The sequence below is a fragment of the Bos javanicus genome, chromosome 1, assembly GCF_032452875.1.
Source record: "Bos javanicus breed banteng chromosome 1, ARS-OSU_banteng_1.0, whole genome shotgun sequence".
NCBI lineage: Eukaryota > Metazoa > Chordata > Mammalia > Artiodactyla > Bovidae > Bos > Bos javanicus.
Window position 1 is genome coordinate 146555003 of NC_083868.1, and position 243793 is coordinate 146798795.

The 243793-nt window shown below is 43.7% G+C and overlaps 1 protein-coding gene across 1 annotated transcript; it reads left to right on the plus strand.

Moving 5' to 3' along the window:
• The first annotated feature begins 118966 nt into the window (after positions 1 to 118966).
• On the plus strand, positions 118967 to 219415 carry LOC133253001 (chloride intracellular channel protein 6-like). The gene is made up of 3 exons (XM_061426106.1): positions 118967 to 119107; positions 208715 to 208885; positions 219056 to 219415. Exons 1-3 carry the CDS (start codon positions 118967 to 118969, stop codon positions 219215 to 219217), a joined length of 474 nt encoding a protein of 157 aa, XP_061282090.1. The 3' UTR covers positions 219218 to 219415.
• Positions 219416 to 243793: the final 24378 nt, after the last annotated feature.

Sequence of the window (243793 nt, forward strand, 5' to 3'; positions counted from 1 at the left end):
TGATAAACTGAACAGCCGGGAATGATTGTCTTGTCCAAGGTCTGAATGTTTTATGACCCTCCAGACCAGGAATACATTCCTCTGAATGTCTGGAAATTGGAACAAATGCAGCTTTAGGTTAGTGGAGCCAAAAAATTTTGTGAGAGAATTAAAATTGAAATTAGAAAAAGAACCAAGGCTCTGACTTCTACACTGACTGCCTAACAATTTCTACCGCATTGGGACATGTTATGGGTAAGTTGGTCCCTCACAGTCCTTTATCTGACTAGGGGGAGAATGTCTTAAAGCTGCACGTGGAAGATCATGGAGAGATGAGTGTTTGTAGCAGGTGTGGGTGGAAAGATGGCCCTGTTCCTATGTCAGCAGGGCCTTCCCAGTATAAAGATCTGTGTGGTTCCCCAGGCCAGTCAACTCCCCACATCATCCTCCCAGGAAGCTGAGATCCAGGACCACAAGGGCAGAGGCCTTCCCTCTTATTCATCTGTAACTTCCTGCTCCCACAGTGAGGAGCCTGGTGTCCACCACTTGCCATTTATCCATGTATTGCTCCTTTCCAGATGACACATGCAGAGGTTTCAGCACTGATAGCTCCTGCACCTTGGGATCAGATCAGATCAGATCAGTCGCTCAGTCGTGTCCGACTCTTTGTGACCCCATGAATCGCAGTACGCCAGGCCTCCCTGTCCAACACCAACTCCTGGAGTTCACTCAGACTCACGTCCATCGAGTCAGTGATGCCATCCAGCCATCTCATCCTGTCATCCCCTTCTGCTCCTGCCCTCAATCCCTCCCAGCATCAGAGTCTTTCTCAATGAGTCAACTCTTTGCATGAGGTGGCCAAAGTACTGGAGTTTCAGCTTTAGCATCAGTCCTTCCAAAGAAATCCCAGGGCTGATATCCTTTAGAATGGACTGGTTGGATTTCCTTGCAGTCCAAGGAACTCTCAAGAGTCTTCTCCAACACCACAGTGCAAAAGCATCAATTCTTCAGCGCTCAGCTTTCTTCACAGTCCAACTCTCACATCCATACATGGCCACAGGAAAAATCATAGCCTTGACTAGAGGAACCTTTGTTGGCAAAGTAATGTCTCTGCTTTTGAATATGCTATCTAGTTTGGTCATAACTTTCCTTCCAAGGAGTAAGCGTCTTTTAATTTTATGGCTGTAGTCACCATCTGCAGTGATTTTGGATCCCAGAAAAATAAAATCTGACACTGTTTCCACTGTTTCCCCATCTATTTCCCATGAAGCGATGGGACCGGATGCCGTGATATTCATTTTCTGAATGTTGAGCTGTAAGCTGATGGGCAAGATGGGCAGGTCTTGGTTGAGAGATCTGACAGAATGTGGTCCACTGGAGAAGGGAATGGCAAACCACTTCAGTATTCTTGCCTTGAGAACCCCATGAACAGTATGAAAAGGTGAAATGATAGGATACTGAAAGAGGAACTCCCCAGGTCAGTAGGTGTGCAATATGCTACTGGAGATCAGTGGAGAAATAACTCCAAAAAGAATGAAGGGATGGAGCCAAAGCAAAAAGAATACCCAGCTGTGGATGTGACTGGTGATAGAAGCAAGGTCTGATGCTGTAAAGAGCGATATTGCATAGGAACCTGGAATGTCAGGTCCATGAATCAAGGCAAATAGGAAGTGGTCAAACAAGAGATGGCAAGAGTGAATGTGAACATTCTAGGAATCAGCGAACTGAAATGGACTGGAATGGGTGAATTTAACTCAGATGACCATTATATTTACTACTGTGGGCAGAAATCCCTCAGAAGATATGGAGTAGCCATCATGGTCAACAAAAGAGTCCGAAATGCAGTACTTGGATGCAATCTCAAAAACGACAGAATGATCTCTGTTCGTTTTGAAGGCAAACCATTCAATATCACAGTAATCCAAGTCTGCCCCAACCAGTAATGCTGAAGAAGCTGAAGTTGAACGGTTCTATGAAGACCTACAAGACCTTTTAGAACTAACACCCAAAAAAGATGTCCTTTTCATTATAGGGGACTGGAATGCACCTTGGGAAGAACTCCACAAAATAAAGCCCATAGTTTATGTGTGATCCATTTTGCATTTCGTCTACAGAGTCTGTTTGTTGCAGGGAGAAAGCCAATTCTGACTCCATGTTGAAAACTCTTTCTTTCACTTGTTCTTTGTTGTTTTTGTTTTTATAATCATACTTAATGGTATGGACACTGCCCTTCTGCTGACTGTAAACAAAAACACCTTTGTTCAGCTTATAGAGAGATAATTTGTCCCTTCTCACTCAGCAGTGGCCACAGGACTGGAAAGGTGAGTTTTCTCTTCAATCCCAAAGAAAAGACAAGACCAAATAATGTTCAAACTATTACACAATTGCACTGATTTCACAAGCTAGCAAAATAAGACTGTAAATTCTCCAAGCTAGGTTTCATCAGTACGTGAACTGAGAACTTCCAGATGTTCAAGCTGGATTTAGAAAAGGCAGAGGAACCAGCTATCTAATTGCCAACTTCCACTGAATCATAAAAAAAGCAAGAGACCTCCATAAAAACATCTGCTTCTTTGACCACACTAAAGTTGCTAATTGTGCGGAACACAACAAACTATGGAAAATTCTTAAAGAGATGGGAATACCAGACCACCTTACTTGCCTCCTGAAATACCTGTATGCAGGTCAAAAAACAACAGTTAGAACAGGACATGGAACAACAGACTGGCTCCAAATTGAGAAAGGAGTACATCAAGGCTGTATATTGTCACCCTGCTTATGTAACTTAATATCAGAGAACATCATGCAAAATGTCAGGCTGGATGAAGCACAAAGTGAAATCAAGACTGCCAGGAGAAATGTCAATAACCTCAGATATGCAGATGACACCAACTTTATGGCAGAAAGTGAAGAGGAACTAAAGAGCCTCTTGATGAAGGTGAAAGAGGAGAGTGAAAAAGATGGCCTAAAGCGCAACATTCAAAAATCTAAGATCATGGTATCCGGTCCCATCACCTCATGGCAAATAGATGGGGAAACAATGCAGACAGTGACAGACTTCACTTTTTTTGGGCTCCAAAATCACTGTGGTCGGTGAGTGGAATCATGAAATTAAAAAAAAAAACGCTTGCTCCTTAAAAGAAAAGCTGTGACCAACCTAGACAACTTATTAAAAAGCAGAGATATTACTTTGCAGGCAAATGTCCATCTAGACAAAGCCATGGTTTTTCCAGAAGTCATGTATGGATGTGAGAGTTGGGCCATAAAGAAAGCTGAGCACTGAAGAATTGATGCTTTTGAACTTCGGTGTTGGAGAAGACTCTTGAGAGTCCCTTGGACTGCAAGGAGATCCAACCAGTCCATCCTAAAGGAGACCAGTCCTGGGTGTTCATTGGAAGGCCTGATGATGAAGCTGAAGCTCCAATACTTTGGCCAACTATGTGAATAACTGACTAATTGGAAAAGACCCTGATGTTGGGGAAAATAGAAGGCAGAAGGAGACGACAGAGGATCAGATGGTTAGATGGCATCACTGACTCGATGGATACCAGTTTGAGAAAGCTCTGGGAAATGGTGATGGACAGGGAAGCCTGGTGTGCTACAGTCCATGGGATTGCAAAGAGTTGGACATGACTAAGCGACTGAACAATAAATTTTTGTATTTCCATTGATTCATGGCTCATTCCTTTCTATTGCTGAGCAGTATCCCATTGCATGTGTATGGGAGGAAAAACAATTTTTCTTCTACTCTTGTAGGTTATTAGTCGAGATTTCTCCTGTAAAAAAACAAAGGAAAAAAAAAAAAGATTATCAAGAGAAAAAACAGTTTAATAGCATGTATACCTCCTGTATATAGAAGAGCTACCCAGGAAAACTGAATCGCTCCCTGAAATGTCCAAAGCCATCACCTCAAATACCATTTTAGGATACAAACAAAAGAAAGACCTTGGGGGATCGAGGAAGTGAGTTTTGGCAGGTCATCATGCAAAACACAGAAAAGAAGTGTATGATTGTTTGCTGATTGAAATCAGAACTCCTCCACCATCAAATCTCTATGTAAGATTTAATCATCCTTCTATTTCTGGTGCAAAGAGGGACAGCCCTTAAATATGGGCATTTCTCTATTGTAAAAGTCCATCAGAAAAGGGCAATCTCTGCTCATTTTTCTGAGCAGAAATTCTGAGATTCTTTTTCTTAGTTTGTGAAATAATCCTCAGACTGAAATAATCCTTTTATCAGAGAGGCATATTTTGGGGGTAGCATATTCTACTTACCTTGACATGAATGTAAACCAATTTGCTTATACTTTCATCTTTTGAAGGATATACTGATTTCTTCAAGTTTTTAGCTATTATGGATAGTGTTGCTGTGCATAATTGCCTCTCTGCTTGAATTTGGAGATAGATTTTCAAAGCAGTTGTCTAAATACAGAAAGAGAGCACGATTGTTGGACCCCGAGGTGAGAGGTTTTAGCTTTGGAAAAAACTTCCCAACTGTCTTACAAAATGGCTGTACATACTTCCTACCAGCAGTGAGGGAAAGTTCCTGTTGTTCTGCACCCTCTAGAAGTTGGTATTGTTATATATATGGAGTTAAGCGATTTTATCTGCCAGTCAGTTTCCTCGCACCTGTGGGGTATCCTCATTTTGGTGACCCCGGCAGTGCATCACTGCCTCTTTTTCATGTTCCCATACAACATCTAGTAGGCTCAAGATGTTCTCCTTGTTTTGAATGTCCTTTATGTTAGCTGTCAAGAGACTTCTCTCCTTGTAGCGCCGCATGCATGTGCAACATAATGAGAGCAAACCTAGCTAGAGTCAGTGTAAATGTTTGTCTTCTTACCTTTTGACAGCCGGAGAGCCCGAATTAGAGCATATAATTCAGCTCGCTAAGCAGACCAGTGGGATGGCAGGGAACCAGCTTCAATGATGGTTTCCTCTGTGACTACCGCATGTCCCAACAGCCATTGTCCTTGTTTCACCAGGCTGATGCCATTGGTGTATAGGACCCAGTCTGGGTCTGGGATTGGCTGGTCCCTCAGGTCAGGCCTGCTAGCATAAACTTCTTCCAAGATCTCTTTACAAGTATGTGAATGTCCACCTTCTCCCACAGGAAGGAGTGTAGCTGGGTTTAAGGCCTGGCAAGGCTCAATAGTGACATGGGGGTTCTCACATAAAGTCTCCTGGTATTGTGTAATCCGAGACGTTGACAGCCACTTGTTGGGGTCTCCTCGGAGGAGAGCGTTGACCTCATGGGGGGACTTTTAAGGTTAAGTCTCAGCCTGAAGTCAGCTTGGTTGCCTCCTGAGCCAGTAAGGCAACTGTAGCAATTGCCCGTAAACATGTAGGCCATCCGGTGGCAAGACTGTCCAGTCGTTTGGAGAGATAGGCCACCCACCGGTCTGTCCCATGTTCCCATTCTGGGTTAATACACCCATAGCCACTTTATCCTTTTCAGTTACAGAAAGAGTAAATGGCTTAGTAAGGTCTGGCAGGCCTAAGGTGGTGCCGATGTAAGTGCCAACGTTAGTTCTTCACAGGACTGCTGCTGTCTTTCAGTCCAATTTAATGAATCCCTTTCTGGCCCTGTTGGAGTTCATATAAAGGCTGGGCCATCTGAGAATATCCTGGGATGCAAATCCTACAAAACTCAGTTCAGTTCAGTTCAGTTCAGTCGCTCAGTCGTGTCCGACTCTTTGCGACCCCATGAATCACAGCATGCCAGGGCCTCCCAGTCCATCACCAACTCCCTGAGTTCACTCAGACTCACATCCATCGAGTCAGTGATGCCATCCAGCCAACTCATCCTCTTTCGTCCCCTTCGCTTCCTGCCCCCAATCCCTCCCAGCATCAGAGTCTTTTCCAATGAGTCAACTCTTCACATGAGATGGCCAAAGTACTGGAGTTTCAGCTTTAGCATCATTCCTTTCAAAGAAATCCCAGGGCTGATCTCCTTCAGAATGGACTGGTTGGATCTCCTTGCAGTCCAAGGGACTCTCAAGAGTCTTCTCCAACACCACAGTTCAAAAGCATCAATTCTTCGGTGCTCAGCCTTCTTCACAGTCCGACTCTCACATCCATACATGACCACAGGAAAACCATAGCCTTGACTAGACAGGCCTTTGTTGGCAAAGGCTTTTGAATATGCTGTCTAGGCTGGTCATAACTTTCCTTCCAAGGAGTAAGTGTCTTTTAATTTCATGGCTGCAGTAACCATCTGCAGTGATTTTGGAGCCCAGAAAAATAAAGTCTGACACTGTTTCCACTGTTTCCCCATCTATTTCCCATGAAGTGATGGGACCAGATGCCATGATCTTCGTTTTCTGAATGTTGAGTTTTAAGCCAACTTTTTCCCTGTCCTCTTTCACCTTCATCAAGAGGCTTTTTAGTTTCTCTTCACTTTCTGCCATAAGGGTGATGTCATCTGCATATTTGAGGTTATTTTTGTTTCTCCCGGCAATTTTGATTCCACCTTGTGCTTCTTCCAGCCCAGCATTTCTCATGATGTACTCTGCATAGAAGTTAAATAAGCAGGGTGACAATTTACAAACTTGACGTACTCCGTTTCCTATTTGGAACCAGTCTGTTGTTCCACGTCCAGTTCTAACTGTTGCTTCCTGACCTGCATACAAATTTCTCAAGAGGCAGGTCAGGTGGTCTGGTATTCCCATCTCTTTTCGAATTTTCCACAGTTTTTTGTGCTCCACACAGAACACACAGTCAAAGGCTTTGGTATAGTCAATAAAGCAGAAATGGGTGTTTTTCTGGAACTCTCTTGCTTTTTCCATGATCCAGCGGATGTTGGCAATTGATCTCTGGTTCCTCTGCCTTTTCTAAAACCAGCTTGAACATCTGGAAGTTCACGGTTCACATATTGCTGAAGCCTGGCTTGGAGAATTTTGAGCATTACTTTCCTAGCGTGTGAGATGAGTGCAATTGTGCAGTAGTTTGAGCATTCTTTGGCATTGCCTTTCTTTGGGATTGGAATGAAAACTGACCTTTTCCAGTCCTGTGGCCACTGCTGAGTTTTCCAAATTTGCTGGCATATTGAGTGCAGTACTTTCACAGCATCATCTTTCAGGATTTGAAATAGCTCAACTGGAATTCCATCACCTCCACTAGCTTTGTTCGTAGTGATGCTTTCTAAGGCCCGCTTGACTTCACATTCCAGGATGTCTGACTCTATGTCAATGACCACACCATCGTTATTATCTGGGTTGTGAAGATCTTTTTTTGTACAGTTCTTCTGTGTATTCTTGCCACCTCTTCTTAATAGCTTCTGCTTCTGTTAGATCCATACCATTTCTGTCCTTTATTGAACCCATCTTTGCATGACATGTTCCCTTGGTATCTGTAATTTTCTTGAAGAGATCTCTAGTCTTTCCCAGTCTGTTGTTTCCCTCTATTTCTTTGCATTGATCACTGAAGAAGGCTTTCTTATCTCTTCTTGCTCTTCTTCGGAACTCTGCATTCAGATGTTTATATCTTTCCTTTTCTCCTTTGTTTTTCTCTTCTCTTCTTTTCACAGCTATTTGTAAAGCCTCCCCAGACAGCCATTTTGCTTTTTTGCATTTCTTTTCCATGGGGATGGTCTTGATCCCTGTCTCCTGTACAATGTCACAAACCTCTGTCCATAGTTCATCAGGCATTCTATCTATCAGATCTAGGTCCTTAAATCTATTTCTCACTTCCACTGTATAATCATAAGGGATTTGACTTAGGTCATACCTGAATGGTCTAGTGGTTTTCCCTACTTTCTTCAACTTCAGTCTGAATTTGACAATAAGGAGTTCATGGTCTGAGCCACAGTCAGCTCCCTTTCTTGTTTTTGCTAACTGTATAGAGCTTCTCCATCTTTGGCTGCAAAGAATATAATCAATCTGATTTCGGTGTTGACCATCTGGTAGTGTCCATGTGTAGAGTCTTCTCTTGTGTTGTTAGAACAGGGTGTTTGTTAAGACCAGTGCATTTTCTTGGCAAAACTCTATTAGTCTTTGCCCTGCTTCATTCCGTATTCCAAGGCCAAATTTGCCTGTTACTCCAGGTGTTTCTTGACTTCCTACTTTTGCATTCCAGTCCCCTATAATGAAAAGGACATCTTTTTTTGGGTGTTAGTTCTAAAAGGTCTTGTGGGTCTTCATAGAACCGTTCAACTTCAGCTTCTTCAGCATTACTGGTTGGGGCATAGACTTGGATTACTGTGATATTGAATGGTTTGCCTTGGAAACAAACAGAAATCATTCTGTCATTTTTGAGATTGCATTCAAGTACTGCATTTTGGCCTCTTTGTTGACCATGATGGCTACTCCATTTCTTCTGAGGGATTCCTGCCCGCAGTAGTAGATATAATGGTCATCTGAGTTAAATTCACCCATTCCAGTCCATTTTAGTTCGCTGATTCCTAGAATGTCAACATTCACTCTTGCCATCTCTTGTTTGACCACTTCCAATTTGCCTTGATTCATGGACCTGACATTCCAGGTTCCTATGCAATATTGCTCTTTACAGCATCGGACCTTGCTTCTATCACCAGTCACATCCACAGCTCGGTATTGTTTTTGCTTTGGCTCCATCCCTTCATTCTTTCTGGAGTTATTTCTCCTCTGATCTCCAGTAGCATATTGGGCACCTACTCACCTGGGGAGTTCCTCTTTAAGTATCCTATCATTTCACCTTTTCATACTGTTCATGGGGTTCTCAAGGCAAGAATACAGAAGTGGTTTGCCATTCTCTTCTCCAGTGGACCACATTCTGTCAGATCTCTCCACCATGATCCACCCATCTTGGGTTGCCCCACGGGCCTGGCTTAGTTTCATTGAGTTAGAAAAGGCTGTGGTCCTAGGGTGATTAGATTGACTAGTTTTCTGTGATTATGTTTTCAGTGTGTCTGCACTCAGATGCCCTCTTGCATCACCTATGGTCTTACTTGGGCTTCTCTTACCTTCGGCGTGGGGTATCTCTTCACGGCCACTCCAGCAAAGTGCAGCCGCCTCTCCTTAACTTGGACGAGGGTTATCTCCTCACCACCGCCCTTCCTGATCTTCAACGTGGGATAACTCCTCTAGGCCCTCCTGCAACTCAGTGGCTCCCCAAAACTCTCAGACTTGTCATCGAGTTTTTGGTTGTGAGATTCTAAAAGTGACTTCTTTCCCGGACTGGTCTAACAGGCTTATGTCCTCTCTCAGAACAAACCCTATATATCTTACCTCCTCCTTGCAGACCTGCACCTTTTTCTTTGAAACCCGTAGCCCGCTTTCATCTGCAGTTCTAGCAAAGCCTTGGTCCCTTTCCAGCCGTCTTCTTTGTTCTCAGCAGCCAAGAGCAAGTCATCCACATATTGTAACAGCCAGCACCTAAACCTCTCCAGCTGGAACAAGTCCAGGTTGGAAGCCAAGGCTTCTCAGAAGAAGGTTTGGGAGTTTTTCAATCCTTGTGGGAGGCGAGTCCAAGTGAGTTGTTATTTGGTACCCCCTGCTGGATCTTCCCACACAAAGGCAAAAATGGGTTGGGATACCTGGGCAAGGCGGGTGCAAAAGAATGTGTCCTTGAGATCTAAGCAAGTCTAGATCTTAGCTCTCAGTGGGAGGAGGCTGAGCAAGCTACAGGGGTTAGGAAGAGTGGGGTGAAGAGTTATGGTTGCTTGTTTGACCAGTTGAGGTCCTGTACAGGGCTATAGTCTTGTCCCTCTTGTTTCTTAACTGGCAGAATTGGTGTGTTCCAGGCCGCCTGGCATTCAATTAGGATGCTCACCTGTCATAGCCTGTTTATTTGTGGCAAAATGCCAACTCGGGCCTCCAGCAGTAGCGGGTATTGACATTTCCTGACTGGTGTGGCACCAGGTTTGAATTGTGTTACCACCGGAACATGATGTTTGGCGAGCCAGGTGGGGAGGGGTGTTGTCTTTCGCCCAAACCCCAGAGAATTGCTGGATTAGCTCTCTCTCTTGGGCTCCAAAATTACTGCAGATGGTGATTGCAGATCAGATCAGATCAGATCAGTCGCTCAGTCGTGTCCGACTGTTTGCGACCTCCTGAATCGCAGCATGCCAGGCCTCCATGTCCATCACCAACTCCTGGAGTTCACTCAGACTCACGTCCATCGAGCCAGTGATGACATCCAGCCATCCCATTCTCTGTCGTCCCCTTCTCCTCTTGCCCCCAATCCCTCCCAGCATCAGAGTCTTTTCCAATGAGTCAACTCTTCACATGAGGTGGCCAAAGTACTGGAATTCAGCTTTAGCATCATTCCTTCCAAAGCAATCCCAGGGCTGATATCCTTCAGAATGGACTGGTTGGATCTCATTGCAGTTCAAGGGACTCTCAAGAGTCTTCTCCAACACCACAGTTCAAAAGCATCAATTCTTCGGCCCTCAGCCTTCTTCATAGTCCAACTCTCACATCCATACATGGCCACAGGAAAAACCATAGCCTTGACTAGACGGACCTTTGTTGGCAAAGTAATGTCTCTGCTTTTGAATATGCTATCTAGGTTGGTCATAACCTTCGCGTCTTTTAATTTCATGGTTGCAGTCACCATCTGCAATAATTTTGGAGCCCAGAAAAATAAAGTCTGACACTGTTTCCACAGTTTCCCCTTCTATTTCCCATAAAGTGATGGGACCGGATGCCATGATCTTTGTTTTCTGAATGCTGAGTTTTAAGCCAACTTTTTCACTTTCCACATTCATTTTCATCAAGAGGCTTTTGAGTTCCTCTTCACTTTCTGCCATAAGGGTGGTGTCATCTGCATATCTCAGGTTATTGACATTTCTCCTGGCAATCTTGATTCCAGCTTCTGTTTCTTTCAGTCCAGCATTTCTCATGATGTACTCTGCATATAAGTTAAATAATCAGGGTGACAATATACAGCCTTGACGTTCTCCTTTTCCTATTTGGAACCAGTCTGTTGTTCCATGTCCAGTTCTAATTGTTGCTTCCTGACCTGCATACAGATTTCTCAAGAGGCAGATCAGGTGGTCTGGTATTCCCATCTCTTTCAAAATTTTCCACAGTTTATTGTGATCCACATAGTCAAAGTCTTTGGCATAGTCAATAAAGCAGAAATAGATGTTTTTCTGGAACTCTCTTGCTTTTTCCATGATCCAGCGGATGTTGGCAATTTGATCTCTGGTTCCTCTGCCTTTTCTAAAACCAGCTTGAACATCAGGAAGTTCACGGTTCACATATTGCTGAAGCCTGGCTTGGAGAATTTTGAGCATTACTTTACTAGTGTGTGAGATGAGTGCAATTGTGCAGTAGTTTGAGCATTCTTTGGCATTGCCTTTCTTTGGGATTGGAATGACCTTTTCCAGTCCTGTGGCCACTGCTAAGTTTTCCAAATTTGCTGGCATATTGAGTGCAGCACTTTCACAGCATCATCTTTCAGGATTTAAAATAGCTCGTATCCTGTGTATTCTCCATTGTATATTCTTGACTCCTTTGTCAAAGATAAGGTGTCCATAGGTGTGTGGATTTATCTCTGGGCTTTTTATTTTTTTTCCATTGGTCTATATTTCTGTTTTTGTGCCAGTATCATACTGTCTTGATGACTGTGGCTTTGTAGTAGAGCCTGAAGTCAGGCAGGTTGATTCCTTCAGGTCCATACTTCTTCCTCAAGATTGTTTTAAATATTTAAGCTTTTTTGTATTTCCATAGAAATTGTGAAATTATTTGTTCTAGTTCTGTGAAAAATACCATTGGTAGCTTAATAGGGATTGCATTGAATCTATATATTACTTTGGGTAGTATACTCATTTAAACTGTATTGATTCTGCCGATCCATAGACACGGTATATTTCTCCATCTATTTGTGTACTCTTTGATTTCTTTCACCAGTGTTTTATAGTTTTATATATATAGGCCTTTTGTTTCTTTAGGTAGTTATATTCCTAAGTATTTTATTCTTTTCATTGCAATGGTGAATGGAATTCTCTCCTTAATATCTCTTTCTATTTTCTCATTGTTAGTACATAGGAATGCAAAGGATTTCTGTGTGTTGATTTTATATCCTGCAACTTTACTATATTCATTGATTAGCTCTCATAATTTTCTGGTGGAGTCTTTCAGGTTTTCTATGTAGAGGGTCAAGTCATCTGCAAACAGTGAGAGTTTTACTTCTTCTTTTCCAATCTGGATTCCTTTTATTTCTTTTTCTGCTCTGATTGCTGTGGCCAAAACTTCCAAAACTATGTTGAATAGTAGTGGTGAGAGTGGGCACCCTTGTCTTGTTCCTGACTTTAGGGAAAATGTTTTCAGTTTTTTACCATTGAGGATAATGTTTGCTGTGGGTTTGTCATATATAGTTTTTATTATGTTGAGATACACTCCTTCTATTCCTGCTTTCTGGAGGTTTTTTGTTTTGTTTTTTATAATCATAAATAGATGTTGAATTTTGTCAAAGGCTTTCTCTGCATCTATTGAGATAATCATACAGTTTTTATCTTTCAATATGTTAATGTGGTGTATTATGTTGACTAATTTGCGGATTTTGAAGAATCCTTGCATTCCTGGGATAAAACCGACTTGGTCATGATGTATGATCTTTAATATGTTGCTGGATTATGTTTGCTAGAATTTTGTTGAAGATTTTTGCATCTATGTTCACCAGTGATATTGGCTTGTAGTTTTCTTTTTTGTGGCATCTTTGTCAGGTTTAGGTATTAAGGTGATGGTGGCCTCATAGAATGAGTTTGGAAGTTTATCTTCCTCTGCAATTTTCTGGAAGAGTTTGAGTAGGATAGGTGTTAGCTCTTCTCTAAATTTTTGGTAGAATTCAGCTGTGAAGCTGTCTGGTTCTGGGCTTTTGTTTGCTGGAATATTTCTGATTACAGTTTCAATTTCCATGCTTGTGATGGATCTGTTAAGATTTTCTATTTCTTCCTGGTTCAGTTTTGAAAAGTTGCACTTTTCTAAGAATTTGTCCATTTCTTCCAAGTTGTCCATTTTATTGGCATATAATTGCTGATAGTAGTCTCTTCTGATCCTTTGTATTTCTGTGTTATCTGTTGTGATATCTCCATTTTCATTTCTAATTTTATTGTTTTGATTTCTCTCCCTTTGTTTCTTGATGAGTCTGGCTAATGGTTTGTCATTTTATTTATCCTTTCAAAGAACCAGCTTTTGACTTTGTTGATTTTAGCTATGGTCTCTTTTGTTTCTTTTGCATTTATTTCTGCACTAATTTTTAAGATTTCTTTCCTTCTACTTACCATGGGGTTCTTCATTTCTCCTTTTCTAGTTGCTTTAGGTGTAGAGTTATGTTATTTATTTGACTTTTTTTCTTGTTTCTTGAGGTATGCCTGTATTGCTATGAACCTCCCCCTTAGCACTGCTTTTGCAGTGTCCCACGGGTTTGGGGTTGTTGTATTTTCATTTTCATTCATTTCTATGCATATTTTGATTTCTTTTTTTATTTCTTCTGTGATTTGTTGGTTATTCAGCAGCGTGTTGTTTAGCCTCCATATATTGGAATTTTTAATAGTTTTTCTCCTGTAATTGAAATCTGATCTTACTGCATTGTGGTCAGAAAAGATGCTTGGAATGCTTTCAATTTTTTTGAATTTACCAAGGCTAGATTTATGGCCCAGGATGTGATCTATCCTGGAGAAGGTTCCATGTGCACTTGAGAAAAAGGTGAAATTCATTGTTTTGGGGTGAAATGTCCTATAGATATCAATTAGGTCTAACTGTCCATTGAATGATTTAAAGTTTGTGTTTCCTTGTTAATTTTGTGTTTAGTTGATCTATCCATAGATGTGGGTGGGGTATTAAAGCCTCCCACTATTATTGTGTTGCTGTTAATTTCCCCTTTCATACTTGTTTGCATTTGTCTTACATATTATAGGCTCCTTTGTTGGGTGCATATATATTTATAATTGCTATATCTTCTTCTTGGATTGATCCTTTGATCATTATGTAGTGTCCTTCTTTGTCTCTTTTCACAGCCTTTGTTTTAAAGTCTAATTCATCTGATATGAGTATGGCTACTCCTGCTTTCTTTTGGTCTATGTTTGTGTGGAATATCTTTTTCCAGGCCTTCAATTTCGATCTGCATGTGTCCCTTGTTTTGAGGTGGGTCTCTTGTAGACAACATATATAGGGGTCTTGTTTTTGTATCCATTCAGCCAGTCTTTGTCTTTTGGTTGGGGCATTCAACCCATTTACCTTTAAGGTAATTATTGATAAGTATGATCCCGTTGCCATTTATTTTCCTGATTTGGGTTCAAATTTATACACCCTTTCTGTGTTTCCTGTCTAGAGAAGATCCTTTAGCATTTGTTGGAGAGCTGGTTTGGTGGTGCTGAATTCTCTCAGCTTTTGCTTGTCTGTAAAGCTTTTGATTACTCCTTCATATTTGAATGAGGTCCTTGCTTGGTACAGTAATCTGGGTCGTAGGTTTCTCTCTTTTATCACTTTAAGTATGTCCTGCCATTCCCTTCTGGCTTGAAGAGCCTCTATTGAAAGATCAGCTGTTATCCTTATGGGAATCCCCTTGTGTGTTATTTGTTGTTTTTCCCTTGCTGCTTTTAATATTTGTTATTTGTGTTTGATCTTTGTTAATTTGATTACTATGTGTCTTGGGGTGTCAAATTGCCAACATCTGCTGGATCATGAAAAAAGCAAGAGAGTTCCAGAAAAACATCTACTTCTGCTCTATTGACTATGCCAAAGCCTTTGACTGTGTGGATCACAATAAACTGTGGAAAATTCTGAAAGAGATGGGAATACAAGGCCACCTGACTTGCCTCTTGAGAAACCTATATGCAGGTCAGGAAGCAACAGTTAGAACTGGACATGGAACAACAGACTGATTCCAAATAAGAAAAGGAGTATGCCAAGGCTGTACATTGTCACCCTGCTTATTTAACTTATATGCAGAGTATATCATGAGAAACGCTGGGGTGGAAGAAACACAAGCTGGAATCAAGATTGCTGGGAAAAGTATCAGTAACCTCAGATATGCAGATAACACCACACTTATGGCAGAAAGTGAAGAGGAACTAAAAAGCCTCTTGATGAAAGTGAAAGTGGAGAGTGAAAAAGTTGGCTTAAAGCTCAGCATTCAGAAAATGAAGATCATGGCATCCGGTCCCATCACTTCATGGGAAATAGATGGGGAAACAGTGGAAACAGTGTCAGACTGTATTTTTTGGGGCTCCCAAGTCACTGCAGATGGTGACTGCAGCCATGAAATTAAAAGACGCTTACTCCTTGGAAGGAAAGTTATGACCAGCCTAGATAGCATATTCAAAAGCAGAGACATTACTTTGCCAACAAAGGTGCATCTAGTCAAGGCTATGGTTTTTCCAGTGGTCATGTATGGATGTGAGAGTTGGATTGTGAAGAAGGCTGAGCGCCTAAGAATTGATGCTTTTGCACTGTGGTGTTGGAGAAGACTCTTGAGAGTCCCTTGGACAGCAAGGAGATCCAGCCAGTTCATTCTGAAGGAGATCAGCCCTGGTATGTCTTTTGAAGCAATGATGCTAAAGCTGAAACTCCAGTACTTTGGCCACCTCATACGAAGAGTTGACTCATTGGAAAAGACTCTGATGCTGGGAGGGATTGGGGGCAGGAGAAGAAGGGGACAACAGAGGATGAGATGGCTGGATGGCATCACTGACTCGATGGAAGTCAGTCTGAGTGAACTCTGGGTGTTGGTGATGGACAGGGAGGCCTGGAGTGCTGTGATTCATGGGGTCGCAAAGAGTCGAACACCACTGAGCGACTGATCTGATCTGATCTGATGAGCAACTGAACTGAACTGACTGACTGGGGTGTTTCACCTTGGGTTTATCCTGTTTGGGACTCTCTGGGTTTCTTGAACTTGGAAAAAAGGCAATATATTCATCCAGGTACATGCAAGTCTTATTATATTTTGATAATTGTTAAACTGAATCCTTACCTAGAAAAATGCATTTCAAAGAAGAATTCCATCTATTCTCCAAGGAAAGTTACACCATTGACTCCTAGTGTTATTTGATAGCTTTTTTTGTCCTCCGTCCTTCTGAGACCTCTACCTTATCCCTTGTTCCTTTGAATTGCTACCATCAACATATGATCACCAAGTTCTGAATCAAAGTAGTCCACACAGCTGAATGAAGTAGACTAAAAAATATTCAAAACAGCAAGTGACAGCAAACAGAAAGGCCTATCAGAATGGGAGGTGGTTTATATTTATATTTGCACAGAATGCCTCCAAGTTAAATCATTGAAGAATTGTGAATCGTCTTGAGGAATTACCATGGAACTGAGTTATAGTGTGAAATCCTAGGCAGCTATTAGCAAAATTGACGAATTTCTATATGTACTCACCTGGAAAAATATCCATGACACAGCCCTGACTGCAAAGAAAAAGAAGGTTGTTGACCAATACACAGTATAATTTTTAGTTATTTCCTTCCCCATTTTAGGGAAGTTTTCAGCTAGTATCTCCTCAAGTATTTTCTCATGGTCTTTCTTTTTTTCTTCTGGGACTCCTATGATTCAAATGTTGGGGCGTTTAACATTGTCCCAGAGGTCTCTGATGTTGTCCTCATTTCTTTTAATTCCTTTTACTTTTTTCCCCTTTGTTTCATTTATTTCTACTATTCTATCTTCTACCTCACTTATCCTATCTTCTCCCTCCATTATTCTACTGTTGGTTCCCTCCAGAGTGTTTTTGATCTCATTTATTGCATTATTCATTATATATTGACTCTTTTTTAAATTTCTTCTAGGTCCTTGTTAAACCTTTCTTGTATCTTCTCAATCCTTGTCTCCAGGCTATTTATATGTAACTCCATTTTGTTTTCAAGATTTTGGATCATTTTCACTATCATTATTCTGAATTCTTTATCAGGTTGATTCCCTATCTCTTCCTCCTTTGTTTGATTTGATGGGCATTTATCCTGTTTCTTAACTGCTGAGTATTTCTCTGCCTTTTTATCTGGTTTAGATTGCTGTGTTTGGGGTGGCCTTTCCCTATTCTGGAAGTTTGTGGTTCCTCCTTATTGTGGGGGTTCCTTGCTGTGGGTGGCGTTGGACAGATGGCTTGTCAAGGCTTCCTGGGTAGGGACGCTTGTGTTGGTCTTCTTGTGGGTGGAGCTGGATTTTTTCTCCCTGAACTGAAATGAAGTGTCTAGTAGTGAGTTTTGAGATGTCAGTGGATTTGGTGTGACTTTGGGCAGACTGTATTTTGAAACTCAGGGCTATGTTCCTGTGTTGCTGGAGAATTTGCATGGTATGTCTTGCTCTGGAACTTGTTGGCCCTTGGGTGGGGCTTGGTTTTAGTGTAGGTATGGAGGCTTTCGATGAGGTCTTATTGATTAATGTTCCCTGGAGTCAGGAGTTCTCTGGTGTTCTCAGGGTTTGGACTTAAGCCTCCTGCCTCTGGTTTTCAGTTTTATTCTTACAGTAGCCTCAAGACTTCTCCATCTATACAGCACTGATGATAAAACATCTAGGTTAATGATGAAAAGCTTCTCCACAGTGAGGGACATCCAGAGAGGTAGACAGTTACTTGGAGAAGAGAAGAGGGAGGAGGGAGATAGAGGTGACCAGAAGGAGAAGAGGGGGAATCAAAAGGAGAGAGAGCAAGCTAGCCGGTAATCACTTCCCTATGTGCTCTGCACAGTCTGGGTTCCTCAGAGATGTTCATGGAGTTACACAGAGAAGAGAAGAGGGAGGAAGGAGACAGAGGTGGCCAGGAGGATAAAGGGGGGGATCAAAAGGAGAGAGACAGATCCAGCCAGTAATCAGTTCCCTAAGTGTTTTCCACAGCCCGGAAAACACAGAGATTCACAGAATTGGGTAGAGAAGAGAAGGGGGAGGGAGGAGATAGAGGCGACCTGGTGGAGAAAAAGGAGAGTTCAAAGGGGTAGAGAGCAATCAAGACAGTAATCTCATTCCCAAGTAAAAATGGAGGGGTACTGAAGATTGGGTTCTTAAAGGTACAAAATTGATAACAAATACCAAAAAGCAAAGATTAAAAATCTAGAGTAGAGGTTAGATTCTCAAAAATGCAATATTAAAAGAAATCAAAGTCACAAAAATTATAAAATATATATATATATATGAAGTTTACTTTAAATAAGGGTTTTTTTTTTTTTTTTTGCCAAGTAATAGTATGCTATAAAAATCAAAATTAAAGGAGTAATAGAGGATTTAAAAATAAAAAAAAAATTTTTTAAATTAACAGAATGGTAATAGTAAAAATATATCTAGGACTTTCTCCAGAGCTGTTGCGGACAGCGTGGGGTCAGTTCATTTTCAGATAGTTCCTTGATCTGGCTTATACTTCTCAAGATCTATAGGCCCTTCCTATGTAGTCAGTGCTAACTACAGGGTTTTAATCTATTGCACCTGTCACTTCCAAAGTGTTCCCTCTGTTTATTTTAGCTTCTTCTGTTTGCTGGTCTCTTCAGTGTCTAATTTCTGCCCTGACACAAGGGTGGTCACTTTTTTAGGCTTACTTGTTCAGTTGTGCTGTGGCTATGGAGGAACACTGCAAACAAATATCACTGGCATGTGTGGGGAGTGCTCACAGTGTCTCGGCCACACTGGGTTTGCCCCTGCTCATGGCGTGTGTGCTTTCCCAGTCTACACTGCTCAGGCTCTAGGTTGCTCTACCAGGAACTGTCTGAGGTGGGCCCTGGATTGCATGCACTTCCCAGGTCTAAGCCGCTCAGGTTCAGGTTCTCAGGTACTCCACAAAGGTGCAGACTTGGTCGGGCCTGTGTTTTGTGCTCTTTCCAGGTTCGAGCAGCTCAGGTGACCAGGTGCTTGGTGAGTGTAGTTGTCCCCAGTTGGAGGCTGTGGCTTATCGCCTCCCCCATCCAAGCAGCTCAGTTTTCTGGGTGTACAATGGGTGCACCTTCTCAGTTGTGCTGTGTGTCTCTTCTGGGGAGATGATCTCTGGCTGCGACCCTCCTGGTGGATGTCGACCATCCAGATCCCAAGAAGTCTTGGTTAGCAATGAAGCCTGCTTACAGTTTGGTATAGGATGCCTCTCTGGGGCCGTGATTGCCCCCTTCCGGCTCTGGCTGCTCTTGCCTGCCTGTCTCCAATGGGGGATGGGCCGGTCCACAGCCAGCTAGCTCTGCTCAGTCCTTTGTTCTGTGAGCAGGCCTGATGGTGTCTTAGGTTAGGGCTTTTCGCTGGGATAACTATCCCACAGTCTGGGTTGCTATCTCAAATTAGTTCCCTCAGATGGTCCTCGGGGCATTTATGCCTGGTCCTTATCCTAAGCAATGCAGCCCGCACCTCCCTGTCCAGACTCCTCTTGCTAGTGGTGGATGCGAGTGTCTGCACTGCTTCTCCGCTAGGAGTTGCCGTTAGGCATGTAATCTGTGGGTTTTAATTATTTATTTTCCTCCCAGGTATGTTGCCCGCTGAGGTTCCAAGGCTTGCCACAGACCCGCCAGTGGGAGTCTTTCCTGGTATTTGGAAACTTCTCTTTTTTAAAGACTCCCTTCCCAGGATGGATCTCTGTCCCTACCTCTTTTGTCTCTCTTTTTTATCTTTTATATTTTTTCCTATCTCCTTTCGAAGACAATGGGCTGTCTTTCTGGATGCCTGGTGTCCTCTGCCAGCATTCAGAAGTTGTTTTGTGGAATTTGCTCAGCATTCAAATGTTCTTTTGATGAAAATCTGGGGGAGAAATTGGTCTCCCCATCCTATTTCTCCGCCATCTTCTGAAAGGCCAAGTCTTAACCACCGAGCCCCCAGCTTTGCATCTTGATGGAAATGATGGGTACACTAATCTACACAGGTGACAAAATGATATGACTATACATACATATTACATCAATAAGAAATTTCGTATTATAATTATGAAAAATGCAACTTTGGGAAAGGTTAGTAGGATTTCCTGGACTATTTTTACAACGTCCTGTGAATATATTTATTTTAAAAAAATTCTTATATTTTAAAATGGAAATTTTTCATGGGTTTGAAACTGCATAAATCATATCACTGTTTTATACTGCAAATTCAAATAAAAATTAGTTTGGTCATTGAACAAGATAAAGCAATACATTTGCTTTATATGGAAATTTCAGAAACCTGAAATTCAGCTCTGACAGTCACCGCTCCAGCCTCAAGCATGATACATGGTGACCAGTGTAACACTGAATATTGAGATAATTTTTGTCAGCTGAGAGAATTAACTTATGATTATCTTCCTGGCATAGTTCTAGAACCCTGAGCAATAATTACCAAGCTTAGTCCAACTTAGGAACAATCTATTACCTCAGAAGGTAATTGCACACTTGAAAATGATGAATAATTAACAGGAGACACATGGCATCAGAGAGGGCAATTTAGGCTCCCCTGGACATGCCTGACTGAGTCTCTGTACATGTGGCCATTTCCACTTTGGATAACAAACAAGTTAGCGCCCAGTGGGAGATGAAATCACACAGCCCCTTCCCCATAACTCTGGCTGCCTGTCATTGCTTTTCAGCGCAGCACGTGTGAGTTAACCTGCCTGCACCGGGCCACTGAGACGGGCTTTGGTAAGGATGCTGATGTGATTGGGGTCTCAGGGCTGCAAGGAGATACTCAGACTTCTCTAGAATCTCTGCTACTCATTCTGTTCTCCTCTTTCCAAATCTAAACTCATGCTCCCATCTCTTCAGTTCAGTTCAGTTGCTCAGTCGTGTCATCCCCCCATTTCAATTTCTTCTTTGTATTGGTTTTATAAAAAAAAAATTTTATGGTACGATTACCTTGTGGTTTTACTACATCAACTTGTAAATTTTCTTCAGTTTATTTTTGCTTTCTATTCTATTAGTAATTCCCCTTTTACTGAATTCTTCTTTTCTCTTAAAATTTCTTCCTCAGCTTCTTTGGTCATTTCCATTTCTCATCTTTAATTTCTGTTCATTAAAAAAAAATCTCTTCTATGTAATTAAGATAACCATGTATACTTGATTATAAGTCAAAATATGTCATCTATTGATTGGGTAACCTTTTTTGCTCGTTTTCTTTTATTATTTTTTTCTTTGTCCTTTACACTTTGTGTGTCTTAACCCCTGTTCTATTTTTATTCCTTGTCTCTTTTCTTGGTGGCATTTTCTCTTAAGCTTTCATGCATTCGTGTTTTAGAGTTTTTTTTTTAAAGCATATATCCAATGATTTTTCCTATCAATGAATATTTCAAGTCATTTTCTACATTCTTCCTTTTATCTACTTCTGCAATGTATATCACTCTTTTTTCTTTCTGCTACTAATTATAGTATTTCTGCTGTTTCCATGATCCTCTCCACCATCATCTATTTTCAGAAGAGTATTTGTTGTCCTTTTGTTTCTCTTTCCCTTGTCCTTTGGTTTATACTTAATTCTATTATCTTTTATCCAATAAGTTTTGCTCATCCTAATACATCTGCATACCAGGATTTGCAGTTATGTTGTGGCAGATATCTTCCTCCTCCATAGTTTGTTGTTGTTCAGTTGCTAAGTCATGCCTGACTCTCTGCGACCCCATGGACTGCTGCATGCCCAGCTTTCCTCCTCCATAGGACTGGTTATTACATTCACTTTATATTAATTGTAACATGGTCAAATTTTAAAAATATTTTTATTTGTATTTCTTTTTTAAAAACATTTGAGAAAAATGTATCTGGCCTAAACTCTTGAAGATATTCTCTATATTAATTCCAAAATATCTAATAGATTTGTCTGTATAAAATAGATGTTAAATGCATTTTCTGATAAAATAATCACATTATATCAGAAATATCTAAGGTCATTTGTAGAAAAGAACATCGTTTTTGTGAAAGACTCTTTTCCCACTTTACTTCCTCCATCATATATCAGAACTGGAAAATGTGTAGGTTGATTTCTAGGAATTCTACTGTGTTTCACAGGGACCTCCTGGACCAAAATCATTGTATTTAGTGATTTAGCTTTGTAATGATTTATTTTGATATCTCCTAGAACAACTATTTACACAGTCTTCTTCAAACAAATTTCTTTGACTATTCTTGACATTGTGTATATCATTCTATAGTTGGAATTATCATTTTTCAGAAATAGTTTGGATTCTGTGATATTTGTGTATTATTTCTGAACACTTGTCATCACTAACATATTACAGCTTTGAGTCTTGAATATAAGGGATCTTAACATTTATTTAGGGTTTTAATATTTCTTAACAGAGTCATACTTTTTCTCTTAGTGCTCTCATGTCTTTTGTCTTTGTATTTACAGTTGCTTGATATTTCTATGCTATTTAGAGAATATCTCAACCTTAAACTTTATCTATAGAAATAGAGTTTGTTTCTGACATCAATAAATTTACTGCTTATTATACAGTGATATTTTTATCCACTTGTGAAGCTCTCTTACTTCTGTTTTTTTTTAACCCTAGGTTCTTTGGACTTTATATACATAAAATAATGACATCTAATGGGGAAAATATGTTTCTTCCTTTCCCAAACTTATGCTAGTCCTTTTCTTGCCCTGTTTTGTGGATCATCTCCTCTGGTACAAAGATGATGAAAAACTACCCTGTTTTCTTCCTGCTCAGAAAGAGTAAGTTCACAGGGTTTAACCATTATACAGTATGATTATGGACCAAGGGTTATAATTACTTTTACTAGGTTAAGCAGTACAATGCTTATCCTTACTTTTCTACAAGCTGTTTTGCTTTTGAATGCATTTTGGATTTTACCAAGAAATTCTGATGCAAGTACTGGGACGGTCATACTTTAACTTGTAAACATAGTTATTTCATTGAGTAATTTCTTTTTAATATTAAGATGAATTTGCTTTCTTGAGAAAAAGCTAACTAATTTTTGGAAACTATCTTTTATACATTATTGGATTAATTAACTGATTTGTTCAGGATTCCATCTTCATGGATAATATTGATATGTCTTTTCATTTTTATGTATCATCAGACTTGTGTTTTATTTCAATGTTCAGTTCAGTTCAGTTCAGTTCAGTCGCTCAGTCATGTCCGACTCTTTGCGACCCCATGAATCGCAACACCCCAGGCCTGCCTGTCCATCACCAACTCCCGGAGTTCAATGTTATACCACTGCAATAAATGATTTTTAGAATTACTTGTACCATGATGTTTTGATAGAATTCACTATGACATTCTCTGGTTCTAGCAGTTACTTGTGGAAAGGTTTCTGACAACCTCATTGTAAGGGCTGTTTCTTAAGAATTCAATTTAGGGCATAATCCATCAGAAGTCAGTTTTTCGTCTGAAAAAGTGATTGAAAAGCATTGTTTAGAATTTTTTGTAGTAATGACTGGGAGGGTTTTGGGCTGTGTATGCGTGTGCATGTGTGTCTTAAAATATTCTTATTATACATTTATAGTGATATTTTCATCTATATTCAGTTTCTAGGACACCATTTGTTTTCCTTTATCACATCAATTCTATAATTCTGTTCTCTGTGACTTCTATTATGGTTAAAACATTCTAAAGAATGATAGTCTGTGTCTGCTGCTGCTGCTGCTGCTAAGTCGCTTCAGTCGTGTCCGACTCTGTGCGATCCCATAGAGGGCAGCCCACCAGGCTCCGCCGTCCCCGGGATTCTCCAGGCAAGAACACTGGAGTGGGGTGCCATTTCCTTCTCCAATGCATGAAAGTGAAAAGTGACAGTGAAGTCGCTCAGTCGTGTCCGACTCCTAGTGACCCCATGGACTGTAGTCCACCAGGCTCCTCCGTCCACAGGAGTTTCCAGGCAAGAGTACTGGAGTGGGGTGCCAGGGCCTTCTCCAAGTCTGTGTCTACCTAGAGCTAAATTCTTTCATTTCTTGAATTTCTTTTTAAACTGTGGTAAAGGTGGCTGGGATGGTAGAAAATCCGCCTGCAATGCGGGAGACCTGGGTTCAATCCCTGGGTTGGGAAGATCCCCTGGAGAAGGGAACAGCTACCCACTCTAGTATTCTGGCCTGGAGAATTCCATGGACAGAGGAGCCTGGCAGGCTGCACTCCCTGGGGTTGCAAAGAGTAGGACACAACTGAGCTACTTTTCACACCACATACACAAAATACACGTAATTTCCCAGGTGGCTTAGTGGTAAAGAATCTTCCTGCCAATGCAGGAGATTCAGGAGAGGCGAATTTGATCCCTGTTTCAGGAAGATCCCTTGGAGTAAGAAATGGGAATCCATTCCAGTATTCTTGCCTGGAGAATTTCATGGGCAGAGGAGCCTGATGGGTGAGAGTCCATGGGATCGCAAAGAGTTGGATTTGACTGAGCATGCACACATGCAAGCAAAATACACACAACATGCAATTCACCTTTTGGACCTTTTTTAAGTCTGCAGTTGGGTGACCATATGTACATTCACAATGGTAGATGATCGTCACCAGACTACTAAGTTCCAGAACTTTTCCATTGTTCCAAATGAAAACCTCATGCCCGACAAAGCAGTCATTCCCCATTCCCTCTTCCCCACAGTCTCTGGCAACTGCTAATCTGCTCTCATGATGAACTTGCCTGTTCTGGGTATTTCATGTCAATAAAATATGGGCCTTCTGTATCTGACTTCTTTTATAAGCATGTTTGCCAGATTCATCTATGTTGTAGCATGTATCAGTGTTTCATTCCTTTCAATAGCTAAAAACTGCATTTTGCTTATTCACTCCTCCATTGATGGGCCTTTTGACTATTTTCACCTTTTGGACATTGTAACTATATATACTACAAATATTTGTGTACAAGTTTTTGTTTGAATACTTGTTTCTATCTATTTGAGGCTATGCATAGGAGTACTATTGCTGAATCATGTAGTAATTCTTTGTTTTATTTATGGAAGAACCAGTAAATTATTTCTTGTGAAGGCTGAAGCTCTTTAAATTCCCTCCAGCAATGTTTGGAGACTTCCAACTTCTTCACACACCTGCCATTATTTTCCTTCTTTTGAATTATTATAAACCTAATGGATTTGAATTGGCATCTCACTGGGGCTTTGATTTGCATTACTCTAAATAATAATAATATTGAGCACATTTTCATGTTCTTCTTGGTCATATGCCTATTATTTTGTGAGAAATGTCTGTTCAAGTTCTTTGCCCATATATTAATTGGGTTATTTGGGTTTTTGTTATTGAGTCATAACAGTGTTTTGTTTTGTTTTGGTTTACACATTGCAGCTGCTGCTGCTGCTGTTAAGTTGCTTCAGTAGTGTCCGACTCTGTGCGACCCCATAGACGGCAGCCCACCAGGCTCCTCCGTCCCTGGGATTCTCCAGGCAAGAACACTGGAGTGGGGTGCCATTTCCTTCTCCAATGCATGAAAGTGAAAAGGGAAAGTGAAGTCGCTCAGTCGTGTCCGATACAGCGACCCCATGGACTGAAGCCTACCAGGCTCTTCCATCCATCGTTTTTGCCAGGCAAGAGTACTGAAGTGGGGTGCCATTGCCTTCTCCATTATTGCAGCTACTAGACCCTTATCAGAGATATTCTTTGCTAATACTTTCTCCCACTTCATGGGAAGTCCCTTCAATTGCTTGATCATGTCCTTTGATGTACGAAATTTTTTAATTTATAAAGTTCCATTTTATATTTTGTTGTTTTGTGCTTTAGGTGCCACATTTAAGATACCACTGCCAAATTCAAGGACATGAAGTTTTGTCCTTTTTTCCTTCTAAGAGATTTATAGTTCTGAACTTAATTATATGATTTATTTGGGGTTGATTTTTGAATATGATGTGAAATAAAGGGCCAGCATACTCATTTGCATGCAAAAGTCCAACACTGGACACTGTTCTCTTCCCTACTGAATTTCCTTGGCATCCTTGTCAAAAATCATCTGGCCATTGATGTATGGATATTTCTGGGTGTTCTGTTCTATTGCATCCACTAATATCTCTGTCTTTATCCCAGTATCACACTGTTTTGATTACAGTCATTTGGTAGAGAATTTGAAAATCAGGAAATGTGAGCCCTCTAACTTTGTTCTTTAAGGTTGCTTTGGCAGTTTGATTCCTTTGAAATGCCATAGGAATTCTAGGATTAGCTTTTCCATTTCTGCAAAATGGCTACTGGGGATTTGAAAAGGACAACATTGAACCTATAGATCACTTTGAGAGTAATGCCATTTTAACAATATTAAGTCTTCTAATTCACAGACATAGGATGTGTTTCCATTCATTTCTGTCTTCTTTAATACCTTGCTACTATATTTTTTAGATTTAGTGTATAAATCTTTTACCTCTTTCATTAAATGTTTTCCTAGATATTATATTCTTTCTAACACTATTGTAAATTTCATTTTCTTGTCTTTTTTTTTTTTGGATTGTTCATTGCTAGCATATAGAAATACAGCTGAATTTTGTGTGCTGATCTTGTATCTTACAACTTTGGTAAATTTATGTATTGGTTTAAAGTTTTTTTGTAGATCCTTTAGGATTTTCTATACATAGAATCATATCATCTATGAATAGAGCTAGCTTTACTTTTTCTTCCTAATATTGATGACATTTTTTTTCTTGACTAATTACTATGGCTAAAAATTATAGCTCAGCGTTGAAGGGAAGTGGTGAAACAGGCATCCTTGTCTTGTGCCTGATTTGAGGAGAATGAAAGCTTCCAGTCTTTCACTATGTAGTATGGTGCTGTGCGTGTATGTTAGTCACTCAGCTGTGTCCGACTCTTTGCAACTCCATGGACTGTAGCCTGCCAGACTCCTCTGTCCATGCAATGTTCCAGGCAAGAATACTGGAGTGGGTTGCCGTTCCCTTCTCCAGGGGATCTTACTGATCCAGGGATTGAACTACCTTTGGGTTTTTCATATATTGCCTTTTTCTTGTTGAGAAAGTTTTCCTCTTCCTGGATTATTGAGTGTTTTATTTTATTTTATTTTTTTATCATGAAAGGATGCTGAATTTTTTTTCAAATGCCTTTGAAGCATCATTGAAATGGTGATGTAGATTTTCCCCTCATTCCATTAATGTGATATATTATATTGATTTATTTTCATACTTTGAATTATTCTAGCATTCCTAGGATAAATTCCACCTGATCGTAGTATGTTATTTTTTTAGTATGGTACTGGATTCAGTTTGCTCTGAACCTGTTCAAGCTGTGATCATGCTGTACTTTCCACTCTGGAGTGGAAGTAGAATGGACAGACCAGCCAGACTCCATTCCAGACAGGCTACAACAGTAACAGGGGCAGCTTGCTATACGATAGGTATAGCCTGGATGGGTCCCTGGGTTATCTGGGCTGAAGGTTGAGGTGGAAGTAGTTCGATAACAGTGACAGGGAGGCATTCTTACATCACTTTTTGAAGTCTTCTTCATCTTGCTAGATGTCATGTGTGAAAATAACCAACACTCTCTGTTGCCATTCAGCCACAGATGTTCTAAACAGAGACAAAATCCTCTAAGATAATGAACTTCAGACCCAAGCTCTTTAAGATACAGTAAGAACTTCTAGTTTCACTTCAGAGTCCATGCCTAAGCATCCACCAAATACAATCCAAGAGCAGAGGAAATTAAAATAAAGCAAATATAAGCAAGTAAATAATAAAGATTAGGGCAGACATCAATGAATTTAAAACAGGAAAAGAAAAGAGAAAAATCAAAATCAAGAAAATTAATATTCTTCTAGACAGCTTGACCAAGAAAGAAAGAGAAGACACAAATTATATTAGAGGAATGACAGAAAGAGAACATAGCTAATGATTCCCAAAACACTTAACTACTCGTAAGGGAATTCCACGAGCTGCCCTGGTGGCTCAGCAGTAAAGAATCTGTTTGCCATGCAGGAGTTGAAGAAGACATGGGTTTGACTCCTGGGTCAGGGAGCCCCCCCTGGAGGAGGGCATGACAACACACTCCAGTATTCTTGTTTTCCTGGAGAATCCCATGGACAGAGGAGCCTGGTGTGCCGCAGTCCATAATGTTGCAAAGAGTCAGACACAACTGAAGTGACTTAGCATGCACACACAAGGGAATACTACAATCAGCTCTAAGCCTGCAAATTGGATAATTTGCCTGAAATAGACTAGTTCCTTTAAAGACAAACCACCAGTAGTTACTCCAGAGGAGAAGGGGGTGACAGAGGATGAGTTGGTTGGATGGCATCACTGACTCAATGGACAGGATTTGAAAACTCTGGGGGATAGTGTAGAACATGGAAGCCTGATCTGCTGCAGTCCATAGGGTTGTAGGGAGTTGGACATAACTTAGCAACTATACTAGAACAACAACAGTAGATCTAGATACCCTGAATAGCCCTAGACCTACTAAAGCAATCCAGATCCAGCTGGTTTCAGTAGTAGGTACTACCAAATGGCTATAGAATAATACCAATTCTATATAAGCTCTTCCACAGAATGTAAGGGAAAGGAACACTTTCCAAATCACTTTAAGATTTCTTTTATTCTCATGTCAAAACTAGACCAGAAAACAACAGATCACTATCACTCATGAAAACAGACACAAGGTTTTGTGTCCAAACTAAATATTAACAAATAGAATCCAGCAGTACATAAAAAGTGGAAAAAAACATCATAATGAAATTGGAATCACTCCAGAATTGAAAGGTTGGTCTGAATTTCAATCAAGGCAAACCACTTACTAACATACAAAATAAGGAAAATTAAATGACTATCCAGATGCAGAAAATATTTGACAAAATTCAAAGCCCATTCATTTAAAAAGCTGTTTGTCAACTAGGAATGGAAGGAAACTCCCTTAACTCAATAAAGGTTAGCTAGGAAAGTGTACAGCTAACATTGTATTTAATGGTGAGTGATGGGAGTTTTCCTCCTACCATGATTTTTAAAATACTGACTTAAACTTTGCATTTTGAGATAATTATATATTCCCACATAGGTATTAGAAATTAGACAGATCCCATGTACCCTGTACTCAATTTCCTCAGTAACAGCTCACAAAGCTACAGTGCAATATCACAAGCAGATGCTCACATAGATATAGTCATATAACAGATGTGGGGATTTAGTCGTGTCCAACTCTCCATGGGATTTTCCAGGCAGTATTACTGGAGTGGGTTGCCATTTCCTTCTCCAGGGGATCTTCCCAACCCAGGGCTCAAACCTGGGTCTCCTGCATTGCAGGCAGATTCTTTACCAACAGAGCCATCAGGGCAAGATACAGAGCATCCCATCTAAACAAGGATCCCTCATGATGTCCTTTATAGCCACACCATCTCTCCTTTCACCGTTTCCTGTACTTAACCCCTAGCAACCACCAATCTGTTCTCTATTTCTGTATTTTGTCATGCAAAAGTGTCATATATAAATATAATCATAGAGTGTGTAGCCTTAACATTTTCCCCTGGATTCATACAAGTTACTGTATTTATCAATAATTTCCTTAACTTTCTGAAAAGTGTCCCATTGTATGAGTATATTGCGGTTTGTTTAAACCATTCATCTGTTGAAATAAAGATGTCTAGGTTTCCAATTTGTGACTATTATGAATGACACTGCTATTAACACTAGAGTACAGGTTTTGTGTGAAAATAAGTTTTCATTTCTCAGAAATAAATTCCCAGGAGTGCTGTTGCTGAGTTATATGGAAATTGCATGGCCAGCTTTTTTGTTTTTTGTTTTTTTGAAGAAGAAGCTTCCAAACTCTTTTCCAGTGTGACTGTGATTTTATATTCCAACTAGTTATACATGAGTGGTATGAGGGGTATGTTTTCCCACGCACTTGTCACTTTTAAAATTTCAGTTATTCCAATGGGTGGATAGTTGTAATAAGTCTGACTCTATCTTTTGGATGCTGTTGTCAACTTTTAAGCTGCCTGCTCACCCTTCCCCCATGACTCACGCCTGTGCAAATTGACAAGGAAATCCAAGCGCTCTTGCTTTTGCCCTCGGTAAGAGATAAAGGACGCAACCCCCTGCTGGCAGGTGTGCAACCTCATCCAGACCACACTCCATCAGGATAAACAAAAAAAAACAACAACACCCAATCTCCTTTATATTCATTTTTCTATCCACTTTCGTATCATCTTGGGAGGCTTGTCCTGCTTTTCCCAGACAGAACCTCATGCTGTGAATAATAAGCCTCCTCTTATCCCTTGGTCTGCCATCAGTCTCCACTTATGATATAAGGAAATAATCAAATAGAAGCATAAGGGAGTCGTGAGACACTGCAGGACAAAGCACTTACTGTGCAGTGAGATGGGTGATTCTAAATTTTTCTGTTTCAGCAAAGCAGTGGATCCCATTGCATCAGGTAAGAGATTTAGAATGTGATGGAGGTAATCTCTAATGTGGCTGTTGATTTTGCGTTTGATGATAATATCTACTTTAATTTTTCTTGGACTAGTCGAACTTATAACAAACATGACAATAAAATATAACTAGTGTCAGATGTTTCATTTGGCAGAATTTTTGTGTGACATTTATATATGCTTCAATAACGATTATTTCTAAAATGAGCTATATAATACAATAAGCATTTGGGAAGATATTATTGTATAGATGCTACTGGTTTTTCATATGCATAGAATGATGTGAATATTAGATTATGTAGATTAAGAGTTACAATTTTAAATTAAACTGTCTCTTGATGTATACAACCAGCAGAACATTTCTAAGAGAAATTGACTGGAATAAATGGTGAATACATATGATACTTTCTGTCTTCATAAACATTAAATTCTGCTGTTTACAAATCCTGATGGTCCCTTAAGAGGTCTGATGTAGCTGAACACTTACTCATTGCAGGAAGGCTTCTGGAAGCTTGATACATTCACAATCACAATTATTTTGAATCTTTATGTTCATAATCAAATTATTTACCTGTAGGATGTGCTGGCCTTGGTTTGAAGATCTAAGAGAGACTGAAAGACAATGATTTCCAGTGACAAGATTTTTGGGATCTTCTTCTTTTTTCAAATTTGCATTGGGCTCATGGGGAATTCCTTGTTATTTATTTTGTATATGTACGTCTTTTTATTTCTCCCCCATAAGAAGAAGCCCACAGATGTGATTCTTGCCCACCTAACTTTTGCTAACACCCTGGCGCTTGTATTCAGAGGGGTTCCAAATATACTGTCGTCCTTTGGAATTAGTCCTGAGATGGGTGATATTGGATGTAAAGCAGTGGTTTACATCCAGAGAGTTGCTCGAAGTATTTCCCTGTACACAACCTCTCTCCAGAGTACGTTTCAGGCTGTGACAATTACTCTGAGTAATAGTAAGTGGGTTTGGCTCAAAATAAAAATTTCGACATTTATTCAACCCTCTTTGCTTTTTTCCTGGATCATCAACATGGTTATTTATTCTGAGATCATCTTAAGAAACGTGGCCAACAGGAATATCACTGATGCTAGATCTGGGTATTATGCTGCTTATTGTAAAACTGACGTACCTAATCACCACATAGCAGCAACATTTCTAAGTGCAATATTCACTCGAGATTTGTTCCTTCTCTCTCTAATGACGTGTAGTAGCATCTACATGGTGACTGTTCTCTTCAGACATCGCAAAACAGCTCAGCATGTTCGCAGTACCATCCAGTCTTCACAAGGCTCTCCTGAAATTAAAGCTACCAAAGTTATTCTCATGCTGGTGAGCTGCTTTGTTTTATTTTACTGGACCAACACCTTTCTCACTGTTTATTTATTTTCTGTGAGCGGGAACAAGTGGCAACTTGAGAGCTTTGGTAACTATGTTGCATCATGTTACCCGAGCATCTGTCCTTTCTTACTGATTAAAAATGAAAATAGAATTTCCAGAATAAATTACATCAAAACAAAGATCAGAATTTTCTCTTTCTAAATTAAATGATCATATGACCACTCCGTAGTATTCTGCACCACTGGAGTAATGTGCACGAGTACAGAGTAGCCTTGTTTTTCAATGCCTTGAGTTAAAGCAGGTTAGCTCCCACTGAATTGAGCTAAGAAGGTTTAGATTATGATGTCATGTATATAAGATTTAAAACTTTATAAAACAGTAACATATGGAATGTAGAATGTTTTGTAACACAGGAAACATTATTAAATCATAAAAGTACAGAAATTGATAATTTCACAAAGAAACACCAGTTACTTTTGAGTGTAAGCTAACCTCAACACTAAGGTATGAAATATATGTTATGGTATAATATAAGCTATGATATAATCTCTGCTTTATACTTTGGTATGTTAGAAACATTTCATATTTAGTTATAAAAATAGATAAAAGTCTTCACATTGGCATATCAATTCAGAAATGTCTTCAACTTTTACAATAATTACTTACCTACATTTAAGATACAGTAGGAATAGAGAGATAAAACAGCATCTCACAACACCTAAGAGCTTTGTTTTGGTCCTGAGGACTGTTGAGCATACAAGTGAACTTAGGCTCTGAATTGTAGATTAAAAGATAAAGGGGGCCAAAATTAAGTTCCCAAGATTTAGGTACCTCCTGAAGGTAAAAACAAATGGGAGAGCTTCTCACAGTTATCTAAACAGTTGCTCTAAAGGGCTACACGTTCAGCAGACAGCACAGCAGAAGTGTTCATGTAAGTAGGTGGTCTGGGTTTTGAGTTAGGGGCTCAGCTTTGGGTTTGGATTTGGGTTTGGCACTAGGGTTAACATTCAGATTGCAGTTTGGCTTTGGGTTGAAGTTAGGTTTAGAGTTAGGATTAGGGTTACGATTAAGCATCAGGTTTGTGGTAGGGCTCTGGCTTGTATTTGGGTTGAGGTTGGGGTTAAGGTACAGTTGGGGCTGTAATAGTGGTTACAGCTTTACTGCTTGTGCTTTCGGTTTCATCTAAGGATTCTTTGCAAAATTGTTACCATGAATATTTACCCCTGTTTTCTTGTATAGCTTTCATGTTTTTGCTCCTATATTTAGATCTGTGAGATATTTTATATGTATTACTCTTTGTAAGTGATTTAAAGTGCTCACTTTTTTCTTTTCTCTTTTGTTTTTCTTTCCTTTCCATTCCTTCCCTTTCCTTTTCCCTTCCTCCTATTTCTCTCCTTCCTTCCTCCCTCCTTCTTTTTCTTGGTTGGTGAGTTGCTATCAATTTGTACCAGCATCCATGTTTAGTTACTCTCTGCTATTCTTGTTGAATTGTTTTGGGTGCTTTGTGAAAAACTGTCCAGCATAGATAGATATGTGTGTGTACTTTTGTACTCTCAAGTCCATTCCATCAGTAAGTCTTCTATTTCTGCCGTGCACACTGTCTTGACTACTGTCCCTTTGTAGTACATCTTCATACTGGAAAATACCAATCTTCCTACTTCATTTCTCTTTTCTCATGTTTGGCAATTCTAGTCCTTTGTATTTGCACATGAATTATACAGTCAGGTTGTCGATTTCGACAAAGAATTATTTGGGGATTTTGATAGGATTATATAAATATGGAAGTACGTTTGAGGATTATTGCCATCTCAGCATATTAAGCATTCTGATATATGAACATTGAACATGGTTTCCATATATTTACATACTTAATTTCTTTCAGTCCAGTTTTGTAGTTCTAAGAGTATAGTTTTTGCTCCTTTTGGAAATTTATTTCTAAGCACTTAATTCTTTTTTGATGCTATCATGAACGGAATTTTTTTAAAAAAATTGTTTTCTGATTTTTATTTGCAAGTTGTCTTTGTCTGCTTGGGCCATCATAACAAAGTACTGCAGACTGGGCCACTTTAACAACAGAAATTTTTATTTTCTCACAATTCTGGAGGTTGGAAAGTCCAAGATTAAGGTTCTGACAGAGTTCAGATCCTGGTGAGATTTCTCTTCCTGGCTTGCAGATGGCCATTCTCTCACTGTGTACTAAACATTTTAAAGTGAGAGAGACAGGGTCTCTAGCATCTCTTTCTGTTTTATAATGACAGCAGTTCTATTCATATTCGGTCAGAGTTCCACTCTTATGATCTCATTAATCTCAGTCACTTCACAAGTCATCCTATTTGCTTGATAGTATATTTGGAAATTAAGGAGTTGATATATGATTTTGGGGCAACACAATCCATTTCAGAGCACAGAAAAAACAATAAAGCAGTTTATTCTGCCACCTTGCTGAACTAATTTCTTAGTTCCACTTTTTTTTTTAATGGATTCCTTTGGATTTTCAATATGTAAGATCATGTCACCTGTGAATAAACATTTTCTGTTTCCTTTTCCAATCTGTGGTCCTTTTATTTAACTTTCTTACCTAATTGCTCCGATTAGGGTCTTCAGTGCAGTACTGAGAGAACTGGCAAGAGTGGACATTCTTGTCTTGTCTCTGATCTCAGGGACACAGCATCCATTCATTTGCCATTATGATGTTAGCTGTGGGTTTTGTAGATCCCCCTGATTAGTTTGAGGAAGTTCCTTCTCCCTAGTCTGTTGAGTATTTTATCAGGTACTAGGTGAGAGGGCTGGAAAGACAATGGCTAAGAAGAGCTACAAATCCTGGCCAATGATGCAGTAAGTTCCTTGCTGTATATTGAAGCAGATGATGTGAAAAGAAGACTAATAATGCTGACCTTTACTGATCTCTTATCATGTGCTCAGCACTCTCCTAAGTGCTTTACATGCTTCACTCATTCAATCATCACAGCCATCTGAAGTTGTTCAAGTGCAGTTATTAGCCTTCTTTCCCAGATGAGGAAACCAAGTCTCACAAACATTGACTCCTGTATCTGGTTGGTAGAGCTGGGCTTCAGATGGACTTCAGAATCTGAGCAATACATCACCCCCTGAACCAGCTTGATGAAGGGGGAGGGCTGGGGCGAGAGTGCTGCAGAGGAGGTGGCTGTGGTCAGAGGGGATGTAAACAACGAGTGTTCATGCCCAAGGGACTGTCTTAGGTGATTGGGATGAATCAGTGACCGAATTAGGCTAAGTCTATCTGAGCCAACGTTCAAACAATGGGAGACAGACAGCAAACCACAGCTACAGCAGGTGACATCTATAGTTACACTAGAATATGCATATACTACGTGGTAAGGTGGAACATAGGAATGCAGAGGATAGGGAGGGACAGGAGTGTCAGTGCTAGTTCATGTTGAAAAGCTACATTTACACTAGTTAGTTGCTCAGTTGTGTCCGACTCTTTGAGATCCCATGGACTGTAGCCCACCAGACTCCTCTGTCCATGGAATTCTCCAGGCAAGAATACTGGAGTGGGTAGCCATTCCCTTCTCCAGGGGATCTTCCCAACCCAGGGATCAAACCTGGGTCTCCTGCATTGCAGGCAGATTCTTTACCAACTGAGCCACCAGGAATGCTATTTACATTTACACTAAGGGAGTGAATAATCATGATGGTGTGATCACTCACCTAGAGCCAGACATCCTTGAATGTGAAGTCAAGTGGGCCTTAGGAAGCATCACTATGAACAAAGCTAGTGGAGGTGATGGAATTCCAGTTGAGCTATTTCAAATCCTGAAAGATGATGCTGTGAAAGTGCTGCACTCAATATGCCAGCGAATTTGGAAAACTCAGCAGTAGTCACAGGAGTGGAAAACGTCAATTTTCATTCCAATCCCAAAGAAAGGCAATGTCAAAGAGTGCTCAAACTACTGCACAATTGCACTCATCTCACACGCTAGTAAAGTAATGCTTAAAATTCTCCAAGCCAGGTTTCAGCAATACGTGAACTGTGAACTTCCAGATGTTCAGGCTGATTTTAGAAAAGGTAGAGGAACCAGAGATCAAAGTGCCAACATCTGCTGGATCATCGAAAAAGCAAGATGCGGGAGCCAGCGTGAGGAACTCCGCCCATGGCAAAGGTCATGAGGAAGGAGGCTCAGCATACACAAAGGCAAGATCGAGCCTCAGGAGTCCCCCTGGAAATTCTTGAGCATCTACCCCCCAAACCAGAGTCTGCCTACTTTCTGCTTTGTGCTCTCACCTATACCTCTGACTTTATGGGGGGCTGTCCCCCACTACCTCTCTCTGAAAAAAGAGTTAACTTACAGCTCCAGTTAATAATTCCTGGGTGTGACAGTGTTTCAACCTACAAACTCCTTTGGAAGTCCTCTAGCCTGCCTGAATAGGTTTTTCCGGCCACATGTGATTGTTCAGAGCCTCCCAACTGTGAGGGGCATGAGATGTTCTAAACTGTCTAAATACAGACTCCTTTCAGCAGTTAAAAGATTGATTAGAAATTGTATTGGTGAAGGGTTTTTCACTTGTCGGGCCAATGTTTGCTGCTAAGTCTCCATATAACTTTCCTACTGTGTCCCTGGCAGTGTGTTGATTGATATAATTGGTGTATAGAAATGTAAGTAGTAGCTTTAATGTTTGTAACCTTGGACCCTTGAGTTAATTCTTTTCTTGTTATAGCCCACCACACCTTTGCCCTATAGGAATGCAACTTTATCTAATGCTTTGGGAGGCTGGCGCCTGACTTTAGAATAATCACCTTTAGAGAAAAATAAGTTTCTTAAAATGTTAGCAGGCCTCCTGGCCAGAAGATGATGTAAATCACCTAAACTTTTGCATATGCTAAGTTTGAAAGCCTGGCTTTGATTAGGATCAGGGACTGCTGTCCTTGCATGACTCTACCCCTTCCCCCATTATCCTCTATGCACAACTTAAGGTATAAAACTACTTTGGAAAATAAAGTACGCCCTTTTGTTCACCGAAACTTGGTCTCCCCATGTCGTTCTTTCTCTCACCTTCTGGCTGAATTTTCATCCGGGGCGGAGAGGCTCGTCAAGCCTACTAATTTTGCCTGGGCTTCTAAGATCTGATGGGGGAGGCCTTAGTGTCTCCTCTCCTTCGGGAGAACGGGAGGATGCCTACGGCCTACTTAGATGATGCAAAATTCCTTATTTTGGAATTTTATTAGCTTTCCTCGTAAACCAAGTTATTCAGCCTCTTTTCTCCACTGAATTTCCTCACTGAGCTATTCTTATTTAACCACTCTTTATATCTTTAATTAGCACTTAAATAAGCTGTTGTTTCCTGATCGCCGAAGCCGTCTCCCCTTCGAAACCCCTGACTGCACCGGGGCTGGACCCCGGCAGCAACAGAGTTCCATAAAAACATCTTAATGGCACCCCACTCCAGTACTCTTGGCTGGAAAATCCCATGGGCAGAGGAGCCTGGTAGGCTGCAGTCCATGGGGTCGCTAAGAGTCGGACATGACTGAGTGACTTCACTTTCACTTTTCACTTTCATGCATTGGAGAAGGAAATGGCAACCCACTCCAGTGTTCTTGCCTGGAGAATCCCAGGGATGGGGAAGCCTGGTGGGCTGGGGTTTATGGGATCCCACAGAGTCGGACATGACTGAAGTGACTTAGCAGTAGTGCTTTATTGACTATGCCAGAGCCTTTGACTGTGTGGATCACAAGAAACTGTGGAAAATTCTGAAAGAGATGGGAATACCAGACCACCTAACCTGCCTCTTGAGAAACCTATATGCAGGTCAGGAAGCAACAGTTAGAACTGGACATGGAACAACATACTGGTTCCAAATAAGAAAAGGAGTACATCAAGGCTGTATATTGTCACCCTGTTTATTTAACTTCTATGCAGAGTACATCATGAGAAACGCTGGGCTGGAAGAAGCACAGGCTGGAATCAAGATTGCTGGGAGAAATAACAGTAACCTCAGATATGCAGATGACACCACCCTTATGGCAGAAACTGAAGAGGAAATAAAGAGCTTCTTGTTGAAAGTGAAAGAGGAGATGAAAAAGTTGGCTTAAAGCTCAACATTCAGGAAACGAAGATCATGGCATCTGTTCCCATCACTTCATGGCAAATAGATGGGGAAACAGTGTCAGACTTTATTATTTGGGGCTCCAAAATCACTACAGATGGTGACTGCAGCCATGAAATTAAAAGACGCTTACTCCTTGGAAGGAAAGTTATGACCAACCTAGTAGCATATTCAAAAGCAGAGACATTACTTTGCCAACAAAGGTGCATCTAGTCAAGGCTATGGTTTTTCCAGTGGTCATGTATGGATGTGAGAGTTGGACTGTGAAGAAAGCTGAGTGCTTAAGAATCGATGCTTTTGAACTGTGGTGTTGGAGAAGACTCTTGAGAGTCCCTTGGACTACAAGGAGGTCCAACCTGTACATCCTAAAGGAGACCAGTCCTGGGTGTTCATTGGAAGAAATGATGCTGAGGCTGAAACTCCAATGCTTTGGCCACCTCATGTGAAGAGTTGACTCATTGGAAAAGACTCTGATGCAGGGAGGGATTGGGGGCAGGAGGAGAAAGGGACGACAGAGGATGAGATGGTTGGATGGCATCACCGACTATGCATGTGAGTTTGAGTGAACTCTGGGAGTTGGTGATGGACAGGGAGGCCTGGTGTGCTGCAATTCATGGGACTGCAAAGAGTCGAATACGACTGAGCGACTGAAATGAACTGAACTGAAGGGAGTGAAGAATAAGCTGTGAAGAGTTATGGAAGGAGTAATCCAGATGGAGGGATTAAGAAATGCAAGACCCTTAAGTGGAAGTTGCCAGGTGTTTTTGAGACCAACAAAGAAGCCAGTGTGAATTATGTTTATGCCTTTATAGTTTGGGCTTTTCTATGTTTGTTTTAATGGATAAATGTGTGTTTGGGTTAAGATTATAGGTTAGGTTTTATGGTATAGATTAGGGGTTAGGTTTTTGGAATTAATGACTAGGTGTTGGGAGCCTCGTTAGGCATTACTGACAAAATGGAGGCACTGCCACAACCCCCTCTCTGTCCCGCAGACAGGGACACAGGATGAAGGAGTTAGGTTGTGTGATTCTGACTTGGTTTTTCCTTTCCTCGGCTGAGTTGACTGAAGAGAATATTAAGGAGCTTGAGAGGAGCATGAGAAGGCACAAAGTCTTCTGCAGCTGTGCTCAGAGAATAATTCATAAAGTTAATCATTGACATTTGTTCAAGGACTTTTACAAAAGAGTGTTCCAGGGTGAGCACACAGGCTGCAGCTTGAGACCATGGAGGGATTGCTATCTGAAGCCTGTTTGTGAGGAAAGTGTTTATGGCAAAAGAGTTTGCTGAATTTAGGTCGTAGGAATAATTAAAATAGTTAGAAGCTAAAGATTTAAGGAATGTTGTAATGTTAGCATGTTCTACCATAGCTTATAGAAAGTAGGGACTTTAGAGATATTATTAGCTAGAAACCCTTTCTAAGAAATAGTGAGCTTAGGATACTAGGGGCAAACAGGACTTAGAAAGATAAGAAATAAACTGAGGAATGTGGTATGCAGCCCAGACATTAGCATGAGTTACAGTGTATTCACAAGGACACATGAGAAAAAGTTGATAAGAGAATCGCTGAGGCAGAAACTCCTTTTGAGGGGCAACAAAGATTTATGGAGACAACAAATCTGGGCCAGTGGGAACTGAAAATATCAAACCTCTGACCTAATGCTTTTGTAAAAGTATAAAAGAGAATCATAAGCTTGAAATAAACAGGCAGTCCAAGAAAACTGAGAGGCTGCCTCAGTTTCTCGCCGACACCACTCATCTCTTCAGGTTGAATCCCTGGCTGCTGGAGCTGGACTCTGGCAACTAGGTTTTAGGGATCATGTGTTAGGTTTTAGGAAAAAGATGTTAGGAATTAGGTGTTCAGGTAACGGGTTATGGCAGGGATCAAGGTATGGGTGCAGGTTAGGATTCAGGTATGGGATAGTGTTGTTTCAATCACTAAGTCATATTCAATTTATTGCAACTCCGTGGACAGAAGTTGTTGATATTTCTTCTGGAAATCTTGATTCCACCTTGTGATTCATCCAATCCAGCATTTCACATGATGTGCGCTGCACGTAAGTTAAATAAGCTGGGTGACAATATAAAACCCTGACAAATCTTTCTCAACTTGGAACCAGTCTATTGTTCCATGTCCTGTTCTAGATGTTGCTTCCTGACCTGCATATAAGTTTCTCAGGAGTCAGGAAAGGTGGTCTGGTATTCCCATCTCTTTAAGGATTTTCCACAGTTTGTTGTGATCCACACAGTCAAAGGCTTTCTCATAGTCACTGAAACAGAAGTAGGTGTTTTTCTGGAATACTCTTGCTTTTTTTTTATGATGCAGCAGATGTTGGCAATTTGATCTCTGGTTCCTCTGCCTTTCCTACACTCAGCTTGTACATCTGGAATTTCTCGGTTCATGTACTGCTGAAGCCTAGCTTGAAGGATGTTGAGCATAACCTTACTAGCATGTGAAATGAGCACAATCGTATGGTAGTTAGAACATTCTCATGGCTTTCCTGGTGGCTCAGACAGTAAAGAACCCACCTGCGATGCAGGTGACATGAGTTTGATCCCTGGATTGGGAAGATCTCCTGGAGAAGGGCATGGCTACCCACTCCAGGATTCTTGCCTGTAGAATTTTATGGACAGAAAAGCCTGACAAGCTACAGTCCATGGGGTTGCAAAGAGTAGGACACAGCTGAAAGACTAACACTTTCACTAACACTTTGAACATTCTCTGGCATTGCCCTTCTTTGGGATTGGATAGAATACTGAACTTTTTCTTTCCTGTGGCCACTACTGAGTTTTCCAAACTTGTTGACATATTAAATGCAGCACTTTAACACATCTTTTAGGATTTTAGGATCCACCATAGTGACAGCATTTTACCTTGCTCAGCTCTTTGAAAACTCCATCCCCCAATACAGCCATATCCTGGAGTCCTGGGGACTAGAGGTTCAGCATGTAAATTTGAGGGGACATGAATGAACCTATACTGTCCTGCTTAGGAATGAGCTAACACGTGCCTTGGTCCCTCCTTCCCTCAAGTCCCATGGGGGTGATTTAACGGCCAAGGGAGAGGCCACTTTTGCAGGGTTTCTGTCCCAGCTGGCGAACTCTTCTCTGCTCTATTTGATCAGGCAGCAGCAGTCCCAGTCCCATTTTGGGGTTTCGTGCTGTGTCCTGCTCAGGTGCTCAGTGTTCCAGAACCCAAGAGCCAGTAGCTTCATAAGGGCCAGGTGAATGCCTTTTGACAAGACACCCCATCCCAAGGGAGAAAACCTATGGGGCATTACAGGTGGGGGAAAGTCACGGTCTGGTTTATGCTTCAGAAATACCATATTGAGATGGGGTGTGAGATGCACCATGGGGGCAGGGAGTTTTGAAGGTCCTGATGGAGGGATCGGGCTTGGGCCAGGGCTGTGACCATAGAGGGGAGTTAGTGTGGGCACTGGCCATAGACTCTGGGGGAGAGCTGACAGTCACTGGAGCACAAGGGAAGTGGGAGGCCCTGGGTGTCTGGGCTCAGCCACCAGGGATGACAGGGCTGCCTCTGGGTGTGGGTGTTGCAGTGAAAAGGAAAAAAAAAAAAAATAGGAATGAGTTTTTTTTCTTTCCTTTTTCTGACAACAAAGAAGATAAAGAGAACAGTGAGCAGGCGTGAACATTTCTAGTATTTCTGCTTTGTTGTTCAGTCACTCAGTCGTGTCTGACTGACTGTGACCGCATGGACTGCAGCACTCCAGGTTTCCCTGTCCTTCACTGTCTACCAGAGTTTGCTCAAACTCATGTCCATTCAGTCAGTGATGTCATTCTGCCTTCGGCCAGATGTGTGTATTTCCTGACCAAACAGTTTAAATGTTGCAATGTTCAGTTTGCCATTTTTATGGCTTTCTTGGGTCCTCCAGTTTCTCAGTTTTTCTAGACATTGCAACACCATCCCTCAACCATTTCTTAAGACCTCAGACCATTACTTAGGGGTTAGATGTATGTTTAGGAGCTAATTATCTACCTGGAGTTTTTCTCCTTGATAAACTGAACAGCAGGTAAAGATTGTCTTGTCCTGGGTCTGAGTGTTTTATGACCCTCCAGACCAGGGATGAATTCTTCTGAATGTCTGGAAACTGGAACAAATGCAGCTTTAGGCTACTGAAGCCAAAAACTTTTGTGAGTGAGTTAAAATTGAAATCAGAAAAACAACCAAGGCTCTGACTTCTACACTGACTGCCCAGCAATTTCTACCGCATTGGGACAGGTTATGGGTAAGTTGGACCCTCACAGTCCTTTATCTGCCTAGGGGGAGAATGTCTTAAAGCTGCACGTGGCAGATCATGGAGGGATAAGTGTTTGTAGCAGATGTGGGTGGAAAGATGGCTCTATTCTTATGTCAGCAGGGCCTTCCCAGTGTAAAGATCCGTGTGGTTCCCCGGGCCAGTCAACTCCCCACATCATCCTACCTGGAAGCTGAGATCCAGGACCACAAGGGCAGAGGCCTTCCCTCTTATTCATCTGTAACTTCCTGCTCCCACAGTGAGGAACCTGGTGCCCACCACTTGCCATTTATCCATGTATTGCTCCTTTCCAGATGACATGTGCAGAGGTTTCAGCATTGCCAGCTCCTGCACCTTGGGAAGAACTCCACAAAATAAAGCCCATAGTTTATGTGTGATCCATTTTGCATTTCATCTACAGAGTCTGTTTGTTGCAGGGAGAAAGCCAATTCTGACTCCATGTTGGAAACTCTCTCCTTCACTTGTTCTTTGTTGTTTTTTTTAAATAATTATACTTAATAGTATGGACACTGCCCTTCTGCTTGACTATAAACAAAAGCACCTTTGTTCAGCTCATAGATAATTTGTCCCTTCTCACTCAGCAGTGGCCACAGGACTGGAAAAGGTGAGTTTTCTTTTCAATCCCAAAGAAAAGACAAGGCCAAAGAATGTTCAAACTATTACACAATTGCACTGATTTTACAAGCTAGCAAAGTAAGGCTCTGAATTCTCCAAGCTAGGTTTCATTAGTACGTGAAATGAGGACTTTCAGATGTTCAAGCTGGGTTTAGAAAAGGCAGAGGAACCAGCGATCTAATTGCCAACTTCCACTGAATCATAGAAAAAGCAAGAGACCTCCAGAAAACCTCTACTTCTGCTTCTTTGACCACACTAAAGTTGCTAAATGTGCGGATCACAGCAAACTGTGGAAAATTCTGAAAGAGATGGGAATACCAGACCACCTGACTTGCCTCTTGAGAAATCTGTATGCAGGTCAGGAAGCAACAGTTAGAACTGGAAATAGAACAACAGACTGGTTCCAAACAGGAAAAGGAGTACGTCAAGGCTGTATATTGTCACCCTGCTTATTTAACTTATATGCAGAGTACATCATGAGAAACGCTGGACTGGAAGAAACACAAGCTGGAATCAAGATTGCCAGGAGTAATATCAATAACCTCAGATGTGCAGATGACACCACCCTTATGGCAGAAGGTGAAGAGGAACTCAAAAGTCTCTTGATGAAAGTGAAAGAGGAGAGTGAAAAAGTTGGCTTAAAGCTCAACATTCAGAAAACGAAGACCATGGCATCCGGTCTCATCACTTCATGGGAAATAGATGAGGAAACAGTGGAAACAGTGTCAGATTATTTTGGGGGGCTCCAAAATCACTGAAGATGGTGACTGCAGCCATTAAATTAACAAACACTTACTCTTTATAAGGAAAGTTATGACCAACCTAGATAGCATACTCAAAAGCAGAGACAGTACTTTGCCCACATAGGCCCATCTAGTCAAGGCTATGGTTTTTCCAGTGGTCATGTATGGATGTAAGAGTTGGAATATAAAGAAAGCTGAGTGCTGAAGAATTGATGGCTTTGAACTGTGGTGTTGGAGAAGACTCTTGAGAGTCCCTTGGACTGCAAGGAGATCCAATCAGTCCATCCTAAAGGAGACCAGTCCTGGGTGTTCATTGGAAGGCCTGATGATGAAGCTGAAGCTCCAATACTTTGGCCAACTGATGTGAATAACTGACTCATTGGAAGAGACCCTGATGTTGAGGGAAAATAGAAGGCAGAAGAAGGAGACGACAGACGACGAGATGGTTAGATGGCATCACTGACTCGATGGATATCAGTTTGAGCAAGCTCTGGGAAATGGTGATGGACAGGGAAGCCTGGTGTGCTACAGTCCATGGGATTGAAAAGAATACCAGACCACCTTACCTGCCTTCTGAGATACCTGTATGCAGGTCAAGAAACAACAGAACTGGACATGAAACAACAGACTGGCTCCAAATTGAGAAAGGAATACATCAAGGCTGTATATCATCACCCTGCTTATGTAACTTAATATGCAGAGAACATCATGCAAAATGCCAGGCTGGATAAAGCACAAAGTGAAATCAAGACTGCCAGGAGAAATGTCAATAACCTCAGATATGCAGATGACACCAATCTTATGGCAGAAAGTGAAGAGGAACTAAAAAGCCTCTTGATGAAGGTGAAAGAGGAGAGAGAAAAAGATGGCATAAAGCTCAACATTCAAAAAACTAAGATCATGGCATCTGGTCCCATCAGTTCATGGCAAATAGATGGGGAAACAATGGAGACAGTGACAGACTTCACTTTCTTGGTCTCCAAAATCACTGTGGTCGGTGAGTGGAACCATGAAATTAAAAAAATTAAAAAAAAACGCTTGCTCCTTGGAAGAAAGGCAATGACCAACCTAGACAACATATTAAAAAGCAGAGATATTACTTTGCAGGTAAATGTCCATCTAGACAAACCCATGGTTTTTCCAGAAGTCATGTATGTATGTGAGAATTGGACCATAAGAAAGCTGAGCACTGAAGAATTGATGCTTTTAAACTGTGGCGTTGGAGAAGACTCTTGAGAGTCCCTTGGACTGCAAGGAGATCCAATCAGTCCATCCTAAAGGAGACCAGTCCTAGATGTTCATTGGAAGGCCTGATGATGAAGCTGAAGCTCCAATACTTTGGCCAACTGATGTGAATAACTGACTAATTGGAAAAGACCCTGATGTTGGGGGAAAATAGAAGGCAGAAGAAGGAGACGACAGACGACGAGATGGTTAGATGGCATCACCGACTCGATGGATATCAGTTTCAGCAAGCTCTGGGAAATGGTGATGGACAGGGAAGCCTGGTGTGATACAGTCCATGGGATTGCAAAGAGTTGGACACGACTAAGCGACTGAACAATAAATATGTCAGACATGATTTATTTTTGTCTTTCCATTGATTCATGGCTCATTGCTTTCTATTGCTGAGTAGTATCCCATTGCATGTGTGTGGGAGGAAAAACAATTTTTCTTCTACTCTTGTAGGTTATTAGTCGAGACTTCTCCTGTAAAAAACAAAGGAAAAAAACAGACTACCAGGAGAAAAAACAGTTTAATAACATGTATACCTCCTATATATAGAAGAGCTACCCAGGAAAACGGATCACTCCCTGAAATGTCCAAAGCCAGCACCTCAAATACCATTTTAGGATACAAACAAAAGAAAGACCTTGGGGAATGGGGGAAGTCAGTTTTGGCAGGTCATCATGCAAAACACAGAAAAGAAGTGTATGATTGTTTGCTGATTGAAATCAGAACTCCTCCACCATCAAATCTCTATGTGAGATTTAATCATCCTTGTATTTCTGGTGCAAAGAGGGACAGCCCTTAAATATGGACATTTCTCTATTGTAAAAGTCTGTCACAAAAGGGCAATCTCTGCTCATTTTCCTAAGCAGATATTCTGAGGTTCTTTTTCTTAGTTTGTGAAGTAATCCTCAGACTGAAATAATCCTTTTATCAGAGAGGCATATTTTGGGGGTAGCATATTCTACTTATCTTGACACGGATGTAACCCAATTTGCCTATACGTTCATCTTTTGAAGGATATACTGATTTCTTCATGTTTTTAGCTATTATGGATAGTGTTGCTATGTATAATTGCATCTCTGCTTGAATTTGGAGATAGATTTTCAAAGCAGTTGTCTAAATACAGAAAGAGAGCACGATTGTTGGACCCCAAGGTGAGAGTTTTTAGCTTTGGAAAAAACTGCTCAACTGTCTTACAAAATGGCTGTACCTACTCCCTACCAGCAGTGAGGGAAAGTTCCTGTTGTTCTTCACTCTCTAGCAGTTGATATTGTTATATGTATGGAGTTAAGCAGTCCAAATTGGTGTGGTGTGATATCTGATGATTTTAATCTGTAATTCCCTAGTAGTATGATATTTTGTGTAATTTTTGTGTGATATTTGTAAGGTGAGTGAAGAGAAAAAGAAGCAAGCTGGGTCATTTGGCAAGAAAAGGGAAGTTTATTAGAGGGAAAAGAGAGGGTGACTGGCTCTTAAGGAGAACCAGCGTCCTCCCTTTCTGACGGGGTCCTTCTCATACCCCACCAATGAAAAATTCTCTGTAGGGATGGTCACGTAGCCAGAGGTCTGGAATTGGGGGTCTCGCACCTTTGAGAAGATAGGCACCAGTGAGAAAACAGCATGCCATTTGGGCAGTTTGGTCAGTCTCACGGATCACTGTGATTTTACTCTTTGTTTGCGAGGTCAACATAATGAGCCATCTTATCAAGGAGACCCCATGTGGGCCCTATCATTCCAGCCTTTTTGATTTAGGATAAGGGCTGAAGGTCAATCTTCTGTAACTGCTTCCTGCGGGACAGGGGCGTCATGGGGGTGAGATAAGAAAAGGCTGAAATGTGGGTCAAGGTGATTTGTGTGGGGTCGAAGTGTTTGCTAATCTGAGTGAGTTAGAAGTAGCTCATGGGTAGTTCAATTGGTGAAGGCCTGTAAGTGGTCCTGAAGAAATTTTGAAAAAAGATGCATTAAACATGGGCTGAAAGTTGGAAATGGGGAGTGCCAATCTTCAGGGTGAGGAGATGGATAAGCAAATCCAACAATTATTGGCCAGGGGTGGGTTTGAGGTATTGAGTAAACAATGGGTCAGATTTAGAGTTCTGAATAGGTAGGCTCGTTTTGGGGCAGGGTATTAATGTGAAGTTTGGACTGTAAAAGAAGAGAGAGTAAGAGTAAAATCATGATGTGATGTCTCATGTCTAAGGGGATAAAATGCTAAAAATAAGAATCCAGGTATAGAAATAAATTTGGGTTGGTGTGAACTCTATGAAATCTCCCTAGAGCCAAAGATCAGTTATAAAGTCAAGGAGAATGGGGAGATCAGTAACAATGGTGTTTCCAGAAAAAGTAAGGGCTTGTCTTATTATGTGAAGGAAAGTAGATAATGAATTCATCTAAACTGATCACAGTAAGAGGTAGGCCACGCCCCAGAAAAACAAGAACTATGGAGAAGTAGGTAAAACAGAGGGAAAGTTTTTGAATGATAGTCCACTCAGGGGGAGACACAGAGTAAACTCCTATTGTGAAGAGGGTAAGTAGGGGAAATCCCAGTTGTGTTTGACTGCTCTGATTCTTGTAGAATTTGATTCAGTTGAAGCCTGGTGGGTTCCAGAACAGTGCTGGTGCAGTGAAGAGTGTCTGAGTGGAGAATGTTTCTTGGCAGAGATGGAGAGTCTCCTGGGACTTGCTTTAATCTAGAGATATAAAACCAAGAGGAGTGACCTGCCAGTTTAGCAGCTGTTGGTGTGGTTAGAATGACCTCAAGTGGACCAGTCCTCGAGGCTGGAGATCCTTATGGTGTAAGGTTTCAAGCAGGGCTCAATCCCCGGGTATGAGGGTTTAGTCAGCTGAATTCGTTTGATGAGGCTTTGGGAGATAAAGGTCTGCATGTTCTCTCATGAAGTGTCTTAAGGTTAAGGGTGGAAAGATAATCTCCCAGCAAGGGGCTGGCAGTAGGGAACTGACCTAAGAAAAAAGGGTGTCCATATGTTATAGCCAGGCATTCCAGGAAACAAACTCATCAGAAGGTCAGTGTGAATAGTGGAGTACAGTTTATCACACCTGTGGGTCTGAGGCAGAGTTTCTTCTTTAGCCAGGGACCGCAACTGACTTTTGTGACAACCTTATATACCTTAAGTGTATGTGCCCTAACCCACATCCCCAGATTTCTCAAGTTAGCTAAGGAAAACATTAGAAGGAGATACAATCAGGTTATAGTCAAGATTCACAATCTAAAGCCCAACTAGTCACACAGTGCTGCCTACACCAATGGGCATTACTAGATTACAGAAGGTGATTGATTATGCAGTAAACCATTCTTCTTGGCTCCAGGGAGTCTAGGTGTGAGATCAGCCCGGTCCATTTGTCCAGTAGAGAGGCTCATTTGGTCATTCTAATGTGTCGTTTCCATGACTAACAGATCTATGGTCCAAAGTTCGCTGAGAGTTCAAAATGGAATTTCCTTTCTTTCAAAATGGAGTCAGTTTAGTCATAGTAGCCTGCTCTTTTCCTCCTTCCTTACCCCTACTTGATGCTCTCAACTTCCAATGTGAGCATCACCCATCGGGATGTATTGTACCTTAGGCCTTTGTCATGTACTTGGGTGAATGAGGTTAATCTTAATGAAACAAAGTTGACAATACATTGGAGAATACAAGGCCCACATAACAAAATTAACAGAGCAACTATCACAATGGTTAATATAGTTTTCCACCAATCACCCTTTATCCAGGACAAAACAAAAATCAAAAAGGAAGATCATTATCAGATATAGCTTCTACTTGGCTTTTCATATGACCTAAAGCAGTGGATACATTGCCAGATAAGTCAGGAATATATACATAACAGTCAACCTTAAATATAGCACAGGTCCCTCCTTGAGCAGCTGTAAGTAAGTCTAAAGCCGTCTGATTTTGAATTACTGTCTTTCTCATTTGTATTTGCTCAGTATTTAATGCTTGAATTGCCCTCAGGCTATCGTTTAGAGCTCTCTGGGTGAAATTAGTGAGGGCCTCGACCCTAATCATTTTATCTGTGGTGTCCAACAAAGGAACAACTATAGCAGTCAAATCATCATACCAATGAAAAACTGTGACTGTCTGGCCTGTAGTGAGGGCAAATTTACAGGCTCTTGTATTGTTGGCCGGATGTTTCCATGAGCAAAAGCCAGACCTGAAGTACATCTTCCTACTCATCCTGGGGGTAGCCATGGCCACAAACTGGTCCCACATAGCCAGCCAGTGCCTTTAACGACAATCCACCTGATTCCAGGGTTGAATTTCCAGTCTGTTCAAGGCCATTGGGGAGTTTGATTGGGGTCATAAGTAACTTTATAAGTTTTATTGCACTGTTCTGTTCATAGAAAGCCCATCGGTTTCAAATCCTTTTTTCTATCATCTGGTTATTATATAGTGTATAGTGTATATATCCTGCTCCCAGCAAATGTCAGCTATCATAACAAGCTGTCCTTTTTCTGGAGTAACCCACATGTAATCATCCCATACTTGGTAGATTTGGTCAAAATATCTATTAGCTTTTGATTGTTTGGAATTACTGGCTGTCACATAATATTGATAAGCATTTTCTAAGCTAAGAGTATAATTAAAAAGAATCTTCTGACTTTCTGCCAGACTATCAGCCTTTCTATCACACCAGTCGTTGGTGGGTGTTGTAATTACAGTTTCTGCACTTGGTTTTTGTGGCTTTCTATGAAGCAGGAAGTCACATAAACTGGGCATGTCACACGTCTGTAGGGATGACAGCCACCATGAGAGACCATCCATGATGGACCTGGGCATAGCTCCACACACCCAGCAATTAGATTTCTTATGGAAGTCGGCATAGGAATGTGCCCATGAAATGAAAACGTTATTTTGTGCTGAAACTATGGGTCCTTATGTGTAGTCCACTCGGCATCCTCCGGGTCCGCATTGGTACGCCTTCTTCACTCTCATGTGGTGGATCTGGGGAGTGACACCTTCAACTCTAACTGCCATAGGGTGGCTAAAACAACAGTATAAGGACCTTTCCAATGTCGGGCCAAGGAATTGTGTTTCCAGTCTTTGACCCACACCCGATCACCGAGCACAAATTCGTGAATCTGTTCCCCAAGGGGGAACGGTACTCTTTCTTGTACAAACTTAGTTACTTGGTTTATTACCTTACCTAAATGTTTCATATGCTGCGAAATCCCATCCCCTTTCCTGTGGCAAGTATGCTAACACCTGCCTCACTATGGGAGGGGGTCTCCCATAGACAATTTCATAAGGAGAATAACCGTGGGATTGCGGGGTTACCCTTAATATGAGTAAGGCTGCCGGAAGCAAGTATATCCCTGAACAGTCAGTCTCTATGATCCATTTTGAAAGTGTCTCTTCAAGAGTTTGGTTGGTTCTTTCCACCATTCCAGAACTCTGGGGCCTATATGCTATATGTAATTTCCACTTAATATTTAGAGCTTTACATACCTGTTGAATGAAGTCGGCTACAAAGGCAGGGCCATTGTCTGATGCTATACTGGTTGGGAACCCAAATCTGGGAATTATTTCTCGAATCAGACAGTGAGCTACTTCATTTGCTTTTTCAGTTTGGGTGGGGAAGCCCTCCGCCGAACTGGAGAAGGTACATACTATGACTAGTAAGTAACGATAATGCCGGTAGGGTTTCATCTCAGTAAAGTTCACCTCTAAATGCTCAAAGGGCAGAGTGCCCTTTAACTGTATTCCTAGAGACCTTTGTTTAAGTTTGGGGGCAGCGTTGATCTGTGAGCAAGCAGAACAATTCTGGGATTCCATTCTACATAGGGAAGAAAGACGTGGAATTAAGAAATTTTCCGAATCAATTTTTCCATTTTGTCATGCCTCAAATGGGCTGTCTGTTGAATGTGAGACACTAGCGAGGGGCCAGAGTCTTGGAAACCAGCAACCTGCCGTCTGGCAGTTCCCACCAACACTTTTCATTTTTGGTGGCCCTTTCTGTTTTAGCCAATTGATCTTGGGCTGGGGTATACTGTGGGAGAGTTGAAGTTAACTCAGGCACTTTCCAGAGTACAAAAGTTCTAATAAGCCACCCCCACCAGCCCCAAGTTCCTTAGCTGCCACCTTTGCGATTTTATCTGCCAGTCAGTTTCCTCGCACCTGTGGGGTATCCTCATTTTGGTGACCCCGGCAGTGCATCACTGCCTCTTTTTCACGTTCCCATACAGCATCTAGTAGGCTCAAGATCTTCTCCTTGTTTTGAATGTCCTTTCTGTTAGCTGTCAAGAGACTTCTCTCCTTGTAGGGCCCCATGCACGTGCAACACAATGAGAGCATACCTAGCTAGAGTCAGTGTAAATGTTTGTCTTCTTACCTTTTGACAGCCGGAGAGCTCGAATTAGAGCACATAATTCAGCTCGCTAAGCAGACCAGTGGGATGGCAGGGAATCAGCTTCAGTGATGGTTTCCTCTGTGACTACCGCATGTCCCGACAGCCATTGTCCTTGTTTCACCAGGCTGGTGCCATTGGTGTATAGGACCCAGTCTGGGTCTGGGATTGGCTGGTCCCTCAGGTCAGGCCTGCTAGCATAAACTTCTTCCAAGATCTCTTTACAAGTATGTGAATGTTCACCTTCTCCCACAGGAAGGAGTGTAGCTGGGTTTAAGGCCTGGCAAGGCTCAATAGTGACATGGGGGTTCTCACATAAAGTCTCCTGGTATTGTGTAATCCGAGATGTTGACAACCACTTGTTGGGGTCTCCTCGGAGGAGAGCGTTGACCTCATGGGGGGACTTTTAAGGTTAAGTCTCAGCCTGAAGTCAGCTTGGTTGCCTCCTGAGCCAGTAAGGCAACTGTAGCAATTGCCCGTAAACATCTAGGCCATCCGGTGGCAAGACTGTCCAGTCGTTTGGAGAGATAGGCCACCGGTCTGTCCCATTTCCCATTCTGGGTTAATACACCCATAGCCACTTTATCCTTTTCAGTTACAGAAAGAGTAAATGGCTTAGTAAGGTCTGGCAGGCCCAAGGTGGTGCCGATATAAGTGCTAACGTTAGTTGTTCACAGGACTGCTGCTGTCTTTCAGTCCAATTTAATGAATCCCTTTCTGGCCCTGTTGGAGTTCATATAAAGGCTGGGCCATCTGAGAATATCCTGGGATGCAAATCCTACAAAACTCAGTTCAGTTCAGTCGCTCAGTCGTGTCCGACTCTTTGCGACCCCATGAATCACAGCACGCCAGGCCTCCCAGTCCATCACCAACTCCCTGAGTTCACTCAGACTCACATCCATCGAGTCAGTGATGCCATCCAGCCAACTCATCCTCTTTCGTCCCCTTCTCTTCCTGCCCGCAATCCCTCCCAGCATCAGAGTCTTTTCCAATGAGTCAACTCTTCGCAGGAGGTGGCTAAAGTACTGGAGTTTCAGCTTTAACATCATTCCTTTCAAAGAAATCCCAGGGCTGATCTCCTTCAGAATGGACTATTTGGATCTCCTTGCAGTCCAAGGGACTCTCAAGAGTCTTCTCCAACACCACAGTTCAAAAGCATCAATTCTTCGGTGCTCAGCCTTCTTCACAGTCCAACTCTCACATCCATACATGGCCACAGGAAAAACCATAGCCTTGACTAGACTGACCTTTGTTGGCAAAGTAATGTCTCCGCTTTTGAATAAGCTGTCTAGGCTGGTCAAAACTTTCCTTCCAAGTAGTAAGTATCTTTTAATTTCATGGCTGCAGTCACCATCTGCAGTAATTTTGGAGCCCAGAAAAATAAAGTCTGACACTGTTTCCACAGTTTCCCCATCTATTGCCCATGAAGTGATCCCATGAAGGGACCAGACGCCATGATCGTCATTTTCTGAATGGTGAGTTTTAAGCCAACTTTTTCCCTCTCTTCTTTCACCTTCATCAAGAGGCTTTTTAGTTTCTCTTCACTTTCTGCCATAAGGGTGATGTCATCTGCATATCTGAGGTTATTTTTGTTTCTCCCGGCAATTTTGATTCCAGCTTGTGCTTCTTCCAGCCCAGCATTTCTCATGATGTACTCTGCATAGAAGTTAAATAAGCAGGGTGACAATATACAGTCTTGATGTACTCTGTTTCCTATTTGGAACCAGTCTGTTGTTCCATGTCCAGTTCTAACTGTTGCTTCCTGACCTGCATACAAATTTCTCAAGAGGCAGGTCAGATGGTCTGGTATTCCCATCTCTTTCAGAATTGTCCACAGTTTATTGTGATCCACACAGTCCACACAGTCAAAGGCTTTGGTATAGTCAATAAAGCAGAAATGGGTGTTTTTCTGGAACTCTCTTGCTTTTTCCATGATCTAGCGGATGTTGGCAATTTGATCTCTGGTTTCTCTGCCTTTTCTAAAACCAGCTTGAACATCTGGAAGTTCACGGTTCACATATTGCTGAAGCCTGGCTTGGAGAATTTTGAGCATTACTTTCCTAGTGTGTGAGAAGAGTGCAATTGTGCGGTAGTTTGAGCATTCTTTGGCATTGCTTTTCTTTGGGATTGGAATGAAAACTGACCTTTTCCAGTCCTGTGGCCCTGTTGAGTTTTCCAAATTTGCTGGCATATTGAGTGCAGTACTTTCACAGCATCATTTTTCAGGATTTGAAATAGCTCAACTGGAATTCCATCACCTCCACTAGCTTTGTTCGTAGTGATGCTTTCTAAGGCCCACTTGACTTCACATTCCAGGATGTCTGGCTCTAGGTCAGTGATCACACCATCGTGATTATCTGGGTCGTGAAGATCTTTTTTTGTACAGTTCTGTGTATTCTTGCCACCTCTTCTTACTAGCTTCTGCTTCTGTTAGTTCCATACCATACTGTCCTTTATCAAGCCCATCTTTGCATGAAATGTTCTCTTGTTATCTCTAATTTCTTGAAGAGATCTCTAGTCTTTCCCAGTCTGTTGTTTTCCTCTATTTCTTTGCATTGATTGCTGAAGAAGGCTTTCTTATCTCTTCTTGCTCTTCTTTGGAACTCTGCATTCAGATGCTTATATCTTTCCTTTTCTCCTTTGTTTTTCTCTTCTCTTCTTTTCACAGCTCTTTGTAAAGCCTCCCCAGACAGCCACTTTGCTTTTTCGCATTTCTTTTCCATGGGGATGGTCTTGATTCCTGTCTCCTGTACAATGTCACAAACCTCTGTCCATAGTTCATCAGGCACTCTATCTATCGGATCTAGGTCCTTAAATCTATTTCTCACTTCCACTGTATAATCATAAGGGATTTGATTTAGGTCATACCTGCATGGTCTAGTGGTTTTCCCTACTTTCTTCAATTTCAGTCTGAATTTGGCAATAAGGAGTTCATGGTCTGAGGCACAATTAGCTCCTGGTCTTGTTTTTGCTGACTATATAGAGCTTCTCCATCTTTGGCTGCAAAGAATATAATCAATCTGATTTCGGTGTTAACCATCTGGTAGTGTCCATGTGTAGAGTCTTCTCTTGTGTTGTTGGAAGAGGGTGTTTGTTATGACCAGTGCATTTTCTTGGTAAAATTCTATTAGTCCTCGCCCTGCTTCATTCCGTATCGCAAGGCCAAATTTGCCTGTTACTCCAGGTGTTTCTTGACTTCCTACTTTTGCATTCCAGTCCCCTATAATGAAAAGGACATCTTTTTTTGGGTGTTAGTTCTAAAAGGTCTTGTGGGTCTTCATAGAACCGTTCAACTTCAGCTTCTTCAGCGTTACTGGTTGGGGCATAGACTTGGATTACTGTGATACTGAATGGTTTGCCTTGGAAACAAACAGAAATCATTCTGTCATTTTTGAGATTGCATCCAAGTACTGCATTTTGGACTCTTTTGTTGACCATGATGGCTACTCCATTTCTTCTGAGGGACTCCTGCCCGCAGTAGTAGATATAATGGTCATTTGAGTTAAATTCACCCATTCCAGTCCATTTTAGTTTGCTGATTCCTAGAATGTCAACATTCACTCTTGCCATCTCTTGTTTGACCACTTCCAATTTGCCTTGATTCATGGACCTGACATTCCAGGTTCCTATGCAATATTGCTCTTTACAGCATCGGACCTTGCTTCTGTCACCAGTCACATCCATAGCTGGGTATTGTTTTTGCTTTGGCTCCATCCCTTCATTCTTTCTGGAGTTATTTCTCCACTGATCTCCAGTAGCATATTGGGCACCTACTGACCTGGGGAGTTCCTCTTTCAGTATCCTATCATTTCACCTTTTCATACTGTTCATGGGGTTCTCAAGGCAAGAATACTGAAGTGGTTTGCCATTCCCTTCTCCAGTGGACCACATTCTGTCAGATCTCTCCACCATGACCCGCCCATATTGGGTTGCCCCACGGGCCTGGCTTAGTTTCATTGAGTTAGACAAGGCTGTGGTCCTAGGGTGATTAGATTGACTAGTTTTCTGTGATTAGGGTTTCAGTGTGTCTGCCCTCAGATGCCCTCTTGCAACACCTATGGTCTTACTTGGGCTTCTCTTACCTTCAGCGTGGGGTATCTCTTCACGGCCACTCCAGAAAAGCGCAGCCGCCGCTCCTTACCTTGGACGAGGGTTATCTCCTCACCACCGCTCTTTCTGACCTTCAACGTGGGATAGCTCCTCTAGGCCCTCCTGCAACTCAGTGGCTCCCCAAAACTCTCAGACTTGTCATCGAGTTTTTGGTTGTGAGATTCTAAAAGTGACTTCTTTCCCGGACTGGTCTAACAGGCTTATGTCCTCTCTCAGAACAAACCCTATATATCTTACCTCCTCCTTGCAGACCTGCACCTTTCTCTTTGAAACCCGGTAGCCCGCTTTCATCCGCAGTTCTAGCAAAGCCTTGGTCCCTTTCCAGCCGTCTTCTTTGTTCTCAGCAGCCAACAGCAAGTCATCCACATATTGTAACAGCCAGCACCTAAACCTCTCCAGCTGGAACAAGTCCAGGTTGGAAGCCAAGGCTTCTCAGAAGAAGGTTTGGGAGTTTTTCAATCCTTGTGGGAGGCGAGTCCAAGTGAGTTGTTATTTGGTGCCCCCTGCTGGATCTTCCCACACAAAGGCAAAAATGGGTTGGGATACCTGGGCAAGGCGGGTGCAAAAGAATGTGTCCTTGAGATCTAAGCAAGTCTAGATCTTAGCTCTCAGTGGGAGGAGGCTGAGCAAGGTATAGGGGTTAGGAAGAGTGGGGGGTAGAGTTATGGTTGCTTGTTTGACCAGTTGAGGTCCTGTACAGGGCTATAGTCTTGTCCCTCTTGTTTCTTAACTGGCAGAATTGATGTGTTCCAGGCCGCCTGGCATTCAATTAGGATGCTCACCTTTCATAGTCTGTTTATATGTGGCAAAATGCCAACTCGGGCCTCCAGCAGTAGCGGGTATTGACATTTCCTGACTGGTGTGGCACCAGTTTTGAATTGTGTTACCACCAGAACATGATGTTTGCCGAGCCAGGTGGGGAGGGGGGTTGTCTTTTGCCCAAACCTTGGAGAATTGCTGGATTAGCTCTCTCTCTTGGGCTCCAAAATCACTGCAGATGGTGATTGCAGATCAGATCAGATCAGATCAGTCGTTCAGTCGTGTCCGACACTTTGCGACCTCATGAATCACAGCATGCCAGGCCTCCCTGTCCATCACCAACTCCTAAAGTTCACTCAGACTCACGTCCATCGAGTCAGTGATGCCATCCAGCCATCCCATTCTCTGTCGTCCCCTTCTTCTCTTACCCCCAATCCCTCCCAGCATCAGAGTCTTTTCCAATGAGTCAACTCTTCGCAGGAGGTGGCCAAAGTACTGGAGTTTCAGCTTTAGCATCATTCCTTCCAAAGAAATCCCAGGGCTGATCTCCTTCAGAATGGACTGGTTGGACCTCATTGCAGTCCAAGGGACTCTCAAGAGTCTTCTCCAACACCACAGTTCAAAAGCATCAATTCTTCGGTGCTCAGCCTTCTTCACAGTCCAACTCTCACATCCATACATGACCACAGGAAAAACCATAGCCTTGACTAGACTGACCTTTGTTGGCAAAGTAATGTCTCTGCTTTTGAATATGCTATCTGGGTTGGTCATAACTTTCCTTCCAAGGAGTAAGTGTCTTTTAATTTCATGGTTGCAGTCACCATCTGCAGTAATTTTGGAGCCCAGAAAAATAAAGTCTGACACTGTTTCCACAGTTTCCCCTTCTATTTCCCATAAAGTGATGGGACTGGATGCCATGATCTTTGTTTTCTGAATGGTGAGTTTTAAGCCAACTTTTTCACTCTCCTCTTTAACTTTCATCAAGAGGCTTTTGAGTTCCTCTTCACTTTCTGCCATAAGGGTGGTTTCATCTTCATATTTCAGGTTATTGACATTTCTCCTGGCAATTTTGATTCCAGCTTGTGTTTCTTTCAGTCCAACATTTCTCTTGATGTACTCTGCATATAAGTTAAATAAGCAGGGTGACAATATACAGCCTTGACGTAGTCCTTTTCCTATTTGGAACCAGTCTGTTGTTCCATGTCCAGTTCTAACTGTTGCTTCCTGACCTGCATACAAATTTCTCTATAGGCAGATCAGGTGGTCTGGTATTCCCATCTCTTTCAGAATTTTCCACAGTTTATTGTAACCCACATAGTGAAAGGCTTTGGCATAGTCAATAAAGCAGAAATAGATGTTTTTCTGGAACTCTCTTGCTTTTTGCATGATCCAGCAGATGTTGGCAATTTGACCTCTGGTTCCTCTGCCTTTTCTAAAACCAGCTTGAACATCAGGAAGTTCACGGTTCACATATTGCTGAAGCCTGGCTTGGAGAATTTTGAGTATTACTTTACTAGCGTGTGAGATGAGTGCAATTGTGCGGTAGTTTGAGCATTTTTTGGCATTGCCTTTTTTTGGGATTGGAATGACTTTTTCAGTCCTGTGGGCACTCCTGAGTTTTCCAAATTTGCTGGCATATTGAGTGCAGCACTTTCACTGCATCATCTTTCAGGATTTGAAATAGTTCGTATACTGTATATTCTCCATTGTATATTCTTGCCTCCTTTGTCAAAGATAAGGTGTCCATAGGTGTGTGGATTTATCTCTGGGCTTTCTATTTTTTTTCCATTGGTCTATATTTCTGTCTTTGTGCCAGTATCATACTGTCTTGATGACTGTGGCTTTGTAGTAGAGCCTGAAGTCAGGCAGGTTGATTCCTTCAGGTCCATACTTCTTCCTCAAGATTGCTTTAAAGATTTAAGGTTTTTTGTATTTCCATACAAATTGTGAAATTATTTGTTCTAGTTCTGTGAAAAATACCATTGGTAGCTTGATAGGGATTGCATTGAATCTATAGATTAGTTTGGGTAGTATACTCATTTACACTCTATTGATTCTGCCGATCCATAAACACGGTATATTTCTCCATCTATTTGTGTACTCTTTGATTTCTTTCACCAGTGTTTTATAGTTTTATATATATAGGCCTTTTGTTTCTTTAGGTAGTTATATTCCTAAGTATTTTATTCTTTTCATTGCAATGGTGAATGGAATTCTCTCCTTAATATCTCTATTTTCTCATTGTTAGTACATAGGAATGCAAAGGATTTCTGTGTGTTGATTTTATATCCTGCAACTTTACTATATTCATTGATTAGCTCTAGCAATTTTCTGGTGGAGTCTTTCAGGTTTTCTATGTAGAGGGTCAAGTCATCTGCAAACAGTGAGAGTTTTACTTCTTCTTTTCCAATCTGGATTCCTTTTATTTCTTTTTCTGCTCTGATTGCTGTGGCCAAAACTTCCAAAACTATGTTGAATAGTAGTGGTGAGAGTGGGCACCCTTGTCTTGTTCCTGACTTTAGGGAAAATGCTTTCAGTTTTTTACCATTGAGGATAATGTTTGCTGTGGGTTTGTCATATATAGTTTTTATTATGTTGAGATACGCTCCTTCTATTCCTGCTTTCTGGAGGGTATTTTTTTTTTATCATAAATAGATTTTGAATTTTGTCAAAGGCTTTCTCTGCATCTATTGAGATAATCATATGGTTTTTATCTTTCAATATGTTAATGTGGTGTATTACGTTGACTAATTTGCGGATATTGAAGAATCCTTGCATTCCTGGGATAAAACCGACTTGGTCATGATGTATGATCTTTAATATGTTGCTGGATTCTGTTTGCTAGAATTTTGTTGAGGATTTTTGCATCTATGTTCATCAGTGATGTTGGCTTGTAGTTTTCTTTTTTTGTGGCATCTTTGTCAGGTTTAGGTATTAGGGTGATGGTGGCCTCATAGAATGAGTTTGGAAGTTTATCTTTCTCTGCAATTTTATGGAAGAGTTTGAGTAGGATAGGTGTTAGCTCTTCTCTAAATTTTTGGTAGAATTCAGCTGTGAAGCTGTCTGGTTCTGGGCTTTTGTTTGCTGGAATATTTCTGATTACAGTTTCAATTTCCATGCTTGTGATGGATCTGTTAAGATTTTCTATTTCTTCCTGGTTCAGTTTTGAAAAGTTGCACTTTTCTAAGAATTTGTCCATTTCTTCCAAGTTGTCCATTTTATTGGCATATAATTGCTGATAGTAGTCTTTTCTGATCCTTTGTATTTCTGTGTTATCTGTTGTGATCTCTCCATTTTCATTTCTAATTTTATTGATTTGATTTTTCTCCCTTTGTTTCTTGATGAGTCTGGTCAATGGTTTGTCATTTTATTTATCCTTTCAAAGAACCAGCTTCTGGCTTTGTTGATTTTAGCTATGGTCTCTTTTGTTTCTTTTGCATTTATTTCTGCACTAATTTTTAAGAGTTCTTTCCTTCTACTTACCATGGGGTTCTTCATTTCTCCTTTTCTAGTTGCTTTAGGTGTAGAGTTATGTTATTTATTTGACTTTTTTTCTTGTTTCTTGAGGTATGCCTGTATTGCTATGAACCTCCCCCTTAGCACTGCTTTTGCAGTGTCCCACGGGTTTGGGGTTGTTGTATTTTCATTTTCATTCATTTCTATGCATATTTTGATTTCTTTTTTTTAAGTTTCTTCTGTGATTTGTTGGTTATTCAGCAGCGTGTTGTTTAGCCTCCATATATTGGAATTTTTAATAGTTTTTCTCCTGTAATTGAAATCTAATCTTACTGCATTGTGGTCAGAAAAGATGCTTGGAATGCTTTCAATTTTTTTGAATTTACCAAGGCTAGATTTATGGCCCAGGATGTGATCTGTCCTGGAGAAGGTTCCATGTGCACTTGAGAAAAAGGTGAAATTCATTGTTTTGGGGTGAAATGTCCTATAGATATCAATTAGGTCTAACTGTCCATTGAATGATTTAAAGTTTGTGTTTCCTTGTTAATTTTGTGTTTAGTTGATCTATCCATAGATGTGGGTGGGGTATTAAAGCCTCCCACTACTATTGTGTTGCTGTTAATTTCCCCTTTCATACTTGTTAGCATTTGTCTTACATATTGCAGGCTCCTTTGTTGGGTGCATATATATTTATAATTGCTATATCTTCTTCTTGGATTGATCCTTTGATCATTATGTAGTGTCCTTCTTTGTCTCTTTTCACAGCCTTTGTTTTAAAGTCTAATTCATCTGATATGAGTATGGCTACTCCTGCTTTCTTTTGGTCTATGTTTGTGTGGAATATCTTTTTCCAGGCCTTCAATTTCGATCTGCATGTGTCCCTTGTTTTGAGGTGGGTCTCTTGTAGACAACATATATAAGGGTCTTGTTTTTGTATCCATTCAGCCAGTCTTTGTCTTTTGGTTGGGGCATTCAACCCATTTACCTTTAAGGTAATTATTGATAAGTATGATCCCATTACCATTTATTTTCCTGATTTGGGTTCAAATTTATACACCCTTTCTGTGTTTCCTGTCTAGAGAAGATCCTTTAGCATTTGTTGGAGAGCTGGTTTGGTGGTGCTGAATTCTCTCAGCTTTTGCTTGTCTGTAAAGCTTTTGATTACTCCTTCATATTTGAATGAGGTCCTTGCTTGGTACAGTAATCTGGGTCGTAGGTTTCTCTCTTTCATCACTTTCAGTATGTCCTGCCATTCCCTTCTGGCTTGAAGAGCCTCTATTGAAAGATCAGCTGTTATCCTTATGGGAATCCCCTTGTGTGTTATTTGTTGTTTTTCCCTTGCTGCTTTTAATATTTGTTATTTGTGTTTGATCTTTGTTAATTTGATTACTATGTGTCTTGGGGTGTCAAATTGCCAACATCTGCTGGATCATGAAAAAAGCAAGAGAGTTTCAGAAAAACATCTACTTCTGCTCTATTGACTATGCCAAAGCCCTTGACTGTGTGGATCACAATAAACTGTGGAAAATTCTGAAAAAGACGGGAATACCAGACCACCTGACTTGCCTCTTGAGAAACCTATATGCAGGTCAGGAAGCAACAGTTAGAACTGGACATGGAACAACAGACTGGTTCCAAATAGGAAAAGGAGTACGCCAAGGCTGTACATTGTCACCCTGCTTATTTAACTTATATGCAGAGTACATCATGAGAAACGCTGGACTGGAAGAAACACAAGCTGGAATCAAGATTGCCGGGAGAAATATCAATAACCTCAGATATGCAGATGACACCACCCTTATGGCAGAAAGTGAAGAGGAACTCAAAAGCCACTTGATGAAAGTGAAAGTGGAGAGTGAAAAAGTTGGCTTAAAACTCAACATTCAGAAAATGAAGATCATGGCATCCGGTCCCATCACTTCATGGGAAATAGATGGGGAAACAGTGGAAACAGTGTCAGACTGTATTTTTTTGGGCTCCCAAATCACTGCAGATGGTGACTGCAGCCATGAAATTAAAAGATACTTACTCCTTGGAAGGAAAGTTATGACCAACCTAGATAGCATATTCAAAAGCAGAGACATTACTTTGCCAACAAAGGTCCGTCTAGTCAAGGCTATGGTTTTTCCAGTGGTCATGTATGGATGTGAGAGTTGGACTGTGAAGAAGGCTGAGCGCCAAAGAATTGATGGTTTTGAACTGTGGTGTTGGAGAAGACTCTTGAGAGTCCCTTGGACAGCAAGGAGATCCAGCCAGTTCATTCTGAAGGAGATCAGCCCTGGGGTTTCTTTGGAAGGACTGATGCTAAAGCTGAAACTCCAGTACTTTGGCCACCTCATGCAATGAGTTGACTTATTGGAAAAGACTCTGATGCTGGGAGGGATTGGGGGCAGGAGGAGAAGCGGACGACAGAGGATGAGATGGCTAGATGGCATCACTGACTCGCTGGACGTGAGTCTGAGTGAACTCTGGGAGTTCGTGATGGACAGGGAGGCCTGGAGTGCTGTGATTCATGGGGTCGCAAAGAGTGGGACACGACTGAGCGACTGATCTGACCTGATATGATGAGCAACTGAACTGAACTGACTGACTGGGGTGTTTCACCTTGGGTTTATCCTGTTTGGGACTCTCTGGGTTTCTTGAACTTGGAAAAAAGGCAATATATTCATCCAGGTACATGCAAGTCTTATTATATTTTGATAATTGTTAAACTGAATCCTTACCTAGAAAAATGCATTTCAAAGAAGAATTCCATCTATTCTCCAAGGAAAGTTACACCATTGACTCCTAGTGTTATTTGATAGCTTTTTTTGTCCTCCGTCCTTCTGAGACCTCTACCTTATCCCTTGTTCCTTTGAATTGCTACCATCAACATATGATCACCATGTTCTGATACAAAGTGGTCCACACAGCTGAATGAAGTAGACTAAAAAATATTCAAAACAGCAAGTGACAGCAAACAGAAAGGCCTATCAGAATGGGAGGTGGTTTATATTTATATTTGCACAGAATGCCTCCAACTTAAATCATTGAAGAATTGTGAATCGTCTAGAGGAGTTGCCATGGAACTGAGTTATAGTATGAAATCCTAGGCAGCTATTAGCAAAATTGATGAATTTCTATATGTACTCACCTGGAAAAATATCCATGACACAGCCCTGACTGCAAAGAAAAAAAAGGTTGTTGACCAATACACAGTATAATTTTTAGTTATTTCCTTCCCCATTTTAGGGAGGTTTCCAGCTATTATCTCCTCAAGTATTTTCTCATGGTCTTTCTTTTTGTCTTCTTCTTCTGCGACTCCTATGATTCAAATGTTGGGGCGTTTAACATTGTCCCAGAGGTCTCTGATGTTGTCCTCATTTCTTTTAATTCCTTTTACTTTTCTCCCCTTTGTTTCATTTATTTCTACTATTCTATCTTCTACTTCACTTATCCTATCTTCTCCCTCCATTATTCTACTGTTGGTTCCCTCCAGAGTGTTTTTGGTCTCATTTATTGCATTATTCATTATGTATTGACTCTTTCTTTAATTTCTGCTAGGTCCATGTTAAACCTTTCTTGTATCTTCTCAATCCTTGTCTCCAGGCTATTTATATGTAACTCCATTTTGTTTTCAAGATTTTGGATCATTTTCACTATCATTATTCTGAATTCTTTATCAGGTTGATTCCCTATCTCTTCCTCCTTTGTTTGATTTGGTGGGCATTTATCCTGTTCCTTAACTGCTGAGTATTTCTCTGCCTTTTTATCTGGTTTAGATTGCTGTGTTTGGGGTGGCCTTTCCCTATTCTGGAAGTTTGTGGTTCCTCCTTATTGTGGGGGTTCCTTGCTGTGGGTGGGGTTGGACAGGTGGCTTGTCAAGGCTTCCTGGGTAGGGATGCTTGTGTCGGTCTTCTTGTGGGTGGAGCTGGATTTCTTCTCCCTGAACTGAAATGAAGTGTCCAGTAGTGAGTTTTGAGATGTCAGTGGGTTTTGTGTGACTTTGGGCAGCCTGTAATTTGAAACTCAGGGCTATGTTCCTGTGTTGCTGGAGAATTTGCATGGTATGTCTTGCTCTGGAACTTGTTGGCCCTTGGGTGGGGCTTGGTTTTAGTGTAGGTATGGAGGCTTTCGATGAGGTCTTATTGATTAATGTTCCCTGGAGTCAGGAGTTCTCTGGTGTTCTCAGGGTTTGGACTTAAGCCTCCTGCCTCTGGTTTTCAGTTTTATTCTTACAGTAGCCTCAAGACTTCTCCATCTATACAGCACTGATGATAAAACACCTAGGTTAATGATGAAAAGCTTCTCCACAGTGAGGGACATCCAGAGAGGTAGACAGTTACTTGGAGAAGAGAAGAGGGAGGTGGGAGATAGAGGTGACCAGGAGGAGAAGAGGGGGAATCAAAAGGAGAGAGAGCAAGCTAGCCGGTAATCACTTCCCTATGTGCTCTGCGCAGTCTGGATTCCTCGGAGATGTTAATGGAGTTACATAGAGAAGAGAAGAGGGAGGAAGGAGACAGAGGTGGCCAGGAGGATAAAGGAGGGGATCAAAAGGAGAGAGACAGATCCAGCCAGTAATCAGTTCCCTAAGTGTTTTCCACAGCCCGGAAAACACAGAGATTCACAGAATTGGGTAGAGAAGAGAAGAGGGAGGGAGGAGATAGAGGCGACCTTGTGGAGAAAAAGGAGAGTCCAAAGGGGGTAGAGAGCAATCAAGACAGTAATCTCATTCCCAAGTAAAAATGGGGGGTACTGAAGATTGGGATCTTAAAGGTACAAAATTGATAACAAATACCAAAAAGCAAAGATTAAAAATCTAGAGTAGAGGTTAGATTCTCAAAAATGCAATATTAAAAAAAAATCAAAGTCACAAAAATTATAAAATATATATATATATATATATATATACGAAATTTGCTTTAAATAAGGTGTTTTTTTTGCAAAGTAATAGTATGTTATAAAAATGAAAAAGGAGTAATAGAGGACTTAAAATTTTTTTAAAATTTTTTTTAATTAAAAAAATGGTAATAGTAAAAATATATCTAGGACATTCTCCGGAGCTGTTGCAGACAGCGTGGGGTCAGTTCATTTTCAGATAGTTCCTTGATCCGGCTTATACTTCTCAAGACCTATAGGCCTTTCCTATGTAGTCAGTGCTAACTACAGGGTTTTAATCTATTGCACCTGTCACTTCCAAAGTGTTCCCTCTGTTCATTTTAGCTTCTTCTGTTTGCTGGTCTCTTCAGTGTCTAATTTCTGCCCTGACACAAGGGTGGTCACTTTTTAGACTTACTTGTTCAGTCGTGCTGTGGGTAGGGAGGAACACTGCAAACAAATATCACTGGCATGTGTGGGGAGTGCTCGCAGTGTCTCGGCCACACTGGGTTTGCCCCTGCTCATGGCGTGCGTGCTTTCCCAGTCTACACTGCTCAGGCTCTAGGTTGCTCTACCAGGAACTGTCTGAGGTGGGCCCTGGATTGCATGCACTTCCCAGGTCTAAGCCATTCAGGTTCAGGTTCTCAGGTACTCCACAAAGGTGCAGACTTGGTCGGGCCTGTGTTTTGTGCTCTTTCCAGGTCCGAGCAGCTCAGGTGACCTGGTGCTTGGTGAGTGTAGTCATCCCCAGTTGAGGCTGTGGTTTATCGCCTCCCCCATCCAAGCAGCTCGGTTTTCTGGGTGTACAATGGGTGCACCTTCTCAGTTGTGCTGTGTGTCTCTTCTGTGGAGATGATCTCTGGCTGCGACCCTCCTGGTGGATGTCGACCATCCAGATCCCAAGAAGTCTTGGTTAGCAATGAAGCCTGCTTGCAGTTTGGTATAGGATGCCTCTCTGGGGCCGTGATTGCCCCTTTCCGGCTCTGGCTGCCCTTGCCTGCCTGTCTCCAATGGCGGATGGTCTGGTCCGCAGCCGGCTAGCTCTGCTCAGTCCTTTGTTCTGTGAGTGGGCCTGATGGTGTCTTAGGTTAGGGCTTTTCGCTGGGATAACTATCCCACAGTCTGGGTTGCTATCTCAAGTTAGTTCCCTCAGATGGTCCTCTGGGCATTTATGACTGGTCCTTATCCTAAGCAATGCAGCCCGCACCTCCCTGTCCAGACCCCTCTTGCTAGTGGTGGATGCAAGCATCTGCACTGCTTGTCCGCTGGGAGTTGCCGTTAGGCATGTAATCTGTGGGTTTTAATTATTTATTTATTTTTCCTCCCAGGTATGTTGCCCTCTGAGGTTCCAAGGCTTGCCACAGACCCGCCAGTGGGAGTGTTTCCTGGTATTTGGAAACTTCTCTTCTTTTAAGACTCCCTTCCCAGGATGGATCTCCGTCCCTACCTCTTTTGTCTCTCTTTTTTATCTTTTATATTTTTTCCTACCTCCTTTCAAAGACAATGGGCTGTCTTTCTGGATGCCTGGTGTCCTCTGCCAGCATTCAGAAGTTGTTTTGTGGAATTTGCTCAGCATTCAAATGTTCTTTTGATGAAAATCTGGGGGAGAAATTGGTCTCCCCGTCCTATTCCTCCGCCATCTTCTGAAAGGCCAAGTCTTAACCACCGAGCCCCCAGCTTTGCATCTTGATGGAAATGATGGGTACACTAATCTACACAGGTGACAAAATGATATGACTATACATACATATTACATCAATAAGAAATTTCGTATTATAATTATGAAAAATGCAACTTTGGGAAAGGTTAGTAGGATTTCCTGGACTATTTTTACAACGTCCTGTGAATACATTTATTTAAAAAAAATTCTTATATTTTAAAATGGAAATTTTTCATGGGTTTGAAACTGCATAAATCATATCACTGTTTTATACTGCAAATTCAAACAAAAATTAGTTTGGTCATTGAACAAGATAAAGCAATACATTTGCTTTATATGGAAATTTCAGAAACCTGAAATTCAGCTCTGACAGTCACCGCTCCAGCCTCAAGCATGATACATGGTGACCAGTGTAACACTGAATATTGAGATAATTTTTGTCAGCTGAGAGAATTAACTTATGATTATCTTCCTGGCATAGTTCTAGAACCCTGAGCAATAATTACCAAGCTTAGTCCAACTTAGGAACAATCTATTACCTCAGAAGGTAATTGCACACTTGAAATGATGAATAATTAACAGGAGACACATGGCATCAGAGAGGGCAATTTAGGCTCCCCTGGACATGCCTGACTGAGTCCCTGTACATGTGGCCATTTCCACTTTGGATAACAAACAAGTTAGTGCCCAGTGGGAGATGAAATCACACAGCCCCTTCCCCATAACTCTGGCTGCCTGTCATTGCTTTTCAGGGCAGCATGTGTGAGTTAACCTGCCTGCACCGGGCCACTGAGACGGGCTTTGGTAAGGATGCTGATGTGATTGGGGTCTCAGGGCTGCAAGGAGATACTCAGACTTCTCTAGAATCTCTCCTACTCATTCTGTTCTCCTCTTTCCAAATCTAAACTCATGCTCCCATCTCTTCAGTTCAGTTCAGTCGCTCAGTCGTGTCATCTGCCCATTTCAATTTCTTCTTTGTATTGGTTTTATAAAAAAAAAAAATTTATGGTACGATTACCTTGTGGTTTTACTGCATCAACTTTTAAATTTTCTTCAGTTTATTTTTGCTTTCTATTCTATTAGTAATTCCCCTTTTACTGAATTCTTCTTTTCTCTTAAAATTTCTTCCTCAGCTTCTTTGGTCATTTCCATTTCTCTTCTTTAATTTTTGTTCATTAAAAAAAATCTCTTCTATGTAATTAAGATAACCATGTATACTTGATTATAAGTCAAAATATGTCATCTATTGATTGGGTAACCTTTTTTGCTCGTTTTCTTTTATTATTTTTTTCTTTGTCCTTTACACTTTGTGTGTCTTAACCCCTATTCTATTTTTATTCCATGTCTCTTTTCTTGGTGGCATTTTCTCTTAAGCTTTCATGCATTCGTGTTTTAGAGTTTTTTTTTTTAAAGCATATATCCAATGATTTTTCCTATCAATGAATATTTCAAGTCATTTTCTTCATTCTTCCTTTTATCTACTTCTGCAATGTATATCACTCTTTTTTCTTTCTGCTACTAATTATAGTATTTCTGCTGTTTCCATGATCTTCTCCACCATCATCTATTTTCAGAAGAGTATTTGTTGTCCTTTTGTTTCTCTTTCCCTTGTCCTTTGGTTTATACTTAATTCTATTATCCTTTATCCAATAAGTTTTGCTCATCCTAATACATCTGCATACCAGGATTTGCAGTTATGTTGTGGCAGATGTCTTCCTCCTCCATAGCTGTTGTTGTTCAGTTGCTAAGTCATGCCTGACTCTCTGCGACCCTATGGACTGCTGCATGCCAGGCTTTCCTCCTCCATAGGACTGGTTATTACATTCACTTTATATTAATTGTAACATGGTCAAATTTTAAAAATATTTTTATTTGTATTTCTTTTTTTAAAACATTTGAGAAAAATGTATCTGGCCTAAACTCTTGAAGATATTCTCTATATTAATTCCAAAATATCTAATAGATTTGTCTGTATAAAATAGATGTTAAATGCATTTTCTGATAAAATAATCACATTATATCAGAAATATCTAAGGTCATTTGTAGAAAAGAACATTGTTTTTGTGAAAGACTCTTTCCCCACTTTACTTCCTCCATCATATATCAGGACTGGAAAATGTGTAGATTGATTTCTAGGAATTCTACTGTGTTTCACAGGGACCTCCTGGACCAAAATCATTGTATTTAATGATTTAGCTTTGTAATGATTTATTTTGATATCTCCTAGAACAACTATTTACACAGTCTTCTTCATACAAGTTTCTTTGACTATTCTTGACATTGTGTATATCATTCTATAGTTGGAATTATCATTTTTCAGAAATAGTTTTGATTCCGTAATATTTGTGTATTATTTCTGAACACTTGTCATCACTAACATATTACAGCTTTGAGTCTTGAATATAAGGGATCTTAACATTTATTTAGGGCTTTAATATTTCTTAACAGAGTCATACTTTTTCTCTTAGTGCTCTCATGTCTTTTGTCTTTGTATTTACAGTTGCTTGATATTTCTACGCTATTTAGAGAGTCTCAACCTTAAACTTTATCCTATAGAAATAGAGTTTGTTTCTGACATCAATAAATTTACCGCTTATTATATAGTGATATTTTTATCCACTTGTGAAGCTCTCTTACTTCTGTTTTTTTTAACCCTAGGTTCTTTGGACTTTATATACATAAAATAATGACATCTAATGGGGAAAATATGTTTCTTCCTTTCCCAAACTTATGCTAGTCCTTTTCTTGCCCTGTTTTGTGGATCATCTCCTCTGGTACAAAGATGATGAAAAACTACCCTGTTTTCTTCCTGCTCAGAAAGAGTAAGTTCACAGGGTTTAACCATTATACAGTATGATTATGGACCAAGGGTTATAATTTCTTTTACTAGGTTAAGCAGTACAATGCTTATCCTTACTTTTCTACAAGTTGTTTTGCTTTTGAATGCATTTTGGATTTTACCAAGAAATTTTGATGCAAGTACTGGGACGGTCATACTTCACTTGTAAACATAGTTATTTCATTGAGTAATTTCTTTTTAATATTAAGGTGAATTTGCTTTCTTGAGACAAAGCTAACTAATTTTTGGAAACTATCTTTTATACATTATTGGATTAATTAACTGATATGTTCAGGATTCCATCTTCATGGATAATATTGATATGTCTTTTCATTTTTATGTATCATCAGACTTGTGTTTTATTTCAATGTTCAGTTCAGTTCAGTTCAGTCGCTCAGTCATGTCTGACTCTTTGCGACCCCATGAATCGCAACACCCCAGGCCTGCCTGTCCATCACCAACTCCCGGAGTTCAATGTTATACCACTGCAATAAATGATTTTTAGAATTACTTGTACCGTGATGTTTTGATAGAATTCACTATGACATTCTCTGGTTCTAGCAGTTATTTGTGGAAAGGTTTCTGACAACCTCATTGTAAGGGCTGCTTCTTAAGAATTCAATTTAGGGCATAATCCATCAGAAGTCACTTTTTCGTCATTGAAAAGCATTGTTTAGAATTTTTTGTAGTAATGACTGGGAGGGTTTTGGGCTGTGTATGTGTGTGCATGTGTGTCTTAATAATATTCTTATTATACGTTTATAGTGATATTTTCATCTATATTCAGTTTCTAGGACACCATTTGTTTTCCTTTATCACATCAGTTCTATAATTCTGTTCTCTGTGACTTCTATTATGGTTAAAACATTCTAAAGAATGATAGTCTGTGTCTGCTGCTGCTGCTGCTAAGTTGCTTCAGTCGTGTCCGACTCTGGGCGACCCCATAGAGGGCAGCCCACCAGGCTCCACCATCCCTGGGATTCTCCAGGCAAGAACACTGGAGTGGGGTGCCATTTCCTTCTCCAATGCATGAAAGTGAAAAGGGAAAGTGAAGTCGCTCAGTCGTGTCCGACTCCTAGTGACCCCATGGACTGTAGTCCACCAGGCTCCTCCGTCCACAGGAGTTTCCAGGCAAGAGTACTGGAGTGGGGTGCCAGGGCCTTCTCCGAGTCTGTGTCTACCTAGAGCTAAATTCTTTCATTTCTTAACTTTCTTTTTAAACTGTGGTAAAGGTGGCTCCGATGGTAGAAAATCGGCCTGCAATGCCGGAGACCTGAGTTCAATCCCTGGGTTGGGAAGATCCCCTGGAGAAGGGAACAGCTACCCACTCTAGTATTCTGGCCTGGAGAATTCCATGGACAGAGGAGCCTGGCAGGCTGCACTCCATGGGGTTGCAAAAAGTAGGACACAACTGAGCTACTTTTCACACCACATACACAAAATACACATAATTTCCCAGGTGGCTTAGTGGTAAAGAATCTTCCTGCCAATGCAGGAGATTCAGGAGAGGTGAATTTGATCCCTGTTTCAGGAAGATCCCTTGGAGTAAGAAATGGGAATCCATTCCAGTATTCTTGCCTGGAGAATTTCATGGGCAGAGGAGCCTGATGGGTGAGAGTCCATGGGATCGCAAAGAGTTGGATTTGACTGAGCATGCACACATGCAAGCAAAATACACACAACATGCAATTCACCTTTTGGACCTTTTTTAAGTCTGCAGTTGGGTGACCATATATACATTCACAATGGTAGATGATCGTCACCAGACTACTAAGTTCCAGAACTTTTCCATTGTTCCAAATGAAAACCTCATGCCCGACAAAGCAGTCATTCCCCATTCCCTCTTCCCCACAGTCTCTGGCAACTGCTAATCTGCTCTCATGATGAACTTGCCTGTTCTGGGTATTTCATGTCAATAAAATATGGGCCTTCTGTATCTGACTTCTTTTATAAGCATGTTTGCCAGATTCATCTATGTTGTAGCATGTATCAGTGTTTCATTCCTTTCAATAGCTAAAAACTGCATTTTGCTTATTCACTCCTCCATTGATGGGCCTTTTGACTATTTTCACCTTTTGGACATTGTAACTATATATACTACAAATATTTGTGTACAAGTTTTTGTTTGAATTCCTGTTTCTATCTATTTGAGGCTATGCATAGGAGTACTATTGCTGAATCATGTAGTAATTCTTTGTTTTATTTATGGAAGAACCAGTAAATTATTTCTTGTGAAGGCTGAAGCTCTTTAAATTCCCTCCAGCAATGCTTGGAGACTTCCATCTTCTCCACACACCTGTCATTATTTTCCTTCTTTTGAATTATTATAAACCTAATGGATTTGAATTGGCATCTCACTGGGGCTTTGATTTGCATTTCTCTAAAGAATAATAATATTGAGCACATTTTCATGTTCTTCTTGGTCATATGCCTATTATTTTGTGAGAAATGTCTGTTCAAGTTCTTTGCCCATATATTAATTGGGTTATTTGGGTTTTTGTTATTGACTCATAACAGTTGTTTTTTTTTTTCTTTTACATATTGCAGCTGCTGCTGCTGCTGCTAAGTCACTTCAATCGTTTCCGACTCTGTGCTACCCCATAGACCGCAGCCCACAAGGCTCCCTTGTCCCTGGGATTCTCCAGGCAAGAACACTGGAGTGGGGTGCCATTTCCTTCTCCAATGCATGAAAGTGAAAAGGGAAAGTGAAGTCGCTCAGTCGTGTCCGACTCTTAGCAACCCCATGGACTGCAGCCTACCAGGCTCTTCCATCCATGGGATTTTCCAGGCAAGAGTACTGAAGTAGGGTGCCATTGCCTTCTCCATTATTGCAGCTACTAGACACTTATCAGAGATATTATTTGCTAATACTTTCTCCCACTTCATGGGAAGTCCCTTCAATTGCTTGATCATGTCCTTTGATGTACGAAATTTTTTAATTTATAAAGTTCCATTTTATATTTTGTTGTTTTGTGCTTTAGGTGCCACATTTAAGATACCACTGCCAAATTCAAGGACATGAAGTTTTGTCCTTTTTTCCTTCTAAGAGATTTATAGTTCTGAACTTTAGTTATATGATTTATTTGGGGTTGATTTTTGAATATGATGTGAAATAAAGGGCCAGCATACTCATTTGCATGCAAAAGTCCAACACTGGACACTGTTCTCTTCCCTACTGAATTTCCTTGGCATCCTTGTCAAAAATCATCTGGCCATTGATGTATGGATATTTCTGGGTGTTCTGTTCTATTGCATCCACTAATATCTCTGTCTTTATCCCAGTATCACACTGTTTTGATTACAGTCATTTGGTAGAGAATTTGAAAATCAGGAAATGTGAGCCCTCTAACTTTGTTCTTTAAGGTTGCTTTGGCAGTTTGATTCCTTTGAAATGCCATAGGAATTCTAGGATTAGCTTTTCCATTTCTGCAAAATGGCTACTGGGGATTTGAAAAGGACAACATTGAACCTATAGATCACTTTGAGAGTAATGCCATTTTAACAATATTAAGTCTTCTAATTCACAGACATAGGATGTGTTTCCATTCATTTCTGTCTTCTTTAATACCTTGCTACTATATTTTTTAGATTTAGTGTATAAATCTTTTACCTCTTTCATTAAATGTTTTCCTAGATATTATATTCTTTCTAACACTATTGTAAATTTCATTTTCTTGTCTTTTTTTTTTTGGATTGTTCATTGCTAGCATATAGAAATACAGCTGAATTTTGTGTGCTGATCTTGTATCTTACAACTTTGGTAAATTTATGTATTGGTTTAAAGTTTTTTTGTAGATCCTTTAGGATTTTCTATACATAGAATCATATCATCTATGAATAGAGCTAGCTTTACTTTTTCTTCCTAATATTGATGACATTTTTTTTCTTGACTAATTACTATGGCTAAAAATTATAGCTCAGCGTTGAAGGGAAGTGGTGAAACAGGCATCCTTGTCTTGTGCCTGATTTGAGGAGAATGAAAGCTTCCAGTCTTTCACTATGTAGTATGGTGCTGTGCGTGTATGTTAGTCACTCAGCTGTGTCCGACTCTTTGCAACTCCATGGACTGTAGCCTGCCAGACTCCTCTGTCCATGCAATGTTCCAGGCAAGAATACTGGAGTGGGTTGCCATTCCCTTCTCCAGGGGATCTTCCTGATCCAGGGATTGAACTACCTTTGGGTTTTTCATATATTGCCTTTTTCTTGTTGAGAAAGTTTTCCTCTTCCTGGATTATTGAGTGTTTTATTTTATTTTATTTTTTTATCATGAAAGGATGCTGAATTTTTTTTCAAATGCCTTTGAAGCATCATTGAAATGGTGATGTAGATTTTCCCCTCATTCCATTAATGTGATATATTATATTGATTTATTTTCATACTTTGAATTATTCTAGCATTCCTAGGATAAATTCCACCTGATCATAGTATGTTATTTTTTTAGTATGGTACTGGATTCAGTTTGCTCTGAACCTGTTCAAACTGTGATCATGCTGTACTTTCCACTCTGGAGTGGAAGTAGAATGGACAGACCAGCCAGACTCCATTCCAGACAGGCTACAACAGTAACAGGGGCAGCTTGCTATACAATAGGTATAGCCTGGATGGGTCCCTGGGTTATCTGGGCTGAAGGTTGAGGTGGAAGTAGTTCGATAACAGTGACAGGGAGGCATTCTTACATCACTTTTTGAAGTCTTCTTCATCTTGCTAGATGTCATGTGTGAAAATAACCAACACTCTCTGTTGCCATTCAGCCACAGATGTTCTAAACAGAGACAAAATCCTCTAAGATAATGAACTTCAGACCCAAGCTCTTTAAGATACAGTAAGAACTTCTAGTTTCACTTCAGAGTCCATGCCTAAGCATCCACCAAATACAATCCAAGAGCAGAGGAAATTAAAATAAAGCAAATATAAGCAAGTAAATAATAAAGATTAGAGCAGACATCAAAATTTAAAACAGGAAAACAAAAGAGAAAAATCAAAATCAAGAAAATTAATATTCTTCTAGACAGCTTGACCAAGAAAGAAAGAGAAGACACAAATTATATTAGAGGAATGACAGAAAGAGAACATAGCTAATGATTCCCAAAACACTTAACTACTCGTAAGGGAATTCCATGAGCTGCCCTGGTGGCTCAGCAGTAAAGAATCTGTTTGCGATGCAGGAGTTGAAGAAGACATGGGTTCGACTCCTGGGTCAGGAAGACCCCCTGGAGGAGGGCATGACAACCCACTCCAGTATTCTTGTTTTCCTGGAGAATCCCATGGACAGAGGAGCCTGGTGTGCCGCAGTCCATAATGTTGCAAAGAGTCAGACACAACCGAAGTGACTTAGCATGCACACACAAGGGAATACTACAATCAGCTCTAAGCCTGCAAATTTGATAATTTGCCTGAAATAGACTAGTTCCTTTAAAGACAAACCACCAGTAGTTACTCCAGAGGAGAAGGGGGTGACAGAGGATGAGTTGGTTGGATGGCATCACTGACTCAATGGACAGGATTTGAAAACTCTGGGGGATAGTGTAGAACACGGAAGCCTGATGTGCTACGGTCCATAGGGTTGTAGGGAGTTGGACATAACTTAGCAACTATAGTAGAACAACAACAGTAGATCTAGATACCCTGAATAGCCCTAGACCTACTAAAGCAATCCAGATCCAGCTGGTTTCAGTAGTAGGTACTACCAAATGGCTATAGAATAATACCAATTCTATATAAGCTCTTCCACAGAATGTAAGGGAAAGGAACACTTTCCAAATCACTTTAAGATTTCTTTTATTCTCATGTCAAAACTAGACCAGAAAACAACAGATCACTATCACTCATGAAAACAGACACATGGTTTGTGTCCAAACTAAATATTAAGATTTCTTTTATTCTCATGTCAAAACTAGACCAGAAAACAACAGATCACTATCACTCATGAAAACAGACACAAGGTTTTGTGTCCAAACTAAATATTAACAAATAGAATCCAGCAGTACATAAAAAGTGGAAAAAAACATCATAATGAAATTGGAATCACTCCAGAATTGAAAGGTTGGTCTGAATTTCAATCAAGGCAAACCACTTACTAACATACAAAATAAGGAAAATTAAATGACTATCCAGATGTAGAAAATATTTGACAAAATTCAAAGCCCATTCATTTAAAAAGCTGTTTGTCAACTAGAAATGGAAGGAAACTCCCTTAACTCAATAAAGGTTAGCTAGGAAAGTGTACAGCTAACATTGTATTTAATGGTGAGTGATGGGAGTTTTCCTCCTACCATGATTTTTAAAATACTGACTTAAACTTTGCATTTTGAGATAATTATATATTCCCATATAGGTATTAGAAATTAGACAGATCCCATGTACCCTGTACTCAATTTCCTCAGTAACACCTCACAAAACTACAGTGCAATATCACAAGCAGATGCTCACATAGATATAGTCATATAACAGATGTGGGGATTTAGTCGTGTCCAACTCTCCATGGGATTTTCCAGGCAGTATTACTGGAGTGGGTTGCCATTTCCTTCTCCAGGGGATCTTCCCAACCCAGGGCTCAAACCTGGGTCTCCTGCATTGCAGGCAGATTCTTTACCAACAGAGCCATCAGGGCAAGATACAGAGCATCCCATCTAAACAAGGATCCCTCATGATGTCCTTTATAGCCACACCATCTCTCCTTTCACCGTTTCCTGTACTTAACCCCTAGCAACCACCAATCTGTTCTCTATTTCTGTATTTTGTCATGCAAAAGTGTCATATATAAATATAATCATAGAGTGTGTAGCCTTAACATTTTCCCTTGGATTCATACAAGTTACTGTATTTATCAATAATTTCCTTCTTAACTTTCTGAAAAGTGTCCCATTGTATGAGTGTATTGCAGTTTGTTTAAACCGTTCATCTGTTGAAATAAAGATGTCTAGGTTTCCAATTTGTGACTATTATGAATGACACTGCTATTAACACTAGAGTACAGGTTTTGTGTGAAAGTACGTTTTCATTTCTCAGAAATAAATTCCCAGGAGTGCTGTTGCTGAGTTATATGGAAATTGCATGGCCAGCTTTTTTGTTTTTTGTTTTTTTGAAGAAGAAGCTTCCAAACTCTTTTCCAGTGTGACTGTGATTTTATATTCCAACTAGTTATACATGAGTGGTATGAGGGGTATGTTTTCCCACGCACTTGTCACTTTTAAAATTTCAGTTATTCCAATGGGTGGATAGTTGTAATAAGTCTGACTCTATCTTTTGGATGCTGTTGTCAACTTTTAAGCTGCCTGCTCACCCTTCCCCCATGACTCACGCCTGTGCAAATTGACAAGGAAATCCAAGCGCTCTTGCTTTTGCCCTCGGTAAGAGATAAAGGACGCAACCCCCTGCTGGCAGGTGTGCAACCTCATCCAGACCACACTCCATCAGGATAAACAAAAAAAAACAACAACACCCAATCTCCTTTATATTCATTTTTCTATCCACTTTCGTATCATCTTGGGAGGCTTGTCCTGCTTTTCCCAGACAGAACCTCATGCTGTGAATAATAAGCCTCCTCTTATCCCTTGGTCTGCCATCAGTCTCCACTTATGATATAAGGAAATAATCAAATAGAAGCATAAGGGAGTCGTGAGACACTGCAGGACAAAGCACTTACTGTGCAGTGAGATGGGTGATTCTAAATTTTTCTGTTTCAGCAAAGCAGTGGATCCCATTGCATCAGGTAAGAGATTTAGAATGTGATGGAGGTAATCTCTAATGTGGCTGTTGATTTTGCGTTTGATGATAATATCTACTTTAATTTTTCTTGGACTAGTCGAACTTATAACAAACATGACAATAAAATATAACTAGTGTCAGATGTTTCATTTGGCAGAATTTTTGTGTGACATTTATATATGCTTCAATAACGATTATTTCTAAAATGAGCTATATAATACAATAAGCATTTGGGAAGATATTATTGTATAGATGCTACTGGTTTTTCATATGCATAGAATGATGTGAATATTAGATTATGTAGATTAAGAGTTACAATTTTAAATTAAACTGTCTCTTGATGTATACAACCAGCAGAACATTTCTAAGAGAAATTGACTGGAATAAATGGTGAATACATATGATACTTTCTGTCTTCATAAACATTAAATTCTGCTGTTTACAAATCCTGATGGTCCCTTAAGAGGTCTGATGTAGCTGAACACTTACTCATTGCAGGAAGGCTTCTGGAAGCTTGATACATTCACAATCACAATTATTTTGAATCTTCATGTTCATAATCAAATTATTTACCTGTAGGATGTGCTGGCCTTGGTTTGAAGATCTAAGAGAGACTGAAAGACAATGATTTCCAGTGACAAGATTTTTGGGATCTTCTTCTTTTTTCAAATTTGCATTGGGCTCATGGGGAATTCCCTGTTATTTATTTTGTATATGTACGTCTTTTTATTTCTCCCCCATAAGAAGAAGCCCACAGATGTGATTCTTGCCCACCTAACTTTTGCTAACACCCTGGCGCTTGTATTCAGAGGGGTTCCAAATATACTGTCATCCTTTGGAATTAGTCCTGAGATGGGTGATATTGGATGTAAAGCAGTGGTTTACATCCAGAGAGTTGCTCGAAGTATTTCCCTGTATACAACCTCTCTCCAGAGTACGTTTCAGGTTGTGACAATTACTCTGAGTAATAGTAAGTGGGTTTGGCTCAAAATAAAAATTTCGACATTTATTCAACCCTCTTTGCTTTTTTCCTGGATCATCAACATGGTTATTTATTCTGAGATCATCTTAAGAAACGTGGCCAACAGGAATATCACTGATGCTAGATCTGGGTATTATGCTGCTTATTGTAAAACTGACGTACCTCATCACCACATAGTAGCAACATTTCTAAGTGCAATATTCACTCGAGATTTGTTCCTTCTCTCTCTCATGACGTGTAGTAGCATCTACATGGTGACTATTCTCTTCAGACATCGCAAAACAGCTCAGCATGTTCGCAGTACCATCCAGTCTTCACAAGGCTCTCCTGAAATTAAAGCTACCAAAGTTATTCTCATGCTGGTGAGCTGCTTTGTTTTATTTTACTGGACCAACACCTTTCTCACTGTTTATTTATTTTCTGTGAGCGGGAACAAGTGGCAACTTGAGAGCTTTGGTAACTATGTTGCATCATGTTACCCGAGCATCTGTCCTTTCTTACTGATTAAAAACGAAAATAGAATTTCCAGAATAAACTACATCAAAACAAAGATCAGAATTTTCTCTTTCTAAATTAAATGATCATATGACCACTCCGTAGTATTCTGCACCACTGGAGTAATGTGCACGAGTACAGAGTAGCTTGTTTTTCAATGCCTTGAGTTAAAGCAGGTTAGCTCCCACTGAATTGAGCTAAGAAGGTTTAGATTATGATGTCATGTATATAAGATTTAAAACTTTATAAAACAGTAACATATGGAATGTAGAATGTTTTGTAACACAGGAAACATTATTAAATCATAAAAGTACAGAAATTGATAATTTCACAAAGAAACACCAGTTACTTTTGAGTGTAAGCTAACCTCAACACTAAGGTATGAAATATATGTTATGGTATAATATAAGCTATGATATAATCTCTGCTTTATACTTTGGCATGTTAGAAACATTTCATATTTAGTTATAAAAATAGATAAAAGTCTTCACATTGGCATATCAATTCAGAAATGTCTTCAACTTTTACAATAATTACCTACATTTAAGATACAGTAGGAATAGAGAGATAAAACAGCATCTCACAACACCTAAGAGCTTTGTTTTGGTCCTGAGGACTGTTGAGCATACAAGTGAACTTAGGCTCTGAATTGTAGATTAAAAGATAAAGGGGGCCAAAATTAAGTTCCCAAGATTTAGGTACCTCCTGAAGGTAAAAACAAATGGGAGAGCTTCTCACAGTTATCTAAACAGTTGCTCTAAAGGGCTACACGTTCAGCAGACAGCACAGCAGAAGTGTTCATGTAAGTAGGTGGTCTGGGTTTTGAGTTAGGGGCTCAGCTTTGGGTTTGGATTTGGGTTTGGCACTAGGGTTAACATTCAGATTGCAGTTTGGCTTTGGGTTGAAGTTAGGTTTAGAGTTAGGATTAGGGTTACGATTAAGCATCAGGTTTGTGGTAGGGCTCTGGCTTGTATTTGGGTTGAGGTTGGGGTTAAGGTACAGTTGGGGCTGTAATAGTGGTTACAGCTTTACTGCTTGTGCTTTCGGTTTCATCTAAGGATTCTTTGCAAAATTGTTACCATGAATATTTACCCCTGTTTTCTTGTATAGCTTTCATGTTTTTGCTCCTATATTTAGATCTGTGAGATATTTTATATGTATTACTCTTTGTAAGTGATTTAAAGTGCTCACTTTTTTCTTTTCTCTTTTGTTTTTCTTTCCTTTCCATTCCTTCCCTTTCCTTTTCCCTTCCTCCTATTTCTCTCCTTCCTTCCTCCCTCCTTCTTTTTCTTGGTTGGTGAGTTGCTATCAATCTGTACCAGCATCCATGTTTAATTACTCTCTGCTATTCTTGTTGAATTGTTTTGGGTGCTTTGTGAAAAACTGTCCAGCATAGATAGATATGTGTGTGTACTTTTGTACTCTCAAGTCCATTCCATCAGTAAGTCTTCTATTTCTGCCGTGCACACTGTCTTGACTACTGTCCCTTTGTAGTACATCTTCATACTGGAGAATACCAATCTTCCTACTTCATTTCTCTTTTTTCATGTTTGGCAATTCTAGTCCTTTGTATTTGCACATGAGTTATACAGTCAGGTTGTCAATTTCGACAAAGAATTATTTGGGGATTTTGATAGGATTATATAAATATGGAAGTACGTTTGAGGATTATTGCCACCTCAGCATATTAAGCATTCTGATATATGAACATTGAACATGGTTTCCATATATTTACATACTTAATTTCTTTCAGCGCAGTTTTGTAGTTCTAAGAGTATAGTTTTTGCTCCTTTTGGAAATTTATTTCTAAGCACTTAATTCTTTTTTGATGCTATCATGAATGGAATTTTTTTAAAAAAAATATTTTCCGATTTTTCTTTGCAAGTTGTCTTTGTCTGCTTGGGCCATCATAACAAAGTACTGCAGAGTGGGCCACTTTAACAACATAAATTTTTATTTTCTCACAATTCTGGAGGTTGGAAAGTCCAAGATTAAGGTTCTGACAGAGTTCAGATCCTGGTGAGATTTCTCTTCCTGGCTTGCAGATGGCCATTCTCTCACTGTGTACTAAACATTTTAAAGTGAGAGAGACAGGGTCTCTAGCATCTCTTTCTGTTTTATAATGACAGCAGTTCTATTCATATCGGGTCAGAGTTCCACTCTTATGATCTCATTAATCTCAGTCACTTCACAAATCATCCTATTTGCTTGATAGTATATTTGGAAATTAAGGAGTTGATATATGATTTTGGGGCAACACAATCCATTTCATAGCACAGAAAAAACAATAAAGCTGTTTATTCTGCCACCTTGCTGAACTAATTTCTTAGTTCCACTTTTTTTTTTAATGGATTCCTTTGGATTTTCAATATGTAAGATCATGTCACCTGTGAATAAACATTTTCTGTTTCCTTTTCCAATCTGTGGTCCTTTTATTTAACTTTCTTACCTAATTGCTCCGATTAGGGTCTTCAGTGCAGTACTGAGAGAACTGGCAAGAGTGGACATTCTTGTCTTGTCTCTGATCTCAGGGGCACAGCATCCATTCATTTGCCATTATGATGTTAGCTGTGGGTTTTGTAGATCCCCCTGATTAGTTTGAGGAAGTTCCTTCTCCCTAGTCTGTTGAGTATTTTATCAGGTACTAGGTGAGAGGGCTGGAAAGACAATGGCTAAGAAGAGCTACAAATCCTGGCCAATGATGCAGTAAGTTCCTTGCTGTATATTGAAGCAGATGATGTGAAAAGAAGACTAATAATGCTGACCTTTACTGATCTCTTATCATGTGCTCAGCACTCTCCTAAGTGCTTTACATGCTTCACTCATTCAATCATCACAGCCATCTGAAGTTGTTCAAGTGCAGTTATTAGCCTTCTTTCCCAGATGAGGAAACCAAGTCTCACAAACATTGACTCCTGTATCTGGTTGGTAGAGCTGGGCTTCAGATGGACTTCAGAATCTGAGCAATACATCACCCCCTGAACCAGCTTGATGAAGGGGAAGGGCTGGGGCGAGAGTGCTGCAGAGGAGGTGGCTGTGGTCAGAGGGGATGTAAACAACGAGTGTTCATGCCCAAGGGACTGTCTTAGGTGATTGGGATGAATCAGTGACCGAATTAGGCTAAGTCTATCTGAGCCAACGTTCAAACAATGGGAGACAGACAGCAAACCACAGCTACAGCAGGTGACATCTATAGTTACACTAGAATATGCATATACTACGTGGTAAGGTGGAACATAGGAATGCAGAGGATAGGGAGGGGCAGGAGTGTCAGTGCTAGTTCATGTTGAAAAGCTACATTTACACTAGTTAGTTGCTCAGTTGTGTCCGACTCTTTGAGATCCCATGGACTGTAGCCCACCAGACTCCTCTGTCCATGGAATTCTCCAGGCAAGAATACTGGAGTGGGTAGCCATTCCCTTCTCCAGGGGATCTTCCCAACCCAGGGATCAAACCTGGGTCTCCTGCATTGCAGGCAGATTCTTTACCAACTGAGCCACCAGGAATGCTATTTACATTTACACTAAGGGAGTGAATAATCATGATGGTGTGGTCACTCACCTAGAGCCAGACATCCTTGAATGTGAAGTCAAGTGGGCCTTAGGAAGCATCACTATGAACAAAGCTAGTGGAGGTGATGGAATTCCAATTGAGCTATTTCAAATCCTGAAAGATGATGCTGTGAAAGTGCTACACTCAATATGCCAGCGAATTTGGAAAACTCAGCAGTAGTCACAGGAGTGGAAAACGTCAATTTTCATTCCAATCCCAAAGAAAGGCAATGTCAAAGAGTGCTCAAACTACTGCACAATTGCACTCATCTCACACGCTAGTAAAGTAATGCTTAAAATCCTCCAAGCCAGGTTTCAGCAATACGTGAACTGTGAACTTCCAGATGTTCAGGCTGATTTTAGAAAAGGTAGAGGAACCAGAGATCAAAGTGCCAATATCTGCTGGATCATCGGAAAAGCAAGATGCCGGGAGCCAGCGTGAGGAACTCCGCCCATGGCAAAGGTCATGAGGAAGGAGGCTCAGCATACACAAAGGCAAGATCGAGCCTCAGGAGTTCCCCTGGAAATTCTCATGCATCTACCCCCAAAACCAGAGTCCTCCTACTCTCTGCTTTGTGCTCTCACCTACACCTCTGACTTTATGGGGGGCTGTCCCCCACTACCTCTCTCTGAAAAAGAGTTAACTTACAGCTCCAGTTAATAATTCCTGGGTGTGACAGTGTTTCAACCTACAAACTCCTTTGGAAGTCCTCTAGCCTGCCTGAATAGGTTTTTCCGGCCACATGTGATTGTTCAGAGCCTCCCAACTGTGAGAGGCATGAGATGTTCTAAACTGTCTAAATACAGATTCCTTTCAGCAGTTAAAAGATTGATTAGAAATTGTATTGGTGAAGGGTTTTTCACTTGTTGGGCCAATGTTTGCTGCTAAGTCTCCATATCACTTTCCTACTGTGTCCCTGGCAGTGTATTGATTGATATAATTGGTGTATAGAAATGTAAGTAGTAGCTTCAATGTTTGTAACCTTGGACCCTTGAGTTAATTCTTTTCTTGTTATAGCCCACCACACCTTTGCCCTATAGGAATGCAACTTTATCTAATGCTTTGGGAGGCTGGCGCCTGACTTTAGAATAATCACCTTTAGAGAAAAATAAGTTTCTTAAAATGTTAGCAGGCCTCCTGGCCAGAAGATGATGTAAATCACCTAAACTTTAGAGTATGCTAAGTTTGAAAGCCTGGCTTTGATTAGGATCAGGGACTGCTGTCCTTGCATGACTCTACCCCTTCCCCCATTATCCTCTATGCACAACTTAAGGTATAAAACTACTTTGGAAAATAAAGTACGCCCTTTTGTTCACCGAAACTTGGTCTCCCCATGTCGTTCTTTCTCTCACCTTCTGGCTGAATTTTCATCCGGGGCGGAGAGGCTCGTCAAGCCTACTAATTTTGCCTGGGCTTCTAAGATCTGATGGGGGAGGCCTTAGTGTCTCCTCTCCTTCGGGAGAACGGGAGGATGCCTACGGCCTACTTAGGTGACGCAAAATTCCTTATTTTGGAATTTTATTAGCTTTCCTCGTAAAGCAAGTTATTCAGCCTCTTTTCTCCACTGAATTTCCTCACTGAGCTATTCTTATTTAACCACTCTTTCTATCTTTAATTAGCATTTAAATAAGCTGTTGTTTCCTGATCGCCGAAGCCGTCTCCCCTTCGAAACCCCTGACTGCACCGGGGCTGGACCCCGGCAGCAACAGAGTTCCATAAAAACATCTTAATGGCACCCCACTCCAGTACTCTTGGCTGGAAAATCCCATGGGCAGAGGAGCCTGGTAGGCTGCAGTCCATGGGGTCGCTAAGAGTCGGACATGACTGAGCGACTTCACTTTCACTTTTCACTTTCATGCATTGGAGAAGGAAATGGCAACCCACTCCAGTGTTCTTGCCTGGAGAATCCCAGGGATGGGGAAGCCTGGTGGGCTGCGGTTTATGGGGTCCCACAGAGTCGGACATGACTGAAGTGACTTAGTAATAGTGCTTTATTGACTATGATAGAGCCTTTGATTGTGTTGATCACAATAAACTGTGGAAAATTCTGAAAGAGATGGGAATACTAGACCACCTGACCTGCCTCTTGAGAAACCTGTATGCAGGTCAGGAAGCAACAGTTAGAACTGGACATGGAACAACATACTGGTTCCAAATAAGAAAAGGAGTACATCAAGGCTGTATATTGTCACCCTGCTTATTTAACTTCTATGCAGAGTACATCATGAGAAACGCTGGGCTGGAAGAAGCACAAGCTGGAATCAAGATTGCTGGGAGAAATAACAGTAACCTCAGATATGCAGATGACACCACCCTTATGGCAGAAAGTGAAGAGGAACTAAAGAGCTTCTTGTTGAAAGTGAAAGAGGAGAGTGAAAAAGTTGGCTTAAAGCTCAACATTCAGAAAACGAAGATCATGGCATCTGGTCCCATCACTTCATGGGAAATAGATGGGGAAACAGTGGAAACAGTGTCAGACTTTATTTTTGGGGCTCCAAAATCACTGCAGATGGTGACTGCAGCCATGAAATTAAAAGACACTTACTCCTTGGAAGGAAAGTTATGACCAACCCAGTAGCATATTCAAAAGCAGAGACATTACTTTGCCAACAAAGGTGCGTCTAGTCAAGGCAATGGTTTTTCCAGTGGTCATGTATGGATGTGAGAGTTGGAGTATGAAGAAAGCTGAGTGCCTAAGTATCGATGCTTTTGAACTGTGGTGTTGGAGAAGACTCTTGAGAATCCCTTGGACTGCAAGGAGGTCCAACCTGTCCATCCTAAAGGAGACCAGTCCTGGGTGTTCCTTGGAAGAAAAGATGCTGAGGCTGAAACTCCAATACTTTGGCCACCTCATGCGAAGAGTTGACTCATTGGAAAAGACTCTGATGCAGGGAGGGATTGAGGGCAGGAGGAGAAGGGGACGACAGAGGATGAGACGGTTGGATGGCATCACTGACTCGATGCATGTGAATTTGAGTGAACTCTGGGAGTTGGTGATGGACAGGGAGGCCTGGTGTGCTGCAGTTCATGGGATTGCAAAGAGTCGAATAGGACTGAGCGACTGAAATGAACTGAACTGAAGGGAGTGAAGAATAAGCTGTGAAGAGTTATGGAAGGAGTAATCCAGATGGAGGGATTAAGAAATGCAAGACCCTTAAGTGGAAGTTGCCAGGTGTTTTTGAGACCAACAAAGAAGCCAGTGTGAATTATGTTTATGGCTTTATAGTTTTGGGTTTTTTGTTTGTTTGTTTTAATGGATAAATGTGTGTTTGGGTTAAGATTATAGGTTAGGTTTTATGGTATAGTTTAGGGGTTAGGTTTTTGGAATTAATGCCTAGGTGTTGGGAGCCGCATTAGGCATTACTGACAAAATGGAGGCATGGCCACAACCCCCTCTCTGTCCCGCAGACACGGACCCAGGATGAAGGAGTTAGGCTGTGTGATTCTGACTTGGTTTTTCCTTTCCTCGGCTGAGTTGACTGAAAAGAATATTAAGGGGCTTGAGAGGAGCATGAGAAGGCACAAAGTCTTCTGCAGCTGTGCTCAGAGAATAATTCATAAAGTTAATCATTGACATTTGTTCAAGGACTTTTACAAAAGAGTGTTCCAGGGTGAGCACACAGGCTGCAGCTTGAGACCATGGGAGGGACTGCTATCTGAAGCATAATTGTGAGGAAAGTGTTTATGGCAAAAGAGTTTGCTGAATTTAGGTCGTAGGAATAATTAAAATAGTTAGAAGCTAAAGATTTAAGGAATGTTGTAATGTTAGCATGTTCTACCATAGCTTATAGAAAGTAGGGACTTTAGAGATATTATTAGCTAGAAGCCCTTTCTAAGAAATAGTGAGCTTAGGATACTAGGGGCAAACAGGACTTAGAAAGATAAGAAATAAACTGAGGAATGTGGTATGCAGCCCAGACATTAGCATGAGTTACAGTGTATTCACAAGGACACATGAGAAAAAGTAGATAAGAGAATCGCTGAGGCAGAAACTCCTTTTGAGGGGCAACAAAGATTTATGGAGACAACAAATCTGGGCCAGTGGGAACTGAAAATATCAAACCTCTGACCTAATGCTTTTGTAAAAGTATAAAAGAGAATCATAAGCTTGAAATAAACAGGCAGTCCAAGAAAACTGAGAGGCTGCCTCAGTTTCTCACCTACACCACTCATCTCTTCAGGTTGAATCCCTGGCTGCTGGAGCTGGACTCTGGCAACTAGGTTTTAGGGATCATGTGTTAGGTTTTAGGAAAAAGATGTTAGGAATTAGGTGTTCAGTTAACGGGTTATGGCAGGGATCAAGGTATGGGTGCAGGTTAGGATTCAGGTATGGGATAGTGTTGTTTCAATCACTAAGTCATATTCAATTTATTGCAACTCCGTGGACAGAAGTTGTTGATATTTCTTCTGGAAATCTTGATTCCACCTTGTGATTCATCCAATCCAGCATTTCACATGATGTGCGCTGCACGTAAGTTAAATAAGCTGGGTGACAATATAAAACCCTGACAAATCTTTCTCAACTTGGAACCAGTCTATTGTTCCATGTCCTGTTCTAGATGTTGCTTCCTGACCTGCATATAAGTTTCTCAGGAGTCAGGAAAGGTGGTCTGGTATTCCCATCTCTTTAAGGATTTTCCACAGTTTGTTGTGATCCACACAGTCAAAGGCTTTCTCATAGTCACTGAAACAGAAGTAGGTGTTTTTCTGGAATACTCTTGCCTTTTTTTTATGATGCAGCAGATGTTGGCAATTTGATCTCTGGTTCCTCTGCCTTTCCTACACTCAGCTTGTACATCTGGAATTTCTCGGTTCATGTACTGCTGAAGCCTAGCTTGAAGGATATTGAGTATAACTTTACTAGCATGTGAAATGAGCACAATCGTATGGTAGTTAGAACATTCTCATGGCTTTCCTGGTGGCTCAGACAGTAAAGAACCCACCTGCAATGCAGGTGACATGAGTTTGATCCCTGGATTGGGAAGATCTCCTGGAGAAGGGCATGGCTACCCACTCCAGGATTCTTGCCTGTAGAATTTTATGGACAGAAAAGCCTGACAAGCTACAGTCCATGGGGTTGCAAAGAGTAGGACACAGCTGAAAGACTAACACTTTCACTAACACTTTGAACATTCTCTGGCATTGCCCTTCTTTGGGATTGGATAGAAAACTGAACTTTTTCTTTCCTGTGGCCACTACTGAGTTTTCCAAACTTTACATATTAAATGCACCATTTTAACACATTTTTTAGGATTTTAGGATCCACCATAGTGACAGCATTTTACCTTGCTCAGCTCTTTGAAAACTCCATCCCCCAATACAGCCACATCCCGGAGTCCTGGGGGCTAGAGGTTCAGCATGTAAATTTGAGGGGACACGAATGAACCTATACTGTCCTGCTTAGGAATGAGCTAACACGTGCCTTGGTCCCTCCTTCCCTCAAGTCCCATGGGGGTGATGTAACGGCCAAGGGAGAGGCTACTCTTGCAGGGTTTCTGTCCCAGCTGGCGAACCCTTCTCTGCTCTCTTTGATCAGGCAGCAGCAGTCCCAGCCCCATTCTGGGGTTTTGTGCTGTGTCGTGCTCAGGTGCTCAGTGTTCTGGAACCCAAGAGCCAGTAGCTGCGCGAGGGCCAGGTGAATGCCTTTTTGACAAGAAACCCCAACCAAAGGGAGAAAACTTATGGGGCATTACAGGTGGGAGAAAGTCACGGTCTGGTTTATGCTTCACAAATACCATATTGAGATGGGATGTGAGATGCACCATGGGGGCAGGGAGTTTTGAAGGTCCTGATGGAGGGATCGGGCTTGGGCCAGGGCTGTGGCCATAGAGGGGAGTTAGTGTGGGCACTGGCCATAGACTCTGGGAGAGAGCTGACAGTCATTGGAGCACAAGGGAAGTGGGAGGCCCTGGGTGTCTGGGCTCAGCCACCAGGGAAGGTGGCGCTGCCTCTGGGTGTGGGTGTTGCAGTGAAAAGGAAAAAAAAAAAAAATAGGAATGAGTTTTTTTTCTTTCCTTTTTCTGACAACAAAGAAGATAAAGAGAACAGTGAGCAGGCCTGAACATTCCTAGTATTTTTGCTTTGTTGTTCAGTCACTCAGTCGTGTCTGACTGACTGTGACCGCATGGACTGCAGCACTCCAGGTTTCCCTGTCCTTCACTGTCTACCAGAGTTTCCTCAAACTCATGTCCATTGAGTCAGTGATGTCATTCTGCCTTCGGCCAGATGTGTGTATTTCCTGACCAAACAGTTTAAATGTTGCAATGTTCAGTTTGCCATTCTTATGGCTTTCTTGGGTCCTCCAGTTTCTCAGTTTTTCTAGACATTGCAACACCATCCCTCAACCATTTCTTAAGACCTCAGACCATTATTTAGGGGTTAGATGTATGTTTAGGAGCTAACTGTCTTCCTGGAGTTTTTCTCCTTGATAAACTGAACAGCAGGTAATGATTGTCTTGTCCTAGGTCTGAGTGTTTTATGACCCTCCAGACCAGGGATGAATTCTTCTGAATGTCTGGAAACTGGAACAAATTCAGCTTTAGGCTACTGGATCCAAAAACTTTTGTGGGAGAATTAAAATTGAAATTAGGAAAAGAACCAAGGCTCTGACTTCTACACTGACTGCCCAGCAATTTCTACCACATTGGGACAGGTTATGGGTAAGCTGGACCCTCACAGTCCTTTATCTGCCTAGGGGGAGAATGTCTTAAAAGCTGCACGTGGCAGATCATGGAGGGATGAGTGTTTGTAGCAGATGTGGGTGGAAAGATGACTCTATTCCTACGTCAGCAGGGCCTTCCCAGTGTAAAGATCTGTGTGGTTCCCCAGGCCAGTCAACTCCCCACATCATCCTACCTGGAAGCTGAGATCCAGGACCACAAGGGCAGAGGCCTTCCCTCTTATTCATCTGTAACTTCCTGCTCCCACAGTGAGGAACCTGGTGCCCACCACTTGCCATTTATCCATGTATTGCTCCTTTCCAGATGACATGTGCAGAGGTTTCAGCATTGCCAGCTCCTGCACCTTGGGAAGAACTCCACAAAATAAAGCCCATAGTTTATGTGTGATCCATTTTGCATTTCGTCTACAGAGTCTGTTTGTTGCAGGGAGAAAGCCAATTCTGACTCCATGTTGGAAACTCTTTCTTTCACTTGTTCTTTGTTGTCTTTGTTTTTATAATCATACTTAATAGTATGGACACTGCCCTTCTGCTGACTATAAACAAAAGCACCTTTCTTCGGCTCATAGATAGATAGTTTGTCCCTTCTCACTCAGCAGTGGCCACAGGACTGGAAAAGGTGAGTTTTCTTTTCAATCCCAAAGAAAAGGCCAAAGAATGTTCAAACTATTACACAATTGCACTGATTTCACAAGCTAGCAAAGTAAGGCTCTGAATTCTCCAAGCTAGGTTTCATCAGTACGTGAAATGAGGACTTTCAGATGTTCAAGCTGGGTTTAGAAAAGGCAGAGGAACCAGCAATCTAATTGCCAACTTCCACTGAATCATAGAAAAAGCAAAAGACCTCCAGAAAACATCTACTTCTGCTTCTTTGACCACACTAAAGTTGCTAAATGTGCAGATCACAACAAACTGTGGAAAATTCTGAAAGAGATGGGAATACCAGACCACCTGATCTGCCTCTTGAGAAATCTGTATGCAGGTCAGGAAGCAACAGTTAGAACTGGACATAGAACAACAGACTGGTTCCAAATAGGAAAAGGAGTACGTCAAGGCTGTATATTGTCACCCTGTTTATTTAACTTCTATGCAGAGTACATCATGAGAAATGCTGGACTGGAAGAAACACAAGCTGGAATCAAGATTGCCAGGAGTAATATCAATAACCTCAGATGTGCAGATGACACCACCCTTATGGCAGAAAGTGAAGAGGAACTAAAAAGCCTCTTGATGAAAGTGAAAGTGGAGAGTGAAAAAGTTGGCTTAAAGCTCAACATTCAGAAAACGAAGATCATGGCATCCGGTCTAATCACTTCATGGAAAATAGATGAGGAAACAGCGGAAACAGTGTCAGACTTTATTTTTTTTGGCTCCAAAATCACTGCAGATGGTGACTACAGCCATTAAATTAACAAACACTTACTCTTTATAAGGAAAGTTATGACCAACCTAGATAGCATATTCACAAGCAGAGACATTACTTTGCCAACAAATGCCCATCTAGTCAAGGCTATGGTTTTTCCAGTGGTCATGTATGGATGTAAGAGTAGGAATATAAAGAAAGCTGAGTGCTGAAGAATTGATGGTTTTGAACTGTGGTGTTGGAGAAGACTCTTGAGAGTCCCTTGGACTGCAAGGAGATCCAACCAGTCCATCCTAAAGGAGACCAGTCCTGGGTGTTCATTGGAAGGCCTGATGATGAAGCTGAAGCTCCAATACTTTGGCCAACTGATGTGAATAACTGACTCATTGGAAAAGACCCTGATGTTGAGGGAAAATAGAAGGCAGAAGAAGGAGACAACAGACGACGAGATGGTTAGATGGCATCACTGACTCGATGGATATCAGTTTGAGCAAGCTCTGGGAAATGGTGATGGACAGGGAAGCCTGGTGTGCTACAGTCCATGGGATTGAAAAGAATACCAGACCACCTTACCTGCCTTCTGAGATACCTGTATGCAGGTCAAAAAACAAGTTAGAACTGGACATGAAACAACAGACTGGCTCCAAATTGAGAAAAGAGTACATCAAGGCTGTATATCATCACCCTGCTTATGTAACTTAATATGCAGAGAACATCATGCAAAATGCCAGGCTGGATAAAGCACAAAGTGAAATAGAGACTGCCAGGAGATATGTCAATAACCTCAGATATACAGATGACACCAACCTTATGGCAGAAAGTGAAGAGGAACTAAAGAGCCTCATGATGAAGGTGAAAGAGGAGAGTGAAAAAGATGGCTTAAAGCTCAACATTCAAAAAAACTAAGATCATGGCATCTGGTCCCTCACTTCATGGCAAATAGATGGGGGAACAATGGAGACAGTGACAGACTTCACTTTCTTGGGCTCCAAAATCACTGTGGTCGGTGAGTGGAACCATGAAATTAAAAAAAAAAACGCTTGCTCCTTGGAAGAAAGGCTATGACCAACCTAGACAACATATTAAAAAGCAGAGATATTACTTTTCAGGTAAATGTCCATCTAGTCAAAGCTATGGTTTTTCCAGAAGTCATGTATGGATGTGAGAATTGAACCATAAAGAAAGCTGAGCACTGAAGAATTGATGCTTTTAAACTGTGGTGTTGGAGAAGACTCTTGAGAGTCCCTTGGACTGCAAGGAGATCCAATCAGTCCATCCTAAAGGAGACCAGTCCTAGATGTTCATTGGAAGGCCTGATGATGAAGCTGAAGCTCCAATACTTTGGCCAACTGATGTGAATAACTGACTCATTGGAAAAGACCCTGATGTTGGGGGAAAATAGAAGGCAGAAGAAGGAGGCAACAGACGACGAGATGGTTAGATGGCATCACCAACTCGATGGATATCAGTTTGAGCAAGCTCTGGGAGATGGTGATGGACAAGGAAGCCTGGTGTGCTACAGTCCATGGGATTGCAAAGAGTTGGACACGATTAAGCGACTGAACAATAAATATGTCAGACATGATTTATTTTTGTCTTTCCATTGATTCATGGCTCATTGCTTTCTATTGCTGAGCAGTATCCCATTGCATGTGTGTGGGAGGAAAAACAACTTTTCTTCTACTCTTGTAGGTTATTAGTCGAGACTTCTCCTGTAAAAAAACAAAGAAAAAAAATAGATTACCAGGAGAAAAAAACAGTTTAATAACATGTATACCTCCTGTATATAGAAGAGCTACCCAGGAAAACGGAATCACTCCCTGAAATGTCCAAAGCCAGCACCTCAAATACCATTTTAGGATACAAACAAAAGAAAGACCTTGGGGAATGGGGGAAGTCAGTTTTGGCAGGTCATCATGCAAAACACAGAAAAGAAGTGTATGATTGTTTGCTGATTGAAATCAGAACTCCTCCACCATCAAATCTCTATGTGAGATTTAATCATCCTTGTATTTCTGGTGCAAAGAGGGACAGCCTTTAAATATGGACATTTCTCTATTGTAAAAGTCTGTCACAAAAGGGCAATCTCTGCTCATTTTCCTAAGCAGATATTCTGAGGTTCTTTTTCTTAGTTTGTGAAGTAATCCTCAGACTGAAACAATCCTTTTATCAAAGAGGCATATTTTGGGGGTAGTATAATCTACTTATCTTGACACGGATGTAACCCAATTTGCCTATACGTTCATCTTTTGAAGGATATACTGATTTTTTTCACGTTTTTAGCTATTATGGATAGTATTGCTATGCATAATTGCATCTCTGCTTGAATTTGGAGATAGATTTTCAAAGCAGTTGTCTAAATACAGAAAGAGAGCACGATTGTTGGACCCCGAGGTGAGAGTTTTTAGCTTTGGAAAAAACTTCCCAACTGTCTTACAAAATGGCTGTACCTACTCCCTACCAGCAGTGAGGGGAAGTTCCTGTTGTTCTTCACCCTCTAGCAGTTGATATTGTTATATATATGGAGTTAAGCAGTCCAAATTGGTGTGGTGTGATATCTGATGATTTTAATCTGTAATTCCCTAGTAGTATGATATTTTGTGTAATTTTTGTGTGATATTTGTAAGGTGAGTGGAGAGAAAAAGAAGCAAGCTGAGTCATCTGGTAAGAAAAGGGAAGTTTATTAGAGGGAAAAGAGAGGGTGACTGGCTCTTAAGGAGAACCAGCATCCTCCCTTTCTGACAGGGTCCTTCTCATACCCCACCAATGAAAAATTCTCTGTAGGGATGGTCACGTAGCCAGAGGTCTGGAATTGGGGGTCTGACACCTTTGAGAAGATAGGCACCAGTGAGAAAACAGCATGCCATTTGGGCAGTTTGGTCAGTCTCACGGATCACTGTGATTTTACTCTTTGTTTGCGAGGTCAACATAATGAGCCATCTTATCAAGGAGACCCCATGTGGGCCCTATCATTCCAGCCTTTTTGATTTAGGATAAGGGCTGAAGGTCAATCTTCTGTAACCACTTCCTGTGGGACAGGGGCGTCATGGGGGTGAGATAAGAAAAGGCTGAAATGTGGGTCAAGGGGATTTGTGTGGGGTCGAAGTGTTTGCTAATCTGAGTGAGTTAGAAGTAGCTCATGGGTAGTTCAGTTGGTGAAGGCCTGTAAGTGGTCCTGAAGAAATTTTGAAAAAGATGCATTAAACATGGGCTGAAAGTTAGAAATGGGGAGTGCCGATCTTCAGGGTGAGGAGATGGATAAGCAAATCCAACAATTATTGGCCAGGGGTGGGTTTGAGGTATTGAGTAAACAATGGGTCAGATTTAGAGTTCTGAATAGGTAGGCTAGTTTTGGGGCAGGGTATTAATGTGAAGTTTGGACTGTAAAAGAAGAGAGAGTAAGAGTAAAATCATGATGTGATGTCTCATGTCTAAGGGGATAAAATGCTAAAAATAAGAATCCAGGTGTAGAAATAAATTTGGGTTGGTGTGAACTCTATGAAATCTCCCTAGAGCCAAAGATCAGTTATAAAGTCAAGGAGAATGGGGAGATCAGTAACAATGGTGTTTCCAGAAAAAGTAAGGGCTTGTGTTATTATGTGAAGGAAAGTAGATAATGAATTCGTCTAAGCTGATCACAGTAGGAGTCGGGCCACACCCCAGAAAAACAAGAACTATGGAGAAGTAGGTAAAACAGAGGGAACGTTTTTGAATGATAGTCCACTCAGGGGGAGACACAGAGTAAACTCCTATTGTGAAGAGGGTAAGTAGGGGAAATCCCAGTTGTGTTTGGCTGTTCTGATTCTTGTAGAATTTGATTCAGTCGAAGCCTGGTGGGTCCCAGAACAGTGCTGGTGTAGTGAGGAGTGTCTGAGTGGAGAATGTTTCTTGGCAGAGATGGAGCATCTCCTGGGGCATGCTTTAATCTAGAGATATGAAACCAAGAGGAGTGACCTGCCAGTTTAGCAGCTGTTGGTGTGGTTAGAATGACCTCAAGTGGACCAGTCCTCGAGGCTGGAGATCCTTATGGTGTAAGGTTTCAAGCAGGGCTCAATCCCCGGGTATGAGGGTTTAGTCAGCTGAATTTGTTTGATGAGGCTTTGGGAGATAAAGGTCTGCATGTTCTCTTATGAACTGTCTTAAGGTTAAGGGTGGAAAGATAATCTCCCAGCAAGGGGCTGGCAGTAGGGAACTGACCTAAGAAAAAAGGGCGTCCATATGTTATAGCCAGGTATTCCAGGAAACAAACTCATCAGAAGGACAGTGTGAATAGTGGAGTGCAGTGTATCACACCTGTGGGTCTGAGGCAGAGTTTCTTCTTTAGCCAAGGACCGCAACTGACTTTTGTGACAACCTTATATACCTTAAGTGTATGTGCCCTAACCCACATCCCCAGATTTCTCAAGTTAGCTAAGGAAAACATTAGAAGGAGATACAATCAGGTTATAGTCAAGATTCACAATCTAAAGCCCAACTAGTCACACAGTGCTGCCTACACCAATGGGCATTACTAGATTACAGAAGGTGATTGATTATGCAGTAAACCATTCTTCTTGGCTCCAGGGAGTCTAGGTGTGAGATCAGCCCGGTCCATTTGTCCAGTAGAGAGGCTCATTTGGTCATTCTAATATGTCGTTTCCATGACTAACAGATCTATGGTCCAAAGTTCGCTGAGAGTTCAAAATGGAATTTCCTTTCTTTCAAAATGGAGTCAGTTTAGTCATAGTAGCCTGCTCTTTTCCTCCTTCCTTACCCCTACTTGATGCTCTCAACTTCCAATGTGAGCATCACCCATCGGGATGTATTGTACCTTAGGCTTTTGTCATATACTTGGGTGAATGAGGTTAATCTTAATGAGACAAAGTTGACAATACATTGGAGAATACAAGGCCCACATAACAAAATTAACTGAGCAACTATCACAATGGTCAATATAGTTTTCCACCAATCACCCTTTATCCAGGACAAAACAAAAATCCAGAAGGAAGATCATTATCAGACATAGATTTTACTTGGCTTTTCATATGACCTAAAGCAGTGGATACATTGCCAGATAAGTCAGGAATATATACACAACAGTCAACCTTAATTACAGCACAGGTCCCTCCTTGAGCGGCTGTAAGTAAGTCTAAAGCCATCTGATTTTGAATTACTGCCTTTCTCATTTGTATTTGCTCAGTATTTAATGCTTGAATTGCCCTCAGGCTATCGTTTAGGGCTCTCTGGGTGAAATTAGTGAGGGCCTCGACCCTAATCATTTTATCTGTGGTGTCCAACAAAGGAACAACTATAGCAGTCAAATCATCATACCAATGGAAAACTGACTGTGACTATCTGGCCTGTAGTGAGGGCAAATTTACGGGCTCTTGTATTGTTGGCCTCATGTTTCCATCTTCCTACCCATCCTGGAGGTAGCCATGGCCACAAACTGGTCCCACATAGCCAGCCGGTGCCTTTAACGGCAATCCACCTGACTCCAGGGTTGAATTTCCAGTCTGTTCAAGGCCATTGGGGGGTTTGATTGGGGTCATAAGTAACTTTATAAGTTTTATAGCACTGTTCTCTTCATAGAAAGCCCATCAGTTTCAAATCCTTTTTGTCTATCGTCTGGTTATTATATAGTGTATATAGTGTGTATATCCTGCTCCCAGCAAATGTCAGCTATCATAACAGGCTGCCCTTTTTCTGGAGTAACCCACATGTAATCATCCCATACTTGGTAGATTTGGTCAAAATATCTATTAGCTTTTGATTGTTTGGAATTACTGGCTGTCACATAATATTGATAAGCATTTTCTAAGCTAAGAGTATAATTAAAAAGAATCTTCTGACTTTCTGCCAGACTATCAGCCTTTCTATCACACCAGTCGTTGGTGGGTGTTGTAATTACAGTTTCTGCACTTGGTTTTTGTGGCTTTCTATGAAGCAGGAAGTCACATAAACTGGGCATGTCACACGTCCGTAGGGATGACAGCCACCATGAGAGACCATCCATGACGGACCTGGGCATAGCGCCACACACCCAGCAATTAGATTTCTTATGGAAGTCGGCATAGGAATGTGTCCATGAAACGAAAACGTTATCTTGTGCTGAAACTATGGCTAGACCCAGGATAATACCGACGAGCCCGGGTAGTAGTAGTTGATTATAGAGCTTCATTTCTTCTTCTTCTGTTTTAAGATGACCTTGGTTTCATGAGGATCAGCAGGGTCCTTCTGTGTAGTCCACTCGGCATCCTCCGGGTCCGCATTGGTACGCCTTCTTCACGCTCATGTGGTGGATCCGGGGAGTGACACCTGCAACTTTAACTGCCATAGGGTGGCTAAAACAACAGTATAAGGACCTTTCCAATGTCGGGCCAAGGAATTGTGTTTCCAGTCTTTGACCCACACCCGATCACCGAGCACAAATTCGTGAATCTGTTCCCCAAGGGGAAACGGTACTCTTTCTTGTACAAACTTAGTTACTTGGTTTATTACCTTACCTAAATGTTCCGTATGCTGCGAAATCCCATCCCCTTACCTGTGGCAAGTATGCTAACACCTGCCTCACTATGGGAGGGGGTCTCCCATAGACAATTTCATAAGGAGAATAACCGTGGGATTGCGGGGTTACCCTTAATATGAGTAAGGCTGCCGGAAGCAAGTACATCCCTGAACAGTCAATCTCTATGATCCATTTTGAAAGTGTCTCTTCAAGAGTTTGGTTGGTTCTTTCCACATCCCAGAACTCTGGGGCCTATATGCTGTATGTAATTTCCACTTAATATTTAGAGCTTTACATACTGTTGAATGAAGTCGGCTACAAAGGCAGGGCCTTTGTCTCATGCTATACTGGTTGGGAACCCAAATCTGGGAATTATTTCTCGAATCAGACAGTGAGCTACTTCAGTTGCTTTTTCAGTTCGGGTGGGGAAGGCCTCCGCCCAACTGGAGAAGGTACATACTATGACTAGTAAGTAACGATAATGCCGGTAGGGTTTCATCTCAGTAAAGTTCACCTCTAAATGCTCAAAGGGCAGAGTGCCCTTTAACTGTATTCCTAGAGACCTTTGTTTAAGTTTGGGGGCAGCGTTGATCTGTGAGCAAGCAGAACAATTCTGGGATTCCATTCTACATAGGGAAGAAAGCCGTGGAATTAAGAAATTTTCCGAATCAATATTTCCATTTTGTCATGCCTCACATGGGTTGTCTGTTGAATTTGAGACACTAGCGAGGGGCCAGAGTCTTGGAAACCAGCAACCTGCCATCTGGCAGTCCCACAAACACTTTTCATTTTTGGTGGCCCTTTCTGTTTTAGTCAATTGATCTTGGGCTGGGGTATACTGTGGGAGAGTTGAAGTAAACTCAGGCACTTTCCAGAGTACAAAAGTTCTAATAAGCCACCCCCACCAGCCCCAAGTTCCTTAGCTGCCACCTTTGCGATTTTATCTGCCAGTCAGTTTCCTCGCACCTGTGGGGTATCCTCATTTTGGTGACCCCGGCAGTGCATCACTGCCTCTTTTTCACGTTCCCATACAGCATCTAGTAGGCTCAAGATCTTCTCCTTGTTTTGAATGTCCTTTCTGTTAGCTGTCAAGAGACTTCTCTCCTTGTAGGGCCCCATGCACGTGCAACACAATGAGAGCATACCTAGCTAGAGTCAGTGTAAATGTTTGTCTTCTTACCTTTTGATAGCTGGAGAGCCTGAATTAGTGCATATAATTTGGCTTGCTAAGCAGACCAGTGGGATGGCAGGGAACCAGCTTCAGTGATGGTTTCCTCTGTGACTACCGCATGTCCCAACAGCCATTGTCCTTGTTTCACCAGGCTGATGCCATTGGTGTATAGGACCCAGTCTGGGTCTGGGATTGGCTGGTCCCTCAGGTCAGGCCTGCTAGCATAAACTTCTTCCAAGATCTCTTTACAAGTATGTGAATGTTCACCTTCTCCCACAGGAAGGAGTGTAGCTGGGTTTAAGGCCTGGCAAGGCTCAATAGTGACATGGGGGTTCTCACATAAAGTCTCCTGGTATTGTGTAATCCGAGACGTTGACAGCCACTTGTTGGGGTCTCCTCGGAGGAGAGCGTTGACCTCATGGGGGGACTTTTAAGGTTAAGTCTCAGCCTGAAGTCAGCTTGGTTGCCTCCTGAGCCAGTAAGGCAACTGTAGCAATTGCCCGTAAACATGTAGGCCATCTGGTGGCAAGACTGTCCAGTCGTTTGGAGAGATAGGCCACCGGTCTGTCCCATTTCCCATTCTGGGTTAGTACACCCATAGCCACTTTATCCTTTTCAGTTACAGAAAGAGTAAATGGCTTAGTAAGGTCTGGCAGGCCCAAGGTGGTGCCGATATAAGTGCTAACGTTAGTTGTTCACAGGACTGCTGCTGTCTTTCAGTCCAATTTAATGAATCCCCTTCTGGCCCTGTTGGAGTTCATATAAAGGCTGGGCCATCTGAGAATATCCTGGGATGCAAATCCTACAAAACTCAGTTCAGTTCAGTCGCTCAGTCGTGTCCGATTCTTTGTGACCCCATGAATCGCAGCACGCCAGGCCTCCCAGTTCATCACCAACTCCCGGAGTTCACCCAGCCTCACGTCCATTGAGTCGGGGATGCCATCCAGCCATCTCATCCTCTGTCGTCCCCTTCTCCTCCTGCCCCCAATCCCTCCCAGCATCAGAGTCTTTTCCAATGAGTCAACTCTTCGCATGAGGTGGTCAAAGTACTGGAGTTTCAGCTTTAACATCATTCCTTCCAAAGAAATCCCAGGGCTGATCTCCTTCAGAATGGACTGGTTGGATCTCCTTGCAGTCCAAGGGACTCTCAAGAGTCTTCTCCAACACCACAGTTTAAAGCATCAATTCTTCGGTGCTCAGCCTTTCTCACAGTTCAACTCTCACATCCATACATGACCCTGGAAAAACCATAGCCTTGACTAGACAGACCTTTTTTGGCAAAGTAATGTCTCTGCTTTTGAATACGCTGTCTAGGTTGGTCATAACTTTCCTTCCAAGGAGTAAGCGTCTTTTAATTTCATGACTGCAGTCACCATCTTCAGTGATTTTGGAGCCCGAAAAAATAGAGTCTGACACTGTTTTCACAGTTTCCCCATCTATCTCCCATGAAGTGATGGGACCAGATGCCATGATCTTTGTTTTCTGAATGTTGAGTTTTAAGCCAACTTTTTCAATCTCCTCTTTCACCTTCATCAAGAGGCTCTTTAGTTCCTCTTCACTTTCTGCCATAAGGGTGGTGTCATCTGCATATCTGAAATTATTAATATTTCTCCTGGCAATTTTGATTCCAGCTTGTTTTCTTCCAGCCCAGCATTTCTCATGAAGTACTCTGCATATAAGTTAAATAAACAGGGTGACAATATACAGCCTTGAAGTACTCCTTTTCCTATTTGGAACCAGTCTGTTGTTCCATGTCCAGTTCTAACTGTTGCTTCCTGACCTGCATACAAATTTCTCAAGAGGCAGGTCAGGTGGTCTGGTATTCCCATCCCTTTCAGAATTTTCCACAGTTTCTTGTGATCCACACAGTCAAAGGCTTTGGCATAGTCAATAAAGCAGAAATGGGTGTTTTTCTGGCACTCTCGCTTTTTCCATGATCCAGCGGATGTGGACAACTTGGTCTCTGGTTCCTCTGCCTTTTCTAAAACCAGCTTGAACATCATGAGGTTCACGGTTCACATATTGCTGAAGCCTGGCTTGGAGAATTTTGAGCATTACTTTACTAGCATGTGAGATGAGTGCAATTGTGTGGTAGTTTGAGCATTCTTTGGCATTGCCTTTCTTTGGGATTAGACAAAAAACTTTCCAGTCCTGTGGCCACTGCTGAGTTTTCCAAATTTGCTGGCATATTGAGTGCAGCACTTTCACTGCATCATCTTTCAGGATTTGAAATGGCTCAACTGGAATTCCATCACCTCCACTAGCTTTGTTCGTAGTGATGCTTTCTAAGGCCCACTTGACTTCACATTCCAGGATGTCTGGCTCTAAGTCAGTGATCACACCATCGTGATTATATGGGTCGTGAAGATCTTTTTTGTACAGTTCTGTGTATTCTTGCCACCTCTTCTTACTAGCTTCTGCTTCTGTTAGTTCCATACCATACTGTCCTTTATCAAGCCCATCTTTGCATGAAATGTCCCCTTGGTATCTCTAATTTTATTGAAGAGATCTCTAGTCTTTGCCATTCTGTTGTTTTCCTCTATTTCTTTGCACTGATCCCTAAGGAAGGCTTCCTTATCTCTTCTTGCTATTCTTTGGAACTCTGCATTCAGATGCTTATATCTTTCCATTTCTCTTTTGCTTTTCATTCTCTTCTTTTCACAGCTATTTGTAAAGCCTCCCCAGACAGCCATTTTGCTTTTTTGCATTTCTTTTCCATGGGGATGGTCTTGATCCCTGTCTTCTGTACAATGTCATGAACTTCATTCCATAGTTCATCAGGCACTCTATCTATCAGATCTAGGACCTTAAATCTATTTCTCACTTCCACTGTATAATCATAAAGGATTTGATTTAGGTCATACATGAATAGTCTAGTGGTTTTCCCTACTTTCTTCAATTTAAGTTTGAATTTGGCAATAAAGAGTTCATGATCTGAGCCACAGTCAGCTCCTGGTCTTGTTTTTGTTGACTGTATAGAGCTTCTCCATCTTTGGCTGCAAAGAATATAATCAGTTTGATTTCGGTGTTGACCATCTGGTGATGTCCATGTGTAGAGTCTTCTCTTGTGTTGTTGGAAGGGGGTGTTTGCTAATGACCAGTGCATTTTCTTGGCAAAACTCTATTAGTCTTTGCCCTGCTTCATTATGTATCCCAAGGCCAAATTTGCCTGTTACTCCAGGTGTTTCTTGACTTCCTACTTTTGCATTCCAGTCCCCTATAATGAAAAAGACATCTTTTTTGGGTGTTAGTTCTAAAAGGTTTTGTAGGTCTTCATAGAACCGTTCAACTTCAGCTTCATCAGCATTACTGGTTGGGGCATAGACTTGGATTATTGTGATATTGAGTGGTTTGTCTCATCGTTTTTGAGATGGCATCCAATACTGCCTTTCAGACTCTTCTGTTGACCATGATGGCTACTCTATTTCTTCTGAGGGATTCCTGCCCGCAGTAGTAGATATAATGGCCATCTGAGTTAAATTCACCCATTCCAGTCCATTTTAGTTCGCTGATTCCTAGAATGTCGACATTCACTCTTGCCATCTCTTGTCTGACCACTTCCAATTTGCCTTGATTCATGGACCTGACATTCCAGGTTCAAGGTGGTTTTAGAAAAGGCAGAGGAACCAGAGATCTAATTGCCAACATCTGCTGGATCATGGAAAAAGCAATAGAGTTCCAGAAAACATCTATTTCTGCTTTATTGACTATGTCAAAGCCTTTGACTGTGTGGATCACAAGAAACTGTGGAAAATTCTGAAAGAGATGGGAATACCAGACTACCTGACCTGCCTCTTGAGAAATTTGTATGCAGGTCAGGAAGCAACAGTTAGAACTGGACATGGAACAACAGACTGGTTCCAAATAGGAAAAGGAGTACTTCAAGGCTGTATATTGTCACCCTGTTTATTTAACTTATATGCAGAGTACATCATGAGAAACGCTGGACTGGAAGAAACACAAGCTGGAATCAAAATTGCCAGGAGAAATGTTAATAACCTCAGATATGCAGATGACACCACCCTTATGACAGAAAGTGAAGAGGAACTCAAAAGCCTCTTGATGAAAGTGAAAGTGGAGAGTGACAAAGTTGGCTTAAAGCTCAACATTCAGAAAACGAAGCTCATGGCATCCGGTCCCATCACTTCATGGGAAATAGATGGGGAAACTGTGAAAACAGTGTCAGACTTTATTTTTCTGGGCTCCAAAATCACTGAAGATGGTGACTGCAGCCATGAAATTAAAAGACACTTACTCCTTGGAAGGGAAGTTATGACCAACCTAGATAGCATATTCAAAAGCAGAGACATTACTTTGCCAACAAAGGTTCGTCTAGTCAAGGCTATGGTTTTTCCAGGGTCATGTATGGATGTGAGAGTTGGACTGTGAAGAAGGCTGAGCGCCGAAGAATTGATGCTTTAAACTGTGGTGTTGGAGAAGACTCTTGAGAATCCCTCGGTCTGCAAGGAGATCCCACCAGTCCATTCCGAAGGAGATCAGCCCTGGGATTTCTTTGGAAGGAATGATGCTAAAGCTGAAACTCCAGTACTTTGGCCACCTAATGCAAAGAGTTGACTCATTGGAAAAGACTCTGATGCTGGGAGGGATTGGGGGCAGGAGGAGAAGGGGACGACAGAGGATGCAATGGCTGGATGGCATCACTGACTCTATGGATGTGAGTCTGGGTGAACTCAGGGAGTTGGTGATGGACAGGGAGGCTTGGTGTGCTGCAATTCATGGGGTCGCAGAGTTAGACACGACTGAGCGACTGATCTGATCTTATCTGATGCAATATTGCTCTTTACAGCATCGGACCTTGCTTCTCTCACCAGTCACATCCACAGTGGGAAGTCTTTTTGCTTTGGCTCCATCCCTTCATTCTTTCTGGAGTTATTTCTTCACTGATCTCCAGTAGCATATTGGGCACCTACTGACCTGGGGAGTTCCTCTTTCAGTGTCCTATCATTTTGTCTTTTCATACTGTTCATGGGGTCTCAAGGCAAGAATACTGAAGTGGTTTGCCATTCCCTTCTCCAGTGGACCACATTCTGTCAGCTCTCTCCACCATGACCCTCCCGTCTTGGGTTGCCCCAAGGGCATGGCTTAGTTTCATTGAGTTAGACAAGGCTGTGGTCCTAGTGTGATTAGATTGACTAGTTTTCTGTGATTATGGTTTCAGTGTGTCTGCCCTCTGATGCCCTCTTGCAACAGCTACTGTCTTACTTGGGCTTCTCTTACCTTGGGCATGGAGTATCTCTTCATGGCTGCTCCAGCAAAATACAGCCGCTGCTCCTTACCTTGGACGAGGGTTATCTCCTCACTGCCGCCCTTCCTGACCTTCAACATCGGATAGCTCCTCTAGGCCCTCCTGCAACTCAGTGGCTCCCCAAAACTCTCAGACTTGTCATCGAGTTTTTGGTTGTGAGATTCTAAAAGTGACTTCTTTCCCGGACTGGTCTATCAGGCTTATGTCCTCTCTCAGAACAAACCCTATATATCTTACCTCCTCCTTGCAGACCTGCACCTTTTTCTTTGAAACCCGGTAGCCCGCTTTCCTCCGCAGTTCTAGCAAAGCCTTGGTCCCTTTCCAGCCATCTTCTTTGTTCTCAGCAGCCAATGGCAAGTCATCCACATATTGTAACAGCCAGCACCTAAACCTCTCCAGCTGGAACAAGTCCAGGTTGGAAGCCAAGGCTTCTCAGAAGAAGGTTTGGGAGTTTTTCAATCCTTGTGGGAGGCAAGTCCAAGTGAGTTGTTATTTGGTGCCCCCTGCTGGATCTTCCCACTCAAAGGCAAAAATGGGTTGGGATACCTGGGCAAGGAGGATGCAAAAGAATGTGTCCTTGAGATCAAAGCAAGTCTATATCTTAGCTCTCAGTGGGAGGAGGCTGAGCAAGATATAGGGGTTAGGAACAGTGGGGTGTAGAGTTATGGTTGCTTGTTTGACCAGTTGAGGTCCTGTACAGGTCTATAGTCTTGTCCCCCTTCTTTCTTAACTGGCAGAACTGATGTGTTCCAGGCCGCCTGGCATTCAATTAGGATGCTCGCCTGTCATAGCCTGTTTATATGTGGCAAAATGCCAACTCGGGCCTCCAGCGGTAGCCGGTACTGACATTTCCTGACTGGTGTGGCACCAGGTTTGAATTTTGTTACCACCAGAGCATGATGTTTGGCAAGCCAGGTGGGGAGGGGGCTTGTCTTTTGCCCAAACCCCGGGGAATTGCTGGATTAGCTCTCTCTCTTGGGCTCCAAAGTCACTGCAGATGGTGATTGTAGCCATGAAATTAAAAGATGCTTACTCCTTGGAAGGAAAGTTATGACCAACCTAGATCGCATATTCAAAAGTAGAGACATTACTTTGCCAACAAAGGTCCATCTAGTCAAGGCTATGGTTTTTCCTGTGGTCATGTATGGATGTGAGAGTTGGACTGTGAAGAAAGCTGAGTGCCAAAGAATTGATGCTTTTGAACTGTGGTGTTGGAGAAGACTCTTGAGAGTCCCTTGGACTGCAATGAGATCCAACCAGTCCATTCTAAAGGAGATCAGTCCTGGGTGTTCATTGGAAGGACTGATGCTAAAGCTGAAACTCCAATACTTTGGCCACCTCATGCGAAGAGCTGACTCATTGGAAAAGACCCTGATTCTGGGAGGGATTTGGGGCAGGAAGAGAGGGGGACAACAGTGGATGAGATGGTTGGATGGCATCACCGGCTCGATGGACATGAGTTTGAGTGAATTTCGGGAGTTGGTGATGGACAGGGTGGCCTGGCGTGCTGTGATTCATGGGGTCGCAAAGAGTCGGACATGACTGAGTGACTGAACTAAAATGAACTGAACTTGATTGCTTAATCCCTCTGGCTTCCCTCCCGGAGGATCATGTTACCTCCATTCATCTTGAGGGGTCACCGAGAGGGATAGTAAATAGGCGCTTGAAGCCACTCGAAGAGTGGGTCTTTCGTGGAGGTGGGGAAGGTCACTTGTGCCCCCAGTTTAGACAGCAAGTCTCCTCCCAACAAAGGTACTGGGCATTCAGCGATGTATCGCAATTCATGAGTCACTTGGTGTCCCTGCATCTGACACTTTTGGGGTATGCAGAACAGCCTAATCAGCTCTTCCCCAGTTACTCCTGCTATAGCAGTGGCCTTTGTTGAGAAGGGTGCCACCGTTCAGTCTCCACTGACATTTCTGCTCCAGTGTTCACCATAAAGTCAATAATTGGGTCCCCCACTTTTAATTTTACCATGAGCTCTCAGAGACCTTGTGTCTCTGAGCCCCAGCACCCCTATTCAGTCTCTAGTCTGGCAGCCCTATAACAGCCGATGCTAAATCCTTTCCCCTGCTATTTTGGGGACATTTATTTTTCCAGTGGCCAAAGCCCCAGCATTGGGCACATTGATTTGGTTGTAGGGCGGCCCTGGGCCTTCTTGTAGAGGGCCTGCCATGAGGCTGGTTCTGGTTCAGAGAGGGCTGGAGTGGTCCAGAGAGGGATCCTCCGAGGGCTGTGGCCAGTACTGTGACCTTCTGGTCTGCCCTTTTAATATCTTCTCTCTGCCTTTTTTCAACTTCCCTTTTTGTCTCCATGTCTCTATTCCTGAATACCTTATCAGCGATCTCAATTATTTGTAAGCCAGTCATGGCCATTTTGAAGCTTGCATCTGATATCGGAGCAGGCTTGAGATACAAAGGGTGCATTTATCACCATCTGAGATGCAGCGGCCTCTGGATCTACTGGCCTCACACAGTCATTCTAGAGCTCAGAGGGTGAGTCGATCACCCTTTGAATCACTCGGAGGTTTTTGTCATATTTATAAGTTTTTGGGCCCCCCTATTGGGGCCTTGTAAAATAGCCGCCCCAAATCTCTCCAAGTGGCCCCTTCTTCCCTCTGTCCCAGTTGGGCCTCTCATCAGGGGTGGCTAGTTCTGCCCACCACTGTGGGTTTATGGAACCCTCAGATGCCATTTCTCCTAGCCATTTTCTAGCCGCAGTTAGGATCCTGTGTCTTTCTTCAGTGTTGAAAAGGGAGACTCGTAGTTGGATTATGTCATCTCACATAGGGTGGTGGGTTTGAAAAATACTCTCCATTAGTCTAATCATGGCTTGTGGTTCCCCTGAGTATGGTGGAGTATGTCTTTGCCAATTTAATATATCCATAGAGAACAGCTGGTAACAATAGGCTTCAGGAGGGTGGTGGTAGTGGCCGTCTACCCTCTGAACCAGAGGCTGCTGTAACTCTCTGAGAGGCATTTGTAGCAGGGCCCTTTCCTCTGGCTCCTCTAGCGGAGCACCGCTACTGATTCTGGTGTCTCCTTGCCCTTTCCCATCAGTACGTACCAGGAGAGGCGGGTATGGCTTGGGCAGTTCGGCTGGAGCTGGATCCTGAAAGGGTTGGCCAGAGGCTTCTGCCGCCGGGATCCGAGCCGAGCCTGCCGAGGTGGTGGCTCCACGACCTCTGCGGAAGCTGGCGGGGAAGTGGCTGCCGAAGCCTCAGCAGGCTCAGGATCGGGCATCAAAGCAGCCTCCGGTCCCAGTGGAGCATTAGGTAGCGGGCACATCATCTAGTATAGGGGAGGAGGCAGTTCATCCCCTTCCGGCTTCTGCAGGATCTCTATTTTATCATCAGTCAATTTTTGTGCCATTAATATTTTTCCTTTTCCCTTCTAAATATAGAATCTCACCTGCGGGGGAGGGTCTTGAGCCAATCCTAGCCATGAGTCAATATATGGGAATTGATCCAGGTGTCTGCTCTCTTCTGACTATTGCATAGACTGCTTTTACTATATTTAAGTCCATGGTGCCCTCTGGTGGCCATCCAACTCCCATAGAGGGCAATTCCACCTCACAGAGTGAGCAGAGTTAGTTAGGCATCATCCTCACCCCATGCTGCTGCAGCTGCTGCTAAGTCGCTTCAGTCGTGTCCGACTCTGTGCGACCCCATGGACTGCAGCCTACCAGGCTCCTCCATCCATGGGATTTTCCAGGCAAGAGTTACTGGAGTGGGATGCCATTGCCACCTCACCCCATAATCTCCTCCAAATCTTTTCTTAAAATTCTTAATTATGCTGCTGCTGCTGCTAAGTCGCTTCAGTCGTGTTTGACTCTGTGCAACCCCATAGACGGAAGCCCACCAGGCTCCCCCATCCCTGGGCCCTGGGATTCTCCAGGGAAGGACACTGGAGTGGGTTGCCATTTCCTTCTCCAATGCATGAAAGTGAAAACTGAAAGTGAAGTCGCTCAGTCGTGTCGGACTCCTAGTGACCCCACAGACTGCAGCCTACCAGGCTCCTCCGTCCATGGGATTTTCCAGGCAAGAGTACTGGAGTGGGTTGCCATTGCCTTCTCCTCTTAATCATGCATTCCAGTAAAGTTGCCTTGGACTCACTTCCTCCCATCGTGCTTACCTACTCAGATCTTCTCTTTCTCCTTTTCGTTCTGTCTACGAAGTTCCCGGTATCCATCCTAAGTACTTCTGATATTTCCACTCAGTGAAACACTTGAACTGCCATTCCACCTCTTTCCAAACTGGGGAGAGAAAAGCCTTACCTGCTAGATCCCAAAGGGAAAGGGGGGATTGGTGTGATTTCACCTGCTGGTCGGTATGGTTGAACCAAAATACCACGTTGTCCAAGGTTGTTTCTCCTCTGACTTTAAGAGTCTGTTCTGCCTTGGTGGGCTTGATCAGGTGCAGATGAAAACACAGATGAATTATATGCCCCACGTCCCAGGCTGTCTCCAGAAAGGCCAATCCATATTCACTCACGTATCTCCTTCCTTCTATCCTGACAAGCTTGAGGGGATTAAGAATTTCACAGCAGAAGGTGCACCTCCTCAGGGAGGGTAGAATATGAGCATACAACGACCAAGTTTCTTTCCCCAAAAGCCCTCTCACAATTGCCTGGTAATAGTTTACCCCAAGACGGCGCAGATACCACCTCCTTTGTGACATTCACAACCAAGCGTTCCCCAAAAAGCCCTCTCGTAATCACCTGGTAATAATCTACACCAGGACAGTGCAGATACTGCCTCCTTTTTGACATTCATGGTCAGCATGCTCCTATTTCCTCCCAGGGGGTTGATCAGGCCCCCTCTTGCACCCTGGGTGGGAATCTTCCTTACCTGAGCACTCAGTTCCCCTGTTGCTGTTCACTACCCACTAATGTGAAAGGTCCAGGCATTGAGAAGCAGAATCTCTCCAGAAGGGTGAGGTGCCTTCCCCCGTCTAGGAGATCCCAGTTGCAAGGCCATGGAGTAGACCCAAATGGGACTTGTCTCCTCAAAGTGAGGAGTTTCCCGGCCAATGCACCAAATGGTATAGCCAAGTGTTCTGGGAGACAAACTCACTCAGAAGAACAGCGTGAATAGTGGAGTGCAGTTTATCATACCGGCAGGTCTGAGGCAGAGTTTCCTCCTTTAGCCAGGGACCCCAACTGACTTTTGTGACAACCTTATATACCTTAAGTGTATGTGCCCTAACCCACATCCCCAGATTTCTCAAGTTAGCTAAGGAAAACATTAGAAGGAGATACAATCAGGTTATAGTCAAGATTCACAATCTAAAGGCCAACTACTCATGCAGTACAGCCCACACCAATGGGAATTGCTAGATTATAGAAGGTGATTGATTATGCAGTAAACCATTCTTCTTGGCTCCAGGGAGCCTAGGTGTGAGATTAGCCTGGTCCATTTGTCCAGTAGGGAGGCTCATTTGGTCATTCTGATATGTCATTTCCATGGCTACCAGATATATCGACCAAAGTTCGCTGAGAGTTCAAAATGGAATTTCCTTTCTTTCAAAATGGAGTCAGTTTAGTCATAGCAGCCTGCTCTTTTCCTCTTCAAGTACAGGAGCTCAAAGGGATGGAGGAAAGATGGGGTCCGTGGAGTAGCCCTAATGCAAGCCAAAGCCATGGGAAGGAGTTCAGTTCACAGCCTTTGTAGTTCTAGAAAGAGTTTGGTTAGCTGAGTTTTGAGAATCCTCTACTTTTCCCGAGGATTTGGGTCTGTAAGGAATATGTAATTTCCAGGTTATGCCAAGGGACTGGGCTATTTGTTGAGTGATTTGGGAGATGAAAGCTGGCCCATTATCGAACTGGAGAGAGAGAGAGTGGGAGGCCAAAGCGACAGATGATTTCTCGTATGAGAAACTATTTCTGATCTCATAGGAAAAGCCTCAATCCATCCTGAAAAGATGTCTGCTAGAGTGAGCATAGGTTTTATTTTTCATGTTGGAGGCATGTGAGTGAAGTCAATTGGCCAGTCCTCTCCTGGGATATGTCCTCCTCTGATGTACTGGGGTGAGGGAATAGGCTTTAGGGCTCCCTGCAGTGAGACTGAGGGCCAGATAGTGCAAGAGTGAGTGATTTGTTGTAGGAGTGAAAGAAGGTTAGGCTAGGTGATAAGCGGTCTTAAGAGATGATAAAGAGGTTTAGTGCCTACCTGTAGGGCCTGATGAATGTCTGTAAGAATCTGTGTGGCCTGAGATTGGGGAAGGACATAGAGGCCCTGTTTTTGTAACCAGTCACCTTGTGGTTGTGCTCCCTCTTGTACTAATTGTGTTTTTTCTTCAGGGAGGTAAAGGGCTTTATGTTGGGGATTACCATAAGTTATTGAGCTGATGATCAGAGTGAGGCTTGTTTTATGTCTGTCTGTGGCATGGTTGCCCCATGAAATGGGATCTGAGGCCACCTGGTGACCTCAGCAATGTACGATGCCTACTTCAGTTGGAATGTTAGCTGCTTTTAAAAGTTGGAGTATAAGTGGGGTGTTAGTTATGGGACAGCCTTTAGTAGATAGGAGCCCTCGTTCCTTCCAAATGGCAGCATGTGAGTGCATGATGTGGAAAGTATATTTAGAATCAGTGTATATGTTTGCTCTCTTGTTAGCTGCAAGGGTAAGGCCTCTAGTTAGCACAATAAGTTCTGCCTTTTGGGAAGAGGTTCCTGAGGGGAGAGGTTGGGATTCAATAATTTCGTTGTCAGAGACAATTGCATATCCAGCTACATTTTTCCTTCTGATGTCGTAGAGAAGCTGCCATCAATATACCAAGGAAAGTCAGGGTTATTTAAAGGGGTTGAGGAAATGTGGGAGAAATGGGATGTCAGGTCTTCTAATGAATGCCTTTTTGCAAGTATGGATGGGGGGCTAAAAAGAATTAGGGACAAGGGTGGCGGGGTTGAGAGTAGGACAGTGTTCAAAGGAGAAATTAGGAGCTTCGAGAAGGGTGACATGAATTAGCTGAATGGGTGAAGGAGACAGAACGGTCATGGATTTGTGAGAAAGTAAGTCCTTAGAGCCATGTGGTGAACAAATGACAGTGGATGCTCCAAAAATCAGCTTTTCACTTTCCTGAGTGATGAGTGCAGGTGCTGCCAGAGAACACAGGCAGGCTGTCCATCCTTGAACTGTGGGATCTAATTGCTTTGATAGATAAATGACAGGGATGAAGCAGGGCCCAAAACCCCTCAGGCAATCTTATGTCTCTCAGTAGAGTATAAGGGGCAAGAAAGGTCAGAAAGTGTGAAAGCTGGGGCTGAGAGAATGGCTTGCTTAAGGGTCTTAAAGGCTGAACGGATATTTGATTTTAGCTCTAGGGGTTCTGAAAGATCTCCTTGGGTGGCTTGATACAGGGGTTGTGCCAAGAAAGTGAAATTAGGAAGCCAGAGGCATAGATATCCAGCTAACCCCAAGAAGGACAGGATCTCTGCTTTTGATGTAGGGAGTGGTAGGGTAGATATAAGGGACTTTCTATTGGTAGTAATATATCTTTTTGTTGGTGTTAAAAGGACTCCAAGATAGGTGACTCTAGGAAGAGAGAGCTGAACCTTGATGGGAGATACTTGATAGCCTCCATTGGCTAGAAAATTGAGGAGTTGTATAGTGTGTTGTCATCTGCATATCTGAGGTTATTGATATTTCTCCTGGCAATCTTGATTCCAGCTTGTGCTTCTTCCAGCCCAGCGTTTCTCATGATGTACTCTGCATAGAAGTTAAATAAGCAGGGTGACAATATACAGCCTTGACGTACTCCTTTTCCTATTTGGAACCAGTCTGTTGTTCCATGTCCAATTCCAACTGTTGCTTCCTGACCTGCATATAGGTTTCTCAAGAGGCAGCACAAGCTGGAATCAAGATTGCTGGGAGAAATATCAATAACCTCAGATATGCAGATGACACCACCCTTATGGCAGAAAGCGAAGAGGAGCTAAAAAGCCTCTTGATGAGAGTGAAAGAGGAAAGTGAAAAAATTGGCTTAAAACTCAACATTCAGAAAACGAAGATGATGGCATCTGGTCCCATCACTTCATGGAAAATAGATGGAGAAACAGTGGAAACAGTGTCAGACTTTATTTTTGGGGCTCCCAAATCACTGCAGATGGTGACTGCAGCCATGGAATCAAAAGACGCTTACTCCTTGGAAGAAAAGTTATGACCAACCCAGATAGCATATTGAAAAGCAGAGACATTACTTTGCCAACAAAGGTCTGTCTAGTCAAGGCTATGGTTTTTCCTGTGGTCATGTATGGATGTGAGAGTTGGACTGTGAAGAAAGCTGAGAGCTGAAGAATTGATGCTTTTGAACTGTGGTGTTGGAGAAGACTCTTGAGAGGCCCTTGGATTGCAAGGAGATCCCACCAGTCCATTCTAAAGGAGATCAGCCCTGGGATTTCTTTGGAAGGAATGATGCTAAAGCTGAAACTCCGGTACTTTGGCCACCTCATGCGAAGAGTTGACTCATTGGGAAAGACTCTGATGCTGGGAGGGATTGGGGACAGGAGGAGAAGGGGACGACAGAGGATGAGATGGCTGGATGGCATCACTGCCTCGATGGACATGAATCTGAGTGAACTCCAGGAGTTGGTGATAGACAGGGAGGCCTGGCGTGCTGCAATTCATGGGGTCGCAAAGTCAGACACGACTGAGCGACTGAACTGAACTAACTGATATAGTGTGTTGTTGAGAGCACATGCATGAAGGATTACCAGGGAGGAGATCATCCACATATTGGAGGACAGTATTTGGAGTAAGATCAAGAGAGGTTAGGTCTGATGCTAGAGCCTGGCCAAAGAAATGAGGGCTATCACGAAAGCCTTGTTGGAGGACTATTCATGTCAGCTGTTGGGAGCAATGATTGTCTGGATCAGTCCAGGTAAAGGCAAAGAGGTCTTGAGAGTTTGGGTATAAAGGGATAGTAAAGAAGGCATCTTTGACGTCCAGAACAGCGAAGTGGGTAGTGGAAGAGGGAAAGAGAGAGAGAGAAGAGAATAGGGATTTGGAACTATTGGGTGTATGGGGCTAACAGCTGCATTGATAAGTCTCAGGTCCTGGACCAGGTGATAGGAGCCATTTGGCTTTTTGACAGGTAGGATGGGCTGTTATAGGGAGAGTAAGTTGGGTGCAAAAGGCCCTGACATAGGAGTTTAGTGACAATAGGCTTTAACCCTTGTTGATGTTTTTGGGAAATGGGATATTGTGGTTGATTGGGAAATTTAGAGGGGTCTTTGAGACCGATATGAATTGGAGCATGGTGAGAGGCAACAGAAGGGTTATTTATATCCCAAACTATGGAGTTTATTGATGAGGAGGGCAATACAATGGGGGCGAGGAGGTGGGGTTGAGGAGCAGTAGACAGGCTAGATCAGAGGGTGGGCTTGGGATAGTAACAGATGCTTTGAATTTTGAAAGAAGGTCTCTCTCAAGAATAGGAATGGGGCATTTGGGGAGTATGAGAAAAGAATGGGAAAATGGGGTATCTTGAAGTGTGCAAGGTAGAGGCTCGGTTATTCATGGTGTAGATATTAAACCGCCAACCCCCATAACAAAGACCTGAGAGACCTTGGTTTTTCTGGAGTAGGCAGGCATAGCAGAGTAAGTGACCCCTGTGCCAACAAGAAAGGAAATTGGCTTACCTGCCACTGTAAGAGTTACTCCGGTCTCCATAGAGGTGATGAGAGTCAGGGTCTGGGGCCCTGGGCACCTTTAGTCCTCAGCGGTGAGGCTGAGGAGGCTGGGTAGAGCTGGGTCAGAGGACGCCTGCTCGGGACCAGGAGGGGATGTCCGGATCCCTGGAGGGGATGTCTGGATCCCTGGAGGGGGATTGGAGCAGTGGACCTTCCAATGTCCCTCTATGCCACAGCTGGGACACGGACCTGGAGGGGGTCTTAGTTTAGGCATGAGCAGCCCAGTGATCTTCTTTGCCGCATTTGAAGCAGGACCCAGGGGGCTTCCTTCTTTGTTGGTGGAGGCTTGGAGCTATGTAGGGCAGTGGCTCAAAGGTGGTATTTGGCCTGATCTCCCTGGGCTTTCTCTAGCTTTGCCTGTCCTTCCTGGTTATTGAAAATCTTAAAAACTAACTTAAAAGGTCTCATCGAGGGGCTTGAGGGCCTTCTGCCTTTTTTAGTTTCTATTGGATATCTGGGGATGACTGGGAGATAAAATGGGTGTCATCTGAAGGGACAATGGTAACCTTTGCTGAAGTGGGGTCTAATGTTGCATAATTTTGTAGGGCTTCTGTTAAATTGTGCTGGATTTTCATCTAGTCTTTATTTTCTGGAGCTTTTCAATGTTGACGGCTTTATGCCCTGCCTTTTGAAGGCCCACAATGAGGCAAGCAACCATATGTTTTCAGGTTGCTTGTGCAGGTCTCCTTGCCTGATAATCCCAGTTGGGATCATCTCGGGGGATGGCCATGTCCCCTACGGGCTTAGTGTCCTCTGTCCTGTGTACCTCATCAGCATGCACCTGAGAGGCTTTCTATATTGTTCCTTCTCTTCTGGGAGAAGAGTGGAGGAAAGTGTGATGTGAATATCATGCCAGGTTAAGTAATAAGACTGAGTAAGATACTTGAATTCTTTTAGATAATTATCAGGATTTGAAGAGAAAGAGTCAAGCTGCTTTTCAATCTGAGATAAACCGGTGAGGGATACTGGGACATGAACCTGAACCTCTCCACCTGATGCAGAGAGCTGACTCATTTGAAAAGACCCTGATGCTGGGAAAGATTGAGGGCCGGAGGAGAAGGGGATGACAGAGGATGAGATGGTTGGATGGCATCACCGACACAATGGACATGGTTTTGGGTGGACTCCAGGAGTTGGTGATGGACAGGGAGGCCTGGCGTGCTGCGATTCATGGGGGAACCTTCTGCTCCAGCTGCTTCCCGTAAAGGGAGGAGTGGAGCAGGGAAAGGAGCGGGCTCCTGCTGTCAAGTTTCCTGTTTTAAAGTTGTTCAGGATCGGGTATGGGGATGGGATCTAGGGAAGTATGGGTAAAACCATGGGACCCTCAAGGTAGAGGGTGGGGCTAAGGTTTCAGAGCTTGCCTCTGGAACAGGCAGGGGAGGGAGATTGGGAGTTGAGGCGGTGGCCTGTGGTTGAGAAGGAGGGAGGGAGGAGGGGGCATAAGGTAGAGGTTGTGGAACTGGATCTGGAGTGGCTACAATGGGATTGGCAGCCATAGAGTTAAATAGGCTGTAGTTGGAAGGGTTGAAGGAAGAAGAAAAGTATGAACAGGGATCAGGAGACATTGTATCAGGAGGATGTGGCCCAGAGCTGGCTAAGAACATTTCAAAAGTAGAGCAGGATTCACAAGGAGAAGGTCAAGAGCGAAGAAAGCCTGAACATAAGGGATTTCTAACCACTTGCTGTTGTGATGGCAGAATTTATCGAGGTCCTGTGGAGTAGAAAGCATTAAAAAGCAGAGACATTACTTTGCCAACAAAGGTCCATCTAGTCAGGCTATGGTTTTTCCTGTAGTCCTGTATGGATGTGAGAGTTGGACTATAAAGAAAGCTGAGCACTGAAAAATTGATGCTTTTGAACTGTGGTGTTGGAGAAGACTCTTGAGAGCCCCTTGGACTGCAAGGAGATCCAACCAGTCCATCCTAAAGGAGATCAGTCCTGGGAGTTCATTGGAGGGGCTGATGTTGAAGCTGAAACTCCAATACTTTGGCCACCTGATGTGGAGAGCTGACTCGTTTGAAAAGACCCTGATGCTGGGAAAGATTGAGGACAGGAGGAGAAGGGGACGACAGAGGATGAGATGGTTGGATGGCATCACCGACACAATGGACATGGGTTTGGGTGCACTCAGGGAGTTGGTGATGGACAGGGAGGCCTGGTGTGCTGTGATTCATGGAGCTGCAAAGAGTAGGATACGACTGAGTGACTGAAGTGAACTGATTGTGGAGTATTATAATCGAGAGTTCTATTTTCAGGCCATTGGGATCTATTATCAAGTCTGTATTGCGACCAGAGAATGTTAGAATAGTAAATAAGTCTTTTTGGTCTTTTCTCTCCTTGGAAGCCCAAGGCTTTTTGGTTTCAGAGAAGACATCCTAGGGGAGTAGGTTTTGAGGGCTGGGATTGAGAATTTCCCATTGCGGCCAAATAGGGAGGTGAGAAAAGGGCAAGAGAAAGCAAGGAGAAAGGTCTGAGAGAAAAGGTGTTCCTGTTCTCCTGACTTTCTCAGTGAGTAATAAGTCTGCTTTGAAATAGGCATCCACTATTTCAAAGTCAGATGGGGCACAAGGCTGAACAAAGGCCCGAGGCCTTGGAGATCCTCCTGACTAGCTCTAGGACTTGGGAAGCAGGCAAGAGAGAGAGGATCTGAGAGAATGGGATTTCACTCACCCTTGTGAACGATGGATGAACTGTGGGCAGGTGTGTGGATGTCAGTCCAGCAAGGCAAGTGGAGAGTCCCGTCCTGGGGCTCGTCTCAGTTTCTTGGCAAGGTCCAAGGGAGGGGATGGGAGGAGATGGGCTCATGAGAGGAGGCCACCCAGTTGTGTGGCTCTTCCCTCCCAGGTTCTGGCACCAGAATGTAAGGCGAGTGCAGAGAAAAAGAGAGCAAGCTGGGCACCCAGGCAAGAAAAGGGAAATTTATTAGAGGGAAATGAGAGGGTGACTGGCCCTTAAGGAGAACCGATGTCTTCCTTTTCTGATGGGCTCTTTCTTATACTCCACCAATGAAAAATTCTCTGAAGGGATGGTTAATTTTTAGCCTGTAGTTGAGTCCTGTGCTCACGTGACTGGAGGTCTGGAATCTGGTGGTCTTGTAGCTTTGAGAAGGTAGGCATCAGCAGGAAAACAGAATGTCATTTGGGCAATTTGGTCATACACAAGCTGACCTTAACATAAACGTGGAATGACAAGGGACTCCAAAGAGCCAAAACAATCACATGAGTCTTCAGTTCAAAGGTCCTCTGGTATGCGGTGCTAAGTCGCTTCAGTCATGTCTGACTGTTTGCAACCCTATGGATCATAGCCCACCAGGCTCCTCTGTCCATGGGAATTTTCCAGGCAAGAATAGTGGAGTGGGTTGCTGTGCCCTCCTCCAGGGGATCATCCCAACCCAGGGATCGAATTCCTGCATTGGCAGGTAGGTTCTTTACCCCTAGTGCCACCTGGGGCAAAGGTGTCTAGATGGAGATCAGGGAAACCCAGTTAAGAGAAGGGACTCAGGATCAGGAAGGGAAGTGAGGGAAGGAGGCTCATATCACATTCAGGGGAGCCCAGCAGGTAGTTCTGCAGGTGGAAGAGGAAGAGAAAGCAGGCTGGAACTGTGTAGAAGATGAAAGAGGGAACTAAAGCAGGGGACCCCAAGCTCTAGGATCTGAGGTGGATGCCTCAGATGATCTGAGATGAAGCTGATGTAATAATAACAGAAATAAGTGTTAGTCACTCAGTCGTGTCCAACTCTTCACAACCCTATGGACTGTAGCCCACCAGGCTCCTCAGTCCATTGAATTCTTCAGGCAAGAATAATAGAATGGGTTGTCATTTCCTTCTCCAGGAGATCCTTCTGACCCAGGGATTGAACCTGGGTCTCCCTCATTGCAGGCAAGACTCTTTACTGACTGAGCCACCAGGGAAGACCATAGAAATAGAAATAGAGTGAACAATAAACGTACTGCACTTGAATCATTCCAAAATGTCCCCCTACCCCTGTCCGTCAGAAAATTGTCTTCCACAAAAACTCCCGAGGTCAAGGAAGGAACTTCAAGTGCACTTAGCTGTCCCAGGTTGCTGGCTTAGGGAGATACTGAGGCGGGGGTGTCCTAAAAGAGATAGAGCTTCCCTTGCATGGGGTCCTCAACAGACCTCCAGTAGCCTTGGTGATGATAGGAGAGATTTGTTTCATTTAAAAAAAATATCCTTGTGGGATAAACTTAAAACTTAGCAATTCTGTTACAGTCTTCCTAAGGAAAACAGTTTTCTTTCTTTACTGATCTGTGAAGGACCAACTGTGAAGACCACTGTTTCAATGTACCTCATAGCATTGCTGACACTATGGATATAATTATGTGAAATTGAACTTATTCAGTAAAAATGTTGAAGCACCTTCCCTGTGCCCAACACCTTCCCAGCGTTGGGGAATACAGTGAGAATACTCCATAAGATGCACAGCTGATAGGCACATTCTTTAAAAAAGCCTTGTACATTTCCACCATAGTTTATCATCAACATCAGCACCTGCCAGTTAATGACCATGCTGGGTAGGAAGCTCATTAAAAACCCAGGAGCCAGGGTTCCTGGAAGGATATCCCATTCTCCCTTGGACAGTCCTCCACCCTCTCTGGGTCTCAGTTTCCTCATCTGTAAAAACATGGACAACTTACTGTAATTCATTCCTGGAACCCAAGTCTATTGAGGGGGAGGGGAAATATCACCCAGCCCTACTCTTAACCCTGGATGATAGACCAGATTTAAAGAAAAATACGTCATTGCTGGTTTTCAGTCAAACAGACAAATACAAAGAAACCCTGGCCCTGCAGGATTTGCCTAGGGGTCTAGTCTGGAAAATTCTTACACATCAGGAGATGGCTCTGAACTGGATTACCACAAATGAGTATCCATGCAAAAGATAACCTGCAGAGCTCTGTGCCTATCAGCCAACAGCATTTACAAGTGACCTCCTAAGGCCTTCACCAAACTACAGAGGCACCTCTGGGTTTTCAGTTTCCTTCACTTTTCTGACTCTTTTCTAAAAAAATGCACATTTCTTCATAGAATGCCACAGTGGAAGGAAAATAGACCTTCAATTTTCAGACCTCAATTTGCAAAAAACTTAAAGAGTCAGACACGACTGAGGGACTGAACTGAATTGAACTAGAGGGTCTAGGGTTTTGTTTTTTTGTTTTTTTTTTTTTTTTCAAATTAAACCACTGCCGGGGTCCTGCCCCGGCTGATTCAGGGTATTCGAAGCGGGGACGGCGTCGGCGACCTATTTATTTATTTAAATATTTTATCAAAGATATAAAGAGTAATAGGATGAGGATAGCTCAGTAGGAAAATTCAGTGGAGAAAAGAGGCTGAGTAGCTTGGTTTACGCGGGAGACCAATAAAACTTCAAGACAAGAAGTTTGCACCACTTACGTAGGCCGCAGGCGTCCTTCTGTTCTCCCGAAGGAGAGGAGACACTGAGGCGTCCTCGGTCGGATCTTAGAAGCCCAGGCATAATTAGTAAGCATGGTGGGTTCCGCGCTCCAGATGGAGACTCAACCAGAGTGAGAGAGAGAGCGACATGGGGAGACCAGTATTTCGAGAAACTGATCCCAATTCTTTATTTTCCATGGTCTACTTTTATACACTGAGATGTTATGCAAAAGTCACGCGGGGTCAGCAGTCCTGACTTTTATCAAAGTCAGGTGCTTCATACAAATGTATACAGAGGTCTTAGGGGTGTTACATCATCTTCTGGCCAGGGGGGCCTGCTGACAATTTACGACCCTCTCCTTGTGACAGCGGTCAGTCAATCAGGACACTTATTTCTCCAGGGCTGATTATTCTCAAAACAGACGCCACCCAAATAAAGTTACATTCCTACAGGGTGAGGGTGTAGTGGGTTTTAGTTAAGGAAAGAATTTACTTAGCCTAAGGTCTAACGTGATTAATATCAAAGGTTAATACTTATTTCTTCTATATATTCATTAATGTGTGTAAGGGCAGGGGATGTGGAGACTTAGCAACAAACATTGGCTCAACAAATGAAAAACCCTTCACCAACACAATCTCTAATTAGCCCATTATACTTATACTAATAGTTTTCTAACTTTTCTAAGGAACCTGTTTATAGAAGGTTTAAAGCATCTTGTGCTGTGAGCGATCACATGTGGCCGGACAAGCCTGTCAGGCAGGCCAGAGAACCTTCAGAGGAGTTTGTAGGTTAAAACACTCTTATCACGCCCAGGAATTATTATAAACTGGAGCTCTAAGTTAACTCCTTCTCCAAAAGAGGTGGTGGGGGACAGCCCCCCGTAAAGTCAGAGGTGTAGGTGAGCACAAAGTAGTAAAGTAGGCAGGCTCTGGTAATGGGGGTAGATGCTCGAGGAGTTCCAGGGGGACTCCTGAGGTTCGATCCCGCCTTTGCGTATGTCGAGCCTCCTTCCTCATGACCTTTGCCATGGGCGGAGTACCTCACTCTGGCCCCCAACAAACCACCACAATAATTTAAAATTTTTGTCTAATTATTCAGTTCCAAGACACCAAACTCATTGCACAGGGTCCCCATGGAAAGGCCCCTCTCAGCAGGACAGCCACGGATTCCACCATGAAAGGGCAGCAAGGTGCCCTCCCCCCTTCTTTTCTGCCTGGGCGGCCACCAGGTTTTTAAATCCATGTACCCTACTAAATTTCTAGGGTGCAATTCCAAGACCCTAACCTTTCCCATCCCAGCAGGTGGTCAAGGGCCCGCTGGGCTGCAAAAGTGCAGGCAGCGGGGCTGGGCCGGCCGGCCAGAGTGGGGGTTGTGGGGTCCCAGCAGGTGAAATCACCAGGCAGGATAAATCTCGTGGACTTTCTGAGGACCTCACTGGGGGCACCAGGCTGCTTGGGAAAACCGAGTGGGACTGAGCTTTATGCAAAGGGGTAAAGGTTCAGAAAAGTCCTCAAAGCCTTTACCCCAAAGGCGAGGCCTTTCTGTGACCGCCAGGTTAGGGGGTTCTGAGACTGTGCCAAGAGAGAGGGCGTAATACGTGGTCCCCTGTTCCACCTTGCGCCACTGAGCCCCAGCTCCCTTACCTGTGGTACGCCCCCTTCCACTCTGCTCACTGGATGCTGATCGATGGGGACCCAGGAGCTCATGAAATGGGTGTTCCCAGCCACAATGGAGACCCCTGAGAGCTCGCCTGGGACCCACTGGCTAGGAGCTGGGAGGAGGCGCACAAGCGCTCCCCAGGTGCGCTCTGCCCGTGACACAGGCCAGGTTCGCTCTGCTCCTATGCCCACTTCGGAGAGAGGTGTGCAGGCCACTTCCTGGAGAGGCTCACAGGCCTCCCTACTTTGGCCAGGTGAAACAAAGCCAATATCGAGCAAAGCCACCCTACGGAGACAATTCAAGCTTTTTTATTATTAGCTGATCTGCCCTGATATCCAAGTCAATTTGAACACTATTTGGTCTATAATTTAGGGATAAAACTATGACTACAGAAAGGAAAGATGACTTGACACAGGATGACCATGATATTCTGTAGAACCAGAGAAAACTGGTTAAAATAAAATTCTTTTTTCCTGGAAACTGTAAAGCTGGTTCTTTTTTAAGAGGGCTGAGCACCGAAGAATTGATATTTTTGAACTGTGGTGTTGGAGAAGACTCTTGAGAGTCCCTTGGACAGCAAGGAGATCCAGCCAGTCCATTCTAAAGGAGATCAGTCCTGGGTGTTCTTTGGACGACTGATGCTAAAGCTGAAACTCCAGTACTTTGGCCACCTCATGCGAAGAGTTGACACATTGGAAAAGACTCTGATGCTGGGAGGGATTGAGGGCAGGAGAAGGGGACGACGGAGGATGAGATGGCTGGATGGCATCACTGACTCGATGGACATGAGTTTGAGTGAATTCCGGGAGTTGGTGATGGACAGGGTGGCCTGGCGTGCTGCAATTCATGGGGTCGCAAAGAGTCAGACATGACTGAGCGACTGAACGGAACTGAATTAAAAACAACTACCTTGTTAAACAGCGAAGTCAATGGCACCCGACTCCAGTATTCTTGTCTGGAAAAACCCACGGACGGAGGAGCCTGGTAGGTTGCAGTCCATGGGGTCGAGAAGAGTCAGACATGACTGAGCGACTTCACTTTCACTCTTCACTTGTATGCATTGGAGAAGGAAATGGCAACCCACTCCAGTGTTCTTGCCTGGAGAATCCCAGGGATGGTGGAGCCTGGTGGGCTGCCGTCTATGGGGTCGCACAGAGTCGGACACTACTGACACGACTTAGCAGCAGCAGCAGCTTGTTAAAAAGGCCTGCCTAGGGGCAAGCTTGAAGTTAGCCCTTTCCATGGCCTTGAAAAACACTGCCTACTTTGCCTGAGACCTCAGCCTTGGGCAAATGAGAAATTCAAACCAAAAAAAAAAGGGCGGGGGGGAGTGGGTCAAAGAGATATTTTAAATCTTGGCAGAAAACTAGGAGATCTCTGTCTGGATTTATGTGTGTCTCATTGTGTATCTTCTGTTTTTTGATAATATTGATGAATTTTAAGTGAATTCTTAATTAATTGACCTAAAGAAAAGGAAGAACTTAACAAATCAAATAGTTCTAAATACAAGAAAAAATTAACCTAAATGAATTTCAGATTCACGTGAACTGGGAAATAGTCAATATTAAATATCTAGTATTCATGTTTGTTTGCTACTCTAATATAGACATATCTAAGAGTCATTAACATTAAGCATAAAATTTTCATTGTGTCTAGGTTTACTATAAGTTAAATATTGCTGTATTTTTATATCTGTTGCAAGTTTGTCAACAAGGAAAGTACCTCAAGGGAAAAAAAAACTCCTAAAATGTAAATGTGATATGAGCTTTTAGATAAACTATTAAAAATAATTATACTTTAGAAATGTCTGTCTATAATAGTCTCGATTGAAGGCAGAAGGAGAAGGGGATGACAGAGGATGAGATGGTTGGATGGCATCACCGACTTGATGGACATGAGTCTGAGCAAACTCTGGGAGTTAGTGATGACAGGGAAGCCTGGTGTGCTGCAGTACATGGGGTTGCAAAGAGTTGGACATGACTGAGCGACTGAACTGAACTTACAATAGTCTCTCCAGATTTTTGTTACCTGAATTTCTATCATAGTGCTAAACTAAGTGATGAAAGTTTACTGAATAGCTAGGTTGTTTCCAAATAAAATAAGGTTCTGAAACATTCACTACTTGATAGGACCTTCTGCTTACTAAACTAAACTCCAGAAACGAAAGAGATTTTTGACTATTCATGAATAGTGACTGGTGCCATCCCGAGATGTTCTCTACAAGAAAGCTTTTTTTTTTTTTTTAAGATATTATCACTGGTACTTATATTCACCAATTATAGAATGCTAATATAAAGGTCAGTTCTTTGTTGCTTAAGGAAAATAGGATGTATGTCTTATTATTACAGAAGATATGAAGAATAAAATTGCATTTTATGAAGGGAAGAAGAAGTAGTTCTGACTTACAGGTGGCAGTTTCAGGATGGGAGAAGCAAAGGAATGGGTACACTATGGGATAAGGATGTTTTATGCAAAGTGGACCCCCAGTAAAGAGTTTTGTGCCTAATACAAGTTTTCTTGAGATGTTGAACTGCCTTTGCTAATGGACTTTAAGGTTTTTTTTTTTTTCTTTCTGAAGTGATCTGTTCTATGTTGACCTTTGAAATCTTTTGTTAACTTTGGCTAAGTGGATTGTTTCACTGTGATCCTACCTGACTGTTGCAAACACTTTTGACAATTTATCAATAAACCTTCCTAAGTAACTGACTTCTAGCTAACTTTGGGATGCTACAGAGGGCCCCTGAGACATCCCAAAGAGAAATATTAAACAACCTGAGTTCATCTGACATGTTAAATTACATGGGAAACATTGTTAGAAGGAGTGATAAATCTTTTCAGGTTATATTGTATGGTTGATGTTACTAATATGGATATCCTAGAAATTATGTGAAATTCATGAAAATCTAATATGTCCTGGTGAAATGCTGTCAGTGATAATTCTAGTTATCATGTTAAAGTGTTACCACAATGATCAGGTTATTTTGTCAATTGCAATTTAATCAGATGTTAAACATGCTTTCTATGGTTTCACTCTGATGTCTTTCAATAATAATGCTACTTCAAGATTTATGGAAAAGACTTTTCTAAGGTTAACCAATAAATAAATTTTTTTTGTTTGTTATCTGGTAAACTGGTACCAGTCTGGAATTTAGTCTATTCTCTAAGTTAAGAGAACAAAGTTTTCTTAGAATGCAGCTTTTGATAACAGATTAAGAATTTCTTTGCCTTTAAGTGATTTACATTTGTTTTTAAAATCTTTTTTACTTTGGTAAATGAAATTAAAAGACCCTTACTCCTTGGAAGGAAAGTTATGACCAACCTAGATAGCATATTCAAAAGCAGAGACATTACTTTGCCAACAAAGGTCCGTCTAGTCAAGGCTATGGTTTTTCCTGTGGTCATGTATGGATGTGAGAGTTGGACTGTGAAGAAAGCTGAGAGCCAAAGAATTGATGCTTTTGAACTGTGGTATTGGAGAAGACTCTTGAGAGTCCCTTGGACTGCAAGGAGATCCAACCAGTCCATTCTGAAGGAGATCAGCCCTGGGATTTCTTTGGAAGGAATGATGCTAAAGCTGAAACTCCAGTACTTTGGCCACCTCATGTGAAGAGTTGACTCATTGGAAAAGACTCTGATGCTGGGAGGGATTGGGGGCAGGAGGAGAAGGGGACAACAGAGAATGAGATGGTTAGATGGCATCACTGACTCGATGGACCTGAATCTGAGTGAACTCCGGAGATGGTGATGGACAGGGAGGCCTGGCGTGCTGTGATTCATGGGGTCTCAAAGAGTCGGACACGACTGAGCGACTGAACTGAAATTAAATTAAATAAGAATTATTTATCATTATGGTACATGTAGACATGTATGGTATATGCTGGATCATCGATAAAGCAAGAGAGTTCCAGAAAAACATCTATTTCTGCTTTATTGACTATGCCAAAGCCTTTGACTCTGTGGATCACAATAAACTGTGGAAAATTCTGAAAGACATGGGAATACCAGACCACCTGACCTGCCTCTTGAGAAACCTATATGCAGGTCAGGAAGCAACAGTTAGAATTGGGAATGGAACAACAGACTGGTTTCGAATAGGAAAAGGAGTATGTCAAGGCTGTATATTGTCACTCTGCTTATTTAACTTCTATGCAGAGTACATCATGAGAAATGCTGGACTGGAAGAAGCACAAGCTGGAATCAAAATTGCCTGGAGAAATATCAATAACCTCAGATATGCAGATGACACCACCCTTATGGCAGAAAGTGAAGAGGAACTCAAAAGCCTCTTGATGAAAGAGAAAGTGGAGAGTGAAAAAGTTGGCTTAAAGCTCAACATTCAGAAAACGAAGATAATGACATCCGGTCCCATCACTTCATGGCAAATAGATGGGGAAACAGTGGAAACAGGGGCAGACTTTATTTGGAGGGGGTGGGGGGCCCCAAAATCACTTCAGATGGTGATTACAGCCATGAAATAAGAAGACACTTACTCCTTGGAAGAAAAGTTATGACCAACCTAGACAGCATATTAAAAAGCAGAGACATTATACTTTGCCAATAAAGGTCCGTCTAGTCAAGGCTATGGTTTTCCCAGTGGTCATGTATGGATGTGAGAGTTGGACTATGAAGAAAGCTGAGCATCGAAGAATTGATGCTTTTGAACTGTGGTGTTGGAGAAGACTCTTTAGAGTCCCTTGGACAACAAGGAGGTCCAACCAGTCCATCGTAAAGGAAATCAGTCCCGAGTGTTCATTGGAAGGACTGATGTTGAAGTTGAAACTCCAATACTTTGGCCACCTGATGTGAAGAGTTGGCTCATTTGTAAAGACCCTGATGCTGGGAAAGATTGAAGGCAGGAGAAGGGGAAAACAGAGGATGAGTTGGTTGGATGGCATCATCGACTCAATGCACATGAGTTTGGGTAAACTCTGGGAGTTGGTGATGGACAGGGAGGCTTGGAGTGCTGCAGTCCATGGGGTCGCAAAGAGTCAAGTACAACTGAGCGACTGAAAAGAACTGAACTGAATATGTAGACAAAGCTCATTGTTCTCCTACAAATATATCCCCTCATGGTTATACTAAGGTCCATGGGGTCAAAAAGAGTTGGACACACTGAGTGACTTCACTTCACTTTATTCTGACTGGTGTGGGGTGATATCTCATTGTAGTTTTGATTTGTATTTCTCTAATAATGAGCAATGTTGAGCATCTTTTCATGTGTTTGTTAGCCATCTATATGTCTTCTTTGGAGAAATGTCTGTTTATGTCTTTTCCCCACTTTTTTATTGGGTTGTTTGTTTTTCTGGTATTGAGTTGTATGAGCTGCTTGTATATTTCAGAGATAAATCCTTTGTCAGTTGTTTCATTTGCTATTATTTTCTCCCATTCTGATGGTTGTCTTTTCACCTTGCTTATAGTCTTCTTTGCTGTGCAAAAGCTTTTAAGTTTAATCAGGTTCCACTTGTTTACTTTTGTTTTTATTTCCATTACTCTAGGAGGTGGGTAATAGAGGATCTTGCTTTGATTTATGTCATCTAGTGTTCTGCCTATGTTTTTCTCTAAGAGTTTTATAGTTTCTGGTCTTACACTTAGGTCTTTAATCCATTTTGAGTTTATCTTTGTGTATGTTGTTGGAAGTGTTCTAATTTCATTCTTTTACATATAGCTACCCAGTTTTCCCAGCACCATTTATTGTAGAGGCTAACTTTGCCTCATTGTATATTCTTGCCTCCTTTGTCAAGAATAAGGTACCCATAGGTGCATGGGTTTATTTCTGGGCTTTTTATCTTGTTTCATTTGTCTATATTTCTGTTTTTGTGCCAGTACCATGGTACTGTCTCAATGACTGTAGCTTTGTAGTATAATCTGAAGTCAGGAAGGTTGATTCCTCCAGCTCCGTTCTTCTTTCTCAAGACTGCTTTGGCTATTGGGGGTCTTTTGTGTTTCCGTATGAATTGTGAAATTTTTTGTTCTAGTTCTTTGAAAAATGCCACTGGTAATTTGATAGGGATTGCATTAAATCTGTAGATTGCATTTGGTAGTATAGTCATTTTCACAATATTGATTTTTCCTACCCAGGAAAATGGAATATCTTTCCATCTGTTTATGTCATCTTTGATTTCTTTCATTAGTGTCTTATAATTTTCTGTGTACAGTTCTTTTGTTTCCTTACATAAGTTTATTCCTAGATTTTTAATTCTTTTTGTTTCAAAAGTAAATGGGATTGATTCCTTAATTGCTCTTTCTGATTTTTCATTGTTAGTATATAGAAATGCAAGTGATTTATGTGTATTGATTTTGTATCCTGCAACTTTGCTAAATTCACTGATTAGCTCTAGTATTTTTCTGATAGTATCTCTAGGGTTTTCTATGTACAGTGTCATGTCATCTGGAAACAGTGAGGGCTTTACTTCTTTTCTGATCTGGATTCCTTTTATTTCTTTTTCTTCTCTGATTGCTGCAGCTAGGACTTCCAGAACTATGTTGAATAATAGTGACAAAAATGGATACCTTTGTCTTGTTCCTGATCTTTGGGGGAGTGCTTTCAGTTTTTCACCATTGAGAATAATGCTTGCTGTAGGCTTATATATGGCCTTTACTATGTTGAGGTAGTCTCCTTCTATGCCCATTTTTAAAAGAATTTTAATCATAAATAGGTGTTGGATTTTGTCAAGGCTTTTTCTGCATCTATTGAGATGATCATTTGGTTTTAACCTTTCAGTTTGTTAATATGGTGTATCACATTGATTGATTTGCATATATTGAAGAATCCTTGCATCCCTGGAATAAACCCAACTTGATTATGGTGTATGAGCTTTTTGATGTGTTGCTTAATTCTGCTTGTTAAAATTTTGTTGAGGATTTTTGCATCTATGTTCATCAGTGATATTAGCCAATAGTTTTCTTTTTTGTGTTGTCTTTGTCTGGATTTGGTATCAGGGTGATGGTGGCCTCGTAGAATGAGTTTGGAAGTGTTCCTTCCTCTGCAGTTTTTTGAAAGAGTTTTCGGACAGGCATTAGCTCTTCTCTAAATGTTCAATAGAATTCTCCTGTGAAGCCATCTGGTCTTGGGCTTTTGCTTTTGGGGAGATTTTTGATCATAGCTTCAATTTCAGTGCTTGTAATTGGGTTGTTCATAATTTCTTCCTGGTTTAGTCTTGGAAGATTGAACTTTCCTAAGAATCTTTCCATTTCTTCAAGGTTATCTATTTTATTGCCATATAACTGTTCATAATAGTTTCTTATAATCCTTTGTATTTCTGCATTGTCTGTTGTAACCGCTCCTTTTTCATTTCTAATTTTGTTGATTTGATTCTTCTCTCTCTCTCTTTTTTTTTTTTTTTTGATGAGTCTGGCTAAGAGTTTGTCAATTTTGTTTATCTTCCCAAAGAACCAGCTTTTAGTTTTATTTATCTTTACTATTGTTTCTTTCATTTCTTTTTCATTTATTTCTGTTCAGATCTTTATGATTTCTTTCCTTCTACTAGTTTCTTTTTTTCTTCTTCTTCTTCTTTTTCCAGTTGCTTTAGGTGTAAAGTTAGGTTGTCTATTTGATGTTTTTCTTGTTTCTTCAGGTAGGATTGTATTGCTATAAACTTCCCTCTTAGAACTGCTTTTGGTGCATCCCATAGGTTTTGAGTTGTCATGTTTCCATTGTCATTTGTTTCTAGAAATTTTTAAATTTCCCTTTTGATTTCTTCAGTAACCTGTTGGTTACTTAGAAACATGTTGTTTAATCTCCATGTGTTTGTGTTTCTTACTTTTTTTTTCTTGTAATTGGTATCTAGTCTCACAGCATTGTAGTTGGAGAAGATGCTTGATATGATTTCAATTTTCTTAAATTTATTGAGGTTTGATTTGTGACCCAGGACGTGGTCTACATCCTGGAGAATGTTTCATGTGCACTTGAGAAGAAGGTGTATCCTTCTGCATTTGGATGGAATGTCCCAAAGGTATCCATGAGATCCATCTCATCTAATGTATCATTTAAGACTTGTGTTTCCTTATTAATTTTCTATTTTGATGATCTGTCCATTGGTGTGAGTGAGGTATTAAAGTCTCCTACTGTTATTATGTTACTGTCCATTTCTCCTTTTATGTCTGTTAGTGTTTCTCTTATATATTGAGGTGCCCCTATGTTGGGTGCATAGATGTTTACGATTGTTATGTCTTCCTCTTGGATGGATTCCTTGATCATTATGTAGTGTCCTTCCTTATCTCTTGTAGTCACCTTTATTTTAAGGTCTATTTTGTCTGATATGAAGATTGCTACTACAGCTTTCTTTTGCTTCCCATTTGCATGGAATATATTTTTCTATCCTCTCACTTTCAGTCTGTATGTGTCTTGAGATCTGAAGTGGGTTTCTTGTAGACAGCATATATGTAGGTCTTGTTTTTTTTATCCATTCAGCCAGTCTCTGTCTTTTGGTTGGAGCATTAAATCCATTTACATTTAAAGTAATTATTGATATATATGTTCTTATTGCCATTTTATAATTGTTTGGGGTTGAGTTTGTAGATCTTTTTTCTTCTGTTGTATTTCTTGATTATATAGGTCCATTTAAGAAGAGATAAGAAAGTCTTCCTGAGTGATCAATGCAAAGAAATATAGGAAAACAACAGAATGGGAAAGACTAGAGATCTCTTCAGGAAAATTAGAGATACCAAGGGAACATTTCATGCAAAGATGAGCTTGATAAAGGACAGAAATGGTATGGACCTAACAGGAGCAGAAGATATTAAGAAGAGGTGGCAAGAATACACAGAACAACTGTACAAAAAAGATCTTTACGACCCAGATAATTACGATGGTGTGATCACTCACCTAGAGCCAGACATCTTGGAATGTTAAGTCAAGTGGGCCTTAGAAAGCATCACTATGAACAAAGCTAGTGGAGGTGATGGAATTCCAGTTGAGCTATTTCAAATCCTGAAAGATGATGCTGTGAAAGTGCTGCACTCAGTATGCCAGCAAATTTGGAAAACTCAGCAGTGGCCACAGGACTGGAAAAGGTCAGTTTTCATTCCAATCCCAAAGAAAGGCAATGCTAAAGAATGCTCAAACTACAGCACAATTGCACTCATCTCACATGCTAGTAAAGTAATGCTCAAAATTCTCCAAGCCAGGCTTCAGCAATACATGAACCATGAACTTCCCAATGTTCAAGCTGGTTTTAGAAAAGGCAGAGGAACCAGAGATCAAATTGCCAACATCTGCTGGATCATGGAAAAAGCTAGAGAGTTCAGAAAAACATCTATTTCTGCTTTATTGACTATGCCAAAGCCTTTGACTGTGTGGATCACAATAAACTGTGGGAAATCCTGAAAGAGATGGGAACACCAGACCATCTGACCTGCCTCTTGAGAAATTTGTATGCAGGTCAGGAAGCAACAGTTAGAACAGGGCATGGAATAACAGACTGGTTCCAAATAGGAAAAGGAGTACGTCAAGGCTGTATATTGTCACCCTGCTTATTTAACTTCTATGCAGAGTACATCATGAGAAACGCTGGACTGGAAGAAGCACAAGCTGGAATCAAGATTGCCAGGAGAAATATCAATAACCTCAGATATGCAGATGACACTACTCTTACGGCAGAAAGTGAAGAGGAACTAAAAAGCCTCTTATCTATGGGCTTTCTATTTTGTTCCATTGATCTATATTTTTGTCTTTGTGCCAGTACCATACTGTCTTGATAAAAGTCTACAAGGAATAAATGCTGGAGAGGGTGTGGAGAAAAGAGCACCCTCTTACACTGTTGGTGGGAATGCAAACTAGTACAACCACTATGGAGAACAGCGTGGAGATTCCTTAAAAAACTGGAAATAGAACTGCCTTATGATCCAGCAGTCCCACTGCTGGGCATACACACTGAGGAAACCAGAAGGGAAAGAGACATGTGTACCCCAATGTTCATCGCAGCACTGTTTATAATAGCCAGGACATGGAAGCAACCTAGATGTCCATCAGCAGATGAATGGATAAGAAAGCTATGGTACATATACACAATGGAGTATTACTCAGCCATTAAAAGGAATACATTTGAATCAGTTCTAATGAGGTGGATGAAACTGGAGCCTATTATACAGAGTGAAGTAAGCCAGAAAGAAAAACACCAATACAGTATACTAACGCATAGATATGGAATTTAGAAAGATGGTAACAATAACCCTGTGTACGAGACAGCAAAAGAGACACTGATGTATAGAACAGTTTTATGGACTCTGGGAGAGGGAGAGGGTGGGAAGATTTGGGAGAATGGCATTGAAACATGTATGAAATGAGTCGCCAGTCCAGGTTCGATGCACGATACTGGATGCTTGGGGCTGGTGCATTGGGACAACCCAGAGGGATGGTATGGGGAGGGAGGAGGGAGGAGGGTTCATGATGGGGAACACATGTATACCTGTGGCAGATTCATTTCGATATTTGGCAAAACCAATACAATATTGTAAAGTTTAAAAATAAAATAAAACTAAAAAATAAAATTAAATTAAATTTAAAAAAAGGAAAAAAAAAGCTTCTTAATGAAGGTGAAAGAGGAGAGTGAAAAAGTTGGCTTAAAACTCAACATTCAGAAAACGAAGATGATGGCATCTGGTCCCATCACTTCATGGGAAATAGATGGGGAAACAGTGGCTGACTTTATTTTTTGGGGCTCCAAAATCACTGCAGATGGTGACTGCAGCCATTAAATTAAAAGACGCTTACTCTTTGGAAGAAAAGTTATGACCAACCTAGATAGCATATTCAAAAGCAGAGACATTACTTTGCCAACAAAGATCCGTCTAGTCAAGGCTATGGTTTTTCCTGTGGTCATGTATGGATGTGAGAGTTGGACTGTGAAGAAAGCTGAGAGCCAAAGAATTAATGCTTTTGAACTGTGGTGTTGGAGAAGACTCTTGAGAGTCCCTTGGACTGCAAGGAGATCCAACCAGTCCATTCTGAAGGAGATCAGCCCTGGGATTTCTTTGGAAGGAATGATGCTAAAACTGAAACTCCAGTACTTTGGCCACCTCATGCGAAGAGTTGACTCATTGGAAAAGACTCTGATGCTGGGAGGCATTGGGGGCAGGAGGAGAAGGGGACGACAGAGGATGAGATGGCTGGATGGCATCACTGACTCGATGGACATGAGTCTGAGTGAACTCCAGGAGTTGGTGATGGACAGGGAGGCCTGGCGTGCTGTGATTCATGGGGTTGCAAAGAGTCGGACACAACTGAGTGACTGAAATGAACTGAACATTTGTTGTAAAGCTGGTTTGGTGGTACTGAATTTTGTTAGCTTTTGCTTGTCTGAAAAGCTTTTTATTTCTCCATCAATTTTGAGAGAGAGCCTTACTGGGTACAGTAATCTTGGTTGTAGATTTTTCCTTTTCAGTACTTTAAATATATTCTTCCATTCCCTTCTGGCCTGCAGAGTTTCTGCTGAAAGATCTGTTAAGCATATGGGGTTTCCCTTGTATTTTACTTGCTGCTTCTCCCTTGCTGCTTTTAATTTTCTTTCTTTGTGTTTAGTCTTTGTCAGTCTTTGTTGGTTTGATTAATATGTGTCTTAGCCTGTTTATCCTTGGGTTTATCCTGTATGGGACTCTTTGTGCTTCTTGGACTTGATTGGCTATTTCTTTTTCCATGTTGGGGAAATTTTCAACTATAATCTCTTCAAGAATTTTTTCATACACTTTTGCTTTCTCTTCTTCTGAGGTGAAGTGAAGTAGCTCAGTTGTCTGACTCTTTGCAACCCCATGGACTGTAGCCTACCAGGCTCCTCCCTCCATGGGATTCTCCAGACAAGAATACTGGAGTGGGTTGCCATTTCCTTCTCCAGGGGATCATCCCCTCCCAGGAATTGAACCTGGGTTTCCTGCATTGCAGGCGAACACTTTAACCTCTCAGCCACCAGGACCCCTAGAATTCAAATGTTGGTGTGTTTGAAATGGTCCCAGAGATCTCTGAGACTGTCCTCAGCTCTTTTCATTCTTTTTACTTTATCCTGTTTTTCAAAAGTTATTTCCAGCATTTCATCTTCTAGCTCATGGATTCGTTCTTCTGCTTCAGATACTCTGCTATTGATTTCCTCTAGAGTGTTTTTTTGGAGAAGGAAATGGCAACCCACTCCAATGTTCTTGCCTGGAGAATCCCAGGGACAGCAGAACCTGGTGGGCTGCTGTCTCTGGGGTCGCACAGAGTTGGACACAATTGAAGCGACTTAGCAGCAGAGTGTTTTTAATTTCAGTTATTGTGTTGTTTGTCTCTGTATACTTATTCTTTAACTCTTCTAGTTCTTTGTTAATGGATTCTTGCATTTTCTTCATTTTGTTTTCAAGGTTTTTGATCATCTTTACTATCATTATTCTGAATTCTCTTAAAGTAATTTTCCTATTTCCTCATCATTTATTTGGATTTCTATGTTTCTAGTTTGTTCCTTCATTTGTGCAGTATTTCACTGCCTTTTCTTTTTTTTTAAAGTTATTGTGTTTGAGGTCTCCTTTTCCCAGGCTTCAAGGAAAGTTGAATTCTTTCCTTGAAGAAGGTTGAATTCTTTCTTCCTTTTCATTTCTGCCCTCCTAAGGTTGGTCCAGTGGTTTGTGTGGGCTTTGTATAGGATGAGATTTGTTCTGAGTTTTTGTTTGTCTGTTTGTTTTTCCTCTGATGGGCAAGGCTGAGTGAGGTGATACTCCTGACTGCTGATGATTAGGTTTGTATTTTTGTTTTGTTTGTTGTTTAGATGAGGTGTCCTGCGTGGGATGCTATTGGTGGTTGAGTGATGCCGGGTCTTGTATTCAAGTGGTTTCCTTTGTATGAGTTCTCACTATTTGACACTCCCTAGGGTTAGTTCTCTGGTAGTCTAGGGTCTTGAAGTCAGTGCTCCCACTCCAAAGGCTCAGGGTTTGATCTCTGGTCAGGAACAAAGATTACACAAGTGATTTATCATGGCATTAAGGGAGAGTAAAACAAATATCCAAAAATAAGAAACCAAAGATGAAACCCAGACAAATGGCAGTTACAAAATCAGGCAAATAATAATTAAAATAATAAAATATACACATATACATATACCCCCATGAGTAAAGTGAAAACAGTCCAACAATAGTAAAGTACAGTAGATTGATCTGGGGAACAAAGGAAATAAAAAATTATATTTATCAGTTAAGAACAAAACTAACTTAAGCACAAACTGGAAAACAAAACTAAAGCAAAATGCCAAGTGGGGAATAAAGCAATGAAAACAAAACTAACAAATATGCTGAGAGTAAAGGAAAGAAAAAAAAGGAAGAAAGGATAGATATGCAAAGTTAAATAGAGGTAAATGTAGAAGATTTATATAAAGATTAACTGCAATGGGAAAAGAACAGTAGGAAAGGCAAATGAAGGAATAAATGTAGAAAAAAATATAATAGGTTTAAAAAATTAAAAATTAAAATTAAAAAAAGAGAGAAAAGAGAAAATGGAAGAAGAAGGAAAAAAGTGTCTGTGTGGGTGGGGGCGGGCAGGGCGGTGGGGAGAGGAAAACTCCACAAAACTGCAAAGGCCCAATGTAGAGGCAGAGGTTTATAACAACAATAGAAAGTGTGACTGAATATACACATATACATATACACCCATAGCAAAATCAAGACAGTCCAACAAAAATTAAGTACAGTAGATTGACCTGGTGAACGAAGGAAATCAAATATTATACCTACCAGAACAAAACTAATTGAATCACAAACTGGAAAACAAAACAAAAGCAAGATGTCAATTAGGGAATAAAGCAATGAAAATAAGACTAACAAATATGTTGAGTGGAAAGGAGAGAAAGAAAAGAAATAATAGATATGCAAAGTTAAATAGAGGTAGATAAAGATGACTTACATACATTAGAGATTAACTGCAAGGGGAAAAGAACACTAGGAAAAGCAAACAAAGGAATAAATGTAGAAAAAATAATAATAGGTTTAAAAAATTAAAAAAAGAGAAAAGAAAATAAAAAAAGAAAATGCCACAGAACGGCAGAAGTCCATTGTAGAGGCAGAGGTTTATGAGAACAATAAAAAATGTCACTGAGGAAACAGAAAAAGAAAATGCTCAAATCTATAGAACAAGTCAAAAAAAAAAAAAGAAATGTTTTCTTGAGTCTCTGCTGTCAGAGTCCTTTCCCGCGCTGGGAATCACAGTCCACTTACCTCTCTAGGATGCTCTCCAACACTGTACTGATCTCTGGACCTGCTGTGGGGACAGCTCAGATTCTAATCTGGTCCTACTCCTGTGTGTTCTTGCCTCCAATGTCCACAGCTATCAAAACTAGTGCATTTTCTTTTGTGGGAGCTCTCAATGGCCTTTTATATACTCCATAGATAGAGTCTGCTTAGCTGATTGTGTGGATTTAACCTGCAGCTTGTACAGCTGGTGGGAAGGTTTTGGGTCTTCTTCCTTAGCCACACTGCTCCTGGGTTTCAGTTGTGGTCATCTGCTAGGGTTTAGCTCCTGAGGTTGCCCTGGAGGGCTTAGGTTTGCCCCTGTGAGGGCCAGGTGTGGAAGTGGTGCAGCTGCTTGGGTTGCAGGGATTCTGGCAGCACCAGGTACTCGGGGGCGGGGGGGGGGGGTGGTTGGCGGCTAGGGCAGCAGGAAATATAGTGCTCTAGAAGGGTATGGCAACCAGTACTGGCCAATACACTCTAGTACGCTTGCCTGGAGAACCCCTCTGACAAAGAAGCCTGGCAGGTCACAGTCTACGGGGTAGCAAAGAGTCGGACAGGATGGAAGTGACACTGTTTGCATAAACACAAGACATTTTTTTCTTTTTTATGCCTGTGGCAGCTCTGCCCCAGTGAGAATTGAGCATGAAGGTGGTGCAGCTGCTTGGCTTGCAGGAACCCTGAGGCCCCAAGTTTTCAGGGACGCAAATTGCCTCCATGGCAAGAGTTATGATCCTATCAGAGTCTTTTCAAGCCTCTTGTAGCTGGCCATTAGAAGGCCTCTTTGGCCAATCTTTCTCCGTAGCTCCACCCATTCAGGCACTTAGAGGGATCCTTTGCCTGGGGTCCTTCTCTGTTGTTTAGTGCGTCAGGCACATAAAGGTGCCCCCCTGACTGGGGTCCTACTCTGTAGATCAGCATATCAGGCACTTAAAGGAGCACCCTGGGTGGGGTCCTACTCTGTAGTTCAGTGCGTCAGGTGTTTGATGGACCAGCCTCTCTATTGTTCAGCTGCCAACGCTGATGTGTGGAGAGAAAGAGGCTATGGTGATGGCTCCACCCCTTACGCATGACTCAGCAGTATTGCCTTGCTTCCATGGCTGCCTGGCTTTCCTCCACAGGCATTCCCCCCACAGTCTCCTCCTTCATCTCCCCTCGATCTGTCTCTCCACAGTCAACAGCAGCCCTCACACTGGGATTGCTCTACAATCCCTAAACTCCAGCTCCCAGCCACTGCCCCTTCCAGGAGACCCGCATTCCTGACCGGCATATGTATGACTGTGGCAAGGACTGTCTGATTCTCATTCCACTTAGGTTGCCACAGATCAGCTGTTTCACTCTCAGTCTTAAATGTTTCTCCTCTGACTCAGACAATTGCCCCGCTGTGGGGATTGGACCCCTGCTTCAGTTCCCCCACCCGCCAAGGGTAGGTCCAGTCCTACTAATACTCCTGTTTTTCCCCCTAGTTCCTTCATCCTACCAAATTTTGCGTGGTTCTATATATTACTTTCCACTGGTCAGGTCCTCCTGTCCGCTCTCAGCTGGTGTTCTGCATGCACTTCTGTGTCTGAAGGTGTATTCCTGATGTATCCATGGAGAGAGATGTACTCCATGTCCACCTACTCCCCTGCCATCTTGTTCTCTAATACAAGGTACTAAGTTAATATTAAATATCTCCCAGTTCACATGAACCTGGCACTCATTTAACTTAGTTTTTCTTATATTTAATATTGTTTGGTTTGTAAGCACTTATTTTTGTTATTTAAGCCAGTTATATAACTGGCAGTGGCACCCCACTCCAGTACTCTTGCCTTGAGAATCCCATGGATGGAGGAGCCTGGAAGGCTGCAGTCTATGGGGTCACTGAGGGTTGGACACGACTGAGCGACTTCACTTTCACTTTTCACTTTCATGCATTGGAGAAGGAAATGGCAACCCACTCCAGTGTTCTTGCCTGGAGAATCCCAGGGGCGGGGGAGCCTGGTGGGCTGCCGTCTATGGGGTCACACAGAGTCGGACACGACTGAAGTGACTCAGCAGCAGCAAGCCAGTTAAATAGAGCTCCTTTTACATCAAGCGTGCCAATGTTATTTAAATATATATATATATATATATATATATATATATATATATATATCCCACAAATTGTGAGGCCTCAGTTCTTAAAGATTTCAGTTCTGAGTCAGGTACAGCAACTCTAACATTTGCACTTCAAAAAGACAGCAGAAATAAGGTTCCAAGGAAGACCAGAGAGGATATATGCATCTCAAAGATACAGGCAAGTTCCTCCTAGGATGATTTTATTTCCCCTCTGTTTAGTATTTACAAGCTTCACAAGTTGAACAGGGAAGGTTTTGAGAGAGGTGAAAAGATTTTTGGAAAGATCCTTCTGGTCCTGTAAAGACTACATTTGTAGACCAATGACAGTTTTGTTTTTCCCTCCTTTCCCAAAAGAATTGGGTGGCCTCTCCAATAAGGACTGACACATCCATCCATCCACATTGGAAATCTTCTTCCTCCTCTAGCCTAAGGGAGAAAGTCTCTCTGGAGGGCCCAGGGGCAACATCCAGGCTCCCACAAGAAAGAGGCTAATGTAACAGGAAAAATAGGAAAGACTGAGGAATGGTCCCTGTAATGCACTGGCCTGGTCCTCAGAAAGGAATCAAAAGGAGAGATCCTCACCCACTGGGGCCCAGTGAGAGGAGAGGCCATTGTAACACACCAGAGGTTAAACCTGGCTAAAGTTCCTCAGTTACTTCCATAGCCACTGGTCTGTTTGCACAGAGTATGAGGAGAAGGAAACAAGGAGAAAACCATAGAGGAAGCAGTACCAGATATGTGCCCTTAGTAATCAGAATAAATCAAAACCTAACCAGTCAGAAAGTCACATTACCGTGGGTTCCCAATCCCATTAGACTGGTGACCTTTCTTCAAAGTGCCTTACAAAGGGAGTTTCTCTTCACAGGAAGAATACTCAAAATTGGAGCTATAGCTCTCCAGATGGGAGCCAAAGCTCCCCAGCTTGTACAAGGTCAAAAAGGCCACCATTGCACCCTGATGTCAAGCTGTTCTGGGTAAAAAGGTTATTTGGGTGTTTATTTTACAAAGGACAGTAGTATCTACAGACAGTCAATCAACATGTTCTCCACTGTCAAAATTACCTGGGGCTCCTGTAGGGGAAATTAGAATTGGATGCCTCAAGTCCAAGGGAGCCCTCCCGCCACCCCAGCCCCAGAATGCTTATTAGTGTTTTGTAACGCGCTCCTTAAGTGCCAGATTGCTTAATGGTGAGTCATTCAGGGGCCGTTGTTCTTCTGATCTTAACACATCTAATGTGCACCCCAAAGATCTTTCCTTCAGGATAGATGAAATATCTCCCACTTTTGTAAGCTGTATAATACCAAACACAATAGATGCAAATTCCAACAACAACGGCGCAGATTCCAGCATCGATGCACCCAGATGAACCAATTCCCAGATAGGGTAAATTTACCCTTGAAAACAAATGAAGTAATTCCAACTAGGTTACCCACTCCTGAAAAACTAGCTCCCAAATGAACCGGTTCCAACTGGACTAGTTCCCAAATCAGGTAAATAAATTTACCCTACAAATGAGCTAATTCCAACTAAGGTAAGCTTGCTCCACGAGGACTGAGCCCCAGTGAACCCGCTCAGGGTAGAGTCCAATAACACCTCCCCTCTCCAAAAGGCTATCCAACCAAATTGGCTAGTCCTATAAAGGAAAGGCTCAGATTGAGGGGGAAAAATATTCCCAGTGTGCACACCAGAGCGACTTACCCTCCTAAATCAAGCCTGTCGGCTCTTAACACAAAATGATACACAAAGCAAGTGAACTGGCTGAACCAGCTATCGAATTGAGTAGACTTATGAAATTCAGTTAGTCAACTCTACAATTTTGTCAGTTCCCTGTCTCAACTGCCAAGCACTGGGGGCAGCCGGGCCACTTCAGGGAATCTTGAAGGAAAGAACCTGAGGACAAAAAATGGTCCTGGCAGTTGCAGCAGCAAGGCTCCTGGCTGGCTAAGCCAAATTATTACGGAGTCCAAGCTCACTCTGCTCACCACACCATAGGCCAGTGAATTCAGAGGTGAGGTGTTGAGGCAAGCAAAAGACTTTAATAGGGGAGATGGCAGACCATGAAGATGACAGGCTAGTGCCTCAAAACAACGCTGTTAATGGAGTCTGGATGCCAGGTTCTTTTATAGATCAGAGATAGTGGGGAGGTGAGGAGGCAAAGTTTAAAAGGCCATTTATCTTACAAACATCTCCTAGAATGGCAAGCCTCAGGCAGGGGAGGTGTTCATTTCTTCCTTCCTGCCATCTACAGGTGGAAAAAGGTACTTTATTTTAATAGTCTGGCAGAGGGGCAGGATTCTCTGAGGCAAACCAGTGAATATGATTATAATAATAAAAGCAAGTCAAAGAAACATTTTCTAACATGGAGTCAGAACTGGGTTACTCCCTACAACAAAAAGATGTGGATGAATCTTATCTGACATATTGCTGTTGTTCAGTTGCTCAGTTGTGTCTGACTTTGTGACCCCATGGACTGCAGCATGCCAGGGTTCCCTGTCTTTCACCGTCTCTTGGAGCTTGCTCAAACTCATGTTCATTGAGTCAGTGATGCCATCCTTTCTCCTTCTGCCTTCTATCTTTTCCAACACCAGGGTCTTTTCCAATGAGTTGGCTTTTCGCATCAGGTGGCCAAAGTATTGGAGCTTCAACTTCATTGACTATTCAGGGTACATTTCCTTTAGGAATGTCTGGTTTGGTTTCCTTGCAGTCCAAGGGACTCTCATGAGTATTGTCCAACAGCACAGTTCAAATGCATTGATTCAAGGCAGTTGTGACACTGCCTCTCACTATGCCCTGATGACTTTCCTCCCTCTGTGTCCTGATACTGGCCTCTCACTGCACCCTAAAGCCTTCCCTCTCTTGATGCCCTGACACTGCCTTTGCCTTGATGCTTCTTCTCTCTATGTGCTGACACCACATCTAACTCTGCCCTGTCACTTTTCCTCTATGCACTGACATTCCTCTCACTCACCTTGACTCCTTTCTTCTCTTATTAGCTTGACACTGCCTCTCACTTCACCCTGTGCCTGTCTACTCTCCATGCCCTGACACTGCCTCTCACTGCACCCTATGCCTGTCCACTCTCCATGCCCTGGCACTGCCTCTCACTATTCCGTGCTGCCTTTCCTCTCTTGATGATGTCTGGATGCTGCCTCCCTCTGTTCCCTGATGCCTGCCCCCTCTCTGTGCTCTGACGCTGACTGTCACTATTCTCTTACAGCTTTTCTTTCTCTATTCCATACCCTGCTTCTCACTGTTCCTGATGCCTTTTCTCTACTCCTTGCTGTGAAACTGCCTCTCACTCAACCCAGACACCTTTTCTCTCTCTACGACCTGAAATGTCTCTCACTAGTCCCTGATGCTTTCCCTGCAGGACTGAGTGACAGGCAGTGTCAAGGCATGGAGAGGGGGAAAGCCACATGATGTAGTGAGAGGCAATGTTGGGACATACAGAGAGGAAAGGCTTCAGGGAATAGTGAGAGGCAGTGTCAGGGAATAGAGAGAGGAAAGTCTTTAGGCTTAGTTAGAAGCAGTGTCAAGGCATAAAGGGAGGAATAGTGTCAGGGTGATAGCTTATGGTGAAAGATGTCGGATTCATGATCTCTGAAAAAGACTTCGCTTCAGGACCAGAGACCAGGCTTGACCACTCAGGGCTCTTGTGTGGCTGAAGTTTTATTACAGTGAAGAGGGACAGATAAAGCTTTTGATACAGACCTCAGAAAGGGGATGGAGAATGCCCCCACTCACTAGTCTTACAGTGATGTCTTAGGAAGCATCACTACGAACAAAGCTAGTGGAGGTGATGGAATTCCAGTTGAGCTATTTCAAATCCTGAAAGATGATGCTGTGAAAGTGCTGCACTCAATATGCCAGCAAATTTGGAAAACTCAGCAGTGGCCACAGGACTGGAAAAGGTCAGTTTTCATTCCAATCCCTAAGAAAGGCAGTGCGAAAGAATGTTCAAACTACTGCACAATTGCACTCATCTCACATGCTAGCAAAGTAATGCTCAAAATTCTCCAAGTCAGGGTTCAACAATATGTGAACTGTGAACTTCCAGATGTTCAAGCTGGTTTAGAAAAGGTAGAGAAACCACAGATCAAATTGCCAACATCTGCTGGATCATAAGAAAAGCAAGAGAGTTCCAGAAAAACGTCTATTTCTGATTTACTGACTATGCCAAAGCCTTTGACTGTGTGGATCACAATGAACTGTGGAAAATTCTGAAAGAGATGGAAATATCAGACCACCTGACTTGTTTATCGAGAAATCTGTATGCAGGTCAGGAAGCAACAGCTAGAACCGGACATGGAACAGCAGACTGGTTCCAGATAGGAAAAGGAGTACATCAAGGCTGTATATTGTTACCCTGCTTATTTAGCTTATATTTAGAGTACATCATGAGAAATGCTGGGCTGGAAGAAGCACAAGCTGGAATCAAGATTGCTGGGAGAAATATCAATAACCTCAGATATGCAGATGACACCACCCTTATGGCAGAAAGTGAAGAGGAACTAAAAAGCCTCTTGTTGAAAGTGAAAGAAGAGAGTGAAAAAGTTGGCTTAAAGCTCAACATCCAGAAAATGAAGATCATGGCATCTGGTCCCATCACTTCCTGGGAAATAGATGGGGAAACAGTGGAAACAGTGGCAGACTTTATCTTATTGGGCTCCAAAATGCAGATGGTGACTGCAGCCATTAAATTAAAAGACGCTTACTCCTTGGAGGAAAAGTTATGACCAACCTAGACAGCATATTGAAAAGCAGAGACATTACTTTGCCAACAAAGGTCCGTCTAGTCAAGGCTATGGTTTTTCCAGGGTCATGTATGGATGTGAGAGTTGGATTGTGAAGAAAGCTGAGCGCCAAAGAATTGATGCTTTTGAACTGTGGTGTTGGACAAGACTCTTGAGAGTCCCTTGGACAGAAAGGAGATCCAACCAGTTCATCCTAAAGGAAATCAGTCCTAAGTATTCATTGGAAGGACTGATGTTGAAGTTGAAACTTCAATACTTTGGCCACCTGATGCAAAGAGCTGAGTCATTTGAAAAGACCCTGATGCTGGGAAAGATTGAAGGCAGGAGGAAAGGGGACGACAGAGGATGAGACGGTTGGATGATATCACTGACTCAATGCACATGAGTTTGGGTAAACTCCGGGAGTTGGTGATGGACAGGGAGGCCTGCAGAAGTGTATCTGAAAGTGCTGATTGCCATACTGCAGTTACCAGAAGAGGTGACATTCAACTGGAAATGGGCCAGCAGCTAGCCATTGAGAGCCGCCTGCTTGCCTCAGCAATACCAAAGTATGGAACAAAGCTCTCTTTGTCAGAAGTAAGAAAACTGCTATTGGATGGAGTTTCAAGCAGTTTCTAGGCCACATCTTTTTAGGACCAACCAAGTGAAAATGCGAATTTTGCGTCCAAGGTCCAGTATCCAACTTGACACTCACTATGTGTCCTGCACTGTCCAAGAATGTTCCAATAGGAACTAGGCACACCGGATCCCTCCTAAAGAGAAAACATGATGGATCAGACGTTTGGATGTCGGTTTTCTTTCCCTTCAAGTGTGGATGCCTTCCCTACAGTCACAGCATCAGGGGAAATTGCTACTGAAAAATGACCTGCACACAAGTGTTTTCAAGCAGTGTGTGACTCTCAGCACACAGACACTGGGAAAGCTCTGTTCCTTCGAAGAAGGTAAGGCATCACCAAAGAGTGTGATTTCAGGCCTCTATCTGTCAAGAACTGTCTTGATTCTAAGATGTGAGACCTCCAGTTTTGTCCCAAGGACCTAAGATTCAGCGACAGGTCAATGTGTTTCCCTACACTTTCTGCAGCTTGAAAACACATTCCAATGTTGTACCAGGAATGCCCATGAGGAAACAGGCTGTGCGACTGTGTCTGAGAGTGCTGATCGCCATACTGTGCTTACCCGGAAGAGGTGACATTTATCTGGAAATGGGTTGGCCGCAAGCAGGGAGCCTCCTGCTTGCTTTAGAAATCCCAAAGGGTGGAACTAACGCTCTCAGAAGTAAGAAAACAGCTCTTGGATGGAGTTTCAAGCTGTTGCTTGGCTGCACCGTTTAGGTGCAATTGAGTGAAAATGTTAATTTTGTCACCACTGTCCAGTATTCAACTTTACTGTATGCCCCCACTAAAACCAAGAATTTTCTAAGAAGACCTAGGCACACTAGGTCTCTTATACAGAAAACGTGATGGACCAGACGTTGGGAAAGCAGTTTTGTTTTCCCTGTGACTGTGTGGCCCTTCCCTCTGCTCACCCTGTCAGGGGAAATTGATACTGAAAAATGACCTTCAAGCAAGCATTTTCCAGCAGTATGTGACTCTCAGCTTCAGAAGGCAGGGAAAGCTATGTTCCTTTGAGGAAGGTAAGGCTAGCATGGAGAATGTGTTTTCAGGCTTCTATCTATCAAGAACTCTCTAGATTCTAAGAGGTGAGACTCCAGGTTTGCCCCAGGACCTAACTTTGAGAGCAAGGGCAATGTGTTTCCCCACACTTTCTGAGGCTTGAAAACACATTTCTATGTTGTACCTGGAATGCCCATGAGGAAACAGGCTGTGGGAGTGTGTCTAAAAGTGCAGACTGCCATCCTGTGGTTACCCAGAAGAGGTGACATTCAACTGGAAATGAGGCAGCAGCTAGCTGTTGAGAGCCGCCTGCTTGCTTCAGAAATCCCAAAGGGTGGACCGAAATGCTAGGAGTGAGAAGTAAGAAAACAAGTATTTGATGGAGTTTGAAGCAGTTGCTAGGCCGAATTGTTTTAGGGCTAATAGAGAGAAAAATGCGAATTTTGTCACCAATGTCTGTTATCCAAATTCACACTCAGTATGTGTATCTGCAGTATGGAAAATTTTTCCAAAATAGCCAGGCACACTGGATCTCTCCTAGAGAAAACGAGATGGATCACACGTTTGAATGTTCGTCTGGCTTTCCCTGTGAGTGTCAGGACCTTCCCCATGCTCACACTGTCAGGGTAAAACGATAGTGGAAAATGACCTCCAAGCAAACCTTTGCATGCAGTATGTGACTCTCAGCTCACAGTATGCAGAGAAAGCTAAGTTCCTTCGAGGAAGGTAAGGCATTAATGGAGAGTATTTTCAGGCCTCTATTTATCAAAAACTCTCTAGATGCTAAGAGGTGAGACCTTCAGGTTCGCCCCAAGGACCTAACTTCGAGAATAAGGACAATGTGTTTCCCTACACTTTCTGTGGCTTGAAAACACATTCCTATGTCATACTGGGAATGACCATGAGGAAACAGGCTGTGGAAGTGTGTCTGAAAGTGCTGATTGCCATCCTGTGGTAACCCAGAAGAGGTGACATTCAACTAGAAATGAATCAGCAGCTAGCCATTGTGAGCCGTCTGCATGCTCCAGGAGTCCTAAAGGGTGGAACAAAGCTCTTGCTGACATAAGTAAAGAAAGCAGCTATTGGATGGAGTTTCAAGCAGTTGCTACGCCACACCATTTTAGGGCCAACCGAGTGAAAATCCGAATTTGCCACCAAGGTCCGGTATCCAAATTCACACTCAGTATATGTTCCCACAGAAACCAAGAATTTGCTAAAAACACCGAGGCTCACTGGAACTCTGCTACTGAGAAAACGTGGTGGATTGGACGTGTGGAAGGTGTTTTTGCTTTCCCTGTAGGTGTGGGGGCTTTCTTATGGGACCACCATCAGGAGAAATTGCTACTGAAAAATGATCTCCAAGCAAGCCTTTTCAAGCTTATGTGGCTCTCAGCACACAGAACGCAGAGAAAGCTATGTTCCATTGAGGAAGATAAGGCATCAATGGAGAGTGTTTTCAGGCCTCTATCAAAACTCTCTAGATTCAATGAGGTGAGACCTCCGTGTTTGCATGAAGGACCTAGCTTTGAGTGTCATGGCAATGTGTTTCACTGCAGTTTTTGTGGCTTGAAAACACATTCCTATGTCATACCGGAAATGCCCATGTGGAAACAGGCTGTGGCAGTGTATCTGAAATTGCTGATTGCCATGCTGTTGTTGCTAAGAAAAGTGAAAGTGAAAGTGAAGTCGCTCAATCGTGTCCGACTCTTTGCAACCCCGTGGACTGTAGCCCGCCAGGCTCCTCTGTCCATGGGATTCTCCTGGCAAGAATACTGGAGTGGGTTGCCATTTCCTTCTCCAGGGGATCTTTCCAACCCAGGGATCGAACCTGGGTCTCCTGCATTGCAGGCAGATGCTTTATCCTCTGAGCCACCAGGGAAGCCCCTTACTAAGAAAAGGTGACATTCAAATGGAAATGAACCAGCAACTTGATGCTGTGAGCTGCCTGTTTGCTTCAGAAATCAAAAGTGTGGAACAAAGCTCTCACTGTCAGAAGTAAGAAAACAGTTATTGGATGGAGTTTCAAGCAGTTGCTAGGCCGCACTGTTTTAGGCCTAATGGAGAGAAAAATGTGTATTTTGTCACCAAAGTCCAATGTCCAAATTCACGCTAAGTATGTGTATATGAAGAATGGAAAAATTTTCCAAAAATAGCTAGATACACTGGATCTCTCCTACAGGAAAGCGAGCTGGATAGGACGTTTGGACGTTGGTTTTGCTTTCCCTGTGAGTGTGGGTGCCTTCCCTACGCTCACACCATCAGGGGAAACGGCTACTGAGAAATGACCTCCAAGCAAGCGTTATGAAGCACTATGTGACTCTCAGCACACATAACGCACAGAAAGCTATTTTCCTTTGAGGAAGGCAAGGCATCAATGGAGTCTGTTTTCTGGCCACTGTCTTTCACAACTCTCTAGATTCTAAGAGGTGAGACCTGGAGGTTTTCACCGAGGACCTAACTTCGAAAGTCAGGGCAAGGTGCTTCCCTACACTTTCTGTGGCTTGAAAACACATTCCTATGTCATACCTGGAGTACCCATGAGGAAACAGGCTGCAAGAAGGTGTCTGAAAGTGCAGCTTGCCATACTGTAGTTACCCAGTAGAGGTGACATTCCACTGGACATGAGCCAGCAGCTAGCCCTTGCGAGCTGCCTGCTTGCTCCAGAAATCCCAAAGGGTGGAGCAAAGCTCTTGCTGTCAGAAGTAAGAAAACAGCTATTGGATGGAGTTTTAAGCAGTTGTTAGGCTGCACCGTTTTAGGACCAATCGAGTAATTCGCTTTCAGTATATGTTCCCACAGAAACCAGGAATTTGGTAAAAAGACCTAGGCACCCTGGATCTCTGCTACAGAGAAAACATGATGGATCAGATGTTTGGAAGGTGGTTTTGCTTTCCCTGTGAGTGTGGAGGCCTTCCCTACACTCACACCATCAGGGTAGATTGATACTGAAAAATGTCCTCCAAGCAAGCCTTTCAAGCAGTATCTGACACTCAGCATTCAAAACACAGAAAAAGCTATGTTCCTTCGAGGAAGGTAAGACATAAATGGAAAGTGTGTTTTCAGGCTTCTAACTATCAAGAACTCTCTAGATTCTAAGAGGTGAGACCTTCAGGATTGCCCCAAGGACCTAACTTCCCAAGTTGTGGCATTGTGTTTCCCTACACTTTCTGTGGCTTGGAAACACATTCCCACATTGTACCAGGAATACCCATGGAGAAACAGGCTGCAGGAGTGTGTCTGGAAGTTCTGATTGCCATACTGTGGTTACCCAGAAGAGGTGACATTCAACTGGAAATGAGCCAGCAGCTAGCCATTGCAAGCTGCCTGCTTGCTTCAGAAATTCCCAAGGGTGGAACAAAGCTCTCACTGTCAGAAGTAAGAAAACAGCAATTGGATGGAGTTTCAAGCAGTTGATATGCCACACCATTTTAGGGCCCACGGAATGAAAACGCAAATTTGCCACCAAGGTCTGGTATCCAAATTCACACTCAGTATATATTTCCACCGAAGCCAGAATTTGCAAAAAAGACCTAGGCACACCTGATCTCTGCTACAGAGAAAACATGATGAACCTGACGTTTGGATGGTGGTTTTGCTATCTGTGAGTGTGGGGGCCTTACCTATGATCACGTCAGGAGAAATTGCTACTGAAAAATTACCTCCAAGCAAGGCTTCTCAAGCAGTATTTGACTCTGAGCACACAAAATGCAGAGAAAGCTATGTTCTTTTGAGGAAGGTAAGGCATCCGTGGAGAGTGTGTTGATGCCTCTCTCTATCAAGAACTCTCTCTATCAATAATTCTAAGAGGTGAAACCTCTGGGGTTGCCCTGAGGACCTAACTTCCCGAGTCATGGCATTGTGTTTCCTTACACTTTCTGTGACTTGAAAACAGATTCCCACCTTGTACCAGGTATGCCCATGAGGGAAGAGGCTATGGGAGTTGTTTGAAAGTGCTTATTGTCATACCATGGTTATCCAGAAGAGGTGACATTCAACTGGAAATGAGCCAGCCACCTGCTTGCTTCAGAAATCCCAAATGTTGGAATAAAGCTCTCGCTGTCAGAAGAAAGAAAACCGTGACTGGATGGAGTTCAAGCAGTTGCTAGGCCACACCGTTTTAGGGCCAACCGAGGGAAAATGCGAATTTGCAACCAAGGTCCGGTATCCAAATTCACACTAAGCATATATTCCCATAGAAACCAAGAATTTTCTTAAAAGACCTAGGCACTCTGGATCTGTGCCACAGGGAAAACGAGATGGATCAGACATTTGGATGATGATTTTACTTTCCCTGTGAGTGTGGCGCCTTCCCTATGCTCACACCAACAGGGAATATTGATACAGAAAAATGACCTCCAAGTCTTTTCAAGCAGTATGTGTCTAAGCACACAGAATGCAGAGAAAGCTATATTCTTTCAAGGAAGGTAAGGCATCAATGGAGAGTGTGTTTTCAGGCCTCTATCTATCAAGAACTCTCTAGATTCTAAGAGGTGAGATCTCCAGGTTTACCCTGAGGACCTAACATCGAGAGTCAGGGCAGTGTGTTTCCCTACACTTTCTGTGGCTTGAAAACACATTCCTATGTCGTACTGGGAATGCCCTTGTGGAAACAGGCTGTGGGAGTGTGTCTGAAAGTGCTGATTGCCTTACTGTAGTTACACAGAAGAGGTTACATTCAACTGGAATTGAGCCGGGAGATGGTCATTGCGAGTCGCCTGCTTGTTTGAGAAATCCCAAAGGATGGAACAAAGCTCTCATTGTCAGAAGTAAGAAAGCAGCTATTGGATGGTGTTTCAAGCTGTTGCTAGGCCGCACCTTTTTAGGGACCACAGAGTGAAAATAGGAATTTGCCACCAAAGCCTGATATCCAAATTCACACTCAGTATATATTCCCCCTGAAACCAAGTATTTCCTAAAGTGACCTAGGCACACTGGATTTCTGCCACAGATAAAAAGTGATGGATTGGATGTTTGGATGGTGGTTTTGCTGTCTCTGTGAGTGTTGGGGCCTTCCCTCTGCTCACACCATCAAGGGAAATTGCTACTGAAAAAAGACCTCCAAGCAAGCCTTTTCAAGCAGTATGTGACACTCAACACACATAAGTCCGAGAAAGATACATTCCTTAGAGGAAATATTACATCAACAGAAAGTCTGTTTTCAAGCCTCTATCTATCAAGAACTCTCTAGATTCTAAGAGGTCAGACCCCCAGGGTTGTCTTGAGGACCTAACTTCCCGAGTCGTGGCATTGTGTTTCCCTACGCTTTCTGTGGCTTGAAAAAACATTCCCATGTTGTACCTGGAATGCCTGTGAAGAAACAGGCTGCAGGAGCATGTCTGGAAGTGCTGATTGCCATACTGTGGTGACCCAGAAGATGTGACCTTCAACTGGAAATGAGCCAGCAGCTAGCCATTATGAGCTGCCTGTTTGCTTCAGAAATCCCAAAGGGTGGAACAATGCTCTCACTGTCAGAAGTAAGAAAAGAGCTATTGGATGGAGTGTCAAGGAGTTGCTAGGCCACACCACTTTAGGGCCAACCGAGTGAAAATATGAATTTGCCACAAAGGTCCGGTATCCAAATTCACACTAAGTATATATTCCCACAGAAACCAACAATTTGCTAAAAAGACCTAGGCACTCTGGGATCTGTGCTACAGAGAAAACGAGATGGATCAGAACTTGGATGATGGTTTTGCTTTCCCTGTGAGTGTGGGGGCCAAAATACTTCAGTAGCTACTCTTTAATTGTCCAGTTGATCTTCCAAACCCAGAAATCACACCCTGGTCTCCCGCATTGCAGGCAGATTCTTTACCAGCTGAGCCACAAGGGAAGCCCATTTTAGGACTAACTGAGAGAAAAATGTGAATCTTACCCCCAACATCCGATATCCAACTTCACATTCAGGAAGTTTCCCTACAATATTCTAGAAATTTCCAAAAAGACCTAGGCTCACTGGATCTCTCCTGCCTAGAAAACGCAATGCAGCAGACATTTGCATGTTGATTTAACTTTCTGTATGCATGTGGGGGCTTTCCCTAGGGTCACACCATCAGGGGATTTTGCTATTGAAAAATGACCTCCAAGCAAGCAGTTTTAAGTCATGTGTGACCCTCATCACACAGAACGCTGGGGAACTTTTGTTCCTTCGAGGAAGTTAGAGCATCAACGTAGAACGTGTTTTTAGGCCTCTATCTATCAAGAACTCTCTAGATTCTAAGATGTGAAATCTCCAGGGTTGCCCAGAGGACCTAACTCCCAGAGTCAGGGCAGTGTGCTTCCCTGTACTTTCTGAGACTTGTAATCACATTCCTATAACATACCAGGACTTCCACTGAGGAAACTGGCTGTGCAAGTGTGTCTGAGCATGCTGGTTGCCATACAGTGATTACCAGATGAGGTGAATAAGAACAGGAAAAGTGCCAGCAGCTAGGAGTTGTGAGCGACCTGCATGCATCAGAAATCCCAAAGGGTGGAACAAAGCTCTTGCTGTCAGAACCAACAAAGGAGGTACTGGATGGATTTTCAAGGAGTTACTAGGGTGCACCATTTTATGGGCAACTGAGAGAAAAATGCAAATTTTGCCGGCAAGGTCCGGTGCTGAACTTCACACTCAGGATGTGTCTCCACAGTGTCCAAGAATTTTCCAAAAAGACCTAGGCTCACTGGATTTCTACAGAGACAATGTGATGGAACCTAAGTTTGGATGTTGGTTTTACTTTCCCTGTACATTTGGGAGACTTCCCTATGGTCACACCTTCCGGGGAAATTGCTACTGAAAAACGACCTTCAAGCAAGCATTCTCAGTAAGTGTGTGATCCTTAGCCCACAGAATGGTGGGAAAGCTATGTTCCTTGAGGAAGGAAAGGCCTTAATGGAGACTGTGTATTCAGGATTCTATTGATCAAGAACTGTCTAGATTCTAAGATGTGAGACCTCCAGGCAAACCTCCAGGTTTGCCCCAAGGACCTAACATCCAGCCTCAGGGCAGTGTGTTTCCCTCCAATTTCTGCACCTTGAAAACAAATTCTTATGTTTCTTCAGGAAGGCCTATGAGGAAACAGGCTGTAGGACTTTGTCTGAGAATGCTGATTGCCATACTGTGTTTACCCAGAAGAGGTGGCATTCAACTGTAAATGGGCCAGCATCTAGGGCCTGCAAGCCGCCTACTTGTTTCAGAAAATCCAAAGGGTGGACCAAAGCTCTTGCTGTCTGATGTAAGAAAACAGCTATTGAGTGGATATTCAAGCAGGTGCTAGGCGGAAGTGTTTCAGGGACAACCGAGAGAACAATGCAAATTTTGAAACCAAGGTACCGTATTCAACATCACACTCTAAGAGGTTTCACTGCAGTATCCAAGAATTATCCAGAAAAACCTAGGCTTGCTGCATCTCTCCTACAGAGAAAAGGTGATGAATGGACTTCAGGATGTTGGCTTGTCTTTCAGTGTGAGTGTGGGGAACTTCCCGATGGTCACAGCATCACGTGAAATTGCCAATGAGCAATGACTTCCAAGCAAGCATTTTCAAGCAGTGTGGGACACTCAGCACCCAGAATGCAGGGAATGCTATGTTCCATCGAGAAAGGTAAGGCATCAATGGAGAGTGTGTTTTCGGTCTCTGTGTATAAAGATCTGTCTTAATTCTAAGATGTGAGACTTCCTGATTTGTCCACAGGACCTAAATTCCAGAGTGTGGGCTGTGTGTTTCCTTGCACGTTCTGGGCCTCGTAAACACATTCTTATGGCATACTGGGACTGTCAAAGAGGAAACAGTTGAAAGGAGTGCTTCTGAGAGTGCTGGTTGCCATACTGTGGTTACCCAGACGAGGAGACATTCAACTATAAATGGGTCAGTGGATAGCAGTTGTGATCTGCTTGCTTGCTTCAGAAAACCCAAAGCGTGGACCAAACTCTCAATGTCAGAAGTAAGATAACAGCTATTGGATGGATTTTCATGCATTCTAAAGGCCGTACCATTTTAGGGCATACTGAGACAAAATTGCAAAGTTTGCAAGAAGGTCAGGTATCCAACTTCACATTCAAGGTGTTCCTCACATTATCCAATAATTTTGCAAATACACTTAAGCATACAGGATCTCTCCTATAGAGAAAACTTGGTAGAACAAACGTTTGCATGTTGGTTTTGCCTTCCTTCTGAGTGTGGGGGCCTTCCCAATGGTCACATCATGAGGGGAAATTGCTACTGAAAAATAACCTCCAAGTAGGCATTCCAAGCAGTGTGTGACTCTCAACACACAGCATTCTGGGAAAGGTATGCTTCTTCGAGGAAGGTACGCATCAACAGAGAGTGTGTTTTCAGGTCTCTATCTATCAAGAATTTTCTAGATGCTATAATGTGAGACCTCCATGTTTGACCAGTGGATCTAACTTCAAGAGTCAGAGGGCAGTTTGTTTCTTGCACTTTCTGAGCCTCATTAACACATTCCTATGGTGTACCAGAGCTGCCCATGAAGAAACAGGTTGCAGAAGTGTCTGAGAGCACTGGTTGCCATACTGTGGTTACCCTGATGAAGTGACATCCAACTGTACATAGGCCAGCAGCTGGTAGTTGCGAGCCGCCTACTTGCTTTAGAAATTCCAAAGGGTGGCCCCAAACTCTCGGTGTCAGAAGGAACAGCTATTGGATAGATTTTCAAGCAGCTGCTAGGCCACACCATTTTAGGGCTATTGCTGTGCAAGTCACTCAGTCGTGTCTGACTCTTTATGACCCCATGGAATATACAGTCCATTAAATTTGCCAGGCCAAAATATTTGAGTGGATACCCTTTCCTTCTTCAGTGGTTCTTCCAAACAGAGGAATCACACCAAGGTCATCCATATTGCTGGCACATTCTTTACCAGCTGAGCCACAAGGGAAGCCCATTTTAGGGCTAACAGAAAAATGCAAATCTTGCCAACAAGGTCCGTTAACAAACTTCACACTCAGGATGTGTCTCCACAGTATCCAAGTATTTTTCAGACAGCCCTAGTCACACAGGATGTCTCCTACAAAGAAAACTTGATGGAACAGACATTTAGATGTTCGTTTACTTACCCTATAATTGTGGGGGCCTTCCCTACGGCCACACTGTCAGGGGAAATTGCTACTGAAAATTGACCTTGAAGCAAGAGTTTTCAAGCAGTGTGTGACCCTCCCCACACATGACGCTTTGAAAGCTATGTTCCTTAAAGAAAGGTAAGTTATCCACAGAGAGTGTGCTTTCAGGCCTCTATCTATCAAGAACTGTCTGAATTCTAAGATGTGAGTCCTCCAGGATAGCCCAGAGAACCTAAATTCCAAAGTCAAGCAGTGTGTTTGCCTGGACTTTCTGAGCCTTGTAAGCACATTCCTATGGCATGCCAGGACTGACCACGAGGAAACAGGCTGTGGGGGTGTGCAGGAGAGTGTCGGTTGCCATGCTGTGCTTACCCAGAAGAGGTGACATTCAACTGGAAATGAGCCATTGGCTAGGAGTTGTGAGCCGCCTGCTTGATTCAGAAATCCCAAAGAGTGGCCCAGAGTTCTTGCTGTCCAAAGGAAGAAAACAGCTCTTGGATGATTTTTCAGGCAGTTGCTAGTCCTCACCTATTAAAGGCCAGTTCAGTTCAGTCACTCAGTCGTGTTCGACTCTGCGACCTCATGAATTGCAGCATGCCAGGCCTCCCTGTCCATCACCAACTCCCAGAGTTCACTCAGACTCATGTCCAACAAATCAGTGATGCCATCCAGCCATCTCATCCTCTATCATCCCCTTCTTCTCCTGCCCCTAATCCCTCCCAACATCAGAGTCTTTTCCAATGAGTCAACTCTTCACATGAGGTGGCCAACTGAGAGAAAAATCTGAATTTTGACACCAAGGTATGGTATCCAACTTCAGATTCAGGATGTGTCCCCTCAGTACACAAAATTTTTCCAAAAACATCTAGGCTCACTGGATCACTCCTAGAGAGAAAGCGTGATGGACTGGATGTTTCAATGTTGGTTTCACTTTCCCTGTGAGTGTGGGGGCCTTCCCTATGGTCACACAGTCAGGGGGAATTGCTACTGAAAAATGACCTCTGTGCAAGCGTTTTGAAGCAGTGTGTGACTGTCAACACACAGAATTCTGGGAAAGGTATGCTGCTGCGAGAAAAGTAAGGCATCAAGGAACAGTGTTTTATCATGCCTCTATCTATTAAGGACGGTCTAACTTCTAAGATGTAATTCTTCCAGGTTTGTCCAGAGGACCTAACTTCCAGAGTCAGGGCACTGTGTTTCACCACATTTTCTGAGCCTTGTAATACATTCCCATGTCGTATCTGGACTGCCCAGGAGGAAACAGACTCTGGGAGTGAGTCTGAGAGTGCTGCTTGCCATACTGTGGTTACCCAGAAGAGGTGACATTTAACTGTAAATGGGCCAACAACAAGCATTTGCAAGCAGTCTACATGCTTGAGAAACCCCAAAGGGTGCACGAAAGGTCTCGCTGTCAGAAGTGAGAAAAGACTGACTTAATGGACTTTCTAGCAGTTTCTAGGCCACACTGGTTTAGGATCACCCAAGAGAACAATGCGTATTTTGCCCCCTAGGCCCGGTATCCAGGTGGATGCACAGGGTGTGTCCCCACAGGATCCGAGAACGTTCCAGACAGACCTAGGCTCACTAGCTCTCTCCTGCAGAGAAAACATGATGAAACAGCCATTTGGAGGTTGCTTTGACTTTCCCTGAGGGTGTGGGAGCCCTCCCTGGACTCAGGACCTCAGGACCATTGCCACTGAAAAATGACTTCCAAGCTAGCACTGGCAAGCCGTGTGCAACTTTCAGCACGCAGGAGGCTGGAAAAGTTATCTTCCTCGAAGGAAAGGCATCCACAGAAAGTATGTTTTCAGGCCTCTACCTGGCAGCAAGTGTTTGGATTCTCAGATGTCTCTAGTTCTGCTCAGAGGGCCTCAATTCCAGAGTCAGGGCCGTGTGTCTCCCTGTACTTTCTGAGCCTTGCAAACACATTCCTAGGTCAGCGCAGTCCTGCCCGAGAGGAAGCAGGCTGCAGGAGTCTGTGTGAGGGGGCCGGGTGCCATGCTGTGGTCATGTGGGCATCACCTTGCACCTCCAAAAGGCCACAGGCGAGGAGCAGTGGGCCGCCCCCTTGATTCAGAAGTCTCTGGGAGTGTGGGAGGAAGGAAAGGCATCCATAAAGAGTGTGTTTCTCAGATCCTGTGGGGAAAAGACCCTGTGCTCCCAACTGGATACTGGGACTAGGGGCCAAAATTTGCATTTTTCTTCCGAGGAGCCTGAACACGGGGATGCCCAGCAACTGCTTGAAAATGCATCCCATTGCTGTTTTCTTCCTTCTGACAGAGCGAGCTTTGCTCCCCGCTTTGGGATTTCTGAAGCCAGGGGGCGGCCCGCCACTCCTCGCCTGGGGCCCATTGGAGGTGCAAGGAGCCCTTGACCGGGTGACCACAGTATGGCACCCAGCTCCCTCAGACACACTCCCGCAGCCTGCTTCCTCATGGGCAGGACCGCTCTGATCTAGGATTGTGTTTGCAAGGCTCGGAAAGTGCAGGGAGACACACGGCCCCAACTCTGGAATTGAGGCCCTTGGAGTAGGCCTGGAGGTCTGACGTCTGAGAAGCGAAACACTTGCTGCAAGATAGAGGCCTGAAAACACTCTCTGTGGCTGCCTTTCCTTCCTCCAAGGAAGATAGCTTTCCCAGCCTCCTGAGAGCTGAGAGTCACACACGGCTGGAAAGTGCTTGCTTGGAGGTCATTTTTCAGTGGCAATGGCCCCTGAGGCCCTGTGCCCAGAGAGGGCTCCCACTGTCTCAGGGAAAGTCAAAGCAAGGTCCAAATAGCTGTTCCGTCACCTTTCCTCTGCAGGAGAGAGCTCGTGAGCCTGGGTCTGTCTGGAATGTTCTCAGATCCTGCAGGGGAAACACCCTGTGCGCCCATGTGGATATTGGGCCTAGGGGCCAAATTTCGCATTTTTCTTCCGAGGAGCCCGAACACGGGGCAACCCAGCAACTGCTTGAAATGCATCCTGTTGGTGTTTTCTTCCTTCTGACAGAGGGAGCTTTGCTCCCCGCCATGGATTTCTGAAGCCAGGGGCCAGCCCGCCACTCCTTGCCTGGGGCCTATTGGAGGTGCAAGGTGCCCTCGACCAGGTGACTCCAGAATGGCACCAGCACCCTCAGACACACTCCAGCAGCCTGCATCCCCTTGGGCAGGACCGCGCTGTCCTAGGAATATGTTTGCAAGGCTCAGAAAGTGCAGGGAAACACATGGCCGTGACTCTGGATTTGAGGCCCTCAGAGGAGACCTGGAGGTCTGACGTCTGAGAAGCCAAATATTTGCTGCAAGATAGAGGCCTGAAAACACACTCTTTCGGTCTGCCTTTCCTTGCTCCAAGGAAGAGAACTTGTCCAGCCTCCTGCATGTGGAGAGTCGCACACGGCTTGCCAGTGCTTGCTTGGAAGTCACTTTTCAGTGGTAATGGACCTAAGGTCCTGAGCCCAGGGAGGGCTCCCGCACTCCCACTGTGGAAAGCTCTTTCTTGGAGGTCATTTTTAGTTGGCAGAGTCCTCTAGGGCTGTTACCGTCAGGAGGGTTCCCAACCTACAGAGGAAGTAAAAGCAACATCCAAACGGCTCCTCCATCACGTTTTGTTGCAGGAGAGATCTAGTGAGCCTAGGTCTGTCTGTAACATTCCTGTATCCTGCGGGGATACATCCTGTGTGTCAAACTGGATAGTGGGCCTAGGGGGGAAAATTCGCCTTTTTCTCTCAGGCGGCCCTAATGCGGTGAGGACTAGCAACTGCTTGAAAATCCATCCAATTTCTGTTTTCTTAGTTTCGTCAAACCTGGCTTTGCTCCACCCTTTGGCATTTCTGAAGCAAGGGGGCAGCTCGCAAGTACTCGCCTCAGGCCCATTTGCAGTGGAATGTCACCTCGAAGAGGTGATCACAGTATGGCACCCAGCATTCTTATACACACTCCGGCAGCCTGCTTCCTCATGGGCAGTACTGCCATAACCCAGGGATGTGTGTGCAAGGCTCAGAAAGTGCAGGGAGATAAAAGACCCTGACTCTGGAATTTAGGCCCTCGGAGCAGGCCTGGACGTCTCACGTCTTAGAAGAAAACATTTCCTGCAAGATAGAGGCCTGAAAACACACTCTATGAGGATGCCTTTTCTTCCTCGATGGAGGATAGCTTTCCCAGTATCCTGAGGGCTGAGAGTCATACACTGATTGAAAGTGCTTGCTTGGAGGTCATTTTTCAGTGGCAAGTTCCCCTGAGTTTGGGACCTTTGGGAGGGGTCCCACACACACAGGGAAAGTCAAAGCAACATGTAAAAGTCTATCCATCACATTTTCTCTGTAGGAAAGATCTAGTGAACCTAGGTTTGTCTGGAAAATTCTTGGATCCTGCAGGGACACACCCTGTGTGTCAACCTGGATACCAGGCCTGGGGACAAAATTCGTAGAATGCTCTAGTTGGGCCATAAATTGGTGTGGCTGGGCAACTTCTTGAATATCCATCCAATTGCTATTTTCTTATTCCTGAAAGAGCTACATTTGCTCCAACCTTTGGGATTTCTGAAGCAAGCAGGCAGCTCCGAACTCCTTGCATCGAGCCTATTTGCTGTGTAATGTCACTTCCATGAGTTGACCACAGTATGGCATCCAGCACTCTCAGACGCACTCTTGCAGGCTGCTTCCTCATGGGCAGTATGACTATGACATAGGAATGTGTTTGTAAGGCTTGGAAAGTACAGGGAGACACAAGGCCCTGACTCTGGAATTTGGCCCTTGGAGCAGTCCTGGAGGTCTCACATCTTAGAAGCGAAACAGTTCCTGCAAGAGAGAGGCCCGAAGACACATTTTCTGTGGATGCCTTTCCTTCCTCAAAGGAAGATAGCTTTCCCAGCATTCTGCGTGCTAATATTCACACACTACTTGAAATCTCTTACTTGTAGGTCATTTCGCAGTGGCAAGGTCCCCTCAGGCCATGAACAATGAGAGAGTGTGCCACACTCACAGGGAAAGTCAAAGCAACATCCAAACATCTGTTCCATTGTGTTTTATCTGTAGGAGAGATCTAGTGAGCCTAGGACTGTCTGGAACGTTCCTTGATCATGCAGGAACACACCCTGTATGTCAACCTGGATAATGATCCTTGGGGGCAACATTAGAATTTTTCTCTCAGGGAACCCTAAAGTGGTACAGCCTAGTAAGTGCTTGAAAACCCATCCAATTACTGTTTTCTTACTTCTGACAGCTAGGTTTTCTCCACCCTTTGAGATTTCTGAAGCAAGCGAGTGGTTTGCAACTCCTCACCTCAGGCCCATTTGCAGTGGAATGTCACCTCATTGAGGTGACCAAGGTATGGCACCCAGAACTCTCAGACACACTTCTGCAGCCTGCTTCCTCATGGGCAGTACCTGTATGGCCTAGGACGTGTTCCCAAGACTCAGAAAGTGCTGGGAGACACACGGCGCTGACTCTGGAATCTGCACCCTCGGAACAGGCCTGGAGGTCTCACGTCTCAGAAACAAAAGATTTCCTGCAAGATAGAGGATTGAAATCACACTCTCTGTGGATGTCTTTCCTTCCTCGAATGAAGATAGCTTTCCCAGCGTCCTGTGTGCTGAGAGTCACACACTGCTTGAAAGTGCTTCCTTGGAGGTCATTTTTCAGTGGTAAGGTCACCTGAGGCCATGGACTTTGGGAAGGACCTCACACTCACAGAGAAAATCAAAGCAACATCCAAAAGCCTGTTATATCATGTTTTCTCTGTAGGGGAGATTAGTGAGCCTAGGTCTGTCTGAAACATTCCTGGATCCTGTGGGAATACAACCTGTGTGTTAACCTGGACAACGATCCTAGGTCCAAAATTTGAAATTTTCTGTCAGAGTACCCAAATGCAGTACAGCCTAGGAAGAGCTTGAAAACCTGTCCAATTACTCTTTTATTACTTCTGACAGAAATAGATTTCTCCACTCTTTGATATTTCTGAAGTAAGCGGATGGCTCGCAACTCCTCCCCTCGGGACAATTTGCAGTGAAAGATCACTTCAATGAGGTGACCACAGTATGGCACTCAGAACTCTCTGACACACTCCCCAATCCTTCTTCCTAATAGGCAGTCCTGTATGACCTAGGAATGTGTTGGCAGGGCTCATCAGGTGCAGGGAGACACACGGCCCTGACTCTGGAATTTAAGCCCTCAGAACTGGCCTGGTGTTCTCACGTCTTAGAAATGAAACATTCCCTGCAAGATAGAGTCCTGAAAACACAGTCTATGTGGATGCCTTTCCTTCCTAGGACGAAGATAGCTTTCCCCACACCCTGCGTGCTGAGAGTCACACACTGCTTGAAGGCTGTTCCTTGGAGGTCATTTTTCAGTGGCAAGTTCCCCTGAGGCCGTGCCCATGGTCCGGTTTCCCACACTCACGGGGAAATTAAAAGAAGCATCCAAACGTCTGTTCCATCATGTTTCCTCTGTAGGAGAGATCAAGTGAGCCCAAGTCTGTCTGGAGTATTCTTGGATCCTGCAGGGAACAAATCCTGTGTATCAACCTGGATACCGGGCCTAGGGAGCAAAATTCATAATTTTCTCTCGGGGGTCCCTAGAGCTGCTCGGCAAGCAATTGCTTGAAAGTCCATCCAGTCTCTGTTTTCTTACTTGTGACAGAGCTAGCTTTGTTCCATCCTTTGTGATTTTTGAGAAAAGCAGTCAGCTCGCAACTCCTTGCCTTAGGCCCATTTGCAGTGGAATGTCATCTCGCAGGGCTGACCACAGTATGGCACCCAGCACTCTCAGACACACTCCCATAGCCTGCTTCATCATGGGTAGTACCGGTATGACCTAGGAATGTGTTTGCAAGGCTCGGAAAGTACAGGGAGACACACGGCAGTGACTGGTGATTAGGCCCTCAGAACAGAACAGGAGATCTCACGTCTTAGAAGCAAAACATTTCCTTCAAGATAGAGGCTTGAAAACACACTTTGAGCATATGCTTTTCCTTCCTTAGAGGAAAGTTAGCTTGCTCAGCATCCTGCATGATAAGTCACAGACTGCTTAAAAATCTATCCAATTGTTGTTTTCTTACTTCTGACACAGCTAGCTTTGCTCCACCCTTTGGGATTTCTGAAGTAAGCAGGCGGCTCACAACTCCTCGTCTTGGGCCCATTTGCACTGAAGTGTCACATTGACGAGGTGACCACACAGTGGCACCCAGCACTCTCAGACACGCTCCTGCAGCCTGCTTCCTCTTGGGCAGTACCGGTATGAACAAGGAATGTGTTTGGAAGTCTCAGAAAGTGCAGGGAGTCACATGAACCTGACTCTGGAATTTAGGCCCTTGGAGCAGGCCTGGAAGTTTCACGTTTTTTAAGCGATATGGTTCCTGCAAGATAGAGGCTTAAACGTATACTCTCCCTGGATGCCTTTCCTTCCATGATGGGAGATAGCTTTCCAGGCATCCTGCATGCTTAGAGTCACACACTGCTTGAAGGTGCTTGCTTGTAGGTCATTTTTCAGTGGCAAGTTCCCTTGAGTCCATGACCATCAGGAGGGTTCCCACACACAGGCGAATTTAAAGCAGCATCCAAACATCTGTTCCATCATGTTTTCTCTGTAGGTGAGATCTAGTGATCTAGGTCTGTCTGGAACATTCTTGGATCCTGCGGGGACACACTAGGGGGCAAAATTCACATTTTTCTCTCAGAGGGCCCTAAGTTGGTGCGGCCTAGCAACTGCTTGAAAATCCTTCCAATTGCTGTGTTTTTTTTTTTTTTAACTTCTGATGCTCTACTCTTTGGGATTCCTGAGGCAAGCGGGCAGATCGCAACTCCTCGCCTTGAGCTCATAAAAAGTTTAATGTCACCTCAACGAGGTGACCACAGTATGGCGCCCAGAACTCTCAGACACTCTCCCACAGCCTGAATCTTCATGGGCAGTACTGGTATGATCTTGGAATGTGTTTGAAAGGCTCAGAAAGTGCAGAGAGACACACAGCCCTGACTCTGGAATTTAGGCCCTCAGTCCAGCCCTAGTGTTCTCACATCTTAGAACTGCAACAGTTCCTGCAAGTAGAGGTCTGAAAACACACTCAGTCTGGATGCCTTTCCTTCCTCGAAGAAAGATGTCTTTCCTAGTGTCCTGCATGCTGAGAGTCACACACTGTTTGAAAACACTTGGTTTGAGGTAATTTTTCAGGAGCAATGTCCCCTGAGGCTGTGAACCACGGTAGGGTCCCACACTCAGAGGGATAATCAAAGCAACATCCAAATGTCTGTTCCATCACCTTCCTTTGTAGGAGAGATCTAATGAGGTCTGTCTGGAACATTCTTGGATCCTGCAGGGACACAAACTGTGTGTCAATCTGGATACTGTACCTAAGGGGCAAAATTTGCATTTTTGTCTCTGGGGGCCCTAAAACAGTGTGGCCTAGCAATTGCTTGAAAATACATCCAGTTGCTGATTTCTTACTTCTGACAGAGCTATCTTTCCTCCACCCTTTGGTTAATTCTGAAGCAAGCAGGCAGATCACAACACCGCGTCTTGGGCACATTTGCAGGAAATGTCACATCGATGCAGTGACCACACAATGGCACCCAACACTCTCAGACACACTCCTGCAGCCTGCTTCCTCTTGGGCAGTACTGTAATGACCAAGAAACGTGTTTGCAAGTCTCGGAAAGTGCAGGAAGTCACATGAACCTGACTCTGGAATTTAGGCCTTTGGAGCAGGCCTGGAAGTTTCACATCTTTTAAGTCAAACAGTTCCTGCAAGATAGAGGCCTGAAGTCATACTCTCTCTGGATGCCTTTCCTTCCTTGAAGGAAGATAGCTTTACCAGCCTCCTGTGTGCTGAGAGTCACACACTGCTTGAAAGCGCTTGCTTGGATGCCATTTTTCAGTGGCAAGGTCCCATGACTCCGTGACCATCGGGAGGATTCCCACACTCACAGCTAAATTCAAAGTAACATATAAACATCTGTTCTATCACGTTTTCTTTTTAGGAGAGATCTAGTGAACCTAGGTCTGTCTGGAACATTCTTGGATCCTGGGGGGGACACACCTTGTGTGTCAACCTAGATTCCAGGACTAGGGGGCAAAATTCACCTTTTTCTCTCGGGGAGCACAAAAGTGGTGTGGCCTAGCAACTGCTTGAAAATCCATCCAATTGCTGTTTTCTTACTTCTGAAAGAACTGCTTTGCTCCACCCTTTGGGATTTTTGAAGCAATCTGGTAACTAGCAACTCCTCACCTTGATCCCATAAGAAGTTTAATGTCACCTCGATGAGGTGACGACAGTATGCCACCCAGCTCTCTCAGACACATTCCCGCAGCCTGAATCTTTATGGGCAGTACTGATATGAACAAGGAATGTGTTTGGAAGGACAGAAAGTGAAGGGAGACACACGACCCTGACTCTGGATTTTAGGACCTTGGTGCAGAACTGGTGGTCTCACATCTTAGAATCGAAACAGTTCCTGCAAGTAGAGGTCTGAAAACACACTCAGTCTGGATGCCTTTCCTTCCTCGAGGGAAGATATCTTTCCCAGCATCCTGCGGGCTGAGAGTCACACACAGGTTTAAGACACTGGCTTGGAGGTCATTTTTCAGGAGCAAAGTCCCCAGAGGCCGTGACCATAGAGATGGGTCCCACAATCACAGGCAGAGTCAAAGCAACATCCAAACGTCTGTTCCATCACATTTCCTCTGTTGGAGAGGTCTAGTGAATCTAGGTCTGTCTGGAGCATTCTTGGATCCTGCGATGACACTCCCTGTGTGTGAACCTGAATACCGGAACTAGGGGGAAAAAATCAAATTTTTACTCTGGGGACCAAGCACAATACAGCCTAGCAACTGCTTGAAAATCCACCCAGTTGCTGTTTTCTTACTTCTGACAGAGCTAGCTTTGCTCCACCCTATGCGATTTCTGAAGCAAGTGGGTGGCTCGCACCTCCTCACCTCAGGCCCTTTTGCAGTAGAATATCACCTCAATGCGGTGACCGCAGTATGGCACCCAGCACTCTCAGACACACTCTTGCATCCTGCGTCCTCATGGGCAGTACTGGTATGACCTAGGAATGTCTTTGCAAGGATCGGAAAGTGCAGGGAGACACATGGCCCTGACTCTGGAATTTAGTTGTCGTATGGGCTTCCTCTCTTGTTCTGGTAGAGGTCTCCTCTCGAATTATGGTGGGGTATGCTCCCCTTGGGAATCCTGTGGAGTTGCATCAGAGGAATTTGGCCGCCTCTTGAGTTGCAGTGGGGAACTATGTGTTCCTCTAGAGTTGTGACAGGAGACTCGGCATTCCTCTCGAGTTGTGGTGGGAAACTTGCTATTCATCTAATGTCGCTGTAGGGGAATCAGGCCTTATCTAGAGTGGAGGCAGGTAACTCAGGGTTCCTCTCGTGTTGTGGTGGGAAATTCTGTGTTCCTCTAGAGATGTGATGGGGATCTAGGCTTTCCTCTCGAGTTGCAACAGGTTAGTCTGGTCTCCTCTCTAGTTGAGTTGGGAACTCAGGTTTCCTCTAGAGTTGCCACAGGGGAGTCAGACCTCCTCTCGAGTTGATGTGGGGAGCTTGTGTTTCTTCTCGTGTTATCACAGGGGAGTCAGGCTTCCCCTCAACTTGCAGGTGGGAACTTGGCCTGCCTCTCGAGTTGCAGCAGGGGAGTCTGGCCCCTTCTCAAGTTGCAGCAGGGAACTCAGGGTTCCTCTCGAGTTGTGGCAGGAAATCAGTCTTCCACTCGAGTTGAGATGGGGGTCTTGGGCTTTCTCACGAGTTGCAACAATGGAGAAGGGCCTCCTCTAGAGTTGGGAGATTGAACTCGATATTTCTCTCAAGTTGCAACAGGAGAGTCTGGCCTCCGCTCGAGTTGCAGTGGGGAACTTGGGGTTCCTCTCTAGTTGTGGTGGGAAACTCAGGGATCTCCTCGAGTTTCAAGAGGGGACTCAGAGCTCCTCTTGAATTTCCGTGGGGTCTCAGGATTCCCTTAGAGTTGTAGGGCAGGACTCAGGGTTCGACTGTAGACCGTGGTGGGGAACTCAGGGTTCCTCCTGCATTGAGGCGGGAAACTTGAGGTTCCTCTCGAGTTGCAAGGGGGACCTCAGGGTTCCTCTAGAGTGACTTCAGGGGAATTGGGCCTCATATAGAGTAGAGAAGGGGAACTCAGTCTTCCTCTCAAGAGGCAACAGGGATCTCGGGTTTCCTCTAGAGTTGCAAGAGGGGAGTCGGGCCTCTTCTCGGGTTGAGGCAGAGAACGTGGTATTCTTCTTGAGCTGCGGAGGGAAAGTTGCTGTTCCTCTCCAGTTGCAACAGGGAACTCGGGTTTCCTTTCAAGTTGCCCCAGGGGAGTAGGGTCTTCTCTGAAGTTGCAGGTGGGAGCTCGGGGTTCCTCTGGCATTGCAACAGGGCAGTCAGGCTTCCTCTCAAGCTGTGGTGGGAATCTGGGGCTTCCTCTCAAGAGGCAATGGGGATCTAGTGGATCCTCTCAAGTTTCAACAGGGGTGTTGGGCCTCGTCTTGAGTTTTCTTGGGACAACTCATCTCTAGCAGAGATGTGCAGTGTAGCTCCTGTCTTGTTGCAATGTCTGGAGGCTACTTGCTAGTTTTGGCATGCGACTTCTCTAACTTTGTGGTTGGTTTCAACACTGTAGTTGTGGGGTGTTTGATTCTCTCTAGTGGTGGTATGCAATCTCTTTCTATTTGTCGTGTGAGGTTCATCTCTAATAGCAGCAGAGGGGCTCCTCTCAATGTTTGATGTCTGGTGGGATCCTCTGGAGTTGAGGTGGAGGGCTACTCTCGAAGTGTGGGGCTGCATCCTCTCTGGTTGGTGTATGAGTGGCTCTATGGGGGAGGTCCTTTCTACTTTTGGCTCTAGCGGTTCCTCACTAAAATTTGTGGTATTGCTTCTCTCTAGTAGTGAGGGACTCCACTCAACTTACTGCAGGGAGACCATCTCTATGTGTGGCAGAAGGGCTTCTCTCTAATTGTGATATCCTAGGGTCCTCCACTCTAGTTGCGCCTGGGGAATCTGCTTCAGTTTTGGCTGGTATGCCCCTCTGTCATTTTGGCCAGTGGTGCCTTTTCTTCTTCCAGCCTAGGGCTCCTGTCAGATTGCAGTGGTGAACTCAGGGTGCCTCTTGAGTTGCAGCATGTGACTCAGGGTTTCTTTAGAGTTGTTATGGAGCCTCCTCTCAAGCTGCAGCTGGGCAGATCCTCTGTAGTGGCGATCTGCAGGTTGCCCCTGTCCAGTTACAATGTGCAGGAGGCTATTGTCTAGCTGCAGCATGGGGCTCCACTCTAATTGCTGTGAGGGTCCACCCTTTATTTTTTGTGCATTGGCTCCCCTCTAGTTGTCATTTGCAGACTCCTCTCTAGCTGCGGCAATGGTGTGCCTCTTTACTTGTGGTAGATGGGTTCCTCTTTAGTTGGGTTAGGGTGCTCTTCTCAAATTGTGATGGTGTGATTCCTGTCTGGTTGTGATGAGAAGGGCTGCTTTTTCTAGTGGTGATGTGCAGGAGGACACTCTCTAGTTGTGGAATGGGGGCCTCCTCTTTAGTTGTGGTATGGGGTTTCCTCTTTCGTTGTGGTAGAGTTCTCCTCTCGAATTGTGGTGGGGGAGTCTCCTCTTGGGAATCCTCTTTAGTTGCATCAGAAGGCTTGTGGCTCATCTTGTGTTTCAGTGGGGAACTTGGAGTTCTTCTCCAATTGCAGTGGGAAACTTGGTGTTCCTCTCAAGTTAAAACAGGGGAGTTGGGCCTCCTTTTGAGTTGCATTGGGAAACTTGGGGGTCCTTTCGAGACGCTACAGGGGAATCGTGTCTCATCTGGAGTTGCAGCGTGGAACTCGGTATTTCGTGATGCGGTGGGAAACACAGAGTTTCTTTTAAGCTGTGATGGGAACCTCTGGGTTCCTCTTGAGTTGCGACAGGGAACTCGGGATTCATCTCATGTTGCTACAGGGGAATCAGGCCTCATCCAAATGGAGGTGGGAAAATCGGGGTTATTCTTGAGTTGTGGCGGGAAACTCAGAGTTTCTCTCTGGTTGCGATGGGGACCTACATATTCCTCTCAAGTTGCAACAGGGTCGTCAGGCCTTCTCTCAAGTTGAGGTGGGGAACTCAGGTTTCCTCTCGATTTGCCACAGGGGAGTTGGGCCTCCTCCTAGTTGCAGAGAGTAAATCGGGGTTCCTCTCGAGTAGCAGCAGGGGGATCGGGCCTCCTTTCAAGTTGCAGCAGGTAAGTCGGAGTTCCTCTAGAGTTGGGGCAGGAAACTGGGATCCTCTCGAGTTGCTACAGGGATATCTGTGTTTCTCTCAATTTGCAACAGGGGAGTCAGACCTCCTCTTGAGTTGCGGCAGGAAACTTGGCCTTCCTCTCAAGAGGTGACAGGTATCTCGGGTCTCCGATTGACTTTCAACAGGTGAGTTGGGCCTCCTCTCAAGTTATGAGGGGAACCTCGATGTTTCTCTTGAGTGGCTGCAGGGGGATCGGGCCTCATCTCAAAATGAGGTGGAGACATGGTGTTTTTCTTTAATTGGGGCAGGAAACTCGGGATTCCTCTTGAGTTGTGACTTGGAACTCGGGATTCATCTCATGTCGCTCAAGGGGAATCGGGGCTCATCTAGAGCTGAGGCAGGAAACTCAGGGTTGTTTTAGAGTTGAGACGGGAAGCTTAGTGTGCCTCTCAGGTTGCGATGGGGATCTAGGGTTTCCTCTCGAGTTGAAACAGGGTAGTTGGGCCTCTTATTGATTTGAGTTAGGGAACTTGGGTTTCCTCTCGATTTGCCAACAGGGGAGTCGGGCCTCTTCTCAAGGTAAAGGTGGGAACTCGGGCTTCCTCTCAAGTTGCAGTGGGGAACTCGAGATTCTTCTCGAGTTGTGGCTGGAATCTCGGGCTTCCACACTAGTTGCCATGGGGATCTCAGGGTTCCTCTCTAGTTGGGGTGGTACCCAATGTTCTTCTGGACTTGTGGTAGGGCCTCCTCTTGAGTTGTCTTGGGACGACTCGTCTCTAGCAGGGATGTTCAGGGTGGCTCCTGTCTTGTTGCAATGTTGTGAGTCTACTCACTTCTTTTGGCATGTGACTTCTCTATCTTTGTGGTCGGATTCAACTTTGTAGTTGTGGTGGGTTCAATTCTCTCTAGTGGTGGTGTGCAATCTCATCTCTCCTTGTGATGTGAGGTTCATCTCTGTTAGCAGCAGAGCATCTCCTCTCTATGTGTGATGTCCAGTGGGCTCCTCTCGAGTTGTGGTGGAGGACTCTTCTCGAAGTGCAGGGCTGTGTCCTCTCAGGTTGGGGTGTGGGTGGTTCTATGGCAGAGGTCCTCTCTACTTTTGGCATTAAGAATTCCTCACTAATATCAGAGGGATTGCTTCTCTCTAGTTGTGAGGGCCTCCACATGACTTACTTCAGGGAGCTCGTCTCTATTTGTGGGTGAAGGGCTTCTCTCTAGGTGTGATATCTTGGGGGCCTCCACTTCCATTGTGCCTGGGGAATCCACTTCAGTTTTGGCCGAGAAACCTCTCTGTCATTTTGTCCTTTGGAGCCTTTTCTTGTTACTGCCTAGCGCTCCTGTCAAATTGTAGTGGCAAACTCGCAGTGCCTCTTGAGTTGCAGCAGGTGAATTGAGGTTTCTTTGGAACTGTTGTGGAGCCTCCTCTCTAGCTGGAGTGGGGAAGATGCTCTATAGTAGCGATCTGCAGGCTGACCCTGTCTTGTTGCAATGTGCGGGAGGCTTCTCTCTAGTTGCAACATGGGGCTCCACTCTAATTGCACTGAGGGACCACTCTATTTGCCATAGGTCTGCTCCCAGCTAGTTGTCGTTTGCAGACTCCTCTCTAGATGTAGTAGTGGGATCCACTTTACTTGTGCTTATGCCGTCCTATTTAGTTGCAGTAGATTGCTCTTCTCAAACTGTGATGGGCATGATGCTTCTCTGGTTTTGATGAGAATTCACAGTTTTTCAAGTAGTGGCATGCAGGAGAATACTCTCCAGTTGAGGAAGGCGGGGCCTCCTCTTTAGTTATGGTATGGGACTTCCACTCTTGTTGTGGTAGAGTTCTCTCGAATTGTGGTGATGTATGCATTGGAGAAGGAAATGGCAACCCACTCCAGTGTTCTTGCCTGGAGAATCCCAGGGACGGGGGAGCCTGCTGGGCTGCCGTCTATGGGGTCGCACAGAGTTGGACACGACTGAAGTGACTTAGCAGCAGCAGCAGCATGCTCCTCTTGGGAATCCTTTGGAATTGGGGGCTTGGGGCTCTTCCTGACTTTCAATGGGGTTCCTCTAGAATCACTGCATGTGAATCAGACCTCATTCCTAGTTGAGGCAGGGAACCTGGGGGGTACTTGTAGAGTTTTGGTGGGGAACTCATGGTTCCTCTCAAGTTGCAACAGGAATCTTGGTGTTCCTCTCTAGTTGCAACAGGGGAGTCAGGCCTTCTCTCAAGTTGCACTGGGAAACTCGGGCTTCTTCTCAGGTGGTGATGGGGATCTTGGGTTCCCTCTCGAGTTGCAACAGGGGAGTAGGCCTTCCTTTCATGTTGTGAGTGGGGCCTCGGGGCTCCTCTCAACTGGCTGCAGGGGAAATGGGCATCATCTTGAGTTGAGGCAGAGAACTCCGTGTTTCTCTCGAGTTGTGGCAGGAAACTCGGGGTTCCTCTCTAGTTGTGACAGGGAACTCGGGATACCTCTTGATTCTCTGCAGGCAAATTGCACCTCATGTATAGTTGAGACGGGGATCTAGGGTTTCCTCTTGAGTTGCCACAGGGGAGTCGGGCCTCCTCTCGAGTTGCAGGTGGAAACTCGTAGTTCCTCTCAAGTTGCAGTGGGAAACACAGGATTTCTCTCGATTTGCAGCAGGGGACTCAAAACTCCTATTGAATTGCAGCAGGAACTCAGTGTTCCCCTCAAGATGCAGTGTGGGACTCAGGGTTATACTCCAGCCATAGCGGGAAACTCGGGGTTCCTGTCAAGTTGTGACGGGGAACTCAAGGGTCCTCTTGAGTTGCTGCATGCAAATCGGGCCTCATTTCGAGTTGAGGCAGGAAACCTGGGTTTATTCTAAAGTTGCAGTGGGAAACTTGGGGTTCCTCTCAAGTTGCTCCAGTAATCTCAGTGTTCCTCTTGAGTTGCTACAGGGTAGTAGGGCCTCCTCTGATGGTGCGAGGGAGAACTTGGAGTGCTTCTCGAGTTGCAGCTGATGAGTTATATCTCCTCTCAACTTGCAGCAGGCAACTCGGGGTTCCTCTCGAGTTATGACAGGGATCTCGGGGTTCCTCTTGAGTTGAAACAGGTGAGTCAGGCCTTCTATTGTGTAATGGTAGAAAATTCGGGGTTCCTCTCAAATGCAACGGGGATATTGGGGTTCCTCTCGAGTTGAAACAGGGGAATCGGGCCTCCTCTCAAGTTGCAAGAGGGAACTCTGGGGTCCTCCCAAGACGCTACAGGGGAATTGACCCTCATCTCGAGTTGCAGTGTGGAACTCGGGGTTTCTCTCATGATGCAGCAGGAAATGGGTCTCTTTCAAGTAGCGATGGGAAACTTGGTGTTCCTCTTGAATTGCAATGGGGAACTCGGAATTCCTCTTGAGTTGTGATGGGGAACTCTGGATTCATCTCACGTTGCTGCAGGGGAATCAGGCCATTCTAGAATGGAGGTGGGAAAATTGGGATTTTTCTCTAGTTGTGGTGGGAAAATCGGTGTTCCTCTCAAGTTGCGACAGGGTCGTCAGGCCTCCTCTCGATTTGAGATAGGGAACTTGGGTTTCCTCTCAAGTTGCCAAAGGGGAGTTGAGCCTCCTTCGAGTTGAAGGGGGTAAATTGGGGTCCCTCAGGGGAGGAGCCAAGATGGCGGAGGAGTAGGACGGGGAGAACACTTTCTCCCCCACAAATTCATCAAAAGAGCATTTAAACGTCGAGTAAATTCCACAAAACAACTTCTGAATGCCGGCAGAGGACATCAGGCACCCAGAAAAGCAACCCAACTCTTCGAAAGGAGGTAGGAAAAAATATTAAAAACAAACAAAAAAAGAGACAAAAGAGGGAGGGACGGAGTTCCGTCCCGGGAAGGGAATCTTAAAAAGAGAGAAGTTTCCAAACATCAGGAAACCTTCTCACTGCCGAATCTGCGCCGAGCTTTGGAAGCACAGAGGGCAATATAACAGGGAGAAAAAATAAATAAACAATTTAAAACTCGCAGATTGCGAGCCCTATGGTAACTCCCCCAGCAGAGAAGCAGCGCAGACGCCTGCATCCGCCATTAGCAAACTGGGGCTGGGCAGGGAGGCGCGGCGTGGGCTGCATCGCTGAGAGTAAGAATCTGGCCTGAATACCCTGAGCACTATCTGAGCGAAATAATTTGGGCTAGCAAACCAGACTGTGGGATACCTACCACGCGAAAAGCCAGCCCTAACCTAAGACCGCCAGGCCCGCGCACGGAACAAAGGACTGAACAGAGATAGCCGGCTGCAGACCTTCCCCCTCCGGTGACAGGCAGCCAGAGCCGGAAGGGGGCAATCGCAGCCCCAGAGAGACATTATCTATAAAACTGTAAGCAGGCTTCTTTGCTAACTAAAACTTCTTGGGGGTCTGGACGGTCAACATCTGCCTGAGAAGGTGCGCCGGTTTTACATCCAGATAACCGAGTGGCGGGGAGGCGATAAGTCGCAGCATTGGCGCTCGCCTGGGAAGAGCAAATTGGCGCTCGGACCTGGGAAGAGCACAAAACGCAGGCCCAACTGAGTTTGCGCCTCTGAGGACTACCCGAGTGCCTGAACCTGAGTGGCTTGGACCTGGGAGGTGCATGCAGCCCAGGGCCAGCCTCGGATTGTTCCCGGCGGAACAACCTAGAGTCCGAGCAGTGTGGACAGGGAGGCTACACGCGCCGTGAGCGGGGGCAGACCCAGGGTGGCTGAGGCACTGCGAGCCCACGCCAGTGTTATTTGTTTGCAGCATCCCTCCCTCCCTCCCCACAGCGCGACTGAACAAGTAAGCCTAAAAAAAAAAAAAAAGTGTCCTCCACCGTGCCCTTTGTGTCAGGGCGGAAACCAGATACTGAAGAGACTAGCAAACAGAAGAAGATATAACAGAGGGAAACGCCTTGGAAGCTACAGGCAATAGATCAAAACCCTGTGGTTACTACGGACTACATAGGAAGGGGCCTATAGATCTTGAGAAATACAAATCTGACCAAGGAACTAGCCAAAAATGAACTGAACCCACAACACCCACAAAAAAAAAAAAACCAAAAAAGCCCTAGATATATTTTTATTATTTTTACGATCATTCTTTCTTTTTTTTTTTAATTAAAAAAAAAAATTTTTACGTCCTCTATTGTTCCTTTAATTTTCACTTTTATAACCTATTACTTTGCAAAAAAAAAAAAAAAGACCCTATTTTTTTCTTCTTCAGCAAACTTCATATATATATATTTTATAATTTTTTGACCTTGTTTTTTTTTTGTTTGTTTGTTTGTTTGTTTTTGTTTTTTTCTTCTTTTCTTTAACACTGTATTTTTGAAATTTCAAACTCTACTCTAGATTTTTAATTTTCGCTTTTTGGTATATGTTATCAATTTTGTACCTATAGTTTTTTTTTTATATAATTTCTGTGACTTTTTTTTTTTCTTCTTCTCTGTTTCTTTCTCTTCTTCTTTTATATAACATTGTATATCTGAAATTCCAAACTTTACTCTAGATTTTTAATTTATGCTTTTTGGTATTTGATATCAATTTTGTACCTGTATTTTCTTTATAATTTTTGTGACATTGTTCGTATTTGTTTGTTTGTTTTCTCTCTTTATTTTTCTTCTTCTTTTTTTTTTTTTAACATTGTATTTTTGAAATTCCAAACTCTACTCTAGATTTTTAATTTTTGCTTTCTGGTATTAGTTATCAATTTTGTACCTGTACTTTCTTTATAATTTTCGCGACCTTGTTTGTTTTTGTTTGTTCGTTTTTTCTCTCTTTCTTTTCCTTCTTCTTTTCTTTAACATCGTATTTTTGAAATTCCAAACTCTACTCTAGATTTTTAATTTTCGCTTTCTGGTATTAGTTATCAATTTTGTACCTGTACTTTCTTTATAATTTTCGCGACCTTGTTTGTTTTTGTTTGTTTGTTCTTTCTCTCTTTCTTTTCCTTCTTCTTTTCTTTAACATTGTATTTTTGAAATTCCAAACTCTACTCTAGATTTTTAATTTTTGCTTTTATGTATTTGTTACCAATTTTGTACCTTTAAGGACCCAATCTTCAGGACCCATTTTTCACTAGGGAGTGAGATTACTGGCTTGACTGCTCTCTCTCCCTTTGGACCCTCCTTTTTCTCCACCAGGTCGCCTGTGTCTCCTTCCTAACCCCTCTCTACTCTACCCAACTCTGTGAATTTCTGTGTGTTCCAGACGGTGGAGAACACTTAGGGAACTGATTACGGGCTGGATCTGTCTCCCTCCTTTTCATTCCCCCTTTTATCCTTCTGGCCACCTCTGTTACCTTCCTCCTTCTTCTCTTCTCTGTATAACCCCGTGAACATCTCTGAGTGGTCCAGTTGTGGAGTGCACATAAGGAAGTGACTACTGGCTAGCCCACTCTCTCCACTATTGATTCACCTCATCTCATTTGGGTCACCTCTAACTCCCTCCTCCCTCTTCTCTTCTCCATGTAACCCTGTGAACCTCTCTGAGTGACCCTCACAGTAGAGAAACTTATCATCTTTAATGTAGATGTTTTATCAATGGTGCTGTATAGAAGGAGAAGTTTTGAAACTACTGTAAAAATAAGACCGATAATCGGAAGCAGGAGACTTAAGTCCAAACCCTGACTCCAGGGAACTCCTGACTCCAAGGAACATTCATTGACAGGAGCTCATCAATTGCCTCCATACCGACACTGAAACCAAGCACCACACAAGGGGCAATAAGTTCCAGGGCAAGACATACCAAGCAAATTCTCCAGCAACAAAGGAACACAGCCCTGAGCTTCAAGATATAGGCTGCCCAAAGTCACCCCAAAACTATAGACATCTCATAACTCATTACTGGACATTTCATTGCACTCCAGAGAGAAGAAATACAGCTCCACCCACCAGAACACCGACACAAGCTTCCCTAACCAGGAAACCTTGACAAGCCACCTGTACAAACCCACACACAGTGAGGAAATGCCATAATAAAGAGAACTCCACAAACTGCCAGAATACAGAAAGGACACCCTAAACTCAGCAATTTAAACAAGATGAAGAGACAGAGGAATACTCAGCAGATAAAGGAACAGGATAAATGCCCACCAAACCAAACAAAAGAGGAAGAGATAGGGAATCTACCTGATAAAGAATTCCGAATAATGATAGTGAAATTGATCCAAAATCTTGAAACTAAAATGGAATCACAGATAAATAGCCTGGAGACAAGGATTGAGAAGATGCAAGAAAGGTTTAACAAGGACCTAGAAGAAATAAAAAAGAGTCAATATATAATGAATAATGCAATAAGTGAAATTAAAAACACTCTGGAGGCAACAAATAGTAGAATAACAGAGGCAGAAGACAGGATTAGTGAATTAGAAGATAGAATGGTAGAAATAAATGAATCAGAGAGGATAAAAGAAAAACGAATTAAAAGAAATGAGGACAATCTCAGAGACCTCCAGGACAATATTAAACGCTACAACATTCGAATCATAGGGGTTCCAGAAGAAGAAGACAAAAAGAAAGACCATGAGAAAATACTTGAGGAGATAATAGTGGAAAACTTCCCTAAAATGGGGAAGGAAATAATCACCCAAGTCCAAGAAACCCAGAGAGTACCAAACAGGATAAACCCAAGGAGAAACACCCCAAGACACATATTAATCAAATTAACAAAGATCAAACACAAAGAACAAATATTAAAAGCAGCAAGGGAAAAACAACAAATAACACACAAGGGAATTCCCATAAGGATAACAGCTGATCTTTCAATAGAAACTCTTCAAGCCAGGAGGGAATGGCAAGACATACTTAAAATGATGCAAGAAAATAACCTACAGCCCAGATTATTGTACCCAGCAAGGATCTCATTCAAGTATGAAGGAGAAATCAAAAGCTTTTCAGACAAGCAAAAGCTGAGAGAATTCTGCACCACCAAACCAGCTCTCCAACAAATACTAAAGGATATTCTCTAGACAGGAAACACAAAAACGGTGTATAAACTCGAACCCAAAACAATAAAGTAAATGGCAACGGGAACATACTTATCAGTAATTACCTTAAACGTAAATGGGTTGAATGCCCCAACCAAAAGACAAAGACTGGCTGAATGGATACAAAAACAAGACCCCTACATATGTTGTCTACAAGAGACCCACCTCAAAACAGGGGACACATACAGACTGAAAGTGGAGGGCTGGAAAAAGATTTTCCATGCAAATAGGGACCAAAAGAAAGCAGGAGTAGCAATACTCATATCAGATAAAATAGACTTTAAAACAAAGGCTGTGAAAAGAGACAAAGAAGGTCACTACATAATGATCAAAGGATCAATCCAATAAGAAGATATAACAATTATAAATATATATGCACCCAACACGGGAGCACCACAGTACGTAAGACAAATGCTAACAAGTATGAAAGGAGAAATTAACAATAACACAATAATAGTGGGAGACTTTAATACCCCACTTACACCTATGGATAGATCAACTAAACAGAAAATTAACAAGGAAACACAAACTTTAAACGATACAATAGACCAGTTAGACCTAATTGATATCTATAGGTCATTTCATCCCAAAACAATGAATTTCACCTTTTCACCTTTTTCTCAAGCGCACATGGAACCTTCTCCAGGATAGATCACATCCTGGGCCATAAAGCTGGCCTTGATAAATTCAAAAAAATAGAAATCATTCCAAGCATTTTTTCTGACCACAATGCAGTAAGATTAGATCTCAATTACAGGAGAAAAACTATTAAAAATTCCAACATATGGAGGCTGAACAACACGCTGCTGAATAACCAACAAATCACAGAAGAAATCAAAAAAGAAATCAAAATTTGCATAGAAACGAATGAAAATGAAAACACAACAACCCAAAACCTGTGGGACACGGTAAAAGCAGTCCTAAGGGGAAAGTTCATAGCAATACAGGCACACCTCAAGAAACAAGAAAAAAGTCAAATAAATAACCTAACTCTACACCTAAAGCAACTAGAAAAGGAAGAAATGAAGAACCCCAGGGTTAGTAGAAGGAAAGAAATCTTAAAAATTAGAGCAGAAATAAATGCAAAAGAAACAAAAGAGACCATAGCAAAAATCAACAAAACCAAAAGCTGGTTCTTTGAAAGGATAAATAAAATTGACAAACCATTAGCCAGACTCATCAAGAAACAAAGGGAGAAAAATCAAATCAACAAAATTAGAAACGAAACTGGAGAGATCACAACAGACAACACAGAAATACAAAGGATCATAAGAGACTACTATCAACAATTATATGCCAATAAAATGGACAACGTGGAAGAAATGGACAAATTCTTAGAAAAGTACAACTTTCCAAAACTGGACCAGGAAGAAATAGAAAATCTTAACAGACCCATCACAAGCATGGAAATTGAAACTGTAATCAAAAATCTTCCAGCAAACAAAAGCCCCGGTCCAGACGGCTTCACAGCTGAATTCTACCAAAAATTTAGAGAAGAGCTAACACCTATCCTGCTCAAACTCTTCCAGAAAATTGCAGAGGAAGGTAAACTTCCAAACTCATTCTATGAGGCCACCATCACCCTAATACCAAAACCTGACAAAGATCCCACAAAAAAAAGAAAACTACAGGCCAATATCACTGATGAACATAGATGCAAAAATCCTTAACAAAATTCTAGCAATCAGAATCCAACAACACATTAAAAAGATCATACACCATGATCAAGTGGGCTTTATCCCAGGGATGCAAGGATTCTTCAATATCCGCAAATCAATCAATGTAATACACCACATTAACAAATTGAAAAATAAAAACCATATGATTATCTCAATAGATGCAGAGAAAGCCTTTGACAAAATTCAACATCCATTTATGATAAAAACTCTCCAGAAAGCAGGAATAGAAGGAACATACCTCAACATAATAAAAGCTATATATGACAAACCCACAGCAAACATTATCCTCAATGGTGAAAAGTTGAAAGCATTTCCTCTAAAGTCAGGAACAAGACAAGGGTGCCCACTTTCACCATTACTATTCAACATAGTTTTGGAAGTTTTGGCCACAGCAATCAGAGCAGAAAAAGAAATAAAAGGAATCCAAATTGGAAAAGAAGAAGTAAAACTCTCACTATTTGCAGATGACATGATCCTCTACATAGAAAACCCTAAAGAGTCCACCAGAAAATTACTAGAAATAATCAATGACTACAGTAAAGTTGCAGGATATAAAATCAACACACAGAAATCCCTTGCATTCCTATACACTAATAATGAGAAAACAAAGAAAAATTAAGGAAACAATTCCATTCACCATTGCAACGGAAAGAATAAAATACTTAGGAATATATCTACCTAAAGAAACTAAAGACCTATATATAGAAAACTATAAAACACTGGTGAAAGAAATCAAAGAGGACACTAATAGATGGAGAAATATACCATGTTCATGGATTGAAAGAATCAATATAGTGAAAATGAGTATACTACCCAAAGCAATTTATAGATTCAACGCAATCCCTATCAAGCTACCAACAGTATTCTTCACAGAGCTAAAACAAATAATTTCACAATTTGTATGGAAATACAAAAAACCTCGAATAGCCAAAGCGATCTTGAGAAAGAAGAATGGAACTGGAGGAATCAACCTACCTGACTTCAGGCTCTACTACAAAGCCACAGTTATCAAGACAGTATGGTACTGGCACAAAGACAGAAATATTGATCAATGGAATAAAATAGAAAGCCCAGAGATAAATCCACGCACATATGGACACCTTATCTTCGACAAAGGAGGCAAGAATATACAATGGATTAAAGACAACCTCTTTAACAAGTGGTGCTGGGAAATCTGGTCAACCACTTGTAAAAGAATGAAACTGGACCACTTTCTAACACCATACACAAAAATAAACTCAAAATGGATTAAAGATCTAAACGTAAGACCGGAAACTATAAAACTCCTAGAGGAGAACATAGGCAAAACACTCTCCGACATACATCACAGCAGGATCCTCTATGACCCACCTCCCAGAATATTGGAAATAAAAGCAAAAATAAACAAATGGGACCTAATTAACCTTAAAAGCTTCTGCACATCAAAGGAAACTATTAGCAAGGTGAAAAGACAGCCTTCAGAATGGGAGAAAATAATAGCAAATGAAGCAACCGACAAACAACTAATCTAAAAAATATACAAGCAACTCCTACAGCTCAACTCCAGAAAAATAAACGACCCAATCAAAAAATGGGCCAAAGAACTAAATAGACATTTCTCCAAAAAAGACATACAGATGGCTAACAAACACATGAAAAGATGCTCAACATCACTCATTATCAGAGAAATGCAAATCAAAACCACTATGAGGTACCATTTCACACCAGTCAGAATGGCTGCGATCCAAAAGTCTACAAATAATAAATGCTGGAGAGGGTGTGGAGAAAAGGGAACCCTCTTACACTGTTGGTGGGAATGCAAACTAGTACAGCCACTATGGAGAACAGTGTGGAGATTCCTTAAAAAACTGGAAATAGAACTGCCTTATGATCCAGCAACCCCACTGCTGGGCATACACACTGAGGAAACCAGAAGGGAAAGAGACACGTGTACCCCAATGTTCATCGCAGCACTGTTTATAATAGCCAAGACATGGAAGCAACCTAGATGTCCATCAGCAGATGAATGGATAAGAAAGCTATGGTACATATACACAATGGAGTATTACTCAGCCATTAAAAAGAATACATTTGAATCAGTTCTAATGAGGTGGATGAAACTGGAGCCTATTATACAGAGTGAAGTAAGCCAGAAGGAAAAACATAAATACAGTATACTAACGCATATATATGGAATTTAGAAAGATGGTAACAATAACCCGGTGTACGAGACAGCAAAAGAGACACTGATGTATAGAACAGTCTTATGGACTCTGTGGGAGAGGGAGAGGGTGGGAAGATTTGGGAGAATGGCAATGAAACATGTAAAATATCATGTAGGAAACGAGTTGCCAGTCCAGGTTCGATGCATGATGCTGGATGCTTGGGGCTGGTGCACTGGGACGGCCCAGAGGGATGGTATGGGGAGGGAGGAGGGAGGAGGGTTCGGGATGGGGAACACATGTATACCTGTGGCGGATTCATTTTGATATTTGGCAAAACTAATACAATTATGTAAAGTTTAAAAATAAAATAAAATTGGAAGAACAATAAAAAATAAAAAATAAAAAAATAAATAAATAAAAATAAAAAAATAAAAAATTTGGGGTCCCTCTAGAGTTGCGGTGGGAAACTCGATATTCTTCTCGAGTTTAGGTGGGAAACTCGGGTTTCTTCTCGAGTTGCAACAGGGGAAGAGGGCTTCCTCTGATGTTCCAAGGGGGAACTTGAGGTTCCTCTCGAGTTGCAACAGGGAAGCCAGGCCACCTCTCTAGTTTCAGCAGGCAACTCGTGGTTCCTTTCGAGTACCAATGGGAATCTCAATGTTCCTCTTGAGTTGCAACAGGGGAGTCAGTCCTCCTCTCAAGTTGAGGCAGGGAACTCGGATTTCCTCCTTAGTTTCAACAGGGGAGTCAAACCTCCTCTCGAGTTGGGAGGTTACACTCTGAGTTCCTGTCGAGTTGCAACAGGAGAGTCAGGCCTTCTCTCGAGTTGCAGGTGGGAACTTGGGGTTCACCTTGAGTTGCAGTGGGAAACAGGATTACTTTCGATTTGCAGCAGGGGACTCAGAGCTCTTATCAAGGTGCAGCAGGAATTCAGTGTTCCCCTCGAGATGCAGCATGAGATTCAGGGTTATACCTGAGCCGAGGCAGGAACCTCGGGGTTCCTGTCGAGTTGTGACGGGAAGCTCAAGGTTCCTCTCCAGTCACTGCATGTGAATCGGGCCTCATCTTGAGTTGAGACAGGGAACCTGGGTTTATTCTAAAGTTGCAGTGCAAAACTTGGGTTTAATCTCAAGTTGCATCGGAGATCTCAGTGTTCCTCTTGAGTTGTCACAGAGTATTAGGGCATACTCTGATGGTGCTTGGGGGAATTTGGAGTGCCCCTCGAGTTGCAGCTGGTGAGTTTTATCTCCTCTCAACTTGCAGCAGGCAACTCGGAGTTCCTCTTGTGTTGTGGTGGGAAACTTGATGTTCCTCTCGAGTTATGATGGGGATCTCAGGATTCCTCTTGAGTTGCAACAGGTGAATCAGGCCTTCTCTCGAGTTTCAAGGGGAAACTCGGGGTTCCTCTCTAATTGTGATGGGAATCTCGGGGTTCCTCTTGAGTTGCAACAGGGGAGTCAGTCTTCCTCTTCAGTTGTGAGGGGGAAGCTGGGGATCTTCTCAAGATGATACAGGGCAATGGAACCTCAACTTGAGTTGCAGTTGGGAACTTGGTGTTTCTCTCGAGATGTGGCAGAAAACTTCAGATTTCTTGCAAGTTGTGGTGGAAAACTCAGGGTTCCTCTTGAGTTGTGAAGGGAAACTTGGGTTTCCTCTTGAGTTGTGATGGGGAACTCAGGTTTCAGTTGCAAGGGATTCAGGCCTCATCTATAATGGAGGCTAGAAATCGGGGTTATTCTCGAGTAGCAGCAGGAAACTGGTGTTCCTCTCAAGTTGCCATGGGGATCTAGGTGTTCCTCTCGAGTTGCAACAGAGTAGTCAGGCCTCCTATCGAGTTGAGGTGGGAAACTCAGGGTTCCTCTCAAGTTGTGACGGGTATCTTGGGGGAACCTCTGCAGTTGCATAAAGGGAGTCTAGCCTCCTTTCGAGTTGCGAGGTGGAACAAGGGATTACTCACGAGTCACTGCAGGGGAATTGGGCCTCATGTCACGTTGAGGGGGGAATCTCGTGGTTTTTCTCGAGTTGTGGGAAGCTCGGAGTTCCTCTGGAGCTGGGATGGGGACCCCAGGGAACCTCTCGTGTTACCTCAGGGAAGTCAGACCTCCTTTAGAGTTGCAAGGGACACCTCTGGATTCCTCTCAAGTCGCTGCAGGGGAATAGGACCTCATCTTGAGTTGAGGATGGAAACTCGGGGTTCCTCTCTGGTTGCAACTGGTATCTCAGGAAACCTCTGGAGTTGCATAAAAGTCAAGCCTCCTTTCAAGTTGTGAGGGGGAACACGGGACTGCTCTCGAGTCACTGCAGGTGAATGAGGTCTCATCTCGTGTTGAGGGGGAATCTCGTGGGTTTTCTCGAGTTGTGACAGGGACCTCAGGGAACCTGTCGTGTTGCCTCAGGGAAGTCAGGCTTCCTTTCCAATTGCAAGGGTCACTTCAGGTTTCCTGTCCAGTCACTGCAGGGGAATAGGGCCTCATCTTGTGTTGAGGCTGGGAACTCGGGGTTCATCTCCAGTTGCGACAGGGATCTCAGGGTTCCTATAGAGTTTCAACAGGGGAGTCAGGCCTCATCTCTTGTTGAGGCTTGGAATTTCGCTTTCCTCTTGAGTTGTAAAAGGTGTCAGGCCTCCTATCGAGTTGAGGCGGAGAACTCGGGCTTTTTCTAGTGGTGGAACAGGGGAGTCAGACCTCCCTTCATGTTGTGAGGGGAAACTCGGGGTTCCATTCAAGTCTCTGCAGTGGAATCAGGCCTTATCTCGAGTTGAGGGAAAAGTCGGTGTTCTTTTGACTTGCAGCAGGAATCTGAGGTTCCTCAGCAGTTGGAATAGGTGAGAAAGGTCTCCTCTTGAGGTGTGAGGGGAAAGTCAGGATTCCCCCAAGTTAAAGCAGGGGAATCGGCCCTCATCTTGAAATGAGGTGGGTAACATGGGGCTCTTCTTGAGTTGTGGGTTTTTTTCAGGGAACCTCTGGAGGTGCTAAAGGGAGTCAAGCCTCATTCAAGTTGTGAGGGTAAATGTGGGAGTGCTCTCGGGTCACTGCAGGGGAATCGAGCCTCATCTCGTGTTGAGGGGAGAATCTCCTGGTTTTTCTTGAGTTGCTGCCAGAAGCTTAGGGTTCCTCTCAAGTTGCATCGGGGACCTCAGGGAACCTCTCGTGTTGCCACAGTGGAGTCAGACCTCCTTTCGAGTTGCAAGGGGCACCTCAGGATTCCTTTCCAGTCACTGCAGGGGAATAGTGCCTCATCTCGAGTTGAGGCGGGAAACTCGGTGTTCCTCTCCAGTTGGGACAGGGATCTCGAGGTTCCTATCGAGTTTCAACAGGGGAGTAGGCCTCACTTCGTGTTGAGGCATGGAACTCCACTTTCCTCTCGAGTTTTAAAAGGGGTTTCAGGCCTCCTGTCGAGTTGAGGTGGGGAACTCAAGCTTTTTCTAGAGATGCAACAGGGGAGTCAGACCTCCCTTCATGTTGTGAGGGGAAAGTCGGGGTTCCAATCGAATCACTGCAGGGGAATCAGGCCTTATCTCGAGTTGAAGGTGAACTCAATGTCCTTTTGACTTGCAGAGGAAACTCGGGGCTCCTTTGGAGTTGCAATAGGTGAGACAGGCCTCCTCTTGAGTTTCGAGTGGACAGTCTGGATTCCTCTTGAGTCGAAGCAGGGGGATTGGCCCTCATCTCGAGATGAGGTGGCGTACACGAGGCTCTTCTCGAGTTGCGATGGGTATCATGGGGAACCACTGACGTTTCATAAAGGGAGTCAAGCCTCCTTTCAAATTGGGTGAGAGAATCGAGATTGCTCTCGAGGCGCTGCAGGGGAATCAGGCCTCATCTCTCCTAGAGGGGGAATCTCTTGGTTATTCTCAAGTTGTGGCCGGAAGCTTGGGGTTCCTCTCGAGTTGTGACAGGGACCTCAGGGAACTTCTCGTGTTGCCTCAGGGAAGTCAGGCCTCCTTTCGAGTACCCAGGAGTACCTCGGGATTCCTCTCACATCATTGCAGGGGAATAGGACCTCATCTCGAGTTGAGGCAGGAAACTCGGGGTTCATCTCCAGTTGCAATAGGGATCTCTGGGTTCCTCTCGAGTTGCAACAGAGGAGTCAAACCTTGTCTTGTGTTGAGGCATGGAAATCCGTTTTCCTCTCAAGTTGTAAAAGGGGTGTCAGATGTCTTATTGAGTTGAGGCGGGGAACTCGGGCTTTTTCTAGAGGTGCAACAGGGGAGTCAGACCTCCATTCTTGTTATGAGGGAAAACTCAGGGATCCATTCAAGTCGCTCCAGGGGAATCAGGCCTTATCTCGAGTTTAGGGGGAATCAGGCCTTATCTCGAGTTCCTTCCTACTTGCAGAAATAACCTCGGGGTTCCTTTCGAGTTGCAATAGGTGAGAAGGGCCTCCTCATCAGATCCAAGGGGAAAGTTGGGATTCATTTCCAGTCGAATCAGCAGAATCGGCCCTCATCTTGAAATGAAGTGTGGAACATGGTGTTCTTCTTGTGGGGAGAAACTCAGGGTTCCTTTCGAGTGGCGTTGGGAATCTCGGGGAACATCTGGAGTTGCATAATGGGAGTCAAGCCTTCTTTCAAGTTGTGAGAGGGAAATCGGGATTGCACTCGAGGCACTTCAGGGGAATCAGGTCTCATCCCACCTTGAGGGGGGAATCTCATGGTTTTTCTTGAGTTGTGGTGGGAAGCTCGGGGTTCCTTTCGAGGTGCTGTGGGGACCCCAGGGAATCTCTCGTGTTGCCACAGTGGAGTGAGGCCTCCTTTCGAGTTGCACGAAGCACCTAGGGATTCCTCTCTAGTCGCTGCAGGGGAATAGGGCCTCATCTTGGGTTGAGGCAGGAAACTTGACGTTCCTCTCCAGTTGCCACAGGCATCTCGGTGTTCTATCGAATTTCAAAAGTGGAGTCAGGCCTCGTCTCGTGCTTTGGCATGGAACACCGCTTTCCTCTCAGGTTGTAAGAGAGTGTCAAGCCACCTGTCATGTTGAGGTGGGGAACTTGGGCTTTTTCTAGAGGAGCAACAGGGGAGTCAGACCTCCCTTCATGTGAAGGGAAACTCAGGGTTCCATTCGAGTTGCTGCAGGGGAATCAGGCCTTATCTTGAGTTGAGGGGAAACACGGTATCCTTTCAAACTGCGGCAGGAACCTCAGAGTTCCTCTAAAATTGCAGTAGGTAAGAGAGGCCTCCTCTTGAGCTGTGTGGGAAAGTCGGGATTCCTCTTGAGTCGAAGCAGAGTGCGGGGAGCGAGCTCCGCCCATGGCAAAGGTCATGAGGAAGGAGGCTTGGCACACCCAAAGGCGGGATCGAGCCTCAGGAGTCCCCCTGGAAATTCTCGAGCATCTACCCCCCAAACCAGAGTCTGCCTACTTTCTGCTTTGTGCTCTCACCTACACCTCTGACTTTACAAGGGGCTGTCCCCCACTACCTCTCTCTGAAAAAAGAGTTAGCTTACAGTTCCAGTTAATAATTCTTGGGTGTGACAGTGTTTCAACCTACAAACTCCTTTGGAAATCCTCTAGCCTGCCTGAATAGGTTTTTCCGGCCACATGTGATTGTTCAGAGCCTCCCAACTGTGAGAGGCAGGAGATGTTCTAAACTGTCTAAACACAGATTCTTTTGAGTAGTTAAAAGATTGATTAGAAATTGTATTGGTGAAGGGTTTTTCACTTGTTGGGCCAATGTTTGCTGCTAAGTCTCCATACCTCTTACCTACTGTGTCCTTGGCAGTATATTGATTGATATAATGGGTGTATAGAAATGTAAGTAGTAGCCTCAATGTTTGTAACCTTGGACGCTTGAGTTAATTCTTTTCTTGATTGAGCCCACCTCACCTTTGCCCTATAGGAATGCAACTCTATCCAGTGCTTTTTGGAGGCTGGCGCCTGACTTTAGAATAATCGCCTGACTTTGGAATAATCACCTTTAGAGAAAAATAAGTTTCTTAAAATGTTAACAGGCCTCCTGGCCAGAAGATGATGTAAATCACCTGAACTTTTGCATATGATAAGTTTGAAAGCCTGGCTTCGATTAGAACCAGGAACTGCTGTCCTTGCATGACTCCACCCCTTCCCCCATTATCCTTTATGCACAACTTAAGGTATAAACTACTTTGAAAAATAAAGTACACCCCTTTTTTGTTCACCGAAATTTGGTCTCCCCATGTGATTCTTTCTTTCACCTTCTGGCTGAATTTTTCCTCTGAGGCGGGGAAGCTCGTCAAGCCTACTAATTTTGCCTGGGCTTCTAAGATCGGACCGGGGAGGCCTTAGTGTCTCCTCTCCTTCGGGAGAACAGGAGGACGCCTGCGGCCTTCGTAGGTGACGTTAATTCCCTGCTTTGGAATTTTATTCAGCCTCTTTTCTTCACTGAATTTTCCTACTGAGCTATCCTTATTTCAGCCGCTTTTCTCCACTAAATTTCCTCACTGAGCTATCCTCATTCTATTACTCTTTATATCCTTAATTAATGTTTAATTAAGCAATTGTTTCCTGATGTTCGCCTACGCCGTCTCTCCTTCGAATACCCTGGATCAGCTGGGGCTGGACCCCAGCAACAGAGGAATCGGCCCTCATTTTGAAATGAGGTGGGGAACATGGGGCTCTTCTAGAGTTGTGATGGGAACCTTGGGGTTCCCTCCAGTTGTGACAGGTAACTCGGTGGACCTTTGGAGTTGCATAAAGAGAGACAAGCCCGCTTTCGAGTTTCGAGGGGCACCTCGGTATTCCTTACGAGTCACTGCAGGGGAAGAGGGCCTCATCTCCAGTTGAGGCAGGGAACTCAGCATTCCTCTCCAGCTGCAACAGGGATCTTAGGGCTCCTATCGAGTTTCAAAAGTGGAGTCAGGCCTCGTCTCGTGTTTTGTCACGGAACCCCGCTTTCCTCTCGGGTTGTAAAAGAGTGTCAAGCCTCCTGTCATGTTGAGGTGGGGAACTTGGGCTTTTTCTAGAGGATCAACAGGGGAGTCAGACCTCCCTTCATTTTGTGAGGGGAAACTCGGGGTTCCATTTGAGTCACTGCAGGTGAATCAGGCCTTATCTCGAGTTGAGGAGGAACTCGTCCTTTTGACTTGTGTCAGGAACCTTGGGGATCCTCTCAAGTTGCAATAGGTGAGAGAGGCCTCCTCTTGAGGTGTGAGGGGACTCTGTTTCCTCTAGAGATGAAACAGGGGAATCAGCCTTCATCTCGAAATGAGATGGGGAACACGGGGTACTTCTTGAGTTGTGGCAGGAAACTCGGGGTTCCTCTCGAGTCGCTGCAGTGGAATAGGGCTTCATCTCAAGTTGAGAAGGGAAACTCAGGGTACCTCTCCAGTTGCGACAGGGATCTCAGGGTTCCTATTGAGTTTCAACAGGAGAGTCAGGCTTCGTCTTGTCTTGAGGCATGGAACTCCACTTTCCTCTCGAGTTTTAAAAGGGGTTTCAGGCCTCCTGTCGAGTTGAGGTGGGGAACTCGAGCTTTTTCTAGAGGTGCAACAGGGGAGTCAGACCTCCCTTCGTGTTGTGAGGGGAAACTTGGGGTTCCATTCGAGTCCCTGCAGGGGATTCAGGCCTTATCTCAAGTTGAGGGGGACTCTAAGTCCTTTCAACTTGTAGCTGGAATCTTGGGGTTCCTTTCGAGTTGCAATAGGTGAGACAAGCTTCCTTTTGAGGACTGAGGGGAAAGTTGGGATTCCTCTTGAGTCAAAGCAGGGGAATTGGCCCTCATCTTGAGATGAGGTATGGAACACGAGGCTCTCTCCAGTTGCGGCGGGAAACTCAGGGTTTCTCTCGAGTTGCGACGTGTATCTCGGGTATCCTCTGGAGTTGCATAAAGGAAGACAAGCCTCCTTTCAAGTTGGGAGAGTGAACTCGAGATTGCTCTCGAGGCGCTGCAGGGGAATCGGGCCTCATCTTGCATTGGTGCGGGAATCTTGTGGTTTTTCTCGAGTTGCAGCGGGGAGCTCGGGGTTCTTCTTGGGTGGCGACAGGGGCCGCAGGGAACTTCTCGTGTTGCCTCAGGGAAATCCTGAACTGATACTTGGGGATTCATTTAGGGTTCAGATCTCTTTTAAAGTCTTAGAATCTAAACTGTATTCCTTAGAATCTAGGTGTGAAGTGGAATGAAACCTTCCCTACTTTCTAGGATTATGGAGGAGGGAGGACCATGCTTTAAGATAGAGCACAATCTCCTTGATACGTGGATCAAGGACCCTAATGAACACATTTTGCTGATAACATGCAGCCAGACCATGAGCAAAGCCTTCCCCTCTACTGGGGACAGATGACTCGAGCCACTGGTTGGGTGTACAGACAAAGTCATCTAGAAAGTGCTGTCAACTGTGCAGGCATTTATTTCTTTAAAGAAAAATTTTGTTTCTGGCAGCAGGTGTTTTGTTAGTTGTTACTGTCCTCACGGTCCTGTTCTGTTGCTCCACTAGAGGGCAGAAAGGGACGAGAAGGGACCAACGTCCAGGGGACCAACTGGGTCATTTCCTGTCTTATTAGCACTCCCTCTGCCCTGCAGAAAAGTTAAAGAAGAGAAGAAGACCTGTATGGTATAACTGGAACCACTGGTCTTTGACCTGTAAGCAGAAGATAGTCTTTTTCATTTTCTTTGGATAAATAACCAGGAATGGAATTGCTGGATCTAATGGTAGTTCTATTTTTAATTTTTTGAGGAACTTTAGTACTGTTTTCCACAGGGCTGCTGCTCCATCATACATTCTCACCTACAGTGCACTGGGTGACTGGCTGGCTGAATTCGCTCAGTCGTGTCCGACTCTTTGCGACCCCACAGACTGTAGCCCACCAGGCTCCTCCGCCCATGGGATTCTCCAAGCAAGAATACTGGAGTGGGTTGCCATTTCCTCCTCCAGGGGATCTTCCTGACCCAGGGATCGAACCCAGGTCTCCTGCATTGCAGGCAGATGCTTTAACCACTGAGCCACTAGGGAATACAGTGCACTAGGGTTCCCTTTTCTCCACATCCTTTACAACACTTGTTATATTTTTGTCGTTTTGATAATGTGACTTATGGGCTCAGTTGCTCAGTGGTGTCTGACTCTTGGTGACCCCTTGGACTGTAGCCTGCCAGGCTCCTCTGTCCATGGACTTTTCCAGGCAAGTATACTGGAGTGGGTTACTATTTCCTACTCCAGGGGATCTTCCTGACCCAGGGATTGAACCTGTGTCTCGAGTCTCATGCATTGACAGGTGTGCCACCTGGGAAGCCCTTTTTGATAATAGCTATTCTAAAATAGGTGTGAGGCGGTATCTCATGGTGGTTTTGATCTTGTGTGTCTCTGATGAAGGATGTTGAGCATCTTTTCACGTGCCTGTTGGCCATCTATATGCCTTCTTTGGAAAAATGTCTGTTCAGAACCTCTGCTCATTTAAAAATCAGATTGTTGGGTTTTTGCTGTTAGTTTGTACATGTTTTTTAATGCGTTTTGGATATTAGTCCCTTATCACATATATGATTAGCAAATATTTTCTGCCATTCAGTAAATTGTTTCTTTATTTTGGTGATGGTTTCCTTCACTGGGCAAAAGCTATTCAGTTTGATGTAATCCTACTTGTTTATTTTTGCATTTGTTGCCTTTTGGTGTCAAGTAGAAAAAAAGTTGTCACCAAAACAGCTGTCAAGGAGCTCACTGTATACATTTTCTTCTAGGAGTTTTGTGGTTTCAGGTCTTGCATTCAAGTCTTTAATCCATTTTGGATAAATTTTTTGTATAATGTAATAGTGGTCTGGTTTCATCCTTTTGTATGTTGCTGTCCAGTTTAAGAAACACCATTTATTGAAGAGACTGTCCTTTCCCCCACTGTATATTCTTGGCTCCTCTGTTGTGAGTTAATCGACTATAAATCATGCCTGGGTTTATTTCTGGGCTCTCTCTTTTGTTCCATTGATCTATGTGTCTATTTTTATGCCAATACCATACTATTTGATTACTTTATCTTTGTAATGTAGTTTGAAATCAGGAAGCATGAGTTTCCAATGTTGATCTTCTTTCTCAAGATTGACTTGGCTATTCAAAGTCTTCAGGATTTAGTTTTATATTTTGAATATCTTTCATCAAGATGATGACCAGCTGTAATAATTAACGTGGCTTCTCAAAAGTGCCTTAAATCTTTTAGAACAAGATCTGACAAGCATACCTTTACAAAAGAAATTTAATGGCTTTGCCACTTCATCAAACACCTGTAAGAAGGTGTAGAAAATGTCACCAAAATGGACCCTTTCATGCTGTGTATAAGCAAATGGACAAACAGTGTCAGCTTGGGGAAAGGTTAGAGGTTTCTGGGACTGGTGTCTTTTCCTGGGTTAGGCCTGGGGAAGATAAGAGTAACCACTGGCACTTCTTAATAGACAGTGGCTTTTTCTAGACAATTCTCTGAGATTCAGGCTTTCATAGAAGGCTGGTGTGGGCATTTTTAGACATGTGGGTTCTTCCAGAACTCACGTTTCATACCCCACAGGTGATTCCTCCTTTCTACCTGAAAACATTAAGCATAAAGCCTCTGATTTCTGCCATCTTTAAGCATTAAAGGGAACACATTCTAAAATCTTGGTTATAAGAATTCTCTCAGTAACCTTTAAGATGTTTCTGATTAACTGACTAGTTTCAGTTAGAACAAAAAATATGAAATTGCCAGTCCCCTCCCTTCCTGACTCCGATTCAAACAACTTTCATAAGTTGGTCATCAAAACAAATGTGTCTTTAAGGCAGTAGACTGTCATCTTTGTAAATAGGTAGTTTCAGACCTTTGGCCTCTTTAAAACTTACAGACATCACAAAGAAAAATAGAGAGGGAGTTTTTTTTTTTTTCCCCTCCCCAGGAGGCTGTGTGTTTCTAAGTTGTTGTTGTGTGGTGGCCAAGTTCTGTCTGACTCTTGTGACCCCATACAACGGTATGTCACCTACCAGGCTCCTCTGTCCATGGGATTTCCCAGGCAAGAATACTGGAGTGGGTTGCCATTTCCTCCTCCAGGGGATCTTCGACCCAGGGGTTGAACTCATGTCTCCTACATTGGCAGGCGGAGTCCTTACCACTGAGCCACTGGGGAAGCCCTTGTTCCTAAATAATTATGCAAAAGAGTTAGAGACTTCTGAACAAATCAAATCCGAATACTTTCAGAGAAAACCAGAATTTCTTTTTCATGATTGGTTCTGCCTAGCATGTGGGGTGACCCTACTCTTCCATTCTTCATGCTTCCTCTCTCCTAAGTAGTTTACAAATCTTCAGTTGCTACTTTCCTATCATGGGCAAAGTGTGCACACGTCAGCTGCTGATCTCAACTTGAGATGCATCAGTAAAGCCACTACTGTTCAGGTCACAGCTGTATTTCAGTCAATTCAGTTCAGTTCAGTTGTCCCCTTCTCCTCCTGCCTTCAATCTTGCCCAGCATCAGGGTCTATTTCACTGAGTCAGTTCTTCGCATCAGGTGGCCAAAGGATTGGAGTTTCAGCTTCAGCATCAGTCCTTCCAATGAATATTCAGGACTGATTTCCTTTAGGATAGACTGTATGGGTGTGTTTAAAGGGAAGATGATGAGCCAGAAAGTGCATCTCAAGACCACTAGGGAGCGCCAACTCCCTTGATCACATTCCACAACTTGAAGCCATAAAGCTTTTTTGAGAAGGCAGATTCTAGAAAAACCACTGGGAGGAAACAAGAATAAAAGGAGCAGAGTATCACAGCGGACCTCTTCATTCCCTTGAGAGGATGATCTGGGACTATGCCTTGTTAGGTTTTTGCCAGATGGATCCTCAGATCGGTTTTGCCAGATTAAGAAATTAGAGCAAAGTATATAGCCTGCTGAGTCAAGGAGAAAGCTGTATGAGAAGCTGGTCTGCTAGACCGTGTGGCCCTAAAGGGTGGTGAGAAGGAATGAGCAAGCCTCCCCATATTTTAGGTCAAAGGGGTCATTGTATCCGCAAGGCCACACAGAGGGGCTGTGGTCTTAGCCTGGCTGTTTGTCAACCTTGCAAATCCTTGGCAGTGAGGAGAGGCTCATGCAGGAAGTTTCCAGAAATAGGCCGCATGCTGCCTGCTTCAGGGTCCTTCTGCGTGACTGGCGTGACTGGCCTTGATCCACTGAAGTGTCTTTGGAAAAGGTTCAGGATTCCTGTATGGAATCATCAGCTGTGTTAGTTTCCTATTGCTGCTGTGACAAATGACCACACACTAGATGGCTTTAATCAACTCAGATGTATTATTTGACAGCTCCATTGGTCAGAAGTTTGACACACGTCTCCCTGGGCTAAAACTAAGGCACCGGTGGTGCCTTCTGGACCTCCTTTCTGGAGGCTCAGGGGAGAATCCACATCTGTACTTTTTCCAGTTTCTGCAGGTCACCAGCCTTCCTGGACTTACGGCCGCCTTCCTCTGTCTTCAAAGCCAGCAAGGTTCATCTCTCTGACCACTGTTTCCTAGTCAAGTCTTCCCTGACCACAGCTGGAAAAGGTTCTCACTTTTAAGGATGGGTGTGATCAGAGTGGGCCCACCTACCTGACAGCTCAGGGTAACCTCCCCATTGCAAATTCATAACCTTGCTGCCATTCACCAGTTCAGGATGTGGACATCTTTGAGAACATCCAGCTTACTGGAGCAGCAAATGGTCTTTAAATTTGTTCTTTCACATTCCATCGTTGTCACCACAGGCCATGGCTGGGATGACTTGTGGTCAATTATAGACCTACTTGGGCTTCCCTTGTGGCTCAGTGGTAAAGAATCCGCCTGCCAATGCAAGAGACACAGGCTCAATCCCTGAACTGGGAAGATCCCCTGGAGAAGGAAATGACAACCCACTCCAGTATTCTTGCCTGGGAAATCCTGTGGACGGAGGAGCCTAGCAAACTACAGTCCATGGGGCTGCAAAAGAGTTGGACACGACTTTGTGATTAAACAACAATAACCACAACAGCAAAAGACCTACTTGGAAAGTCAATTGGTTATTTTCCTGCCTTTTTCTGCAATTGCCCACTGGTTCTTAACCAGTGCCTTCTTGGAATCTGACATGAGAAAGGCAAGTCTAAAAAAATCCTTTTTCTACAGTAGGCAGTGGTCATGCTTTGTGTTCAACATTTCCTGGTGTGTTTCAGTTCAGTTCAGTCAGTCGTGTCCGACTGTTTGCAACCCCATAGACCACAGCACACCAGGCCTCCCTGTCCATCACCAACTTCTGGAGTTTACCCAAACTCATGTCCATTGAGTCGGTGATGCCATCCAACCATCTCATCCTCTGTCGTCCCCTTTTCCTCCTGCCTTCAATCTTTCCCAGCACCAGGGTCTTTTCCAGTGAGTCAGTTCTATGCATCAGGGGGTCAAAATATTGGAATTTCAATTTCAACATCAGTTCTTCCAATGAATACTCAGGACTGATCTCCTTTAGGATGGACTAGTGTGTTTATTGAAAGCTATTTATGGCCAAGAATAGGCATTTTGTTTTGCCTTAAAAATCCCAGACCCAAACTTTTCTGGACATGAAACATGCTGCAGGGACGGTGATGAGCTGGATTAGAGTTGATTGGACTAGGGTCTTTCAAGGAACACCTTGGCTCTGCCTGCCCTGCTGGAAGAAGGGCTTTGCAGCACAGCTTTGCAGGACTTGACTTCTCAGTTTTCACAGGTCGATGCCAGCCCTGCATGGCTGTGTGTGTCCAAGGAAGGAGACCTCTGTCATTCATCAGGCAGAAAGACGGTTTGCACTCCACGTGTGGGGCAGGGGGCACGCAGTGTCAAACCCATTGTCACATTGACCTCTTGCAGAAGTTTCCTAGAGAGGGAACAGTATATGTAGCACACAGCCAGAGGTTTCTCCTATACCCCAGCCCACTTGGCCACCAAAGTTGTCCCCCCAGGGCTGTCCAGTGTCCCAACACTGTTTGGCCTTTGCACTTTTCACTTGCTTCTGCTGTGTGTTTTTACATTTTTGTGTATTTACTTAACTTTTGGCTGTGCTGGGTCTTTGTTGTCACACAGGCTTTTTCTCTGGTTGTGGTCCCTGGGCTTCTCTTTGCAGTGGCTTCTCTTGTGGAGCATGGGCTCTAGGGCGTGAGGGTTTCAGTAACTGTGGCCCCTGGGCTCAGCTGAGGTCCCCTCCTGGGTTCTAGAGCTCGGGCTCAGTAGTTGTGGTGCGTGGGCTTAGTTGCCCTGAGGCATATGGGATCTTCCCAGACCAGGGATCTAATTCCTGCATTGGCAGGCAGGTACCAAGAGCCACCAGGGAAGCCCTCTGCTGTGTGTTTCATGACAGGTTCCTGCAAATCACCTTACTGAAAGGAGGTGGGGTAAGATAAACTAGCAGGTAACCCAGCCAGGGCCCTAGAGGTGTTAATCCTGAGGAGGGGTCTTGCTGGAGCTGGAAAGAAAAAACTGGAAAGAAAGTGAAAGTGTTAGTTGCTCAGTTGTGTCCAACTCTTTACGACTCCCTGGACCGTAGCCCACCAGTCTCCTCTGTCCATGGGATTCTCCAGGCAGGAATACTGGGGTGGGTTGTCATTTCCTTCTCCAGGGGATCTTGCTGACAGAGGGAGCTAGAGGCTCTCCATTTGGACATGAGCCAGTGTCCAGAATGGAATGAAGAGGCCAGAATGGAATGAAGAGGATGGACTGTAGATGACTTTTGGGTTCAAGGCCTGCTGTGTGACCTTGGACAGGTTACGCTAACCTCTCTGTATCTCAGTTTTCACACCAGCAAATGGAGGTAGTAATAGTGATGCATCTAATAGAGTTGCTGTCAGGATGTATTGAGTTAATATCAGTAGGGTGTTTAGAACTAGGACTTGCAGGGAGTAAAGGCTCTGTGTTAGCTGCTGTCATCATTGCAATCACCATCACCACTGTCTTATCACACCACCGTCATCACCATCAACATCGTCACAGCTATTTTGTTTGTAATGACATTGGTAAAAGACAGATTGGGAATCTGTGGAGCTCTTAGGGCCTTGGATGAACTATTTTGAGAAGAAGCCTCTACTTATATGTCTTCTTTTTTACAATGAGAGATGGGAGCTGAATTCCAAGCTGCCACTTACTAATTACACTGATCTTTTCAGCCCCAGGGGCTTCCCTGGTAACTCAGAAGGTAAATAATCTGTCTGCAATGCAATAGACCCAGGTTTGATCCCTCAGTTGGGAAGATTCCCCGGAGAAGGGAATGCCAACCCACTACAGTATCTTGCCTGCAGAATCCCCTGGACAGACCAGGGGGTCACAAAGAGTCAGACACAACTGAGTGACAGACGCTTCAGCCCCAAACTCCCAGGGGAGGTGGACACTCAGGTTTGCCAGGGTGTCTTCCAGCTGCTGACTTGAGGGGGTACCTGGAAGACTTTCCTGCTTGGGACACAAGTTTTTGCTGTTCTTTTTGACCCAAAGGGTCATATGGAGGATCAAAGAGAAATCGTGGCCTTTGCTGAGCTCAATTTAAGGATTTAAGGATGAGCGGGTGATGGTTTCTGGCTTCTCTGTGTGGTGCCCTTTGGTCTGGAGCATCTGTCACACCCAGAGATGGGCTATTCTGGGGTGGGTTTGCCACCTAAACTGCACCGCCTGTTTAAAATGGTTTTCATTATTTTATTTCTTAGATCTCAGTGATATTCCACCCACTTCCCTCTCTTTGTGCACCTGGTGGTTATGATTGTTAATCTTAAGAAACCACTATGCAAATATACATATATCCGCACTACAGTTATTTTAAAATCTCAGTTTTTTACTGACGATACTCAAATAAGGTAGGTCATCTTATAAGAAAAAAAAAAAAGAAAAGAAATAAGCCCTCAATTAAGCAAGAATATTGAAACTAATTCAAGGTTTTCATCCTCTAATTTAAGAGGAAGGGACAGTACCTACTCGGTCTCACCTTTTGCTGGTGTCCACTCTCTCAGACCCCCCTCAGTTTTCTTCTTCCTTTAAGTTCTTCACTAGGTCCAAGACCTGCTGGCACGTTTTTAAAAATAATTTTTTATTATTTTTGGCCCCATTGAGTGGCATGCAGGGTCTTCCTCTATCAGCCAGGGGTCGAACCCACAACCCCTGAAGCTGAAGCACTGAGTGTTAATCACTGGACTACCAGGGAAGTTCCCCTCAGTTTTCTGAACCAAGCGCCATTAGAAGGAAATAGGAGGTTGACACATAGTAATATGTCATGCTGTGGAAAGGTGAGTCTTAGCATCCCTGTGTGGGTGTGCTCGGATTTCATTTCAGTTTGCTTTTTTCCTCAGTTACCTGGAACTTCAGAGGCTAAACCTGAGAGTCTGGAAGATCTTGACTGAAATGCTGAACGAACAACTCTTCCAGGGGCTGTGGTTTAACTCAGTATCTAGGGTGTCCATGATGGAGGGCAGTTTTTTCAATGATCTGTTGATTTAATTACTTTTTAGTTTTATTTCTTAAATTTTTAAAAATTAAGATGTAATTGACATACATTATATAGCTTCAGGTATACAGCATCATGATACAATATTTCTGTATGTTTTGAAGTGATCACCCCAATAAGTGTAGTTAACATAAATCATTACACACAGTTACAACATTCTTTTCTTTATTGTGGTGAGAACTTTTAAGATCTACTCTCTTAACAACTTTCAGATATTCGATACAGTATCATTAACCATAATTGCCATGCTGTTCATTACATTCCCATGACTTATTTAATACATGGAAGTTTGTACCTTTCGACCTCCTTCACCCATTTCACCTCCCTCCCTCCCCATCTCTGGCAGCCACCAATCTGTTCTCTGTACCTATGAAGTTTTTCTTTTTTAGAGCCCACGTAGAAATTAGATCTTATGATGTTTGTCTTCTCGTGTCTGCAAATGCCCTCAAGGTCTCTCCTTTGTCTCTAATGGCAAGTGTCTCCATTGTCACTAATGGAAAGATTTCAATCTTTTTTATAGATTAATAATATTTAATTGTGTGTATATATATAGTAGTGGTGGTTTAGTCATTCAGTCGTGTCCGACTATTGTGACCCCATGGATTGTATGTAGCCCACCAGGCTCCTCTGTCCATGGGCTTTTCCAGGCAAGAATACTGGAGTGGGTTGCCATTCCCTTCTCTAGATATACACACCTAGAGATATTCTCTAGATATACACACACACCTGAAGATATATGCAGCTGGAGAAGGGAATGTATCTGGAGTCATGGGGTTGCAAAGAGTTGGACACAACTGAACACAATAGATAAATATCACATTACTTTATCCATTCATCTGCCAATGGACACTTGGTTGTCTCCATATCTTGGTTATGAACATGGGGGTGCATATATCTTTTTCTAGTTAGTGTTTCTGCACTGATCACATTCAGAGATGGGCAGTTCTTGGGAACATTTGTTATCTGCACTGCACTATTGATGTTTAACTGCTTCTCTTTCCTTAAGGTGGTCTGACACCCGGGAGGAGGAAGGTCATTTTTTTAATAGCTGACCCCGAGCTACTGAAGAGTTTGCCAGGGTTGTCTTAAATTCTCAGCTCTTTTCCCCACCCCTAATGGACTTCAATCTCTGTTCGTCTGTTCTCCCTTCCAGGAACCTGTAGTCCTGGCTCCTCAGCTTTCAAGGATCCACTACCTAATCTGATCAATGGGTTATGTTCACCTGTGCTGATGTTTTTCTGGTTCGGGAGGAGAAAAGCCCCACTTCTAGGTTATTCAGTTCAGTTGTATCTGACTCTTTGCGACCCCATGGGCTGCAGCACACTAGGCTTCCCTTCCCATCACCAACTCCCAGAGTTTGCTCAAACTCATATCCATCGAGTCAGTGATACTCTCCAACCATCTCATCTTATGTCATCCCCATCTCTTCCTTTTCCTCCTTCTAGGTTACTCGAAAGTTGTTAATATTTTTTTTTTTGACCCTCTCAAAAAAAAAAAAAAAAGCTGTTATCTGAGTGGTCAATACAGGGACCAGCCTCCCTAGCACACCTGAGACTTAGTGAGGGGCTGATGAGGGATTTCCAACTCTAAATCATCACAGTCCCAAACAAACCAGATCACCCAGCCCTTGTCCTTTTGGGTGGGAGGAGAAAGGAGCCCCAGGACAGACGGCCTGGGGAGAGAACTGGGGGCGATGAGGCTGGACTTGCTGATAACCATTTTTGGGGGTGAGACTGGTTCCCCTGTATTTCAAGGAACTCCTTGTGATAAGGAGCTTCCTAGAACTTCTGAGCACAGTGATCACTGGCTCCTCAATGTGAGTTTTCCTGGAATGGTTCCATAGCCTGGCTGTGTGTGGAGGATGCTGTCAGTGGCAGGTGAGAAGAACCTGTCCCAGGCACTGTCGTTAATCATTGGTTCTGCAGAGTCTGGCATGATTTTCCCTGAAAAGAATGGAACCAATAGGAAATAATCAAGAAACAGTTTGGTGCAACACCAGGCAAAGCCAAGGACTGTATGGTCAGCAGGCTTCAGAAAAGGCAAAAGCAAATGCTGACCAGAGAGTCACAGAAAAGGGTCCAGAGCTTGGGAAAAGGGTCCACTTACCGACCTGACTTAAGTGGGAGTGAGGTGGTAGCGGGGTGGACAGGAAGGTGATGTGGGATATTGAAGGACAGCATTTAAAGGGAGTGATTGGCTCTGTGGGCCGGCATCTGTTAGACCACGGAGAGGAGGAAGGAAGAGAGGAGGAAGGTGAAGGAGGAAAGGAGGGAAGATGTAACAGATTATCGAGTGTTCCCTCATGCCCGGCACCGTCCTGTGTATTCTGTATAACATCTCATTCATTCTCACCCGACATGGAGGGGCAGGCGCAATTAACCTTCTGTTGTAAATGAGCAAAGAGCTGCACTGGGAGGTCAGGTACTCTGCCCATGTCACACACTACTGAGAGCAACATAATTGGAATCTGCACTTGGGGAACATTCCGGCAGAATTGAGCTCAGACGGTGGCATTTTATCTGGGTTCGTCTTGTCCAGGATACAGGAAATATCAGAGGGGCTAGAAATCCCAGGAAGGAGAGACCCAGCTGGAGACTGCTGCAGGAATCTGGGAGGGAGGCTAGGAGACCTGGGCAAAAAGGATTTCAAAGGAAAATGTTGGGGTCCGAGTGATGTTCAGGAAAAGGGTGGTGGTGGGGGGTCTGGTTTCCATCTTGAGGGCTTGGAGAGGAGTTGGGATCATTAACTGGATCCAGTTTACAAGAACGTGAATGATCTTTATTCACTTAATCGTGTTTGGGTCTTCGGGCAGGTTGTTTATTAGTCCCCCTTTGCCTCAGTTTCTTCATCTGTGAAATGGGTGTAGAAATAGGACATCTTACAGGAGTTTGAGAGGATCTGTTGTTGTTCAGTTACTCAGTCCTGTCTGACTCTTTGTGACCCCATGGACTGCAGCATGCCAGGCTTCCCTGTCCTTCACCATCTCTTGGAATTTGCTCAAACTCATGTCCATAGAGTCAGTGATGCCATTCAAGCATCTCATCCTCTGTCATCCTCTTCTCCTTTTGCCCTCAATGTTTCCCAGCATCAGGGTCTTTTCTAATGAGTCAGCCCTTGTATCAGGTGGCCAAAGTATTGGAGCTTCAGCTTCACCATCAGTCCTTCCAATGAACAGATTTCCTTCAGCATTGACTGATTTGATCTTGCAGTCCAAGGGACTCTCAAGAGTCTTCTCCAGCACCACAGTTGGAAAGCATCAGTTTTTTGGTGCTCAGCCTTCTTTATGGTCCAACACGTACATCCATACATGACTACTGGAAAAACCATAGCTTTGACTAGATGGACCTTTGTCCGCAGAGTGACAACTCTGCTTTTTAATACGCTTGTCTAGGTTTGTCATAGCTTTTCTTCCAAGGAGCAAACATCTTCTAATTTCATGGCTGCAGTCACCACCCACAGTGATTTTAGAGCCCAAGAAAATAAAATCTGTCACTGTTTCCATTGAGAGGATTGAAGCCCATGTCTATAGTTTGCAAGGATTTAAAATCAGAATAGGGCTTTAAGAAGTGTTACGTTTTAGAGATCAACTTCAAAATTGCTGATCTGGGTGGACATTTGCTTCCAAAGGGCTTCCCCTGGTGGCTCAGATGGTAAAGTGTCTGCCTACAATGCTGGAGACCTGGGTTCAATCCCTGGGTTGGGAAGATCCCCTGGAGAAGAAATGGCAATCCATTCCAGTATTCTTGCCTGGAAAATCCCATGGACAGAGAAACCTGGTAGGCTACAGTCCATGGGGTCGCAAAGAGTCAGACACGACTGAGCGGCTTTACTTACTTCAGATCAGATCAGTCACTCAGTCGTGTCCAACTCTGCGATCCCATGAATCGCAGCACGCCAGGCCTCCCTGTCCATCACCAATTCCCGGAGTTCATTCAGACTCACGTCCATCCAGTCAGTGATGCCATCCAGCCATCTCATCCTCTGTTGTCCCCTTCTCCTCTTGCCCCCAATCCCTCCCAGCATCAGAGTCTTTTCCAATGAGTCAACTCTTCGCATGAGGTGGCCAAAGTACTGGAGTTTCAGCTTTAGCATCATTCCTTCCAAAGAAATCCCAGGGCCGATGTCCTTCAGAATGGACTGGTTGGATCTCCTTGCAGTCCAAGGGACTCTCTTACTTACTTACTTTTTGCTTCCAAAACATTCTAGTTTGACAAGGAAGAGATGGGCTTCCTTGTTTCTCCTCTGCTTGGTTAAAATAGCCTTTCTCCACTTAGATCTGCAGTTTCAGCGTGTTGAATACCAAGTCCTGATGGGACAGGGATTGCCTTCTTCCCTTGTTACATGAAACTCACCCTCCCTCAGTTAAAAGTGTTAGTTGCTTAGTCGTGTCCAACTCTTTGCGACCCATGGACTGTAGCCCACCATGGTTCCTCTGTCCATGAAATTCTCCAGCAAGAATACTGGAGTGGGTTGCCATTTCCTTCTCCTGGGGATCTTCTGGACCCAGGGACTTGAACCCAGGTCTCCTGTATGGCAGGCTGATTCTTTACCCTCTGAGCCACCAGGGAAGCCTAGATGATGGTGGACAAATGACCGAGGCCTGCAGCATCATTTCTTGAAATGGAAGCAGTTGCCCTGGGTTCTTCAGCCCTGCTGTTGGTCAGGTGCCCCCAGCTCTCCAGATGCCCTTTCCTCTGGACTTTTCCCCAAGAGGCTGGGGTAACTCCCAGACATGAATGCCAGGCTGGGGCTCTGCCGTTTTGCCTCCTGGCTGAGGATTTGTTTGCCTTTGCAATTAAGAAAACGATTTCAGTTGTTAATTTTCACTTGGAATAGATATAGGAGGCGTTAGGTTTTGGGGGCACACACAAAAAATCAGTACTACTTTAAGGCCTATACAGTTTGGCATGAAAATCACACTAATTGAGCCTTGTTAAAAAGTACCCTAAATTCCCTAATTGTCTGTTCTGGGCTGTGCAGATTTAGAAGAGGAATGATGATGCTAATGACACTAATAGCCGCCTTTATTGGGTGCCCAGGAGACTCCAGTGTGTATCACCCAGAGATCCTCCGAGGCATAGGGATTCTCATACCTGGCTTTTAAATGGAGAAAATGAGGCTTGGAGAGAACAAATGGTTTGCCCAAGGCCACTGGATTAGTAAGGAATGGGGCCCAAGTTCATACCGGCACCCCTGGCCCCATACCCATCCTCCCGGACCACGTTGCCTCTCAGAGAGAGGCATGTTGCTGAAAACAGAAACTTCAAGGTGTCTGGCAAACAGGAAGAATCGTATACACATTTTTTCAAATGTACAGATCATTCAAAACCAGGAAGTTTCAGATTGATTTAAATTTTGCATTTTAAGTCAAACCTCACATCCAAGAGGCTTTGGGAAGACTTTGCTGCCCAGGACTTGAGTGCTTCCGATTCTGATCCCCTCCCACTCCCCTCCCCCACCTTTTCCTTTTTTATCCCCCACCCCTCCCTCCTCACCTTTTCTTCTCTTCCACTCATGTTGAATGCCTGCTGCTCTCCTTGGGTGATCTCTTAGTCGTGAGACACTGTGAGCTTCTTTTCCTTTTTTTAATTTTTATTTCCAGTACATTAAATTTACTCATACAAACATTCTAAAAATGTACAATTTTTCCTTTTTTAACAAAGTACAATAAAACATAACCCCCCAAAACAGAATACTAGATATCTAAAATTCAAAATCAAACAAGCAGAATATTTGTAATATATGTAAATATATAAATATTTACAAAACTGTGTCTTTTAGATATATAAAGTTACATGCAGTTTTGTAGAATTGACATGAAAGAATGGCTTAAAAATGGGAGAATTTTCCTCCATTCCTAAAAAGAAAATACGTCCCTTAGGAAGCTATGAAGATTCTTGAGTACACAAGGTCTTCCGTTTCAGAGGGTCATCATCCATTTCTGCCTGGAGCCATGATATTCATGCCCTTAGTGTTTCATGCATGGAGTGTTCACTGTGGGCGTGGAACTCCGCCATGCCCTGTGGGACCCTCGGCTGAAGGAAGATGGGTCCCTGACTCCAGACACTGGCAGTGTGGATGGTTAGGGAGATCCTGGTGCTCCCACCTGCTTCCCTGGGAGCAAGAAAAGACCTAGGAGGAGCATCTCCCAGCAGGTGGACATGGTGGATTCAAGTGGGTTCAGGTTCAGGTGGGTTCAGGCTGGGGTCTAGGGGTGCACTGCAGACACTGCACCCACATTTCTCTTTACCAGCGCCTCAAGCTCATAGTAGTCACCCTCGCATCCTCCTGGGGTTGAGTTTATAGCTCCCACCTTCCAAGAGGGGTGCTCAGCCATCCCTGGTGCCAGTCATAAGACGGTGTGTGAGTGGACATGATGGGGCTCCCTGCGCAGCTCCGAGGCGGGATCTCTGCCCTTGGCCATGCAAGGCAGGTTTGATCGCGGGGCCTCAAAGCACGTGAGGCCATCGGGCTTCCTAGAGGACCCTGAAGGAGTCCATGGGAGTGTGCAGGCGGGTCTTGGAGCGGAGAGTCGGCTCCCATCTGACTGGCTGCAGCCTGTTCCTCTCTGGCTGTGTTGTCTCCAGCCTTCTGTGGGGCCAGCTGCCAACAGAGGAGAGACCAGACCAGCCCTTTGACCACATTGTTCTTCTCGGGGAGCACTGTTCTTAGAGGCTGCCCATGGCCTCCCACATCAAACTGTCTTCTGACTCTTGCCTCCTCAGATTAGCAACTCTTTTTATTCTGCCTGGTGGGCTATAGTCCCCAGGGTCGCAAAGAGTGGGACATGACTGAGCAACTAAACGGCAGCAAGTCCTCCCCAGAATGATGGAAACACTGTCCATCATTACTCACTGATTTTCTCTGGATCCCTGGGATGGAGTTGACCACATTAACTGTTTGCCCTCTGGATACCTCCCGCGTTTCTACAGGGACTTTCCTGCACACAAGATGAAAATTCTATTCTTGCCCGGAGAACTCCATGGACAGAGGAACCAGGTGGGCTCTACTGTCCATGGGGTCACAGAGAGTCAGACATGATCGAGCAACTAACACTTTCACTCTCATCTCCTTGGTTGAAAGCCAGTTGTCAGATAGGCGACAGAGTACCTCCAGTTTATTGCCTCTTCCTTTATCTTCCCTCCACCCTAGAACTGTTTTGTGTTTTTTTTTTTAATGATTAATTTATTTTGGCTGCACTAGGTCTTCATTGCTGTGTGCAGGTTTTCTCTAGGTGCAGCGAGTGGGGCTACTCTTTGTTGTGGAGCACAGTCCTAGGCGCATGGGCTTCAGTAGCTGCAGCACCTGGGCTCAGTAGCTGTAGCACACGAGCTTAGTTGCTCTGAAGCATGTGGGATCTTCCTGGACCAGGGATCGAACCCCTGTCCCCAGCATTGGCAGGTGGATTCTCATCCATTGTCCCACCAGAGAAGTCCCCCTCCCCCATTGTTTTTTCATGACCTTTACATGGAGTAAGGAAATATGCTTCCTTTGCAGAATGTGTTTACCCTTTAGGCCCTCACAGAATTTTCTAGAAAGAGGGTAGAGACCCCCAAAGGTAGGGATTCAGGTGGTGGGTGCATGACCTGTTCTGGTGGGAGGGTCATCATCCATTTGTCAGGTAGGTTTGGGGGGTGTAGTCCCTCAAAGGCCGTGGGGAGTAGGAGTGACTTTAGTGGCAGGTGGGGGTGGGTGGTGCTCCTTACATGTTCCTCCAGCCCAGCCTTGGAAAGGTCGTTGGCCGGAAGCAGAAAGCGCTGAAAGGAAATTTAACAAAATGCTCCTCTGCAAATTTTCTAAATGGAGTTAAGTGTGCAAAGAGTAGGTGGGAGTAGGTTCCGGTCTGAAGACCTGCTGACCTTTGTGTGACATTTGGACCTTTACACCTCAGGCTGTGAGGTGGGAAGTAGGCCCAGGCCAGGACTCAGCAGAATTACCAACATCCTCCAATGCTGCAGACAGGCTCCGGGGCAGACGAAATTTCTCAGAACATGTCAGAGTCACCACTGCTTTTCTTTTGAGAAGGACCATCCTAGTAAGCACTTAGAAACGTTGCATTTCAAAAGGCGGACCTATGAATCTGGCTTATTCAAGTGCTTGGGTCTTCACTGGAAACGAAAAGACACTCTGATCTCTCAAACTGCCTAATTTGATTTTATCAGAAATTTATACATACAAAAGTTTCCCCGTAGGCTGAGAACTCTGCTGAGAAAACTTAGCCCAGAATGTAATTAGCCTGAGAGAATTATCAGCATCGGAAAATAAAACTGCATATGATAAAAGGTCCTAATTATGGCAACGGTGTCAGTTATTCACCCCTAATGCCTGTGTGTTTATCCCATCATCTCATCTGGTAATGACCGTGACCAGGGCGATACTCCCTCGGTGTTGCCCAATAATGGGCGGTGGAGATGGTGTATCTTTGCCTTTATTTTTGCTGGCACATCCTGGCATTGAAGCACATTAAAGTAATAAAATCAGGCAGCAAGGCGTCCTAGTCACACCCACCATGTTCCCGTAACCCCCCTCATTTACAACAGACCGAGACAGAAAAAAAAAATTTTTTTTTTTTTGGAGCAATTTAAGATTAGGCAACACTGGATATGTAAGTCCTCTTTTATGGGCAGTCGAGGCAGCTGGTTGATTCTTCTTCTAAAATGCCTAACAGCCTTCAGACCAGTGCCTCGGTCGGAACAATTCTGTTTAACGATCACATAGGTGGGAAATGTACAAAGACGGCTTCGTCACTGCCTTCTGGGCTGTGGGCATTGTGCCTTGTGGACCATCATTCCACCTTCCAGGTCCTGTAAAGTCCCAGTTCCAATTCTGGGAAGGAACCTTTTAAGAAGGTGAAGTTTTTACCTGGCTGGATGACACAGGCCATTTTTCGGTTTTAAAAGATGAGTTGCTCCTCCCTTCCTTTTTGTTTCTCCTTAAGAAGGAGCTGCCAGGGTTCAGGAAAAGCTGAGAACAATTTCAAGGGAAAACACTGGCTTGAGTTTGAGACCATGAAAGAGACAGAGCAGTGAGGGAGAGAGACCCGTGAAGGGTAGCTGTTCTCCAGACGCCAAGGTAGAAAGTGGCGCATTCTAGGCACGGGGCTCTTGGTCAAAGTGCAACGGCTCTTGCCCCATTCAGCATAGAGTTATAAGAGGATTCCCAAGGTTAGAGACACAAGAGAGAAGGAGAAACACAATGGCCTGACTCTGCAGAACTTATCTCAGGCTTGACTGAGCTTAGTGTAACCACTATAAAAATAAGAGGTTTAGAAGCTGTGGAACAAGTCGGGACTGGCCAAAATACGTGCTTTTGTGTCCCTGAATGTTGATCTCCTCCTTCGCCCCCTTTTTTGGTGTGACTCTGCCCAAACCTGCAGTGGTTAAGACAGCACCATGATTTAGGAGGGATCCCCAGCAACAAGTCACTCAGAGTTTTATGTAACTGAGCTCTGTGCTGATGCTCGCTTCAGGACACAGCCAAGAGGAGACTCAGTTCGGTTCAGTTCATTTGCTCAGTCGTGTCCGACTCTTTGCGACCCCATGAATTGCAGCATGCCAGGCCTCCTTGTTCATCACCAACTCCTGGAGTTTACTCAAACTCATGTCCGTTGAGTTGGTGATGCCATCCAGCCATTTCATCCTCATTTGTCCCCTTCTCCTCCTGCCCCCAATCCCTCCCAGCATCAGAGTCTTTTCCAATGAGTCAACTCTTCACATGAGGTGGCCAAAGTATTCGAGTTTCAGCTTTAGCATCATTCCTTCCAAAGAAATCCCAGGGCTGATCTCCTTCAGAATGGACTGTTTGGATCTCCTTGCAGTCCAAGGGACTCTCAAGAGTCTTCTCCAACACCACAGTTCAAAAGCATCAATTCTTTGGCACTCAGCTTTCTTCACAGTCCAACTCTCACATCCATACATGACCACTGTAAAAACCATAGCCTTGACTAGACGGATCTTTGTTGGCAAAGTAATGTCTCTGCTTCTTAATATGCTATCTAGGTTGGTCATAACTTTCCTTCCAAGGAGTAAGCGTCTTTTAATTTCATGGCAGCCTTCAAAATGGCCATGAGGCTATGGGTCCCCAGGTGGGGTGTGGCCTCAGGCAACCAGAGAGCCATCTGCAGGGGTCCTAAGTGTCCTTAATCTGTCACAGATCCCAGTCATGTCTGACTCTTTGCCACTCCAAGGACTGCAGCACGCCAGGCTTCTCTGTCCTTCACCATCTCCTGGAATTTGCTCAAACTCATGTCCAGTGAGTCGGTGATGCCATCCAATCATCTCATCCTCTGTTGTCCCTTTCTCCTCCCACCTTAAGTCTTTCCCAGCATCAGGCCCTTTTCCAATGAGTCAGTTCTTCACATCAGGTGGCCAATGTATTGCAGCTTCAGCTTCAGTATCAGTACTTCCAGTGACTATTCAGGGTTGATCTCCTTTAGGATGGACTGATTGGATCTCCTTGCTGTCCAAGGGACTCTCAAGCATCTTCTCTAGCACTACAGTTTTAAAGCATCAATTATTCAGTGCTCAGCCTTCTTTATGGTCCAACTCTCACATCAGTGCATGACTATTGGAAATACCAGGTGGACCTGCTCATAAATGCTAGAGGGGGGAGGGAGAACTGGAGGAGTTGGAGGGGGTGAAGCCAGTGCTCTGAGCTTAGGGGACTCTGAAGTCACTTATCTGAGTCTATTGGTGCCTCCTCATGTATTTTAAATTCACCCATTATCTTGATACTTATGCAGCTGGATTTATCAGCTAGAAGTTCTTGCAAGAAAGTTGTTATCAACAGATCGTCCACTGGGGTGTGGTTCAAACCATTCTGTCTTATGCATTGACCATAACACTGGGTCTGCCTTATAACTTGTCCAAGGTAGGGCTGAAGCCCTGGACTGCCAGCATGATAGTACCTTGGGAAACTCGTTAAAAATTCAGATCTCTGGACCTCATACAAGACTCACTGAATCTGACTCTATTTTTTAAATTAATACTTTTGCTTCTTTTTTTTTTTTAATTGGAGTAAAACATGCAGTAAAGGAAACAAACCTTAATTAAGACTTTGTCAAAGTGAATATACCCACCATGTAGCCACCACCCAACTCAAGCTATAGAATATTTCCACCACCCTAAGGGCTTCTTCCACCCTTTCTAGACAATGCCCAGCTTCCAAAAGCAACTCCTCTTCTGATTCCCGTCACACAGTTCTCCTGTGTTTGAACTTCACCTACATTGGACTCTCCTAAAGGACTCTTTTGATTCTGGTTTCTTTCCCTCCACAGTACATGTGTGAGATCCATCCACACTGTGGTTTGTAGTAATAGCTATTTTTTTTCCTACTGTGGTATGAGTGTATGGTGTAGCTTGTGAGTGTATGGTGTAGTGTATATGGTGTAGTGTGGGGTAGTATATGAGTATGCATGCTAAGTTGCTTCAGTCATGTCTGACCCTTTGTGACCCCATGGACTGTAGCCCGCCAGGCTCTTCTGTCCATGAGATTCTCCAGGCAAGAAGACTGGAGTGGGTTGCCGTGCCCTTCTCCAGGGGATCTTCCAAACCCAGGGATCGAAGCCTCGTCTCCTAAGTCTCTTGCGTTGGCAGGTAGATTCTTCACCACTAGTGACATCTGGGAAGCCCGTATATGAGTATACTACCATTTATTTACTCTTGGTGGTGTCTGAGTTGTTTCCAGATTTTGGCTATGACACTAAAGCTGATAAGAATATTCATTTAAGTGCTTTTTGTGCCCCTAACACTCATTTCTCTTGGGAGTGGAATTGCTATGTCATAGCATAAATGCATATTTAGTTTGGGTAAATAACTGCCAAACAGTTTTCCAGAGTAGTTGCACCAATTTGCACTCTCACCAGCAGTGGTTGGGGAGTCCGCTGCTTCATGTTCCTGTCCATAGTTGACATTGTCTGAGCTTTTCATTTTAGCCATTCTGGTAGGTGTGTGGTCAAATCTATTTGTGGTTGTAACTTGCATTGCCCTGCTGGCTAATGATGTTAAGAACCCTTTCACGTGCTTGTTGGACATCTGGGCTTCGTCTTTGTGAAGAGGCTGATCTAGTCTTTTCTAAAACTGAGTTTGGGGTCTCTTATCGACTCTTCATTTGTAGGAACAGCTTGTTATGAACAGCCTCTCCAGGTGACTTAAGAACTTCATGCCAGAGAACCCCCTCTGAAGAATTTCTTAAGATGTCCAACCCTCTTGAGGCATCCTCTCAACTCCTTTTGAACTGCAGATGCCATAAATGGGCTTCCTGGGCTAAATACGGCCATTTCTGTCATCGGAGCCCAGCTGACTCCCCTGGTCTTTCCGGCAGCATTTCGTTAGCAGTATAACCTTGTTGGGTGGACAAAGATGGGAAGAGAAAGAAGAGTTTGGGAACTGCCCCAGGAGGATGAAGTCTACGGCTCCCCTCTCTTCTCTAACATCTGCCTTTCTTTTCTCCTGGAAGCCCTGGTAGGGAGGATGTCTGCTCAGTGTTCTGTGCCTCTGTCTGGGGACACGTGTGTGGATGTAACCTGCTCGGGTCATCAGGGAGACATTGTTTCCACCTGTCTTCCTACCTTCCATATCAACTGTGAACAATCTGCTGTCTAAGTACAAGTGCTCCCCCATGGAGGAGGGGACCTAAACATTTTATAGTGTTCCAAGGTCCTAGGACTCATAGGAACCAGCCCTCATTCCAGAGATGGAAACAGTAGCGAATGCTGGGGATCATGTCCCGGTGGGAGAGCCTGCTGGTCTTTTTTTTTTTTTTACAAATAATCATCCTGGCAAGAGAGGTGTGTCTCTTCTAACGAGGATCAAAAGATGGAGGGAGGGGAAGAGTATGTCTTTCTTTTTTACCTTTAAGGGGGTTCCCTCTGGCTGCTCTTTCCCTCTGAGAACTGCTATTCAGAGGCCCCAAATGGCAGGAAGTGGTGAGGAGATGGAAGGAAGGCAGAAAGCTCAGCGAGTGCGTGTGTCCTCCCCGCCCACACCTCCCACTTGGAGGCTGGGGGAAGGGACCTCAGAAGGCTACTTACAGCATCGTCACTGTTAACATACATTCACCATGATTTTGTGTGCGTGCAGAGTGGACTCTGGCATTTGTAATTGTGAGGCTGGCTCTGATACCCAAACACAGACACAAACACACAGACACACACATACACACACATAGGCACAGAGGCACACAGACACACAGACACAGGCGTGTGTACACGCGGACACACACACACAGATGGAGACATGCATACACACAGACATACAGACACAGTGCATACACAGACACAAACACACAGACACACACATACACACACTCAGAGACACAGAGAGACAGACAGCACAGAGGCACACAGACACACAGACACAGACATACAGACACAGGTGCATACACAGACCCAAACACAGACACAAACACACAGACAGACACAGACACACACATACACACACTCAGAGACACACAGAGGCACACAGACACACAGACACAGACATACAGACACAGTGCATACACAAACACAAACACACAGACACAAACACACAGACACACAGACACACACAGACACAAACACACAGACACACACATACACACACTCAGAGACACACAGAGACAGACAGCACAGAGGCACACAGACACACAGACACAGACATACAGACACAGGTGCATACACAGACCCAAACACAGACACAAACACACAGACACACACATACACACACATAGGCACAGAGGCACACAGACACACAGACACAGGCGTGTGTACACGCGGACACACACACACAGATGGAGACATGCATACACACAGACATACAGACACAGGCGCATACATAGACCCAAATGCAGACACAGACACACACATACACACACTCAGACAGACATGCACAGAGGCACAGAGAGACACAGACACACAGGCGCACGCACACACACACAGAGATGGAGACACCCATACACATAGACATACAGACACAGGTGCATACACAGACATACACACATACACACACACAGACAGAGACACATAGAGGCAGACACGCACAGAGGCACTGAGAGACACAGACACACAGGCGCGTGTGTACACACACACACACGCCTACACACAGAGATGGAGACACACACACACAGACACACAGACACAGGTGCATACATAGACCCAAAATACAGACACAGACACACACATAGACACACTCAGACAGAGACACACAGAGACAGACACACACAGCAACACAGACACATAGGCATGCGCACATGCACACACACACACACAGAAATGGAGACGCTCATACACACAGACATACAAACACAAACATAGACACGCACAGATGGAGACACAGAGACAGAAACACACAGGCACACGATGCACACTCCTAGGACCCATGGGCCCTGTCCTGGGCATGTCCACCCTGGGTCAGGACCCTGGATTGGAGAGGGCATACGTGGGCCACGAAGTCATTACAGGATGGGGTCAGAGGTAACCCGGAAGGAGGAGGAGGAGGGGAACTGGGAGGAGGCTGCCCGCCCAGTGACTGGTCAGCCGTGACCCCCTGCAGAGCCTGCCTGAGCCCCGCTCCTGGCTGATAACGCTGGGGAGGGTTAACTTTTCAGCCCTGTCTCCAGATAAAGGGCCACACTTTCCTTGCTAGTAGGACAGTTTGTAAACTCCCAGTTGCCTTTGAAATTCTCAAGGGTGGTTTCTCTTCCCCTGGTGTGTGTATGTGTGGATGGGTGGGGGCACGTGGTTAAGCCTTGGCAATGATCCCAACCCTGGCACTGCCCTCCCCCGCTGCCCAGGAAGCCCACGGACCTGCAGAACTTGGCTCCTGGCACCAACCCACCTTTCATGACTCTTGATGGTAAAGTCAAGACAGACGTGAGTAAGATCGAGGAGTTCTTAGAGGAGAAACTGGCTCCCCCGAGGTGGGCCTCGTCAAAACCAGTGTTGGCAACTTGGTTGTCACTTTTCCCCGTTCACAGACAGTTCTAAAGCTCCAACACTGTGTGTTGGCTTTCTGTGGCCATGGCGCTTACCTCCTGAGCTGTACCTGTGGTGTGCCACAGGAAACGCAGTGAGATTAGAAGCCCTGAGTCTAGGTGGCTGGGATTTCGCTGCTCTGCACCTGCCATTTGGCAATTAGGGTTTGATGGCAGGAAGTGGGGAGGAAGTGGGCCGATGTCAAGTGGGTGGCCTGTTTCTGCTGGCCTGTTGGGAGCATATGTTACACACAGCATTGCAGCAGGGTGGGCCTTAAGGGAACCCTCTAGTTCATCATCTTTATTTCAGGAGGAAGAGAACAAAGACCAGCAAGGCTAGGGGGCCCTCCGTCCCAGGAAGAAAACGGTCCATCCAGTGCTTTACTCCTGGATGGTGTTGCTCCCAACTTTCAAGATGGAAAGATTAGGAAAACATTTAAGGAGCAGTTTTCATTTTTATATCTGCTCAGAGAAAGTCATTTCTTCCCTTCCCGCTTTGTATTCTCCCAACTCAAACATTGCTGATCTGTGATACTCTCACTTTGAACTTTTCAAGGTACCCTAAGCTGGGGACCCAACACCCTGAATCTAACTCTGCCAGAAATGACGTGTTTGCCAAGTTCTCAACATTTATAAAAAACACCAAGAAGGATGCAAACGAGAGAGTCCCTCCCATCTTCCTGTTTTCTCCATGGACCTCCATTCCGCCTCTGGTGTGGTTTCTTATGAGATGTGGGGAATTCTGCCTCACTGCACAGTGGGGAGGGACCTGTGTATAGAAATAAGGAAAAAGTACCTCCCACTCTGAGCCTGCACATGGGTTTCAGGGACTGAGTGCTTTTCTAGAGATTGTCCAGAAAAGGACATTTTTAGGAGAAAATCATCACCACCAGTGATTCCTTGCTCTCCCATGGAATTCAGGGTGAATGAACCTTCTGTTGGTGCTTCCTTCATTATGTGATTTTCACAAAGATTTTTTTTTAATTTTTAATTAAAAAAAATTTTGGTTACATTGTGTGGCATGTGGGATCTAAGTTCCCTGACTCTGAATTGGAAATGCAAAACCTTTTTTAGTTTATTTATTTTTAGTGGAATATAATTGCTTTACCATATTGTGTTGGTTTTTGCCATACATCAACATGAATCAGCCATAGGTTACACCCGACCCTCCCTCTTGAGCCTCCCTCCCACCTCCCACCCCATCCCACCTGGAAAGCACAAGTCTTAACCATTCAGTTCGGTTCAGTCACTCAGTCACATCTGACTCTTTGCGACCCCATGGGCTGCAGCACGCCAGGCCTCCCTGTCCACCACCAACTCCTGAGTTTACCCAAACTCATGTCCATTGAGTCGGTGATGCCCACCATGAAAGTTTCTCCATATGGATTTTTGAATAAATGAATGAGTTCTAGAAGCAGCAGTGTTGTGTAGACAGAATTATTTTCCAAGGAGAAGTGAATCTTTTATTTAGATCTCATAAACCCACCTGTCTCCTTCCTGACTCTCTTAACACTCACTGGCCATGTCTCAGGAGGGAAGGGACAAATTCCTTTTTTTTTTTTTTTTTGATATCTAGAGAGAGGAGGGCAGGAGGAGAAGGGGATGACAGAGGATGAGATGATTGGATGGCATCATCGACCCAATGGACATGAGTTTGAGCAAGTTCTGGGAGATGGGGAAGGACAGGGAAGCCTGGTGTGCTGCAGTCCACGGGGTCATAAAGAGTCAGACACAACTGAGCGACTGAACAGTAACAAAGACAGAGGAGACGTGGACTTCCATGGCTCATCTTCGTTGTTTTCTGCTTTCCCATTTTAGTTTATGAAAGGAACCTGTTAAAGGCCTGAAGAAGCTGGATAGCTATCTGAACAGCCCCCTGCTGGATGAGGTAGATGCCCACAGCACCGAGGAAGCTGCTGTTTCTGGAAGGAAGTTCCTGGATGGCAATGAGCTCATGCTGGCTGACTGCAATCTCTTACCCAAGCTCCACATTATTAAGGTTTGTCCTTCCTTGTACCTCGGGTGCTGAATACATGAATGGGGCTTTGTTTCATTTTGTTTTGACTTGTGTTTTTTTTTTTTTTGCCAAGACAATCTAAAACAGGGTTTCTTGAATTTAAAAGTCTAGCTCATTTCTGTTTGCGGCAGCCAAGCCCCAAGTTTGAGATCTGTGGGTGCTATTCTCAGATGTTCCTTGGAGGTTCTCATAAAGTATATGAGAGCTTGGCTCCCATCCCTCCATCCTCACAGCTTCTCTTTTCCAGTCTTAACTGCCACAGCCTAAAGACAAGCTATGTGAAAGCAACTTGAGGGAATACATTGATTATAGCTGGTGTTTCACACTCCAGGCTGGGAGATGGTGTTTGGAATCTGCGAGGATTAAAATGTGAACTTGGGAAATTCCCTGGTGGTGGTCCCATGGTTGGGACTCAGCGCTTTTGCTGGGGTGGCCTGGGTTCAATCCCTGGGTGGGCAACCAAGATCCTGCAAGCTGAGCAGTGCAGTCCAAAAACAAAAACAACAACCAGAAAAACTGAGCCAACCTTGGGGGGAAAAAAGTGAATTGAGTCAATTGTTGGTGATGGGAAGAGTGAGCCTAACCCTGGGATAAGGGAGGAGGTTGGCTCTTAACACAGAACCCTTAGAGCTGGTGAGCAGCTCACAGCTCCTCGGCTGGACCATGTATGGCAGCCTGTTTTCCCAGGTAATCAAACATGAAATAAAAGTCGCTGGCCATGTATAATTAGGGTTTAAAGATTCCCTAGGCCAGTGGTTCTACAACATTAGTAGGCATAAGAATTGTGCCTACTAATTTAGAAAATGTGCCTGCTCAGGGGCTCCAGTCATCTCTGATTCTTTGCGACCCCATGGACTACAGCTCCCCAGACTCCTGTCCATGGGATTTTCCCAACAAGGTTACTGGAGTGAGTTACCATGCCCTCCTCAAGGGGATTTTCCTGACCCAGGGATTGAATCCACATCTCCTGCAATGCAGATGGCTTCTTTATTGCTGAGCCACCAGGGAAGCCGTGTTAGAAATGTAAACCCCTCAATCCAGCCCCTGATGTATATAATCAGAATTTCTGGGGGTGACTCTGAAATTCAGAAGCAGATGGCCCCACCCTTGGACTCCTTAGTTATGGCTGCTCTCTGAAGTGCCCCAGTCTGGCTGGCCCTCACAGCTATTAGTTGTTGTATCATTATCACTGTTGGTATGCCTTTGGTCCTCAGTGTCCCTAGATTCCCCAGGAAGAAGCCCAACCCTTGTTTGGAGGCATCCTTATTATTCAGATCATACCAGGTCCAGAACTATGTCCTTGGTATAAGGATAGGGTGATGGGAGAGAAGACATAGGGAAATACAAGTCAAGGACCTTTTGTTCTAATAATGCATTTATTTAGCATTTTAGTTCAGTTCAGTCACTGGGTTGTGTCCAACTCTTTGTGACCCCATGGACTGCAGCATGCCAGGCTTCTTTGTTTGAGGACAGAGCGTGGAGTGGGCCAAGAGAGGCAGGGACCAGCTTTACAGAGATGAGATCACTGTGGAGGCAGAGCTGAAGGTGAAACTGTTCAGAGGTGCCACCTGTGTGTTCTGCCACTGTCCTCTGACCCAAAGGAACAGGGAGGGGAGGTGGAGGGGAGGAGAGAAGGAAAGAGGCATTCTGCTTTGTGACTGCTGAGCAGAGAAAAGAAATAAGCTTGGAATCACTCAGAAGAGAGACTGTAGATGACCTCAGCATCACTTTTAGCCACAGCGACCTCCTCCTAATCCTCAGAGTGGAGGAGGCACTAACCCTGACTTTGACCTTGACTCTCATGTGTCCCTGGGGCAGAGTATAGAGCAGTGTTTGATTAGCAGGTGGAAAAGTTAAAGGGTTAGTCACTCAATTGTGTCTGACTCTGTGACCCATGGACTCTAGCCCACCAGGCTCCTCCATTCATGGAATTCTCCAGGCAAGAATACTAGAGTGGGCTGTCATTTCCTTCTCCAGGGGATCTTCCTGACCAGGGGTTGAACCTGGGTCTTCTGCATTGCAGGAAGATTCTTTACCATTTGAGCCACCAGGGAAGGCCCTTGATGAGCAGGTGTTTGAGAATAAATATCCAAATTGGTCTTCCTGCTGCCTGGCCTTACTCCCAATGCTCTCCACCTTGTTTTTAAGCAAATAGTAAGTCCAACGGGTCTGCCCATTAAAAGATGTTTAGTAACCAAAAGGAATCCAAGTGGGACCTCTATGTGGATAGAGATGATCACAGAGAAGAAGGGGAAGGGTTCAATAGAACAAAAGAGAAAAAGGCAGATGAGAAACACCTCTCTGGTTAAGATTGGTCCAGTAAACCAAAGAACTTTTCAGACAGATGCTTCTCTACAGCCTCAAAAAAATGAAAGAGAACATGATTCCTTCCCTGATGGCTTAGTGGGTAAAAAACCCACCTGCAAGGCAGAAGACACAGGACACATGGGTTTGATCCCTTGTTGGGAAGATGCCCTGAAGTAGGAAATAGCAACCGACTCCAGTATTCTTGGGTGAAAAATCCCATGGACAGAGGAGCCTGGTGGGCTATAGTCCATGGGATCTCAAAAGAGTTGGACATGACTGAGCTACTCAGCATAGCAAACAAACCTTTGGAGAAAGGGCTCAAAGACAAGTCACAAAGTGTCAAAAAATATAATCTCACAAAGAGGATGAAAATGAAACTGGTAGAACTGAAAAAAAATAAAACTTAAAAACAAAGCAATTTCAGAAATTGTTTATAAGTTGTATTAGGAGTAGCAAGAGGTGGAAAATGACTTTCCAGAAATTCATCAAGGATTTTTAGGACAACCTGAGGAAATTCTCTCAAATTGAATGGAGAAGAAGCAAGAGGTAAAGGTGATTAGAGAGAATCCAGGTGCACATAATCAGGAACAAGAGAACCAGAAAGAAAAAAAGAGGAAAAAGCAGAGTCAAAGGTAAAGTGTTTTGAACTAAAGGATGATCTGAATGAACTAAAGGATGATGATCTGCTATTACTTTAAATAGCAATCCATGTTTAGAAAAATATTGTCCTGAACAGTCAATACACTATGTATGATATAACTGGTAAATTACTGAACTTTGACAATAAAAAAGAACCCTTTGCATGCCCAATGATAATGATAATCGTAATAATAATAAAAGGTAAGGCCGTCTACACAACAGAGAAATTAGACTAGCCTCATATGTCTCTATAGTGAGGTGAAAGTGTTGGTTGCTCGGTCATGTTTGACTCTTTGCAACCCCCTGGACTATAGCCTGCCAGGCTCCCATGTCCATTGAATTCTCCAGGCAAGAATACTGGCATGGTGATGACATAAATCAAAGCAAGATCCTCTATGACCCACCTCCTAGAGTATCAGAAATAAAAACAAAAGTAAACAAGTGGGACCCGATTAAACTTAAAAGCTTTTGCACAGCAAAGGAAACTAAAAGCAAGGTGAAAAGACAGCCCTCAGAATGGGAGAAAATAATAGCAAATGAAACAACTGACAAAGGATTAATGTCCAAAATACACAAGCAGCTCATACAACTCAATGCCAGAAAAACAAACAACCCAGTCAAAAAGTGGGAAAAATACCTAAACAGAGATTTCTCCAAAGAAGACATACAGATGGCTAACAAAAATATGAAAAGATGCTCAGCATCGCTCATTATTAGAGAAATGCAAATCAAAACCACAATAAGATATCACCTCATACCAGTCAGAATGGCCCTCACCAAAAAGTCTACAAGCAATAAATGCTAGAGAGGGTATGGACAAAAGGGAACGCTCTTGCACTGTTGGTGAGAATTCAAATTGATACAGCCACTATGGAAGATGGTAAGGAGATTCCTTAAAAAACTAGGAATAAAACCACCATATGACCCAGCAATCCCACTCCTAGACATATACCCTGAAGAAACCAAAATTTTAAAAAACACATGTATCCCATTGTTCATTGCAGCACTATTTACAATAGCTAGAACATGGAAGCAACCTAGCTGTCCATCGATAGATGAATGGATAAAGAAGTTGTGGTACATACACACAATAGAAGATTACTCAGCCATAAAAAGGAATGCATTTGAGTCATTCTAATGAGGTGGATGAACCTAGAACCTATTATACAGAGTGAAGTAAGTCAGGAAGAGAGATAAATATCATATTCTAATGCATATATACAGAATCTAGAAAAATGGTACTGAAGAATTTATTTACAAGGCAGCAATGGAGAAACAGACATAGAGAATAGACTTATGGACAAGGGAGAGGGGAGGAGAGGGTGAGATGTATGGAGACAGTAACATGGAAACTTACATTACTGTATGTAAAATAGATGGCCATCGGGAATTTGCTGTGTGGCCCAGGAAACTCAAACAGCGGCTCTGTATCAATGGAGAGGAGTGGGATGGGGAGGGAGACGGGAGGGAGGTTCAAAAGGGAGGGAATATATGTATGCCTGTGGCTGGTTCATGTTGAAGTTTGACAGAAAACAACAAAATTCTATAAAGCAATTATCCTTCAATTAAAAAAATAAAGAATACTGGAGTGGGTTGTCATTCCCTTCTCTGCAGGATTCTAGGATCACATTAAAAGCCAGAAAACAGTGTTTTAACAGTTAAAGGATTGGGAACTTCCCTGGTGTCCCAGTGATTAAGAATCTACCTTCCAATGCAGGGGACGCAGGTTCGATGCCTGGTCAGGGAACTCAGAGCCCACATGCTTTGGGGCAGCTAAGCCCATGCACTGCAACTAGAGAAGCCTGCATGCCACAGCAAAGACCCAGGACAGGCAGTAGTTAAAGGATTATAGGAAAGGATGTGTGATGTAAGAATTTTATATCCAAGTAAATTGTTGCTTTTACCTAGGCTTCTGGTCTTGATGCAATAAACACTCTGAGCCAAATGTAAAAATAAAATTTCTATATGATGACATAATAAAAAAGGATGATAAAATAAGAATCCAGGAACAGAGAAGGTGTGTGGTATAAAAGGATTGGTGGTAGATCTGAAACCAGAACTAAAACTCAACAGCAGTGGGAATTAGAGCCACAGGACTGAATCAGATATAGTAAACTTCGATTTTCACACCATTGGAAGGAAGATAATAGATCAGAAATGAAGACAAGTGTAAGTATAATAATATCCTTGCTTATTACCAGGAGTAAGTAGAGGTCAATCAAAGACTAGTTGATAAATCAAGAAATAAAGAATTCCTATTATTTAAAGTTATATAGGAAACCACTACCCACTCCAGTATTCTTGCCTGGGAAATCCCATAACAGAGGAGCCTGGCAGGTCCATGCAGTCACAAAGAGTCAGACACAACTTAGCAACTAAGCAACAACAACGACTGCAAGAGCTAAAACAGACCATAAACCTTCCAAACCACCAGAGAGGGAAACACACACATACATGAATGCAAAAATGTTTACAGGAAGTTGGGAAACAAAGTATTACGTTAATAAGATAGGATATAAAACAAGTTTACATTTATGAGAGGCACACATGGAATAAATTTACTCAGAATGTTTGCGTAAAGCAAAAGCAGGCAAATGCAAACAAAAGAAAAGCAGGAGTCTTGGCATTAATCTCTAGTAAGATTGAATTCAATCAAAAGATAATTATTTAGGAGGCTCTATGAAAAGATATGTGATCCTGTCTTACTGCATCATTAGCTCCCGGCTTCCAAAATCTGAGAAATAAGTCCCGAAGATCTTCTAATTGGTGACAGATTCAACGTTCATGTTGTCCAAACATCCCGGGAGCCAATATAATGGGAAATACTGTCCTTCCAAGTATTGTTGTTCAGTTGCTCAGTAGTGCCCAACTCTTTGGGACCCCATGGACTGCAGCATGCCAGGCTTCCCTGTCCTTCACTGTCTCCTGCAGTTTACTCAAACTCATGTCCATTGAGTCGGTGATGCCATCCAGCCATCTCATCCTCTGTCGTCCCCTTCTCCTCCTGATTTCAATCTTTCCCAGCATCAGGGTCTTGTCCAATGAGTCAGCTCTTCGCATCACTTGGCCAAGTATTGGAACTTTAGCATCAGTCCTCTCAATGAATATTCAGGATTGATTTCCTTTTGGATTCCCTGATTGAATCTCCTTGCAGTCCAAGGGACTCTCAAGAGTCTTCTCCAACACCACAGTCCAAAAGCATATGTTCTTTGGCACTCAGCTTTCTTTACAGTCCAACTCTCACATCCATACATGACTTATGGAAAAACCATAGCTTTGACTATATGCATATTTGTTGGCAAAGTGATGTCTTTGCTTTTTAATAAGCTGTCTAGGTTTGTCATAGCTTTCCAAGTATTTGTCCCCCCAAATTCGTATATAAGTTAGACCCGAGTCCTAACTCCCGATATCTCAAAACTGATCTTATTTGGAAATAGAGTTTTTGCAGATGTAATTAGTCAAGATGAGATCATGTTAATTGATTAGGAGCAGTATAACGGGCCCCAATTTTCCTCTATTGCAAAGAAATAGAGGAAAACAACAGAATGGGAAAGACTAGAGATCTCTTCAAGAAAATTAGAGATACCAAGGGAACATTTCATGCAAAGATGGGCTCAATAAAGGACAGAAATGGTATGGACCTAACAGAAGCAGAAGATACTAAGAAGAGGTGGCAAGAATACACAGAAGAACTGTACAAAAAAGATCTTCATGATCAAGATAATCATGATGGTGTGACCACTCACCTAGAGCCAGACATCCTGGAATGTGATGTCAAGTGAGCCTTAGAAAGCATCACTACAAACAAAGCTAGTGGAGATGATGGAATTACAGTTGAACTATTTCAAATCCTGAAAGATGATGCTGTGAAAGTGCTGCACTCAATATGCCAGCAAATTTGGAAAACTCAGCAGTGGCCACAGGACTGGAAAAGGTCAGTTTTCATTCTAATCCCAAAGAAAGGCAATGCCAAAGAATGCTCAAACTACCACACAATTGCACTCATCTCACATGCTAGTAAAGTAATGCTCAAAATTCTCCAAGCCAGGCTTCAGCAATACGTGAACCATGAACTTCCCAATGTTCAAACTGGTTTTAGAAAAGGCAGAGGAACCAGAGATCAAATTGCCAACATCTGCTGGATCATGGAAAAAGCTAGAGAGTTCAGAAAAAACATCTATTTCTGTTTTATTGACTACGCCAAAGCTTTTGACTGTGTGGATCACAAGAAACTGTGGAAAATTCTGAAAGAGATGGGAATACCAGACCACCTGACCTCTTGAGAAATCTGTATGCAGGTCAGGAAGCAACAGTTAGAACTGGACATGGAACAACAGACTGGTTCCAAATAGGAAAAGGAGTTCGTCAAGGCTGTATATTGTCACCCTGCTTATTTAACTTATATGAAGAGTACATCATGAGAAACGCTGGACTGGAAGAAGCACAAGCTGGAATCAAGATTGCCGGGAGAAATATCAATAACCTCAGATATGCAGATAACACCACCCTTATGACAGAAAGTGAAGAGGAACTAAAAAGCCTCTTGATGAAAGTGAAAGAGGAGAGTGAAAAAGTTGGCTTAAAGCTCAACATTCAGAAAACGAAGATCATGGCATCCGGTCCCATCACTTCATGGGAAATAGATGGGGAAACAGTGGAAACAGTGTCACACTTTATTTTTGGGGGCTCCAAAATCACTGCAGATGGTGACTGCAGCCATGAAATTAAAAGACGCTTACTCCTTGGAAGGAAAGTTATGACCAACCTAGATAGCATATTCAAAAGCAGAGACATTACTTTGCCAACAAAGGTCCGTCTAGTCAAGGCTATGGTTTTTCCAGTGGTCATGTATGGATGTGAGAGTTGGACTGTGAAGAAGGCTGAGCGGTGAAGAATTGATGCTTTTGAACTGTGGTGTTGGAGAAGACTCTTGAGAGTCCCTTGGACTGCAAGGAGATCCAACCAGTCCATTCTGAAGGAGATCAGCCCTGGGATTTCTTTGGAAGGAATGATGCTAAAGCTGAAACTCCAGTACTTTGGCCACCTCATGCGAAGAGTTGACTCATTGGAAAAGATTCTGATGCTGGGAAGGATTGGGGGCAGGAGGAGAAGGGAACGACAGAGGATGAGATGGCTGGATGGCATCACTGACTCACTGGACATGAGTCTGAGTGAACTCCAGGAGTTGGTGTTGGACAGGGAGGCCTGGCATGCTGCAAGTCATGGGGTGGCAAAGAGTCGGACATGACTGAGCGACTGAACTGAACTGAACTGAATGGGCCCCTAATCCAACAAGACAGATGTTCTTATAAAAAGGAATTTGGATCCAGAGACACCAACACAGGGAAAGTTCCAGGTGGAGACTGGAGCTGTGCTCCCATGAGCCAGAAACAGGGAGAGACCTGGAACGGATCTTTCCCCGGAGGCTTCAGAGGGAGCCCGGCCCTGCTGACACCATGATCTTGGATTCTGGGGCCTCCAGGAGTGTGGGAGAAGACATTTCTGTTGTTTCAAGCCACCCACAGTTGTAGTGCTTTGTTAAGGCAACCCCAGGGAACTCATACCATCTACAAGAGTATACACCCTCCTTTGTGATGAATTCCCAGTGACACCCTCCAGCCAGAGGAGACATCTCACACCACTGTGTTTTCATGATATCCATTCTTAGCTACCCCATCCTTAAGTAAGTAAGTGAAGTTGCTCAGTCATGTCCGACTCTTTGCAACCCCGTGGACTGTAGCCCACCAGGTTCCTCCATCCATGGGATTCTCCAGGCAAGAATACTGGAGCAGGTTGCCATTTCCTTCTCCAGGGGATCTTCCTGACCCAGGGATCGAACCCAGGTCTCCCACATTGCAGGCAGATGCTTTAACCTCTGAGGCACCTGGGAAGACATCCACTGTTTCCTTGAGAATAAGGATTTTTCAGTTCATGAATCTGCTCTCTGCACACGGTAGACCCACAGTGAAATGATCCTTTCAGGGGCAGAATGATGGAAATCCACAGGTGTAACATACCCAGGTACTTGGGGTTTCAGGAGGTGAGGTTCAGCAAATAGGAAAAAGAGGGCACTTCAAAGTGATCCTGGCACAATCTAAACTAAAGATCCAGCCTGAACCTTTGAAAATGAAAGTGTTAATCACTTCAGATCAGATCAGTTGCTCAGTCATGTCCGACTCTTTGCAACCCCATGAATCGCAGCATGCCAGGCCTCCCTGTCCATCACCAACTCCCGGAGTTCACTGAGACTCACGTCCATCGAGTCAGTGATCGACTCCAGCCATCTCATCCTCTGTCATCCCCTTCTCCTCCTGCCCCCAATGCCTCCCAGCATCAGAGTCTTTTCCAATGAGTCAACTCTTCGCATGAGGTAGCCAAAGTACTGGAGTTTCAGCTTTAGCATCATTCCTTCTGAAGAACACCTAGGGCTGATCTCCTTCAGAATGGACTGGTTGGATCTCCTTGCAGTCCAAGGGACTCTCAAGAGTCTTCTCCAACACCTGGATCCTATGGATTGTCTCCTCTGCTCATGGGATTCTCTAGGCAAGAATACTGGAGTGAGTTGTCATGTCTTTCTCCAGGGGATCTTCCTGACCCAGGAATTGAACCCCAGGTCTCCTGAATTGCAGGCAGACTCTTTACCATCTGAGCCGTCTGAATCTTTAGGCACAAAATAACCCAGCAGCAGAACACAGGGAGAGAAAACTACTAGAATGACGAAGAGAAATCCACCAGATTACAGAGCAAGCTCAGGGCTTCCCTGGTGGCTCAGATGGTAAAGAATCTGCACAGGAGATTTGGGTTCAATCCTTGGGTAAAGAAGATCCCCTGAAGAAGGAAATAGTGGCCCACTCCAGTATTATTGCCAGGGAAATCTCATGGACAGAGGTGGGCTACAGTCCACGGGGTCACAAAAGAGCTGGACATGACTGAGCGACTAGACAATAAAGCAAATTCATGCCAGTGGGTCACGAGGACTATCTGTGATGAATGGGTGGGCATGGTTGTGTAGCACCTCTGTTTTGAGTCCCATGCTCAGTATGCCCCCTGCAAACTCATATTGCAATTTGGGCAGCTTGAATGGCTGTAGGACGACATGGGAACTTGAGAAAGAATATATTACACGCTTCAGAAGAATGGATTGTCTGATGTAACTGCCTACGTTTGTGGGTTTTCCCTTTCTGACTGTTTCCTCTTCGTTTTCAGATCATGGCCAAGAGATACAGAGATTTTGAATTTCCTTCTGAAATGACTGGCATCTGGAGGTACTTGAACAATGCGTATGCTCGGGATGAATTCACAAACACATGTCCCGCTGACCAGGAGATTGAACACGCATATTCAGATGTTGCCAAAAGAATGAAGTGAAGCCAGACTGTTTTCTGTTTCCTTTCTCAGCTGTGTGAGCTAGACTATGGAAAGAGTGTCTCCTTTGCCTTTCCTTCCCAGTAACCATCCTTTGCAAAATAATGCTCCTACTTTAGTAATGTGGATACCATAGCATGATCCACTCAACAGGAAATTATTCCTAGCCTTGTAATTTGTCAGCTCACTTGTGTATCTGAATAATACCAGTTGTTATACACTCCAATTGTCTGGTTTATGCTCATTTATATCTTTGGCATTCCAGGACCTTGTAATCCATGATATTTAGGGCATGAGTTTTGCAGTTTAAGTTTCAAAGCAAATAATGCTTGGATTCAAGCCTTATCTATTATTAACCTCCTTTATCTTTTTAAAAAATGTGTTTTTCTGTGATAGTTTTCATAATCATGCATAGCCTTCTGCTCTAAAATGGTAGTTTAACTTTTTTAAAACAAAATTATTTTTATAATTACAAAGTGATACTCGCTTGTTTTAATATTTGAAACGAAGTCAGAAGGTATAAAAAAAGAAAGACAAAAGTCACCTAGAATTTCGCTACACTTAGATAACTGCTGATAATGTATTGGTGAGTATGTTCCAAGTGTTCAGACTCTTTCACACATATGCATTCAAATCACATATAATTTCCTGCCTCTGTGGTATTGTGTTAGTTTATTTTCAAGGACTGGTGAAGGGACCCCCTCCCTCCCACCGTCCCCGCCTTGGTAATACCTTGTTGGTCAGCCCTAGAGGACCTAAAACAAAAAGATTTGGCACCACAGAGCTCAAGAGGGCGCTTGTAGCCAAGTTTCAGAGGGATGGATAACCTCAGGGTCCACAGAGACGCAGGGACCTGCGAAGACCAGCGGGACCGGAAACTGTGGGGGGCGGGGCGGGCAGCTCGACTGGAAGCTGTGTTCCTGCCTCCATGATGCCTCTGCCCCTGGTTCCAGGGAAGGCATGGAGGAGAGTGCCTTTCTGTGTTTCTCCTTCTGGCTTCCTTTTGGGGGGGCCTTCTCTTGCTCCCTCCCTCTCAGACACTACACCTGCAGGAGGACTCTGAACGTCATCTGTGTTTCAGAACCTCCCTGCCCCCTGTTGCAACATAGACCAAGCACATCTCGATTCTTAAGATGGCGTCACACCCAACTCTTCCACCATGATGTTGTGTTGGGGTAGCCTGGGTCCTGCTGTTTCTCTGCTCTCTCTAGCGTCATTTTGAGGTCAGGCAGGGAAAATCCAGGGAGATTAAATTCTTGGTGACTCCTCTTGGGCAGTTCTGGTAAATAGGCAAGCTGGGGAGGAAGTGGAAAGTACTGAGTCAAAAGAGTGTTCTGGTTCATCTGACTTCCCCTCCCCCACTCCTGAGCCAGCCTCACAGCAGTAGCTGTGTGGGGGGGCTGGGTTCCTACTCAAGGCTTGGGGGACAGAATGGAAGATTCCCCACGCTCATCTAGACTCCCAGGGCTCCAGCGTCACCAGCCAGGCGGTGTCCATTTGACATTGGCACACACCTTCCAGAAAACTCGCTTGTGGAGTTGGAGGCAGCATGTGATAGATGTTAAAAACTCGTTAGGAAAAAAGTATACACCTGCTCACTGGGCGATTCATTTGGAAAAAAAGGAAGATGCATTAACATTCTGAGATTTCTGGGATTTAGAAAAAGATGTCTTCTAAGAGGAGCAAAGCACTTCAAAGGGTGGCCACTTTCTCTTTCCTCTTACTGGATGTTATGGTTTAACCAGGGGCAGCCAAACCCCAGCCCTCCACTTGCTTAGTTAGCCATTTATTTTAGGAAGTTGTATCTGCCATGTTTCGCCGTGATTCCTGTTTCATATCTGTTTAGGGGTCAGATTCCGAAGATGAGTTTTACCATGTTACATTAAACTTAGTAAATGAATTGACTACCTGACATTATTAGTGCCAAGTTCGTATTTTTAGAGGTTAAAACAATCTACATAAACCCTTTGTGCCTTACAAATTAAACAAATTATGAAAATATTTATCTGGAACCAATATATTTAATTTTTCTTCATTTTACTTTGCATCTTCCACTGAGACTGTGTGTGTGTGTGTGTGTGTGTGTGTGTGTGTGTGTGTGTATTGCTTCACCCGATCTTTGCCTGATGGGAAAAGATGGGGAGTAAGTCACAGGATGTGATTTGCCCCAGGACACACACCACTAACATGACCCTGACCCACATCATTCTAGGGATAACCCTACATTACACTTCTCTTTAAAATAAAAAGGTAGATGGGATTTCCCTGCTGGTCCAGTGGTTAAGAGTCTGCCTTCCAATAGACGGGACAGGGGTTTGATCCCTGGTTGGGAAGCTAAGATCCCACAAGTTGCCAGGCAACTAGACCCACTCACCACAACTACTGAACCTGAGTGACACAACTGGAGAAGCGCATGCACCTCAACAAAGACACAGCACAGCCAAAGTAATAATAATAAGATGGAATAGGAGTTAATACTTACAGAACTTTGAAGGGGGACCCCCACTGAGAAAGTGAATGGAAATGGGCTTCCTTTAAAATGATGAGAGTGGGACTTCCTGGTGGTCCAGTGATTAACACTCTGTGCTTTCACTGCAGGGAGTGCAGATTCCATCCCTGGTTGGGCAACTGGCATCCCTCAGGCAGTGCGGTCAAAGAAATAATAATAGTAAAATTGCAAGAGCAACTTTAAACTAGAAAGTAGTGCTGTTGTTCAGTCACTAAGTCATGTCTGAATCTATGACCCCACAGGCTGCAGCACACCAGGCTCCCCTGTCCATCAACTCCCAGAGCTTGCTCAAGCTCATGTCCATTGAGTTGATGATGCCATCCAACCATCTCATCCTCTGTCGTCCCCTCCTTCTCCTGCCTCAGTCTTTTCCAGCATCAGGATCTTTTCCAATGAGTCAGATCTTTGAATCAGGTGGCCAAAATATTGGAGCTTCAGCATCAGACCTTCCAATGAATGTTCAGGGTTGACTTCCTTTAGGATTGACTGGTTATCAGTAGTTAAATTAAAAATTATCTGTATTAGAATTGTGACCCACAAAGACATTTTAACGGAGCCTTAAAGAGGTCTGAAAAAACACAAGTGACCTGTCCTTGCCCAGGTGGCTGAAATATAGGCCTTGCAGATGGCTCCAGTTTTAAGTATAGTTGTAGGAAATCTGGTTCCTGGCACTCTCCCCTCTCAGGGACCCCACCCCCACACCCCCTTCGAAGGCCCCTCAAAAGCTATTCGTGTGCAGGCAGGTGAAAAATATTCCAGGGTTGTTCACTTGCCTTAAAGTCTTCTCCAGGCATGGTTTTTTTTAAAACAAAATGCATTTGTTCTTCCAAACATACCATATGTGTGTGTTAGTCGCTCAGTCATGTCCAACTCTGTGACCCCATGGACTATAGGCTGCCAGTCTCCTCTGTCCATGGAATTCTCCAGGCAAGAATACTGGAGTGGGTTGCAATTCCCTTTTCCAGGTGATCTTCCCCACCCAGGGATCAAACACAGGTCTTCTGCATCGCAGGCAGACTCTACCATCTGTCACTAGGGATGCAAATACAAGTTGTGAGAGCAGCCCTCCTTTGAGGGTCATCCTGGGAAGGTTCTTGCTCTAAGGAGATTCTGTTCTTGCTTTTAGTTCCCCTAGAGGCTGGACTCATTGGAAAAGACTGATGCTGGGAGGGATTGGGGGCAGGAGGAGAAGGGGACGACAGAGGATGAGATGGCTGGATGGCATCGCTGACTTGATGGACGTGAGTCTGAGTGAACTCCGGGAGTTGGTGATGGACAGGGAGGCCTGACGTGCTGCGATTCATGGGGTTGCAAAGAGTAGGACACGACTGAGCGACTGATCTGATCTGATCAGAGACTGGACAGTTCAGAAAAAAATTAGCTTTACTTCTGAACACAGAATCTCCAAGTGTAGGCTGAAAAAGAATGTGAGTGCCACAAAGGTGTACTTTCTGAGCATGGTCCAGCAAACCGGGATGCAATGATAGGATTTAGCCCAGGACTGAACCTTCTGAGACCAGAGGTCTCAACAGGTTACCTGTGAACTACGGGACTATCCCCAGAAGTTGAGTGTATGCCCAAGCCCTGACAGACACAAATGCATATTCTACATCATACACACTCACATACACACTCACATACATTCACACACACACACACACACACACACACACACTGACAACATGGTCACAGAACTCTTTCACACATGTTCAAATGTTAGAAGAAACACTGACTGTAACCGCCCACCTTGGCCAGGTACCACAGTAACCATCTGCTTGAGATATTTTATCACAGGAGGTCCTGGTGAGGAACACAGAACTAACAAGCCACCACCAATTGGAAGAATTCAGGCAAGGTCAAAAGGAGACACCACATGTCTGACCACCTCCCAGAATCCTTTTTGCTGGCGTCCATCTTGGCTGAACAATGTGTGCACCACGAGCAAGGACTCTGAGTAAGAATGATTGGCCAAAGACAACCCAGAAACTAATCCTATCACCATAAAATCCAAGACTGTGAGTCATGTGGCAGAGCAGTTTTCCTGGGTCCCCCTATCCTGCTGCTCTCCATTGGAGCACGCCTTCCCAATAAAATCTCGTGCTTAGTCAGCACATGTGTTCTCTTTGGACAATTCATTTCTGAGTGTTAGACTCAGAAATGCAAACGAGAGCCCACTCTCAGGCCCTGGAAGGGATCCTCCATCCTGCAACACAAACACACTAACACATTCACACACATCCCCATAGACACACACAAGCATACTCATTCAATACAGTCACACACACTCACCCGGTACTCATGTCCCCACATATGTGCGTGTGCACACACACACACACAACCTGTAAGGTGAGGTCCAGGCTCCTTCCTCTCCTCCTTCAATCACTTACCAGAAACACACTCTTGGCAACATTCCGCCCATTTCTCCTTCCCCACCTCCAGTGGTTCACTATTAGGCTTTGGAAAAAAAAAAAAATCTTTCTTTTACAGTTAAGAGAACCAAGGTGTGCATCATCCTAAGAACATGTAATTCACAAAACCCTGGCTGCTTAAGGTAGATCAGTTAGAGGATGTTTGTTCACGTTATAGTTCTGAATTTTTTCTGGAAGCCCACGAAACTGACACAAAAACTGAGTTTAGCTGCAGCTAGCGCTTCCCTGGTAGCTCAGACTGTAAAGCATCTGCCTGCAATGCAGGAGACCTGGGCTTGATCCCTGGGTTGGGAAGATCCCCTGGAGGAGGGCATGGAAACCCACTCTAATATTCTGGCCTGGAGAATTCCATGGACACAGGAGCCTGGCAGGCGACAATCCATGGGTCACAAAGAGTCGGACATGACTGGGCGAATTTCACACACACAAAATGCCCAGGGTTGAGGTTTGTGGCCTTGGGGAGAGGCCCAGAGCCCAGACCTGTGCTGAGCCCCGGGCAGTGGTATCCAATCCGGCTGTTTCTGGTTGTGTGCACGTGTGCTAAGTCGATTCAGTTGTGTCCAACTCTGTGCGACCCTAGGACTGCAGCTTGCCAGGCTCCTCTGTCTATGGAATTCTCCAGGCAAGGATACTGGAGTGGGTTGCCATGCTGTCCTCCAGGAGATCTTCCCAACCCTGGGATCAAACCTGCATGTCTTATGTCTCCTGCATTGGCAGGCAGGTTCTTTACCACTCTCGCCACCTGGGAAGCCCTGTTTCTGGTCATACCATATGCCAAAGTATTTGACCGGTACATAGGAGTCTTTGAAACACTTGCACATAATATCCCAACAGTGTGGACTACACTTAAAAGAAGCAAAAGAATCACACAAGTTATTCTACCAAGGTTATTTGCTTCTTGTTTTTTAAACCTTTGACAAGGTGGAGGTGTAGAGGCCTGTTTGTGGGGTTCCTTTTCCTACTGATCTTGGGCTCTCTAAAGATTGGAGCCAAGAGGAAAGAGAAATGGATTAGGGAGGCGCCTAGAATTCTAGGAGAGACAGAGCAACAGGATCTGTCTTGCCTCCATCATAATTGTTCAACTTTTATTTGTTTGCAGCTCACTGGTCCCAAAAGAGAGTGCTGTTTGAAAGAAAATCTAAGGGTTATTTGGTGGTGGTTCAGGTGTTGAGCAGGCCATTTTGGTGCATATTTTGGCTTTTTTTTTTCTGACTAAATCAAGGGAAAAAAGAATTTGTTGTATTGGGTGTGATACCAGAATACACAAAAATTAAAAAGAAGTAAGAAAAATGTGCCTTGCTTTTATAAACTGTGCAGTGATAATGACAAAATAGAACAGCACCAGAAAGATGCCTAAGAACACGTGTAATAGGAACCAAATGGCTGAGTGGGCAATGTGCACACTCTCCCAGGTTCCTGAGGCGATGCCACCACGAATGATGTAACAGTGACCAAGTGCGTTTGGGGAGCACTTTACAAAGCCTGGGCCAGTTTGTGGTTCCATAGGTCATGGGTGTGCATCGGAAATTGAGGAGGAGATGGTGACCACAGCAAGGTGGCTTCCATCTTGCCTCATGGTCCTTGAGGGGCTTTACTGCCTTCTCTTCCAGGTGGCGCTAGTGGTAAAGAACCCACCTGCCATCACAGGAGACAAAAGAGATGTGAGTTCAATTTCTGGTTTGGAAAGATCCCTTGGAGGAGGGCATGGCAACCCACTCCAGTATTCTTGCCTGGAGAATTCCATGGACAGAGGAGTCTGGTGGACTATAGTCCATAGGGTCAAAAAGAGAAAGAGTCTGACACGACTGAAGAGACTTAGCATGCACACATGCACTATCATGAGTGGGGCATGCTGGCCACCATGGTGACGTTGTTCTGTCAACTCTGGGGGCCTTGTACCATTTGGATAGAGCGAGACGTTCCAGTCAGAGAATCAGAAGCTGGGTGGTAGCAATGAATGGATGGGAATGGGAAGCAGTGGGGAGTGGCTGAAGTTTGTCTGCCTCAAGTTTCTCATCTGAAAATTAAGTGGTGGGCTTGATTGATGGGTTTCAACCTTTACTGCATTTTAGAATCAACTGACTAGCCTTGATCATTATAAATGTCTAAAGCATGCCTCAGATCAACAGAATCAGAATCTCTGGGTTTGGGCTTGGACATTGGCGTTTTCAAAGCTCTCTTGGGAAGATTCTCTTATGCAACAGGGATTAACAGCCACAGGTCAGATGCTCTCTGAAGTTATTTCCAGCATTTATTGTCAATGTTTGGGTCCTGGGTTACACAGTCCTGGGGGGTGGGCGGTGAGGGGTAGAAGGAATGGAGGGGGTTGTCCATACTCAATAGAGTAGTGTATGCTCTACACTCAGGACAGTTGGCTGAGCCAGCCACACGAAAAGTGAAACTGAAAGTCGCTCAGTGGTGTCCAACTCTTTGCAACCACATGGACTATACAATCCATGGAATCCTCCAGGCCAGAATACTGGAGTGGGTAGCCTTTCCCTTCTCCAGGGGATCTTTCCAACCCAGGAATCGAACCCAGTCTCCTGCATTGCAGATGGATTCTTTACCAGCTGAGCTACAAGGGAAGCCCAGTATACTATTCACCCAGTGGTTAAATGGTGACCTCTCCAAACTGGTCCACTCAGGATCTCATAACTTGAACTTACTTGGAAATAGATTCTTTGTAGATATAATTACTTACATTATGATGAGGTCATATTGGATTAGGAAGGGCCCTAAATCCAAAGTGGCTAATGTTATTTTAAGAGGAGAAGATGCAGAGACATTCACAAAGGGAAGAGGCCATGTGAAGATGGAGGAAGATGCTGTAGAGGGCTTGCAACAAGCTGGGGGTCATCAAAGATAGCTGGAGACCCCAGAAGCCAGAAGAGGCAAGGAGGTGTCTCCCCATAAAACCTTCAGAGGGAGCATGGCTCTGCCCACACTTCGATCTCAGATTTTCAGCCTCCAGAGCAGTAAGAGTAAATTTCCATCCGCTCTTCTAAGCCACCCACTCGGCAGTACTCTGACTACAGCCACAGGAAACCTATCCACCTGGTGAGTTTTGGATCTCAGAATGGCTGAGCCATGTGGTCATGGCTTAGCGACTCTAAATCTGATGGCACAGCTAAGCAGAGAGGCAGTTGGGCTTCTCAGGAGAGCTGATGTCACTCTCCCAGCTGAGGGAGAGGGCCAGGTACAGACAGTGCAGTGCAGTTCAGCCGTTCAGTCGTGTCCGACTCTCTGCAACCCCATGGACTGCAGCACTCCAGGCTTCTCTGTCCATCACCAACTCCTGGATCTTGCTCACACTCATGTCCATCGAGTCGGTGATGCCACCAATCTCAGCTTCTGTTGTCCCCTTCTCCTTCGGCCTTCAATTTTTCCCAGGGTCTTTTCCAATGAGTCACCTCTTTGCATCATACGGCCAAAATATTGGAGCTTCAGCTTCAGCATCAGTCCTTCCAATGAATATTCAGGACTGATTTCCTTTAGGATCCTATAGTGAATCCTATAGAATTCACTGGTTTGATCTTCTTGCAGTCCAAGGGACTCTCAAGAGTCTTCTCCAACACCACAGTTCAAAAACATCAAGGCTTCGGTGCTCAGCTTTCTTTACGGTCCAACTCTCGCATCCATACATGACCACTGGAAAAACCATAGCTTTGACTAGATGGACCTTTGTGCAGGCAGAGCTGGGTCTATTTGAGAGAGATGGTGATTTAACCAACAGGCAACACCATGGTCATTTTGCTCTACAGCAGAGGTGACAAGATGGGAAATTGTTGAAAGTCCTGAGTTTTGGTCCTGCCCCTGCTGCTTCTGGATGTGGACTTTGGGAAAGGCATTTAACCTCCCAGCACCTCTGTTTCCTCATCTGCCAAAGGCAGGGATTGGATGACATAATCTTCCAGGTCTTTTCCAACTATTGAGTTGTAAACCCTGAGCCAGAAAGGCGGTTAAGTTCCAGTTATAATGCTTGGGAACTGCCTCCCAGCTCAGACCACTGTCATGCTCCCTACAGCCTTTGCTCCAAATCTGGGTTTCAAGTTCAGATCCATTTAGCTTCTTGCTTTATAGGGATTTTTGGTGAACAATTGCTTTCTGGTGTAGCCATTCCCCAAATTTAAGATACCTGTGTGGTCTGACTAAATTAGCAATATCTTGCAATTGCATTTGGCTTCCCAAATAGCTCAGCTGGTAAGGAATCTGCCTGCGATGCAGGAGATGTGGGTTCGATTCCTGGGTCAGGAAGATCCCCAAAAGGAGAAAATGGCTGTCTGCTCCAGAATTGTTGCCTGGAAAATCCCATGGACAGAGGAGCCTGGCAGGCTACAGTTCATGGGGTCACAAAGAGTTGCACACGACTGAGAGACTGAACACAGCAATTGCAAGTATCTATTAGCAATCAGGGTTCCCTTGTGGCTCAGAAGGTAAAGAGTCTGCCTGCAGTGTGGGAGACCTGGGTTCGATCCTTGGATCGGGAAGATCCCTGGAGAAGGGAATGGCAACCCGCTCCAGTATTCTTGCCTGGAGAATCCCTATGGAGAGAGGAGCCTGGTGGGCAACAGTCCATAGGGTCACAAAGAGTTGGACATGACTGAGCAACTTCACTTTTTTCTTTTTTAGCAATCATATGCTCCTATAATATGAAGGAAAGATTAATCCCCGCAAGGGGTCTGATAAGTTTCCTTTTCTCAGAATGCCTTCCACAGGGTGCAGCAGACCTTCAATAACCCAGGCAGCCAGGTGTAGAGACTGGAGGAGCACTCTCCATCCCCCTCCCAGCCCCCAACATGCATCACTCTGCTTTGCTCACATGTAAAACAAGCCCTGAATTTGAACACTCACCTTGACAGGGAAAAGTGGGAACAGGAAACATGGAAATGGAGAAATGATGGTGAAAATGTGAGCACAGGCTCTTTCTGCAGTTCCTAGGATGATGTATACCCATCTTTTGGTATCTACGAGTGGGGCAGGGGATGGGTTCCAGAAATCCCACAGGTATGGAAATCTCAGATGCTCAAGTTCCTTACATAAAAAGGCATTGTAGAGTTGTCCCTCCATATCTGAAGGTTTCATATCGGTAGATTCAACCAACCATGGATTGAACCCACTGATGTGGGGGGCCTGCTCTATTAGTCTTTTGGCAACCTAACAATTAGCACAGTCTTCAGGGCTTAACTGATGGCTCAGTGGGTAGAGAATCTGCCTGCAAGGCAGGAGACACAGGAGATGTGGGTTCAATCCTTGGACTGGGAAGATCCCCTAGAGAAGGAAAATGGTAACCGATTCCAGCATTCTTGCATGAAAAATTCCATGGACAGAGGAGTCTGGTGGGCTACAGCCCAAAGCGTTGTACAGAGTTGGACATGACTGAGCAACTAAGCATGCACACACACGCAGGGTTTAACACAGCATACATTTATCGTCTCATTGGTTCCACGGATCAAGGGTCCAGGCAAAGCATAGCTGGATTCTTGGCTCAGGGTTTCACAGGTTGGAATCTAGGTGTCAGCTGGGGCTATGACTCTTCTCTGAGGCTCAGGGTTCATGTCTAAGATACTGGCTGTTGGCAGAATTTGGTTCCTTGCAGTCACAAGAGTGGGTTCTTCAGTCACAACGCCCTCTCCTTAAGGTGCCAGTTTGCCTCACGGCCAATAGAAGAATGTCTCTGCTGTTTCATGTCTCTCTGACGTCTTCTATCCCTGACCTCCAGTCCCTTTTTAAAAGGCTCATCTGATTAGGTCAGGCCCACCCAGAATACTCTCCTTTGGAATTACAATCAACTGATGAAGTCAGGCCCACAGAGGATATGTCCCTAGTTAAAATGACAAGAAGGTCCGATGAAACATGCAAAATCCTTTTGTCATTGCCTTCTAATGTAATCCAACCACAGGGGTGATATTCCATCATATCACAGGTCCTGTCCAGGACCAGGTGGTTACGTTGGGCAGGGACACCAAGGTCTGGGGATCCTCGGGGCCATCTTTGGATTCTCCAGTTCCAGATGAGTTTGGGGCCATCTGTAATGGCCACGCCATAGGAAGTCTGCCTCACCATACAAAACCCACGGGCTGAGGTCAGCTGAGACGGCCGGTATGGGTGTCACACCATAGCACCAAGCGTCTGCTGCCTGTGTTCTTGGCAGGCTGCCCTGAGACACTTTCACTTCTAATTGTTAGTCTTCGGCACCCGGGGAACAAGGAGGTTTGGCATTTCCGTGAAGTGCTCTGACTTGATTCCCAGGTTCCTCTGACAAAGCAGGAGTTTGTTGACTTTGAGTCCTGGCAGCAAATGTGCCTATTTACCGAGGCTCTCGCCAAAGGGTGGGGAGACGGGGTGGAGCAGGAGGAAAAGAGTCCTCTGCTGCTGGTCAATGCAGGGCTTTGTTACGGTTTTGCTCCATGGTGTACAGGTGACCAAGCGTCCCACGTATGAGGCAGAGAGCTTCCCTCCCCATCCCCACTCTGCATTCAGTCCAAAAGCCAGTTGTTAAGATGAAAAATAAGGATGGGGGTAAAAAGGCCCCCGTTTCTCCTGTGGTAGGAGAAGCTATCTTTAGAAAGAAGCAAAGGGTCTGAGAGAAGCTGCACCGAGTGTGGCAAAGCAGAACAAAAGATGCCCTTCTTCTCTGTTCTCCTGGAGTTTCATCCTGTGTTATTTGTGGGTGACTGCTGAATGGTTTTGCATCTTGATACAGGTGTTATTGTCTGTGCGTCTCAGGGATTCTCCAAGACAGGCTAACTTTCCAGTGACAAGAGATGTGAGGAAATGGTTTGCTTTCTCTCATGCGTTTTGTAAGATATTTGGGAGTCATGGGCCCATGGACTTGAAGCCCCAGGAAAGTGAAATCTCTGACAAGATAGGAATGCTGAGTTGGGCAGTGAGGTACAAGTGTAACTCTGGGCTTGTGTGCACACAGAATTAAAGGAGCTCTTCTTGCCCACTGGAGGGTCACGGACCAGAGCTTGCGGGGCTGGAACCCTGGTCCTCAGGTCTAGAGAGGAACCTGGCCTCTGTTATCTCCAGGTGCTTTTAGCAGTAAAATGCTCAGATTCTCTACAGCATGCAGTCTTCATTCGGCCTGTGTAGCTATGACTTTCACAACAAAGAAAAGTGAAAGTGTTAGTCACTCAGGTGTGTCTGACTCTTTGCAACCCCATGGACTGTAGCCCACCAGTCTCCTCTGTCCATAGAATTTTCCAGGCAAGAATACTGGAGTGGGTTGTCATGGCCTTCTACCAAGGGTCTTCCCAACCCAGGGATCAAACTTGTGTCTCCTGCATTCATAAGAAGCCACTGAATCATGACTATCTCACTGTGGGAAGAGCTGGAAGGTGACAGTTTCCAAGTTTGGGTTAGTTCGTTTGTTTGCCCTAGGGGATCATCTCCTCGTGAGAGGTGTCAAATAACACGGTGTCACAATTTAAAAAAACAAAAAAACAAACAAACAAAAAATAAATTTAAAAGCTTTTAACTATTCATTCTTGTATTTTCATGTTCTAGGAACAGAATGATTTTTTTTTCTCCTTTGGAGAAAGATTCAGTACAAACCATCAAGGCATGTTGATTCTGTTCTCAGCAGTTATCTGATTCAGTCATATCAAATGAGATAAAAGCAGTTTCCCTGGTAAGAGATGAATATACAGTTTCAACCACAATATGCCTGCATAGACAAAATGATTTCTATCTTTACTAATAAATGCATCTTTTGAGGCCCCTGGGCTTCCCTGAGAATGTAGTCTTTCAGGAGAAACATCTTCCCACTGTGTCATCAGGACCAGACCCCAGAAATGCTCTCCATGAACACAGCAGAGATTTGCCTCCTCTGTGTCAAACGCTTCCAAGAGTAACAATCTCTAGAAATGGCAGTGATTGCAATGGAGGGGGTGTGAGAGCTCGCCCAGGTGATCTCGACAAAGGAAGCATCTCATCTCTCAAAGACATCTTAGGTGGCCCTGTCTGGCAGAGCATACGGGTTAGATCACCTATCAATGTCACCCCAAATTTCAGGGATACAACTTTCCTATTCAAGAGGTTCTACTTGGTATTTCTGAGATGTTTAAAGATCCATTTCCATTTTTAAAGAGGAGACTTTTTGAAATGTGATGACACAAGTATTATTTGAAGTGCTACCTTGCAGGGACCACTAACTTAACAAGACTGATGTAGAGGTCTCTGGGCTTCCCAGGTGGCACTAGTGGTAAAGAACCTGCCTGCCAATGCAGGAGAATAAGACATGCAAGTTCGATCCCTGGGTTGGGAAGAACCCCCGGAGAAGAAAATGGCAACCCACTCCAGTACTCTTGCCTGGAGAATTCCATGGACAGAGGAGCCTGGCAGGCTACCATCCATGGGGTCACAAAGAGTCGGACGCCCCTGGAGTGACTTAGCACACATTCACGCATTGATACAGATCCACGTGTGTACCGCAAGATCACAAAGATGAGGATTTCAGATTCCCATCTTCATAAGTGGTATGGAAAGGGTAGCTGGAGTAGATGAGTCAAGGACCAGAAAAAGGGTTTAGAATGGGTGGGAGCAGCAAGATTACTCAACACTTGGGTTCTTAATCAAGGGATCTTAGGAAAGAACAGTATATTCTTTGTTGTGCAGAAAATACAAATGCAAAACAGAAGCCAGTAGAGATTTAGTAAACAGAGTAATCAACAGGGCACTTCCAGGAGAGCCTTGTCTCAATGACTGCTTTAGCTCTGCAGAGGTGAACTGTGGTGTCATGGTCAATATTGGTCTCCTCTGGCAGGATCATAAAATTGCTGCAGAAGTCAATGCAGGAAGCTTTGGGTTAGATTAAACACTAATTATCACAATCAGTAGGCCCAAATATTTAACTACTTTAGTGAATTTTCAAGATAATTGAAAAATTATACAGGGACACTGCTGCTGTTGTGTAGTTGCTCAGTTGTGTCCACATCTTTGCTACTTCAAGGACTGCAGCATGCCAGGCTTCCCTGTCCTTCACCACCTCCTGGAGCTTGCTCAAACTCATGTTCACTGAGTCAGTGATGCCATCCAACCATCTCATCCTCTGTCACCCTCTTCTCTTCCTGCCCTCAATCTTCGCCCATCTTCAGGGAAATCTTTCCAATGACTTGGCTTTTCACATCAGGTGGCCAAAGTATTGGAACTTCAGCTTCAGCATATTCATATGAATATTCATATTCAGAATATTCATATGAATATTCAGGCTTGATTTCCTTTAGGAGTCACTGGTTTGATCTCCTTGCAGTCCAAGGGACTCTCAAGACATCTACTCCAACACCACAGTTTTGAAAGCATCAAATTCTTCAACATTCAGCCTTCTTTATGGTCCAGCTCTCACATCTATACGTGACTACTGGAAAAACCATAGCTTTGACTATACGAACATTTGTCAGTAAAGTGACGTCTCTACTTTTTAATAGGCTGTCTAAGTTTGTCATAGCTTTTCTTCCAAGGAGCAAGGGTCTTTTAATTTCCTGACTGCAGGGGCATAGCATTCTCCCTTTCTGAAATGCTTTCAGAAGGGACTCAGTTTACTTGAGTGACGAGCATAAGTGTGTCCAGAATGGGTATTGAGACCCTCAACCAATGGTAGATGTTTCGCTTATTTTTTTAAAGTATTTATTTGTTTATTGATTTGTCTGCACTGGCCTTAGTTCTGGCACACGGGATCTTCAATCTTTAGTTTCTGCAAGCAAAATCTTCAGTTGTGGCACACAGAATTTTTTAATTGTGGCAAGCAGAATCTTTTTTTTTTTTTTCTAATTGTGCATGCAAACACTAAGCTGAAGCATGTGGTGTCTAGTTCCCTGACCAGGGATCGAACCCCAGGCCCCCCGCACTGGCAACTCGGAGTCTTAGCCACTGGACCACCAGGGAAGTCCTGGTAGATGTTTCCTGAAGACAGGTCTCATACCTTTTTCAATTCCCCATCAGCACATCCTCAGTCTATAATTTCTATGCTGGCCCCTCTGCCTTCTTTAACTGGTCTTATGGTAACTGGGCAAAGGCTATTTAAGGTGATCTGGCCCTGGGCAAGTCATTTAATTTTGCTGAATCACAGTTTGCTCATCTGGGAAAGATTTCCTACCCAGCTCTTGGAACTGTTAAGAGAAAGTATAGGAAAAGGCACAAAAATATGAAAAGTTGGGTAAAAGCAAAGATTGGCATGCTTTTTTACCTGGTTAATGGGCGAGGTCTCACAAGGCCTGGTGACCTCAGCAGCAGGGAGCTGGAATGGGAGTCAAGTCACTCCACTGATTGGGAGGCCTTGAACAAGCCACTTTTTCTCTCTAAGGCCAATAGGGAACACACACATCCTTTTGAGATTACAAGAAGAAATGGAAATTAAATCATTTTGGCAGTGTTGTTAGTCACTCAGTCGTGTCTGACTCTTTGTGGCCCCACAGATTGTAGCCCAGGCTCTTCTGTCCATGGGGTTCTCCAGGGAAGAATACTGGAGTGGGTTGCCATACCCTCTCCAGTGGATCTTCTCAACCCAGGGATCGAACCCAGGTCTCCTGCACTGCAGGCAGATTCTCAACCATCTGAGACACCCACAGAGCCCTGGTGGGGAAGCTATATCACTACAAAACATGTTGAATGTGACCTGTCTAGCTCTGTTCCAGGAGCCCATCGTTCCTGAAGAACCTCCTCCAAAAGACTCCTTGACCTGGGAACTTATGAGTAGGGCCCCTCTGGGTCCAGATCACTTGCAAAGCCATAACAAACCCAGTGTCTCCTCATCCAGTCTGATTACTTCCTGTGGCCAAAGAAGCAGGTGAAGGGCCTTGCAAAGTATTGATCATATTTCTGTCTTTTTCTTTTAGATGTTCCCATTTTGCATCGGGGGTTCCCAGGTGGCATGAATGGTAAAGAATCCACCTGCCAATGCAGGAGACACAAAAGACATGGGTTTGATCCCTGGGCTGGGAAGATCCTCTGGAGGAGGAAATGGCAACCCACACTGCTGGGAGCGAGCTCTGCCCGTGGCAAAGGTCATGAGGAAGGAGGTTTGGCATCAAGGCGGGATCAAGCCTTAGGAGTTCCCCTGGAAATTCTCGAGCATCTACCCCCCAAACCAGAGTCTGCCTACTTTCTGCTTTGTGCTTTCACCTACACCTCTGACTTTATGGGGGGCTGTCCCCCACTACCTGTCTCTGAAAAAAGAGTTAGCTTACAGCTCCAGTTAATAATTCCTGGGTGTGACAGTGTTTCAACCTACAAACTCCTTTGGAAATCCTCTAGCCTGCCTGAATAGGTTTTTCCGGCCACATGTGATTGCTCAGAGCCTCCCAACTGTGAGAGGCATGAGATGTTCTAAACTGTCTAAATACAGATTCCTTTGAGCAGTTAAAAGATTGATTAGAAATTGTATTGGTGAAGGGTTTTTCACTTGTTGGGCCAATGTTTGCTGCTAAGTCTCCATATCCCTTACCTGCTGTGTCCCTGGCAGTGTATTGATTAATATAATTGGTGTAAATAGTAGCTTTAATGTTTGTAACCTGGGACCCTTGAGTTAATTCTTTTTCTTGTTATAGCCCACCACACCTTTGCTCTGTAGGAATGCAACTTTATCTAATGCTTTTGGAGGGTGGCGCTTGACTTATCACCTTTAGAGAAAAGTACGTTTTCTGAAGAAAGGGTCTTAAAATGTTAACAGGCCTCTGGGCCAGAAGATGATGCAAATCACCTAAACTTTTGCATATGATAAGTTTGCAGGAAGAAAGCCTGGCTTACTGCATGACTCTACCCCTTCCCCCATTATCCTCTATGCATAACTTAAGGTATAAAAACTACTTTGGAAAACAAAGTGCCGGCCTTGTTCACAGAAACTTGGTCTCCCTATGTCGTTCTTTCTCTCACCTTCTGGCTGAATTATTCAGCCTCTTTTCTCCACTGAATTTCCTCACTGAGCTATCCTTATTTCAGCCTCTTTTCTTCACTGAATTTTCCTACTGAGCTATCCTTAGTCTATTACTCTTTATATCCTTAATTAACGTTTAATTAAGCAGTTGTTTCCTGATCCTTGCCGACGCTGTCCCCGCTTCGGATTCCCTGGATCCACTGGGGCTGGACCCCAGCACCACACCAGTATTCTTGCCTGGAGAATCCCATGGACAGAGGAGTCTGGTAGGCTATGGTCCATAGGGTTGCAAAGAGTCAGACACAACTGAAGCCACTTAGCATGCATGCATAACTACTACCAAGTTTAATTTTTTTTTTTTTTTACTTTTTGGTTGTACTGTGCGGCATGTAGGATCTCAATTACTCAAACAGGGATCAACCCCGGTCCCCTGCACTGGACGTATAGAGTCCTAACCACTCAACTGTCAGGGAAGTCATGCCACTAACTTTTAAAATTACTTTAAATAAGAAAAATTTTAAAGAACCAGAGACAAGATGAACAGTGTCTAAGAGAAGATGCTGAAGGCCAAATGTCAAACATTCTATTTTTAACTTGCTGATTGAGAATGACAGCATGTTCACCTCCCACGGATGGTCTTTTCAAAGATAAGCTTTTCCAAAAGTCTGTCAACCCAACTCAGGTAAGGGTTTCTGCCTTCTGGGGTCTTACCCGTGTCCCTGTCAGATTCATAAGTCTCTGTGATGTCTGGTCATTGTTTTCTCCTCTTTAAGGGTTCTCAGTGGAATCCAGCATCACTTGGGGTTGAACTCTTGTGGGTCCAAGATCTGATAAACAGTTATTGTTCTGACTAATGCCTTTATTGACTAAAATTTTGTGAAAATTATAGCATTGTCAATGACACAAGGAAGGGTAATTTACACCTTTTGCACTCAGATAACATTGAAGCTGAAAGTAACATTACAATCATACAGGGAAAATTTCAGGTGAGGAATCCCAGAGAGTTTAGATTACTTGCCACATACCTTCAGCCACCTAGGAAAGAGCTGGAATTAATATTCAAACCTCTTGATTCATAGCTGAGGACCAAGAACCAAGAAGTTGCTCCTCAAGTGTGGTCCTCAGGCCAGCAGCATCCACATCCACTGGGAACTTGCTAGGAATGCATGCTCTAGGGTCCCACTCTGGACCTATTGCATTAAAAGATCTGAGGTCTGTATTTTAATAAGTCCTCTAAGGAATTCTGATGTTTTTTAACTGTGGTGCTGGAGAAGACTCTTGAGAGTCCCTTGGACTGCAAGGAGATCAAACCAGTCAATCCTAAAGGAAATCAACCCTGAATAGTCATTGGAAGGACTGATGTTGAAGCTGAAGCTCCAATACTGTGGCCACCTGATGTGACAAACTGAATCATTGATAAAGACCCCAGTGCCAGGAAAGATTGAAGGCAGGAGGAGAAGGGGGTGACAGAGGATGAGATGGTTGGATGTCCTCACCAGCTCAATGGACATGAGTTTGAACAAACCCCAGGAGACAGTGAAGGACACGTATGCCTGGCATGCTGCAGTCCATGGAGTTGCAGAGTTGGACATGACTTACTGGCTGAACAATAAAAAGCTGGAGAAGCACTATTCTATGGTTAGGTAAACTTTAGGGGGTCAATTCAATATTTTTTATTATTTGTAGAAAAGTTGTGGTAAACAGTGATTTGTATAACACTTTATTTTATTCATTTGTACATTCATTTTATTTTTTTCTGGATGCCCTGTTCTGCACATGGGATCTTAGTTCCCTGACCAAGAATTTGTGCCCCTTGCATTATAAGCCAGAGTCTTAAACACTGCACCACCAGGGAAATCCTCATATATTCATTCTTGAGTACCCAGTCCCATATTCGGCACCACGTGAATCGGAAAGACATTGGATAAAGGTCCTTCCTTCAATTAGCTGATGGGAACATGGCATTGACAAAACTTTTATACTGAGATGTAAGGAAGAATATTATTAAATCCTTGAATGATGCAGACATCAAAGGCAGTGTGAGTTTGGAAACACATTGGGCTGCAGAAGTGAGATTGGGCATGTTTGTGGGGAGAGAGGATTATTAGTCAGATGCCAGATTGGGCCTGAAAGTGAAAAGTGTTAGTTGCTTGGTCGTGTTCAACTCTTTGCAACCCCATGGACTGTAGCCACCAGGCTCCCCTGTCCATGGAATTTGCCAGGTAACAATACTGGAATGGGTGGTTATTCCCTTCTCCAGGGGATCTTCCTGACTCAGAGATCGAACCCAAGTCTCCTGCATTGCAGGTGGACTCTTTACCATCTGAGCCACCAGGGAAGCCCAGAATTGGGCCTGGTGAGATCTAGAAACAACAACCATAACCGGAGGCTGGCCAGATTAAGGGAGACAGCTTGTGCCGGGAAATTTCTAGACTGAACTTCTCCACTCCTTTGAGGACCTTAGAGGTTCTGGCCTCGACGATAGAGGGCAGTGGATGGTTGGCCTTAGGTCCATGGCTCAGGGATGGACTCTGAAATTTTCTGTCCAGGAGGACAAGAAATATTTTCCAACTCCACCACAGTACAAGCCTCAAGCAATTTGGCATCACTCAGGTGTTGGGAAACAACTGTAGCCTCACATATCCCTCGAGCAGTCTCCCTGGGCTGAGCTGCGTTTTTGTTTTTAAAGAGCCTTGGGCTGATTCTGAACTTGGAAGAGAGTCCAGCAAACAGCAGTGGACACAACAGGTTGAGTCACGAGTTCATGCCTCATCAAGGCCTGTCTTTTCTTCCGAGCGTGAAGCGGCACTGACGTGGAACTGGCTTCTTCGATCGTTTGCGTTTTCAAATTGTAACTGGAAGTCCTCTGTGATCCATTTCTCTTCTCTGGATCACTCTATATACCTGCTCATCCACGTGAAAATAAAATTGGCATTCATAACGAGGCCACTAGATTCCCAAAGACCTGCTGAATTGTCCAAGAAAACATCTGGTTGCTTCAGGATGTATTATTGTGCTTTCGTGTTTTTTTAGGCCACGCCACGTGCCATGTAGGATCTTAGTTCCCCGACCAGGGATTGAACCCACATCCCCTGCAGTGGAAACACAAAGTCCTAACCACTGGACCACCAGGGAATAGCTTGTGCTTTAATTTTTGAAGGATAACCATCCATTTGTGGTCTATATGTTAAATCCAGTTATCAGAATTTTTATTAATCAGAAAATTTTGTTATCAACCAAATTTATCTGTTGCAGTTACAGCCATTGATATTTCAGAAAATAACACTGGCTAGCATTAATTTAGTATAGGCTTCATGGGGTCGCAAAGAGTAAGATACAACTTAGCGCACATGTGCACACACACAGAGAAGCATTGCATTGCTGCTTTAAATTCATTATTTGGTCTCAGACTCACAATTATCTTATGCAGCAAGCATTTTTATTGTCTCCAGCTTACAAGTGAGCAAACTAAGTCACAGAGAGAGAACACAAAATCGTCAACAACCTGTAGCAATGTGTGAAGTTTGCATCACACACACCCCTGCCCCGAGACACTCAAATCCTCCTGAGAGAGGGTCTCCCATTTGGGAACATGGTAAGGATTTCAAGCTGAGATCTGGTAATCGAGTTCTGACAGGTGGAGGACCTTGGGAAACCACTTTATTTATTAATTGGCCACACTGATCAGATATCAAATCTGCAGCCCTTGTATTGGAAGGTGAAGTGTTTTTTTTTTTTGCGATACAGAATTCTATCATTTTTCTGTTGCCCAATCATAATACAGTGGTATTGAGTAACAGTTACATAATCACAATGGTGAAAGATGTTTGTCAGGTTTCACAATCAATAGCCAGACAAAAAAATAAAAAGATAGCTGGAGTTGTAACCACTGCACCATCAGGGAAGCCCCAGGGGAAGCCACCGTTTAAAGCCTTAGAGTATGGATCATCCATTCAACAACATTTCAATAAAGAATCCCTTCCTTACAGATTGGTTGCAAGTGAAAAACCTGAGAGAATACGTGGAAAAACTCTGCTCTATAAATTGCCTCTGCACCTCCCTTTCGCTTGCCAACCACATCCAGAAAGTAGGTTTCCCTGGGTTGGTCATGCACGTGGATGCAGCTTCAGGATCCCCTGATCCAACTCCCTTATTCCAAGTCGAATGAGCTGATTCCATCCCTAACCTGTCATTCTACTATCTACATCATCATCTGTCTGTCCAGATGACTTGAGGCAGAGTCTCAATCAACCATGGTTGCACATGGAGCTTTTTGGAGAGTCAGCGATGCTGACACAGTCTTGGACTCACTCAGCACTCTGACAGATGGATGGCGTGGATGGCGGCATCTCTATAAATAAAGATGTCTTGTCTGCAGGCCTGTGTTTTTGGTTGCCCAGGCACTGTTCCACTCTGGGTAAGTCACATTTTCCTTTGCTTCACCCGGCAGCCCCTGTGGCTGGTGATTTAGGGCCCCGGGTGGCACGTAGACCTTTATATCCATCCTTCATTCCTTTGCCCTTAGGAACCTGCTTATTAACCTTCCCCAGCCCCTACCCCCTATCCCCTGGACCTCCCTCTCCCCCAGTGCTGCTCTTCACTAACTGGATGCTCTTGATGAATTAGTGAAACAAGGGTTTTTACAAGCTTGTGTCTCTCAAGAACTCATGAAAAAAGCTCTCTGCCCGGAACAGAAACAAACATTTGCACTCTAGCTTTCTAGAATAAGTGGGACTTTGGAAATTTTTCTTGAATTAAAAATGACCCCCATACACACATATGTATGGCTGAGTCATATACACACACATATATATGTACGCTGTTCACCTGAAACTACCACAACATTGTTTATCGGCTATAACCCAAGACAAAACAAAAAGTTAAAAGTTTGGGGAAAAATAATAAAATAAGCCTTCCATTTTGCACAAAGAAAAGATCCCCAAATGAAGGCCTGTGAAACTGGAAAGGTAGCTATAATGTAGATAGGCTTTTTTATTGTGATGAAATAGACATCACATGAAATTTACAGTGATAGTAAGTATTGATATATTCACAACATTGTGTAACCATCACCTCTATTCTGGAACATCTTCATTACCCCAAAAGGAGTCCTATCCATTTTTCCCTCCCCTAGCCCCTGGAAACCACTAACCTGCTTTCTATTTCTATGTCTTTGTCCATTTCGGATATTTTCATATAGGACAGATGCGTGGTGCTTAGTCACTAGTTGAGTCCAACTCTTTGAGACCCCATGGACAGTAGCCTGCCAGATTCTTCTGTCCATGCGATTTTCTAGGCAAGAATACTGGAGTGGGTTGCCATGCCGTCCTCCAAGGGATCTTGCCGGCCCAGCGGTCAAACTCAGGTCTCCTGCATTGCAGGTGGATTCTTTACCACTGAGCCAACAGGGAATTTGCTAATAAAAAAATTTAACATGCTATACATTGACATTCCAAATATAAAAGTTTAAAATAATTTCCTTTTTTGTGTCTCAACCCCCAGAAGCTCTTGTCCCCCTGCCCCTCTTTGTAGATTTTTAAGTATCCTTCTAGAAAATGCATATGCCTATACAAGCCAATATTTTATCCCCACCCTTTATCATGCAAAAGGTACTATTCTATACACAACATTCTCTAACTTGTTTTTTGGTCACTTAATGAAATATCCTGGAACTTTGTCCCTATCAGTTCACAGAGAGCTTCCTTGTTCCTTTTCATAGCTGCATAATTTGTTGTTCTAAGGTTCCATGCTTTATTTAGCTAAGTCTTTCTTGATGAACTTTTGGATTTGTTTCTGGTTGTTTGCCATCACCCATGAAGCAGCAGTGATTCATCTTGGACACATGTCATCTCTGAAGTGTCTCTGCAGCACAAATTCTCAGAAGACATGAAGCTGGGTAAAAAGGCATGTGAATTTACACTTCTGTTCACTATCATCAGGCTGCCCTCTGTAGGGCTATATTTATTTATACTCACCCTGGCAACACAGGAGAGGCCTAGAGCCCCTACTACCCACCAAGTGTCACCAAACCTCTACAGGTTCTCATTCTCAAATTTTCATTTGCATATCTATTCACATGTATAGGAAATAGGGTTTATTCCTTAAAAAGCTAAAAATAGAACCAGCATTCGATCTAACAATTCCACTGTGGGCTATATATCCAAAGAAAATGAAAACAGTAATTTGAAAAAAATACATGTACCCCAGTGTTCGTAGAAGCACTATTTACGGTAGCCAGGATATGGAAGCAACATAATTGTCTATCAGCAGATGAATGGATTAAAAAAAAAAAAGATGTGAGAAATATATACAATGGAATATTACTCAGCCAGAATAAAATGGAATTCTGCCATTTGCAACAATGTGGATGGACCTAGTATTACGCTTAGTGAAATAAGTCAGATAGAGAAAGACAAATACTCTATGTTAACACTTTTCCTGTGGAATTTACAAAGTAAAACAAACAAATGTACATGAAAAAACATGAGCAGATTCACAGATATAGAGAACATACTAGTGGTTACTAGTGGGGAGAGGGTAGAAGGGAGGGGCAAGATAGGGGTATGAAGATTAAGAGATACAGACTACTATGTATAAAAGAAATAAGCAACAAGTATACATTGCATAGGACAGGGGGATTCAGTCATTTTTTGGTAATCGCCTGCATCTCTTGTGTCCCCTGCATTGGCAGGCAGATTCTTTACCATTAGTGCCACCATGGAAGTCTGATAAAAATATTGAATCGCTATGTTGTACATCTAAAACTAACATCATATTGTAAATAAACTATACTTCATTTAAAAAAAAAAATAGGATTTAAAGAACAACTATTCTGTTTTGGTCTTCCTTAAAGGAAAGAAATGTGTTCAGCACCTCCCTGTTGCCTGTCATCTCCAGTGAGAACCATGAAGGCAGCGTCTTGCCCAAGAATGCAGACCTTTGCCCTACCTGGAAAGAATTCCCATGGAAGGTCTCCACTTCCCTGGGCCACTGGTCATCTGAGCCCATCTTTGTTCCAAAATGATTGGGTATTTTTACTACAGACATCTCCCTTTTCCAGCTTGAGTGTGCTGCCCACAAGCTAAGTGTTGAGGTTCAGCCAGTCCCATCACTGCTTTGTTGCTACCAACTGCTTTTCCCACTGGTCGGTTGCTTTCTGAGTACCAAGCCGGCTCTCTAGGAATTTATTTAAAGATGTGATGAGAATGTTCATTATGGAAAGGAAGCCTTGTTGGATGCAGAATAGGGCTCTGATGAAGGGCTCCCCTCTTGGCTCTTCTCCATCCCAGTAGAGTAGTGGTGTATGGATGTGAGAGTTGGACCATAAAGAAAGTTGAGCATTGAAGAACTGAGGCTTTTGAATTGTGGTGCTGGAGAAGACTCTTGAAAGTCCCTTGGACTGCAAGGAGATCAAAACAGTCAATCCTAAAGGAAATCAGTCCTGAATATTCACTAGAAGGACTGATGCTAAAGCTGAAGCTCCAATCCTTTGGCCACCTGATGCAAAGAGCCTACTCGTTGGAAAAGACCCTGATGCTGGGGAAGATTGAGGGAAGGAGGAGAAGGGGACAACGGAAGACAAGGTGGTTAGATGGCAACACTGACTCAATGGACATGAGTTTGAGCAAGCTCTGGGAGATGGTGAAGGACAGGGAAGCCTGGCATGCAGCAGTCATGGGGTTGGACACAACTGAGTGACTGGACAAGAGTGAGGGGAGATGGCTGGGGGCACCCCGAGTTTAACCCTTGGGGTAACATGACAGTGAATG

Coding starts and splice junctions, on each gene's coding strand:
- LOC133253001 (XM_061426106.1), top strand. CDS start 118,967: ATGGGGACCCAGGAGCTCATGAAATGGGTGTTCCCAGCCACAATGGAG. Junction 119,108..208,714: donor CTGCCCGTGACACAGGCCAG/GTTCGCTCTGCT, acceptor AGTTTATGAAAG/GAACCTGTTAAAGGCCTGAA. Junction 208,886..219,055: donor CCAAGCTCCACATTATTAAG/GTTTGTCCTTCC, acceptor CTTCGTTTTCAG/ATCATGGCCAAGAGATACAG.